Source organism: Felis catus, chromosome F1, assembly GCF_018350175.1.
Source record: "Felis catus isolate Fca126 chromosome F1, F.catus_Fca126_mat1.0, whole genome shotgun sequence".
Taxonomy (NCBI): Eukaryota; Metazoa; Chordata; class Mammalia; order Carnivora; family Felidae; genus Felis; species Felis catus.
This window is the reverse complement of record NC_058384.1, coordinates 60,199,588-60,487,945: the sequence shown is the minus strand read 5'-3', so window position 1 is coordinate 60,487,945 and position 288,358 is coordinate 60,199,588. Positions and strand designations below refer to the sequence as shown.

The following is a 288,358-nucleotide window of genomic DNA, read 5'->3' as shown; positions in this document are numbered from 1 at the left end:
AGGATACCCTGTTACTTGCAAAAAGCCTAGCACCTTTCATATAAAAATGTATATTTTACTCTTTGCTCTGTAGTCCCTGCCTATCTATCAATCCCCATGTCCAACATTCCCTTGCCTCATCCCAGATGCCTCAGTGATACCAAACTACCAATGCAACCCTGGCCTTAGCATCCTATTTCGCTGGAGCTTTATCGTTTTGTTCCTCTGCCTGGAATGCTCATTCCTTCCCATCTCCTCGACCCATATCCTCCAAGTTGAATGGATTTTCAGGGCTGTATTTCATCCTTTTCTCTAAGAAGCCACTCCCAATCCTCCAGCCATGGCAGCAATGGTCCCTCCATTTTTCATGCAACCAGTAGGCTTTGTACACAGCTCTATCGATCTATCACACTGGATTGCAACTGTTTGTTGGCTATTCATCTTACTAGACTATGAGCAATGTTAGGACCACACGTATGTCCAGGGAACTTGGATGTTGATTATATACTTAAAGACCAAACTCCCAGGAGCCCCATATTACTTCCAGCATCCCTTTGGTGGTGGTTCTGATATAGAAACAGGAGGAAATGAAGTTTTACATGAACTCGTAATGGCAACATGTTAACGGTTGGGCCAGACGCCTTGCCAGGATATCTCTGGTTTAGGGGGATAGAGTGGGGCTTATCACATGCATGTCCATGAAGTATATTTAGTGTAACTTTCTGATTTCGGTTGTTGGGGCTAGAAAGTTTTAGTGCTGCACACCCACAGCTGCAAAAGGCCACTATGGGCTTGGAATAAAGTGCTCACGAGATGGGTCCAAGTTGGAAGTCTCCTGAGACTCACTCGCTAAAGCCCCAAGAGCTTCCCTGAGTGGAGTAATGTCATCCAGCAAGGTCGCCCAGCGTGACAAACATTGGGAGACTCGGTCAGGGAGTGAAGGCAGCCTTGTGTGTCAACATCAAGTGCCAAGTGCCTGGCACACAGTGGGAGCTTCATAAATGTTGAAAGGACAAATGAATGACTATATCTGCAGAAGATTATGACAAACTCCTATAAGATGAGACTCTTCATCACTCCTGCTGTGGCAGTAACATATTTCCCGGGAGAGTTTCTAGAAGGGCAAGGGAGGACAAAACTCTGCAGGTGTTCCTGTCCTCAGAGGCCAAAACAAAGTCAATTGGAGACTTGATGCTCTCCGAGCTACACAGGTGGCTCTCCTCGTGCTCTTTAAGCAGGGAGATCACTTAAGAGAATCTTCTTCAGTTGACTTCATTTCTTTAAGCGCTCGCCCTATATTAATTAACTGATAGACCCCTTATGGTGTGATGTGTGTTTAGGGCTATTGTAGGATGCACATTGTCACAGAAATCTGTTTTGTGGGACTTGTTAGCACAGATATTATTTAGCTAAATGGCTCCTAATGATTCCTTCAGAGCCTGCTGCATCTGTTGGGTAATTCCTTTTATAGTTGGGGACTTGAAAAATTCCGGTTTTTAACTTACCCAACCCTAGTGACCTAATTCCAGACCAGGGAGGTGAATGGAGTATCTGTGTGTTCGGAAGACTTTCAAAAGAATTCCCGATGCATCCTATGGTAAGGAAAAGCCCCAGAGTGCAGTTATTATTTTATTCCATCTTGAAGAAGCATTAAAAAGATATATTATTTTTTCAAACGAATTGCTGCAAGGGAAAAGAAATTTGAATGACATCAAAAACCTGGCTCTTTTGAAAATAACCTGTTGAACGCAAGCCACTGAGTTGATTCTCACAAATCAGTTTGTGCATCTGGGGACAAACGGACTGGAGTTCTGAAAGGTCCACGTGCAGTGAGTTCTTTTGTACTCGAATAAGCGTGACAAAAAGATCAAGGGTTTCCATTTGCTGCAGGCGATGCCATAACATGTCACCGAAGAACACCCCCCACCCCTGCATCTCTGGGCTGGGGCAGCCTTGGAGCCCCTCTGTGATGTCAACAGCAACATTCTCTTTAGGCAGTTTGCCCTGCTTATGAGATGCAAATATTCACACGATGACAGATGGGGCTGGGAAGGGGTGCTTCCTTAATAATTCCATAATTCCATCAAATGTTCTGGTCTCGGGTAACAGAGAGCTTTTTTTTTAAATATTTATTTTTGGGGGACAGAGTGCAAGCAGGGGAGGGGCAGAGAGAGAGGGAGACGCAGAATCTGAAGCAGGCTCTGAGCTGTCAGCACGGAGCCGGACGTGGGGCCCGAACCCACAAAGTGCGAGATCATGACCTGGGCCAAAGTCGGACGCTTAACCAACTGAGCCACCCAGGTGCCCCCAGAGAGCTTTGAATGTAGCGTATATTGGTATCCCGTGGTGGTTGAAAGCCGTTTCTTAGTCTCCCTTACCTTACATGCTTCAAGATGAAATTAAAATCCCTCAAGAATGAAACGAAGAAGCATATCTGTGGACATAAGCCATCAATGGCTGCGGAGTCGGCCTCAGAGCACCCATTTCAAGCAGTCTGCTTGGTTATCTCTAAGGAAGGCAGGTCTATGCACTTGGAAGTACGTTTTATGTTTGTCCTGAAAACTGACCACGCAGGGCCCCTTCCAGGAAGCGACAGGCTACTTTTGGACCCAACAGCCATTGTCCTTTGTCAAGCGGCTCTGATGGAAAATATTCAGGGAGTTAATCCACTGCAATAGGGTGGTTAGTAACCCAGGAATCCGTGGGCATGGATTATGTGAGATATTGTTTTTAAAATCCCCAGCGAAGTGTTGCTTATGTTGTAAGGGCTAAAGACTATTATCTGTCCTTTCTAGGATATTACCTGAGTGGTAGGAAAATGCAGGGTTTTTGGGGTGCCCATAGAAAGGCAAAGGCTATGTATGTAGTGCCCACCAAGTGGTCTTACATAAAAGGAACATATCAATAGCTTCATCTGCTTTCTCTAAAACAGGAGTCAGCAAACTTTTTTCTGCGAAGGGCCAGAGAGTAAACATTTCAGGCTTGCAGCTGTACAACCTCTGTCACAACTACTCAACTTTGTCTCAAGCAGCCATGAGACAATATGTAAACAAATGAGCATGGCTGTGTTCCCATAAAACTTTATGCACAAACCAGACTGCCAGCCGGACTTCGTACTCTGACAACGCCTGCTGGAGAATAGAAATAATTGTTTCGTGAAGGACAATGGTCAATAATCCAAAGGAACAATAACCAAAATCACATCCTATTATGCACTCCATCCTTTGTCCACCCTTTAACCTATACAAGAGAATACTTTATTGATTTCGGTCGCATAGAGAATTTGCAGACTACATTTCCAAAGGTACTGCTAATAATAATGGAGAGGTAGTGAACAGTAATACAAATTTAGTAGGCTAGGTATGATCAGCTATAGGGATAAGACAAAAAAGGAAATAAAAACTTGTTAAAAACCACATTTTGCACAGAAAGACTAGATGGTATACCCCAAAGAGACTTTATACAATGAGCTATTGATTTTACTAACTCTCTGGGAAGCATTTTCTAAAAGTCTTAGAAAACTTAGAAGGCACAGTGAGAATTGGGAATCTTAACAACATCAAAACACACACACACACACACACACACACACACACACACACATAAATATTCAACTGATCTTCAAAAGAAGTATGACCTTAGAAATCACTGTAGGATGAATTCCAGCTGAGTCTACATGCACCAACCTATTTTATAATAAGAAAACGATCATATTTGAATTCAGACCCTTTACTGACTACGTTGGGAAGGGAAAAAAAAAGGAACACAATGGTTTCATTAGATTTTTCTCAAGTTAATCAGCTAGTGGTTTTTAAAATAACTACGTTTTAAAATAAGTTTGGGGCGCCTGGGTGGCTCAGTCGGTTGGGCGTCCAACTTCAGCTCAGGTCATGATCTCGCGGTCCGTGAGTTCGAGCCCCGCGTCGGGCTCTGTGCTGACAGCTCAGAGTCTGGAGCCTGTTTCAGATTCTGTGTCTCCCTCTCTATCTGACCTTCCCCCATTCATGCTCTGTCTCTCTCTGTCTCAAAAATGAATAAACATTAAAAAATAAATAAAATAAGTTCAACTTTTTTTTTTTCAGTTTTGGAGTCTGATAATTTACAATCCTGAAATACAAATCCAACCAAATCCCCTTCCCCATGATCTTCAAGGCTTCTCTTCACTCCTAACGCTCTTGGGATGAAGACCAAACATGCAACCCGGCACACAGGGTTTTCCTTGGTCCCTGAGCCACTCCAGAATATCTCCAACCAACCACCTCCACCTCGAGATTCTTTGAGCCTCAGTTACCAGGGTCCCCACCTCTCTCTCTTACCACCAGCTGACTCACCACCACCACCTCTGCACCTGTCCCGGGGCCACCATCGCACAGAGTCTTGGTCTAGTTGACCCCTACGCCCCACTTAGGGCTCTGTTCAAACCACTTCCTTGTGGAGCCTTTGCTGAGCCCCAGTCAACTGTCACACAACCTGTCTCTAGCCTTCAAGCTATTACTAGAGTTTGTCACTATACATTCACTAAGGCGATGGTTTAATTAATGTCTGTCTTTCCGCTGGGCCAGGGACCCCCCCCCCGCCCCCCAAGAGCAGGAACTATGTCTGTGTTTGAATGGCAGAGGCCTCCGCTCAAAAAGTCAAAGCGGATTTCCAAGGGACATTGCACACACTGCAGATGAAACACCGCCGTTTTAAAAGTCATGCGGGCTTACTTGTTGCTCATTCTTAACTGATTGATCTAGATTTGGGTTCGGGTTGGCAAGCTTTTTCTATAAAGGGACAGACACTAAATGTTTTGGGCTGTGGGGGCCATATGATTTCTGTCTCAACTACTCAGCTCTGCTGGGGAGAAACCCATGAATGTGACCAGGAACCAAGAAAACCAGGGTGGGGCACCTGGGTGGCTCAGGCAGTTAAGTGGCTGACTTCGGCTCAGATCATGATCTCACGGTTTGTGGGTTCGGGCCCCGCAGCCCGGAGCCTGCTTCGGATCCTCTGTCCCGCTCTCTCTGTCCCTCCCCTGCTTGTGCTCCCTGTCTCTCTCAAAACAAATAACCAAACTTTAAAAAAAGAAAGAAAGAAAGAAAGAAAAGAACACCGGGAACTTTCCAGCTCCATACTACCGACATTCTGGCCCACTAATTCTCTGTTGTGTGCACCGTACCATGAGTGACAGCGTCCCTCGGCTGGACCCACGACCGGCCAACCAAAAATGTTTCCAGACCCAACGCTCCTTTGGGAGCGAACCCATCCCGGTGGGCACCACTGCTGTGCACCTTGATGTCCACAAACGAGCAGCAGACTGGGTTTGGCCCATGGGCTGTAGCTGGGCTAAATCCTGACCCAGGAAAAAAGAAAATCAGGAAATTCCTTAACAGCGGTCTATTACCACTGACAGGCCTATTAATGTATTCCTACACTTATTCGATCCTCTCCGTAGAGGGAGAATCCTTTGAATGTTGTCTTTCTCGGAGCTGGATACCCGGGGCGTGTGGTCAGTGCAGAGCTCGGACAGAAGCAGGGTCTACGGATCTTTGTGTGAAATTCACCTGCTCAAATAAAGGTCGCCGTCTTGATGTCGTCTCTTCCTCCCCACACGGACCTCCGCCAGCCTTTTGACAATTTTTATTAGCTTTTTTTTTTTTTAAACTAGCTTTCAGCAAAACGTGTGTTGCAAGACAACGGCAGGTCCAGGTTTGACTTAGGTTTAGAGCTAGAGAGCAAGATCTGAGTCTGGATTCAGGTTTTTCGAGCTGAAGTGTGACCTCGGAAACCACCCTTTCTCCCCTCCCTTTCAGACCCAGGAACGCAGACTTGGATTTATCACCGTCTCTGGTGCAGGATGCCCTCTCACCTCTGGGCTGGGCCCGGCCCACTTTGGGCTTTATTTGTTTGTTTCGCGTGTTTGTATCATAAACGTCCGTGCCCCCACCCAACACAAGAAGAAGACACTCACCGATGAGCTTGCCCCCACGTGCTCCGTCCGCTCACCGGAGGGACCCAGGCTTCACCCTGAACCTGATTGTCCGCTCACCGGAGGGACCCAGGCTTCACCCTGAACCTGATTGTCATCTTCCCACTTTCCTTCCCAGGATGCGGGCTGCTCCCCTCTAAGGGGTGGGAGGCCACTGGAGGGGGCTGATGAGCCCAGCTCTCGGCTCTTATCTTTAAAGCTCTAACACTGTGGACCTGACGACCTGTTTTCTCTGACAATCCTCAGAAATCGTGCCGCGCATGTGTTCTGCATCTCTAAAGGGGAGTGAAAGTCCAGGCAAATTGGTTTTGTGGGACACCAAGAAAACAGATTTTGATTCAAATCAAAGATAGCTTCTCAGGAGGCGTCTCGTGGCCAAGGCCTTTGCAATACGCTAAGGCCATTGAAGACGTGTTGTATCGAAAAATGTTTTTCCTCTGATAGCCAAATAGAGTTTTTAAAAATATTGAGGCTTTTCCCCCTCTTTGGCCATTTCTCTATTTTAACGTTAAAAGAGTCGTATCATTTATACTGCTCTGTTGAAGGGAACTCGTTCTATTTGCCCCTGGGGCGGCAATACGGGCTGGTAAACTTCAACACAGCGTGTAATGTATGGTCTAATTTTAAATTCTGCAAAACGCCGATTTATCTGATTTTTACCAGAGCAGAGAGATAAGGCAGTCATGCCCCCATGCAGCTCAACATCTCTATAGCCTTGAAATTGAACCTCAGGGAAAGCGGACACAGGGCGCCCTGGGCGTGAATAAAGGAGCCTGATGCTGACACACGTGTAAAAGATACGAGAGGAGACACTTGGGGAAACACAATCCTGTGTGTGTGTGTGTGTGTGTGTGTGTGTGTGTGTGTGTAGGGGGGGAGTGAGTAATGTTAATAGCCATTTGCATCACTATTGACTTAATGTGGGAGAAACAGAATTCTCCTGCCGGCTTCCCTGACCCATTTGGGTGAGATTCTAGCAACCTCCAGTGGCCAAGTTGTAGAATTGCTACCATTGTCTTTGGACACAAGGACCTTGCCCCTGAGGGGGTCCCCTTTTAATAAAAAAATATTTTGTGCTCTTTACACTTTGAATTGGATATAGCTCACTTGTGCATATGATTTCAAAAGGAATCCATAAAAACCTTAATTGTAACAGAGAAGAAAAATCCAAGGAAAGTAAAATCAAAAAAAAAAAATGAATGAATACGTGTACGTATATGAACGAGTGAATCTGCATTTAAATATATAACATCTGGGTCCGAGTGTTCTAGAAGGCACCGTTATTTGGAAACTTGCATCTAATCAGAATCACTAGAAACGTGATGGTCACAAATGCAACGGGCAGAAGACTATATTGGCCTCTCATGTGCCACCAGCACCTTGCTACAGATTATGCGATTTTTCGAAACAAATAAGAAAGAGCTGGTAAAATTCTGAACAAAGCAAGAACACCCCTCCCTGGGATCTGCACCCAGGATCATGTCTAGGACATTTAAGGTATACTAAAATTTTGCAAGAAGTCCTTTGTGTTTTCCTGTTAGATGGAGTTAGGGTCTAGGTTCCTCCGGCAGCTACAAATAGGCTTTTTGCCTGTTCCGGCAGAACTTTCCAAAGCAGTAGGGGATGGCCCGACAATTCAGTGGCATGCTAGACCGTCCGCTGTATTTTGGGATATGTAACGACCCCGGTCCCGACCCACAAGCATCAATAAAACTCATCAATCAGTTCGATGGACAAGAAGGTCCCCCCAAATCACCAAATGGCCTGTGGAGAACGAATTACTTCTGTGAAGAACCACCAACTCACGCCTTCCTCTGGCGCCGAGGACGCACCTGTCCCACGGGGTTTCTCCACCAGGGGCCGTCGCTACTGTGACCCCTTGGCCACGTGCAGTCTTGACCTTCTCCTACGTGACCTTCTCCTCCTACTTTGGGGGACTCCCAAGATGCTGAACAGGATGTCCCTGAGGCTGCAGGGAAGTGACAGAAGAGAGGAGGAGAGCTGGGGAGCACTGGGCAGTTGGAGAGCCAGGTCCGGCCCCAAGCTCAGCTCTTAAATTCCCCCAGCACATGAGGCGAAAGGCCAGGCTCTGAAACCCGGCCCCCTCCTCCTGCCCGATGTCTTCCGCTCTGCACCCAGGTGCTCCCGCACGCCTCATTGGTCTCAAGTTCAGCAAAGGGCAGGCGGACCTCATGCCCAAGACCTCAGAATCTTTCCTCGTCGGCCCCTCAGAGCCTGGCTCCGACCGCTAACTCGGAACACGTTGAGTCCAACAAAAACAAAAAATGCACTCAACAGAGACAATTCAGAATTGCTAATGAGCAAGCACAATGATCCACGAACAGGTTTGTTTTCTAGGAAAGACACGAAGCGTGTCCACTTTACGCCAGCAGTCCCCGAAGCGAATTCAACAGGACACTGCTCTGAAAGGCTGGTCGTAGGTATTTCTTTAGAAAAGAGAACGTGTCCCCTGCCCAAGAAGACCAGAAACGCTGGCTTGCGCACATTGTAGCCGGCACAAATGTCACAAACGCAGGCGAGCCAAAGGGTAACTGTTTTCTAAGGCTGAACAGCTTTCCTTCCATCCTGTTTTGCGGTCTTGGGAAAAAAGCATTGACAAGGCGAGGGAGACGCTGTCACAGCAAATGTTCTCCAGTTCGGGACTTTGTCCTCCCTTTGTCCTACACTTTCCGCAGGTGGTAGAAACTCGGGCGGGCCTTACTTCTGCAGGCTTTGCTGCGGTGGGGGGTGGGGTACAGGTCTTCAGGTACGGCCCCCCCGAGATGCCCACTTGAGGGGGCACTTCTCGCCTTTTTTCAAAAATGTTTTTAACGTTTATTTATTTTGAGAGAGAGAGACAGAGTGAGAGTTGGGGAGGGGCAGAGAGACAGGGAGACAGAATCCGAAGCAGGCTCCAGGCTCTGAACTGTCAGCACAGAGCCCGACGTGGGACCAAATCCAAGAACCATGAGATCATGACCTGAGCCAAAGTCAGATGCTTAACCAACTGAGCCACCCAGGTGCCCCTCACCTGTTTTTGGTCTCAGTCTTCCATCAAAAGTCTTGATGTCTCCCCACCACCACCCGGTCTCTCTCGGGATCCTTTGGGTCTGCCAGCCTCTCCCAAGTACTTTTCCAAGGCCTTCTCCATAGCCTGACACTTTCAGCTACTTTCTCGGCACCATGAATCGGTGTGGGCCGCACTGGGGTCTTCCTAAGCTGGAAGTTTCCCTAGGCTATGTCATCGAATCAAGGTGCAGGGTCCTTGCCTCTGGAACCCCCAACTTCACAAGATCTCTGCTATCTCGTCCTTCAGACCACTTCCCATGTGTGCGTTCATGGGCCAGAGGGGCCCTCCCCAAAACGACCCCATTAGTAAGCTGCCTGGAATGTTCTCCCTTCAGACGTGGAAAAAGCGTCTCCTTCTAGCCTTAAAATGATGTTTATCTCCCCAGCCTGTGGCCCGAAATTGGCTTGGCAAACAGTCTTTAGCCTTCTAAGCCAACTGATCAAAGTGATGGTTCAGATGACTTTGCCCGCCAGGGAACACTGGCGATGTTCAGAGACATTTTTTGTTGTCTCAATTTGTCGGAGGACGCCCAGCATCTAGCAAGTAGAGGTGACACAGAAGCCCCACAACAAGGGCTTCTGCCCGGAGCTTCCATCGTGCCCAGGTTGGACCAGAAAACTTGTCCTTCTTTCTTTGTTCTTACATCAGGGAGAAAAGGAATCTGTTCATTATCTTAAAGTTTTGGCCTCATTTTGTGCTCTGGTCACTGAGCATGCTCCTAGTAACACAATCATATTAACCATTTGCACCGGATCTTAGAAAACCGCAGACATAAGCAGTTTGTTTTTTGTTTTTTTTTTTTTTAAGTTTATTTATTTTTGAGACAGAGAGAGACAGAGCATGAATGGGGGAGGATCAGAGAGAGGGAGACACAGAATCTGAAGCAGGCTCCAGGCTCTGAGCTGTCAGCACAGAGCCCGACGCGGGGCTCGAACTCACGAATCGCGAGATCATGACCTGAGCCGAAGTCGGACGCTTAACCGACGGAGCCACCCAGGCGCCCCAGATATAAGCAGTTTGAGCAAAGAGATTGGGGTTTTCTAATCTTCTTGATAATGTGCACCTGGGGGCTGAGAGACACCACCCCTCTGTCGTCTCTGCGGTCCTCTCTGCCAAGTCGCGGAGGCACGAAGGGGTGGCCTTTCTTGCCTTGGCAATGCTCTGTCAAATCTGCATACCCCAGGCCTGCAGGGGAGGGGGCGGGGGGATGGCTGGCCGCCTTCAGACCACCAGGTTTGTCCCCAGGTGCAGGGGCTCATCCCGGGCCTGCCTGCATTCAGAGCGGCCTCCTTTACGGTGTAACGGAGGAAGAGCGCACTCTGAACTGCCCCCCTGCCCAGCATGTCGGGGGTGGGGGGATCCACAGAGGTATCCAGCCTGTGTGCGGGGAATCTTATAGGTTTGTAGAAGTTCGGGGGGGGGGGGTTGGGGGCGGGGACCTCTTCCATCAGAGGAGTGCTGATTTCTACCTCCTCTCCATGTGGGACTTTTAGATCAAATTTAAAGAAATAGTTCTGAAAGTAAGAAGGAAGATGGAGAGACACCCAATGAGGACTGAATATGGTATCGTTGCCCCAAAGGGCGGATTGCCCCTGCCCCCCTCCCCACCTCAGTGGGCAGGTGCACTTTCCCTTACAGCTGCAGGAGGCCGGTCGTGAGGCATTTGGGATAGAGCTAGGGAAGGGCTCAGGGCAAGCAGGGAAGCCGTCACCCCTACCCTGGATGGATCTGCCCCGACCAGCCTCCAGCCGTGCACTGTGAGCGTCTCTCCGGGGACCCTCGTGTCCTCCCCACTGGCAGGGGCTCTGGTGTGCAGGGGAAGGAACAGAGAGGCTCGTGTCCTTGGGTGCCCTCCTGCCAGCACCTGCCGCCTCTGCGGAGGGAGGCGGGGACTGAGCCGTGAGCAGCCAAGGCTCCCAGCGCGCAGGGCACACTCGTATCCCCAGGAACATCTGTCACAGCCATAACACGTTTAGGCTGGTGGCTCTGTTTACACAACCCCAAGCAACGAGTTTGACTAAGATCTTCACCAAGAGACGGATGGGGTAGGGCAGCGAGGGGACATTGCTTAAACAGCGAATTGGAGCCAGCCTTAAACAGGTACCTTGAGACTTTTGATAGCTTAAGCCACACGGTTAATCTGTAATGCTTCTAGGGCCTCCCTATGACGTTGGGCGACAGTAAAAAGCAGACAAAAAATGAGTAGAGCCCATTCTTGATGAAGGCAGTTCTTTAAGGATGCAGAAAGTATACTGGATTAACAATGGAAAAAGACACAGATACTGGTGGTCAGCACCCTGGCATGTATAAAACCTTCCCCGTCTTCACTAACACGGTCTTCGACTGGCACAGTTATAATTTTTATGGACCATTATTCTGTATTACCACCACCATCATCATTATCCTTATTCTCACTAATATTTTGCAGTGGCCCTCCGCCCTCCTGTCTGCAACAGTCATGCAAGGGCTTTAAAAGCAAATAGACAAGCGAGATTCTGGGGTCGGCCCCACAACCACCGAGTTAAAGTCCCGGTGAGCAGAGCCCAGGATGTAGGACTTTTAAAAAGTGCCCCCGGGGACGCGAATGTGCCAGCTAGGCTGAGAACCCCTGTTCTGGGCACGCAGAGAAACATGCTACGTGATAGCACTTTACCAGCTTTACTGCCTAGGAAAAAAAAAAAAAAAAAGAAAAGATTCCTCCTTCCTTCCTTGGTTTTGTGGCTCCAGTGAGGCGGTTCCCAAACCTGGCTGCACTTTAGAACCACCGGGGGAGCCTTAAAAAGCGATCGCTGCTCGGGCCCCACCTCGATCCAATTAAGCCAGACTCTCTGGGGGTGGGAATTGGCATCAGCAGTTTTTGAAAGCCCCCTGGATGATTCTGATATGTGGCCAGGATTTCAAACCACTGCTCCAGAGTTTCTCAACCATGGCAGCACATCGGAATCGCCTGGGAACTTAAAAAAAAATTTTTTTTTAAAGTACTGAGGCCTGGGTCCCCTCTCCGAGGAGGCTGATTTCATTGGTCTCCTGGGAGGTTTGGACATCAGGAGCCTTCAGGAGTGGCTCCAGGTGATAAAAGCGTGCAGGCAAGTTTGAGACCACTGGGAGAGCAAACGAGAGAGAGAGAGAGAGGGGGGAGTGGGGGGGAGAATTGCAGCAGTATAATATGATGAGAAAATGCTGAACTGGTTTTATTTTTATTTATTTATTTTTTCATTTTTATTTATATATTTTTGAGAGAGGGAGAGCACAAGTGGGGGAGGGGGAGAGAGAGAGAGGGAGACACAGAATCCGAAGCAGGCTCCAGGCTCTGAGCCATCAGCACAGAGCCCGATGCGGGGCTCAAACTCACGAACCGCGAGATCATGACCTGAGCCGAAGTCAGACACGCAACCAACTGAGCCACCAGGTGCTCCTGAACTGTTTTTAAACTGAAGCTGTTCCGTGACATTGGAGAATGTGCCATTGCTTCATTAAGCTTGGCTCGTGCCTGGGTTGGTGGCACGTGACATGTCCATCTGTCACACTTGCACCAGACACATCTACTCCAGTATGGTGGTAGCTGGAGAATCTTCTCAAATAATGTTGCTGCCTACCTATCCCATAGCCCTCACTCTTTACTCACAGGTTTCCAGTTCTACTCAGGATGGTAATGTGTCCCCCCCCCCCCTCCCAAGAAACCATGCTTCCCAGAACCCCCAGAGGTGGCCATGTAACAGCTCTGGTCAGGAAGAAGTAAGCAGAAGTTGCTAGGACTTTTTGGGCTTGTCTCTTCCTCCCTCACACTCTCTAGAGTGCGGACGCGAGGCTCCAAGTGACGCAGGCTTGAAGCAAAAATCGAAAGCAAAGCCACGAGCCCAGGATGGCGAAGCAGAAAGACCAAAGGAACCTAGGACATTGATGCCTTCATGGAGCCACGGCATCTGGTCGAGATTGCTTACCTCACGACTTCATGTAAAAGTGAAATATAAGCCGAGGTCTGATGAAGCCATTAATCAGATTTTTCTTCACGCAGCCAAACAGCATCCCCAAATAGAAAAAGCCCAGAACACAGTCTGTTCCTAACGTTGTCATTGTTTCGCACTATGACAATGCCATTAGTGAGGGCTCGGTGTCCACTCTCTGTCTGGGTGATAAGCTGCTGGTGTCTACTCACGGTGGGCAGTTCTACTCTCTGAAGGAAACAAGCTCTTTCCGTTGGTCTAGCCCTCCATATTCAGTACGTCAGGGATATTGCCCCCCATGATGCAAGATGGCTGCTGAAGCTTCATACAACACACGTCTTCACATAACAATGTTCCAATGTCGAAAAGGATGGGAGCACTCTTGCCATATATCAGGGTGAAAAATGCATTCTAGAAGTCTCCAGCAGACTTCCTCTTAGGTTCCGTTAGCCCTAATGGGGTTGCTTGCACAGTCCTAAATCAATTGTTGACAAAGCAGCATGGGACCACCAGGATTGGCTTAGACCAGGAAGAGCCCACCAACTGAGCACACTACTGCTCTAAACCTGAGCCAACTTAGGGTTCTTCCAGCAGAGAAGAGGAAAGTGGCTGTTTGGTAGGCAAGCAACACAGGGTCTGCCGAAAGGGGCCAACCTGGTGACAAGGGGGAGGAAGGATGTTAGAGGCAGAATAGGAATACGTGAAAGACAGTGTTATGCGTAGGGAGCAGTAAACTATTCACTACTACCTAGATATGAAGTCATAAAAAAAATCCCCAAAAAAGGGGATTGTGGAAATTTGGCCGAAGACATTATATAGAACTCATTGATTGCACTTGACAATAAGAGGTTCTTTACTGATTATCAAGCATTTCCAGTGTGCTGTCCCCAAGGGGGAAGGAAGGGATTTTTCAGGATATCTGGCATTTTGTGCTCAGGAAGGCATCAATACCAAAGATAAAGTATTCTTGGTAAGAAGCGGAGCTCACCAAAATGTGTATCAGCAGCTCAGCAGCTTCTACTGGGGTCACAGCTCACTGATTAGAGCCACGACTCCCCCCAAGCCCAAGCCCAAACCCCTTCCCTTCCTGGCCTTCCATGACCTAATGGAATCCTTCCTCAGCCTTGGACAGATCCTCTTAAAACCAAACTTATAAAAATACTTTTTTTCCCAAATAATCACTTTGATTAGCCATGGTCGTGTTACTTCTGGGAATCCATTCTAAATAAACAATCCAAAATAAGAAAAGAATGCTTGTCCCAAAGGTGTTTATTGTAATGTTTTTATGACCATGAAAAATTACAAAGATGCCCCCCGTAGGATGATGGTCCATGGAATTAATATATAACTGTGGAGTGAAGCTTAGCATTAACGATAAGCGTTTAACTATTAACGTCTAACTATTCAGAAGCACAGAAGGATATCTGAGGTCCAAGGTGAAGCTAAACAGAACATGATCGTGAGAAAGATCGAGATGGCCAGGACTTCTCCACCTGCTGCCACGGATGAGGCAGGTGGGAGAGACCAGCACTCACACGCACTGTTCTGCGGGGCTGGGATGACAAAGTGCCAGGGACTGGGTGGCTTTAAGGGACAGACACTTATTTCTTGCAGTGCTGAAGATGGAAAGCCAGGCTCAGGGAGCCAGCGTGGTTGGGAGCTGGTGAGAGCCCTCCACCAGCAGCAGACAGCCAGCCTCTGAGGTGTCCTCAAGTGGCAGAAGGGCTGTGGGAATTCTCTGGGGTCCCTTTTGTAAGGACACTAATCCCGTTCAAGAGGACTCCACCCCCACGACCTAAACCACTCCCCAGAGGCCCCCCACCCCAGTACCATCAGTTAGGTTTCAACGTATGCATTCTGGGGGGGGCACAAAACATTCAGCCCATGACAGCGCCATTCAAATTCCAGAATGTGACCCATACAATTAACTCCTTGTGATCAGAGAAAAAAGGGGAAAGGAAAGGAAGAGATGAGGGAGGAGCCCAAAGCAACCTATAACAAGGAGGGAGTGCACTTTCTCAATTCCTATTTTTCTTCCGTCTTAAACAGCTTATGTTATATAATAATATTAGCATTTCCAAGCGCTTCTGAGAGTTCACTTTTGTTGATCTAATAACAAGGTATATCAAAGTCATACCTAGTATCCTAGAATGGACAGCCTCTGTGAAGCTGGAAAATTCTAGAACCAATAGACACTATTAACAGTGTGCTCACTTCAGAAAGCCCATTTCAAGTGATTATGAGTCTCGGTAGCAACAACCATGATTTAGACTCAATGCACTTGAGCAAAAGAACGCTCTCTCAACTGCAGTCCTATGCCATTGAAACTAAAATACCTTAGATCATGAGATGCATCTCGATTTCAGAGATGTTAACATGTGAAAAAAAAAGTGCATCTTACCGTCAATGAAATGGGGGACAACTGTTAGCTTTTACCGAGAGTTTATTGCCTACCAATTTTATATACATTCTTTCTAATACTTACCACATTCATACATAGTGCGTTCTGTTACTTCCATTTCACACATTAGGAGATTCAAGTGCAGAAATGAAGGAATTTATATATCGAGTCGTAGCATGAGTAGGTTCTAGGATTAGGATAGGATTAGGATCCCAACAGATGTCAGTCTGACATTTGTCATTCTGCCACACTATTTTCAATAATTTGGCAAATACTTTTCCCTGGGGGAGGAAAAAAAAAAAAACCCAGAAGAGCTGGTGCAAGGTGCCCTTTTAGATACCTGCTGTACAGCCTGGACCACTAGAGGGGGTTCAAGGTCACCATTTCACAACCCCTAGGAATTAACGGATCTAGGCAACACTCATCAAAAAGACACATAATCAGACAAATGTACTCCCCAATGGAAACACAAAGCACCACTTCTGAAGTAGTCTTAACAACAACAACAACAATAAAATCACATCCAAATTTGATCTGTCTTCTACCTAAGCACTAAGTTTGGGAAATGTAGGCGACTGAATAGCGTATTAACCATCGCTTTTGGAGTGGAAACAGAAAAATGCAGACCATGAGAAAAATCTATAGGACAAACAACTTGGTTTCTTAAATGAATTGCAACGGGGAAAAAAGACATAGGGGGGAACCTGAGAAAGCATTTAAATGGCATCAATCAACCACAGTGCATGGACTTTCTATCTTTATGCAAAACGAACTATGAAAAATATTCTGAGGCAGTTGGAGAAATAGGAACACCAATTAAATGATGATATTAAAAAGTATTCCTTTTTATGTGTGATAATGATATTATACTTATTTTTATAAGAATATATTTGGAGGTAGTCACTAAAGTATTTATATGAAGAGGTTTCAAAATAATCTCAGGGTACAGGGTGAGGCAGGAAGTAGATGAGGGACAAAATGAAATAAGATGGGCTGTGAATTCATGGCCATAGGAGGCTTATTACTATTCTCTTCGCTTCTGTATATTATTATTTAAAACTATTTTTGCCCAAGGGCCCTACTTTAAAATAAGTCACGGGGCGCCTGGGTGGCGCAGTCAGTTAAGCGCCCGACTTCAGCCAGGTCACGATCTCACGGTCCGGGAGTTCGAGCCCCGCGTCGGGCTCTGGGCTGATGGCTCGGAGCCTGGAGCCTGTTTCCGATTCTGTGTCTCCCTCTCTCTCTGCCCCTCCCCCGTTCCTGCTCTGTCTCTCTCTGTCCCCAAAATAAATAAAAAACGTTGAAAAAAGAAATTTTTTAAAAATAAAATAAGTCACTTGATTTGCTTGAGCAACTACGTCCAATATTTTCACCCCCCTCCTCAATTATGACGGACCTTCGACTTCTTTCTCACCCAATCTCTGTCGCCTTAGAACTCCCATCATCTGACCCTGGTTACTGCCATCATTTTTCCTGTTGGGTCACAGAAGCCTCTTATCGTGCCCATCAAGAGATTTTTAAGAATTCTTCAAAACTCTGGTAGAGTTGATTAGCGTCGTTGAACAGGAAGCTGCCGATCTCACCACCCGCCATGTGCACCACTTCTGGTCTCCATCCTGGGCCGCCATGTCTAGCCTCTCACCCAGGACCTGAGCTGGAATCCAACCGCCCATATCTGGGAGGGCTTGATGAGGCGATCCTTACAACCAACCCGATTGGGTCAATTCACGCTTCCTGCAGAACGGAGGCTCAGCCCGGACCAGGGGGATCCCTGGTCCCTCAAGGCAAGTCCCAGAGACTGGGAAGCCCCAACATCCTTGTGAAGTCCCTGCGCTCTCGCAGACATACTGGCAGGGCTGCTGGGGACAGAGTGAGGCAGATTCCTCCAAACTCAGACAACCATGTCTGTCCCGCTTTAGGGAGTTGCTGTTAGACATGCAGTCACATACTCCTTAGGACTGTTCTGCCAGGGTTTCGCCTGGTCAAGGAAAGACCCGCTAGTCCATCTGTAAAAGAGACTGGCAGATTTCACTCACTTTCAGACTTCACAGCACATGACGTGTGAAGCTCATCTTTGGGTTCCAGGCTGGGAGGTGCATCCTTTCTGAGAGCGTCATCATGGCCCCAGGGATTTGGGGGAGGTCAGCCAACTGGGTCCTTGGGACCAGTCACGTCCTACCCCTAACCTAGTCCAGTGTTGGCCTAAGCAATAGATCTGTGGCCCTTTTATGCTGCCGCTCACCCGAGAGAGCTGGTGCGCAGGGGACTGGGTGTTTGTGGACCAGAAGCCCAGGGCTTAGACTAGGTCTGGAGCTGGAGAGCCCTCCAGGGAGACACTGGGTTGCCATCCAAGTGCACCAGTATCACTGGAGGGTTCATGGAATAGGAATTTCCATGCCCTGGGTAACTGTGACTACAGAGTGCCCCCCCCTCCACCCCCCTCCTCCAGCCAGAATACACTGACCTCTCAGTAAGGGGACAGTCACCTGGATCTCTGCCTCAGAGCGGAAGCTACAAAAGTGGCTTTCAACAAGGCTCATCTTTGTTCCCATTGACCCCCTATCCTGCTAGGATCACCGTGGCAGGGTTTCCCACGGCCCGGGCCAACCTCGTGGCCATGCTTCCGCAGGTCAAATCTCGCTACAAAGCCATCGTGAATATGCTCCTGGGAAGCCACTTACGTTAGGATTGAGTTCAGCTGTGAGCAAGGTCTCTCAACTCGCACTGATGACATCTGGGGCCACATAGATCCTAGCTGTGGAGGGCTGTCCGTAAACTGGTTGCCAGCTCTTCTGGCCCCCTACCTACAGGATGCCAGTAGTTTCCCTCCAGCTGTTATAACCAAAAACGTCTCCTGATATTCCCACGCGTCCCCTGAGGTGGCCACAATTGAAAACCAATGAGCCGTGAATGGCACAAAATCCCAAATAACAGTAGCTAAAATGAGGCAGAAATTCGTTTCTCCCTCCTGCGAGCGCCGTCCCAAAGTAGGCCATCTAACAAAGAGGCCACCAGGAGCTGCATCTCTGAGGATCACACCAGCCACACGTGGGTTCCCGTTCAGGGTCCAAAGTGCAGCCACCACGTCCAGCTTCGAGCCACAGGAAGGGCAGAGGGTGGAGCGCCAACGTCCCTCTACCTTCAGAGACACGTCCCAGAAGTGACACGCGGCACGTGCATGCCACGGGCCAGAGGGAGTCACTTGACTACAAGGAAAGCCAGAAATGTAGTTCGTGTTCGGGGCGGTCACGAACCCGGAGGTTGGGGTTGCAGGAAGGGAAGAGTAGGTGTTGGGGAGAGCGAGCTGCCTCCACTGCACCACGGTGAGCACAAGCTGTATCAGATCATCTGCCCCAAACCTCTGGTCCACCTGCTGGGTCCACCCAGGCATATGGACCCCTAGAGCCTCCTCCCTTCCCACCGCCAGCCTCCACCGGACCTTCGGCCAGCCCCCCGTCTCCCGCCCCCTGTGACCCTCCTGCTTTCCCCGCATCCTTTTCAAATGACGTCTCGCCTGGATTACACGTTAATGACAGGTCACTTTGAAAACATGGATACAACAGAGGAAGACAAGGATCCCTACTCACACTATGTTGAGATCATGGCTGTAAAGGGTTAGTATGTATCTGTAATAAGTACCACACCCCATGTCAGGTGCTCACCTGTCCCACCTGATTCCATTCTTTTTTTTTAAGTTTATTGTATTTATTTTGAGGGAGACAAAGAGAGGGAGAACCGAGGAGGGGCAGAGAGAGAGAGAGACAGAGAGAGGGAGAGAGAGAATCCCAAGCAGGCTCCACACCATCAGCACAGAGCCAAAAACAGGGCTCGAACCCATGAGCCATGAGATCGTGACTTGAGCCGAAGTCAAGAGTCAGCCACTCAACCCCCTGAGCCACCCAGGAGCCCCTCACCTGATTAATTCTTATAACAAGCCCACCACTGTTTCTGCAGTCCATAGAGGTGACCCTCGTCTGTGATTCCCCGACAGGGTGAGGAAATCGCTGAGCCAGAACTTGAACGCCGAAAACGGGCTCCCGACCTCTTGCTCTTACGCCCTTCATTCCACCTTTATAATCTGCATCCAGCCATCTACTGCACATGCACACACGTATGTACAAGCGTAGGGCTGTACTATAACATGATTTTGTAAGACTGTCCTTTTCAGATGATACATTGGGAACATCCTTCCATGTCTTTACATGTTCCCTAAAAATAGTGTGGTACACTGGATGAGAGCGAGTTTGGGACTCAAGTCAACAGGGATTGGAGACCCTGTGTAGCCAGAGTCTAACCAGGGTGCCGAGGCTCTCGACACTTTAGTTTTCTTGTCTGTGAGATTGAGATAATACTCGTGTCTGATTACTGGCTTGTTAGAAAGATGGCCCTGACAGCATTGAAAATGACTTCATAATAATCGTAGCAGCTAATAGTTATTAAGTAGCTGTCAGGCATCATCAAAAGCACTTCAGGGACGCCTGGATGGCTCAGTCGGTTGAGCATCTGACTCTTAATTTCAGTTCAGGTCACGATCTCATGATTCGTGGGACTGAGCCCCACATCACGCTCTGTGTGGACAGCACGGAGCCCGCTTGGGATTCTTTCTCCCTCTCTCTGCCCCTCTCCCCGCTCTCGAAATAAATAAACTTTAATAAAAAAAAAAAAAGATTCTCTCCCTCTGCCCCTCCAGTCCTCAGAACAAAACAACAAAAAAAAGCCCTTCACCATGTCAGTCATTGTCATTGTTCCATAAAGCCATTTGAAATGTCAGTGTTTCTATTCTGACGAGAGGACGCTCGTTTTAGTTTACATGCCCATAGCTGGCATCTGCGATAAACCCTAAGGACCCTCCTGGTATGCTTGGGATGTGCTGGATTCTAGAACCCCAAGGCTCCAAGGAGGCTGCCTCAGCCCCAAAGCGGCCACTGCCTGGATGTCAGTGGCTCAGTCTCAGGCTACAGGTGCCTGCCGGCTCCACCTGCCTGGTGACTCGGCTTTCCTTCGGCAGGCTGATGCCCGGGCGCTCGCCCACCTCCTGCCTAGGGCCACATCCGAAGCGGCACCCGCCCTGGCAGGCTGGCTGATTCGGTGACCTTCGTGTCTGAGTGTGACTGCCCACTCTCGCCACCCTTTTAGAGAAAACGCGACGCCCACCCTTTTGGCGACGGAAGTCCAGAAATCACACGTCGGACAGCCTCTGACCGTGGCCTTCGTCCTTGTCTTCCGTAACGCGGCAGCCCCGTCTCCCAACGGGAAAATGGGGGAAGGTGACGCAAATGACTGAGAGAGAGTTTGCGAGCTGCGGTGGTTGGAAGACAGGAGGGCAGAGAGCCTTTGAAAGGAGCAGGAGGGAGTTTGCAAGGGGGGGTCGAGGAAACCAGCCCCTGGGCGTCTCCTTTACTGTCACACCGCTGCCACACTCACAACACTTCTGACCCCAGATGTGGGGCTTTTCCCCACACCAAGCAATTCTTAGCTGGGTGTCCTACTATCTAATATAATTCGGACACTACTCAGGGTTACTGCAGTCTCCGCAGGTCACGGGCTCAGTCCCACGAGACCGTCCCCACCTCAGACTCCAGGGCCAATAGTAGGTCCCCAGGTTACCCACAGCCTGGACGACGGGGTGGGGCCGGGCTTCTAACCATGACTCAGTCTTTCCGGTGACCAGCTCTCCCCCAGTCACCTCGTTAGACAAAAGCACTACTACCCCCCAGGAAATTCTAAGGGACTGTAGGAACGTCAGGAACTCGGGACAGACCAGATATTACAACAAAAGATACCCCGAGAGCTCTTATCACTTAGGAAATTGCAAGGATTTTAGGGAGCTCTGTGCAGGAACTGGGGGCAGAAGCCAACATGTTTTTTTTTCTATGATGTCACAGGGAGGAGGCTGGGGCTGCAGACAACTCGGGCAGTCTCCCAGGTTTGCCTTCAGGTCCACCTGCCCTGCTCCTAGCTGGTTTCTGATTTTGTTCTGGAACGGCTCTGGGGGAGCTGCAGTTTTGCGTGTGGCCACTAGATGGAGACTTCACCTTTTAGACGGAGACCCTTTGCCCAACTTTCCGGGTGACACGCGGGGAGGTTGGGAGAGAAGTCCTCCCACGTTCTGGGAACTTGGCCCATCACAGAGCAGAGCCCGGGGGCACACTGCCCGCCCTGCAATGGCTCAACTCAGTCATTTTTGCTCAGTTTAAATTTTGCCGGAAAGGTCCAGCCTGTCACCTATTTTTTTTCAATCCCTGCTGGATTCTATCTCTGGGATCTTTTTCCTTTTCAGACCAATCCCCCCTGTTTTTATTATTGTTTTTACTAAGTTTGATTTCGTATTTGAAGACTAATTAGGAAGAAAAAGACCTGTCAAAAAAGTCATCTGGAGGAGCAAGTTGCCTGCCTTTTGACCTCATACTAAGATTTCCTGTTTTTCTTGGGGCGCCTGGGTGGCTCAGTTGGTTAAGCATCCAACTTTGGCTCAGGTCATGATCTCACCGGTCCTGAGTTCGAGCCCCAAATCGGGCTCTGTGCTGACAGCTCAGAGAGTGGAGCCTGCTTTGGATTCTGTGTCTCCCTCTCTCTCTGCCCACCGCCCCCGCTTGTGCGCGCTCTCTCTCTCTCTCTCAAATATAAATAAACGTTAAAAAACATTTTTTAAAGACCTCCTGTGTTTTCGTTCTCAGGAGCAGACGTCTGGTCTCCAGAGTCTGTCAGTAAGAGAGACATCACAGTGCCTTCACAGACACACACACACACACCACACACACACACACACACACACACACACACACACACACTGTCACTCACAGACATACATGCTCACACACTTCTACACGTGCACACATGCATACATGTGCATACAAACGCACGCTGCCCCTCCACTCTTGCGCTCACCCGCACACGTCTTCTGTGAACACATTTACAGATACACACACACCCACACATATTCTCACTCACATGTGTGTTCACCCACACCTACACTCATGGTGACGCACACACATATAGACCCAAACACTCTCATACAAACATCCACAAGCCCTCACATGCCCTTCCGTGTGCACACACTAACCCTACACCTGTGCACACACACTCACATGCATGGACACACACGTATCACTCACACTTATGTACGCATCCCAAGTAAGAAAACAGGAAATACGAGAACATTTTTCTGCATCCCCGGTCATACCTGGCATTGCACTGGTTATCGAGTAAAAGGAAAAGCAACAAAACAAAGAAACGCAACACATTTGAAGCCGGAAGAAAAAAATGTTTAAATGATTGACTCCTTTCTGGATAAAGTAATTTTTGAAAGAGCACACACTGGTTCATTTATTGTCCACCAAAACTTTGTTAGAAATGTCCAAAACTGGACAACATCGATCCAAAGCAAGTACCAGAAGTCAAAATGAAATGCACGCCAGCCTGGCTGTTGCTCTAGGTAAACTGTCCAAATCAGAAACGGCATGACCTTGAGACTGGCCCTTCCCATTCCTACATCCTGACGGAAGACATCCACGCCTAGAGAAATCCAACAGCACTGGTCACTGAACAGAGAGCCCTGGGGCAGGGAGCATGTCTCGACTATCCCTCTGTATCCCTAGTCCTAGCAGAGCACCTGACTCTCTGTGTTCTTAGTTGGGATATAAATGTAGGCGTGGATATGAGTGCACGAGCGAGTGCGTGCTCGAGAAGCACTAGCCAAAGAAGAGAATGTGGCCCAAAGTCACTCCAGCCAAGAGGGCACACTTGAATTCAATCCTAGCCTGTCTTTAATGTATATCTTCTCTCTAGTACAACCATTGCCATTTGACGCTGACAACCAAAGGTAGACTATAGACAAGTCCCAGGGTCAAATGTCCCTGCAGTACGGTCCGGAACTCTGCTGTTGTCCTCACAAACACCAGCTCTAACTCCACCCCCCACCCCACGGACATAATTCTGGGTCGGGGTCAGTCTCGGTTCCGGGCAATCTGGGGAGTGCACCAGCCATTCCTGTAGGCGTGGTTGTGTTTTCTTGATATAAATACTTTTTTTTTACACATTTAAGCTACAAATTCCAGTTTCTGACGTCTTAAAGTATCACTTATTAGACTTTTAAACCATCTTTTTAACTCTTTTTATATACTTTACTTAGATTTTTCTTTAGAAACACAGAGATACTTTTTTTGGGGGGGGGTTATCCCAAGACCTAAACATTTGGGTAGAGATTTCTTGAAGGCATATTCTCTTTTCGAAGACTATATTCTCCTTCCAGAGCCAGAGACTACTCAGCATCTTTATCAGGGAGTGAATGATTGCGCAGAATCGGCTGTTATTTCAGTGACCGTTGACAGAGAGGCTGGAAACTCCCTCGCTTGTTTGTTCCAGAGTCTTCCTTCCACTCAGCCCGACGAAAAACGGAACGAACTGTTTTGTAACCGTCCAGCGCCGCTCCTGCCTGCTCACGATGGCTCTTGTTGTGAAACAGGAGGGATCTGACCTTGCGGAACGATTTCTCTCCCATTCGCACGGAGGAAGAGTTTGGGCTTGATTCCGCACACGCAAATGGCTCCCGGCTCTTAAAATTAGAAAGGAACCTTGAATGATCTATATCCCAATGGAGGCCCAGAACACGCCCCTGCTGTGTTTTGTGTCCCCTGAAGCAAGCAGCCTTGCCTGTGTTCAGTCTGTGAGTGACCAGGACCACCTTTATCCCAAAGGAGGACTTTCGCCCACGCATAAGCCCTACAGCGACTGCCCTGACCTCTCTGGCCATTATTTCGAGCTTTTGGTAGAAATGGAGTGGACTCCACCCAAGAGTTCCACGAAAGCGGCTGTCAATAACACAAGGTCCCTTGCGAGCTTTGTGGCTGGAGGTGGGGCTGGCGTTTCTCTTGTCTGCCCTCCCCTGTCCCCACCCCGAACCCTGCCATGGGACACCACAGGCTTTGCCTGGCTGCCGTGCAGTTACCCGGTCTGTGTCTATACCCCCGCGGACCTTGAGCTCATGAAGGCGAGATGAGGCCTTATCCGGGGAGTCGTTCCACAAATGTTGCTGAGTACAAAGCTGGGACCAGACACTATGGCAGAGACTGCACTAAGACCGGAGCTGCTCAGACGGGCCTTTGCCTTCAGCAAATAGCCCTTCAGAGTTCAGGGTCTCGAGTGCCAGGACTTCGGGACGCAGGGTGCAGGGTACTCTCGGGATGGCCGAGGATGTACCCACGGTGGGTGCCTCCTGGAGGCGGCGACATCTAATTCAAGTCTTCGGAGACGTGCAGGAGCTAGGCCCGGCTCCCTGCATGCCTGAGGAAGGAAGGGTAGGACGAAGCGGGAGGGAGAAGCCAGTGGAAAGAAGGAAAAACAACCCTGAAGATGCAGGGCCGCCTGGTCCCAGGCCCATGCCCCCCCGCGAATCCCTGAGCACCTGCGAACGAGGCCAAGTCACCAGCCCCAGAGAGGGGGCCCTGCCCTGGCTGGCTCCCGGCCAGTTCCGTCTCTGCGCCCGCCCAGCTCTGTCTCCACCAATCGGCATTCCGTGTCATTATTTATGGCTTTTAGGAAGTGTCCTCTCTCTTTTCCACCCTTTCTTTTAACCCCAAAAGCTTCCAGAAGACTTGCCAGAAGCAGGCCTTGCAGGGCCAGCTGAGACAGGGGCGGCTGGTGGCCGGGAGCGTGGCCGGCGCCGCGGTCCCCGCAGGTGCGGTCCTGCCTCCACGTGATCTTGGCGCCGCGCGCAAAGCGCTGTCACGACTCGGTGGCCGAGGTGATTAATTAGCGGCGTGGCTGTGCGGGGACGCGTGCTGGCCTCCGCCCCGGCCCCCACGACAGCAGGGGTCAATATGCGGTGTCACTCCTTTCCCTCTCGCTCCCTCCAAAGCCTAATTGGCTGTGACACGTGGGCCAGCTGTTGTGAGAGGCGGCGCGCGGCGGGCGTCTCGAGGACAGAGGCAGGTGACGCGCTTGGGCCGAATGTGCGCGCTCGCAGCCGGCGACCACAGCTTTGTTCCTCCGCGGCTGGGCCCGCTGGAGGCTGTGGGCGTTAGCATCCTGCTTCTTCCTCGTCGCCTTCCTCCTCCTGGTCGCAGCCGGGAGGCCGGCGCAGAGAAGGGGGGTTCATGGGGGACATCAGGAAGCGCCCTTGGCCCCAGCAACGGGAACTGTCCTCCTGGACTGAAGCTATTGTGGGAGGAGGGGGAAGAAGGAAGAGGCAGTTTGGGACATCGGGAGGGGGAGACACTGGGGTTGGGAGGGGGTCTGTACCTCCAGGAACCCACTTGAGCGAGAGAGAGAGAGAGAGAGAGAGAGAGAGAGAGAGGCTCCAGGACAGGGGCACAGCCCAGCTTGTGGGGAAGGTGCAAAGGGCTCTGCAGGTTGTGGGACACATGTCATTCCAGAAGGAACACACTTTTCTTTAAAGAACTGCTTCCTCCCTGCCCCCAGGGGTGTCCCCACACCCACTGTGACGGTGACTTTCTAACGAAAGGATCAGGGCGGCTGCCTGTCCCTGAGGAGGAAGCGGAGGGGAGAGACCTCACCTGTAGGGCACCCCTACGGGGTGCCAGGAAGGGGGTGACACTTGCCCCTGGAGTGGGGGTGAGCTCCTGGGCCTCTCCGGATCCTGCTCCTCGGAGCTGAGCTAGCTGGGGAATCCGAATGGTCGGTTCGCTTGTCTTATTCACTCAACAACCTTCACGGAACCCGCCTCTGCCGGGCACCCGGGGCAGAGCTGGGGCAACACGGCGAGGCTGGAAACAAGACAGGGGTAGCCTGTCCCAACGAGGTGGGGAGATGGCAGGGAGAGCCAGGCACAGGTGGCCTCCGGGCTCCCGTCCCAGGCTGGAGGCAGGAGAAACCCAGGGGGACTTCCCGGACTGAGTGTTGGAGGCCACAGGCGTTAGGCGCTTTCCCAAGCTTACGCCTGGGCAGGCCCGTGTCGCCAGTGCTGGGGCACCCCAGCAATCCTCTGCCCCCCACTTCTCATCTTCAGCAACGCCAGAAGCAGAAAGCCCCGCTGGGCAGACGGAGGAGGCTTTTCCCCTGCAAGTAAACGGGCTGAACCCTTTTCCAGGCCGAGGGCCGCCTGCACCCACAAGTGGGAGGTCGGAGGGGGTGAGTGAAGGGGCCCGAGGTGTCCCGGCCGCGGGCAGTAAGAGCCTCCTTTGGGAGGGAGGGCGGCGCAGCCCCTGTGCCTACACAGTCTGAGCAGCTGTGACCCCCCTGCAGTCCCTGCCTGTCACCCTGCTTCTCGTTAGCCCCCCGCCAGGCTGCCGCTCGGGCAGATGAGGAAGTGCGGCTGTGTCCTTGGCTCCAGGACCACCCCACAGTCACCTTGTCCCTTCGTCCTGAGTCCTCCGGCCGTCCGGGGAGGACACAGGGGTGGAGAAAGTAGGACCTTGGCCCGATCCTCGGCTCCCGGGCGCCCAGCATTCTGACTTCCCCGCTCCCCGCGGTAGGAGCACACATCACCAGGCCCTGCTGTGCCCAGCACCTGTCCCTGCGTGCCTGGCTCAGGGAGGGTCATTGCCTGCGTGCGGGGCGGGAGGGGCGTGTCTCCTTGATGAGGAGCAAGGGTGCTCCTTCCGTTAAGTGGGACGGACGAGATCGGTGTGACCAGGAACAGAGCTGCGCAGCCAGACATTCGCCCAGACATTCGCTCAGCCTCCCGTGTGCTCCTAACCAGAGCCGCCCGGACCACCGGGAGGGGGGTCCCCACAGCCTGCTGGACTGTGACATTGCAGCAGAGCACGCGGTGGGAACAGGACAGAGGGCGAGAGGACGGGGGCTGGAGTCCGTGTGGGAGGGGCTGCGACAGGGAGGGTGCCCCGGATGGTGGGGCCGGGGGATCCGGGACAGCCGGCCGCTCAGGACCTCCTGACCTCCGCGCCTCCGCTCCCAGTGCTCTTCTGTTCTCGCTAACCAGGGCCACCCAGGGCTTCGCAGGGCTGGGACTGGCCTCACTACGCCTCCGTGTGACCGTCACAGGGACTTTCCTCCACTCCCTCGGCGGCAACCGGCTCTCTCATAGAAAGAGTTTTCATTTCGCCACAGAACAGGTGTTTTTTTTTTCTTTTAAGGCTTGTGGTCAACCTGTTTGTCTTGGGAACTTTGCATCCAGACAGCCCAGGTTGCTTCTGAAACACCGAGGGGAAATAGTCAATCATGGTCTGTGTCCAAGTCTGCATGATCAGGAAATAGGCTTTACCGATTTCCCGTCACCCCAGCCCTGGTATCGACACCACCCCAGACCGACGTTTTGACGTAACGAGCTAAGCGGTAGTTTTGGTATCTGAACGGCTTGGGCTGCTCACGTCCCGGGCTCAGGATGCTCGTGGCTTCCCCCTGTCCTGCCAAGTGCAGAGCCCAGCATCCTGCGAAGGTGCCGGTGGAATAGCACAGCTTTCTCTGAGCCCTCAAGGTCACCCAGTGAAAGTGTGAGGACAGCGCATCAAAGGGGCATCAGGTGCCACTTTGTGAAAGAGGAGGCGGTACCTGGCGCTCAGGTGGAGTCGGGGTCTCCCACTACCTGGCAAGGTCAGCGCCTCGCCCTGCCGCTCTAAGCCGTGCTGGCCGCTGGAGGCAGCGGTCTGTCTGGGTACATCTTTTTATTCACCCCAGCTTGCCCGCCTGCCTTTCCGAATTTGGCACTTGGCTGGCTCTCGTGGCCCTCCGAGGCAGCTTTTTCTAGAATGTGTTCAGTGAAAATCTAGATCCTTAGGACCCTTAACGTAAAATAATAATAATAATAGTATATACCCGAGCGGGTTCTAATTCTACAGTCATGCGAGTTTGGGAAATGGGGCTACGGTATTCCTCTCCCACATTGACCCATTCGACGTTCTGAGAAGTCCTGCCCCCAGGAAAACCTGTTTAATTTCACTTGATGTATGTAACTGCCCCAATTTATTTTATCACAGAAGCCCCCTTTGTATCTAACACCTATTAGCGTCTCACGGAACTTGGGTTTTCTAGAATGCACTTGAAGTAAATGTTCCTGGACTAAAGTTTCCTCCGTGATAGTGTGAGGTGTATGATGTTCGCAGGTGACTCGTGGAGAAGCAAAGCCTTCTTGAACCAGAGGAATAATTCCTTCATGACAACCAGCGGGGAGGCAGATGGTGCCTCTGAAATCACATCACATGGGTGACCTCCTACTCTATGTGGCCAACCAACACAGAGAGCTCCGGGAAGCACGGGGTTGTATGACGTTGGGCATCTCTTCAAAACTCAAAAGCATACCTCTTTAGTGACAGGAGGCAGAAGGTCGAAGCACATCCCCTCGAATAATACTTATCTCATGCAGTTTATTTAGGGGGAAAAAAATCCATGTGCACACAGAAAAAGGCAATCAAGCAGAGGGGGACAGGAGAGACCCCTTCCTTTTAATCCAGATTCGCTCTCCGGCATGTACCTTTTTAACCAAAGCGAACGCTGTGCGTGAACAAAAAGAGGTAGGAAATAGTTGTTAAATGAACGGTGCACATCAGTTCTTCCATCTCGCTGCTGAAAATGAAATAGTGAGATCACATTGTATCAAAAGATTGTTTTGCATCCGTTCTTTCATTTAACAAGGACTTACTGGGTACATCCCGTGTGCAAGATACTCACGCACCAAGAAGGAAGAGGGTCGAGGCGCAGAAGGGGTCCGTTTTGCCCTCAAGGAGTTAGTACATTGCAGGGGAGTTAACACACAGACTCTGAAAGCAGAGTCATGGGATCACTGGGCTTTAAACAGAAGGCCCCTTCCAGGCTGTACAGTCCCAACCCATCATGTGGACACCTGAGGAAACTGAGGCTGAAAGAGATTGAGGGACGCAATTAGGGCCACACACCTTTGTGGTGGCAGCTAAAGCGAATGCGTTGTCCTCCTGAGCTCAGCGAGACTCTTCCTTCTGTTCCAGCAAGAGCTTGGCAGAGCCCCAAGGAGCAGTGAAGGCACTAGGGGCGGGGGTGCAGAGGACAGACCCCTGAGAAAGGAAGCATTTAGGCCAGGACTCTAAAAATGTGTAGGATTGCGACAGCCTGGGGACGGCGTTGAGGATGGGAAGGGGTTCCAGGCGGATGGAACAGCCAACAAAGATTTAGAAATGAAAAGGTACAGAGTGGGTTTGGATAAAAGAGTCCGGTTCTTGGGGCACCTGGGTGGCGCAGTCGGTTAAGCGTCGGACTTCAGCCAGGTCACGATCTCGCGGTCCGTGAGTTCGAGCCCCGCGTCGGGCTCTGGGCTGATGGCTCGGAGCCTGGAGCCTGTTTCCGACTCTGTGTCTCCCTCTCTCTCTGCCCCTCCCCCGTTCATGCTCTGTCTCTCTCTGTCCCAAAAATAAATAAAAAACGTTGAAAAAAAATTTTTTAAAAATAAAAAAAAAAAGAGTCCGGTTCTTGGTCAGATACTCGGTAGAGAGAGAATATTGCCACGGAATCGACCCTGAAAAACAGGGGAGAGTCAAGACCCTGGACGGCCCAAAGACTCAGACCACGGGCTGGCTTGGGTCAGCGTGATGTGGTCTGAGCCAAGCACGGGAGCTTTGGAGGCCGTTACGTTGTCCAGGCCGCAGGCAGAAGGTGAGGGTGAGAGCAGTGTAGCCAGGGACAGGGATAGATGGCAGAGCTATAGGATATATCAGGGGAAGCATCTGGAGTGAACGCACCCTGAAGGAAGCACGTCCAGACCAGGAGCGATATTCGCCAGGGGGTGGTCCCGGAGTAGAGGACCTGGGTGATGAAGTCTGCTTTCCATCAAAACTTTTATCGGGGGGGGGGGGGCACCTGGGTGGCTCAGTGGGTTAAGCGACTGACTGCGGCTCAAGTCATGATCTCAGGGTTGGTGATTTCGAGCCCCGTGTTGGGCTCTGTGCTGACAGCTCGGAGCCTGGAGCCTGCTTCGGATTCTGTGCCTCCCTCTCTCTCTGCCCCTCTCCAGCTCACATTCTGTCACTCTGTCTCTCTCAAAAGTAAATAATAAAAACATTAAAAAAAAAAACCCTTTTATTAGCAAGTTAGATGTCACCATTGTGTCTCTCATAATGGCTATAGTCTTGTGCTCAGTAAGGGACGATTGTTATTAACCACATGGAAAGGAACACTGAGTATTGACTTGCTCTGCCCATGGGAAGCATCACAGCGAGGACTTCACGTTTTCTCTCTCGAATTCATATTCTTTCTCTTCAAATCGAACAGGTGTCTATGCACACACACTAAGCTGCTGAGAAATGTTTCATACTGTGGAACATCTCGGTGCTCAAACCACATCTGATCAATACTTCCATTTTATGCAACTTTTTTTTTGGCATATTTTACAACACCGTTTTGCCTGGAAGCAGGGAGATTTGCAAATGAATGTTCCAAAGAGTCGTCCAAACTGAGCGTTTGGATCATCTCGTGTTTGAATATAAACAAATAACCTGAGTTGAATGAGCTGAATCTCGACGCTCCCAAATATTCAGACATTTGTCACTGTAAGGTCCAGGTGTTCATGTATTTTTACCTGGCGTACGAAACAGATATCTGGTATTAGGATGACCCGGGCTCAGAACTGGGGTCGCGGTTTAGGTCCCGAGCTGGGTGCTTCCCACCGCATCCCTTCTTGTGATGCCTGCCTTTCCCGCGCCGTGCTGTTCCAGACGAGCACACACACTCTCTCCCAGAGAGGTCTTCATCCGAATGCCAGCAAGGCTGTGAAAACACCTTCCTTCCCCGGGACCCCGGGGTCCGCCGCCACGTCTGGGACTGGGGAGGAGAGCTGAAGGACCCAGCCTTATGTTCAAAGCAGAAAATCAACAAGCTCGTTCTCACAAATTAAGGATAAATGAAAGGAGGGTGAAAACAAAGCAGGGGGAAAGAGGGAAATAAGGAGACAAGGAGAAAAGAAGGAGAGGGGTGCAGAATCTGTCCGCTCTGTGCGCAAAGAACTGGGGAAACACATACCCTGTCCCGGCTGTTTGCGGGAATAAAGCAATCACGTGTGTATATCACAGTAGTAATTAAAACCTCTCAGTCAGATGCTATAGAGAGATTAGTTGTCACATTGTGTTAAAGGAATCCTTGCCTTATTCCCTAGAAGGGGACGGACTGCCTGCCGTCCTGTCATCTGTTCCTGTGCTAGAGTAACCCTCAGCCAGAATGCCTCACTGGCAGATTCTGTGCGCAGAGCCTTTGCAGTGGGGAGGGTTCTGTCTGCTAAAGGAGAGAAAAAATGGGCCTCATCTAGGTGCCCAGCGACCCCAACCTTGAGCCCCAACGGCCGTGCAGTTGACTTCAGCTAAGACCCTACAAGCCACTTAGAGACACTCACTTTTCCAGTCTTCCTTTTCAAGAAGGTGAGGCAGAAAGTTCAAGAGGTGACCAGGAAGGACACGCAACGGGGTGACGGGGTGACATCGCAGGAGACACCGCGTCCGGGACTCCGGACACTGGGCTTCCAGCCCTCCGCTCTGCCAGGCGCTGTGAGACCTCGGCGGAGCCCCTTCACTTCCCGGGCTACAAATGGGACCCAACGGTTCCAAGCCAGCTCTAGTTCCATTCTTCTAACCGAGCAGAATCGATTGTGTGGTCACTAAGTTGCGAGAAGAGCAGTGAGGTCCTCGGACAGGTGCTGATTGCCAAATAACCGGTTGCTTCCTTCGATATTCTGTCGGCCCAACAAAAAAGAAAGCCCAGCCAAACCGGCTTTTGGACTGATCTGATTGCTTTTTTTGGCTGAATTTATGAGCCAAATAGTTGGTCACTAAAGAATGCACACGGACTGCCTGAATCATCTCCCTGGCACCTGTCCTAATGGTGCACATCTTCCACCGGGGGTGATTCTTTAACATTCATTGTGAACACATCCTCCGTGTATCGTATTCGTACAGCGCCTTTATCGGAAAGCCGACCGGGGGGCAAGAAACTTGCCTGCAGTACCACTAAGAGAGCAAAAAGACAGCTCACCCAATGGGAGAACATGTTTGCAAATCATGTATCTGATAAGGGGTTTCTATCTGAGATATGGGTGAGGAACTTGAACAACTCAGCAATCAGAAGGCAAGTAATCTAAGTTTAAAAATGGGCAGAGCGTCTAAATGGAGGTTACTCCAAAGACAGACACATGAAAACGTGCCTTAAACATCGGGAGCTGCCAGGGAAATGCACATATCAAAACCACAAGGGATTACCTTTTTCACCCACTCGGATGGCTATAATCAAAAAGACAAGACACTAGCAAGACTCGATGAGGACATGGAGAATAAGGACCCGGAGGACTGGAGCCCTTGGACACTGCTGCAGGGGTGGGAAATGCTGTGGTTGCTCTAGAAAATACTCCAGCAACACCCCAAAAGGTCCAACAGGGTTACCCGATGACCCAGTGATTCTGCTGCTTGCTATATTTCCGTTAGAAAGACGAACATATGTCCACATACAGACAGGTGCAGGCATGTCCAGAGCATTGTGATTCATAATACGCAAAAAGTGAAAGCAGTCCACGTGTGCACCAATATTGAATGGATAAAGAGAATGGGGCGTGTCCGTGCAATGGGTATTATTCAGTAAGGAAAAGGAATAAAGTGCTGATACGTGCTGCAGCACAGATGATCCTTCAAAGTCCTATGCTGAGCAAAAGGTTCCAGGCATAAAAGGGCATATATCGTATGACTCCATATATGTGAAATGTCCAGAACAGGCAAGTTCATAGAGGCAGGGAGTAGGCTAGTGGGTGCCTGTGGCTGGGAGGCAGGAACGGGGGACGGAGGAGTGGCTGCTGGAGGGCATGGGTCTTTGAGGAGCAGCGATGAAAATGCTTTAAAATGGATCGTAAGGGCGCCTGGGTGGCTCAGTAGGTTAAGCGTCCGACTTGGGCTCAGGTCACGATCTCATGGTTCGTGGATTCGAGCCCCACATCAGGTTCTGTGCCGACAGCACGGAGCCTGATTGGGATTCTCCCCCTCCCTCTCTCTCTACCCCTGTCCTGCTGGTGCGCTCTCGCTCTCTCTCTCTCTCAATACAAATAAATAAACTTTAAAGAATAAATAAATAAATAGATACATACCTACAACGGATTGTAGCAATGGTCGTACAACTCTGTGAGTACACTGAAAACCATTGCACTATACATTTTAAATCGGTGAATTGTGTGGTATGTTTATTTCAATAAAGCTGCTTTAAAAAAAAAGAAAAGAAAAGAAAATTGTTCTCTTTACCTTCTCATGCCTCAGAACCTCACCCAGCACCTTGCCCCTCAAAAATGCTAATCTGTACAAATTGGGTTGATGATGACAATAACAATAAAAATTCTACTTCCGTTAGGTTCGAACTTCGCTTCCAGGAAGTGGCTACCCCGTAGGAGAAAAATAAAAAGTTGAGTCCAACCGCTGAGGTGTTATAGGTGCACATGACACGAATAGTCTCCGTCTACACAGTTCGGTACAAATCCCACAACCCTGTGGTGATGCAGGCTGGCTCAGCGTGCACACTTCACGGTGGGAAGGTGGACTGTGGTGTCCCTCCGGGATCAGTGGTTTTCTTGACCCTTCACTGTCCTCCTGCCAACTCAACACCTGTAAAACTGACTTCCCCGTAATTCAAGGTGTGATCCTAACACATGTTCAGAAACTAGATCCCATCTGGTCACTAGATGTGATTAGACTCCATAGCTACAAATTATGGCCGGGGGCGGGGGGCGGGGGCGGGGGAAGAGGGCTAATGGTTCCAAACCATCTGGTTTTCCTTTCTTCCACAAGAATCAAGCTTCAGAGGGCTGCCTAGCAGCTAGGTGTGGCCGTACGATTAAGTTCCGGCCAGTGGAAGGGAAGTGATGTATGCCACTTCCGGGGAACCTTAAAAAAATTGGGCACATGCTGTCCTGCCCCTCCTTTTTAAAATTCTGTTTGGAGAGGTGAGCCCGGGAACAAACATCTTTGCCCACAGAGAAATGACCGCTTTTAAGGGGGCATTGCTATCTATCTCATTTCTATCTAATTGAAGCCAGTGGGCTTTTTGGGTCTCTTTGTTGTAACAACTCAGACCGCACTCTAGCAGAATTAGAATAATAAATGTGCACATGACCGATGAGTAAACCGAATGCTAGTTTGTCATTCCCGCTATGTATACCTCCCCAAATGGGAATATATAATTCATTCCACCAAGCATCCTCTTCTGATTGAATATCATGGGAAACTGGATCAGAAGCTCTGTTATCAGACACATTAGGACTGGTAGTTGTTTGTTAATCTAAATGAGTTGGTTAAAGTGGGAGATCATTGTAAATGATACAAACGTATATTAAACATTGTATTTTAATATATATGGAATACTTCCCGGAAGTCTCCTAAAAAGAAAGGGGTGGGCTCTTCATCATGAGGCTGGATGGTTGGAGCTCCAGGAGCCATATTGAACCATGAGAATATGGTCACTTTCCAAGGACAGTGGAGCAGAAAACTGGAAGGAGCCTGGATCTCCAGCAATCTCTTGAAATTATCACTGGAATCTGGACTGCTCGTCCCCAGACTTCTGTTCCATGAATGATACTGTGGGCATCAGTCTACACGTTTTATGGAAGGAATGGAAAGTATTGGTCAACCCCATACGTCGATTAAGGGGTAATCAATTAAGAGCATTTACAAAGTAATCAGAGTCCAGAATGAGCAGAGGTTTAGAACAAAGCTACTTAGACATCGTTACAAGACACATCATCATTTGAGTTACAGAAAGGCATTAGTGTCTTTATCCCACGGCGAGTATATCTCTTTTGTGACTAGAACCACTGGCTGTATCATTTCCTAATTCCTCTGGTGGTACTACAAATTGTTGACAATTTTTAAATTTCCAATTCCCCTTTTTTAAGGTACTCAAAGTCCAGTGTAAACTATGAGGTAACGTACAATAAAATGGAAGAGTTTGAAGTTTAACTAGTTTTTTTAGTCTCAAATAATTCTGGGGACATTTCCTATATACTGGCTATAGCCGTAGCCTTGGTTTCATCAGCCAATACCCAAAACTGGCTGAAATAGAGTTATTGCAAAAGAATATGCCATCGACTCTGCTTGCCCATGGTCATTGCCAAAGTGGAGTGTATGTAGCTTACACAGGGCCATGTTGGAAGGGATCTGAAGTGCATTGTCAGACCCCCGCATTACTTTTCAAGGAAAATTCCACCCGAGCTACTCTGGGACATCGTATAGAATCATTTGGAAAGATGTGCCAGGAAAGGTGAGCAAATGGTTAAATAGCTAAATGAGTGCTTATCTGTATTATCCTTTAAAATAATTTAAAATAAGAAATCAAACTGAAGTCACGGAAATAACACAATAATTATGAAGTAAAATAGTCTCTATTATTTACTCGTATCCCTTTGTAAACTCAGAAGATACTTACCAAAGGCTTCTGGTTTACTGTATTAAGAGCAGGATGGGGGCGCCTGGGTGGCGCAGTCGGTTGGGCGTCCGACTTCGGCTCAGGTCATGATCTCGCGGTCCGAGAGTTCGAGCCCCGCGTCGGGCTCTGTGCTGACAGCTCAGAGCCTGGAGCCTGCTTCAGATTCTGGGTCTCTCTCGCTCTCTCTCTGAACCACCCCCGTTCATGCTCTGTCTCTCTCTGTCTTAAAAATAAATAAAACATTTAAAAAAAATTTTTTTAATAAAAAATAAAAAAAGAGCAGGATGTGGCCGTGACCACAACCTGACCACCGGAGGGTGGTGTCCCCTTTCCGTGGTTTACATTTGTTGCCGGGAAGTGGCTCCCAGCCGGGACTCCGTGCCCCAGCTCCCGTGCATCTGATTGACCGGTCCCAGCCCCTGCGATGTAAGTGATGTGTTACTTCCGAGCCAAGGTTGTTAATATCCAGAGTGCCTTCTCCACTTCTCTTTCCTTCCACGTTGACTTTGGACACTCACTTGGAGATGGTGGCATCACAGGATGCAAAGAGCCTGAGTCCCCAGGTCACCACTTGGAAAACCTCCCAACAAGAACTACCCAGCCGGGAACACTGGGATGGATTTTTCATGTTGTTAACTCACTGAGTTTTGGGGGTGTTTTGCCACAGCAATTAAACTGCCTTGACTAATACTGAACACATAGGACTGGGAATTAGAAAATCCTCCTTCATAGAGGCAACCAGTCCCCTTATTATGATCTTATTCTGTTGTTATGTAACTGGGTTAGAAGACGTTGGGGGTTGGTGAGAACTTCTCATGGGGATTCTTTTTTGCTTTTTAAATACATTATTTTAAGTTTATTATTTATTTTGGAAAGCGAGAGAGAGAACATGCCAGGGGAGGGAGGGGAAGACAGAAGATCCGAAGCAGGCTCTGCGCTAACAGCACAAAGCTCGATGCAGGTCTTGAGCCCACAAACTGTGAGATCATGACCTGAGCCAAAGTCAGACTCTCCGCTGACTGAGCCACCCGGGCGCCCCTCCCTGGAGGTTCTAAGAACCTTTGTCACACAACACATTCTCACCAAAGATGAGAACCACCCCAAATTAAGTGCATTTTGGCAAGCATTTCGTGCATATATTTGCAATGAAAGTCTCTTACAGGCAATTGCCTGGTTGACTGAGTGGTGTATTGGGGAAGAGAGCCAATGAGACGATGGTGCCCATAACCGTCTTTACTAAGAACGCTCCGCAAGGTCTGGAAAATTTAGTGCCGATGGTTTGGGTATCCAGGCCTTCGGATACGTCTGATCCATAAAAAGCTGTGCCACCAGGCCGGGTGTAACACGGTCCACAGCCCCAGAAGCAGTGGAGGGCCAGCAGTCAAGGAACGGGGACTGAAGGTTGGGTGCCTGGAATACAGGCACCACCTGTCATGCCCGCCTCTGTCTGGAATTTCTGACGGTCTTGAACCGCCACAGATTCGTGACCTGGAACAAAAGTTTCACAGAACCTTCACAAAGACCCCATGCAACTCAGGAAAGTATTTTCTGTTCTATTTCCTTTTATAAAAGGCTGATGGGGAGCCAATAAACTATTTTCACAACCCACTAAGGAATTGGAACTCTCAGTTTCAAAACTGTCCCGTCTCATCTGTTACCCCTCTGCCTTCAAGCACCCTCTCCCGTTCTGATTTCTCCTTAAAGAAAGCCTGCACTCAAGAAGGTCATATTCATTTCCCTCCTAGTGAGAGTTTGCGTCCAATTTTTACTTTCACAGGAAATACTTGAATCTTTAGCCTCCGAGCGGAGAGAAATCCCTGATCTCTCTCTCTCTCTGTCTCTCTCTCTCTCTCTCTTTTTAACGGCTGAGTTGATAGATAAGTCCAGAAAGGCTAAGTTCTTGGCAAAGCTGGTTGCAGAGTGGGGATCAGAACCCAGGGTCTCGCGATCTGGGGTCCTTTCTTAGTGATTACTCGGCCGCTTCTCTGAACGACCCACTGTGCCCTCTCGTAATCAGCTTTAAGATTAACAAGATGCGAGGTGAGAATTTGGTGGAGACAGGGTATCGAGTATCTAGAAGATCCTCAAACCGCACGGACGTATGCATGTATGAATGTACGCCTGCATGCATTTTTGATGATCAAATAAGATATTTCATTTACGAGAATCAATTCCTTCCTATAGTTCTCTGGATTTAGGTTGTGGTGGTGTCAAAATAAAAACAACGTAAAATTTACCATCTTAACCATTGTTGAGGGCACAGTTCAGTGCTGTTAGTTATATTTATGCTGCACTACCATATATCCGCAGAACGCTTTGTATCTTACAAAACTGAAACTTTGTACCTGGTAAACGATAACTCTGAATCCCTCCCCCCTCCCCTCAGTCCCAGGCAGCCACCCTCTGCTTTCTGTCTCTACCTCAAATTGCATTTGCAGGTGACTTTTTACATCCAGGCCACCCAGCCACAGCCGTGGAGCCGGCTGGCAGGCTAGCCGAGGGGGGGGGGGGGGGTTCCGCGGAGATGGGCACAGCCTTCCCATTAAATGTCACGTCTGAGCTCAGCAGGTGGCGCAGTCCGACGTCAGTTGCCACCGAAGCAGCCTCTGAGATGATGAGAACCGTTAACCTAGGAAAAGCCGGAGCCGGTGTGGAAGGTAGGAGAGGATGGCGAGCAGGCAGACGCTGATGTGACCACGGAAGCCGCGTCTCTGCGGACAGGCAGAGGCAGACACCGTGACTGACAGCAATAAAGACAGAGCAGCTGGCACGCCATTAATAATCACGGGCTCCCGGGAATTCATCCCCCCCCCCCCACCACAGACGAGGACAAACAGTGCAGGCTGTCATCAGCATGTGCTAGGAACACCCTTCAGTCACCCTGGAGGCATGACTTCATGCCCCTCACCTTTTCAACTTGCTTTTCTAGGTGCCTGTGACATTTATTTCCTGACCTCAGGGTGACATCTCATAAAAGCAAAATTATCCCAACCCAGCACTTCTAAGCCATCGGGCTTAATCCATGTAAATCATTACTGTAAATGACAACGGCCGTCTTGGGCAGAGCCCGGTGTTGTCCCACCTCTCCTATTTGTCCCAAGCAAAATTTGTTTCTTTTCTATCACGCGCTTAATCTCCTTTGTTAATGGTAAACTCACCTGTAGACAATGCAAGCAATCGACAAAGTCATTCTAGGAGCCAGAGAGAGCGGGGGACAATGGTGAACACAAAGGGAGAAAAGACAGCCCCGGTCATGGAATCATCAGCATAATAGTACTTGTAACAAGGGCCACATTTAAGCACTAATGAATGGCCAGGTGGATGTCTCCACCCAAGGAACCAACATGAAATGTACAAGGAAAAAAAAACCCAAAACCCAACAACAACAGGGTATCCTCAGTTAGCACGTCTCCCCAAGAAGAAACTCTCAAAGTGGCCAGTTCACAGAAGCAACAACCTCATTCTTGAGGAGCCTCTCGGGGCATGAACTGGCTAAGCAAGCCGGCTGCTGGATACAAAGAATCTGGAAACAGGAGCGAGGCATTCAGGCGCCTGCTCTCAGGAGCAGTGAACTTTGAAAAAGACATAAACTGTCTGGGCCTTTTTTTTTTTTTTCACTTTGGCAAAAATGTATATAATCCACCAGCCCCGCCCTTCGTCACAGGAGTTGAGGACAACATGAAACACTGTAAATAACATTGCCTGAAACGTAGGTAGTAAAGGCAAAGTATATCTATGTGGGTGCCCATACATGTATGTAGTCACATGTGGCATACACGCACGTGCACACACACACACACACACACACACAGGCAAAGCATTTTTATTAGTTTCATTATTAAGAATTCTTCCACAGGGCTTATGGGAACCTCCGTCCGCCCTTCTGCCCCAGGGATATTCACTATAATGCTAGGAAATAAATGCAGGTTGCAGCAATTCCAGTGCTGTTTGTAGGCCGTCGAGGCCACTGGAACGAAGGACGATGCACGAGGAAGGTAACCACTTTGCAAGGCATGGTTAGGGTGGGTATTTCTGAATCGGCAAAGTTATACAGAAAGGTTGTTCTGAAACGTGCAATGTGTGCTGTAAATTCCCAGAGTCCAGCAGAGGGTCCCGGAATCACGTTTGACACAGCCACAGCGAAAAATGCCTCGTCGCTTGCCTGGGTGGTGGGGGCCAGGCGGTCTCGAGCAGTTGGCTGATTCGTCTGGATTTAAATATTTGAGATTACAAAGTGGGTCTAAGCTTCTGAAGGGATCATGAGCTCCATTTTTCTCTTAGGCTCTTTGCTAAGAAGCCCCCTTCAGAGACTGGGGCAGGTGCTGGGATGGGAGAAAGGAAGATGGTTTTAAAATTTAAGGTCAAAAAAACGATAAACGAGAAATAAGTAGTATAGAAAGAATTTAGAAAAGTAAATAGCAGGAATCTCTTATAGTCGCCTGTAGAGGACAAATGGGAAATTTACCCTTTGCTTAAATTGTTCTGTACCCTAAGTTTTTCCACTTGACTCATTTAGGGAACAGGTGTTATGCCCAGAATTTGTGATCCCCAAAGACCACCAGGGAGCCAAAACCGATGCAAAAGCAAAGAGCCTTTATTCAAACTAGCTCGAGCTCAATCCCCTACCTGCACCGACGCAGCAGTGAGATGCTGGAGAGAGAAAGCGAGTTTCAAAAGCACAAAGGTTTTATAGGGATCTAGGGGCAGTTGGCGGGGTAATGGTCGTGGCCTTAGCCGATTGGCTGGGGAAGGGTCAGGGTCCCGTTGTGCAGGTTGCCGGGCATGGTTTGAACCGGAAGTTTGAACGGGTGAGCGGGAAGTTACTCAAGGGGAGGAGGCGTGGTCTGAGGTTTGAACAGGAATTTCTTTCTGTGGTTTTCCCGGAAAGGGGGCCATGTTGGGGACGTAGTCACTCAAGATGGAGAACACAGAACAAAATGGAGTCGGCCGGCCTAGGTCTGCTCTTTCACAGGATTATGCAAGATGTCACGAAGGAAGACACAAGGTCATTGAGGAGGAGGGACTCTTAGTTGCAAGCAGAACAGGTAATAAGCCTTCCCAGGGTTCCCAGTAAGCAATGATTTACGGAGGAGAAATAATCTAGAGCAAGAGGTAGATTGGTCCTATATTTGTGCTACAGACCCACCGAATTCAGTAAAATGTAAGTATCCAATTACGCAGTCAATATTTATTGGATAATAAACTTTGTGAAGTTCTCTGCAAGGCAGTTGTGAGACTCAGATATGAATTTAACATGGTCCTCATGCTCCTGTAACTTACACCCCCCCCATATCAATAACAGAATTTTGTAGGTCTTTAGAGATTACAAAGTTGTTCCTGATCTATCGGACCCCGGACATCTATATCTAATTGCCTATTCTGCATCGACATTAGATATATATTAGGCATCACTGTCTTCACATATCCAAAATTAAACTGCTTACGTTTCCCCCAAAACGGGTTCCACTTTAGTCTTCCACATCTTCGTTAATGACAACTTTGCCCTTCTGATTGGTCAGGTCAAAACCTTGGAGTCATTCTTGACTCCCTTCTTATTAGCAACATAAGCAATTCCTACTGGATTTACCTTCAAAATCTATGCAGATTCTGACCTCCATTGCTACCACGTTGGTACAGACCACGATCCTCTCTCACCTGAACAACTACATAGGCTCCATGCTTCACTCTTAAGCTTATGTGATCTATTCTCAACAGCTAGCTTGAGTAGACAGAGTGCTTCCTTTAAAAGGTAAGCCAAATCATGTCCCTCTTCTGCTTCCTCTCCTCCAATGGCTTCCGTTTTGCTCAGAGTAAAAGGCTAATCCTTTGATTGCCCCCTTTTCTCCTTCCTGTATCCTCATTTACCCTCTTTCCTTTGCTTCCAGGACCATGTCTCTGTTCCAGATACACAGATCTTGCTACTCTTCAAACACACTAGAAATATTCCTGCCCCAGGCCCTTTGCACTCCCTTCTCTCCATGCCTTAAACGTGCTCCCCTAGGTATCTGCGCAACTAATTTCCCCTATGGCTTCACGTGCTTCTTCAAATCTCATTCTATTTAAAATTTCAACCTGCAACCCTCCACACATACTCTCAATGCCCCTTACTCTGCTTTGTTTTTTTCCATAGCTCTTATCATCTTCCAACATGGTATGTAATTTACATATTTGCTAAGTTTGCTATTTATTATTTTCTGCTCCCTAGTAGAATGGAAGCGCCATGAGGCCTGAGACTTTTTGTCTGTTTTGCTCATTGAGATATCCAGGCACCCGACACATAGGACGGGCTCCATAAATGGTCACAGAATACACTCTGTATGAGTGACCATACTTCATTGAGAGCTTCCTTTAACATGGACATCTTATAATTCTCACTACAAACTACAAGAAAGGTCATGTTATCGTCCATGATTTACAAATAAGAGAACTCAATGTTAGAGAGGCTGAGTCCTCAGCTCTACGCCATTAGATGCTAGGGCCTGTCCTCTTGGCCATTATGATAGAGCTGGGTTGGGACACAGGATGCTAAAAAGGCCTAGATTGTAATCTTGCCTCCATCCTCTCACAAGCCTTTCTTCCCTCTGTGTGTGCGTGTGTCTTCTCTTCTTATAAGGACACCAGTCACTAGATTCAAGGCCCGCCTTCATGCACTATGACCCCCTCTCACCTGGTTGCATCTGCAAAAACCCCATTTTGAGGTTCTGAGTAGACATGAATCTTGGAGGGACGTTATTCGACTCACTCAGAATGCCTTGACACAAAATCCTACGTCTCAGGGTTGGATCAACCTCATAAAAACATTTCATCAACTTCTCATCACGTACTTGAACCTTTCCTACAGCATCGCCATCAAAACTTGGTCTGTTCTCTATTGGATTATTTCTAGGAGCAGGGTGGCAAACTGCCCCGTGTTGGCCATAAAGCTCTATTAGCGATCTGTTTACATAATTCTGTCTATGCCAAATAGACAGAAGAATGGCCCACCAAATATGTGCCCATCCCAATTTCTGGGAACCAGGAATATATATGGCAAAAAGGACTTTGCAGAGGTGATTACATTTAAAATAAGCTTTAGGAATCATCTCTCTTGGCACAGGGAGATTGTACTTGATTAGGCAGCGGGGCACAGCCTAGTAATCACCAAGGTGCTTTTCTGTCCGCATCAGGGGGACCACAGAATGGTCAGAGAGATGTAACATTGTTGGCTTTACAGATGGAAGAGGGCAGCCATGAGCCAAGAAATGCAGCTGTCCTCTTGAAGCTGGAAAAGACAAGGAAATAGATTCTCCCCTGGAGCCTCCAGAAGGAACCCGGCCCTGTCAACACCTCAATTTTAGTCCAGTGGCCGAATGAAACTATAAGATAATAAACTTGTATTGCTTAAGCCACTAGGTTCGGGGTAATTTGTTACAGCAGCGATAGGAGACTGATACAGAGGGGGAACCAACATTCCTACAACTTCCTCCGTCAGCTCTAGATGTGCTTCCAGAGGAACCAAAACACCTCTGCCTCTTCCTTCCCTGTGGCAGATATTCAGCTATCTGAAGACACATCTCAAATCCACCCTAAATCTTTAGTTTGCTTGTTGAATAGTGTCAGCGTCTCCTCGTATGACAATTTGCAGACCCCCTCATCGTTGTATCTACTCTATCGTTGTATCTATTCTATATTCTTGCGCTCACCCTCACCCAAAAACAGTTGGTGCCTTGACCACACACTGGACTCCAGCACAGAATACAGCCTCTAAAAATGCTCTACTGAGGGTTGCTGGAGGGGAGGTGGGTGGGGGGATGGGTTAAATGGGCGATGGGTGTTCAGGAGGGCACTTGTTGGGATGAGCACTGCATGTCGTACGTAACAGATGAGTCACTGGGTTCTACTCCTGAAGCTGAGACGACACTGTATGTTAACTGATTTGAATTTAAAAACAATTTTTTTATGTTTATTTATATTTGAGAGAGATAGAGAGAGAGAAACAGAGCAGGAGTGGGGGAGGGGCAGAGAGAGAGGGAGACGCAGAACCCGAAGCAGGCTCCAGGCTCCGAGCTCTCAGCACGGAGCCCGACACGGGGCTCGAACCCACGAACCACAGGATGATAACCTGAGCCGAAGTCGGGTGCTTAACCAACTGAGCCACCCAGGCGCCCCGTAACTAATTTGAACTTAAATTTTAAAAAAACCATTAAAATCTTATATAAGACATAAAAATAAATACAAAGAAAAATGTTCTGGAGTACTGAGGGCTCTCCCAGAGCACAGCCCTCCCCACCTGGCCCAGCCCCGCACGGCGGTGTAAGCAGCCCCACGTGGTTTGGTGGGAGCCTGACTGTTGGGAGGGTGAGAAGAACGGAGCTTTGCAATCAAACTGACCCGAGTCTGAAGTCTGACATTTCCACTTGCTGCCTACGTGGTCTCCCAAAAATTAATTAGCTTTTCGGTGTCTTGGTTTTGCAACTCAGGTATAAAAAAAAAATAAATAAATATTTTTTTATAAAATAAATAAATAAATAAATACAATGTGAAATAAATAAATAAAAGGAGATAATACGATTGAAAATACTTTGCAGAAGGAAGCCATTAAAATACGTCGGTTTCCTTTTTTTGCCCAGTCCTGAACATTGTGTTCCCATCCATGCAGATCAAGTTTGAATTAGCTTTTGGGGTAACAATATCATATTCCAGGCTCATGGTCAAGAAGTTTACAATCCCCTAAAAGCCTTCATTCCTTTTAAGGCTATGCCTGGCAAGCCACCTTTACCCTAGGTTATTTTTATGTTGCGAGGTTTGTTTTTTTGGGGATTCGCATTCTCTCACTCAGCATCTTAGTTAGCAGGCCAAGTTCAAACCATATATGTTTGTTAAATGCATCGTTAAATGCCTGCAGCACGGCCCGAAGAAGAAAGGGGACGAGCCTGTTTTGTTACCACTAGTCCTTCATACTTTTGTACCTGATCTACGGCCTCACTTCTTTCTTGTCCGAGTACCCACAAGCCAGCTTTTCAAAGACCACTGAGTCCGGGATTCCTCAAAAATTACCGCGGTCTTGGGGCGCCTGGGTGGCGCAGTCGGTTAAGCGTCCGACTTCAGCCAGGTCACCATCTCGCGGTCTGTGAGTTCGAGCCCTGCGTCGGGCTCTGGGCTGATGGCTCAGAGCCTGGAGCCTGTTTCCGATTCTGTGTCTCCCTCTCTCTCTGCCCCTCCCCCGTTCATGCTCTGTCTCTCTCTGTCCCAAAAATAAATAAACGTTGAAAAAAAAAATTAAAAAAAAAAATTACCGCAGTCTTTCCAGCCCACGCTCGTGTGCACATTCTCCGCACTCTGAGAACACACGGTTCCTCCCACGAGACTCGCTCGCGAGTAGAGCGGGTTGCTCGCGTGTAGAGCTTAGTTTCTCCTTTATCATCTCCAGCGTCTCCAGGGCTAAAATCCCCTCGAATCCATGCTGATGTTGACCTTCAGATCTTCCCCGTCGTACAAGTCTTCTTAAAAAAGTATAGAACCTAAATAGGTCTCGAGGAGTTCCGCTTTCTCTGTGACCTGTGACCATTTCAATATTGGCCTTCAGCAGAGGAACATCATTTCCTTGCTGGTTTTTCTTGCTCAGAATCTAAATGGAAAAAACAAAACTCTTTCTAGGGACGCCTGGGTGGCTCAGTCACGCGTCCGACTGCAGCTCAGGTCATGATCTCACGGTTTGTGGGTGCGAGCCCTGAGTCGGGCTCTGTGCTGACAGCTCAGAGCCTGGAGCCTGCTTCGGATTCTGTGTCTCCGTCTCTCTCTGCCCCTCCCCTGCTCACACTCTCTCTCTCAAAAAAAAGAAAAAAAAAAAAAAACATTAAAAAAATTTTTTTACTAAAAAAATTGTTTTATTTTTTTTTTAATTTTTCTTTTCAACGTTTATTTATTTTTGGGACAGAGAGAGACAAAGCATGAATGGGGGAGGGGCAGAGAGAGAGGGAGACACAGAATCGGAAACAGGCTCCAGGCTCCGAGCCATCAGCCCAGAGCCCAACGCGGGGCTCGAACTCACGGACCGCGAGATCGTGACCTGGCTGAAGTCGGACGCTCAACCGACTGCGCCACCCAGGCGCCCCAAAAAATTGTTTTAAATCCATCTTTCATCATCTGATGCTTTTTGCTTTACTTACAAATTGCCTCCCCTGCCCCCGGGGGCCAATAGCATGGCGTTCCGTCCACCGTGGCTTCTAGGCGCTTATCCCTGGGCCTCATTTACGCCTGAACTTGCAGATACGTTCCCTGAGGACCAGTCATTGTTTCCTAACATCCTTTTCCTCTTTTCTTCTATCTGAGAGGTTTTTTTTAAAACTGTGTAAATGAATCTTTTGCCTTCTGTCTTAGTCTTTGGAACTTTTTTCTGTCTTTTCTCTGAGCTTCTGTTTTCGGGAACTTTTCCAAATCAGATTCCCCAAGTACAAAGTCTAACTCTTCCCTACTCCCTTGGGTGCCGTGAACAGTTAAGTGCCCACAATTTGGAGCATGTAGAGTCAAGACTGGTCCTAGCTCTTCAGACATGACCTTGGCCTAACACCTCCCCACTCCCCACCACCTAGGTAACAAGGCAACCTGCTCCCTTCCCACAGAAAGGGCTCTCCATCGCTCCAGAGGGAAGACAGACCCTGGGGGGCCGAAAGCCCAAAAGTGATGCTCCCCTCGCCCTTTGCTCTTATAGAGTTCTTTCTTTGAAGCTCAGGGGAGAATATTCCCTGGTCAAAAGCCATGGTCCTCTTCTTTCTCCTCTGCACTTCCTTTAGCTCGGATGCCACCTGCAACAAAACTGAGGAGCCACGAAAGCACGGCCAAGATGCTTCGTCTGGAAGCAGACAGACGCGAGTTCAAATCCCAGCCACTGCAGCCTTAACTTCCTCATCTGTAAAACGCAGTGAATAACAGAACTTGCCACCAAGGAACAGTGGGAGAATTAATTGAGAGAAGGCCTGGAAACCACTTAGCTCGGTGTCTAGAAAATAACACTGGCGATTAATGTGCGCTGTTATCTTTCACTGGGGACACGTCCCTCCCGTGTCAAGACTCAAGCTCGTGTCCGGCAATTCAGCCAACCTCCACGTCAGGTCAAGCCTCCGCGAGGCCCCGGGCAGCCCATGAGAAAACGTTCAGCCGTTAACGTGACAACGGAAGAAAACAAAGAAAGGAACGGACCACAACGTGGTAAATTCTGTGGTCCGTTTACAGACATGGCCTCCGACGAAAGCTGAGCCTGTAAGACCTGAAGCCCAGAACTCCACTGGGCTTTCTCCGTGGAACTCGTAGTTAAGCCATCCAAAACACTCAGCGATTCAGTTATTGACTCAACTGCCCAGTGGCTCCTGGGGTAATATATTGCAGATCCTGGTGGGAAAGGTCCCAGGAGAGCTGGCACGCACGGAGAGGAGGGGACGGCGGGGGGGTGTTTTCTGTTTTCTAAATCTCAGCACGCGGGTGGACTCGAGACAAGAGTCCGATCGAGGAGGACAGCAAACACAGCTTCCCTTTGTCCATCTGTCAGAACTGGCACCAAGTCCTTGGCAACCTTTTGGGACCGTCTGTGCCTGGGGCTGGGTTGACTTGGCCCCGTCCATTTAAGAATGTTCGATTTGATTGCACAGCAAAATGCTTTTGAAAAGCTGCGCTATTATCCCTGAAATAGAAAAATTAAAAAAATCTGAAAAGCACCTTTGAAGTCAGCCGTCCAGATGAAACCTGTGACATCAGAGCGATGGCAGATAAGGGGGGGGTGCAGAACAAGGCAGCCATTGACCGCGGGGCAGGCCAGGCCGATGCCACACTTTACACCCCACCAATATAAGTCAAAGATGAAAGATGTTCTGGGCAGCTCGCCTGACCCCTGTGCCTCTGTTATCTCCAGTTGATTGCACAGTGTTTCGCTCTGAACAATTCCTCACTGTCTACCTGGTGCAGGTGAATCTTAGCAGAACGGGGGCTTGGGCGGCTTGGCCGGGTTACGGGCATGCCATGCATAGCACAGGGGGCCAGAGGAGGGCTTGCTCGAATCAAGCACCGTCTTCATTACTCCTCTTATCCTCTGGATGCTGGGGACAGGGCAGCTAAGTGCAAATCGAGGGCAGCAAAGAAAGCCCAGGGCGCGTGTTGGTGACAGACAGGCAGCCCCCTCTCGGCCGATAGAACATCAGAGACTGAGCACAAGCCCCAGCCTCCACAGCCCGCGTGTTTACGCACGACGTCCCGGAACCACGTTAGAGCATGACGGATCTGTACAGACCTGGACGGGGTTCTGGAGTCTCTTAACATATGGCAACTACCCACTGAAAAAGTTCCCCTGCTAAGGACTGTCCGTCAGTTCTCAAACTTGAGCTGCGTCAGACTCAGCTGGGGCACATGTTAAAACACCGATTGCTGGGCCCAGCCCAGAGCGTCTGGGTCAGTGAATTTGCGTCCCTAACAAGTTCCCAGGTGCTGCTGGTGCTGTTGATCCAGGGCCCGTACCTCGAGGACCGCTGATGTTTGTGGTAAATATCAGCCCGATGTTCAATACGACCATGACGAATGAGAGTCACTTATTAGTACCCTCCAACGGAAGTCAGGTGCTACACCAAGGGCCGGGGGCACCAAAATGAGTAACAGACTGTAGCTGAATAGCTCAGTCCACTCCAAGCTCTCTCTGGAGCCAAACGGGATCAAAGAAAGCCTGCTGTTAAATACCTCCTACATCGAATCTCCTTTGCCAATAGAGAATTCGGGGAATCAGCAAGGTGGGTTTGCGATGTTAACAAAAAGGAGTAAAGGCACCTTGCGGGCGTCATCAAGAAGAGGTGGAACATGCGGTTTAGGAGGACAAGTTGGCAGAAAAATGGCTTACTCTTTAAAAAAAAATAGCATCTGGGGACAGAGGAAGCAGAGGGCTGCATACCTAGAAGGTACGCTGCAGAAAGAAAGCCCGTGAGACTGAGGGCGAGGCCGTGTGGACAAAGCCGAAAGCACAGAGAGAAAGGAGAGTCCTCGTCAATGACACCGTTAGGCGGGAGAAATGGAGAATTCTGATTCCATCTTCCGCCGGAGTCTGGCTTAGGCACCCACGGAAGAGAAGAGTCTCTGGGACTTGCAGACCTTCCTCACTGGCGTCATTTCCCCCTTCTCTTACTGTCTCAGATACTCCACACGTCCCTGCGGCTGCTCTCAGGTATCTAGGGCAGTTGAGACAGGAGAGAAAATCCACTCTCAAAGAACCAACGGCTTGGCTGCTTGCCGTCTTCCTTGCCTGCACTGGCCTCCACTCATTCATCGAGAAACGGCCTTGAGCAGCTCCTGTGTTCCCAGCAATGCTCCGGGCTTGGGGGGGGGTGGGGGCGGCGGGCGAGCTCTGCATTCACACGCGTGGGACATCACCTCTGTCTTCAGGGAACTTAAAGAAGACAAGAGAGCGCTCTTAAGAAGTTATTTGCCACTGGGTGACAACTTCAAAAGAGCTGTAAGAGACGCTGCAAGGTATAAATGACTAAATGTCCTGTGAGAAATTCAGCGATGGACAGTCCAGCTGCAGAAGACAGGACAGTCTTCACAGAGAAGCAAGAGGGAAACTCAGAGTGAAGCATCAGGAGATATCTATTATACATTGGGGAGGATAAGGAGATGGTGAAGAAAGAAAGAGGGGGAGGGGAGAAATAAGGGAGGGAGGGAAGGAGGGAGAGAGGAAGGAAGGAAGGAAAGAAGGAGGAAGGAAGAGAGGGAGGGAGGAAGGAAGGGGGGAGAGGGAGGGAAGAAGAGAGGAAGAGAGGAAGGAAGGAAGGAAGGAAGGAAGGAGGAGAGGGAGAGAGGGAGGAAGAGAGGGAGGGAGGAAGGAAGGAAAGGGAGGGAGGGAGGAAGGAAGGGGGAGAGAGGAAAGATGGAAGGAAGGAAGGAAGGAAGGAAGGAAGGAAGGAAGGAAGGAAGAAGGAAGGAGGGAGGGAGGAGAGAAGGAAGGAAGAAGAAAGGAAGGAGGAAGGAAGGAAGGAAGAAAGAAGGAAGGAAGGTAAGGAGGGAGGGAGGGGAGGAAGGAAGGAAGGAAGAGAGGACAGAGGGAGGGAGGAAAGAAGGAAGGAAGAAGGAAGGAAGGAAAGAAGGAAGGAAGGAGGAGAGGACAGAGGGAGGGAGGAAAGAAGGAAGGAAGAAGAAAAGAAGGAGGAAGGAAGGAAGGAGGAAAGAAGGAAGGAAGAGAGGGAGGGAGGGGAGGAAGGAGGGAAGGAAGAAGTGATAATGTATGTAGTATGTTGGGGCGCAGTACATAGCTGATCTTGGTTGAGTCAGAGGGTCTGAACCGCATAGGACATGATGAGAACACACCGAATAAGCACTGAAGGCTGTCCTAAGGAATTCTGACGATGATTTTCCAGATAACGGGAAATCAATCATGCATTTCATTCATCCATTTCCCGAATCCGCACTCATGGAACGCATACTGTGTGTGGGCCAAGAACAGGGCTCAACCTCAGGCTCAGAGATCAGGAAGACTGATCCTTGCGCTTTCCGCATTCACTGTCCAGTAGGGAGACTCCGTGGAGTTGGATGACAACACAAAGCAGCAAATGCGACAAAGGGAGTTTGAACGAGGACAGTGGAGACCAAAGGGGGAAGCAGCGGGCTCTCCTTGGGGACACGTCACAAAGCTGAAGAAACGTCACAAAGCTGAACTCCTTGAACTGGGACTTGAAAACGGGTAGACAGCAGGAACAAAGGCAGCGAAAGCCCTGCTCGTTCTCTCTGGTCCCCCAAGGCTGCCTCCCACTTCTCTCTGCCACCGACCACGTGTCACCAGCAAATGACGGAATAAGGAAGGGAGGAAAGGTAGGAGGCAGGAAGGGAGAGAAGGGCAGCCAAGGCTACAGGAGGGGAAGACGGCGGAAGGATATTTAGAAGGGGTGACAGAGGGTCTGCAGAACCTCACGATGTGCACATGATGGTTCTAGAATGAGTGTGCATGCGTGCCCAGCATCGCAGCTCTCAGGTAACATCAGAAAGATATTCTTCCAGAAGACGGTAGATTTCCTTCTTCTTTCCAAGCACACTGTGTGTGACTGAACACCTCCTTGGTTCTCTCTCTCTACGCAGGGACAGATGTCCCCCAGTCAGAAGAGACACTAGCTGATTGGTCTTTGCTCTGGCTTGAGGGACACCAAAAGTCCCCTCATCCACGCTGCCCTCACCCTCCCAGGCTGGGGTGCCCCCCTCAGGCCTGGCTTCACAATCCCAAACAACAGTCACTCACAGATCGGGGAAAGATCAGGGCTCGTGGTTTCCACGGGGCCACAGGTAAAAGGCGCATACGTCAGCCCAGAAGCTCTGTCAGCCTTCCTCCTCGGCACATTCGCCAGTGTCCACGAGGCAAAGGGAATGAGCTTTAAAACGCGAGTCCATGAGAAAACGTGTCTTGCTGTGAAAGCCAGCTTGGGACCACCCTGCTCGTGAGTAATGAGAAGACTAATTTTTTCAAAGTCACTAACGTCTCAATGCCCCGCAAACGATCTGTCTGAATAGATCATTTCTCTGAAAAGAAAACTTTCAACGGCCAGAAGATCAAAGGAGTGATTCCAGTTCAGAAGCAGATTTCAACTTTCTTCCCTCACTGGTGTGTTCCACGAAGCATCACTCGGCAGTCTCTTAACCACCCGCTCCCCCACCCCCCCGCTTCCCCCAAGTGTATAATTCCACCTAAGAGGTGAACTGCCCTGGCCTGGGACTTTGAATGAAGGTGACTCGGGGGTTACGTGGCCGAAGCACCCTCCACAAGCCATTTTTCCCGTCATTCCTCTTCTGCCTATTAACGAGGAGGACCCCCCAACATGGCTGCTCCTGCGGTTCTGTGGTTGGATTCCAGGTCACCGTGGTGCCCTGTGTAATTTAGGAACCCCTTTGATTATGCAGGTGAATAGTCCCACTTGTTTCCCCAGCAGATGTTTGGTTGAAGTTCCTTCCCTGTGATTAGGATTTGCTCGGGTCAAAAGCAGAGTAACTTGAGAAAGCTGGTGTGGGACTGAAGGGCAGGATGGCGGCCGCAGGATGAATTTTTGAACTCTCCAGACCGCATTTTTGACTATCCAATCCCAGAACCAACCTTATTATTAAGGGTAATTACCAGCCCCAGGCATGAGCTACAGGTCCCCTACTGCAGGTGCCACCAAGCTTAACGCTACTTTTTAATGCCAGTTGGGGGTTAGGAACCACTGGGTGATCATTGCATCAGGGAGGCTCCAGAGGCCAAAAGACCTACTACGATCCTGAAGAATGTAAAACATCCATTATTAGGACCGTGACAGCTGAGTAGACCCCGCCCCCGCTTCGGAATACTAAAGATGTGCTGAACGCAACACATTCTGTCCAATATTCATTACAGGAAAGTAATGAAGGCTCCCCCTCACCAAACATAAGACCTGTATCGGCTCCAGACTGGGGAATTCCATGGTCCTCTCTGGAGGTAGAAGCGGGTGTTGGTTTAGGATGAGTAGGCCTCGTTGCATATCAACCACACTCGTCGGATAAATTGTTGGCAATAGGCTGCTCTTTCGACGGAAGTGTGGAAAGCCTACAAATTTCTGCAGTAGCACATTTTCCCTCAGTAATGCACCTCAGGTTTCTCCTTGGAAGCATTCAAAGGGCAGGGGAGAGTGAGAATTTGTGCATGGCGGGGGTGGCGGGGGGGGGGGTTGGTGGTGAAAAGAATGCAAGGAGGCTGAGAGTGTAGACTGAGCCAGCACTCCACAAGCAAGACATTTCCTTGAAGATTCATATTTTAGCTTGAACATTCATGGGGCTGTTAGAGCCTACTTCATATCTGCGTTCCACCTCGAACAATGACTTGTGTCACCGGTAACCCTATAACTGATGCCCTGGAGGGTCTGCTGTGTTTGTCCTGGAGGCAAATGCGTGTCCCCCAGAGGACCGGCATGCCAGCTGAGAAGTATGGTCACAACGGACACAATGTCTTGCTCAGGAGACAGGCCACCAGCTCCGTTCTTAGTGAGAGAGACCAGCTCAGAAAAGTTTGACGTATGGAGACCACTGTCCCCTAGCAGATATCTTAGGTGGTCTTAGGTGTTTTGAGTCTTGGTCACAGATCACCTAGCCCCATTTTGACTGCCCGGAGGTCCAGATGTAAGAAAGTGGTGTTATCCCTTTATCTCGTTATATCAACCAGAGATTCAAAGGTTCCAGAGGGTGCTGAGAAGTTCAGAAGTGTGTGTGTGTGTGTGTGTGTGTGCACGCACCTGCACGTGTATGCACGCATCCTAAATATGAAATTTGTCACAGCAGTGAACTGGTGGACCACATGGTGAGAAATCAGCCGAGCACTTGGAGGAACTATGAACCCTGAGCCCAGCAGGGAAGAAACGAGGCCTGGGTAACCGAGGAGGAATGGAGAGCGCCATCTAGAGGCGGGAAATGGCAGTTGGCACATCAAGCTGGGGAGAATGAGGGGGACGAAAGGAGGGTCGACGATCATCTTCCAGGGGCGCCTGGTTGGCTCAGTTGGTTGAGTGTCCCACTCTTGATATCAGCTCAGGTCATGATTTCACAGTTCGTGGGGGTGGAGCCCCGCATGGGGCACTGCACTAGTGGCCCGGAGCCTGCCTGGGATTCTCTGTCTCCCTCTGCCCCTCCCCTGCTCGCACTCACTCCCTGCCTCAAAATAAATAAATAAGCATTTGTAAAATATATATGTATTTTTATCCAGACTGTTGCAGAGATTGTGCACAGAGTATAGGCAATGAGGGTGCAACCTCCCAAAGAGAAGTTATAACAAAAGAATGTGGGGAAATTTCGGAAAAATTGTATCTCCCGAGTACTTACTTACGAAGTCCAGCATTGGACTAAGCACCTGGAGAGCCAGGAGGTAGATATGATTCTTAATCCCAGTTTTTGAGATAAAGCAACCAAGATTTAAGACAAATTAGCTCATTAGCCAAGATTATCCTCCTTTCTTTTTTCTTCCTTCCTTCCTTTCTTCCTTCTCTCCTTCCTCCTTTTCTTTACCTTTCAGGCATCAGTCACTGTCAGAGGCACAAGACAGAACGAAAGAGACAAAGTCGCCAGCCCCTTTAAGAGCTCACATTCGGGCAGGGGGATACCATAGTTTTGTATAGAACATAATACACACAGGATAATGCCGGGTAAGGAGAGCTATGGATAATAAGTAAGCCTGGGACAGGACTGAGAAGCGATGGTGCTGTGCTGGTAAAGGGGTCTTTTTATTACAGGTGCTCAGAGGTGGCCTCTCCAGTGAGTGGCATTTGAGCAGAGACCTGAATGAAGGGCGGGAGGGAGCCATTCAGATGTCTTTGGAAAGGGTTGCTAGACAGGGAGAACAAAGACAAAAATGTGCTTGTGAGTCTCAGGAAGACCGGGAAGGCTGTTGTCCCCGGAGCAGAGGACAAGAGGGACGCGGATAGGAGGTGAGGTTGGAGAGTAGCCAGGGCACGTATTCATGGGGGTCTCCTATGCCCTGGTAAGGACCTTGGCATTCAAGCGCGATGAGACTGCCTCGGGTTGCTGGGGCAGAGAAGACTGAAAATCAGCAAGAGTGGAAGGCAGTGGGGGTGGCTGGTGCTGGTGGGTCAAGTGGAAAGCCGTGCAGTAGTCAAGGCGTGGGCCCCGAGGGGGTCATGATGGAGGTAGTGAGAACGGGCCAGAGGCGGGTTATATCTGAAGGTGAGGCCAATCGGATTTGGCTTTAGGATACGAGGCAGTCCAGATTTAAACTGAGGCGGGGTAGCGCCTGCCACCACCCCCCCCCCAGCCGCTGCCATAGACCTGGTCTGAGGGCATCACCCCCTCAGTTCTGCGTGTGCTCCAAGTACCCCGTGCTCTCTGCTGCCCCCCAGCGGTTACGGGCAGCCCCAGACTCTTTCCAGCCCTTGCCGTGAGCCATGTGCACACCAAAGGCTCATGAAGAAAATGTTACCCTATGGACCTCAGTTCCTTCATCTATTAAATATCAGGACTGGGATATTTATCCTCTAAGCTCGCTTTCACTTCTTATTTTCTATGATCTGTGTTATATTTCCCTATAATGTAGGGGGAAAACCCCAGTAAGATTATGGATATCCATGAATTTCCCTACAGGAGTAGATTTTTTAAGACGTTGCCTAGACAGTTCTTAAGCCCCCTGTTCTATTGCACAGAAAGAACCAAGATGTTCCAGAATTGTTGCATCTTGTGGCAATGTTGGGATTAAAATTACGCATTACTTATTTAATGAAATTGTCCATTACAACCATACAAACCCAGCCCTTTAGAAAACAGTTTGGTGGTTTCTCTGAGAGCTAGACACAGAATGATCATATGACACAGAGTTCCTCCCTGAGGTATACATGGTGAAGAATTAAAAGCAGGAACCTGAGCAGAACTTTTACACAAATATTCACAGAAGCACTATTCACAGTCGCCAAAAGTTGGAGGAATCCAAATGTCCATCAGGGGATGAATGGATAAACCAAATGGGGTTGAAACATCCAATGGAATATTCCTCGGCCATAAAAAAAGGTATGAAATGCTGATAGGCGCTACAACACGGATAAGCTCAACGACATTATGCTAAGTGAAAGAAGGCAGTCACACAAGGTCGCACATTGGATGATTCCACTTATGTGGAATATCCCAAATAGATCGTCCGTAGACACAGAGAGGAGATTGGTGGTTGCCAAGGACCGAGGGGAGGTGGAAATGGGAAGCCATGCTTAATAGATACTTGATTTTCGGAATGCTTGGGCGGCCCAGTCGGTTCAGAGTCCAACTCTTTATCTCACCTCAGGTCATGATCTCCTGGTCGTGGGATTGAGTGCTGCCAGCACAGAGCCTGCTTGTGATTGCCTCTCTCCCTTCTCTCTGCCTCTCCCCTGCTCGTTCTCTCCCTCTCTCTCAATAAATGAATAAATAAATAAATAAACTTTAAAGAAAGGGTACTGGATTTTCTTTCCAGGTGATGAAAACGTTTCAGAACTGCACAGAGAGGCTGGTGTGGCCCAGCAGCATGAACGCACCCGAGGCGGCTGAACTGTGCAATTTAAAAATCATTCATTCTATGTTGCGTGAATTTCACCTCCATAAAAAAAATAAATAAATCAGTGCCTTAGTCTCGGGAGCCCCCTTTCAAGGGCCCGGTCGCGAGCGGCTACCGTGTTGGGCAACACGGCCAGAGAACGGTTCCCCCACCAGACGGCACTAATTTAGACACAGCAAGGCGTCCGAGGCTCTTGCCGGGAGATTCCTTCGGCCTGGCCCTCGGCTCTTTACAGCAGCTCCAAGCGCATCACCGTGTGTCCAGACGCCCACCAGAGGGCAGTCACGTACCCCAGAAAGCCGTACTGGAGGCCGCGTGTAAGGATGGAAATCTACTTTGAGCCTCCGGAACTGAATCGGTGGTCACACAAGTACCTGAAAACCAAACACTGATAAGACGGGTGCCCTGCGAACTCTTCCACTGTCACTTGTCAAATTATTCATAACTGGGGGGGGGGGGGGGGGGTCTTCCTCCTTGATCGTGTGGCGTCTCGGCCCAACATGAATTTGGTGAGCTTAAGCGGACGCTCTGATGCCCGTGAAAGAAACGAGATGGGTACTACACACTTATGTGCAGAGGTAACAGGCACACGCTTGAAGCAGAGGGACGCGGTCATGTCCAGATATCAGTGGAAAAGCTGAAGTCCTGTGGATAGAAGTTGGCCACCGGTAAATACTCAGGGTAACCAGAACGCTGTCCTTGGGGAGCATTTCAGAGTGATAACCCTCGAACTAAGGCAGCAAGCCGTGGGTGAGCAAGTCGTCCGCTTCCAGGATAGGAACCCGGCGAAGAATACAAGGAAAACATCTTCAAACCATCGTCCCCTCGGGGAGCTCGGCCAGTGTGAGCATTTGTATTCTGCTGTTTTGCGGGTTCCTGTGCATCGTCCCACAAAGCAGTTGTAGTCAGGGAGTTGAGCAGGGTCAGCGCTGGGTTCCGCTGGCTGTCATTTTGCAAATCTAAATGCGGGAAACCCGTTTGGCGACTTTACACGTTACATAGCATACACAGAAGAGCAGAGGACGGGGCTCATCGAGTGCGTCTGCCGTGTGGCGCTTTCCTGAATTTGGAAATGTTTGGGGGTTAAAAATAGAAAGTCTCGGTTTGTATTTGCGATCATTACCTGAGATGACATAGAGTTGGACGCTTACCCGACTGAGCCACCCATTCTCCGAGGGGAAGAGCTGTTTCCCTAAGCCCCTCAGGACCCGGGTGGAAATGTTTATAGTGTTGATTGTTGCTCACGTGGTCACAGAGAGCGGGACCTGCTCCTCCCCTTGCTACCCTCTCTCCCTGTATCTGAGATTGATTTATCAAAATCGGAACACTCCCTCCTAATTCTCCACTCTCCTGATAAGGTGGACAAGGCCAGGCTTTGGCCTTGGGTTTATGGCTGCCAGGGGTATTGCAAAGAGAGAAAAAATTACTAGACCTCATTCAGTGGAATAGTTTTAAGTGAGGTATCTTGAATTTGTCCTTTTATCTAGTGCCTTATAATCTGTATATTTCTATATGTGTGCAATGTTATATTTACACACTTACGTTGCTGGTATACCTTTTCTTCAGGTCCCTGACACTCAAGGCCGAAACGTCATTTAAATTCCAAAGGGCCGGGGCACCTGGGTGGCTCAGTTGGTTCGGCATCTGCCGTCGGATCAGGTCATGATCTCACAGCTCGTAAGTTTGAGCCCCACTTCGGGCTCTCTGCTGTCATCATGGAGCCTGCTTCGGATGCTCTGCCTCCCTCTCCCTTTGCCCCTCCCCTGCTTGTGCTCTCTCTCTCTCTCTCTCAAAAATAAACATTTTAATTTTTTTTAACATTTATTTATTTTTGAGAGACAGAGCACGAGCAGGGGAGGGGCAGGGAGAGAGGGAGACACAGCATCCGAAGCAGGCTCCAGGCTCTGAGCTGTTAGCACCGAACCCGACGCGGGGCTCGAACCCACAAACCGTGAGATCGTGACCTGAGCCGAAGTCGGACGCATAACCGACTGAGCCCCCCAGGTCCCCTCACAACTTTGTTCAAAGAACTGGTGGGTGCCCTGAAAGCCTGAGTTCACATTCTCCCGGAAGGCCACGGCCAGTAATGACTAGGGCAGGAGTTTGGAAGCCTAGCCCCTTGCCTTGATGTGGGACAAATTCTACCAAATAAGTTAATCCCTGGAGCTTCTTAGGGTGGGGGCAGGGGCCCGAGGCCTCACCTGAGAAGACACCCTGCCTCGGCTTCTTCCTTCCCTGCCCTATTTCCCGCCCCCTCTCCATCACTCAACCCCCCACATGCCATCCCGCCTTACTGACTTCTCCAGGGACCACTTCCTTCATAAATCCCCGGCCACAGACCCTCACCTCCGGGTCGGCTTCTGGGGAACCTGACCCACCACGCTATCAAGAACCCCACTTAACTTTGCTTAAGTCAGGATTTCATGTACTAATGCATTCATTCAACCATCTTTTATTGAGTTCCTATTAGGTACCAGCACGTCCTAAACAGACTTGACCACGGATGACTGACCGTTGGCTGGTTTGTCCCACCAAGCGTGAGCAGGAGGCTTTTCTCTCTCATGTCACATCTGTCAGATTTCTGGGAAACTAGAAAGCCAAGGAGCCCGCTTCGAGAAGTGCTCACCCTCAGAACTGGATTTTGCACCCATGATTCTCCCCCCCAAACCGCACCGTGGGGCGCATTTCCCTGTATCCACATTATAACTGCTCCCAGGACACCGCGCCCTAAGTAGGAGCTCACACCGTCGTAGTGGGAAATGCTCTGAACGCGGGGTCAGAGGCTCTGAGTTCTCACTCATCCTTATGAAGTGAGGGAGAGCAGGACAGAGCAACCTGGTGCTGCAGATGGGACCTAGGTAAACATGGGTAGGACTAGCATCAATTTTGTGGGATGACGACGATTTTGGCCATCTGGCCATTCCGGGAAAGATTTTCGAATGAGTGTTGGGCAGGGGCGCCTGGGTGGCTCAGTCGGTTAAGCGTCCAACTTCAGCTCAGGTCATGATCTCACTGTTCCTGGGTTCGAGCCCTGCATCGAGATCTGTGCTGACAGCCCAGAACTCGGAGCCTGCTTCAGATTCTGTGTCTCCCTCTCTCTCTCTGCCCCTCCCCAACTCACACACACACTCTCTCTCTCAAAAATACATAAACATTTAAAAAATAAAATAAAATTTATATTAAAACAAGAGGGTTGGGTACTAAGGTCTCCCAAGAAGCCTACAGTTGATTCCCAGATGCAGTGTAACCCGTCCCCAAACATCCCTGGGAAGCAGAAAGCATTTTAGAAGCTCACAGTGTTATTTGTAAAGGTACATCTGCCCGGTATCGACACATTGGATCGACTCCTATAACTCAGCCATCAGTCCTGACGGTTGGCACCACAGGGAAAAATGACCCAGGTGTTTTCAGGTTGGACAGATGGGTTGAAAAGAGTCTGCAAGTGGGAGTTCAGGCAGGTGACGTGCTTTCTGCCCCCACCTTTTATCTGCCCACCGTTCTCAAGCATCCTTCGTAAACACCCAACGTGATGGGATTGTGCGAAGACAGGGTCTGTCGAAAACCAAGCTTGGGCAGCGAGGGGCAGAGGAGAGAGGCCTGCTGGCTGCTTCTAGGGTAGATGCAATGCCCACAGTGCCCGTGCTGCTTCCAAACATTTGGACTCTGTGTGCTTCATTAAGTAAGATGCTAAACAAAACAAAACAAAACAACACAACACAAAACACCTGTTTCTAATTCTCCTAATCGAGAGGACTAAGAAGAAGGAGGTGATTGGAGTCATAGGAATAGTGATGTATGTGTGCGTATCCACATTCTGGTCACATCCTCAAAGGTAAGAAGGTAAATGGAGGAGAATGAAGATGGGGAACAGGTCTTTGGACGTGGTCACGGGCCCCCGGTGGATAGCAGCTTCAGCAAAGTCGAAACCTAACTTCTGGGTCCAGGAGTGTAGGATGATTGTGTGTAAGGCCCCAAAGAACGCCAAATGGGGCAAAAAGTGATCAGCATCAAACGAAGGGTGCAGACGATCAGAGCCTCAGGGATCCAGGACAGGAAGAGGGTGGGAGCAGGAATAGGTGTGGGAAGGGCAGGTCTGTGGCTGTCTATGCGGAAAAATCAAGGCTTGCGGTGGGCCCGCGATTAAGTTGGAGTTTGGTTGCAGGTTTAAAAAGCCTTGGGGCGCCTGGGTGGCGCAGTCGGTTAAGCGTCGGACTTCAGCCAGGTCACGATCTCGCGGTCCGTGAGTTCGAGCCCCGCATCAGGCTCTGGGCTGATGGCCCAGAGCCTGGAGGCTGTTTCCGATTCTGTGTCTCCCTCTCTCTCTGCCCCTCCCCCGTTCATGCTCTGTCTCTCTCTGTCCCAAAAATAAATAAAAACGTTGAAAAAAAAAATTTAAAAAGCCTTATCCCAGAACGTTGCCTGCCTCACTCGTCCGTGAGATCAAACCGTCCAAAATTCTAGCCTTGACTCTTTTTAGCGACAGAGCCTGGAACTGTCCTGTAGACACTTTCGAGACCTGCACCGCAACCCATCAGAAGGGCCTTTGCTAACTCTCCGATGGCCTCATCTCCTGTCCATCCCATAATGCCTTGCACTCGCCTATGACCCTTCCTCAAAAGTAGAGTTTTATTTCTTGGGATTAAACTTGAAAGAAAGGAGCTATAGAATTGAAGATGCTGAATGTATCTTTCACTTCATCAACAGCCCAAAGGCGTGGGTACGTGTGAGGGGAAAGGGCCTGAATCTGTGTCATTAGTAACGTCGGGCCCTGACACTGGCATGACCATCTACCACAGGACAATTAGGAAATAGCACAACGCATACGACGCTTGGCTAGACGAACAATCCATCGTGGGAAGCCTAATCCACGGCAGGCAGAGACGCAGTACAGGCACCGAGTATCCAAATATCTTCACAACGTAATCGACGTCCTCCCCACTTGAGGGGTAGGGAGCCCACGTGCTGCAGAGGTCAAAGGTGTGACCTTAGTGCAGTGAGGAGGCTTCGTACCAAAAGTTGGAATGCCTGGGGCCAAGTCCTGACCTTAGCACGTTTTACTTCTGTGGCTTTGAGAAACACAAGGCGTCTGACTTTGGGTTTGCCGTAAGATCAGGGCAGTGAAATACCTGCCTTGCTTCCGACAAAAGGCCGTTTGAGAATTAAATGAGATAAAAATGTGAAAGCAGGTTGGTCTAAACTGCTTGGAATATTTTAAAAAATATAATTGGATTTTAATTTTCCGCCGAATAGTGCAAGAGGGGGCAAGAATAATCTTTATCAATGGTTCCCGTTTGTCTCTTCTACCTTGTAAACTTTGCATTTGGTACACTTTCAAACTGCAGACAAGTTCTGAGAAACCACAAAGAACACCCATATGTCATTAACCAAGGTACAGCAGAAGTAGCAAATGGTGGGGCGTCTGGGTGGCTCAGTAAGTTAAGCATCTGACTCTTGGTTGCAGCTCAGATCATGATCTCAGGGTTGTGAGACCAAGACCCCCATCAGGCTCCATGCTGGGCATGGGGTCCACTTAAGATTCTCTTTCTCCCTCTGCCCCTTTCTCCCCTGCTCTCTCTCTCTCTCTCTCTCAAATTAAAAAAAAAAAAAAAATAGAAGTAGCCACTGGTAATAATTTGCCCTATTTGCTTTATCATTCTCTGTGTCTCCCTCATCACAACATATTTCTTTAATCCTAAATACTTTAGTGCACATTTCCCAAGACCAAGAACCTTCTCTTACATCAACGTGGTACAATCACCAAAATCAGCAAATTTAACACTTATATAATGCTATAATTGGACCCACAGTCCCTATTGAAATATTGTCAATTGTTTCAATCCTGTCCTTTTTAGCTCTTTTTCCTAATTCCACAATCCAATCCCGGATGAAGCATTGCATTTATTGTCATGATACCTGACCCTCCTTTAATCTGGAAGAAATACCACAGAAGAAATGTCGCGTCCTTCTCAGCGCATCATACCGGGAGGCCCATGAGGTGGGTTTGTCTTGATATTAGACATGAAATATTATTCAGCCGTGAGAAACAAAGGGATTCCTGCATTTGCAACCATATGGATGGGGCTTGAGGGCATTATGCTAAGTGAAATAAGCCAGAGAAAGACCCTTACTGCATTGCATCACTTGTATGTGCAATCTTAAAGAAGGAGGAGGAGGAGGGGAAGGTGGAGGAGGAGGAGGAAGGGGTCATCAAACTCATGGAAGCAGAGAGTAGAGAAGTCATTGCCACAGACTTATTTCCTTATTTCCTTTCTACTATAAGATGTATAAGGTCTGGGATCTAAGGCATAACATGCTGACTATAGCTCATAACACTGCAAGGTGTAATGGAAATTTGTTAAGAGAATAAAACTTAAATGCTCTCACCAAAAAGAAGCAAATTAATCAATCGATCAATCAATCAAACAATCAATCAATCAGTGAGGTGTTGGGTGTGTTCATTAACTAGACAGGGTAATCCTTTCACAATGGAAAAATAAAAGGTTTTGCAATAATGATTGATGGCTACAGAGATAAGTTCATTGTCCTAATACAGTTCATATATATGCATATATGTACATATATACATATATGTGTATATATGTATATATGTACATATATACATTGTGTGTATATATACAAATATATATATATATATATATATATATATATATATATATATATATAACATGAAGTACATATAAAGAAAACTTGAGTTCCATTCAGACCAGTCGCATTCAGTCCCATCAGACCAGGGCTACCAGTCCATTCCAGCCCTCCCCCTTCCCTTATTTGCATCTCCTTTTTCTGTCAGTGAGGTAGCTGGCTCCCACATACGAAATAGTCACGAATTTATGACTACAACACCCACACAGTAGTTTCACAATTGCTAATTCATGCCCCCGTGCACAACAAATCTACTAAGCAAACCTCAACATTTGTTTATAGTTGTTTGGCGTTAGATTGAAGGCGTATCGTGAAAATCCTGAGGTCCAAAATTCCTTGGACTAGTTTTATTTCCTCCTTCTGTGTGATTGTGTTTTTCATAAGAAATGTAAATAGACCCATTCGTCTCTGTGTTCCATGTTATGCTCTTTCCCCATCCTTACCGATCTGGCTTTTCGGAGTAACAAAATACTAACAGGGTTCCAAAAGTTAAGGTTGTTCCAAAAAGGTATTTTCTAGAAAAGGGTCACTTCCTGCACCCCATTCCCACCAGCCTCGGTAAATAACCAGTCTCTCTAGTTTTTGGTCTCTCCTTCCTGTGTTTCTTTTGGCAAAAATGCAGATGCGTGTTTATTTCCTTATCAGGGTTAGTATTCGAATCATTACTGGCTTACAGAAAAGACACAGTCTATACACAGCAGTCCATCCCACCAGGCTGCATTTCCTACTGACTCTGAGGAGCCTGTAGGGGTCAGCAGGGGACACAGAGCCAGCTCTCCTGAGCTGAGTGGATATTACAAGTTCACTGCCGTCTGAACCCACATCCATCAACCGGCTGCTAATCCCTCTTGACAGACATCCCAGAAGAAACTTGATGTGCTAACTAGTTCCAGCGTTTAACGAGTATGAAAGCCAAGGTTTGAATTTTAGAGGCTGGAAGGAACGTGATTCATTTCTTCCTTTGACCGATCACGAGAATTCACCAAGAAGGTGGCTAGACTCAGTTGCCGGAATGTTCTTCCCCACCCCACTCCCAGAGGAAAAGCCCACATTTTTATGGTGTCTTCGTCTCTTCCCTGCTAAGTCTGTATTTCGGAGACTCAAGAGCCGCAAGCCCCAAGCCCTTCTTAAGATGCATTCGATATGCCACCCTGCGCAGGTGACAATGGCAGGTCTGTCTGCTCGCCCGTCAGTGGGGCCTCTCAGCCCTGCAGGTGAAGAAAAAGGACGCTGGCCCCACCTGAGTGCACCTGCGCTCACCTGAGCAGAGTCAAGAATGTGAACAATTCGAGTATTCTCCAGCCGAGAATCTCAGCTGCGCGGACCGAGAGAAGCTGGATGCACTTTGCTCCTTGGGTATTTCTCCTTTGTCTCGGCTGTTTTTCTTGGCAGAAGGGCAAGTCTGCGCTGGATGGCAGGCGGAGAGCCTCAGATGGCTGCTTTGGCTCAGGCCCGCAGGGCTACAGCAAAGGAGCCTGCTTCAGCTGTTCCGTACAGCCAGGAGCAGTGGGAGCCCACCCGGGGAACAGGGAAACCCTCAGGCTCTGCCAAGTGGGCAGAAGTGAGCAAAGCTTTCTTCCCCATCCCCAAATCTCTGCGTTTTCTCATTAAGTCGGTCTTACCTTCCCCTTTGGGGACACTCGGTGGAGAAGTGTAGAGAGATATGTACCCTCAGGGCAAAGAAAAGATAAATTCCTCCCCTTCTTGATCCCAACTTAAACCCTCTTTGGGTTGACAGCAGCTTTCTTCCGCCCCGGGAGGCAGAGAATCGGACATAACGTGTTGAAAGACGGTAACGTATACACTAGTACAATAATGTCCCTCTACTGTGGCTCTTTCACAAAATCTTGGGTTCGGAAGGACTTGAGAGGTCGCCCACCTCCCCAACAATCCCTCTGCAACTCTTCTGACAGGTGGCCATTGAGTCTCCGTCCGAACACTTCTAGTGATAAGGAACTCCGCACTGCTGAATGGCAGACTCCTACGCATCCTTCAAGACCCCGATCAAATGTCATCCGCTCAGTAAGGCTCCCCCCAACCTACCCAGGCAGATTAGTTACCCCTTAATTTGTGATCCCTCAGCACCTTTCCCCTACACCACTAGGGCATATGGCACTGGCGTGTATCTGTTTTCGTCCATATCTGTCTCTCCTAGGGGTCTCTCAGCTTTCCCAGGGAACAACCTCTATATTGTTCAGCTTTGTGTCCTGAACTCAGTCCAACACCTGACACTTAGACAATGTTCCGATCGTGATTGAACATTTAGATGAACGCGTTCTCCTACGACAGCTCAGACCATGTTTAAATAGCTGTAATTATTTAAAACTCCACCCTGACGTTGTTGACTTCAGGTCTCCTTTTCTGCGTGTTCCACACAATCATCTTTATTCTGCCTCCCAAGCAAAGTGACGAAAGGAGAGTAGAACTTATCAAAGGTCGACTATTTGCTGGACGAGCTTACACAAAGTCCATTTAGTCCTCCATTAACTGTCTCCCAAGGGTTGTGGTCCTCAGGACCCCCATAATCTTCTTCTCCCCACGCTAACTCTCCTGGTCCCTTCCATACTTCCTCAATGGAGATGGCTGTAGGACCTCAGCTCTCCCTTCACCCTGTTCCAAGTGGGTTTACCTTGGAGAAGCCAAGGAAACCCAGGACCGTGCATTTACTTCCATGTCTGCCCTTGGGAGATCCCCTTGGGATGCAATGTCGCACAAGATAGTATGTGACAGTTGTTCAGTCGGGAAAGAGCAGACATGAAGGCTTAGGAAACAAGGGGAGCACTTCCCTGAGTGCCAGCCATAGCCCTTCAGTAGGACAGTATCTCCTTATTTTCCCCCAAGTCAATCTCAAGGGAAGTCCCCGCTAATGAAACAGGAACCCGATCCCAAAAGTCATCTACGCTCAGGAGACTACTGTCGCACCCTCAGGCCTAGGCTGTTTTGATCTGTGGGTCAATGAATAGCATTTATGTCTGGTCTTGCCTGGATCTATGATCTATTATGATTTTAGTTGTGTTCAAGCAGGAAATTTCTCTGCAAAATGCTTCTAGAACATGAATATATCTGTGTACTTAGCGTAGCGGGTCTCATTTTTCTGGAGAACACCAAGAGTAGGTGGGGGGACGTGGGTGGGAAAAGGAAATGACACAGAAAACAAAGGCAGGGGTCCGCAAATCAAACTTGATTGCCTGGACGCAGTCGTCTCTGTCCAACCCCACCGAAATGCACCCAGACAGTATAGACACCCTTTTGTTCCTATCTCCAAAGACTAATCTCTGAAGATGATATAATTTAGTCTCTGCCTCTTCACAGCTGAAACTATACTGCCCAGCCACCCCTTAATCAGGTAACCTGCTTTTCACCAAACCCCAGGATTCCCTCCTCATCAAGTTCTTGTTACTGACATTAGCTTTCAACACATACCCTGCTCACCTCTGTGTTAATAGCCCCTATGCCTTTCTATACCCCCCAAGTGACCCCTTCTGCCCTGGGGCGTGTGCTGAATCCTGTAGAAGCCTCCATCCCAACACTTGATCAAAATGAACCATGTCTGCAAATGTCTCCCCCAATAGTCGTCTCCAAGGATCTTGAGAGCAGGAACTTTATTGGTCCATCTTTGTATTTTCAGGATCCAGCATAACCTTTGGCATGTAGACAACATTCAAAATCAGCACTGATGAGCTTCCAGAAAACATCCAATCAGCACTGATGAACTTCTTCCGTAACAGACCCAAAACTGCTGAGGCAAGTTTGTGACGTTCCCCACTCCCCACACCAGTTTCTGTATATGTAAGACTCACTAGAGAGTTTGCTAGAAATACAAACCACAGATCTATTGGCTTTATTGGACTGGTACGACCTAGACACTTGCATTTTGAGACAAGCACCCCAGAGGGTTCTGATGCTGGGGTTCTTCACAGCGCACTCTGGTAAGCAGTGACCAACCCAGAGCCTTCTTTCCCACCATGCTCTGGGTTTGGAGTAACTTGCCATCGTGCACTCAGAAAATTATTGGTTTGGTAGATCGGCGGCAAATTGTAAAGATAGCTGGTATGTAGCAAGGCAAATGTCTTTTTATGAGATCAGCACAATTAAGTAAATTAATAGCTGGTTAGACGCTATCAGTCAGTATGGGACAGGATAGGCTACAGTAACAACCACAAAATCCTTGTGACTTAGTGTGACACAAGTGTACTTTTCACTCAATGGACTTGTCAGGGGACTTGGTTCATTTGTAGAACAAGGCGGAAGGGTCACATCAGGGGCTCCTGGGTGGCTCAGTCGGTTAAGCATCTGACTTTGGCTCAGGTCATGGTCTCGCAATTTGTGGGTTTGTGCCCCGCATCGGGCTCTGTACTGACAGCTCAGAGCCTGGAGCCTGCTTCGGATTCTCTCTCTCTCTCTGCCTCTGCCCCTCTCCGCTCACTCTCTGTGTCTCTCTCTCTCAAAAATAAAACATTAAAAAAATTACAAAAAAAAAAGAAGTGCCATATCAACATGTACTTCTGGGGTGTCACAGCAGGAAAAAGAAGATGGAAAATCTTGCACTGGTCCCAAGGCTTCTGCCTGAGACTGATACATGATCACATTTAATCAGCCCAAACAAGTCCTGTGACCCCACCCAAACTCCATGGGGAGCTGTGATCCTGCCACGTGTCTGGAAGGAAAGGGAGAACTGGAACATTAATGAATGGCAGTAATGACTACCCAGATATTCACATCCAATATAAAACTGGACGGAGGGTGTCAGAGAGGCGGGCGCAAAGTAGACGCCTAATAAATAATTTATTTATCAGATAAATAAATAATTTATTTATCAGATAAATAAAATGTGGCACCTGTGTGGGGAATCCAGTATCATTATCCCTCTGCTTGCAAAGCCAGTTGTATTCTAGTTTAACATATATTAAAATGCATGCTGTATGTTATTGAGTGGGGGAGAAGTAGATTACAGAACATCTGCTCGGTATGATTATGATCTCATTTAGGCAAAGTTATGGATGTAATATACAAACAAGGCGTAGTTACATGTTACACAAAGAGAAATCAATGCCTGGGAGGGTATTCCGCCAAAAATTATTCGTGGGTTATTTCAGTCTGGCGGGTTTTATGTGACTTTTCAGAAGTTATTTTCCTGTTTTGCGTGATAAATTTTCAGGGAGCGTGACAATCAGAAACAAACGATAAGGCAACTTTTATTTTGAGAAAACAATACACGGGTTCTCGTTATAAGGAAACGAGGCAGACAATACTAATAAAAACAGGCATGGGAGAAAGTTAAAAGAAAATCATCTATGTTCTGAAATACGAGCAAATTTCAAAAGTGACCTTAGATGATCTAAAGATGTCTGTCCAAGGATGTTCAGGGGAGCATTTATGAGAGTAAAAAATTTGAAATGCCCATTGGAAAATAAGTAAGTACACCAAATGTGTTGTGGAAAGGACGTGGGGACCGGTTGGAAGGGGCTCCCAATGGCCAAACCTGGGACACTAGGAACATTAAAATGAATCATGATAGTAATGGATTATCACCTAGTGAATAAAACAGAGAATCTTCTGAGTTGTATTCATGTCGTCAATATTATCGCATATCACATATTAACACAGGTGGTCACTCCTCCGCCTTTACTTACACTTGTCTTCTGACCTTCCGGAACACAACCCTCTCCTGGCATTTCTCCGCCTTCATTGGTTCCCCCTCAGGCTTCTTCGCTTTGTTTTCCGCCTCAAACTCTTCATATTGGAGTCTCCAGGTCTCGGTCCTTCATCCGCTTCCCTATTCACATGCTCTGGTCGGGGGAATCTCAAAAAGCCTCACGTTCTAAATCCCATCTGTGTTACTAGCTCCCAAATCTGTATCACCAGAGCCTCACTCTCACTCCCAGACTGGAGGCTGTATATTCAGCACCTTCAGCGGGACGCCCAATGGACAGCTCAAGTCCAGGATGCCCAAAACTGATCATTGATCTTTGCCCCAAAACTCATTCCACCCTTGACCTTCGCCCGTTTCAGTTATGTCTTCTGAGTCCCCGTGGGTGGCATACACCCAAACCCCAGAGTCCTCCGTGATTCCTCTGCCCCCATCCAGTCTGCCAGAAAATCCCTTTCGTGTTGCTTTCTGACACACCCAGAAACCAGTCGCTTTCTGTCTTTCTTCATGCTGCCACGGGCTGTTTCCTCTGCCTGGAATGCTCAGAGCACCGCAGGACTGAGTCGCTCAACTTCAAGTCCTTGCTCAAACGCTTTTTTCTCAGTGGATTCGTTGGTTACAAGTGCAACCCAAACCTTATGCTTTATTCTCTGGCGGCACATAGCCCCTCCTTAGGTCCCGTATGATTTTCTTCTTGTGGACTGCCTGGCACAACACTGTGTAAGAAATGGGATGTTAGGGACGCCCGGGTGGCTCAGTCGGCTGGGCATCTAACTTCGGCTCAGGTCACGATCTCACAGCTCGTGAGTTTGAGCCCCACGTCGGGCTCTGTGCTGACGGCTCAGAGCCCGGAGCCTGCTTCTCATTCTGTGTCTCCCTCTCTCTCTGTGCCCCTGCCCCGCTCACACTCTGTCTCTCAAAAATGAATAAATGTTAAAAAAGTATTTTTAAATAAAGGAAGAAATGGGATTTTAATTTGTTTAGTCCCTGATTTATTCCAAGTGGCACAAAGTAGACATTCAAGAAAATTTGCTGCATGAAAAACTGACATTAAAAGTTATCCATAATATATCATTCTGGAGCAAGGCCAGCTACAAAACTGTAAAAGTAAAGTGATATTATTTTAGGCAAAAAAACAAAAACAAAAAACAAAAGCCAGCATGTCTGCATAACAGAATATATGTAACTGTATAGAAAAACATATGGCCAAGTGTTTCCAATGGCTTTTCTGCGTGAAGGGATTCTAGGTAATTTTGATCTTATTCTTTTGACCTTTCAGGTTTGCCTTTTAAAAATGTATGCTTATGATAAATTCCTAATGGGAAGGAGATTAGTCGCGGTGAGGTGGTGCTGTTGGGGTTTGGATCCAAACAGACCCAGGCACACCTTCCGGGTCCTACCGGTCGGTCTAAGCATTTAGCCCAGCCCCTTAATACTCGCTGTTAGTACACGTCTTATTTAATCCTCCCAAGGAGCTCACTAAGCAGGCAGCATCATTCCCATTTTCCAGAGGAAAAGGCAAGTCGAAGGGAGTCAGGCTCGTGTTCCCAATAAGTAAATCCTGGATTTTCACCGGACTCTGCCTGATACGAGAGCCCATGCTCATGACGTCGGACCACACTTGATCTCAAACTCTGTATGAACTCTGCGACTGTCACGATTTGTTTCTTGGGCACGGAAGGGCGGATAAAAATAAGGACATTTCCTCCCGGCTTTTATCTGTAAGAGTAATGAAGGGGATGTCTAGAATCATCAAGGACATCGAGGTCCAGGGATGGTGATGGACGTTGCTAACGTGGGTGGCTGGAGTTAGGGCGGACAGCCCCTCCCCGCCTCGCCCACCTGAGGCCAGACCTCACCAAGCGGGTCCCCGCTGCCTGTGCGGTGGGTAGGATCGCGTCCCGCGGCTCCTCTGTCCCCGGGCCAAAGAGCACCGCTTCTAACAGTGCCTTCTAGGACCCTTACCTAAGCCTTCCATCATTTCCGCAGGACTCCCTCCATTTCTTATTTAATCTTTAGCCTCCGAAGCCCAAGTAAAGAGCAGTTTCATGTAAAGTGTAACTCTCGAATCAGGAAAGAAAGAAAAGGGCACCTGTTCATAGGTAGCTGTGGTGGGATAAGAGGGAGGTGCCTGCCAGCCGCCTCCCCGCAGGCCCTCTCTCCTGGGGAGGGTCGGTGGGCACCAGCCGGCCGGCCAGGGGGAGTGGGAGAAGAAACGAAACCTTAACTTCCAAAGAGCCTGGGGACTAAAGCTGCTGGGAAAAAAATGTGATCCTTGCAAAGATAAGACAGGCAGAGAAGGTTCAGTAAAACTACTAGCTTATCGTGAAAACATTTGACTGTGTACTCTGCTTTCTATACAGCTCATCCCAACACACGTACACGTTCAAGTTCGTTCTCCCTCTCTCTCTCCTCTCTCTGTCTCTCTCCTCTGTCTCTGTCTCTGTATCCCTCTCTCTCTCTTTCTCACTCTCTCTGTCTCTCTCTCTCTCTCCCCTCTCTCTGTCTCTCTCCCCCATCTCTGTCTCTGTATCCCTCTCTTCCTCACTCTCTGTCTCTCTCTCTCCCCTCTCTCTCTGTCTCCCTCCCGTCTCTGTCTCTCTTTCCTGTCTCTCTGTGTCTGTCTCCGCTCTCTCTCCTCTCTCCGTCTCTTTCTCTGTCTCTCTGTCTCTTTCCTCTCTCCCCCTCTTTCTCTGTCTCTCTGTATCTCTCTCTGCCTCTGACTCTCTCCTCTCTTTCTCTGTCTCCTCTCTCTCTTTTTCCCCCTCTCTCGATCTCTCTCCCCTCTCTCTCTGTCTCTCTCTCTGTCACACACACACACACACACGCACACACATACATATACAATCAGCTGCTATTAATGTCATCGTAACAACACGCTCGACTCAAGGTATTGGAGAGCTGTCTTCCGTGCTCTTGGTTCAGCTGAGTACCCATCATGCCTGAGGAACTCTTCATCCACATTTCCCACTGCCAGCCCCCCCTGCTCCTGCCCCCCGTGGAAAACCACCTGATAATGAAGGCAGAGAGCCGGGTTGAAACCAAATAGAAATCGAGGTAACAGGTCAATGGCTGGTACAAAGCTCCCTGAACTAGAAATCACAGGCTCCGGCTCCTCATCTAGAGTGTTGTCCTCTCTCCGGGCCTCCCCGGTCTCTACCCTAAAATAAGGACGACCGTGAAGCTTTGCCAGCCTGAAGGCAGGTGGCCACATCAAGTGGGTGGTTTCGTGAGTCCCTTCCGGTTTTACGGTTCACGTATCTAGTCAAAAATCTTTACCAAAGTCCTGTTCTTAGGACAGATGGTGAGTTCTGGAAGGAAAAAAAAAAAAAAAACGGGGTCAACAAATAAGATAAAGGGTATGAGGGAATGCTCTCTTCTTGATAGGGTGGTCCGGGAAGCCTACCCTGATACAAGGTCCCTCTTGAGCCACGGAGATCCTGGAGGTGGGAGACATTCCAGGAGGCAGAACAAGTACCTCCCCTGAGTTTATGAACTCCCGTCGGCACACGTTTCCAGAGGGGCTAGAGGTCCTCCCAAAGTCAGGAGAGTTTCTCTCAGAAACTCTAGAAGCATGAAGCCCTGGCCGGCTCGGTCGTGGAGAGGCCAAGCGTTGAGAACCGGAGAAAGGGAACCCCTCCTGTTCCTCCTCGCTCCTTCCAGGACCAGCTGGAAGGTAGCCACCTGTCTGTGGGCAGGGATTTTCCCAGAGTCGGCGTGAGAGGGGCCCCTTGGTTGCCTCACGTCTCTCACGCACCGAGCCGTGGGACCCGGCCCACCGCCCCCTGCCAGCTCTTCAGGGAACCAGCGCTCCTTCCGACGCAACTCAGGAAGGAGAACTCTGAGCTGGTGACTCACCACCTGCTTCAGGGACCACATTCTCGTACCTGTGGGGGACCGTGAAGCTTGTCTCCCTCAGGGGCACTTAAAAGAGCCCTTGGTGCGATCGGAAGGGAATAGACGAGCCAAAACTCGCGCTCCAAAATGCTGCACAGAACTTGCCTAAAGGCATGCCCCGAATTTCTACTAGGTTCTTTTGAATCAGGACGGGGAAGTTCCACGTTTAAAAATGCAAATATGGCACAGTGTTGATAACACATTCGAGTGTTCTCTGCTTTTAACACCTGCAGTGGGTGGGGGGAATCATGCCCCCCCCTCCAAAAATATGTCTATAGCTGAACTCCAGAATTGGTAAATGAACCAAGTGCCTTTTTAAAATTTATTTATTTTGAGAGCGATAGAAACGGCGCTAACGAGGAGGGGCAGAGAGAGAGGGATTCCGAGAGTCCCAAGCAAGCCCTGAGCTGCCAGGACAGAACCCGCGAAACCGTGAGATCATGACCTGAACCAACCAAGAGTCGGACGCTTCACTGACTGAGCCCCCCAGGCGCCCCAAAGCAAGTGTCTTTATCAGACAGAAGAGAAGACGACACACAGGAGAGGGCCGTGTTTCACAAGGGCAGAGATACAGTAAAGTGACCACAAACCAATGACGGCTGGAGCCACCAGGAGCCACCAGGGGCACAGAGGTGTCCTCCCCTAGCGCCCTCAGAATGTCAGCCCCCGCCAGCACCTGGATTTGGGGCTTCTGCCCCCCAGAGCTGAGACGGGATCAATTTTGTTTTAAGCGGTCGAACTTGTGGTGATTTGTTTCGGCAATCCCAGGGAATTAATATCAGGCCTTAGAATTCCTCGACTATATTAGCGTCTGCTGCTTTCCTGGCCCTCAGGGTTGTGGGACCCGGGACACTTCTGGTTCCATCCAGAAGGGAAAGGATCAGCCGGAAGCGTTGGTGAAGGGGTGAGACGATCAGACCCGGGCAGGGCGCTCGACGTGGCGGAGAGGTCACAGCAGAATATACGGAGGACAGGCGGAGGTGGCTGCCCCGGGACTAGTTGGGGCCACCGAGAGGGCACTTGAGGTGGTGGCACCCAAGCCCGTTGCCTACGCTTGATGTTTTCAGCCACCAGCTTCCAGCCCAAGGCTCAAAGGATCAGACTCATCCCCAGAAAGGCGCCCGGCTCCCCGCCAGAGAGCACTCATCCCCCCCAGCCTCTTTGGAAAAGGCCCTGGGCCGCGCAGGGCGATTTATGAGACGCCTTCTCAGGCTGCACTTCTCCGAAGCGAAAACTTGAAGAACCATCTGACTTGCGCCCAAAGGCAAACCAGGGCTGTTGGCCTCAGCTGAAGAAGTCGCCGGCGACCCTACCCCGGTTCGGAAGACAGTTGGCCTGTGGTTTGTCGCGGCGAAAAGGCTCCGGGGACTCCGGAGAAGCGTCTGTGCTAGTGAGCTGGCACGCGTCCAGCTCTGAGGGGGAAACACGCACACGCGAGAACCCCGGGGCAACCGTCTCGCCCGAATCCCTTTTCTGCGCTGCCCTCGACGGCAGTGATCAAGCAGCCTCCTTGGGAAGCACCTTGAGGACGCAGCGGGCAAGACCGCTTCCTTTGGGGTTTCCAAAACACTCCCCTTTCGTGATTGTTTTTACCCAGTCGTTGCCTCCCTCCTGGCCTCCGGCACCGGAGCCTGCCTCCCGCCCGAGCCAGGTAACCAGAGCCCCGGGTGTGCACAAAGCGCCACTATGCCCGAGCGATGTTATCGGGCGGGCCTGGCCTGCTCCACGCGGGGAGACAGCGGCCGGGCCAGGGTGGCCGGGCCGGCGGCTGAAACAGGACTCCCGAGCTGCCGACCGAGGACAGAGCGGCCTTTGTGAGGGACAAATCACATTTAGGCTTGCTCCTGATTAACGTTGCGGTCATCGGAGCATTCTCTTTCCTGACTTCCAGCACCGAAAGCCTCTATCGGCTTCTGTGGGACGTGGATCGACCCCGGAGTTGACGTTGGCCGGAAAGGATGGGGTGGCTCTGTTCGGCTTCGGTCGCGGGGCCGTCAGAACGCTGAGCACACCCGATGCGTGACGCAGAGCAAACCTGGTGGCCCAACCGTGAGACTTGATAGGAAGCTTGATAGAGCAGGGTCAGACCAGACAAGGCTTGGTCATTAGACAGGGAAAGAGTGCCTTTTACGGGAGACACTGCGGATTGGGAACGCGATAACCTCGGACATATATTTGCACCCTTCCAAAGTCAGCTGTGTGGCTTTGGACAAGGGTCTTGACCTGTCCGAACCTCAGTTTTTCTCATCTGTAAAATGGAGATCATCGTGCCGACTCGGTTGAGTTCCCGTGAAGATGGCAGACAGCGAACCAGACAAGCTGGTACATACTCAAACCGTAGTAGCTAAAAGGATTCCCGCCCCCGGCTTCCAGAACTATGAGAGTTGGTCTCAGTAGCCCTATCACACGGATGCATGCACATCTTAAGTTCCTAACAACGCACAGCATAGAATTTGGCACAAATTAGGAGAAGATTAGCAAACAGCCAACAAGGGTATTAAAAGCCAGGCATTGGATTATCATCACCTTTTTAATTACACTAACCCACCCCCATGTCTCATGAGCAGGTCCAAGGTTAGGTCAACACTGCCACTTGCTTTTACATAGCAAGGGGACCGGTCTCTGAGCTTTCCAGTCTCCTGCCTCCAGCTCAGCCGATGAGCCACACTGGCTCCACACTTCCTCGGCCAGGCCCTCCTGGGGAGGATACGGGGACGCACATGTCACGCCCTCCTCCAGCCCTCAGAGATCTCAGTTTGTCTTGCAATGAAGACAGGGCAGGACAGCACCATGCGGAAATGCTCAGCCTGGGGAGACAGTCCTGTTTCAACCCTGGTTCCCCTCCCCAGCTGTGTGACTTGGACCAAATTGGGCCACCTCTATCAACTGGAGTCCCCATCAGTTAAATGACGATAGCAAAGGTACCCACCTCATGAGCAGCTGTGACAATGCAAAGAGCCAGGTGCATAGAGCTCAACAAATGGTTGCTAGATACATGACTTCAGAGGTGGTACTTTAGGCTAGGAAGAAGAGAAGGGTCAAAGAAGGACATAAATGGGGGGCAAGAGACATTTTGGGGCAGAGTGCTCCCCTAAACCAAACTTCTGCACATTCGGGGAGGAAGACAAGGCTACCTAGAAGCTTGACGAAGTAGTGAAAGCTTCATTATGTTGGAGAAGAGGAAATAGGAATGACATTTACTCAGTGACTCCGTACACAGGCGAGTCCTAGGGGCTTTCCCTCCACTTTCGTGCCTCATGTTCACAGCAACCCTGTTAAATCCATTTGAAAGACAGGAAAACCAAGTTGCAAAGATCCTAAGTAACAATAACAAATAATCGTTGAGCATAAAATGGATGCCAAATGGGCATGTCATCACAAAGCCGGGGTTTTTGACATGGCGCCTGGGAGAGCCTATTAGAGAACATGAAGCTCAGTGGTGGTTTGGGGTTGGGGTTCATCGCAGGTGAGTCTAAGGCCACCTCTTCCACCTAAGAACGGACGCTCCCGCAACTTTAGCTTCAATTCTCCTGGTGAGGAAAGTGTCAACATTCACCACACGTGTGGACAGGAAACCCACGATCTACTGATGGCTGGGTTGGATCCTTATGGCTATAAGGACCCCTTTCTTGCAGCAGGATCCATTTATGACTCTAGGAAATGTTCTCCTGGCTAAAGCTCACTGGTAGATAACGGGTCAGGACTCTGAAGGGAAAATGTCATCCCTCATCAAAGCCCAGCTCAAACAGCACCTCCTCCTTCCAACCTTCAGCTCTCCAGACCACGATAGCCCAGTGTGGCCAGAGCAGATCAGGGTATCTGAGAGGAAGTATACACCACCAAGGAGAGGTCGAGGAGAAGGAGGGCCTTTTTTAAAAGAAAGAACTGGGGCACCTGGGTGACTCAGTCAGTTAAGCATCCGACTTCGGTCAAGGTCATGATCTGGCTGTCCGTGAGTTCGAGCCCCACATCGGGCTCTGTGCTGACGGCTCGGAGCCTGGAGCCTGCTTCCGATTCTGTGTCTCCCTCTCTCTCTGCCCCTCCCCTGCTCATGCTCTCTTTCTCTCTCTGTCTCTCTCTCTCAAAACTAAATAAATATTTTAAAAAATTTTTTAAAAACAAAGAACAAAACTTATTCAAGTCTGATTGGAAAGTGAATATTGATTTTAAATGATTTGGAAGCAAATTATAAAATTTGAAAAGCCGGCAAGTAAAACAAACAACACAAAATCCAGGAATAAAACCACATTTTTAATGAATTAACTGGCAGATACATCTTTATATCTCCCCTACTTTTTAGCTGCATGCTATTTTGCATGCAGCCGTATTTCGCAGGTGTCCATCCACACATACTATTTTATATGCTTACGTCCATCCTCACTATTTTCTACCAGAAAGAATGAAAAGATGATTTGGTCTTCCTTTTAGCGTGGTTAATTAAAATGTGTTTGTTGCTATTGATGGTTGGGACGCATAAAGCATTACAAACATACACGGTTGGACTTGTGTAGTACAGCCACAGATTTGTCCCCTACCAACACAGGAACTGGAATTCCGTAAGTCCTGCCTCGTGTAATTCCGTGATACAACATTCTGTGTACAGCGGTTGTGGGAGTCGGCTCGTAACTGCATACATTCCATCATTAAGTACATCTATGACCTGAGAAAAGTTCAGATCAGTCGTTCTGATCAGCCATCCACAAATGCCAAATCCTCCACTTACGGTATAATATCTGGAAGAATTTTCCAAAGACTAGCTTCTGGCTCCATACATGTCAAACCTTCTTTCTCTCCCATGATCTACGTGCTTCTGGTGCCAAGCATCAGGTGACCCCTGGCCCTGCATCTTTGTTTAATCAATGGATTGGAAGCCGGGTGGGAGGTGTGCTCCTGGGAGCCATTTCTATACCAACTTGGCTAGTAACAGATTAACTCTGCACAGAAGTGACTATGAAAAGCATTAATCCCCCCAAATTTTAACCCCAGCTCAACAGCCCTTTAGCCAAATCTCAAAATTGCTCACAGCCTTTGTGGCCCTGCCCCATCCCAGGGGAAGGAGGATGGAGATAAAGGCAGAATGGAAGAGAAGGTCTTAACCGATTGCTTCTGAAGTATCTTACGCAAGTCTCACAAAAGCCCACGACTGCACGCACACGTTGCTAGGACCTCTCCAAGGGTCTTTCAAGGCGGCCACGGAAGTGGGTGGTCCTGGGAGCTAAGATCCTGGGAGCTAAGAAGTTTCTGCTTCTTTCTGTGACCTTTTCTGAGGCACCTATCCTATAGTCACTTACCATTTTCCTGCACCCGTGTCCCATCTTTACCTCTTACTCTCGATGTGATTTCAGTCCAGTCTATTAATCCAGCTGAGCTTCGATTTGAAAATCTGTGAAACGGGTCAAATAGAGAATGCCTTATCTATTCCTGGGGCTTTTGGGAGGATGGTGTGAGGCACTGCATAGGAAGGTTCTCGAAAGTCAGCCAACAGTTCCTGTGCCCATGGGAGATGTGGTGACAGAAGTGGTGATGGAGGTGTCCTTTACACTCGTTGGTTAGGACAAAGGGGACAAACAATCCAGTGAGTCCTGGAACTGACCTTGGATTGCCCCCAGAAGAATAATCCAGCTTTAACCAAGCTTACGTATTCTGGTTCTGCTTACATCGCCCACGTTGAACACCCCCTCCTGCCCCCCACACCCTTCCATTCTTGCTGCTGGACTGCTAGGGAGTTCTCCGTCATGCGATCTTTCTCTGGCCTCTGGGTCTCATGCTGTCCCTGTGTCTGGGAGATTCATCCTCACACCCCCACCCTTCACTTCCCCGACTTCTGATAGTCCTTCAGGGTGTCGCTTAGCTGACACTCCCTCCAGAACATGGTCTCTGAAGCCCTAGTCTGGACAAGGTCCAACCCTATCGTCATGTGTCCCCACAGCATCCTGCCTCTGTCTCCATACTTACACTGGATTCTAAGGTACCTGTCTCTTCCACCAGCCTTTGGGCTCCTGAAGACTCACAGCATTTAGCTCAGTGACTGGCAAACATAGGTGTTCAATAGCTATTTGTCAATGAATACGTCTGTGAAAATGGGGGTAAGAGCAGACCCTTCAATCCCTTAGTGGCTTTTGGAAGAGGCAGTGCAAACTCGCAGGGAGGATGGGAGCTTTCTGGGATTGGTCTCTGGGCAGTTGGCTGGCTCAAGAGCAAAGCAAACTTTCTCCTATCAGATGACAGAGGGTGAAAGAAAGCCTCACCCCCTGAAGGCACGTCTTCCAGGAGCTTGGGCAGCATTTACTGGAGCCATTGGCCCCAGACCCCAAAGGGTTTGCAGAGGTTGTTGGACTAAATGAAGGCATCTCATACAGGTCAGGGACAGCTGCTCTGATAACACAGGACTCTCGAGTGCTGGGTGGCCGCACATAAGGGAGTTGCAGGTGGCTGTAAAGGTGTGTTGTTCACTCAATGGCCTGTCCTGGGGCTACTCTGACCAGGAAGGACTCTTTCTGCTGTGTGAGCACAAGGATGGACATAGAGGAAAGAAATGGATCGTTAATCAGAAGACCATGGCCCGAGGCGAGTCTTCTTTCAGCCTCAAAATACATCTTTAAGATTCAGGATGTAGCCCACGAATCAACTTTTTTTCTGGAAATCTAACCTGTGCTTGAATAATGTCCCGCTCTCCTCTGTAGCCAGAAACAGAGCAGGGAGTCTCTTCTATTACGGATTTGGGTTTTTTTAATTTTTTGTTTTGTTTTGTTTTCTTAGATACGATGGGGAGGCCACTTTACTCACTCCTAACTGTCAATTGTAGTCTGAAATTCCACATGCGTTCCTTTAACTTAATTTTCCCTCCCTGTTAAAATACAAACATCCCTGGCAACCTGTGCTGTGAGTCGCATCGGTCACTTACACTTTATATCAGTTGATATAATCTGTTCCTGACCTTATGATTTGTCACCTGAATCAGAAGAGTTGGGAGTACTCTAATGGTGATTTCAAAGCCTAAAGTCATCATCCACTCCATCTTGACTTTTCCAAGTGTTTTGACCCCTGCCCCAAGCCCTACCTATGTTAAATATTACTCATCCTGTGATACTTTTCAGCATGGATACTATTTTTTTTTCCTCTACATTTTCTACCTCCTTATTTCTCTTCTTTCATTCAATGTCTTCTCTGTTTTTGTCTCTAGTCCATCTACTCCAAGCCTGAAGAAACGTCCTTTAACACAGGAGCAGTGTGGTATATGGTAAACAGCGCAAATGCTTTGAAGCTAGAAGGTCTGGCTTACAATCGAGCTCCTGTTGCCTAGTAGCTATGTGACTTTGGACAGGTCATTAGTCTTTTTTTTGCCCTCCTTTGGAAAATAATGTTATATCAACCTAGAAGGGAGTTGTGAAAATTAAGTGTGGTCTCACCAATATGGTTGGATTGTACCAACACCCTTCTCCTCCCCACCCCACCCCCCCATCTCCTTCCGGACCCATGGGCATTGCTTAAATATTCAGACTGGAGACATTAACCTGTTTTATGAGCCAATCTTATTTTTTTTTCATCTTCATTTTCCTTGGCTTTAATCTTCCTCTGCTAATGTTGTTCTCAATTAAGTTGTAATAAGACTGCAACATGGCATCCTGGTCTTGAACATACAGATGCTTTTTCTGATCAATTTGCCAAAGTTGAATGGAAATCCCATACTTTCAGAGCAACGCTTCCAAGAACGGTGTGTTCGGTCTGGCTGTATGCATCAGAACCTCCAGGAATGTATGCTACAACTGCAGATTCTTGGGCCCTCTCCCAGACTCCTAAATAGGGATCTCTGGGAGTGTGGCCCGAAATTCAATGTCTGCCAAAGCACTCCAGGTGCTTCTCACGTCCTCCAAGGTTTGAGAGCAATTGTCCTACGGGGTAAGCTTAGTACATAGACTGACTATTGCAACAAAAAATAGGAAAGCGCTCATCAGCCCTTATTAACTATTCACAGCAGGAAGACAACCTTTTTCCACCAACCATTGAGACCCAAGGAAATGACTTGCCTCTTTCCACTGCGCATGCTGTCTGACCCTCCAACAGTCTTCATTCCTTCCAAAAAGTTCTCACCACCTAATAATGGACCGACAAAAGTCCCAGAATCTACAGGCAAAAGGAGTAAAACAATTGCGTGTCTGGGTATGTTATGAGAGAAAAAGAGTCAGAAACAGACAGAGCCAGAGACACAAATAGAAAGAGAGAGAGTTCTCTCTCATTTCCTTCCGGCCCTCAGTATATTTTCTCCTATTTTCAAATTCATCTAGATGTTAGATGTCTGCTATGTTCTTTTCAAATTCCTGAAAATATAACTTCAAGAGATGATCATCATAATTAAATTCCATTATGGGGAAGGAATTTAGATGACTAATGGCATTTTTTTTTTAGCACTGAGATTTGATCTATATGTCCATTTAAGTATCTTGTGTGCTTTCTTATAGTCGGGAACTGTTCTATCAAGTTTCAGGCTTCTACCTGATAAAAGATTGTTGGACCAAGGTAATCATTTAAAACTTTAGCTATTATGTGGCAGAGAAATGAATTTAATGATGCCTCAGGAAGTATTCAGTTGAAAGAGCAGTGGTCTGAATGTCAGCAGATTTGAGGTTCCAGCCCAAAGAATGAGCTATGGAACCCTGGCTGAGTCAGTCACCCCCTTGGGTCTCAGGATCCTCACTGAAAAAATAAGATAGGAAATTTGAGTGCTTCATGCACTGTGCCCTGCAGAGCAGTGTTCTTTGATCTGTTGGTCCTTAGGCAGGAGAAATGCTGCAGGACAGCACATCTCATCTTGGAGGATCTTGACATACACTCTTACAATAACGGCCACGAGAGATTCTAAACGGAAGAATCCAACTGAACATCTCTCAACCCAGCTTTCCCCGAACCCATTTCATTCACCATTGAGAAGGTGTTTATGGAGCACCAACTTTGTCCCAGGCACTGCTCCAGCAGCTGGGGATTTGACAGGGAACAACATGCAGAGAACGGTCTTCTCACGGGGAGCCTACATCCTAATGGGGGAGACGCTGCAAGCAAAATGAAAAATTAAACTATGTGGTATATTAGATGATGAAAAGAATTATGGAATATAATAAATCAGTGAAGACAGTTGGGGTAGAAGGAAAGTGTGAGTGACCAATATTCTTTAAGAAACATTATTATCAACATCTCCGGACCTGACATTGCACAAGAACATAACCCGGACAACCCTATTTGGGAAGGTGGCTGAGGGCTTATCTACTGTTAAACCCATCTGCTTCCTTGTGAATGATCACAGTGGGCATCATGCTTGTAAGTAGGGAGGGGCAGAGATAACCTTCGGCACCATAGCTGTTTGTGTAGTCGATGGCCCGCATGATGTTGCATAGAGTATAATATAATCCCCCCACACTTTGTGTGCCCAGCACCACCACTCTGCCACCACCAAGAGATACTCCCTAGAAACCATTGCCCTTGCCCTGAGACAGCTGGACAAAACAACTGAGAAGATAGTTCCAGGTCACTGTCTGCAGCACAGTGGAATACAGTGAGAGATTAGACAGAGACTCTGGAGGTCTGTAATCTGGTGGCCATTCTGTCTCTAGCTGGTGATCTTTGTCGTCATTCCCCCAATCTGGGTCTCCACTTTGTTAAAAATGTGGACGTGGGGGGCGCCTGGGTGGCGCAGTCGGTTAAGCGTCCGACTTCAGCCAGGTCACGATCTCGCGGTCTGTGAGTTCGAGCCCTGCGTCGGCTCTGGGCTGATGGCTCAGAGCCTGGAGCCTGTTTCCGATTCTGTGTCTCCCTCTCTCTCTGCCCCTCCCCCGTTCATGCTCTGTCTCTCTCTGTCCCAAAAAATAAATAAACGTTGAAAAAAAAATTAAAAAAAAAAAAAAAGTGGATGTGGGACTCGAGGACCTCCAAAGCTGCTTATTTGGGTGAAATGTTATTTTTTATATCTGTATGGGATAGATTTATGCATTCACTTAACAAACATCTATTGAGTTCCCAGTGATTCTTGGCTCTGGAGCCAAGGTAAATAATCCAAGAACGCTTTTTTGAAAAAAAAAAAAAAAAAAAAAAAACCCTCTCATTTAGTAATGTTTTTGGCTAACGTTTGCTGAGCACTTACTATGTGCCAAGAACTGTTTTGAATGCTTTTCGTATAGAACTTACAAACTTTCGAGGTCAATGCTGTTATTAGCCCCTCTGTGGGAAACAGAACTCCAAGGCGATCCCCAGTGACTCTTGCCTTGTGTATTACCCTTGGGTCAAATGTGGGTGGGGACCTGAATTTGATGAGATGTCACTTCCGTGATTACATTGTATGATGAAGGGATTTTTGCTGAGGGAGTCAAAGTCCCTAATCAGGAGGAGTGATGTCAGCAAGATGGAGATATAGGGATTTCCAGTACTTGTCTCTTCATAGAAACATCAGTTTGAGCACCATCCATACAGGAAAATCCCTTCACAAGAGCTGAGGATTCCAGGTGAGAGATTACAGCACCTGAGTGGAGCACAGGAATGAGAAAGACACATTCAAGAGATTAGGAAGACAGTATAGAATTACCTCCATCACTCCTCCCCCAAACCCTGAGAGACAGAGGGACACCCACAGAGAGAGACCCTCCTCATGGGGGAAGGAGAGCGAAATGATCATGCAACTTCACTGTGGTCCATGGGGTCGACTAGGAAACAGTGACCCCTGGGTGGGTCTTGTGACTGGGTCATGGAGGCTCTAGGTTGGTCCTGAAACCAGGCAGGCTCCCCGGCCCCAGGCTCCTGACCCACCCCAGCGCTAGACCTGTCTGTCCCTGCAGCCACCAGTTTCAGACCAGCCTTGGGCTCCAGAGGAATCGTGGTCCAGTACTGCCCATGTATACCTTGCGCCAGGCTGGCTCCCACAGACTCTGGCTCCAGGACTGTTCCAGCACCAGGCCAACCCTTCCAGACTCAGGCTCAAGTTTCCCTCAAGCCCAGGTTGGCTGCTGTGCTTTCAGACTCAGGCCAGCTCACATAAACTTAGGATCCAGGATCCAGGCCTCGCCTCTATGACCCAGTTGCCAGGCCCACCCCAGTGGTCACTGGTGCCCAATTGGCCTCACGGACCCAGGAACCAGAATGGCCCATTCGAGAGCTCCATCAGGAAGCCTGCCTATATGTGCAAGTATAAAATTCACTCTAAAGGTAAGAATATAACAAAATTCAGACTACTCCAATACTTAAATCATGGTATATAAGGCACTTTTAATACTGGTATAAAAGTTAAAGACAAAAACATTAAAAATAACTCTAGATCCAAACATTCGTTAACAGATACAACATGCATAAAACATTTACATCGTACAGCATCTTTCACAGAACTAGAAAAAATGATCTTAAAATTTGTATGGAACCACAGAAGACCCTGAACAACCAAAGCAATCCTGAAAAAGAAAAACGAAACGGGTGGTATCACAATTCTAGTTTTTGAGTTATATTACAAAGTGGTAGTAATTAAAACAGTATGGTGCTGGCACAAAACTAGACACATAGATCAACAGAAGAGAACAGAAAAGCCAAAAAGAAGCCCACAACTACACGATTAATTAATCTCCAACACAGCAGGAAAAAATATGCAATAGGAGATAGACAATCTCTTCGATAAATGGTGTTGGGAAAACTGGACAGCAGCAGCACGTAAAAGAATGAAACTGGACCAGTTTCTTACACCACACACACACACACGCACACACACACACACACACACAAATTCAAAATGGATCAAAGATGTAAATGTGACGCCTGAAACCATAAAAATGCTAGAAGAGAGCACAGGCAGTGATTTCTCTGACATCGGCTGTAGCGACATTTTTCTAGATATGTCTCCTGAGGCAAGGGAAACAAAAACAAAAATAAACCATTGGGACTACGTCAAAATAAAAGGCTTTGGCACAGCAAAGGCAACAATCAACAAAACAAAAAGACAACCTACTGAATGGGAGAAGATATTTGCAAATGACACATCCAATAAGGGGTTAGTATCCCAAATATATAAAGAACTTATACAACTCAACACACACACACACACACACAAAAGCTAAATAATCCAATTAAAAAATGGGCAGAAGACATGAACAGGAATCTCTCAAAGAGGACATCCAGATGGCCAACAGACACATGAAAAGATGCTCAACATCACTCATCATCAGGGAAATGCAAATCAAAACTACAATGATATATTACATCACACCTGTCCAAATGGCTAAAATCAAAAACACAAGAAACAACAAGTGTTGGCAAAGATGTGGGAAGGAGGAACCTTTGTGCACTGTTGGTGGGAAGTCAAACTGATGTGGCCACTGTGGAAAACAGTATAGAGATTCCTCAAAAACTTAAAACCAGAATTTCCATATGATCCAGCAATTCCCCTCCCAGGTATTTACCCAAGGAATACAAAAATATCTTAAATCAAAAGGATATATGCACCCCTCTCTGTTACAGAATTAATTATAATAGCCAAATTGTGGAAGCAGTCCAAGTGTCCATCAATAGATGAATGAATAAAAAAAGTGGGGTGTGTGTGTGTGTGTGTGTATATATATACACACACACACACACAATGGAATATCATTCAGCCATAAAAAAAAAAAAAATGAAATCTTGTCATTTGCAACAACATGGATGGACCTATAGGGTATCATGTTAAGTGAAATAAGCCAATCAAAGAAAGACAAATGCCAGATGATTTCAGTCCCATGTGGAATTTAAGAAACAAAACAAATGAGCAAAGAAGGAAAGAAGAGAGAGAGAGAGAAACTAAGAAACAGAATCTTACCCATAGAGAACAAACTGAGGGTTACCAGAGGGGGGTGTGTGTGGAGGATGGGCGAAAGGGGGAGGGAATGAAGGATGCACTTGTGAGGAGCACTGGGTGACATATGGAAGTCCTGAAATACCCTGTTGTCCACTTGAAACTAACATTACACTGTACGTTAACCAACGGGAATTAAATTTTTTTTAAAGCACACCTATCATGAGGAACACTGAGCAATGTATAGACCTGTCGAATCACTATATTGTACACCTGAAAGTAACATAACACTGTACATTAATTATACTGGAATTTAAAAAAAATTAAAAATAAACATCTAAACTGTGACATTAGTAACAAAATATACAGGGAGGAGAAGTTAAAGTGTAGGGTGTTTGTATGCAGTTGAAGTGAAGTTGTTATCAACTTAAAATTGACTATTATAACTATAGCATGTTTTATGTAAAACTCATGGTAACTGCAAATCAAATACCTATAGAATATACACAAAAGGTAGAGAAAGGAATCAAAGGAAGACAACAAAAGTCGAGGAAAGGAACAAAGGAGCTACGAAACAGGCAGAAAAAAAATTTAACAAAATGGCAAGAGGGAATCCTTCCCCATTGATAATGACTTCAAATGTTAATGGATTAAATTCTCCAGCCAAAAGAACAGAGTGGCTGAATGGATTAAAAATAAATAAATAAAACCAAAGCCCAGCCATCGCTGCCTACAAAAAGGCTCACTTCAGCAGTAAGGACGCTCACAGGCTGAAAGTGAAGGGATAGAAAAAGATTCCATGCAAATCGCAGTTAAAAGAGAACAGTGGTAAATATCCTTGCAACAGACAAAATGGACGTAAAGTCAAAAGCTGGGACAAGAGACAAAAAAAGTCACAAATAACGATAAAGAGGTCAACTCATCAAGAGAGCATGTGTGGACCCAACATCAGAGTATCTAAATATATGAAGGAAATATTAACAGAACTGAAGGAAGAAACAGATACACTAGGGACCGAATGGACCTAACAGACATATACATAGGATCTTTAAATCAATCAATCAATCAATCAAACTTACAGAAGCAGAGAGTAGGAGATACCAGGGACAGGGAGGAGGGGGAATTGAGCAGATGTTGGTCAAAGAATGCAGAGTTGGAATTACATAGGATGCGTAAGTGTGAAGATCTAAGGTACAGCCATGACCATAGTTAATAATACTTATGGAACACTGGAAACACACTGAGGGTAGATTTCAGGTGCTCTCATCACACACTTGTAAAATAGTAACTATGTGAGGAGATGATCTATTAATTAGCTTGGCAGAAGTAATCATTTATATTTACATTACGTATTTATATTACGCAATTATGTACATGTATATCAAATCACCATGCTGCATACCTCAAACACAGGCGCGTTTTATTTAAAGGTCGTTACTTCAGAAAAATGCGCTGAAAAGTGTGCAATAGACCATCTTCCAACATGCATGTTTGTTGTGTCAAGGGACAGGAAGGGTCCAGTGCCAGCAAGTTCCCACCATGTGAAACTTAGCTATTGTTTAGCTTAGCTATTGTCATTTTTGCATGACTGAACAGGCATCTGAAACCACAGAATAAAACCATTTTATTCTGCCTCGCTCAACTACATTTAGTGAAATTTGGAACACAATTGTTCTCAGACTAAAATAAACTTACGTCAAGTATCAAACAAAACAAAACAAGGTCCCTAATCAGTTGACCTTAAGAAAGAGAGATTATACTGGATGAGTTGACCCAGTCAGGTGGGACCTTAAAAGAGACAAGGTACCTCCTGAGGAGATACAAAGCATCGAAGATTTGACGACAGGGAGGTTCTCCATTTCTGCCTTTATGGGTGGACAAGACTCCTTGGTGAGGAATGGTGAACAGCATCTAGAAACTGAGAATAATTTCTGATCAGCAGCCAGTAGGAAGGAAGGATCTCAGCCTCAAGAATTTGGATTCTTCCCACAACCTGAATGAGTCTGGAAGCAGATTTGTCCCTAGGCAAGCCTCCAGATGAGAACGCAGCCCAGCCAACCCTTGATTTCAGCCTTATGCGACCATGAGCAGAGAAGACAGTCGTACTGTGTTTGGGCTTCTGACCTATAGGACTATGAGCTAATAGATTGGTGTTGTTTTAAGCTGCTAAGTTTGTGCTGATCTGTTGCGCAGCAATGGAAAATGAATATACCCATTTACAGATTGGAACACTGAGACAGAAAGGTAAAGGTCAGGGATCATACAGTCAGCAAGTACCCAGGGCCAGGATTATGAACCACAGCTACCTGGCTCCAGACCCTGTGCTTTTCCTTTACGCTCTGGCGTTCAGCAGGGAACTATGCCAGTAATCAAGCGCCGACAGCACAGTTTACTAAGTACGATGACTGGAATGAACGGTTAAAAAAAATAGTACCGTTCGGCTCTATCAGAGGCATACATCAGCGATGTCCTCTGTGGAGAGCCCGTGGTGAGATAGTCATGAATTTTGCTAGCTGGTGGCTAGACTGTTAGCGGCTTGAAATAGACCGTGATGGGAGTAATTTACCGCGTGGAAATTGGCAAACACTACAGATCAGGAATGGGTCAGCATGTTAACCAGCACACCACCGGATCGGTGACTCCTCAGATGAAGTATAAATGAAGACGGAACATACATCGGGTGCTGCTAGAATCCAGAGGCAAGGAAGAACCGTCGTGTGATGGGTCGGCGTAGGACAGCATCGTGACAAGCAAGAGTGTGTGGCTGGTTCATGAAATGCAGCCGAGAGTATGGGCGGAGCGTCTCAGACCAAGGGCAGCGCCGTTTGTAGAGTGGCACAGAGGTGGGAAGGCACGTCCTGTGTGTAAGCTCCCGGAGCAGAGGCCGTGCTGGGCACATCATTCTCCATCATGAGAGGCTGGCATAGCACGGTGTTGTGAGAGCAGAGTGTGCTCTGCGTGGGGGGGGTCTGGATGGATCCCAGCAACCTACCAGATGGGGCGGGGGGTGGGGGGGGGTGGCACACTCACAACTGTCCATCAAGCGTGACCCAGAGGCCCAGGGCACAGTATACTGGAATGGGAAGGGGGAGATCAGGGCCCCTTCAAAAAAGAGAGTGCTAATATGAACCCAGCTGGGCGCAAAGCTGAAATCAGCTGGTGCTGGGCGAGATATAGCTACTTAATATAACAGGCGTATTTACTCGACAATGGAGGCAAGAACTGCCTTAAGGAGTTTGGTTGAATTTCAGCATTTAGGCCACTCGTAAAAAGAAAAAAAAAATGCACAAATTTATCAACATTCCCTTGCATACCTTTTCTCAGAGTCCTATATGGTGTCCAAACAACTGTTTGAAAAGAAAGTATCTCGGCCTTTTAACACAGGCATATCGTGTCCTGGGTACAATACAAACGTTTCTTGGCATGTGTGTTCCGTGTCCTCTTTGGACCCCACTTTTGTGTCTCTTTGGGGACGTCACATGGGTATGAATGGACCGTCCGTCGCCTCGGACCTTCACCCTCACCTCCCACCTCTGGCCTTCTCTGTTGACACTGACCGCAGAAACCCACCTGGAGTTCTAACCTACCCAGCCCAGAGACACAAGAGAGTTGATACACCGCAAGCAAGGCTTTGGCCAACAGCAGAAAGAATACGGTGGGGCCACGTTTCCCTTTACTCCCCACACCCCGCACGGACGGTCTTGAGGGGCACCTCATAAAGCTCCTCAGGGACTGCCCGGTGGGGTCAAGCAAGCTGTCACCTGCAGGGGCGACCCGCTCACACCTCCTGGGCTTTGCTCTGCCCGTGCTTCGCCCCTGCACCCCGGGCCCTTCTCCTCTGTTAAATCTTTGACTCACCTCTGCCTTCAGATGTGTACTAACCGAATGGGCTGTTATCTTGTGCGTGTAAAGAAGGACACCAACCAGGAACAGACTGTTGAGAAGACTAGGAACCTTTCGTAGTGAAAAGTTTTCTTCTGACCCTCGGACGTCCCAGTTCCCCTAACCCACGTAATTGCTAAAGTTTACCTAGCACGTAATACACTCCCCATGGTCCGGAAGAGGTAAAATTTCAGAGTTTGTTCAATCTGGATTTGCCTTTTCGTTTTAGTGGGTATAAGACATACTTCGTACGGGAACTGAGGCACCAATACCAGTGGGAAAAGAGTTACATCACTGATAATAACGCCCGGAAATCTCTAATATAACCAATCTAAGTGAGTCTAAGAATTAGCTATTTTCTTTCGACTGTTGTGGATAACTCATTTTTCTCACTGCCTCAGACGTATACGCATTTAATGTTAATGAGCTTTCCTGGTGGGCGTTTTTTCTTTCCTTATGTTCCCTGCACCGTTCGCAGCGCTCTACGTGGATTGTCACTTTTAACATTCACAAAAACTCTGAGGTGAGCACCGTAGTGTCGTCATTACCCATTTTACAGACAAGAAAACTGGGACCCAGAGACATAGAGTAACTCCCTCAAGGCCACACAGCCCATTAACACTACAGGGTAGAGGCGGGATTTGGACCCGGCGGAGACCGCCTACAACACCTGTACCCTTAACCCAGTCAGTGCCTGTGCCCCATCTCTGCCGGGTCACGTTCGGATGGAAAAGTGAAAGACCGTACAAATATCTGGCGAGTCGGGAGTGTGGTAAAACACCAGTGAATAGAGCTCAGAGCCTTGCTACGGTTGCGCCCACATGACACCAAATTAGTGGATGAAAGTGGGAAATAAAACCAGAGCGGCGCTGCTTGGTACCCAGATGTTTGATGGTCTTCCTACTGAGTTCATGGAAATCAGTTTGACTTCGTTTTGTTTCTTATTGGCTGCGACAATCAACCAGTTGTCTGCGGCTGCATCAGTACCAATCAAGCCAATTTGAAAAGGCACTAACTGATACGATAAGCCCATTTAGGAATGTTCCTGACCAACCTTTTGGCATTTCAGCCAACTATCTGGCTCAAATAGGATGCAGACAGAGACCAATTACTGTGTATAATCTACTCCAGCTTCTGGTCTAACCCGCTCTCGGGCGATTACTGGAGGGCATAAGTTACACAGAACTGAGAAAGGAGTCCATCATCTTATGCGTAAGTCACACAAATCCGAGCATGCCTACTCTGGGAAATCGTGGTTTTCTTTCTTGAGAAACAATAGCCTTTAGAAAATTGATTGCCAGAGCAAATCATGTTCTACTTGTGCAACTCAACTCCCTCTACCCAGGACCATGTACATGTGGGAAGGTCAAGGATCAGATCTTGAGGACATTGGGGAAAACGGACTCTCTCCTATGTGCCAGAGGAAGAGAAGTAAGCCATCTTACAATCACTTGTTCTTAATCTTTCCAAAGAGCTGAGATCCAAGGACCCGGGACTTCTCTTAGTTCTGAGGATCCCCAATATTTGATCGCTGAGCCCATCACACCATGGATCTAGCGTGAGAGAGGGCCTCGGCTGTAAACCCTTTTGCTCACTAAAGTATAAAGGAAAGAGTCTAGACTCAGCTACAGGATTCCTGGCTTAGTCATGTGACAATGAGCAAGCCATGTATGAGCCAGCTTCTCCGCACGTATGAAGTGACAGGGGTGGCAATGAGATAATGACACCGTGCCCAGAAGATGACACACCAAGGTAGGCGGCACTTTGGAGGGTACGGTAGCCTGAAGAGTGACCCCCAATTGGGACACCCATATCCCAATACCCGGAACCTGTGAACATTCCCATATATGACAAAAGGGACTTTGATGAAGCTTAGGATATTGAGCCGGGGACGTTATCCTGTGTAACCACGTGGGTCCTAAACGTAATTGCAAGTGTCCTTACAAGGGGGGAGCAAGGAGAAGTTTGATTATCGAAGCCGATGTGATGACCAAAGCCAGGGACGGCGGTGATGTGATAAGCCAAGAAATGCCAAGGAGTTCTGGCAGCTTTTAGAAGGTGGGTTGAGGCAAGGGTCAGATTGTCTCCCGGAGCCTCCCGAAGAAACCCTCCCTGCCGACCCCTTGATTTTCGCCCCATAAGACTCATTTCAGACTTCTGACATCCGGAACTGTCACAGAATAAGCTTTGTTACAGCGGCAACAGGGAAATTGTTACAGCGGCAACAGGAAACAAACACGGAGCGCTCGTGATCTGGTTCTCTGTTCAAATTCTCAAAAGGAATTCACAACGAGAGTTAAGGGGAGAGAAAGTTAAGAAAAGCCCTAAGTGCTGCCTGTAATACAGGTGGCCAGACCAAACAACCAACCAGTTAGTCATCCGTTGGCCAGCGTGTTTGAGCAGTCGTACGTGTAGACAGTCACTGCGTGAGCGGACAGAAGGGGGCATGACTGTTCTAAAGAAGGAACTGGTGTGGGTGGGTGTGAGTGAACAGTAACAACAACATAGGAAAGGAAATCTGGCCTCTGACCCATCCCATGGCTTTGGGCGCATCATCATAACCTCTCAGGATCCTGGTTGCATCTTCTTTTAAAAGTAAGGGCTGCACTGTAGAGGATGTTTGTATTTTTAAATGTCTGGCTTGCTGCGGGGACTTTGCTGACTACTCATGAGAACACTGTGTGTGTTATTTCCACTTCGGAAGCGAGGAGCCACGTCCTAAGTCCACCACACCTGCCGGCACAGGTGCTGGTCTGACGGCAGCTGCCGGGCCCGTGCCACTGCTCTGCAGGGCACCGCGTGGTCAGTCCCCACACCCCCCTCACCTTGAACGTCCCATAGCTCTCCCGGCTTTTGCCCAAACTGTTGGTTCCTCTGCCCAAAATGCACTTCCCCAACCCCTGCTTGCTGAAGTCTATCATTTAAAACCCAGTTGAGGGGCACCTGGGTGGCTCAGTTGGTTAAGCGGCCGACTCTTAATTCCCGCGCAGGTCATGACCTCACAGTCTGTGAGTTCACGCCCCACACCAGGCTCAGCGCCCACAGCGCGGACCCTGCTTCGGACCCTCTGTCTCCTTTTCTCTGCCCCTCCCCGACTGGTGCTGTCACTCTCTTTCTCAAAAATAAATAAATGTTAAAAAAAACTTAAATAAATAAATAAATAAATAAATAAATAAAACCCAGTCGAGATGCCATGCTCTCGATCGGGATTAATTCTCCCCATCACATCTCATAACAACTTGCTTAAATCTCTTTTACAGAACTTACTTAAGTCTGTTTTGTGGAGAAACACTGTGTAGGATGCTTGACCACACTACGAGGTCAGAGGGCGAGTCGCCTTGTACCCTCCCCGCACCGAGCATGGTAGCCCCCGCAGCCCGTGTTCATCACCTCTTGAATTACACGAGCAGCCATCAGGACCGGGAATCAGGGCGCCTAACGTCTAGACCACCAAATCGCACGACTTCTTCTTTGGATCTTATGCTGCTCAGTGTATTCATGGTCTTTGCCAGTCCCTCCCCTGATCCCAAGGCCCATGTGTTATTGATTTCCTTTGGAGGGGTGTGTGTGTGTGTGTGTGTGTGTGTGTGTGTGTGATGACTAGGTCAGGGGAGAGTCAAGGGCAGCTTATGGTAAACGGGACTAGAATATATTTATGGGAATGTAAGGGGATAGCCAATTAAAGACTAATTTTTATACTATTCCAGTTGTGAAGCCAAGAACCAGTTCTGCTCCAAATGAGTGTTTTCTGCAGAAGGAATATGGACTCACTGGAGATGCGTGAAAGAAGAGCACGCGTTACAATTTCCCACCTCTCCCGTCAGACTACTGTATACACAGACAGTGGAAAGGGGTGGAGAGGGAGGCGTGTGTCCTTCCAGTAGCCAGAGCATCCCAGGCAACTATCTCCTCCAGTCGGACGAGGAAGAAAATCCCACAGGGGATTCCAGGTGGTAAAATCGGTAAGGATTGGGCACAGGTCCTGGGGGCGCCATGGAGTTCCTTCCTTCATGGGGATCACTAAGACTTCTACTAAAGAGGGTGCGGGGCACCTCCATCTCTGATCGCATGGACTAAATAACCTGAACCTCCCTTCTCATGGAAAATAACCAAAAACTGGCAGGTTATTTTTTAAGCACCTTGAAATCCACTCAAGAACGTACAGTAGGGATGTCTCTGAGGTGGAAATCCACGGGGACAACGCAAAGAAAGACTAGCAGAGCCCCGAAGCTGATTTCTCTCTGGAAACATCTACCTCACGAGACAGGGAGAAGAGCAGATGACCTTACAGTCCACGGGTTGGTAAGACTAACAGAAGACCCTGAGTGAAGCTGGAAACCCAGACGGTCGTAGCCTCAATGAAGAGGAAATGAGAAATCCCCCCACCTGGGAAGAGGAAGGAAAATTAATGGTCTCCACCCCGGGATGTGGGTAAAGGGAAAATTCTCCCCTGAAAATGTGCAACCATTAGCCAACCCTCGTGAGTGTTTGAAGTCAAGAGCCGTATTACCAGAATTGTCTGAAAAATCTTAAAGCAAAAATTGATTTAGAAAATAAGCCCAGGATGGGATTGTACCCTATCCCCCGGCAAAATATTTATATCCTCTCTGAAGTTACTCATCTCCAACCCAGGTCTCAAATAACCCCCACATACATTCTTTATGCTCTAAAAAATATAAGCTCAGAGTTTAAAAAAAATACACAAAACAAAGTACTGTGAGTGAGAGCCCGTAAGAACAATAATAGATCAATCAAACCTGTCAAGATTTCAGCGGCAGGAATTATCAGGCACGGATTATAAAATGAGTATGCTAAATGTGTTTAAAGACATAAAGTAGGAACTGTAAATGTGAACAAAGCATAAGAAGCACTTAAAATTACCAAGCAGACCGGAAAAGGAATAAAATTGAATTTCTGGACATAAAATATAATAACTGAGCATTTTAAATGGTTTTCATTTCCAACAGCATGCTGGGTTACATACCTGAACCAATGCTCCCATTAAATACAACCAATAATGCTAAAAAAATATTTTTAATCCTCTTAAATTGATCCATGAAATGGTAAAAATGTAAGGCATAGTCCAGTCAATATCTCAGTGAAGGAATGAGCCCAGATCAGCGAGCGGAGGCCAAGCCAGTCTCGGGAATTTGAACATCAGTCTTCTCCGCTCTTTTAGGGACTGAGAAAAGTTGAATTTCAAGGCCTTCCCAAGTCAGGTAATCTAACAGAAGATGTCTGAATAAAGTGAGGATCCCAGAGAGCTACACATCAATAAAATATAAACTCAACGGCCTCAAACTCTGGATTTGAATAAAGGTGGGGGAAATTATTGCTATGAGCCATCAGAGCTCAAGCTGGCCCTCCCACGACCGAGATGGTTCAAAAAAACCTCAAGCTCCAAACTCAAAATGGTTCCAGAGTGACATAGGCAAATGCAAATTCACTCCAAAGAGACCCACCTCTATCTCAGGCATCGAACTTTCAAACACACAGTACTGAAGAAGAGAAAGAGCTTTTACATAAAAATTATTAAACCGGGGAGCCTGGGTGGCTCAGTCAGTTAAGCGTCCGACTTCAGCTCAGGTCATGGTCTCGAGGTTCGTGAGTTCGAGCCCCGCGTCGGGCTCTGTGCTGACAGCTCAGAGCCCGGAGCCTACTTTGGGTTCTGTGTCTCCCCCTCTCTCTGCCTTCCCCTGCTCATGCTCTCTGTCTCAAAAAAAAAAAAAAAAAAGAAGCAGCAAAAAACAGAATGGTGGTTATCAGGGAATCAGGGGAAGGAGAAGTGAGGAGTTCTTGTTCAACGGGCATAAAATCACAGTTATGTGAAATGAATAAGTTCTAGAGATCTGCGGTATACCATAGCGCCTCTAGTTAACAATACAGTGGTGTGCACATAAAAACGTGTTAAAAGGATAGATCTCACGTTAAATTGTTCTGACCACACACGTGTGCATGTGTACACGTGCACCCACAGAGACAAGGAAACTCTTGAAGGTGATAGATACACTTACCACTTTGATTGTGGTGACGATGCGATAGTGTTTACGTGTATCCAAAGTCATCAGACTCATATACACGAAATGCGTGCCGCTTTTTGGATACCAGTTATGGCTCAAGAAAGCTGTAAAATAATTCAGAGTTTCTGTTCACTGATAGATTTGAAAAAGCGAAAGAAAATCACAAGCTGAGAGAAGATATTTGAAACTTACACAAACAAAAGATTATATCCAGATTAGTAACAGTGCTCTTTAAATCAATAGACTCAACACCCTGCCCAGACGCTTCGCAGAACGGGAAATGGCGGACGAACCCATGAAAATGATGTTTATTATATCAGTAATCAGAGAAATGCCAATTAAAATCACAAGAAGCCTTTTCACCGATCACCAGTTGTAAAAGGATAAAAGAAAATAGCGCTCTGAATGAGATCAATGTAAATTATAAAACGTAAATGGCATGCATAACCGCATTGGAATGTAAGTTTGCATTACGAAAACTGAAGCTACGTATTCCCCATATCTTAAGGCTTTCGAGATCTTTGAGTTTCAACCATCGTAAAAAAAATCCACAGTGCGTTGGGACCCAGAAGGTGTGCACATTCACACATATGCACTCATGCACACCCATTTGAATACAACCCACTGTCAAGCCATGCCATTAAAGGAGACACCGCTCATATCACAGTAACAGCCCTGAAACATCAGTAACATTCAGAGTGGGGTGTGTTTGCCCATGGGTGTGTCCAGACAGGGAAAGATAACTCAACAAGTTTGTGTAGATAAACAAGTGTCTCAGAAAACAAAAACTTGTACTTAAAAAGAAACACAATACTCATCTTTCCTAGGCAGGGTATGTTCTACGACAGTCAACTTTATTTTATCCCAGACGCTGATCAGGAAGTGAGCCACCATCACCGTTGGCCAAACACTCTTGCACACGCGCACCAAGAAACACACAAAAATGTTCGTGGTAGTGTTGCTTGGTAAGAGCCCCAAACAGACACCAGCTAAATGTGCCTCAAGAGAACGGATGAAAATATCGTGCTGTGTTTTTCTAGCACAGTCCTCTTCGGTGGAAACGGGTAAGCTACGGCTACATGTGACAACAGGGACGACTCCCAGGAGGACGATGCTGAGGGGCAAAGTCTTAGAAGAAAGCACGAAGTGTCGTATATCACTGCCTACGCTGAACCATCTCCGGGTAAGCTGTCAATGTTGTCATATCGCCTGTGTTTAATCTAAAGCTCATTGGCCTCAACTACTTTAGATAGTTGAGTTACCGGGAGGTAACTAACCGCAGACAGTGCTACTTACAAAGCTGTAGATGCAGGAGGAACTAAGGTCCCCGGATGCAATTCTCAAGGAGTTCCCTGCCAACGCAGAGAACCTCTGCGGCTCCAATCCTTGTGAGCAGTGGTCTTCCTCCCCACTATATCCTCAGCGCCCGCGGTGCCTGGCCCTTAGCATAGGCTCATTAAATATTCGGTGGAAGAGAGAAAGAAAGGACAGGAGGAAAGAAGGAAAGACAGACAGTACAGATCTGTCCCAGCCTTTTGTATATTTAGGGCCTTAAATCTCTATGCAAAGTCTACAGGGATGCAAATCCCGAGACCAGACCGAGTCCGGGCTGCAAGCTTCAGAATCAGGCAAATCAGTCGACCCAGCGCTGGGAATCTACTTTCTCCGCTGTAAAGGAGAACAGGCCAGGTCAGGGGGTGGTGGTGGGGACCAGGCGCCTCAATGCTTGGCAAGCGGCTGGTCACCAACTAAAGCTTCATGTAAATGCTAGTTGGTCCCCCTCATGCCTTGGCCCCGAGGTCTCAGACCTCCCTGTAAACATGTTTCTGGATCATTTGCCCCCGGAGGCCTCTAGGGCCATAAACCTCACCCCCTTCTGCCGGCTGCTGGCTGGACCCCTTGAATGGCAGACAAGTCTTTCTCCTACGATCAGAGATAAGGATACAGAAAGGGTGTTGACAATAAGCTTCACCTGCCTCACGGGAGCAGGCAGGGCTAACTTGCTGAATGAGTGTGAATGAAGACGGTGATGAGGTGTAGACACTTCCTTACCCAGGGGGCAGAGCCAGGTCACTAGGGGGTCCAGGTCACGAAATTGAGAGGGCCCTGGGGGCTGGGGGCTGGGCTGGAATCCAAAACCATTCTTCTCTTTGGGAGAAAGGCCTTTCACCTGGGCTATTCACTACCGCTTTCCTCTCCCTCCACGCCCCCCAGTCTAAACATTTGGAGGTTCAGGAATGTCACCCAGGCCGAGCCTAGCTGCAGTCGGCAGGCAGCTGGGCCCGGGGGACTCCCGTCTTTCCATCCACAGAGCAGAGTCCGCGTCAGAAGAATCGGGGTGCCTGCAGGAGACGCCCCCGTGCCCTCAGACGGCCCTCCTGAGACAAAGACCCTAGCCTTGCCTCTCTAGAGTGGTGACAGGGACAGTAGCCCTGCCACTCGTCCCCTCTGCCAGCCAGCTCTGGTCAGAGGTCAGCATAGATGCTTCAGACCTAAAGGGCCAGGAGTGGCAACACGGTTGAGAGGCTTCTAGACCCGAGGGGACGCAGGCTGCAGGGTGGGAGGCACCGGGGGCAACAGCCGTAGCCAGGAGACCCCAGGACTGGGGGATATAGAGCCGCTTAGCAGGTGCAGTGAGCATCGACCACACTGACGCGCCAGAGGGGGAGACAGCGGCGACGGGTGACAGTAGGAAGAGAGATCAACCGCGAAAGGCCGCGTGTTCTTGGATGATCACGGTGTGCCTGCTGCTTCACGTGCAGGCCTCCTGTCATTCTTGCAACGCTGCAGGTGTGGGCACTAGGATTATCCGCCTGTTCTACTGAGGTACGGGAAGTTTCACGAAGCCACGCGGTCGCAGGGCACACAGAGCAGGTCTTAGGAGCCCAGCGTGTCCGACTCCAAAGTCCACTCCCCTCCTCACACTGCTCTCCCGCCCACCGGTGACAGCTGTCCGTCTCTGTGGAGGGTGGTTCTCTGAGCCGAGACCGCAGGGTACCAGGCCCCGAGCTCGTATGCAGCCAAGGGCAGGGCCGCCCCAGGGCAGAGACAGGCTAAGCCCCCTCCTACCAACGGAGGGTAGCGCTTGGAAGCGCCTGGCGCTGGCTGGGAGCCGGCATGCCAATGCGAACGGGACAGGGCACGGTCTCTGAGAGCCCACGACCCGGCCCAACGGGGGCCCCGAGGGCCCATCAGGACAGCAGAGGCCTCGGACGCAGGAAGCGGGGTCGCACACGTCCTGGACGATGCGCTATCTCATCTGAAACCTGGAGGAAGAGGAAGAGAGCCCGGTGCGTGGGGCTGTACGTGTGTGCGCACGCTCGGAAGGGGTGGTGTAACCTGTGCAAACACCTGCCGGTGGAGAGAGTGTGGCAGGCTGGAGGAAGCGGGCGGTCTGGGGACAAGGGGAAGGGGGGAAGACGAGGCTGTAGATCTTTCGGAACGGCAGCAATGATGTCTACTTCGCCTGCAGAAAGATCACTCTGGCTTTAGGGTACACGTGGGAGAAGGACAGCCTTCCCCCCCCCCCCCCCGCTGCCAATGGGGAGAACAGCACTGTTATTAGGGATGCAGGGGCGGGGCTCTGGAGAAGGGTTGGGGGAAGGCTAGGACAGCCTCCCTCCACTGCTCCGACTCCCGAAGGCCCTAGAAGCATGCCATCTGGGGAAAGACGGACCAGGCCCTTTGGCTAGCGGCTCATGGGGCAAGAACCCACAACTCGCTTAACGCCGACCCATGCGCCCCTTGACAGAGGTATCCACAGTGGCACCCAGGCAGGGGCCACCCAGGGCCGGCAGGTGCAGAGAACAATCCCAGAGCAGGCAGGAGCAGAGCGGGTGCCGATCAGTGGGGACAACGCGTGGCTCTGTCTCGTGTGTCTTCTCTTCCAACCCATCCTTCCCACTGCTGCCAGAAGCATGGGTAGAAAACATTCATGTCTCTGCTCTGCTTAATACTCTTCAACGCAGTGGTCGGTAAACTGCTGGGACCGTGGTACCGATCAAGACGGGACAGTCCCTCCAAACTGTGCCTACAAGCGGTTAGCACATTCTTTGCTCCTAACACTCCCATTTCAAAAAAAAAAAAGCCACTTTCACTCAAGAATGTAATAGATGAACCAGTAAAAATGATGAACCGTATTAAATTCCAACCCTTGAGTCCACATCTTTTTGAGTCTGGCGTGACGCTCGGGGAAGTGTGCACACGGCCCTTCTTCCCGGAGCATGCTTACGTCACGGGCAGCACCTGGGCGAGTGCTCAAGCTGTGAACTGAGCACTCTTTTTGCAGAATATCAGCGTTACCTGACGAAAATGGCAAACCGTGGGTAGGCAGATTTCGAACTGGTTAGGCGGTTTCTCAAAAATGAGCAAATCCCACCTGTCACTCTACGGGGAAAATACCTGACGGTTTTGTTGCCAATGACCCAATTCCGGCATTCAAAAGAACGTTCGAAGTTTGAAAACTCCCGTGCGCTTGTGAGCTTGCCAGATCCCCACTGCTTCGAACCTTTTCCGGTGAGATCAGTGGTGATATTAGCAAACACGATTTATTTGATACGGTGCAATGAAATGTGTCGACATTGGGAAGGACTGCCCAACTCAGAGAATTCGTATTTCCCCAAAGGCCAACAAATGATGTCACGCAACTGAGTATAGATTAAAAAGATCTATTCAAAGTGCAAGACTGGCCACTGGATTTTTTTTAATTTTTTAATCTTTTATATAATTCATTGTCAAGTTAGCTAACATACAGTGCATTCGGTGTGCTCTTGGCTTCAGGAGTAGATTCCCGGGATTCATCACCTACATACAACACCCAGCGCTCATCCCAGCATGTGCCCTCCTCAGTGCCCATCACCCATTTTCCCCACCACCCCCGACTCCCTTCCACCCTCAGTTTGTTCTCTGTATTTATTTGTTTTTTAATGTTCATTTATTTTTGAGACAGAGAGAGACGAGTTCAAGCAGGGGAGGGGCAGAGAGAGAGGGAGACACGGAATCCGAAGCAGGTTCCAGGCTCTGAGCTGTCAGCCGAGACCAAAGAAGGGCTCAAACCCACAAACTGTGAGATCGTGACCTGAGCCAAAGTCAGACACTTAACCGACTGAACTACCCAGGTGTCCCTGTTCTCTGTATTTAAAAGCCTCTTGTGGTTTGCTTCCCTTTCTGTTGGTAACTGTTATATATATTTTTTCTCTCCCTTCCCCCATCTGACCACTGGATTTTTTAAAATAAACTTTGTTTTTTGCAACAGTTTTAGATTTAGAGGACCATTCTATAGTTCAGGAATTCTCCTATAACCCGTGCCTCGTTTTCCCTATGATCAACTCTCGCCTTAGCTTGGTACCTTTATGATGATGAATGAACCCATGTTGATACACTATTGTCAACCGAAGTCCCTACTTTATGAGGTTCCTTAGTTTTTACCTAACGTCCTTTTTCCCACCTGGGATATCACATTGTGTTTAATGCTGGGTCTCCTTCCACTCCTCTTGCTCCGAGAGTTTTTCAGACTCACTTTGTTTTTGGTGACCTTGGCAGTTTTGAAGAGTGTTCCTCAACTAGCATTTGTCTGATGTTTTTGTCCTGATGAGATGGGGGTTATGGTTTTGGGGACAAGAGCACAGAGGTGAAGTGCTGTTTTCATCACATCACATCAAAGGGACGTACTACGGACCTGACGCAGGACTGTTGATGTCGCTTCAGTCACCTGGCTGAGGGAGTGTTGGCCAGGGGCCTCCGCTATGAAGTCACTTTTTCCTCCCTCCTCATGCTGTCTCCTGGGAGTTGACCACGATTGGCAGCCCACACTTCACGAGTGGGGAGTTGGGCTTCTCCTGCTTGAGGGCATGGTATAAATTAGTTGGAATTCTTCACACAGGGAATTTATCCTCTCTTCATTTATTTATTCAATCATTCCTCTTTATCATGGTGTTTATTTTACACTTTGGGTTATAACCCAATACTTCTTTATGAATTTTTTTGCTTCAGTCTTTCTAGCCTTGGCCAACTCTTTCAGTTCACTCCTGTGTCCCTTTGATACACCCCCGTGTGTGTGTGTGTGTGTGTGTGTGTGTGTGTGTGTGTTGAGGCCCATTGTGTATATTTGTTGCCCCAGTCCTTCTAGAATCAGCCATTTCTCCCAGCAGCCTTTTGATGACCGAATGGTATTAGCAACCAAGATCTAGGTGCTACTTACCGATGGATTTTAACGTAACAGAGGACACGATTTTAGAATCAAGCAGCCTTTAAGAAACTACAGCTTATGGGGGTGCCTGGGTGGCTCAGCTGGTTAAGCATCCGACCTCAGCACAGGTCATGATCTCTCAGTCTGTGGGTTCGAGCCCCGCGTCGGGCTCTGTGCTGACAGCTCGGAGCCTGGAGCCTGTTTCCGATTCTGTGTCTCCCTCTCTCTCTGCCCCTCCCCTGCTCATGCTCTGTCTCTCCCTCTGTCAAAAGTGAATAGATGTTTAAAATAATTTTTTTTCAAAAAGAAACTACAGCTTGCCAAGTTTTGGTGTAATATGAAAGAAAAATAATCACGTAATAAAAAAAACTATTAAAATACTCCTCCCTGCATGTACTTATTGATGCATCTGCATGAAGCCCGATTTCACACACTGCCACAGACAAGTAGCGAAGCAGGTGTGAGAACCCAGCTGTCCTCTGTGAAGTGAGACGTTAAAGAGACGTGCCAGCATGTAAAACAAATGCAATGCTAAATCGTTTTTCTTCTGGAAAATATAGTTATTTCTTTTAAAATGTGATGTGCATGTTAGCATGCAATGAGTCTGTTATTATTTTAAATGAGTAATAAGGAAATATTTTTAAATTTTCTTTAATTTCTATACAGGAAGTCCTAACAGGGAGAGCTCAGATAAACCAAAGTTCATGGGGATCCTCAATAACTGTTAAAAGCGGAATGGGTCTTGGGGCGCCCGGTGGCTCAGTAGGTTAAACGTCGGCTCTTGATTTCGGCTCAGGTCATGATCTCATGGTTGGCGGGTTGGAGCCCCATGTTGGGCTCTGCGCTGACGGCATGGAGCCTGCTTCGGATTCTCTCTCTCTCTCTCTCTGCCTCTTCCCCACTCATGCCTGCATGTCTGCTTTCTCTCTCTCTCTCTCTCTCTCTCTCTCAAAATAAATAAACTTAAAAAATTAAACAAAAAAAGCATAATGGGTCTTGAGAGGAAAGGTTCGAAAGCCGCTGGCCGAGCCACAGGGCACTAGCTACCCTCTCCCTGCAGCCCCTCGCCTCCCCGCACCCTTGTCCATCTCAGGTCCACCCGTCTCGTGCTCAAGTTCACAGCATCCACCCTTTCCTTCTCTCCAAGCCAACTCCTCTCACGTCCCAAGACCAAATGTCCTTCACGAGTCATTCCCTGATTCCCCGAGTGGATTTAAATTTGTCCTCTCCTAGGATTTAAATTTGTCCCTCCTAGCGCCTGGGTGGCTCACTGAGTTGAGCATCTGACTTTGGCTCAGGTCACGATCTTGCAGTCCATGAGTTCAAGCCCCGTGTTGGGCTCTACGCTGACAGCTCAGAGCCTGGAGCCTGTTTCAGATTCTGTGTCTCCCTCTGTCTCGGTCTCTCTCTCTCTCTCTCTTCAAAAATAAGTAAACATTTAAAAATTAAAATAAATAAATCCCCCCCCCCGCCGCCGCCCCAATTCTCACTGGGCACAAATTTCTAGTTTGACGTGTCTCATGTAGTGATCGCGATTGTATCCGCTTCTCTCTAGAAGGAGGGCGGGGCTTATCTGATTCGTCATCCTAACCAGGTGCAGATATGCAGGCGCAGATTTGGTGCTCAGGGTGTGTTTGTTGAAAGAATACACGAACAGCTCATCGGTGACACCCACATCTTCCAGTGACTGACCGGGCCACCCTGCTGGCTTCGTGTCTGAACGACATACATTTGCTTCTCCGTTTTCACAGGGGCTAGGTGTTCACCTCTTGGATAATTCACTTAACTCAGCATTTTTCCCTCAATGTCTGTTATACACCAGGCACAGTACTAGGAACTGGGGGTATGATATGCACATGTGTAGATCACGTCCAGCAGGAAGTAAGAGTCACCTTTACGTCTGCCCTTAATCTGCTGCCATCATTAAGGGCAATCTGGGGTCAGTTCACACAGAACAGTCAGCTCCATCCAAAATGTAGTGCTAATACCAGAGCATAAATAGGCCCAGGAGGAAGAAAGTACCCAGTGAGTTCAAAACTTGCAGACAGCTACTCGGCAAGGAAGTGTAGAAAATATGTTGTGCAGGCTGGTGGGCAGACTTGCCCAGAGTCAACTATTTGCCGTCATTCCTCCTGAATAATGTTGTACAAACTTGGCTAAGTCCTGGTTTTCTCATTCTCCTGGTGTTTTGTTTCTAGCAAGCATTGGGATCAAAGGAGGTAGAGAGAGGAAGAGAAAGATGATGTAAGAAATTTTAGAGAACTTGGCGTATAGAGGCCCCGGCAAGTCAAATGCAGGTAAATGCTAATAAACCTCGGTTGCCGTGGGACCTCTTGTTCACACATTTCAAGATACAATTACCAATGCCTTCTTGCCACCGATTCAGTGTTTGAGGTTCTGTTTTGACCCATATTGTGTAGATATGTGCTGTCCAATGTGATAGCTGCACCCCACACGTGCCTGTCGAGGACTTGAATGTGGCTAACGGGGAGGGACGCCTGGGTGGCTCAGTCGGTTAAGGGTCCAACTCTTTGATTTCGGCTCAGGTCATGATCTCACGGTTCGTGGGGTCGAGCCCCGTGTCGGGCTCTGTGCTGGCAGTGGGGAGCCTGCCTGGGATTCTCTCTCTCTCCCTCTCTCTGCCCTTCCCTTACTCGAGTGATGGCTCTCTCTCAAAGTTAAATAAACTTATATAGCTAGTGGGCCATGTTGAAAAACCGTTGGGATATACTGGGTTTCATAAAATATATTTTTAAAATTAATATCGCTCATTATTTCTTGCCTGTTTAAACATGGCTAATGGGAAATTTAAAATGACACGGGTGGCTCCCATTGTATTCCTGGTGGGCAGCATGGATCTACGTGGCAGACTCAGTTTACCTTCTGACACGCAAGTTAGCAGGGGCCCCGGTGGAGTCATCTCTCTGCCCCACACTGTTCTGTGGTGAGAAACCCCTCCATTGAACTCCAAGTCACTGCCTTTTGCAAAGCGAGGTGATTAGCATGAGATCATTCAGGGTAAGCTCTTGCCCCCTCCTGATAACAATCACGGGGACCTCCCCACCTGAAAGGTGATCTCCCAGCCAATCTCGGGCTGGCCATCAGGCAAAATCTGAGGACAAAGGAGGGGTTGTTGATGGAATGTCCCGATCCCTACAGGAAGGTCAATCCTGAACCCCTCCTTTCTCCTCTCTTCGCCCTCCTGCACCTGAGGGGACCTCCATCGTCCCTGCCAAGTTTCCCCCAAAGACCCCTCATCGCTGAGCACGCCCCCACGCCCAGCCTCCTGCTACGCCAGCATTCTCGTCCGCAGCCCTGGAGGAAGGACAGGCACCCGAGGGGCCGCCCTGGAAAACCCCCCCTTTGAGTGGCTCTGACACAGACCTGACATCTCACAACAGCTGCTTCAAACCCACTTCTGAGTCCCGTGTTTCTATTTGTCGTAGGTGATCTTCCTGGGCCCAGGAGGGCAGGACGAGTCAGGATTTTCTCGGCATGGCTATTCTTCAAAGGCATCGCTCTGTTTCCAGTTTCCTTGGGTTCAAAATGTTTGTCACTCCTCCTCCTGGCTGTGGCCGAGTCCTGTTACTTTCACCACCAAGTGATTCCCCCCGACTCATCCTCTTTTCTCTCTCTTCCTGTTCCTACCCCCACCGCCCCAGGCCATTTACGTTGCCTCTAGAGCGACTACGATAATTGTCACCATGTCCCATGAAGCTACTGATCTTGCACTTCTACTCCCATACCCGTCTGGCAAGCGGGCATCTTTATCCCCGTTTGTTGATGAGGAAACGGAGATCCGGGGGGAGGGAGCGCGTGGCAGTAAGTGGCAGAATGGTAACTCAGGCACGTCTGAGTCCAAAGCTTGTGCTCTGTCTGTCCCTGCTGGTTTCCCCTTCTCTCTGTGTCCCGCGAGAAGAAAGAACTGAAGCCATTTCGGTCTTGGCTGTATCTGTTTCTCCAAGGGTCGACGTCTACGTGGAGAGGAAAATGTTCAATCCGTAAGATGTTTCAAACATCTAACAGTGGGGGGTGGTAGGACCCAGTTTGCTGATATGTCAGAGTCCTGATTTGTTGGGATCTGTGCTTAGGTCTCTGTTACACTCCTGTCCTTTGTAGACTTATTTGTCTTCTGTAGATTAATCATTGTCATATATTTCGTTAAATATACCAAAAGTATCTAATACTATGCCTTATCACCTTGCTAACCTTTAAACTTCATAAGGAGAGTGTCTCCAGCGTTATAGGATTCCCATGGCAATGCCCCTTTCTAGTAGCTGCTCAGGAAATGATTGCGGAGTAATAACTTCTGATGCCCAGTGGGTAAAGTCCAATCTGTTAAGGACGCGTCTGGGGTCCTTCCCAGTCAAGAGGGCCCTAATTTAGTGCCCCAACCATTCCCCAGCCCCACCTCCCCATGCCTCTGCTGCTCTAACCACAATGTCTGTCTTGCCCTAAACAGGGTGTTCCACTCATGCTCGAATTTTTCTCTTTCTGGATCGTTCTTCCCCACCCTGTATTCCTGGAATTATCTCTCAAGGCCCAGATCACATATCACCTCCATCATGGCATCATTCCTAACCCTCCTTCTCCACTCTGCCTCTATGGAACTCTGCGTGTGCACCTTCGTTAAAAGCCCAATTGTGTCGTAACGATCGATTTACAAACCTTTTCTCACCGGCTAGAATGACACTCTGTGGGGAAATATTATTTCCAGAACCTAGTGTGGGAGAAAAACACACATCTCTAAAATATCATTTTATTTTTGTCATCAGAGAATTGAGGGCAAAAGAGTAAAGATTCGAGATGTAGACGAAGTGTCTCGACCAGAAACATAAGGAAGGAAGGCTTTCCCCATATTAAAAAGGGGGTTCCCGGGGGCGCTTGGGCGGCTCAGTTGGTGAAGCATCCAACTCTTGATTTTGGCTCAGGTCATGATCTCAGTGTTCGTGGGATCAAGCCCCACGTCAGGCTCTGCACTGTCAGCATGGAGCCTGCTTGGGAGGCTCTCTCTCTCCCCGTCTCTCTCCGTCCCTCCCCTACTCTATGCATTCTCTGTCTGTCTGTCTCTCTGTCTCTCTCTCTCTCTCAAAATAAACAAATAAGCATTTAAAAGGGGTGGGTCCTGACCTGATTAGGAGAAGGAGTAAGGGCAGGCTTCCTAGTGATGCGATCAGAAGGCCTGAGAGACAGTACTGCAAGGTGAGTCAGGACCATGACAGCTGTGAAGAGCGAGCCATGGTGTTGACCATGGCTACAAGCACCGTGGGGGAAGGGCAGAGGGCCGACATCTGATGGGCTCCTTCCTCCAACCCCTCTGCCACTTTGGCCCTGCCCAAGACCCTACGCTATAACATGGTCATGGGGTTGAGAGGGAAAGCCAGCCTGGTGGGAGAAGGACCAAAAGTCAACCTTTTTTAATGTTTATTTATTTATTCGGGGGAGAGTGAGAGCAGGGAAGGGCAGAGAGAGAGAGGGAGAGAGAGAGAAGTCCCAGGCAGGCTCCACACTCAGCACAGAGCTCGATATGGGACTCAATCCCATGAGCCGTGAGATCGTGACCTGAGTCCAAATGGACACTTAACCAACTGAGCTGCTCAGGCGCCCCCAAAATTAGACTTTAGGTTGTCATATAGAATACAAAGAGAGATACGTTTCTTACAAAGCTCTGCTTTCAAACTTAAATTCATACTCACTTCCTTCGTTCACCAACTGGCATAAAGATTGTTCTTAAAAAGTTTGTCTTAAGGGCCCCTGGGTGGCTCATTCAGTTAAGTGTCTGACTTCGGCTCAGGTCATGATATCATAGTTTGTGAGTTTGAGCCCCTCATTGGGCTCTGGGCTGACAGCACGGAGCCCGCTTTAGATGCTCTGTCTTCCTCTCTCTCTGCCCGTCCCCAGCTTGCGCTCTCTCTCTCTCAAAAATAAACATTAAAAAAAGTTTGTCTTAAATGTTGAGTAGATGAACCAATAAACAATGTATTTAAAGTTTTTTTTTAACATTTATTTATTATTGAGAGAGAGAGACAGAGCATGAGCATGGGAGGGACAGAGAGAGGAGGAGACACAGAATCTGAAACAGGCTCCAGGCCCCAAGCTGTCAGCACAGAACCCGACGCGGGGCTCCAACTCACAAACCGCGAGATCGTGACCTGAGCCGGAGTCGGACGCTCAACCCACTGAGCCCGCCCAGGCGCCCCTAAACACTTTATTTAGATTCACCATACAATTGCTGGACTTCTTGTGATACGCCTAGTGGGTTTTTAATGTTGGATTTTTAGGGGAACAAAAAAGAACATCACTTCCTAAGTTTGCTTTCCCTTCCGTTGCTTGCTAAGTTTTGTGACTAACCAGCCAATACTATAAAGGAACCAGTCAAATGGAGATTTCTGTTTTTTTTTTTTTTTTAAAGAAACTCAGCTTTATTGGCAAATCTAATTAAAGGTTGAAACTTAGATCTGTAGCCACAGTCAGAGGATCCCCCTAAGCACAATTTCTTGAATGGAACCGTCTACCAAACTCCACTTCCGTCCCCGTTACCCTCCACGTAGACCAAGAACGCTGAAGGCTGCGTCCAGACCACTACAGACCCACAGACCCAGCAGAGCTGAGTCCGCATTCTGAGCTCCTTTCCCCGACCCACCAATCCAGCACTGTCTCATTTCCTTTAAGGAGAAGCAAGTCAAGGCCGAGAGAAGAAGCCAGGAGCATCTCTCGCGCGGGAATCTCTCCACAGAAACACGAGGCCAGGGGACGAAGGTTCTCTCTGAAATCCCTGAGTAGCTCGTCCTCGGCGCGGCACGGGATTCGTGATGAATCAGCTCCACTCGGCCTCCCAAATGCCTCAGTCTTCTCCCAACTCCAGAGAACTGGTCCTCCACTCGCGCCTGTCTGTTCCAGATGGAAGAGGTGGGCCTGGATCCTCCGGTGTCTCGACGCCCTCTTTCCTCTTCAGGGTAGGAGTGAGCTTCCTCGGAGTTCCGCTTCAACCTCCGGTCTTCTGCTGTCTTCCCGCAAAACAGCAGATGGCTGGAAGAAGCAGTCTTCGGATCACAGGACACGCAAAGAGCTGCTCGACGCCCTCCAGCCCCCGCCTCTGCGGCATCCCCAGCGCACACATATGACCATTCTCAGGCTCCGTCCACACCACAGCTTAAGTACCTGGGGAGTAAGTACCTGGGGAGCTAGGGCAGTGACTTCTGGCCAAACCTCCCCGTAAAGGTGTGTGTGTGCATATGTGCGTGTGTGCACGTCCATACTATGCACACATATATGTGTGTGAATAATGTAAATATATATGCGTGTACATACTCCATACTCAGTATGTATATACCACAGTGTGCATATACTATCTATGGGGTATGTCGGAGAGACTGCAGTGTACTTCTGGAGGCTGGGTAAGCTGATCAAATTCCACCCAAATAGGGGCTCCTGGGTGGCTAAGTCAGTTGAGTGTCTGACTCTTGATTTCGGCTCAGGTCATGATCCCAGGGTCATGGGATTGAGGCCTGTGTCAGGCTCATAGAGCCTGCTTGGAATTCTCTCTCTCTCTCTCTCTCTCTCCCTCTGCCTCTCCCCACCCCCCCACCCCCGCACCTCTCATACACATGCTCGCTCGCTCTCTCTCTCTCAAATAAAATTAAAATTAAAACTTAAGAAAATGGACACCCAAATATATAAAATATATATAGGGATAGTCAAAGAAGTGTGTTGAGATCAAGCAGGCAAATCAACAAACCACCTTTATTCACTTCCTTTTTCTTTAAGGGATCAGAGGGCACACCTCTAAAGTGAGTGCTTTTCAGATCACCTATCCATGAATTCCAGAGTCACAGGACAATCATTCCACCTCCTTTCCACCGGGCCTCAGTTGACTCCCACCACCTGGGAGTATACTGCCTGGTCCTTTCCCCCTTTATTTAGCAGCAGGAGGGGAACAAAATGGGCTTAGATTTCTTCCTAACTGGGATTGTATCAGTGAGGATCAGATTTGGCTGTGAGTCAAAGAAACCCAAAACAACAGTAACTTAAAAAAGAAGTTTATTTCTGTATTTGTATAGGTAGAGAGAAACCAGGATGTAGATCGTTCAGGGCTAGAATGGCAGCTGGGCTCCCAGAAGTCCTCGGGAATCCAGACTCCTTCCACCTGTCACACCATGTGTCGCCTCCACTCCCTGGTCTAGCCTCATGACCTAAGATGGTTGCTCCAGCTCCAGCCATCGCATCTGCATTACAGCCATGGGGAAGAAAGTGACGGAGAAGAGGGAAAGGGCACATGCCAGTTGTCTTTTAGGGAAGGTTACCTCAGAGATGCCATAGGGCACTTCTATTTATCTTGCTGGGCAGAACTTGGTCGAATGAACAAACTTAGTTGCACGGGAGTTGAGAGATATAAGCTTTATTCCAAGCAACCTTGTAGCAGCTACAAATGGAAGGCTCATTTTAGGAGAGAATAAATCATGGGAACAACGAGCAGCCACAATTGCACCTTGAGATAGGGAGCCTTTGATCTGTGTTAGTGACTTACTGGCAACACGTTCCTGTCGCCGACACCTTTTACCGTCAAGTTCCTCCAATCTCTCCAATCCCACCATTAGTCACTTCGTGCACTGACACCTGAACATGCCTCGTGTCCTTTCGCCGGCACTTTTGTCCACTCTGATGCTTTTGTTTAGAACGCCCTCCCTTCTCCTCTCAGCACGTGTATCAAATCATCTATATAGAAAGTCTATGTCTATGGCCTCAAAGCCTATCTTTGCAGGTTCAACTCAAGCCCCATTTTCTTGGTAGAGCCTCTTCTTCCCCTCCTTTGCCCCAAGAGCCTCTTTTCTGAATGCCCTCCACACATCACCCAGGCCAGCCATGTGATACTGGGCATCTACCGGCATCTGTGTTGAGTTCAAGGGCATGCTCTTTACTTTCAACTAGGTCGCAAGCTCCCGGCAGGCAGGAAAAGTGTTGTGACTTCTTTGTACCTCTCCCAGTCCCTGGCCGCGCATGTGCTCTGGACCTCCGTGTACCTGGCCACTTAGAAGTCAGGGTAAGGGAAACAAGCAAAAACTGAGAGCCAAGAGAAATGAATTGGAAAGTCAACTCTGAGCCTAACTAGCCCTGCAACCTTGGGCTTCCCTTCTCTGAGCTACAGGTTTCTAATCTATAAAATGAAGGAAGTAACAACTATCCAATTTAAAATTTTTTTTCAACGTTTTTTATTTATTTTTGGGACAGAGAGAGACAGAGCATGAACGGGGGAGGGGCAGAGAGAGAGGGAGACACAGAATCGGAAACAGGCTCCAGGCTCCGAGCCATCAGCCCAGAGCCTGATGCGGGGCTTGAACTCACGGACCGCGAGACCGTGACCTGGCTGAAGTCGGACGCTTAACCGACTGCGCCACCCAGGCGCCCCACAACTATCCAATTTAAACCAGAGGACCCACCCACCCCCCATACACACACACTCTTCCTACAGTGCAAAACACCACATTTTAGTTATATAGCTCCTGCCGGGATTTTTTGACTGTAAGCAACTAAAACCAAAGCAGGCTAACTTGAGCAAACAAGGGCCTCTACTGGATGAGCAGAGGAGATGGCTCACAGAGCCAGAGAGCGTGTGGAGACCAGTCTTGGCAACAAGTGGGGAGTGGGCAGCTCGGGGGCCAGGCGACAGGCAGCGCAGTCACCTTGGCAGGTGCCCCTGCAGAAGTGGACTAGCTCTAAACAAGTTTACAGCTTTGCGCCCCTCCCTCAGATTCAAGTCCTGGAGAGGGATATTGGCTTAGCTTTGGTTATGCACCCCTGCTCCGTGCATATAGCAGCCCAAGTCACCTGGTTTGCAGTCCCATAAAATCTACACGTGAGAAAGGAAGATCGAGTCCTCAAAGGGAATCAGGGTGACATGATCAGTGTCATGAACAGGTGCTGGGTGGCCACAAAACAGCAAGTGTCCGCCACTGTGCTCAATACACAAGTGTCAGTTCAATTCTGAAGGCGTTTTGCACGACAAGATACTTGAGGCAACTTCTCAAGACCTTATCAACGGACACCTTGGAGGCCATTGGTTGATCATGTTCTTTCCGGCCATGGCAGTTAGAGCAAAACCTTACAGAGACGAGAGACGGAGTTACTCCTTGACCAGGGAGGGCGCTAGGAGAGATGAATAAAGTCAGCTATGTCCTCACTTGCTCAGAGAAACCTCCTCTGACCTTCCGCACGACGTCACACGGGGCTACGCTCTGCTGTCCCAGCCCTAAGTCTTTGTGGCTCTTGACAAAATGCTAGTTCAGTTCGTTCCTGTTTTTGATTAATGGCTCTCCCCCCCCGCCCCCCACTAAACTGTAATCTCCATGAGAGCGGGGTCAACATCTCTTCCTGCCTCTACTTCTGTGACCCACAGCATGGCATATTCTAGGTGCTCAGCAAATACCTGAATGAATTCAGGAACAAGGTGCTGAAAGAGGCAAGTTGGGATTGGTCAGCTGCACAGTTGTTGAGGGGGGCCCCTCCCCCCACCCCAGATCAGGGGCGGGCTCCACCTGTCCTTTCCCGAACACATGGGGGGCCAGGGCTTGGAGCACAGGTAGAGACGGGTTAGCGAATACACAGGCCACTAGGGGTTGGGCCACCCTAGAGTGCTTTGTCCCCCCCCCCAGAATCGTCCTCTGGAGGAGACAAGGCCCATCAGGCTGTGGCAGCAGTAACCCGCTGCTGCTGGGGGAGCAAACCAGTGATCTCACTCCGACCTGGGGTATCCCGTCCCTGCTGTGGTCATCCGCCCACGAGGGAGCACCACACGTGAAGCCAGGCTCTGCAGGCCACCCGTCTACGTGCACCTCCTGGGACAAGATGCTGAGACCCTCAGCAGCTCACGGCCTCCAGAGATCTTTCCTAATTGTTCCCTTTGATGCTCACGGCGACCAACCTGTAAGACAGGCAGGTGTCGCCGGCCCCATTTTATAAGGAATGGAGAGCCAGCGCCTTGCCCCAGGTTGCACATCTAGGGAACCTCAAATACGACATTAAGGCCAGGGGCCTCCCATCCGGCACGTGCCCCGCCCACAGGGCCTGTACTTCCAGGATAAATACCTCAAGGAGGCCTTCTTTTGAGCTCACCCCTCCATGTCATTGAACATTATGTCACAATGTGCTAAACAAAGGGACTCAAGGCAACAATGTATTGTTGGCTTTTATTCCAGTTGAGTTAGCATCCGGTTTGAACTGAATTTATTTGCGTGTGTGTATTTGTATTGGGAAGGCAGGGAGGGAGAGAGGAATTCTCAGGATTTCATTGCAGCGCAGTTAAAAATGATGTCTTTGGGTTTGGAATTGACAAATTCATTCCGATTTCTTCTTATTTTTTGATTCATGTCAGGTCAGCTCAAAACTCCGCCATTCAGAAAAGGCTCAGATCCTGGGGCCTCCCTCTCATCTCGGTCCTGAGGTGACAGCAGATGGCTGGACAAATCGCCTATGACCTGACGGCTTCTCCTTAGGGTACAGGGTTCATGCTGTGTCCTTGGAATTGGAATTTTATCTGAATGCCTTTCGAACAAACAGGGGCGCCTGGGTGGCTCAGTCGATTGAGCGTCCAACTCCGGCTCAGGTCATGATCTCACGGTTTATGGGTTCGAGCCCCGCATGGGCCTCGCTCCTCTTAGCACAGAGCCCGCTTTGGATCCTCTGTCTCCCAATTTCTCTCTGCCCCTTCCCTGATCTCCCTCTCTCTCAAAATAAATAAACTTTATGAAAGCAAGAAAATTAAAAAAAAAAAAAAAAAAAAAAAGAACCTGACCCTCCACAACTCCGAGTCAGGCTATATGAAGACCCACACTGAGGTCTAAAGAAGTTAGGGGAAGAAGTGATTATGTTGACCCCAGGGGTGAAAGGGGTAGACCAGGGTGTTTTCTCCTTTTTCCTCAAACATGGTGGGAGACTCCCTTAGCCTTCCATCAACACCCCGGCCTCTGGCGAGGTAGCCACCACACATCGGGCGCTCGCTGTGAGCCCCACGCAAGGCTCTGTGCTTGACCTGTGTGACCTCACTTGTCCTCCTCACCTCTGCGAGGGACAAGAACCACGTCTGTGCTGCGGACGAGGAGTCGGGATCTTGGCAGAGTCAAGGAACCTGCCCCGGTCAGGCTGTGCAGCCAGTAGGTGGAGGCCCTGGGATTCAGACCTGGACGGGCCCACTTTTAGCCCAAAGTCGTAAAGAAAGAAGAGAAAACCAATCGGCAGGGCCATCTTGGAAGCCATGAGCCCAGCCTTCATTAGACGTGGAAGAGAGAGGCCCTCTGGACCCAGACTCCCTCCCGGGGAGCCAAGTAGAAACTCCTATTGTGTTGGAATGATTATAAAATGGGGGGGGGGGGGCGTTTACTGCAGCAGGTGCACTTGCCGGGCTCCCCGCACAGACACCCCACCCAGCTCTGCAGGCCTCCTGAGAAGGCCGAGCACAGACCGATGCTGGAGGCTAAGCAGATGTCAAGAAGGCAAACCATGCTGGGGACCGTCTCGGGCCTGGGCTCGCTCTCTCGGGAAGCTGGAGGTGGAAGCAGGGGCGGCCGGGGGAGGGCACAGTGAGACCGCCTTCCCTGGTGGGCTCCCCCTGCCCACCTTCCAGACCCTTGGCAAGAGGCAGAGCCAGCTTCTCACACGGGGTTGAGTGAGCCGGAGGGGTGGGGGGGGGGGAGAGGGTCTTGCCAGGTGAGCGAGAGAGCACGGGGAGAATGATGGTGCACACGCATTCACAGGGTTGCCTCACCTCTTTTCTCTATGGTCGTAAAACCCACCCATAGATCACACCGAAAACCACCGAGAACTTTTGGGGGAAGCTCCTTCTGCTTGCTCGGCTCCCCCATCCCGGCCAGGCATCTCCCTTCAGTCCCGTGGGAGATTCTCCCGCCCCACGACACCGCTCTGATTTCCCAGCGAACGTTCTCCCCACGCACAACGCAAACCATTCTGCCTCGGGTGAACTTGCCGATGCCGTCGGAACGCCCCCGGGACCTCCTTCCGCAGCTGTTTGTAAAGACCGAGGTCTCAGCGTCCGTCCCGGCGGGAGGGCGAAGGCTCCCTTCTCCTTAGCTTTGCCGGAGCCCCTTTCCCTGCGTGTTAAGCTGCGCGGTACCACCGTATGCTCTTCCCCAGGCCCCTGTGGACAAAACACCCGTGTCCCCCTGGTTCCCTGCCCTCCGCCCCTGCCCCTGAATCAACGACAGCTCATTGGTAAGAGGTTTTTAATTTCATCTCGGTATGCCATTACGAGTGGAGGAAGGATCTCTAATTGTCTCACTCACATAGGATCTGCTACATTCTCCGACGGATCTCTACAGAAGCCTGCGGAGTGGTAGGCACCTGCAGGGCTTCTACTCGCCAGACTGGTTTGGGGTTCTTGGTGGTTTGCATAAATTACAAACAAGAGCACACACAAAAAATCACACAACACAGACTCTACCGTAAGGGAGCGTGTTCCCTCTGGCCTTGCAGACAATGAAGGGGACAAGTCTCTGTGTCCGAGGCTCCGAAGACCTAGAACGTCCTCAGGAGCGAGGCCAAGCCCGAACGGCCCCCTCAGAGGAGCCCAGGCTGATCCCCAGCCCCCCGCCCCCCGTCTTCCCCATCATCTTGTCTGCTTTCTCAGGAAGCATCCCTGCACAGACGTAGCGGGCCCCTAGCACCGCACCTGGAGAACAGGCTGTGAAGTGTCCCTGTGTACAATGGCTGCTGGGGCTTCTGTGCTCTGAGTCCAAAAAGCGAGACAGAGGGAGGAACCCTGCGTGCTCGCTGGATCCCCACTGCCTCTAAGAGCTCCAGAAGGCTGTTTAAGAAATAGACTCTCTAGAACAGAGGCCAGCAGAGATTTTATGAAAAGAGGCGGACAGAATAGGTAGTAAATATTTTCAGGCTTTCTGGGCCACATACACTGTGCCACATATTTTCTTTCTTTTTTTAAAGAATCCTTTAAAAATGTAAAAGCCATTCTTAGCTGGCAGGCCATAAAACACAGGCCTGCAGGCCGTAGTCGGCCCAATCCCAACTAGAACACCCTAGAACACTCTAGAACACCCTAGAACACTCTAGACACCCTGTGTCTAGAACACCCTAGAACACTCTAGAACACCACAATGCCCTCTTCCATCTGCTCAGCAGTAGCCTCCTCCCCATGGAAGGACCCTGGCATCCCCCTGAGCTGCCCTGAGCTGGTGTCTCCAGCCGAGGCTTTGCAGAAGGGACCACAGCAGGGAGAGTCACCCTTGGGGTTCGGGCTACGGGCGGCCCCACGGAGCCCCCTTTGCCCAGTGACCGGTCTGGTATTTTAAACAAATATGGGATATTGGTTTCAGCCCTGCTCATGTGTCCTGGGGGTGAATTAAGCCTCAGTGTCCCCCAGTGAGGTAGGTACATACTGTCAGTCTCATCCCACACCCACAGATGCTGAAGTTCAAGAGCAGAACTGACCTTCCTACTGCCTCCCACAGCTACGCGTCAGAATTTAAAAGAAAGCTGAAGAGTCTCGGCTTTACGTTTTCTAAGAACGTGATCAAGGAGTTTTCGGTCCCACCCGAGCCCTGTGATTCGGCCCCAAAGAGAGCAAGAATCCGTGAGAGAATACGGTCAGCCGCACAGAGCTGCTTTCCAGACCCCGTGACGCTCTCGAAAACAGAACTCAGTCAAGCACTCAAAGCTCAGCCGAGCACTCAAAGCTACGGGCCCAGGTGGAGCAGGCCTCTGGCCTCTCTGCCCTGCCGACAAGTCTCTTCGAACTAAAAATAAAGTTTATAAAAGTAAATTATCTCATTTTTATAACTTAAGTGCATCAAGCATTTCCTTAAATATAGTTCACACGGAAAATAAAGTTACTTTTTCTGTACAGTTGGTGCCTGTCATAATTAGGAATAAACTTTGATGATAAAGTATGGAAGGTTACACACTCACACACACATCTATCTGTCCGTCTGTCTGTCTATGGGTATATGGATGGGTAGACGTACGCACCTCTTGACCAGAGCTTCCCCAAAACGGTGGGAAGTTGTTAGGAGTCTCTAGGTACCTAGTTTGCATGAGAATGTCTATATTAAAAGTCCCTGTCCTTAACGAGAAACACGTCTTCATACCTAAGCTAAGACTCTTATTGGAAACATGAAGCTACGCGATCATTGTATATTCAGTCTTTGGAAATGCTGAGCTACATCAGATCGTCATACAACAGCATCCCCGACAGAACTCCCTCCCCACCCCACCTCTTCCCTGGCCTCCCCCTCTCTACAGCCGGCCAACCCCTCCCATAGTAGGGTTGGTCCGTGTGGGAGCCCAGCCACAGAACTCGAGGGGAAGACTCAAGAGGTAAAGTAAGAATTCTGCATCGAGTACAGGTGGTCAATGGGGTTTCCCACTCTGGACTGCAGGGGCCCAGCTTCTGAGGTTGCTAGGAAACAGTCACCCAGGTTACTGAGGGAGGTGTCGTCACTATCCAGGTCGTGGAAAAGGGGCTCCGCACCTGAAATGAAGATGAAACGGTCATGAGGGTCCAGAAGCAGGGACTCCCTTCGGCGCTGGGAAGTGTAGTGGATTGCAGCGAGTATGAGCTGAGCACAGCCGCCGCCCCCCCCCCCCGCCCCCGTGAGGTTTTCTAGTGGATGCTGAGGACGGGGTGGAGGGAGAGCTATGTGGGAGAGTAGGAGGGAGGTAATCCCCGTCCACAGAAGATCTCCCGTGTCCTTTGGGGGCTCGGGTGGAAAGCACGACGACTGAAAACAGTGTAAACTAGGATGCGACAAAGTGCAAACTGGGTGCGGCATGAGCAAACGCCAGAAAGTCTACACAGCAAGGCTGGGGAGCGGGCAGGACATAGCATCGCCAGCTAGAGGGGCTGGGGCAGGGCTCCTAGAGGACTCAGCCCCCAGAATGGTTCTTGGAGGACGACTGGTAAGAAGATAAATGTCAGCGTTGTGGATAAGGCTCGAGAGACCTTGGTGGAAATACAAGTCCCCTCAGACATACCGAGGGCCTGCTGCCTCCCCGAACGTGTCCTGCAGAAGAGACAAGGTTAGGGGACTGATTGACACCCTGGACAGAGAAGACAGTAGGGCAAACCGTGGAACAGCTCGGGGATCTTTGTGACAAGGACCTAGAGGTACGTCTGTCGGACCCTCCACACGTTTTATCTGCACGGATAGATCTATGTACGTGCAAATGAGTGGCGTTGGTCAGGGAAGCCCCTACAGAGGGCCAGGTCTTAATCTGCATCTGCTATACGCAGCACGTGGGAAGACAGAATTTTTCTTTGATGAAAGCAGTTGTTTGACAAAATCTGTGGGCTGAGGCACGCCGCTCTCATCCTGTTTTGAAGGCCTGCTGAATAAAACTTTAATTGTAGCTCTCAGTGTAACGGATCACAGATTACCCAGGACAGACGCATTCCACAGGCCACTGACCTCCTCTGTCTAAAAACGTGTTGGGCCCTGAGATTGAACTTCAGACCTCCGCTCCAGAGCTCGCCCACTCCGTCAGAGTGCCCAGGCCCCAGCTGCTGTCCACCCAGCAAGCTTGACAGTTGGGGAGGCTAAGCCATCTCAACACCTGGCATTTAAAGCAACCCCAGTTTTGGTGGAGTGGGAGTTGCGGGGGCGGGGCGGGGGGGGCGGATACTTTTCACTTCCCAAGTCAGGTTATGTTTCAGGAGTTAATTGAGAGCACCTAAGTAGTATCAGTTGCATTAGAAAATTTGCTCTCTGTGCTTTCATGTATTTTCTTTCTTTGTCTAAAAGTTTGCTTAATTAAGGCCTTCGGCCTACATCACGGCCGGCATTGCTTGCAAACATGTGGTACCTGGTGTGAAAGGAAAAGGGAAATTCGATCACAGCGAACAGGTTTACAATCAAAGTACGGCCTCCTACTTTAACAAGAATCTTTGAAAAGGAGAATAAGTGGGAACATCACTGATGACTGTGGGTACTGGTCTTTCTTCTGCAGCCACTGGTTAGACGATCCAGGGCATCTTCTGGGCACGTATTCTGCTTGTAGCTTCGTTGAGCATCCGGGAACTGCACATGTGTGTTTGGGAGGGAAGGAGAGACCCACGCCAGCGAGCCGTGAGCGGTCCCTGTGGGGCCGGGGCCCATCTTACCGTATGGGTGCATGTGGTCTCCCGGCATCTGAGGGGGGGTGAGGCCCTGTCGGAAGGGGTCTGAGCTGTAGACGCTCTGCTCGATGGCCAGGAGCTGCTGTGGGGTGGGCAGAGCCGTGTAGGGGTTCATGATCCCTTCCATCCCAGCGTTCCCACCGCCATTTGTTTGAGCTGGGGGACAAAGAAGAAGGCAGATCATTCTCCATGTGCAGCCCAGGACCCCAGGCTGGGCGAGAAAGCTGAGCACCCCTTCTGAACTTCATACCCCTCACTGCCCAGTGTTCCCGTCCAGCACTGGCCTTTGCTGCAGCTTCATAAGGAGAAGAGAGTGAGAGGGGCTGGTGCACGTGATACAGGGAGCCCCGGACTTGGAGGGCGACACGCCGTATCTGCCATCCCGTCATTGCCCCACTACACCATCTTCTCCAACTGCTTGAACATCCTCACAACATGGCGGCCGGCTTCCTCAGAGCCAGGGATCCAGCAGAGCACAAAGCAGAAACCGCCACATTTTTTGCGACCTAGCCTCAGAAGCCACACCCTCGGTCACCCCTCATCAGTGTCCGAGGGGGACCACACAAGGTGGGAACACCGGGTGGTGACACTCATGGAGGGTCATCTTGGCTAGATCTAGCCATGGCAAGATCATTATACGTCCTGAGTCTTGGCTTCCTCATTTATGAAATGGTCAGGAATGAGGTGACATCAGCAGTTTCCAGCCTGTGCCCTACCAAGGGCTATCAGGACCAACCTTGGAGAATAAGGGCAGGGAGGTGCAGTTGAACTTGGAGAGCTTCCTTGAGAGAGATCACAAAACAAATGCGTCTGATGGTACACACAGGTTTGGCAGCCACTGGAGGTGATGGATCTAAAGATCGTTCCAGAATCACTATACTTGGTTAGTTACGTGGGGTTCATGACACTGGCCCGGCTGACCTCAAGGAGCTGACAGGCAGACTCCATGAGACCGTGTGAATGTGTTTTGGAACAACTTGCTACATCGGTGTATAAAGTTTCAGAGAATAGGGGCCTCACTTCCTGCCTCTACCCTGTGGTCCTCTGAACATGGTTCCATTAACTCTCAGAGACTATTTTCCGCCAGCATCTGCCTACTTAAGTCTGGCCTAGGAGCTGCCCTTCGAATTCTTCAAAGTCCCAAGCACTCTGAGTTTGTGTTCTCATAATGCCTCCGTGCATTCTTCCCCCTTCGAGGGTGCTGGCCTATATGGAGACAACGTGTGTGGCTCTTCCCAAAGCCCTCTCCTATCTGTGACCCTCTCTGAACTTCCCAGGGGCCCAGCGCAACGCTGCTGACAGGTGCGATTATCCCACCCTGGGGACAGGTGGCCTGAGGCTCCAGGAGACAGAAAGGCTGGTCCGAGATCAAACAGCTTTGGGGGTGGAGCTGGGGCAGTATTCAGGTCTCCTGACCCACTCGCCCCTCCAACCTTCCCCAGTGCCCGTGTCCTTGTTTTCCCTCCCTCTCTCTGAATATCTATCTTGCCGTGAAGATACTGTTTGGCCTAGAAGAGAAGAAGCCAGGAGAACTCTGTGCTGCAAAAGCCCGCGTGTAGACTGAGCCTAGCCTAGGTATTAAGCACGAGGCAAGTCTATGCAAGGACAGGGGCCCTGTCTGGGGGCCTGAGAACAATCTCACAGTCCACGGCCCATTGACTGCGGTCCACGGGCCAGCACGGTGGGAGTTTGTTAAAAATGCAGAATCTCAGCCCCTACCCCAGACTTTAAGAATCAGAATCTGAATTGTATCAAATTTCGAGTGACTTCTGTGCACGTTGGAGGCTGACAATTCCTGTTCTGGGCACAAACAGACCCCTCAGGGAATCCCACCGGGTGGCCTTTGGGGGCGTATCCCTTTAAGAATGACACAGGTGTAAGAGTAGTTTTTTATTATTGTTTCTTTTAATTCCCTTGAAGGGTGCCACAGCCTGTCGCTCTTGACTCCCTGCCCAGTCCTCACAACCACCCCATTAAAAACAACAGCAACAAACGAAGGGGCACACAGGCAGGGAGAGGCGGGGCAGCGTGGCCTAGACGAGCTCAGAATCAGAGAAACATACTCCGGTCCCGACCCCCCGCCTGTTCCTCTAGGACCACGTTCAGCCTTGATGAGCCCTTGTTTGCTCATCAGTGAGATGGGGAGAGAGTACTTCTCTGCCCCTCCGGGTGGGGGTGCTGTCAGACTCAGGTCAGCACGAGAGCACTCTGTGATCTACACACGTGCCTGACAAGGCAGGGGGTTCCTGTTTTTACTATTTCATGTTATTCTGGGACGGGGTCAACCACACGGGTGTCCTCTGTCAGCTGATTTGCCAGGAAGGAGAAAGATCTGGGTGTGTCCTGGGCTCCGCAGGGAGTCCAGCCACAGTCCTGGGGGCTGTGCACACAGTCAGCATCACGGGCCCCAGCCGGGTGCCCTCAACCCTCTCCCAGATCCCCCGGGCTCGGTCCCCAGGGGACGAGCCACTCTCTTTGGTGTGGACAGGGCTTCGCGGAGCCCAGAAGTGGCATTCAAAGAGCCAGGCAGTGGGCAAGGCCTGGACCCTGGAAGGCCCGGCTAGGAACCCCCCCCCCACCCACCCCCCTGCTTACCGGAACTCAGCCTCTGGGTGTTCTGCTGGTCCTGCTGTTGCTGCTGCTGTCGCCTGGCCAGCTTCTTCATCTGATGAGGAGAGGGGCGCAGGGTTAGAGTCAGGGGACGGGCAGCGGGCCAGCCTTGTGTGCAAAGCAGAAGGACCATGGGACGTCCCGCGCTCTGACTCAGGAAGGGAGCCAAGCTGGAGGAGCCCCAAGTTTGCCCGGGGCCGCTGCAGGCTCTGCACCTGCAGCCCTGGGAAGACAGCGGGCTGGGAAGCTGGTCTTCCAGGCACAGGGACTTCCTCTGAGTTGATAAACCTTGCTGCTCATGCCGTGACAGTTTCACGTGCGGTGTAAGCGTGGGGATGCGGGACGCAGCCCGGCTTAGATGTGTGGCAAGCGGCTGCTGACTGACAGGGTGTGACCTGGGATGTGCCCCCAGGCGGTTCCCACCCACTCCCCCACCTGCTGGCCCCCGTGTCTGAGATGCCTCCCAGGAGATCCGTGCCTCCAGGTAAGAAGCTGGTCTCCCAAAGCACCCTGTTAATACTAAGACTTCCCAGAAGGAACATTTTAACCCAACGCTTCCCAAACTGTGTTCTGGGGGAAGTCAGGGCTCCATGAGACCCTAAGAAAAACAAGCAAACAAAAAGTTCTCTCCTGCAACATTTCTCAAGGCTTCAAACTCCTCTGCTTCGCGAACACATTAGGCTATGGGGACTCTTAATCCTATTGAAACATGGAGTCCTTTCAGGATTGAATACACATCAAGTGCCCTATTCTAAAGAATTCAGGTAGGGCAGCGCTATCTTAACCAATCACAATCAGATAATGAGATATTAACGGATCACCTACTATGGATTAGGACCCCAGACATATGGGCCATGGGCCACATGCATTTTTAGGGGCAGAAAACCAATAAATGATCAAGGCAGGGCAGTACAGACCTTGGTAGGATCCAGAGGACAATATGATGGTTGGGGTGTATTTGGGGGGCACTGGGAGAGGTAAGTAAAGGCATCCATCCTACTGTACCAGGGTATCACCTTAAACTTGTGTGCTATGTAGGTTTCTCTTCGCAATTTTAAAAGAACTTCGGTCTCTGGGTTAAACAAAGGTGAATGAAAGAATCTGCTTTTGTATTCTGGCAGACGGCTAGCCAGATTCACAGTCAAGGCCACCAGGAAAATCAACACCATTTCACCAGAACAAACGCCCTCTCCTTCCCCTTCTGCAGGGCTGCTGTGGCTGACGTGACTGTGGTCAACAGAATTCATTTAAATTTTTAACTTTATTTTATTTTAGACAAAGCATGAGTGGGCAAGAAGGGCAGGAGGTAGGGGCAAAAGAGAGAGAGAGAGAGAGAGAGAGAGAGAGAGAGAGAGAGAAAGAGAGAATCTTAAGCAGGCTCCACACTCAGCACGGAGCCCGACGTGGGGCTCGATCCCACAACCTTGGGATCATGACCTGAGTCAAAATCCAAAGTCAGACGCTCCACCGACTGGGACACCCAGGGGACCCTCAACAGAATTTCTGAATCAGGAGACCTATGAGTTCTGTTTAGAAAAGCCGTCCAACAAGCTCTGGTTGGAAAACCCATCTGCAAGTACGAAGTCCTATTGTATTATTTCAGGAAATGAGCCACACAGAGATAGACAGCGGTAAGAAGCAGATTACCTTAGCTCTCTGGTTCTGGAACCACACCTGGACGACACGGACGCTCAGCCCTGTCTCTGCGGCCAGGGTCTCCCTCACCTTGAACATCAGAAATACAGAAACATTGGCATCTCAGAGGAGGGGCTGAACATTCCCTACACGGTGCATGGGGAGGCCGGCCGGCTGCATCCTAGATGGTTGCCGGCTAGTGTTTCAGGTCCAGCCTGATCCCAAACGCAAGACCATTGCTTCCCTTCAAGTGGAGAGAGGTCCTTCACCAGGCGAACAAAGAGAGGAATAAATAATCTAGATGTGCATTCCAAGAGGCGTTTCTCAGTTTCTCTTACTCTGGAAATCAGGCCTTCGGACGGTTCTGGAACATTAGCAAAGTTCCATGTGGACTAACCTACTTAAGAAGGATGGAGGGTGAGAATCACTTTATGTAACAAATGGCTCTCTCTTGTTCTCCTCCAACAGAATTCACCGACCTGAACGTCTGGTTTGGTCTCTCATAGCTCTAGGGGGGTTTGGGCATTTCATGGCCATTCATACTCCCGTACCCTGAGTGAGTCAAGAGCCTTCTGGAATCTGGCAGAGCGAAGCAGTCAGCTCTGGCACAGCACATGCGCCATGGCCTCGCAGAAACAGGACAGTCAGGGTCCCTCTAATGACGAGATGGGTTTAAAAGCCGCCCTCCGTGCAGGCACGTGGTGAGGTGCGGGCCAGGAGGGAAGAGGCCAAGAGCACAGCCTTCCCAAGAAGGAGTCCGAGAGGCGCTGCCCTGTGGCTTACGGTCTGGGGCGGAGATGGGACTGAAGGCACAGCCGTGAGCACAGCTCCCTGGGGGCCTGGGGAAGGACTCCCCCTTTCATCACACTACTTGGGCCGAGGCTTAGGAGAAGGGAAATGATGAGACCGGATCTTTAAAGCACATCCTTCTGCTAAGCCAACTAAGAGAGCAGTGGGCTCCAGCCCCACCTCCACCTGCTGAAACCCCATCCGTGTTTCAGAGGTCCGGCTCAAAAAGCCACCTGCTCCACAAAGCCTTGCCTGATTCCCCCGACAGAAGAGACCTTTCCCTTACCCGGGCTCCCACGGCTCCCGGCTGCCCCTCCGGTATGGTCCTCACCGCTTCCTCCCCGGTGTTAGTTATGTGCACGTGCGTCTCCTCCCCGCCGGCGGCCTACAGCCTGCCCGGGGACAAGCACTGGGCACAGGGCCACAAAGAGGCTGGGAGTCTAGTACATGGAGCATAAGTAATAAACGAGGGAGGTGATCATTTGTCCTCGGGCAAGCCTACTTTGGGGCTATTTCACTTCCTGCCAGCACCGCCCCTGAAGCCCAAGGAGCCCCAAGGACACCGAAGGAAAGAGGTCTGCAGGGACACTTGTCAGAGGTCACATGTCATGGCGGACGATATTACTGTTTCGCAAAGAGCCACCCTCCCTCCGCTGCTCCAATTGGTGGGCCTTCCCCACGCCTCACACGGAGTTAGCCACGTGACTTGCTCTGGCCCACGGGATGTGCGAGGAAGTGGCACGTGTGATCCAACGGGGTGGGCTTGCCTGGTGGGACGTGGCTCCCGCCATCCTCATGAGAACAGCCTGGTCCCTCAGCCTCGAGCCCCAGAGAGACAGGTGGAGAAGGCCTGACCCTGAGCCCAGCTGGGCCACGGCCAAGCCACCGTCCCGGGGCAGGAAAGCCAGGTCTGCTGGAGTCACTGAGACTTTGTTTGTTATTACAGCAAAAGCGGACTAAGAGGGACACAGGAGAAACAGTGCTAAATTTCCGAAAAATGTATTTCCTCCACGAATTTCAGCAGAAGAGTTTCCCTATCTGTACTGCGTAAGTAACATAACTGAGCATACAGCAGGCAGTCATTAAATGGCGGGTGCTTAATAAATGGGTGTGGCTCTTTGTGGGAGAGACTGCTTATTGTCTCCAATATCCAATCCCCCCTCCCTCCTATTAGCAGGTGGATCCCAAGCTGCGGCAGGGCACGTGGTCACCCAGATAGACTCATCTCCCAGCCTTGCTTGCGGGAGGCGCGGTCACGGGATTCAACTTTGGCCGCCACGGATGAGAGAAAGCGATACAGAGAATCTCGGGGCACGCCCTCAGGAGGCAAATGCTTGCCCTCCACACCCTCCTTCTCCACCATGGTGGCTGGAAACGATGGTGACAGCTAACGCGGCCCCTTGGAACCAATGACGGATAATACAGCTCCCTGCCAGTCTCAGATTGCTCACCTCTGGACTGTGACCGAAGATGGAAGTGAACTCCCACCTCCTTAGACCACAGATGTTCATGGCAGCCCCATCTGTAACGGCCCCAAACTGGAAACAACTCAAACATCCATCAACAGATGACCGGACAAACCAACTGTGATCCGTCCAGCCACGCAGTGGGATACCATTCAGCAGCGAAAATGAACGGACTGAGACGTGGATGAACCCCCAAACCACCACTCCAAGTGGAACATACTAGACCAAAAATAGGTAAAGAAATACATGCCACAAACCACTGTGTTTTTACTGCCTTTGTTATAGCCTCTGGGTCTATACCCCCAACTGGTACCTGTTCCTATTCTTCCTGCTGCTCTCCGTGTATTGAGCAAGCAGCCAAGCGAAATGGGTACACGTGCACACAAGTACAGGGAGATTCCATCATGGCCCTGGCCACAGCATCAGGGATCTAGAATCTCCAGGAGGGCCGCAGGCTACCTGCACAGGCTCGATCTGAACCGCCTCCCCCACCGCCCTGACTCCCAAGTGCACCCATCAACACCCCAGAGGAGTGAAGGGTACACACAGACCAGGGGGGCCCGGCCCCCTTTCCTCCCTTCTTCCCGCCCCCCACCCCCACCCCCACCCCCGTACCTTCCTGCACGGCTTGGAGGAAACTTCAAATGAGGCTTTGAATGCTCTCCTCTGTTGGGTGGTCAAGATGGTTCTAGGACGTTTGGGGCGCTTATGGTCCTTGCCGTCTTCAGCGGCTCCTTTCCCTGCGCCATGGACTGACTTGCAGAGACTTTCTTCATCATCACTTTTGCCTAAAAGCAGCAGAGAACAATGTGTTAAGTTCTTCGAGGCCGCTTCCTGGAGCTGTATGTTATTGTATAACAAGGCGCTTGGGTCCACGTTCCCAGGATGGCTGTCTATGTGAGTGCAATAACCTACATGGGGTTGACTTGAAAGGAAGGGGCCAAGGAAAATACTTCCAAAATCCAAAGACAGAAACCACCAAGTCCACCATTTCAGCTCAGAACTTTCTCCCGGAATGGCTGGCCTAGCTCCACACTTCCTAACTGTGCGACTTTGGGCAAGTTACTTAACACTCTCTGACTCAGTTTCCTTATCTACAAAATTGGGATTGAAGAGAACCTACCGCATCGGGGTTGGAAGGTCTAAATGGGGTCACCCACAAAACACGCAAAATGCTACTTGGGGGCACCTGGCTGGCTCACTCAGTAGAGCCTGTGACTCTTAATCTCAGGGTTGTGAGTTTGAGCCCCATGTTGGGCATGGAGGCTACTTTAAAAAAAAAATACTGCTTGGCATATAATAAATGTCCAATAAGCACTGGTTATTATTTCTTAGATGTCTTTTTTTTTTTTTAAGTCCAGACCTGGAGAAATTTTGGATAACTTCCTGGAGACAGAAAATACTACTGTTCCAAAGGCCATAAGAGGACCAGCGTTCGATTACCCGCGGAATGCACACAACACGGGTAGTTAGAACTGCTCCGGTATAGAATAAGTTAACTACCAAAGGAACTGTTTATATTTATGTGGCTTCCTTGATGAGCAGTGACCAATACAAAGAGAACTTCGGAAGCAAGTAAAGCCTTCAGCGCGTGTCACGTTCTCTCCCAGGCTACCTCCTGCAGCCCACAGACCTCACACTCCAGAGAAGATGCTTCAGGGTCCGGGAAGTCCCCGTGTGAAGGAGGCGTTTTCCTTCTTTCAGCATTAAAAGCCACTGGCAGCTATGTGCTCACGTCACGCAAACAAGAACCTCGTTTCTCTCCGGGTCCTCACACCGCTCAGCTGTCTCCTTTCCTCCAGCGGACAGCCTTGTCCCAAGGGCTCCGGTCTCCTGACGCTGCTCCCCTTCGGGACCACCCCCTCCCGCCCCGCCCCGTGTGGGAGCTGCACATGCTTGTTCATCCCACCCTCCTCCGTAAAGGATACTCATCTGCACGTGCCATCCCGGTTTCGACTTTTGTGGAATGTTCCAGGACAACGGCCTTTTCCGTCTACGAACATTTAAGCGTACACTTGGAACATGAAGGACCATTAAGCTTTGAGCCCCTTGAGGGCATGGCCCTTTCAATGTCATTGCACGGGTCTGATGTAGGCACACCTGGGGCTCCATCCAGCTCGGCCCCCCGGTGTAAGCACACGGCGCTATGGGAGTGCCATCACGCGCTGTGCCTCGGTTTCCCCACCTGCACCCCTGCAGCGATGGCGCCCAGCCGTGGGCGACTCAGGGGCAGTGCTGCTGTGGGCAAAGCAACTAACACGGTCCTGGTGCATAGGAAGCTCGACATTGAGTGGAAGGAACGCCTTTTCCTTTCTGCCTCACTCCCCTGGAGAGTACAGGGGAAAGGCCCAGAAAGACTGAAGAAGAAGAAGAAGAAACCGCATGACAAGGAGTGGCTACTCTGGCATCTTCCCCTCGGAGGTGGCTCTTCCCAGGGCAAATCCAGTCAGCGGGCCTCAGCCATCCCTCCATAGCAAGGGGTTTGAGGATCTTTCGAGAAGGAGATTTTCAGAATGGCAAGGAAAAACCAAGCACAGAAGAACTAAAAGCCACAGGCAAATAAAAAGACCCCACAAGAAGGGAGACCATAGGAAAAAAAGAAGCCGCCGACTCCCCACCTTCACCCTTGATAGACCCAACATCCACTGCTCGGAGACCCCGCAGAGGCCAGTTCCTTCCACGAGGCCAATAATTCTGTCTGCTGGTGGATTCCTCAGGGTCAAGAGGGTGCTCCTCTGGTAACAGGGAGGACTTCAGTGAGTTTTCTTTGCAAATGGGCCGACACCCCCACCCCCACCCCCAGGATCATACAGATCTCCTCTAAGTCCAGGGACTAAAAGGGGTTAAGTCTGGAACAAACGACTGGCAGATCCAGAGTGCGATTGTACAATTCACTACATAGTACACCGGAAACTCCTAGAACACTGTATGTTAACTCTACTGGAATCAAAAATAAAAGCTTAATTTTAAAAAAAAAAAAGGGAGTTGGAAAATATAAACCATTTTATCCCAGATTAAAAAAAAACATCAAATCCAATTTTATAATTTAGAAACCTCCTATCTTATTCCAGTTTTGTCCATAAAGCGGTATTTGCAAACGTCTTCTGGAGCCAGGCTGATTCTCCTGAAGCCATTCCTCACGCAGCCTGACGCAAATGTTTGTTGATAACTCGGAAAACATAAGTACTGAACGTGTGAAGTCTAAAGTCATGCTAGCTTCCTTGATGATGGCTCATCTCCGCAGCCATCATTTGGGAAAGCAATGCGGTACAGATAACACATGGGCTCGAGAGTCCCAAAACTCAGGCTTAAACTTGGGTTCTACCAGTTAGCATGTGTGATTTGGCCCAAATTTTTCAAGGCTCCATTTTCTCATCAGGGAAAGGGACAGCGTCCCTGGAGTTCCATGAGATGATACGTGTGTAAAAGGTTTAGCGCGGTGTAGAAGGGAACAGGTGCTTGGTAAATCATCATCACCATCGTCATGACCACTACCCCAACATAAGAGGAGTATTCTTGATCGAGACACATGTTTTCTGTTAATAATAGCTGCCTGTTTTCAGGAGTCTGAGTTCAGGGTTTATGAAGCCAGCGTTCACTTCTCTCTTGGCAGACGTGACCCCAGCCAACGCTGCGAGTCGGGTTTTGCAGAATGTGAGTGTGTCCTTGCGAGAAGGAAGGTGAAGGGAGGGAGAGGGGTTGGGCTGGTTCCAGAAGGAAGACGTTAAGCGCTGAGGTTTGTTCGGAGCCCCAGAGGCAGGGCGGCGGAGGCACCCCCCCCCCCCGCCCCGTGTCGTTGAATCTGTATGTCCGCTTGTCTGGGATACGGGCACCTTCCCCAGGAGCGCTATTCTATCCTGAACAACGGGGAGGGGGGAACAGAACTACCTCCCAGGATAACCCCGGCTGCCCACTTCTGGAGGATGTGGAGAGCACCGATGCTCTCATTCATCCTCCCCACACCCCTATAAGAGGAGAGACGAAAACATCTGTTTTCAGAAGAGGAAGGAGAGGGGGGCCGGGTGTGAGAGAGGAAGGGCAGGAGGGGGAGGACAGAAAGGAGATTAAGATTTGTCTCCGGGGTTTCTATTGCTTTTGTGGGTACACTTTCTCCCTATTTTATTCCTCCTTTCTGCTACTAATTTCTCTCTCTCTCTCTCTCTCTCTCTCTCTCTGTTCCCTCAGGTCCCACATTTTGCCTTCCAAGAGGCCTTCATGCTCTAGGCCAGGGGCCTACAAACTTTTTTTTTTTTTTTTTATTTGGTAAAAGACCAGAGAGTAAGTATTTTACTCTTCGAAAGCCTTCAAGTCTCTACTGCAATGACTCAACCTTGCCATGGTGGTACAAAAGCCACACTACAACAGGTGTGGCTGTGTTCCAATAAAACAGTATTCCAAAAAACAGGCACCAGGCCAGATTAGGCCTGCATGCCACAGTTTGCTGGCCCCTCGTCCAGACCTCTCTTGACCTCCTCCTATTTTCCACCAAAACTGACATATCCTACGTCCCAGTCTTTCGGATTCTGACTCTGGGGACAGGAAGCACCCAGGTGACACGGAGGAGTCCATGATTAGCAGAGCCTGATGTGTTTGTTCTCTCCCACCGTCAAAAACGTAGATGCACTGAACACAAAATGCCTCCAACCAAACAGTCACCGCTGTGGAATTTCAGGTGCCCTGGCAGATCCGAGCGAGGGAGATTATGAAGACCGAGCACGGAGAGGCCTTTTGGCACCTCTCAAAGTGCCGACAGGTGCCGCGACCCAGCTGCCAAGGGGAACTCAGGCCATCGCTAACCACCTCCCCGCTTTTATCTGCTGTGTTGTAAATATTGCGGGCATAACGGTGCCCTCTAACTGTCTTGGGGAATTTCCAGGCTGTTCCTGGGATGTTCACGGAGGCTCCCTGCCTCCTCCTGCAGCAAGGCCAGGCCTGTCTGACTCTGACCCCAACTTCTCCATAAAAATACACAATGCCTGGGGCACCTGGGTGGCTCAGTCGGTTAAGCGTCCGACTTCGGCTCAGGTCATGATCTCATGGTCTGTGAGTTCGAGCCCTGCGTTGGGCTCTGGGCTGACAACTCAGAGCCTGGAGCCTGCTTTGGATTCTGTGTCTCCCTCTCTCTCTGCCCCTCCCCCGCTCACGCTCTGTCTCTATCAAAAATAAAATGTAAAAAAAAATTTTTTTTTTAAAACACACAACGCCTGAAATACACCCTTAATCGATTTGTCCGAGAGAAAGAAAAAGTTCTAAGAGAGCTAGGAAATTCCTCCCGGGACCTGCAGGAGCACTGGGGAGTAGAAGACAGAGAGGAACCTTCAAACAGCAGAGCCGTGGGAGGAGAGGCAGGAGGGCCCCTCTCTGTTGCCAGAGGCTCCCACACCCAGATGCAGGCCAGAGCGATCCCTCATAATTTAAGCTGACACCCCTCAGTGGAGATGAAAGGAACACTACTCGCTGTCTCCGACAACAAATGTCAGCATCCCTGGAGGCCATTTAGACACAAACACAGCATAAATCTGACTCCTAGTGGGGAAGGCCAGAGATTAAGTCTCCTCGCACAGCCTAACAGAGTGAAATGAATTTGCTTGGCATAAAGTTTGAACATGTTTCTCAGGGTCTTTCTTTCCCTTTTCTCATAAAAAAAAAAATCTGGAATGGTTCAGGGCTGTTGCTTCCCCCTTGCCTGGCCCTCCCACTCGTTTATGACATAAGGAATCACAGATGAAAAGCACCAGCCATGGTTTATGGCCCCGAGACGGGCTGCCCTACCTGTGGGGCCTCGGAGATTCATTTCAGGTTGTTGGAAAAATCCCAACGGCCCATAAACAGGGAAAGAGATATCTGAGCTTGGCCCCGGGAGGTGAGGGTGAGGGAGGGGGGCAGAGACCCTCATGGTAGGGAAGGGAGAGGCAGGAACGGGCCTTAGATGCCTCCCCAGCGATGAGCCTCATAAATGTCCTTCAAGCTGGGGGAGGAGAGGAAGGGTCTGGGACTCGCTGGGGGGGGCGGGGGAGGGGGAGGGAAGGAAGGAAGGGCGGAATTTATGAAGACAGGGTATATGAAGACAGGAAGCTATCTTGGTCACTGCCCTGCGCTACAGGATTGGAATTGCATTCTCCCCAAACACGGCAACAGTTAACTCCAGATGCCGCAGCATCTAAAATCCAACAGGCGAGAAGGAAAGTCCTCTAGAAAAGTAAAGTCCCTCCAGCTACTGTTTGAAACCGCCTTACACGTGGCTCTTCGAGGAGGTCTCGACTCAGACCCAACTCAGGTTCCTATGAAAGATCTGACTTGGAACTGGTTCATTTCGTCAGGCACTGTACGGGGACCGTTCTGGGACACGCAGATGATGAAGATTCAGCCTCTGTCTCCCACGGACATTGAAAGGTCAGGTGTATCAGGTGAATATACAAAATACAGTAAAACGTAACTGTGGCCATGAAATAGGACAGCTGGATGCTAGCCTTCATTTCGCTCCTCAGCTGTATCCCCTTGGATGAAATTCCCTACATCTCTAAGACCGAATTTCTTCGTCCACAAGATAACATAAGAATCCTTTCCTCTTACCTAATACTCGGCATGCAGTCATTTTACAATTGCATTGGTTCATTGTCCCTATCACAACACTATGAGGCAGGAAATGTGTGTGTGTGTGTGTGTGTGTGTGTGTGTGTGTATTATAGATGAGTAAACTGAGGCCCCAGGCAGAGCGTAGCGTTGCCCGAGGGCACACAGTGGGGATGCTCTGTCTGGTGCCCCCATGCCCCCCTCCCTGCCTAAGCCGCCTCATGGGATTGTGACAAAGATCCAAGGGTGCCTGGTATTTGCAAAATATCAGGTACTGCCCAACTGCAGCCGGCGTCCCTGTTATTAAAGAGCGAGGAAAGAAAGGCTCACGGGCAAGGCTTTCTTTCTCTGGGGTGGGTCATCCACCTGGAGCTCCTGCTGGAAAGCCATTCCCTTCAGTCCAAGAGGGACGGAGCCTCCCCTCCCTCCCCACACGTGCCCCACCACTGCGATCGCCACAAAGATCTCCAGTCTTAAGGCGCTAAGCCCTTCCAGAGCAGAGCACACAGAAGCCAAGTGCCCTCCTGAGTCAGGCCGGAGGTAACGTGTCCCAGAAAGGCACCTTTGTTCAGCGATGCCCACGATGGGTGGGGGGCTTCTGTGCCAGGCAGAGGGAGGGGCCAGCCAGGACCCCGGAGGGAGGGACATCTCCGCTCCTGGGAATTACTGTAGATTTGAATCAGTTTGGGGTCTTTTTACATCTGAATAGGCTTTATGCTAATACCTACCCTGCCTCTTCACACACACACACACACACACACACACACACACACACACACACACTGCATCCTTTCCTCTGAGTTCCTCCATTGCTTTCCCCGTTTTAATAAAAGCACATTTACATGCCATCCAAACTGTTAAGCACTGGTGCAAACGTTCTCACTGCCTCTATGCATAGATTTGTCGTATATGGAGAGACGAATAACCAGGATATCAGAAGACTCCTCGATACCGACATCACTAAACAAAAGCCATAACTTGTGTAGTTTTGATGTGGCTAGTACCAGAGAGGGGGACTGGAAGCTTCAAACAAGTCAAATCAGGTATTGGGGGCCCAGCGCTCAGCCTCAATAAAAGCTCATTAATCCAGCTGCCCAGTGATTCACTAGGCGAGGGATGTGATACGCATAACACTGTCCTAGGTTAATATTAATAAGGTTGGAGTGCATTTGCTCTGGTTTAGGAACAGGCTGAGGTGGATGGAATACTAGATCTCTTTGAAGTAGTCCAATTTTGCTGCATTAATTATCTTCAGGAGGATAAAGTTATCTGAGAAAGTGAAATTGTTTAAGTCGGGGTCGCGAGATAAAGGGTTCTCTCTCCAAATTAAAAAGACAACCAGACAACAATCCTCGAGGTGACTGGGGAGTTGAGTGAGTTGGATGACACTGTAAATGGCCTCATTGTGGCAGGGAATCCTCTCTGGACAAGTTCATCGTGGACTTCGTCATACACAGAAGTTGCCTGGATGACCACAGCTGATCGGACTGCCTGTGTGCCCTTGGCAGAGACATCCCGGTGGCGATTAGGCCCTCCGCTGGTTTGAAGAGGCAGGCTGAGGCCAGTACCCACCCAGGTCTGTGCCTTCAGACTCCAGTCCATTCCACAGACCAATGAGAGACTCAAAAGAGCAAAGTGAGGTCAGACGCACAGTGTCTACTGACCTCCACCACTCACTGGCTACGTGATCTAAGGTAAAGGACCTAACCCCTCTGAGCCCTACCTTCCTAAGTTGTAAAATCAGGGGAAGAAAGACCTGCCACGCCTCCCTAACAGGGTTGTAAGAACTCAAAAGCAGAAGTAGGTAAAAACCCTTAAAAAAATTGTAAAATACTATAAAAATGCAAGATACTTTCAATATTTTCATTTTTACTATGTCTCTTGACTGCTTATGAACCTACTGCATATCCCCACTGTGAAACCCACACTCCCCATATGGAATGTCCCATCATTCCACAACTACATCTGGGTGTGTGCCTACCACACCCGGGCTTTTTTTCCAGACAGGGGGTGAGGAGGAGTGGACAACAGCAATAAAGTCTCTGCCTTCCTACCTCTATTGGGAGAAGACAGACAATGAATAAAGAAAGAAAACCATAATTCAGCCCACGACCATGTTAAATATGCCAGGAATAAAACAAAATAGAGCAACAGGCTAGAGAATGACTGGGGAGGGGAGGGAATACTTCTTTTAGTGCCAGGATTCTGTACCAAAAGACCCGAATCTCCTGAGGACACCCTCACCTGTCTTCCATGACAGTTCTTTTCTCTTCCAAAAACCCTGAGCCCATGTTTGTCTGCCTCAAACGTTTTAGAGACCCAAGAATATTCAAATTATATATTGCTTTACATTCTCTAACCACTGGAGCTGAAAAGAATACTATAAACTCTTAAGTGTGGATTTTTTGAAACAAGTGCCGCCCTGGACTAGTAGGAGAATCCTGTCAGGCCATACTTCTGGAAGTAGTATAGCAAAGGGGTGAAAAGCATGGCTTTATGCTCGAATATTTTACTCCATCATTTTATCATTTCGCTGGTGCCCTTGACCAACATGCCGGCATTAAGTCTTGGTCTTCCCATCTATAAAATAGGGTTAAACGCACCTGCCCAAGAGGCTAGTAATAATAAATTAGACCACCGATGTATAGTACTTATGTACTAAGCTTATGGTAAGAACTTAATGCTCGCTAAATAAATATTATCATTGGAATTTTGTATATCTTCCATAGAGCTAGAATAAGCTTCTAGAAAACAGACACATTGAAATAATCTTCCGATCCTCTGTGACAGGCTGAGCACTCAGGAGATTAACAATCAGTTGTTAAATAGCTCACATCTGATTAACACAGAACGGACAGAACGAAGTCAAAAGTCACAGTCGCGATGCATGGCACACCGCACAGTCCTGTCTTCCCATTTTTCACAAATCCATTCACCAATGCCAACCAACTTCCTGTGGCTAGAGAAATTACTGGAGAATTATTAGTTACCTCCATACTTGAGGGCTCAGCGGGGATGAAAAGTTCACCCCTTAAACTACGATCTGAATTTCTCTTTCACACTGATATTGACCCCACAGATGGCCCTCTGTTCCATCAGTACCCACCCAGTATGTTTTCATGAGAAGAGAACAGGCCATAAAGAAAGAGAAACCCAAAATTATGATAATTAGGGATAAAGGCCGGAAGAAGGGAAACCAAAGAAAAGAAAATGGAAATGTGGACAGAGAGGGGCCAACATTGCAGAGCAGGGACCACAGTATGATTTGTCCTCCAGCCAGTCATCCGGTGACTGGAACATATCGTCCCCAAGGACAGCTGTGGGGAGAAGCAGGCACTCGGCCAGGAGGCCCTCAGCCCTCTCGGGTGGGGCTGCCCTTCCTAAGTGAGAGATCTTCAACAGACATTCTCATGGCCACGGTTCTTCGTGGGTGAAAACGTAAGATTGGGTGAGGAAACCATATTTTTGGCAGAAAGAGCTTTCTGTAAATTAACTATAAATACTACAACTGTGTGCAGTGAACTCCACTATAGCCATTTAGAGAGGATTTATGGTTATCACCCTTAAGTGAAACTGGGTGTCCGGAGTTGATCTTGATGTTGAGGAAATCACTGCTAATAGCACCATCATAAACACTTCGCATAATGAGCTAGCTTTGACTTTCTTAACATTTTTTAACCTTTGTTTATTTTAGAGAGAGAGAGAGAGACATAGAGCATGAGTGGGGGAGGGGCAGAGGGAGAGGGAGACCCGGAATCCGAAGCAGGCTCCAGGCTCCGAGCTGTCCGCACAGAGCCCGACGCGGGGCTCGAACTCAGGAACCGCGAGATCATGACCCGAGCCGAAGCCGGACGCTCAACCAACTGAGTTACCCACGTGCCCGGCTGGGTTTGAGTTTCTAAGGGTAAAAAGTCTTCTGGATACTGTCATTACTGGTAAATTATAAAGTTTATTGAGGAAGAATACCAGTGCTCTGAACATAAGACCACCATAATTAAGCTGCTTAAGCACAGATTGATGGGCCTTTCTCTCTGGGACGAGGGGCCTTCTCCCCAGTAGGTCTGGGAGGGGTCTGAGACTTTGCAATTCTAATGATCTCCCAGGTGATGCTGATGTTACTGGTCCAGAAACCACACTTTGAGAATTACTGACCTAGAACATTCCTCCCTCTCTTTCCCTACCCCTACCCCTGCATGTATAATACACAGGGAGGACCAGCCATCATAGTACATTTCTTCCCAGTTTTTATCAGGAAAAAACTGACATCCATTGTTGTATAACTTTAAGGCGTACACACGATGATTTAATTTATGTATATTGTGAAATTATTACCTCAATAGGTTCTTCTAACATCTACCTTCTCTATAGATGCAACAAAAGGAAAGGAAAATACTTTCTCCTTGTGATGAGAACTCTCAGGACTTACTCTCTTAACAACTTCCCATGTACCACACAGCAGTGTTAGCTGTTGTCATATGGTTCATTCCAGAAGTTTGTACCATTTGATCACCTTCCTTTCAAGTCTACTGACCCCCCCCCCCCCAGCTCTCCCCTCTGGTATCCATCAGTCTGACCTTCTTTTCTATAAGCCTGTGTTTTTGTTTTGTTTTTATTTTTTTTTTAGATCCACCTATGAGATCATACAGTATTTGTCTTTGTCTGACCCATTTCACTTTGCATAATGCCTTCAGGGTCGAAAACCATGTTGTCACAAATGATAGGACTGCCTGGTTTCTAAGGGCTGAATCATATTCTATTGTGTATATATACCTCAACCTCTTTGTCCATTCACCCATCAATGGACACTTAGGCTTCCATGTCTTGGCTACTACAAATAATGCTGCTGTGAACACAGAAGTCCAGAGAGCTTTTCAAGATCCTGATTTCAATTCTTTTGGATAAACACCCAGAGGCAGAATAACTGGATCATAGGATAGTTCTGTATTTAATTTTTTGAGGAACCTCCAGTCTGCTTTCCATCGCGTCCGCACCAATTTACATTCCCGCCGACAGTGCACGAGGAGTCCCTTTTCTCCACATCCTCACCAGCATTTGCTATCTTTTGCCCTTTTGATCATGGCCATTGTTACAGAGGTGAGGTGACATCTCACTGTAATTCTGATTTGCATTTCCCCAGTGCTTGGCGATGTTGAGCAACATTTCACGTGCCTGCTGGTCTTTCATAGATCTTCCTTGGAGAAATGTCTATTCAGATCATTTGCCCATTTTTAAATTGGGTTATTTGGGGATTTTTGCTATTGAGTTGTAAGAGTTCTTTATATATTTTGAATATTAACTCCTTATCAGAGATATGGTTTGCAAATACCTCCTCCCATTCCGTAGCTTGCCTTTTCATTTTGTTGATGGTCCCTTTTGGGGGGTGCAGCAGCTTTTTAGTTTGAAGTAGTTCCCTTGTCTATTTTTTATTTTATCGCTTGTGCTTTGGTGTTCTATCCGAAAAATCATTACCAAGACCCATGTCAAAAAGATTTGCCCCCGTTTTCTTCTAGGAGTTTCATGGCTTCAGGTCATGCATTTAAGTCCTCCAATCTATTTTGACTTAATTTTTGTGAGTGGAGTAAAATCTGAGTCCAGTTTGATTCTTACAAATGTGAATATCTAATTATCCCAGCACCACTTACTGAAGAGACTTATCTTTTCTCCATTAAGTATTCTTGACTTCCTTGTCAAATATTAGTTGACTGGATATGTTTGGGTTTATTTCTGGGTTCTTGATTCTGTTCCATTGGTCTATTTGCCTCAAGCATGATAAACAATCCCAAGCAAAAGCTTGCTTGGGATTCTGTCTCTGCCCCTCCCCTGCTTGTTCTTTTGCTCGCTCGCTCTCTCTCTCTCTCTCTCTCAAAATAAATAAGTAAACTTAAAAAAAAAAGATTTTCTAGATATAAAATCATGTCTTCTGCATATGGAGACAATTTTATGTCTTCCTTTTCAACTGATACATTTTATTTCGTTTTCTTGCCTGACTGCTCTAGCTAGGACTTCCAGTACTATGTTGAATAGGAATGGTGAGAGTGGGAATCCCTATCTTGTTCCTAATCATAGAGGAAAACTCTCAACTTTTCACCACTGAGTATTATGGTAGCTATGGATTTGTCATATATGGCCTTTACTGTGTTGAGATATGTTTTTATGCCTGATTTGTTAAGAGTTTTTGTCATGAATGGATGCTGAATTTTGTTGACTGCTTTTTAAGCATCTACTGAGATGATCCTATCATTTTTTTCATTATATTAATATGGTGTAGCACACTGATTGATTTGCATTTGTGTAACGATCCTTGCATCTCAGGGATAAATCCCATGTAATTACGGTGAATGATCCTTCTAATGTGCTAGTGAATTGGGTTTGCTAGTATTTTACTGAGAATTTCTGCATCTATCTTCATCAGGAACATTGACCTGTGGTCTTGACGTAGTATCCTTTTCTGGGTTTTTTGGTATGAGGATAATGCTGGCCTTGTAAAATGAGTCTGGGCATGTTTCCTTCTTGTCAATTTTTTGGAAGAGTGAGAAGGACTGATGTCAATTCCTAAAATGTTTGGCAAAATTCACCAGGGAAGCCATTTGGTCCTGAGGGGTGTTTTTGGTTTGTTTGTTTTTTTTGGAAGATTTTTGTTACTGATTCAATCTCCTCACTAGTCATCGGTCTAGTCAGATCCATTTCTTCCTGATTCAATCTTGGTAAGTTCTATGTTTCTAAGAATTTTTCCTTTTCTTCTTGATTGTCCAGTTTGCTGGCATAGAGTTTTTCACAGTAGTCTCATCATCCTTTGAATTTCTGTACTATTGCTTGTAACGCCTCCATTTTCATTTATAATTTTGTTCATTTGGATTTTTTCTCTTTTTTCCCTGATTAGTTTAGTTAAGGGGTTGTCAATTTTGTTTGTCTTTTCAAAGAATCAACTGTTAGCGTGGTTTATCTTTTCTGGTTTTTTATTTTTCATTCTCTATTAATTCTGCTTTAAGCTTTATTATTTCCTTTTTCTGCAAGCATTGGACTCAGTCTGTTGTTTTTCTATTTCCTTGAGGCATAGAGTTAGACTGTTTATTTGGGATCTTTCTTATGTAATAGAGGGGTTTGTTGCTATGAACTTCCCTCTTGGAGTTGCTTTTGTTGCACCCCATAAGTTCTGAGGTGTCTTTTCCATTTTCCTTTTTCTCAAAAAACAATATTTCCCCATTAATTTTTTCTTTGACTCATTGGATCTGGATGTCCATTTCTCAGGTCTGGAAAAATCCAGCCATTATTGCTTTAAGCGTACTTCCTGTCCCTTTCTCTTTCTCTTCTCCTTCTGGAATTCCCATAATGAAAACATTGTTTCTTTTCATTGTGTTCTATAATTCCCACAGGGTTTCTTCACTTTTTTTTCATTTTTTCTTTTTGCTCCTCTGACTGGGTAATTTCTTTTTTTTTTTTTAATGTTTATTTATTTTTGAGAAAGAGAGACAGAGCATGAGCACGGGAGGGGAAGAGAGAGAGGGAGACACAGAATATGAAGCAGGCTCCAGGCTCTGAGCTGTCAGCACAGAACCTGATGCAGGGCTTGAACTCATAAACCTCAAGATCATGACCTGAGCTGAAGTCGGATGCTTAACTGACTGAGCCACCCAGGCGCCCCTGACTGGGTAATTTCTAATGTCCTATCCTCCAGATCACTAATTCTTTCTTCTGCATGGTTGAGTCTACTTTTGAAACTTTCTATTGAATTCTTCAGTTCAGCTATTGTATTTTTCAACTCTAGAAGTATTATTTGGGTTTTTTGATGGTTGCTATTTCCTTGTCAAACTTCTGGTTCTGTTCATGCATTGTTTTCCTAATTTTGTCACACTGTCTCTGTTTTCCTTTTTTTTTTTTTTAAGTTTAATTATTTTGAGAGAGAGAATCCCAAGCAGGCTCTGTGCTATCAGCATGGATCCCAACACAGGGCTCGATCCCACAAATGAACCATAAGATCATGACCTGACCTGAAATCAAGAGTCAGATGCCCAACTGACTGAGCCACCCAGGGGCCCCTAGTTGTCTGTGTTTTCTTGTAGTTTGCCAAACTTCCTTAAGAGGTTTATTTTGAATTCTTAGTCTGACAGTTTGTAGATCTCTGTTTCCTGAGGGTGTTTGCAGCTTTATAATTTTCATTTGGTGGTGTCATATTTACTTGTGTGTGTGTGATCGTTGATTCCTTACATCAATACCTTGTGCATTTGAGAAATGAGGCTCCTCTTCAAGACTTTACAAGTTTGCTCTGGCAGAGACAGTTTTTCACCAGTTAGCTCAGTTTCAGTTTCTGTGTGTATCTAATGGTAATGTCTTTGGACAATTGGAACCCACTACTATGGTCTATTCTGGGGTGAGGCAATTGTTTGAACTCCAAAAATGGGGGCATGGGGTGCCACCAGCTGAGAATAGTCGACTGGGACTGCTCATTTGTTTCCCTGCCCACATGAGACTGTAGGCTGGACTTTGCAGTTTCCTGAATTTTCTGGCCAGGCTTATTAGAGTGTTGGGACTGAGTACTATATTCAGCAATAAGTAGAATGATTAATTGGCTTCCCTGCCCTTGTAGGGTAGTGTGAACCTCATTGTTTGCAGGGTCAAATCAATCCTGAGTGTGCACTGAATTACCTGGACAGGCAAGGCCACTGGTTTTGCTGTGAAGATGGGGGAAGCCGCAGGCTATGCTGTTCAAACGCCCCTATGCGGTGCTGTTGGATGATCTATGCAGGTTCCTGTGTTCTCTGGTTGGGTCCCCTGACATGGCCAAACGTGCTGAAGGCTGTACTGAGCAATGAGTGGGATTGTGAATTATATTCCCTGCCTCGGCACAGCAAGAAAAGCAGCTCTAAAACCAGGAAAGCTCTTTGATTGTTGTCCTAACTCAAGCCAGCCCACACCCCAAGTTCCCTAGCTGAAGAGGGCCACGAGCTTTGCCCTGCAAACGAGTTGCTCTGTCTGCCCTTCTCCTGGCTTGAATGTCACTGGGCTGAACAGTTTCCAAGAGTTGTCTCCAAGTCTTCTGGTCACATGGGGCCAGAAGATATTCTCCACAACGCATGGAACTATGTCTCAACCTCCTTGCGTGGGTGGGAAGGGGAAGGACCACTCCACAGTACTCTCAGTTTCCCAAACATGCTCTCTGGGAGGAGTCAGGAGATACCCTCAGCCTTGGCCATGAATTAATCCCTCTGCCTGTGCATAGCCTCCATTCCCAGTACTGACTTTTGCTCCGGACGTGAGCAGCTCCACCTGCCCACCTCCTGTCTTGAGCACCACTACGCTTCATAGCTTCCAGGAGTAGTCACCTGCCCTTCTGGTCAGATGGGGCTGTGATTCAGCACTTGCCTGAGTGTGGGCAAACTGGGCTCTAGGGAAAACAAACTATTCATTTGAGGATCCCAATCAGGAGGACCTACATCCCACCAAGTTCTCTGGTCAGACTGTGCTCCCAACTTGGTTCTGCAGATGAACAAAACTGATGCCTGGGATTACTACCTGGGCACAGTAGGTATGAACTGTGAGTTATGAACTCCAGAGTAGGAGGCTGGTTGTCCCATCCTGGGTTCTCTTTTCCCACTTGAGGACCCAGTGGCTCAGGGTAGAACTCTCTTTGTGGTGTGGTGCTGTGCTGTTCAGGGACAGAAGCAATGTGGTCAACATTTAGCCCCTGCTCTTACCCTTCTAATGCAGTCTCGGAAGTGTGCGTGGGGGGGGGGGGGGGAATGGTTTCAGCCTCACTCTGTGTTCTAGAATTCTCCCAGTGGTGTGTTGTCCTTGAATAGATGTTAGTTGTTCTGGTGAGAGGAAGTGAAGTCAGGAACGACCTGTGTTGCCATCTTGGGTTGTCACCCTCTCCATAATGCATTCTTACTTTCAGTCAACAGAGGCCTTCATACCTTTTCAACTAATCTACATCTTCAGAGTGATTCCTTCCAGTTTTGATAAATAGGGGAGAGTAAAATTATATTTAAAAGATAATGGTGTGACTGGATGAAAAGTATACAGTGACCTAAGACTGGCACGAACAGGACAGCCATTGGCATTCATCATCTTCAAGTACCCTACCAAGCACGAGGGCCAGTTCTCTGTCCTCTCTGTCAAGTGTAATGGCTACTAAACACCCAAGCCATGGATACCTAGGCTGGTAAGAGAATGGTGGGCCTCTGAAAGGACTCTGCGGCATGATTCACCTTTCTTTTACCCTCACATCAGGCTGCTCTCTACTCCTCCGTTCGTTATCAGGCAAAGTGCTGAGCAGTGCTTCTGCCTGCAAAACCCAAACGACTCAAACTAACGTCTCTCACAAAACACAAATGTTAGCAAGTGGGCCCATTTCGCGTATTGTCTTAGACCGAGTCTTAAATGAGCCCTCCCTTGCAGTAGCTGGAGGAAGTAGCTCCCTTCCTCTTCACTGACACCACTGAGAACCAGAGCAAGAGGCTCTCAAGAAGCTTGACAATGGGAAATACCTTACCATTATAGGTACGGCTGAGCTTTGGGGACACGTAGGTGGCTAATGTGCTATCTCAGTGGCTGCAGCTTCACCTCGCTATCAGGGTCTAGGTTAATATAGCTTCCCTTTATATCACATGGGTTATTCTACATGATGGATGTGCACCTGAGAAGTTATGCATGGGTCCAATTTCTGTAAAGCTGAATTTTATTCTCCCGATGAAGGCGCTTTTAGACTTACAGGTGCTTTACCTTCAAGGATAAATACTTATTCTTCAATATACAGAGGAGTCCTAATACTTCCATCATTTATGTGTTTACAGGCACTCACAAGGAAGTCAGAAGAAAGGAAAAAAACCAAAGTATTTCCTCAACCCCCCTCTACTTGGGTCGTGCCTCCAGCAGCTGTTATACCTCCTCCATGGCTCCAAGTCACACGTGAAAATCCCACCGCGGTGGCAGCTTCCACCAGATGTCCACAGAAGCTTTATCACCTGTCACTCTGCAGCTTTCCTCTGCTGCAAAGTTGTAGACTGTTTCACCATCCTGATCTGTTCGCATCTCAACGATCCCGTCACTGTGTGACGAACGCTCTGTATTAAACCCCATTTTAAACACTGACAGTTGTTTCTACTCTCCTCGTCGGCCCATCTAACACAGTTCTCCAGACTGACAAGGGATGTTACAGGTCTGGCAACTGTGCCTTCATTTGCCAGGGGAGCATCTCCAGACACCCCATTTCACTAGCCATACTGAAACCAAAGTTAGCTCAAATCACCTTCTCACTTCCTTTGTTATTTTTCTTTGACTAATTTTGAAGGCTTATGCCACAATAGCAGTTAGGTAATGAGACATGACAATTATCACTCCAGGATTTAGACTTTGGGCACCGGATTTGCTGGAAATCAGTACCAACGGTCTATGAACAGTCAGCACCATGGCCAGATCCTAAAGGCCACAGACAAAACTGGAGGCCAGCAAAGACTTTCCGGAAATTTATTCCAGGGATGGGACACAGAAATTGGACAGCTCGTCAGTTTTGCTTAGAGCACCTCTTTTCAATTTGTCTCCAATATCTGTACTGCTTTGTCATACGCAGACCAAACAACTAAGAAGACAGGTGTTGCCACACGCGGCAAACCTCTGGGAATTGTTAAAATTGAAATGATCTTTACAACCTGTCCTGGCAATCAGTTACCATAATCCATCAAATATAAGATGCTTTTAATTATAGAACATGTCATTTTATGGGCCACCAAGAAAAAAAAAAGGTGACAAATTAAACTTTGATACAGCGCTTTCTCACCACATCTCAACTTTGTGAGTCACACCCCAATTTTGCATATGTTAAGACACAACTAATAAAAATGGCTTCGAACATGAAATGTGGCATTTGCTCTGTTTTAGGCTCCTAAGCCTTCTTGAACCGGATAAACCATTTAAGGGTCTGGTCATTCGAGAAAACCCCAAGGCTCAGGACCTTGGGGAGGGCCATCCACCAATGAAAGTTACAGACAGCTCCCTAGCCATTTCCATTATTAGTCCCAAATACGTCTTTGGTATTTGGGTGAGCTCTCTCTGAAGTGGGCAAGAGACCCTAACACTAAATGTTCCTTCCCCAGTAACTATAACGTGGTCTTGGACAAGGCACTTTACTTCAATTCCCTCAACTATGGAGTAAGAGAGTTGTGATAAATTATGTCTTACATTCCTTTCAATGTGGCCTTCTGAATGAATGGGCAAAATACTAACAAATATGCTGTCTGGTTATGATCACTAAATTAACCAGTGGTTCTCAATAAGAAATCTTTTGTCCCCAGGGTCATCTGCAAATGTATTAAGGCTCTTTGGTTGGTACAATGACCGATGACCTTCCTGGCATTTAGCAGAAAGAGGCCATAGATGCAAAATAGCAAACTGTCTCACCCAAAATGTCAGTAGGGCTCACACTAAAGTATCCTGACTATGACCTTCTGAGAAAGCATTTACGATGGTGAACAGACACCTCTGAGCTTATGCTCTGTTTCCATAATGATTCTCCTAATCTTACTATAATGATTTAATGTCAACAGCATAGAAGGGAGACAGCAAGAATGTCACTTGAGGCAATGCCTTAAGGAACACACCCACCCCTCCACCATTTGCTATCTAGATGATGATCTGAATCTTAACATTCTCCCATGAACTTCTAAAGTTTCATTTTTCCTGGTGCTGGAACCAGTCCTACGCATAAGGCAATAACTCCCTGCATGGGCTGACATAAAAGGAACCAACAGGTTTCCTGTTACCCTGTTACATTACTTACAAATCAGCACATAGGGCTCTGACAACTTCCAGCTGCCTCTTGGTAGAGAACATGCTGAGAAGAAGGTAGCACCAAAGAAATAAAGAAGCCTGATGAACCTTTAGATTGATGACCTCACATTACAGGTGAGGAAACTGAGTTCCAGACAGGTGAAGGAGCTTGTCCAAAAACATACACCTGGCATTTGCAGCTCCCAATCCAGGCTGCCAGCTTGTTGGCCCAGACTCCAGCACCACACCAAGTGTCTGTCATAGGTGATGAGAGGGAAGAAATCTCGACAGTGCCGATCAGACAGGTGAACATCTCACTGTATGTAAAACTTTACTGACCCACTGTGGCCCAGAGAAGGAGCTATGCTTTTTCCCCACCTCCAACTACTTCGGTATTTCCTAAGAACAACATCCTTACACAACCACAGTACAACTGTCAACATTAAGAAGTGATATCATTACAGTACAAATTTGGGTCTTTATTTTGCTAACTGTCCCTATGGTATGCTTCTTGTGATCCAAGATCCAACCCAAGAACTCACACTGCAACGAGTTGTTGGGTCTCCATCTCCTCCAATCTGGCCAGTTCAACCTTTTCTTTTCACGGGCCCTCATGTTTGAAAAATACAGGCCAATTAGCTTGGACAACACCTACCAATTTGGGCTTGTCTGGTGTTTCCTCGTTATTAGTTTTAAGTTAAACATTTGAGGCAGGAACCACAGCTGTGAACAGGGGAAATTCTTGCTAACTCTATACATTCCATCTATGGGGTTAAATACCAAACTTCAATATTTGTTGATAAAACATTTTTTTCTAGAGCAAATTGTTCCATCTTTCTGGGTCACTAAGTAGAGGCTGTAGACACAGGTTTTTTTAATTTGGTTGGGGGGTTTTTTGGTATGTTTCTTCATCTTCTAGTAAATCCTGAAGGTACTGTTTTAAACATAAGCAATTGCTTTATACAGCCACTCTGCAAAACACTTTAAGGATCCTGCAGAAAATAAATCTTTAACATCAGCTTATTTTCTGATTAATTCCTTCTTTATACTAAAGGAGGACTTCAAATGGCATACTCTGCTTCATTGAGAGTTCTGGTTAGTTGGGTTCCATGAGCCTACATTTGATGCAAAATTAGAGATACTCTATCTGAATAATCCCTGTTCTCTTACTGAAACTAATCTAATAGCCATTTTCACCTGTTTTGAAAATTATAGATCCTAAAGCTTATAACTTGAGAATTCTAGCCATCAAGATACTCTAACACAAGCTTCTCCCACTACTGGAAATTTGCCGACACAGACCATCCAGATGCATCGAGGGCATCACGCTGACCGAGGCCAATATGTCATATGCATAGGACAAACACTCTCAAGAGGGATCTCACAGACAAGGAGAAAGAAAAACCTCCTTCTTCTGTCCTGCTGATCCTTGGGCACATCCAAGGTCAAAGAAAATGAACAGGGTAGTGGAAGGCTCTGTAAAGCCTGCCTCCCTGGACCACGGTGGAGGGAAGGGTGGGGATAGACTCCTGTGCCAGAGCAGCGAAGGGTCTCAGATGAGGGTGTAGAGAGGCCCACGGGAGCCTTGACATTCTGACAAAATGTGCTGCCCCGCCCTGAGACCTCCCCATTGGGAGTGACTGTGTCCGGGCTCAAAGACTCAGAGTTCATCAGACAGAAGGAGGCATTTCCATGTGTTTTGTCAACCTAGGAAGGGCACCAGAAAAGGCCAGTGCATGGTTCTTCAGCCTCGTGAAGGGAAAACCAGGTCTCCACGGGTCTCTCTTACGTAGAACACAGACTAGGCTTAGAAGCCCACAGAACCAGGAGACGCTAGCAAAGGAAGAAGGGGTGGAGGGTGAACACTTCTCTGTGCTTTTTTTTTTTCAGGGGAGGAGGTGGCTGGTGTCATCACCTCATCTCCTTTTGAGGAAGCCCTTCCTTCTGCCAAGGTGAGGAGCTTCCTAAGTTGCAGTTCGTTGTTTACAAAGACAATAAGCACAATTCAAATAAACGGACTGCCCCCCACACATAATTCTAGACAAATTCTCCAGGAAAGTGCTAGAACCAATGTCACCTTCCCTTTGGCACGTTCCACCGTGCAGCGATTGTGTCTGGCATCCTTTGTCTCTCCTTCAAGAACCTGAATTCCCTCTCGTCACACCCCAGCTGTCAGGTTAGGTAACACCAGCTGTGGTTCCCTACACCACTGTCAAGTGGCCCAACACACAGCTTCGCATCCATACGAAAAGGGCACTGTAGCGAGTCAGGAAGGTGTCCTTCGAGTGTCACGATGTCTTGGGCTTCCTCACTCTCCTTTGCCGGTGTACGAATCAGATGTCAGAAAGGACCAGCAGAAGCCCCTGGGGCTTATGTACAATGAAAAACCCTCTTTATTGAGCACTTACTTTGCGCCATGAACCACGATAAAGACTTTACGTGTATTGGCCCATTACAAGCATCGCAACAGGCCATTTTGCAAGTGAGGGAAGGAAAGTCAAAATGCTTGCCCGAGGTCACCAGCCATCAGGTTTCGGAAGAACAAGAAATTAAACCCACTGCCCATAACTCCCAAAGCCTGCGTTTTAAAACAATGTATTAACCGAATCACTGACTGCTCCTGTCCTCATCAATTTCTCTCTTCCCTAAAATCATTTCAACACTTAACATGTACACCCATTCACTGTTGATTTATCCAAATAACGTATTGCCCACTGATAGATTCAAAATTGTGTCAAAGTCCATCTGACTCCAGAGGCAGTGTCTTTTGTATCATTGTGCTCTCTGGGTGAGCAGTCTGAGGCTGGGCACAGAGGACGGGCTCAAGTGTTGCCTGAATGAATGACTTTGGAGGTGATGGTAATAAAGAGGGACTTGTAGAATAGGGGTGTCTGTATGTGTGTTCATCGGTTATTCCACAGAATCTGAGTTGAAAGGAATTATTTCAGAAACAGTTTTGTCCAAGACATATCTGATGCCGATGTCCTTTCATATCGATCCACTCATAGTGTGGTTAGAGGTAACAGCACAGATATGGACAGACAAAAGTCTAATCTAAGGCAATGGAATGGGGTAAAAGCCACACAATGTCATAGGATTATTCTAGAATGAAAAAAAAAAAAGTTGGAAATCACTACATAAACACTTCAGGGCTTAATTAGGGCCTGGGTCCACACATTCCCTGGTGGAATCAGAACACTCGACAGCTGTCCCAGTATGGGATTTAGATCCGTTTCTGCAGACCATGGTCATTAACAAAGGCAGATGCCCACTGCCCATGCGTGGGCTATAGTCATTATGACTTGTATCTGATGAGCTCTATGGGCTGTTCATACTTCTCAAACTTTACAGATTTTTTTTTTTTAATTTTTTTTTTCAACGTTTATTTATTTTTGGGACAGAGAGAGACAGAGCATGAACGGGCGAGGGGCAGAGAGAGAGGGAGACACAGAATCGGAAACAGGCTCCAGGCTCTGAGCCATCAGCCCAGAGCCCGACGCGGGGCTCGATCGTGACCTGGCTGAAGTCGGACGCTTAACTGACTGCGCCACCCAGGCGCCCCCTTTTTTTTTTTAATGTTTATTCATTTTTGAGAGAAAGAGAGAGACAGAGCATGAACGGGAGAGGGGCAGAGAGAGAGAGGAAGACAGAATCCAAAGCAGACTCCAGGCTCTGAGCTGTCAGCACAGAGCCCAACATGGGGCTCGAACCCACAAACTGTGAGATCATGACCTGAGCCACACAGGCGCCCTCAAACTTTACAGATTTCTGCCTCCTATCCTCAGAGGGTCTGATCGAATAGGTCTGAATAGGACCTAGGAATTCACATTTCTAACACATTTCCAGGAGACACTGATGCTGCTGATCCTGGGATACTCTTAGAGAGTCACTGCCCTACTTGATGTTTGTTATTCTTGTTTCATTTATTTGCTTTCCCATAACCACGTGAACTCTGATGACTACATCAGTGAAGACGTTGGGGAGAAACCACCTAGTATTAAACCCTCTGTTTTTCTGTGATTCTCAAGTCCCTGTCTGACCTCCCTGTCGAACCCAAGACTGATGGGTTCAACTTCCCACCAGACATCCACATTGTCCGCCAAAAACTCCAAACTCAACATGCACCCCCCCCCCCCCGCCTACCGCATCCATTATCTAGATCTCTCTTTTCTGCGCCTCTATCTCTGCTTGTGCTGTATCACCATTCATACAGGTTAGAAAGCCCCAAGTCACCTTGACTTCTACTTTTCTTCCTGTATGCAACATCATTTAATTCTAGAACTTAAGCCCCCCAGCGGCAGATGCCTGGCATATTTTGTTCACCACTGTAACCCCAGCACTTAGAACGATGCTGGGAATGATGTAGGAATGGAGTCAGTAAATGAAGGAACGAATTCTCCGAAGCCCCTCCTTAATCTGTGCCTGAGTTCAACCTTCATGTCTCCATGGAACACCGCAGCAGCCCCCTGCCCAGCCGCCCCCATCTGCAAGGTCACCCCGACTCTGCTCTACCCACATTCCTTCTCTGTCAGAAGCACAAATTGAGAAGCTTCACGACTGTGTTTACAAACGTCTGATCAGACTCCCTTTCACCATCAGAATACATCCAAGTAAGACATGCCAAACCCTTTACACACTGGCCTCAATCTTGCCATTTGCACCAGCACCGGGATCTCAGACCCCCAGAGGAACCATACATTCCAGCCCCTCGTCCCACGCAGAGATACAACCCTACACCTGTATCCCTGCACCCACAAAGCTGTGCCATTCTTTCTAACAACCTACTCATCTGCTTTTCATCGTCTGAAAATGACCTCTTCGGCCAAGACCCAGCAGCAATGTCACATTCATTGTGAAGTACTTTCCCATCTAGTCCCCTGACTCCTCTGCCCCCATATACAGACACACACCCCAAAGGGAATTACTGATCCCATAGCTGGGTTCCTAGCACCTTGTCGTCCCTGAAACATACGTGCAGATTATATTTTGCTGTAATTATTTTGTTACAGGAGATTCTTCTCCACCGAGGGACCCGAGTGTTTGTAACCCAGAGGTCTGTTTCCCTTCCTGCCCTACTCACTAGTATCTAACCCAGTGTGACAGGCCCTCAAACGTCTGAGCTCGCCTCGGTTTAATTCAGTTAGCATCAATCAGACAGTAAGGAATAAACCAACAGCCGCGGCCTTAGTGGGACTAATTCTCTGAGGTCTTTGCCAGCCAGGCCAAACTAAAAACTAAAGTAATTACTTGGGCAGATAATTCATGAAAGAAGGAAGAGCATTTGCATTTGAATGATCTGGCCAGGATTTTCTGCTTGTTGATGTTTCTGGAATTTTTCACATAATGCCTTCAATTCTTTGATTCTTTCACGGTGTGGAGAGTAGGCCAGAAAGTTAATCTGTCAACCACTCTCCCATCTGAAACCGGGCAACCTTCAACCAGTTTTGCCGAAAAAGAAAAAAAAAAAAAAATTCAATAGGAACCAAGTTTTAGAATGCCTCATGCAGAGTTTGCAGGGTTTGCAAGGTTCAGACTCCGCACCCTGGAGAACTCCTGAACACTGGGCTAGGAGCTCCTGGAGGTCTCTTCCCGCCGTTTAAATAGCCTCACATCTGGCTACCATGTATTCGTGCCCTTAGAATCCTCACCGGTGGGGCAAGACAGACAGGCAGGCAGGCAGGCAGGCAGGCAGGCGGGAAGGCAGGCGGGAAGGCAGGCGGGAAGGCAGGCGGGAGAATGCAGCGATCGCTGGCGCACAGCGTGCCCAGAGTCTCTCAAGCAAAACCCTAACGGGACTCAGGGGCACCAAGAGCCAGAAGGAAAGCACAGTGCAGGTGGCACGCATGTCTGTGTGTCTGTCTGTGAGCGCAGGTGCAGAGCTGCAGGAACGGGAGCGAGGAGACGGTAATCTCAGCCCTCCCCCAATCAACAACATGGCCCTCCCTTTTAAAACACACACGAGGGAGCGCGCAGGCACACGCGCACACACACACGCACACACATGCACAAGCACACAAATCCCCAGCACCTGCTTCGGAAGCCCTGTCTCCGCGGCTGGCCCGGAGGCGCGGCTCCACCAGAAACGACGGGCGGATTTACCGTGGCATTACTTTTAATTAAGTCCGCGGCGCGGGCAGGGGGGGCGGGGGGGCGCGGGGTGGGCCCTAATCCCGGGGCCCCGCCTGACGTCACCTGGGAACGGGCGGCGCGGGCGGCGGGGACCGCGGCGACCTCGCCGCGACCCGGGCCGCGCCTCCGCCCGCGCGGGGCTTTGCTCCGCGGGAATTAAGGGAAGGAGAAATGTTAGTACACTTTTAATTGGAAACCGAGTTCTTCTTTCAGGGCGGCTTGTTTACTCAGGATCGGGCATTAGAACTCAGGGGAGGCTCTAATTGAAGTGACGGCTTTGGAGATTATGGGGAACATATGGCCCCACCGCCGGGCTCTTTAGCTGCATTTTCTCATCAAACTGCCCGGCCGGGTGTGCGGCGGCGCCCGCCCTCGTCCATCTCCAAAGGGCCTTTGATGAGCGGGCGGGCTGCGCGGTGACTGCGGCCCAGGCTGCGCCCAGGGCTCCTGGCACCGAGTGCCCAACGCGGGCTCCCGCGCGCCCCCGGAACAAAAGCAGTCGGACTGCTGGGCACCTCGCTGGGCTGTAATTCAGGCTGTTGGGAGCTAAGGGCGGGAGGGAGTCGCCAGGGCAACAGGGCGGATTCGACTCCTGCCTCCCTGGCCCTGCCGAACCCATGCACGAAGGGAAACGGGAGGAAACTCGGGGGTCCTGGGGCAGAATTCCACTTCTCCCCATCTACCGATCATCAACCCACCCAGCCACCATCTTTCTATGCACTTCGGCAGGCTCCATCCAGCACAGACCACCATCAGGTGATCCCACCCCCACCCCCCCACCAGATTCTCTCCGTATCTAGAGCTGCCGCTTAACTAAATACGATACGCATAGTTAAGTTGGGATTTCCGTTAAGCAATAATTTCATGTTGCATGGTTTATCTAAAATTCAAATTCAGCTGGCTTTTGGCTTGCTAAATCTCACAGCCCTGCTCACTCTAAGGGAACAGCTGCCTTTCGTTTTAATTCCAGAGCCTCTCTGCTTCCGCCATGGGGGGAAAAAAACCCTGATTGAGTTGCCCCAACCAACTCTGTCCCCCTGAGCTTCAGCTTCTGCAAAGGCGAAAGTAGAATTAAGTCTCGCGGGGTGACTACTTTGAAGAGTAACTCTCAACTGAGCATAGAATGTGATCGATCTATTTGGTTATTGACTGTCTCCCTCCCCCAGGATAGAAGATTCATGAGAGCAGAGCTCATCCCTGCACCTAGAGCAGGCCTGGCTCCAAAGATAGTCCACGCTCCAAAGATTCACCCATTAGCCAGATCTCATACACTTCTATATGACCCCCTGTGCCCCAAACCCAATCCTTACCCAATGCAGATGCTGACCAAATGCCTATGCATGGAACAGATGGTGAGTTGGTTCAAGCCACTATTTACCACCCTTACAGATTCCTAAGAAATTCCTGGACACTTACCTTGAATACCAGCAGGGTCCACTGACCCCATCTCGTAATGCATGCACATGAACTCGAATTCCTGCTCGGAATCACCAAGAAAAAGCCAGCATGTCCCTGGGTCCCGGCACGCAAACCTGGGTGTGGACCACTAGGAATCCAAATGGTTCTCCAATCACATGGTTTTCCATACACTTTTACAGCACCGAATACCAACGTGCTCAGAAGAAGCTATAGCCTGGTTTGCCACCAAACCTTAGTCAACTAGGGTTTCTCTTAGAGCTGATGCCATGGCACACGTGGTTCCTTCTTCTGCTTGTTACATGGTCTAAAACATCTTCAGATCCATCGTGAAATCTCTGGGTTGGAAATCTAAAAGTTGATGGGCTTGGCTAGAATGTCAGTGCAAGAAAACCAGTATCTTCCCTGCATTTGCCTCCTCCCCCACCCCCATTTTTACTACACAATAGTAAAGGACATGGAGTTTCTGGTCATTTAGCTCAGGTAGGAGAAGGTCAAAGTCTTAGGCTCAAGTCTCCAGGGCCAGAGACTTCACTCCTAACGTTCACCAGGCACACTGCAAAGTCTTGCCATTGTACTCCAAAAGGATCCAATAGAAGGATGGATAGATAGAGGCACAATGTCAACACTATCACTGGAAAAACAAATCTGAGTGCATTTCTCCTGAGAGCAGGGTCATAACAGATGGCAGGACATGGCAGACCAGCGAAGCCGATTAGAAGTTTTGATATTTACTGATTTACTCCCCTGTTGTACTTTTATTCATTGAATTAATGAGGACTGTGGGTGGCACAGCTGATACCTCTCATCTGGACCAAAAGGTCAATTTGTTCTCCTAGAACCATCAGATAGCTGCAGAGCAGAAGAGAAGTTTGATGAGTAATTGTAAAAACCAACACAAAACCAATCGTGTGTGCGTGTGTGTGTGTGCGTGTGTGCATTTTTAAGGTATTTCCGTATTTACATGCCATGCTGTCTTTGGATCCTTCAAAGCCTACGTCCTTATAGGAGATGCCCATGAGAAGTATAGTGATCGTGATTAACTATTAAGGAGGGTCCAGAGTTAGAACAGAAGGTGAACTGTTGACTGATTTGAAAGGGAGTGTAAACTTAGTTCGAATCACCTTGTTTTCATTGCTTTAATTATATGTGAAAAGGTTCTTCAGTTGGGGTCTGTCAGGTAGTAAGTCCCACCTAGTACCTGGAGCATTGCCATAGACAGCCAGGGAGAGCTGTCAGTGACACATGAGAACAAAACGTGAAGTCTCTTAAAACAGACCTCACATTTTTATCAAGTGGCCAGCACAGCATAGTGCTTAATGATGCAGGTTCTAGAGCTGGACTGCCCTACTGTGAATTCTGTCTCATTCCATTACTAGCTATAGGACCTTAAGCAAATTACTAATTTTTCCATGGTCACCTTCCTCAGCTCTACCGTGGGAATAATCATAACGTGGCCTCCCACGTTAGTTCATTTATGTAAAGTGCCTAAAGCAATGCTTTGTGCAGAGCAAGGGCTCAATAATTATTAACATCATCGTCATGCAAAAATCACATCGATCGATTGTCCATTTGATATTTTTTTCTTACAGGGGTTGTGTAAGAGAAATAAATGCACACAGCACACTATGGGAGCTGAAATATACTCTGAAGCAATTGCACTCATTTTAAATTATGATTTCTACCAAAATAAGGACCCCAAATTAAATTACAGTTGATGGAAAAGAGATAATGCATTGTCTGAGTTTGTACATTGCCTGTAACTTTTCAAGCATGAAAGATAAACTCTACTCAACTCACAATTATAGCAGAGGCTGAGTATCAAGTGTCCTGACTTGGTAATTGGTAGAATTAAGTTCTTATTCTGGCTTATCCCTGACTCAAGTATCCTGTGTCCTTACTTCTCCATCTATAATATGAAGACAAAACAAATACACTGGAAGACAAAGGTTCAGAAAAGAAAAGAAGCACTGAGCCCCAGACTGAAGGCAACAAATAATTCTGATAGTCAATTTCATGGCTGTGATACTAACAAGAGACAAAATTTGATTCTAAAAACAACTTAAAGGGCTCAGGCAATTACAACTTTCTCTTGTCTGCTATCCAGAGATGTCAGATTAAGAAATCAGAAAATGTCCACGAAGACTTTTGTGCTAGTCATGATCTAGGTTTTTCACGTCCCCTTCATAATGCTAACAACAGTGAAAGCAGGTAATAGTTACTTCATGTCTACTCTGTGCAGGGCACTGTGCCAAGTCTTTGGGGCCAGATGATCTCCTTGGTGTCTAGTCTTGTTTTCAGCACCTAACACAGATGAGTAGATATAGAAGATTAAAACAGAGGGGCGCCTGGGTGGCTCAGTCAGTTAAGAGTCCAACTTTGGCTCAGGTCATGATCTCGCAGTTTGCGAGTTCGGGCCCCGCGTCGGGCTCTGTGCTGACAGCTCGGAGCCTGGAGCCTGCTTCGGATTCTGTGTCTCCCTCTCTCTCTGCCCCACCCCCACTGGCGCTCTGTCTCTCTGTCTCTCAAGCATGAATAAATGTAAAAAAAACAAACAAACAAAACAAGATTAAAACAGAGCTATTGGCTTGAAATTTGAAGAATTCATACCAATCCCAAAACCTGGGGATAGGTTTCTAAGTAATTGCCCTTAGAAGCAGTATTTTTTGAACTTTGGGCCATGATTCAATGGCGGGTTGTGACATTAATAAAGATAAGACTATAATTAAAAAATAAAGAGAATAGAAAATATCATCACGTCAATGTGTTGAAACGTGATTTCATACACACACGCACAAAATGTGTATAACAGGTCATGATAAAAATATGTATACGTTTTACCAATCTGTAGCTAGAATTTTCTGGAAAATGCTATTTAGAGGAGTCTTCTGAAAACACTGCTTTAGAGGAAAACATAAAATATGATTGAAATATTTTTTTAACAACTATACTATTTATCAGAGTATTTTAATACCTGAGTAAGGTTTTTCTTGCTGTTTTTTAAAGACTCGCCCCTTTGTTTCTTAAAGGAAAGAAGAACAAACCCAATCTCCAGGCTGTCCCTTTCCCAGCTCTCAGCCTCCTTCTATCACTTTACACCTGGGCCTCCCTGCTCCCCAGGCGTTAGGAGGTTGGCTTTGGGACATTTCCCTGACTTGCGTTGGTCCGTGTTCTCGAACTCCTCTGCCCTTCTTTTCCTGCAACTAAAACATAGCATTTAGCAGAGATCCTGAGACAGTGTAGGCATCTACAAGAAATATCTGTTGGATTAAAGGTGGATAAGGTGACTGCCTGGAAGGACATAAACAGATGACAGTGTGTCACAGAGCAACCACGGCAGGCCTATTCACGAACAGGTAACTGTCAGGTTCAAAGGTCCTTCGTGGAATCCAAGACTAGCGCTGCAGATGCGAAGAACAATCCATTCCCAAGGCATATCATCTGAAGACAGGAGACGTGCCACCACCCTCGGACCAAGAGGCATGGAGAGAGCCACCCCCCAGGATAGCCACATTCCAGAATACGTCACGTTCAGGAATAAGAAGATACTTGGGCGCCCAAAAGAGCTCAGAGCAGAATCACTCTAAACCTCAGTTCCCCAGTCTATAAAGGAACAGTAGCTGGGTTCAACACATGCTTCCTATTCTTGCTTGAAATCCCTATGAAATCCCAGAGGTGACTGCAAGATGGTTTCCTCCTGGCCTGCACTGACTTTCCAAGATGCAGAACTACCTATAATTTTCAGAGAGTGGGGAGCACCTCTGAGACCTGCAGGCCAATGGGGTAACTCAGTCCATCTCTAGCCCATACATCCTAGCCACGCAAAATGACAGACTCTCTGTATGCCCTGACATGGCCCCAGGTCAGCTTTCCAGGAGCATCCAAAACAGAACAGCAAAGACAGAAGACGAGACTTTTGTAAATGATGGATCTTTGATGAAAAATAAGCATATGAGCCATGAGCTACCAAACCCTTGAGCCAGGAGACAATAACAATGCCTGCCATTTACTAAACATGGACCAAGTTTCAGGCCCTTGATCACTTTTCACTGATTCAGAAAGAGAATCCCAGACAGGGGAAGTAATTTTCCCAAGGTCACACTGCTGTGAGTATGGGACAAGACTCAAATGCAGACCTAACTTTAGACCCAAGCCCTGTGCACTACTATAAGGAAAATGACACTCCCTCATACCTCCTGCTCACTTTTTCTTTCAATCTTGCATCCTGAAATTCATGACTATGAACTGACAGGGATAATCCTATAGGACAGTCAGGCATTTTTCCAAACTTGTCAGGTAACCACTGCCTCTCTACGTCCCAAGATACGTTGGAACCAAGATAGGCTCATTAGTTCTGTAGTGAATTTTTTTTTACAGTTTATTTATTTATTTTGAGAGAGGGAGAGAGAGAGAGAGAGAGAGAGAGAGAGAGAGAGAGAGAGAGAGAGAGAAAGTGGGGGAGGGACAAAGAGAAAGGGAGAAAGAGAATCCCAAGCAGGCTCCACACTGGCAGCACAGAGACCTATACGGGGCTCAAACTTACAAACCTTGAGATCACGACCTAAGCTGAAACCAAGAGTCAGACGCTTAACCGACTGCACCACCCAGGCACCCCTATAATGAATTAAAAAAAAAAAGTCCAAGGTTGTGGAAGGAAATTAAAACACATATCTAAACCTGACTCAGAAAGGAAGGAAAAAGAGATGTATTGCACAATTAGAGTAACAAGAGAAGCATCTAGACTTCCTAAGTGGCAATAACCCACATCCTAAGGAAAATTGAGAGAGAAGGACCCCCAAACTTCAGTATGTGTCAGGAATCTGCATTCCAGCTCCTAGTAAGAGTCATATTGGAGACTGGTGCTTCTCTGCTAAGGACCTCAGAGGCTAGTAAGAACAGGACAAAGTTCATTTATTCACACAATAAGCAAACATTTACTGAGCACCTGTTGCATGCCGGGCACTGTGCTGGGGCCAGGGGAGTGTAGACCATGAGGTAAGAAGGGGTAGAAGTCTTCCCAAGCAGTGCGTACTACTGGGTAAACAGAGGCCATGGAATTGCTGTATTTATTTGAAATCTCAAACCTCCTTTGCAGAAAGGCATCCTCATGACAGGGATCTTGGCCCAGACTTCCTTTGGGAAAATCCCTCTACAAAAGCAGAGCATGGAAGAGAGCCCTGCCTTACCCTGCTGATGGTTTCAACTCTCAGAAAAGGTGGGGGGCGCCTGGGTGGCGCAGTCGGTTAAGCGTCCGACTTCAGCCAGGTCACGATCTCGCGGTCCGTGAGTTCGAGCCCCACGTCAGGCTCTGGGCTGATGGCTCGGAGCCTGGAGCCTGTTTCCGATTCTGTCTCCCTCTCTCTCTGCCCCTCCCCCATTCATGCTCTGTCTCTCTCTGTCTCAAAAATAAATAAAACGTTAAAAAAAAATTAAAAAAAAAAAAAAGAAAAGGAGGAATGCAGGGCCAGCTACTCTTGGACTTTAGTTCTGATCGAGGAAGTGTTGGTAAGCCAAGAGGAATTAATGGTTTGAACTCTGGAAGAACCTAACAGCCAAGGAATCAATTCTGGGCATAATCTAAGATGCACGCTTAGGGGTGCCTGGGTGGCTCCGTGGGTTAAGTGACTTTGGCTCAGGTCACGATCTCGTGGTTCCTGAGTTCAAGCCCTGCGTCAGGCTCTGTGCTGACAGCTCAGAGCCTGGAGCCTGCTTCGGATTCTGTATCTCCCTCCCTCTCTGCCCCTCCCCTGCTCACACCCTGTCTCTCTCTCTCTCAAAAATAAATAAATATTTAAAAAATGTTAATGCACGCTGGTCTTCAGGAAAGAAAGCCTTAAAATGGTAAACAAGTTACAGAACGGACAAGCAAAAAACACAGTTTGAGTCGATGGTGAGGGCCGATAAAAAGAAATGAAACATAAAGATATTGTCAGAGGGAGGGGCAAGAAATGAAATTCTGATTAAACATCAGTGATCCCAAAAATGGAAAAAAAAAAAAAAAAGGAAAGGCAATATAACGTAAAAATGACATAAATCTTAACACGACCTAGTAACCTGGATTGAATATGGATTGAAATGGATAAAGACATTAGTGGAAGATCTAGTGAAATCAAATAATAGCTTTAGTTTATATAGTTTAGTTAATAGTACTATACCTGGGTTAATTTCTTAGTTCACATGATATATGTATCAAAATGTACACATAAATATGAAATGTTAACATTCAGGGAAGCCATATGAAGGCTATATGGGAACTTCTGTCTTATTTTGCAATTGTTCTATAAAACTAAAATTTTATTGCAAAATTAAGAAAAAATAATGTTTATTTATTTTGAGAGAGAGAGAGATCAAGTTGGGGGGAGGGGCAAAGAGAGAGGGAGAGAAGAGAGAATCCCAAGCAGGCTCCAGCATGGAGCTTAGCGTGTCAGCTCAGAACCGGACGCAGGGTTCAAACTCCTGAACCATGAGATCATGACCTGAGCTGAAATCAAGAGTCAGATGCTTAACCAACGGAGCCACCCAGGAGCCCCATCAAAATAAAAAGGTTTTAAAAACTGCTGCACAAGTCACTCTCAGATGACCTCTGATGCTGAAACCTGAAGGTAAGAGGGGGTAGATAACTAAGAAATGAAACATGGACCAGCCAGGAGCCATGGTTGCCTACAGGCAGCCCCCAAGCCCCCACCACGGTCAAAAAAAGCCAATGAAACCACGGGCCACATCAATAGAACGAATGTGACACCCATGACAAATAGTAATAACAACACTGTGCTACGTCAGACCACATGTGGAAGATTTCATCCCCTTCTGGGTGGTACATTCTAGAAAGACTGCATATTTTTAGAGAGAACAGTCTCTTCTAAGTGAGAGCTGGAAGAATGGGAAAGAACGAGACAGAGAAAAGAGATCTTGGACCCTGGGAGTGTGAGGCTCTCCATATGCAACTCAAAGGACTGTCCTATGTCAGGGACACTCGCTGATTTTGTTCCTACAAGTTCCATTTTTCTTCTTGGGAGCTTGCTTCCAGGCCCCTGGCAAAGCTGGACCAGGATAAAAGAAGCTTTTCTGGCCACACTAGAAAAGAGATCCAGCAGCTAAGTATCTCCAAATTTGGTGTTCCTTTTGGCTGTAAATATGTCGCATGCTCTTGTGTAAGTCAGAACAGTCAGCATCATAAAACCATAGATTCTAGAACCCTAGATTTAAATAGCCCTAGAGGTCACTGGCCTCGTCTTCTGCCCACTGCAATTAAAATGTTGAGACACAAGTCTTTTTCACTTCTCATAACGGGTCTGGTCGGTACCCCTGCTGGACACCAGAATCTGTCATTTCGCCCCCATGTAATGGGCAGAACTCTCCTGTTATCCCTTAGCCTTACTTTCCCAAAACGAAATGCACTGCGTTTCTTTAGCTATCTATTGTTTAACAAGCCCATCGCTGTCCTCCAGACCCTCTCTGGGTTATCAGTGACGTCCTAAAATGCATCACTTAAAATTAGACCAAATTGGGGCGCCTGGGTGGCGCAGTCGGTTAAGCGTCCGACTTCAGCCAGGTCACGATCTCGCGGTCCGTGGGTTCGAGCCCCACGTCGGGCTCTGGGCTGATGGCTCAGAGCCTGGAGCCTGCTTCCGATTCTGTGTCTCCCTCTCTCTCTGCCCCTCCCCCGTTCATGCTCTGTCTCTCTCTGTCCCAAAAATAAATAAAAAACGTTGAAAAAAATAAAAAATAAAAAAAATAAAATTAGACCAAATACACTAAATGAGCCCTAAGGAATGCAGAGCTGGAGGTACTATTACGTTAGGGACATGGTAGGTCCATTAAGACAGCATCCCTGGGGGCTCCCGTCCACTTTACGGCCAAGTAAACCCCATGTGGGATTCCATCAAAACAGGCGCCGTGCCATACAATTACCAGTGCATTGTGGAACCCAATAGTTAAATTTCATCTTGCCCACTTTGTGCTATTCTGTGAGCTCGTCAAAATCTTTTTGACCGTTGAGAGTGTCAGCTGCAGATCGAATAAACCTGCCCTCTGCGTCTTCATCCAAGTCATTGATAAAAACGTTAAAGACGACAGCCCATTTGATCATTCCCTCGACAAATATTTACCAGGCACCTACAGTGTGTGGAGCGCTCGGGACAGAAATGAGAGGAGGAATTGCATTTGGACCGTGACACCTCCTAAAAATGGCTTGGTCTCTCTAAACCCCCTAATGCGAGGAGGACTTCTTTCCCTGAAATGTAATTCAGCTCCTTAGGGACTTACTGATCACTCACTCTTCGGTTGGCCCCACCCTACACTTTGGGGAACAAAGGAAGTTATATGTACCATCCTGTTGCTCAGAAGCTTGTCCTGTTAGCAAGGCAGGATTTGGCACACAAAACACTTTGTTTTTATTTTTTTTTTTAACGTCTATTTATTTTTGAGAGGCAGAGAGAGATAGGGCACAAGCAAGGGAGAAGCAGAGAGAGAGAGAGAGACAGAATCCGAAGCGGGCTCCAGGCTCCAAGCTATCAGCACAGAGCCCGACGCGAGGCTTGAACCGATGGACCATGAGATCATGACTTGAGCCGAAGTCGGACGCTCAACCAACTGAGCCACCCAGGCACTCCGGCACACAAAACACTTTGTGACGTAAGACAGGTAATGTTTATATAATTGACAAGATGAATGCTACAGAAAATACAGAAACTGGATTCCGACTGCGACTTTGTCATTTTGCTTTATAGCAGCAAAACAATGATTTTTCAAGTTGAAAGGGACGGAAGTCCTCTAAAACCACTCTCCTCCCCCACCACAACGATACTCGATACTCCTTTCAACAAGTGGGAGTCCTTGAGTAGCCCTGCTCTTTGTTAGCTCTAATAATTGCAATGACACCCTAACAGTCCCAACGTGGAGTCCAAATCCCTTGCCTTTACCTTTGCATCTATAACGTGAGTACTCAATGCTTTTGTTAAATAATTAACAAAGTTGACTCTCTGCTCTCTGAAGTTAGAAATGGGTCTGATCCTCCCATTTGAAGGCAGCAGCTATGGCTTTATGTAGTCTTTACTTTTCTAATTTCTTCACCTGACATGGTTTTGAGATCACCCCACCCCCACATCATCCTTACCATTCACATTAGGACTCCTTCCCCAGCATAAGGCAAACACTCAGCCTACATCTACTGAATGACTCTGTACACAGATCAACCAGAAAGCTCTACTTTGTCATTATCAGCCTCAAAAGAAAATACTCAGAACTGAACATATGGCTGAGAGTGGGGTCAGAAAAGTGGGTGTCTTGTAGTTCCCATGCTCTGGAAGTTATACTTTTTTTTTTTTAATGTTTATTTATTTTTGACAGAGAGAGAGACAGAGCGTGAGCAGGAGAGTGGCAGAGAAAGAGGGAGACACAGAATCTGAAACAGGCTCCAGGCTCCGAGCTGTCAGCACCAGAGCCCGACGCGGGGCTCGAACTCACGGACCGCGAGATCATGACCTGCGCCGAAGTCGGACGCTCAACCGACTGAGCCACCCAGGCGCCCCTGGAAGTTATACTTCTATTACCGCTGCTCAGACCCAGCTTCTTTTTTTTGTCTTCGCGTGGGGAGTGGGGTGGGGACACGATACCTTAATGCCTCGTACTAAGTCTGGAGCCAATTAAAATCCGTGAGTCTGTAACACAGGGGCCAACTGGATAAATTCATCGTCAAGCCCCACGTACCAAGAAAGGCTCGACCACAGCATTTCTTTCCATGTGAGAAAGAATGGTATGTCCCTTTGGATGTGCCTATCTTTATGAAGTCATGCTGGCATTCTGATCACCATGGCACCTAAGCCCTTTGGGAATTTGAAGATTTTGCAATATTCCGGGAAGGAGGCCTAAGTGGGTGGGCCACAGCAAGACTCCTAAGGGGTAATACCGGGTGAGCTGACCTTTGTATACCGAGTGGAGGCCACGAAGCTTGGTTTAGAATGGGCCCAATTAGCCCAGAGGAGATACTCATTATGTCAGTGGCAGTGTTCCTGAGAAGGAATTGCTTTCAAATGAAAACAAATCCAGGAAAACTTAAGACTGGCAAGCCCAGTAGGAGTGGGGATGTCCTAGTGTTGGCTTACTTAAGGCTGCAAGCAGAGCCAGGCGAGAAGAACCAACTGGAAGGTGCAGGAAGCAAACACACTGCTATGAAGAGCCCAGGCCGGCAGGCGTTCGCTAAGGACCAGCATTTACCGCACAGCAGGCTTTTAGTGTGCATGAACTGTCCGTTAGCCATGATTATCACTTTACAGCTGTGGAAACTGAGGCTTAGAGAGGTTCAGAAAGTTGCCCCAAGTCACATCGCTATCCGTGGTGCAGCCAGGGTGAGGCCCCCAGCCGTCCCCACACCCCGTGGACTCAAGCGTCTTGCCACAGTGCTTTTGTTTCATGAGTTTATTCCTTCCCTCACAAAGATCTCGATCGAGCACCCTCGGTGTTCCGGGCCTGTGCTAAGCCCTGGGGACACGGTGGTAAAAAGAGACACATGCTGTCCCTCCCGGGGCTTAGCACTTGGCAAGAACAACAAACAGCCAGACAGGCAACTGCAATAAAGTGGGTCCGTGGCCCCGTAGGAGAAGTTAAGGGTAAACTCACCCGCACGAGGGATTAAGAGTCTTCCTTGGTGAAAGAGCCCCGAGACAGAAGCTGAAAGAATGTGCCAGCAAGACCCCAAAGTGCGAGAGAGAGGCAGAGAGGGAATGAAAATGCAAGGTGTGGGGGTGAGTGCTGGAGACACTGATGTGCTGGAATCCAGCAAAGTCCAGATGAAGAGTGGGAGGTCTCAGAGGCCCCCTGAGAGCCTGAAGAGGTGCATGATGTGAGGTCACAGCCACGTTGAGGGGACTGGAATTGCACTGGGATCAGCGACAGCAAGACAGCAAGAATTTAGTAAGGCCATGTGGCTCTCGTAGATTTGGAGGGGTCGGGGTGGGGGGGAGACAAATGCCGCCCTGGGGGAACACGTGCTCAGCCTCGACACTTTTAGTTCAATTTCTCTGGCCTCCCGAAACCTGCTGTATACAATCTCTGGACCTCTCCAACCCTCCCCCCTCCACCCCTGCAACATACACACACACACACACACACACACACACACACACACACACACACCCTTCCAAGGCAGGAAGGGTTAGGGTTGGGTCCTGGTACAGATATTTTCTAGTTCCTTTCTCTGCGTAACCCACGGAGCCTCAGATTCCAGCTTTCCCACTCGACAGATGAGGAAACACAGGCTTAGAGCAGCTCGGTGATTATGGTAGACTGAATTACTGGTTCCAAGTCATCACACCCTGGAACAGTATCACATAACTATACCTGCGGAGGGATCTGAGGTGCATGTAGTGTACTTCTCCTCCCCTGGACTTCGGGCTTGAGCCTTTTATTTTTAAGTTTTTAAAAGTGTTTTATTTATTTGAGAGAGACAGAGACAGCATGAGCAGGGGAGGGGCAGAGAGAGAGAGAATCCCAAGCCACACCGCCACACACTGCCAGCTGTGGAGCCCGATGCGGGATTGAAACCCACAAACCGAGAGATCGTGACCTCAGCTGAAACAAAGGGTCGGACGCTTAACCGGCTGAGCCGCCCGGGCGCCCTTGGGCTTAAGCTTTTAATTTGCTTTAGCCGATGAACCATTAGCAGATATGGTATGAATGGAGGCTGGGAAGGCACAGGTAGGGTCGGGCGTGCCCCCCGGCACTTTTGCCATTGGCAAGAGAAGACCACACCCTGGACCTGCCGCTGCTCAAGCCTGGAGCCTGGCGTGAATCGCGCAGAGCGGACTCGAGCCTGGTCTGCGGCCTAGAGCTGAGCTCAGCAGATCCCAGGTGAGCTGCAGACCCTCAGCCTGAAGCAGAGTCACTGCCGTTAACCGAGAGGCTTGGGAACGCGTGAGTAAGCGTTTACAGTCGTGACGCATGGAATCTGGGGGTAATCTGTTACACGGCATCGCCATGGCAATTCCCGACCAGTAAGAGATCACGCCAACCTTACAAAGGTACTGCCTGTGAGGCACAGAGCTGCTTTGCCGTGGAGCTGGGCTGCCCCGGTGGCTGGTCCTCTAGGGCAAAAGCAACAGCACACCAGACCGTCAGCCCACCCCGCTGCCCCCCGCGTCCCGCATCCCCACCCTCCACCCGCGCCGCACTCACCTGAGTCTGACGCCGCTGGGCTCACCAGGCTCAGTAGCTCCCGCTCCTTCTCATAGTCCCCTTTGCAGAGCAGCTGCCCCTCCTTCAGGACAAACTCATCGCCCTTCTGGAGCTGCCGCTCACAGACACAGCAGCAGAAGCAGCTCAGGTGGTACACGCTCTTCTGGGCCCGCATGACGAACTCATTGGGCGCGATGGCCTCGAAGCAGCCCCCACATTTGACAGCAAACAGCCTGGCAGCAGGGGAGAAAGGGAAGCAGGGTCTTTGAGAAAGGTCGGATCGGGGCCAGCTGGCCTCAGGTCAACAGCACCCGAGACTCCAAGCCCCGGGGTGAGGATGTTTGGGAACGAAATACACTTGAAATCCAGATGCTGGGTTCCCGGAGGAGGCCGAACCAAGGGATTCGGGTGAGTGACGCACAGAGGCTTACAAAACGCAGGGGCAGAGGCGCTGGGAACAGTCTGAGCTAATGCCCAGGGTGTAACTGGGGTCATCTAGGACATGGTCCTCCCAGAGGGTGGTCTACACACAGCGCCAGGCAGCTGCCCAGAATCCCTGGGGAGTAACCCAAATGTCCGGGCCCGCTCCCATCGGTGCGCAAAAGGGGGAGCCCCAGAACGCGAATCCGTGGCAAGCCGGCCAGGGCGTGCCGACGCGTCATCTGGTTTCGGAGGGATAAACTGCACCCCGGCTTCCCAGCGTGGCGTTGGGTGAACGCAGCTCTCTCTCAGGCCTTCGTTCTTATTTCATTTCAGTGAATTTCAACAAGCCACAGAAGGGGGTGTCTGTCTATGCCGAACCAAAGCAGTAGGGACTAGTGACGTGAGATGAATAAAAGAAAATCCCTTTTAGAAATGAGCGCAGGCTAACGGAACAGACAGGACACATCTAAATGACGGCGGCGGGACACGGAGGAGGAAACAAGAACGATCCGATGGGGGGGGGGGCGCCTAGAGTCAGCTGCCTTTTATCATGAGGTCAGTGCATCTTGGTGAAAGGAAAGACAGGAAGGCTGGCAGGCTGACGGCCTAAAGGGGTGGGGAGGAGGGGACCCCCTGTGTGAAGGTCTGAAGTCGCAACAGTGCCCGGGTGTGCTCCAGCAGGCTGGAGGTGGGGCGCCTCAAGAGTGGGGGGCAGGTGAGGCCAGTCGTGACCGCTCACACGCTCAGGCTGAACAGCGTGTGGCAAGCCATGGAGAGTCCCTGAGCAATTTTTAACACGGTAAGAGCCCTCTTTAGGAAAAGCAACTCTTTGTAGTACGAAGGGTAGAGCAGAGACGAGGGTCACTGATACGGCAGCAGCAGGGAACCAGAGAGGAGGGGGCCAGAACCCCCAATCCGGAGACGGGGAAGCTCCCGGGCTCCTGGTGGGCAGAGCTGGAGGAGGATGATGATGACGATGATGTCTCCACTCCTGCAAACACACCGTGCCTGATTCGCTTCTGGGCGTATTTACACCATTTACACCAATCCACCCTCCCGCAAAGCCCGCCCTTCTCTGTTTGGTCTAACTGAATCCAACCCGCCCTCAGGACAAGGCACCAACCACCGTCTTGGGTCCAGCCAGCCTCCCCTGCCTCAATGTGAAGGAACTGCCTCTCCTTTGAACACCCTGCCATGAACAGTCTGAGCGGGTCACCCAGTTGTTTCCTGGAGATGTTTCAAGACACAAAAAGCAGCAAGATCCACTGGGCTGGGTCCACCGGGCTGGATCTACGAGCTACGCTTACAACCGTCAGCACAACTATGGGCAGGCCATTCCCCCCACCTTTGCACTCTTTTCCTGGATGTCGTTAAGGAGTTAGGCCAATTCCTTCCAGCGCCAAAAGTCTGCCGGGGATTGCTTCCTACTGCAAACTTGAAACATCTTAATCTTGCCTTATCATTGAGATTTTCCTATGTTTATAACTTCTCCTGCCAACAGCCTGTAGTTGAAGAACAAGGCCTATGGAATATAGCCCACAACCTCTTGCACATGCTGGAGACTCCGTAAGAGCGATCTGACCCATGGATCTAACTTGTTCTCCTAAAACGACCTGTGCAAAGAGCCTCACGTAGGGACGGCCACACGGCGGGTCCCCGTAAAAGCCACTTGTTTCTTCGTCCCCCCACCCCAGGCCAGTTAACAGTTCAGGGCAGTCTGGGACAGACTAAAATTTACAGCAGATCTGTTTCTTCCTCTCTTTTTTTAAAACTGCCTCATGATGACGTACTTGCCTTCATCGACGCCTTTGGCATAAACACAGAGATGATATGCCCTGAAAACGTCTCAGGGACTGATGCATTATACCACTCACTTTTGTATCTCCAAAATAAAGTTGTTTTGTTTTTTAAGTACTAGCACAACAGGGAGAAAAGAAACTCTCTCCAAACCGATCTCTCTGTTTGTCCTCACATCCAGCGAGGTCAACGGACACCGACAGTTCAGATGGCGTAGGGCGGGGATGGTGGCAGGAAGACGAAATGGCCAGAGGGCATAAAAACTCCAAGACTCCCCCCCCCCCCCACCCCGTGAAGACAAAAGACAATGGACTCAGAGCACATCCAGGTGGCCGAGGCCACCGTGTTCTGCTAACGGGCCTCGTGCCGGCAGCAACTGAGGAAGCAGAAGTAACTGAAGGGCATTTTTCTATAGACAGGCCGACCACCAAAATGGCTTCAGTGTGGCCAATCCCAACACAAAAGCTCTTTCCCACATTCGCTTACTCATTCAGTCTTTCTTTTTTCTCCCATTCATTCCAAAAGTTCATTCAGATATTCATTTACAGTCTACTCTTCTTTTCGCTCCTTCATTCAGAAGTACCTACCGTGCACTAACACCATCCACTGTCTGTCTTAACTGGGAGGGGAAGAAACCACCACCCGGGCAGCACTCGTGTGTGTAAACAAGTCTACACGGAGTGTCTGTTAGGTGTGGGTCACCGTCGTCGGCACAAAATTATACAAGGTCCTCAACCCCGTGGAGGACAGCAAACAAACAAACAAGCATCAAATAATGTCTACCCGTGGAGAATTACCTGTGGGAAACAGAAAACACAAACAGTACAAGGCAACGTCCAGTGAACAGAAAACAGAATGGCATAAAGCCATAGTTTGTTGGTAATACAATCAATCGCTTCCCGGCTCTGAAGCCATACTGGTTTATGGCGTGAAGTCTGCATGTTTGTCTTAGAAGCTTCCTGGAAGAAGGGAATCGTTTTGAGGGTGGAGAGGAAGTGAAGGAGGGGTTCCCAAAGAGGCATTGCACGTGGATTGGCGAAAGAAAAACGGAGGCCATTCAGATTCTTCGGGGGAAGGAAGCCAAGGCTCGGGGAAGAGAATGAGGCTGCCTCTGGCGAATCCATGACGGAACAGCCTCCCAGGACAGAGGCCAGGCGGTAGCTGATTCCAGCACAGCACAGGATCAGGGAGGCATGAGCTCGCTGTCTCTCAACCCAGGCCCTGGGTCACCACATCGGCCCCTACGCCCACCCTTGGCCATCAAGAGCACCTTAGAAACACCCATCCTGATATGCCTGCCCTCTGCCTCTCAACTTCCAAGGGGCTGACGTGGCTCCTTTACCCCTGACAGCCCAAAACCAGAATTCCAGATGCCAGCAGCCCCGCCTTTTCCTTCTCCACACCAGTCCCTTAAACATTTGCTTTTGCTTCCCTGCCTCCATGCTGGATTGCCATGCCCTGGGGCAGAAAATCACCCAGTTCATCCCTGGCCCCGAGTCCCGAGTCACTGTTTGCCAACCTGAGCAAACTAATCAATGCTTTTCCAGGACCCGGTCAAAGGCCCTTTGTCCCCAAAGCCCTCCTTCTCCTCCCCTTCCCCTGGAATGAACTGTTAAACAGACCCAAGGCAAACGCTCCCAGGGAGTCAACAAGCACTTGAGAATCTGTGGCCGCAGGTGGTAGCATCTGTGCTTGTCTAACTTCTACCCTGTTAATCTCCTCCCCTTTCTCCGCCCTTCTTAATTTCAGCCCCCGCTCCAAAAATCTCCCCCACGTTGGAGACGGGAGGGTCAGGGTGAGCCCAACAAAGAAAGCCCGCCATGTTGACTCAGGAGTGGCTGGAGTTGTCTGGGCTCAAATGGTCACGGTCAGCGGGGGATTACAGACCAGGAAGAGGGGGGCAGCCCTGTTTCTCTCCCTTCTCTCCATCCAACTCTCCCCCTCCAGGCAAAGACCAGGTCAAGCTCACCTCACCACCTTGACTCTTGTGCCCACCCCTCCCCCCACCCACTCACCCCCAGAGCAATTCAAGGAGAAGAGGCACATGCAGTCCACCACCTGTGTGCCAGATGTATACACAGCTGTACAGGCACCAGTGTGGACCCAGCTGCCGACTACACACCTCCCACAAGTTGTTTTCTCTAAGGCTCAGACAAGCAGAGAAAAGGATTTGTTCAGAAGTCCAGGTCGTAATTAAAACACAGCCTGTCTCTTCCCAATGCCCCGGATGGCGTCCCCCACGGTCACTTCCCCCTCTGAATGCTAATGAGACCTCACTCTGGGTTCAGAGCCTGGCAGGCTGGCTGTGCCCTTGGAAAGCTAGACAAGGTTTCCCAAAACGTCCGGCTCTTCCGGGCAGACATAATAACTCCCAACTTTTCCTACCATTACGAGTTCTCCCACCCGTGAAAACCCTCCGAATGATTCCTTATCTCCCCTTTGCGTCTAACTCCCTCACCTGTGAAATGGGAACAATGCCCTCCAGCTCACGGAAAAGCCCCCAGTGCAGTGCCCATCCCAGAGACTAAGCCTCGTTCAGCGTTCTTCCCCTGCTGGTGAACGCCCTTGGCATGGAGACACGGGGGATGCGTCGGTCCGTGGGGCCACCCTGGCCTCGGGGAGCTCCCGGTCTCCAGCAGGCAGCAGGCTCTTGACCGAGACCACACTACCGTGTATCCGGGGTATACAGGAGGGCAAGAGCCAGAGTGGCACAGAGGAGAGACCCGCCCCCTTGGCCTAGGGGGGCACAGAATCTTTGGTCTTGCCCTCCCCCTCTGCCCTTTCTCTTCCTCCTGCTGGCACTTTCCCCTGCCCTCTAACCAGGCAGGCAAATGGCCTGGCTGCAATCCCATTCTGTGTCCCGCTCGCACCTTTTCTTGGGGAGCCCCAAGCTGGGAGACGGGCAGCCCTCAGCTTTGGTGAGAGAGCCTGTGTGGGCGGGCTCTGCTGCTGCCAAGCAGCGAGGAGGACTGGGGGCGCATCGCTTAATCTCTTGCGGCTCCCGTTTGCTCAGATACAAAAGGCAATCATGATGCCGACACGTTGCTGGATCAGTGAGGACCGTACGAGCACATGGATGTGCAGTGTTTTGCGACCCGTCAGGGATCGCACTGGTTTTAGTCGTTCCTATTCACCCTGCCTCTCCGGCTTTTGCTCACTGGGGATATTTTTTGCCCCAAGGTGGCAACGTATGCTTAGGAGTTTCCGGAGTCCTGTCCTGGGAGAGGGCTTCTTCCTTAGCAGCGTGAGCTGCCCTGATGTGGGCACGACTTCATCTCTTAAGAGTGTGGTGCGGCCCCGGGGGGGTGGGGGGGTGAACCCAGGGGACTCACTGCTCACAGTGCTGCGGGACAGAGCACAGGCCTGGGACTGTCCCACTGCCGCGGGCCAGGACCCGGGAGAGAAGCCCAACCCAGCTCCCGCCTCCCTGCCCTGTGCTGGCTGCCTGCGATGACAGTGGAGAAGAGGAGAGGTGGGTGATGGGAGCAGCGAGACCAGGCCTCGAGGGTTCTTCCTCTACCAACGGGCCTCAGGAAAGCCACTGTCCTTCCCCTTTCTTGGCTGCAGAGGGGCGTGTCTATTCCTCGTGTCTCCTCGTGAGGAGGCCACACCTGGCCACCAACACAGCCCTCTCTCCAGAAGGTGTTCCCGGTCTCCAGAAGGTGTTCTGGCATGACACGGCCATGCTCTGGTAATTCTCCAAACAAAATATTTTCCAGAACCATACCGGTCACATCCACAGGTTTATATAGATGTAATATATGTGCATATATTACGTACATTATCAATGTGTACATAAACTAAGGCCAAAAGAGATTGTGTAGGGACTCACAAACGCATACCTGTGTGCACACCCCAGCTAAAACCAACAGCTCACTTGAATGCTCTCCTATCTTTCTACATTTTTACATACAGATTTCTAAAAAGGACTTCTAGAATATATTTCTAGAAAAGATGTTGTGTGAAGAAAACAATTTGCCCCGAAGGCATGTCTGAAAGCCCTTAGGGCTGGGTCATTTCTTAGTTCATTCCCATTTTTCTAATTCATGGTTTTTTGTTTGTTTTGTTTTGTTTTGTTTTTTACAGGGTTGGGAATCCCTACTCAGCAGCTCAGGAGACAAGGGCATTTCAAAAGCCCATATGAAGGCGTGACACCTGAGAATGTCCTCGAGAACAAGTCTAAGGCCACCAGGAAAGAGGCACAGGATGTGTATTTCAGCCTCCAAGTTATTTTACTTCAACGGGAGAGAAGCCCGTGGAAGAGACAAAAGAGGGAATGAGTCTTTCTCCAATACTCACTGGGTGCCAGCAACCGCCATATTCCTTCTATCTAGCACCTCGATGAACTTGTGAGGCACTCTAGTTCTAGAGGAGGTAGAACAAGTTTGTGAACTCAAAGGCTGTCTCACCATGTTTCAGTTCAGCCTCGTTCATGATGCTTCTCTTCCCCAGGAGAGAGACTCTGAGGTGTGTGATTCATAGGCTCCTTCTCCCATTTTTCTCTGATAACCTCTCTAGCACTGTTTTCACAGGAGAAATAAATAAAAAGATCAGGCAGCTGAGATGGCTAGGTCACGGGACCCATGACTGGGTCCTGAGATGCTTCCAGGAGATGTAGAAGAAAGGCAGGGGTTAGGCACCAAGTTGATTCCTTCAGGCCACTCAGCCCTTGGGCCCCAAAGTACCTGAAGGGATCCCTGAAAGGGGTCTGTCCTCCACAGATTTAGGTTAAGAACAAGCAATGTCTGGGAGACCCTCTCTGACCCAACACCAGCATGCAAGGTCTATGCTGATTCCAAGATGAGATCATTCCTGCTGGAACCCCATTTGCTAGGGAACCTGGCGGGGACGGGGCGGGGGGGGGGGGGAGTCGCTATTTTCAGGGTATAGACAAAAATGTAGGCCAATGGGGTTGGACCCAGGAAGACCCAAGGAAGCCCAGCCACAGACTGCGTTGTGGAAACAGGGTAAGGAGGCAAAATGACGTAACCAAATAAACTTAGGTCCAAGTCCCTACTTCACCACTTATTAGCCGTGTGATCTTGGCCAGGCGATGGTGGCATTGGTTTTTTTTTTTTTTTTTTTTTTTACTATCTAATAAAGTGGGAATAATAAAAGCACCTGTCTCACAGAGTCCCAAGCAGAATGAATTGAACGAATGCACTGAAACTGCTTAGCATAGTGCTTGACACTATAGTAAATCCTCAATAAAATGGTAACTATTACAATGGTATAATGATGATGATGGAGAAAAAGAGCGGAATATGGATAGGAGAGAGAAATCCGTTTTTAAAAAAAAAAAATGAGGAATCACAGTGTTAGAGACCAGGAGAATCAGGATCAGAGAAAGGAGTGTGGAGAGAGAAGGATTAGAGCAAGTAGTTCAGGACCAAGGCCGCGAACAATGCAAGAATGTCAGAGGATCGGCTTTCTGGCGGTGCTGGCTGTGGCCTCGGGGGTCAGCCCTGACAATCCAGTGGAGCCAGGGACTGAGTTCCTACCTGCTGAAGGGGCCTCGGGCCAGGGTTTGCACGCAGCCTGTCCACACGGGATTTGTCCGGATTCACCTAACAGCCCTGGCACGTGGTTAGATGAAATGCCTTCTTGCTCTATCAAGGTAAAAAACAGGAGGCTGACTGAGGCTTCATTTTCTTCCCAGGATACCTGACTTTTTCACCCATGAATGCCCATGGCTTCCTCCAATCTCTCTCACCCATCCCCCCTGCCCACTGCTCCACCATCCTCTAGACCCCAGACACTAGATGCTGTGTCGTCTCCACATCAACCCTGAGGCTGATGATACAACTTCCCACGTACAGCAATACCGTGAAATATGGCAGCCTCATGCAAACCGAGAGCTATCCCTGGCCCTGAGGTCCATGAGGAGTGAGCAAGAATACAAGGAGAAGCCCCCATTATGACACTCCAGAAGGTTCCTGAACAAAGGGTGTGTTTGGAAAGACCGAGATCTTCATTAGCCTTGACCCAGAGGTCTGCACACCTCACAGGGAGCTTCTCAAAGCTTCCACACCGTAGACAATTAAGTGGAAGGATGGCAGAGAAAATAAATATACGGAAAACCCCCGGTTCTCACTAGAGGCCAACTGGTTGTGCACTTCTTTGGCGACATAAGAAAGCAGAGCTGCTTTTCACCTTGGACAGCTGGCAACTACCGACCATGCTGCCTTTCCACGGGCACTACCAAATCTAGTTTAATCAGGTACGCGAACCTTCGGTTGAGAGAGCAGGAGAGGGTCTTTGCGTGGCTCCTGAACAAGAAGGCCGTCATCTGTGCGTCACTGTTTCCACCCTCTCCACCAGGGGGCAGCATAGCAGCACTCATTAAGTGCCATGTTGACTTGGTAACTGAGGTCATCCAGGCACAGAGACAGGGATTGGCCATAAGCCAAAACTGTCTGTCGGGGATATCTGCTGCTGGGAGTCTGGGAGACCATGTGGCTAAACTGAAGGAGAAGTGGTGAGAGAAGAGAATTCAAAAGTATTGGGAAGCAAAAGCATGGCTTGTGGCCTTAGAAGTAGTGACAGAAGCAACCTTGTCGGCTGGCTCAAGGTCTCTGTCCTTGAGGCTGAGCCAACACCACCACAATGAGCAACTGAGCCTGTGGTCCTGGGGCGGTGGGAAAGTCTGCGAGGACAATAGAAGTGGCAGGATCTTCTATAGGAGACAGTCTCAAGGCTCTGCAGTGGGGAGAAAATGGAAAACAATAAGTGGCGGGCAGAGCCAATCAGAGTCTCTGTCTCCTTGGGGCTCCTGGGGAGCAGTGAGGAGGACCATACAATGGGATGAGAACCGCTAAGTACAACGCCTGCACGTCCTGGAGGCGCTGGGCTCACCGAGAAGCACAGGGTAACATACGTGGCTCATCGCCTATCGAAAATACTGCTGGCAATGGGCAGCTTCCATCTCGAAATGGTGGCCTAAGTACTTTCCCGGTCCTTACAAAGCGTCCATTCCAGAGTCAGGAAGACCAAATGATCACGGCCTGGCGTCTGCAGTCTGATGGACCCTGGATTCAAATCCTGGTTCTGCCTTTGAGAATTTGAGTGAGTTATAGACTCTCTTGGGGCCTCTGCTTCCTTATCTATAAACGAGATCATAACTATCTTACAAGATGTTCTGGAAATTAAACAAGACAACGTATCTGAGGTATCGGACAATACTAGCCGCTCTCAATAAGTAGAAACTGTGACCTCCCCTTATTGAAAGCAAATTCACCAAATCTGCCCATGCAAATATCTGGATAAGATCATTTATTTCAAGACAGCTGACTGAGCCAAAAATAGAACTTCATGTGTATCTCAAGGCTTTGTTCTTTGTTAGTATGACAAAGTAAATCAAAATTTAACAAGTCTTTCATATGCTATTGGAGAATGGACCAACAGACAAATATGAAAGGGCAAATACTCGAGAGGAAACTGTGAATTTCATTCAGGCAACTATGGCTATGGTCAACCCTAACTCAAGGTAAATATTGACATCAGCCAACCAGTGTTGACCAACACCCACTTTCATTGCCTAACACCCAGCATATGTTCAGGAAGTCGGCAGCTCCGTGTTTAACCAACCACAGCGAACAGTTGCTATTTAATTAATGCTGACATTATCTCGCAAATATTTGGGACAGACCCTTGCCCCGTTATCATTTTAGCTCTCAGATGACTGCTTCTTACTGAGGCTGCTGATCACTGTGTGGACCCGCATTGAGACATCCTTATTTTTGCCTTGCTCCCCTAACTGTGAAATCCGCCCCCCAAAAGATCAGCCAACCCCTCCCTCACTTTATAAACGGAAAGCAACCAACGCCAAGGAAGGATCAATGACCTACCACAAATCATAGAGAAAGCTGAGATTACTGAGAACACCATCCAGAGCTTGAGGCTCGGTCAGTGATCAAGAAATAGAAGAGGTTACGTATGGCCCAACTAGGGAGGGAAATGTGTTCCTCCAGCCCTTAAGCAGTACCCTAACCAGCTGAACGTGTGGAAAATGTGTGTGAGACAGTGGTCTGCTGCTTAGGAGCTCTTTCTTTTCCTTCCCCTCTTCTTTACCAAACCCTGGAATGCAGTCTACGAGTCAGACCATAAAGCAAAAGACTGTGGTAAAAGCACGGATTCCAATAATCCAAGCCAAGGTGGCACAACTCATATTACAGACTTTCCATATTGTCACACAGGCATGCAAAAATGGCAACAAACAGAAAACAGACCTACAGAAAATATATGTTTCCCTTTTAGGGAGTTAAAGGTTCGGTTTCCTTGGAAATTGTCAGTTTTCCTTTCCCTTCATCCTCATCAGCCTCCTGGGACACTCTTAAACCTATGCAGGAAACAACAGAGCAGAGGGAATGGGGTATTTTTAGCTGATAGTCCCGGGCACGGATTCCTATTGTTCCACAATTTTTGGCTTGTCTGGGTGGCACGTGGCCAATACGATGTATACTCTTACAAAGACTGTGTGCTTCCTGGGCTCTATGAGAGAGCGAGCGAGCGAGAGAAAAGTATGAAGGACAAGGGCATTATTGATGATGTTTTGACGGGAAGGATTCTGAGATCCCAGCAGGGGGCAACACGGAGCTCTCTATGGATTCCGTTCGCTTTTGTCACCATCACTTTTCATTATTACCGCTGTGTTATACATCCAAAAAAAAAGACATCCTGTCACAACCCAAGAGCTCCTTACTGAATCAACGGAGTCCAATGTTGAATACTCCAGTATTCTGAAGACCAATGATGATGTCCCTCAATCATCCTCTAGCACAAGACAGCGTTCAAAACATTGACAGTTGTTACTGTGCTCTTTCTTCTCATGTTCAACACCTGTTCTCAGGGATCATCCCGTCTTCCAGGGCAGACAGGAAAAGACACACGTTGACTCACAATCGGAAGAAAACATGCCCCACCATGGCACATTAGCCACAAAGAGCTTTCATGTGGGACTTTCCCTTTCCACATCAGGGACGGAAATTATCTCTGGATAGTCTAAAGCTCCCGAATGCCTTCGGTTCACAGATCTCAAAGCATGTGCGATCTTGTGTGACATCTCAGCTCTGACAGAAGTGAGAAGAAGGGAGTTGGATTTTATGATCCTCCTCACAGAGAAGGTAAACTGGTAAACAGCGTGCTGTGTATACTCCCCAAACCCAGCAGGGGTGGAGGCTCGGGTAAAAAAAAAGTCAGGTGTCCTGAACTTCCAATACAACCTCTTTGTCATTAAATTGTGTTGCCTTCCCCTTCCTGTTAGGGCCGGGGTGTACTGAGAGCCCCAGAAAGGTCTGTGATGTCTGACCCAGCGGAAGTGAGACTGTTCTGATCTCTTATTCGTATTTTTACCCTTTTCAACTCTCCCCATCGATTTCAAGTCTCTCGCCATCCATTGAAAACCAGAAGGCACCCCAACCAATTAGGACGGCTACTATCAAAACGAACAAAAAAATAAAACAAAAAAAATAAACAAACAACAACAAAAAAACAACAGAAAATAACACGCTTGGCAAAAATGTAGAGAGACTGGAACGCTTACGCACTGTTGGCTATAGAAAACAGTATGGGAGTTCCTCAACAATGTAAAAATAGAATTACCGTATCATCCAGCAAATCAACTTCTAGGTATATACCCCAAAGAATTGAAGGTAAGTACTCAAAGGGATGTCTGTACACTCACGTTCACAGCTGCATTACTGACAACAGCCAAAAAATAAAGGAAAGTCCAGTGCCCATCAACAGATGACTGGATAAATGTAATGTGGCATCTACACTGGAATATATTGGAATGGAATATTATTCAGTCTCAAAAAGGAAGGAAATTCTGGCTCATGCTACACACAATAAAAATAAGCCTCTTATAAAAGGGCAAATACCATAGGATTCCACTTATAGGAGGTAACTTGAAAAGTCAAATTCCTGGAGACAGAAAGTAGAACGGTGTTTGCCAAGGGTTGGGGGAAGAAGGGAACTGGGAGCTGTTAATTAGTGGGTAGAGTTTCGGTTTTGCAGCATAAAAAGTTCTGTGGACACATGGTGGTCAATAATGTGAATGTACTTAATGCCACTGAAATGTGCCCTTAAAAATGGTTAAGAAGGCAGAGTCCCTGGGTGGCTCGATCAATTGAGTGTCCAGCTTCCATTCAGGTCATGATCTCATGATTCATGAGTTCGAGCCCCGCGTCGGGCTCTGTGCTGACAGCTCAGAGCCTACAGCCTGCTTCTGATTCTGTGTCTGTCTCTCTGGCTCTGGCTCTGGCTCTCTCTGCCCCTGCCCTGCTCACTCTCTGTATCTCTCTCAAAAATAAACATTAAAAAACATTTTTTTTAAATGGTCAAGACAGTGGGGTGCCTGGGTGGCTCATTCAGTCAAGCGTTCGACTCGTGATTTCAGCTAAGGTCATGATCCCAGGGTCATGGGATCAAGTACCGTGTCGAGCTCCATGCTGAGCATGGAGCCTGCTTAAGATTCTCTCTCTCTTTCCCTCTGCCCCTCTTCCCTGCTCATGCTCTCTCTCTAAAAATTAAAAAAAAAAATGGTTAAGATGGTAAATTTTCATACGTTTTTTACTACATTCTTAAAAAATAAAAAAATCAGTTAGAAAAACTTCTTAAACTGAAAGAAACAATGACCTTCCGTGTTCTGCCTCCTATAACCAAAATTTAGGCGGCTGGGCTCCCAGTTGAAAATCTCACCTGCCAGATTCCCTTGCAGCTAAGAGTGGCCAGAGGGGGGCAGCACGTGGGATTCCACTAAGGGTAAGGATAGGAGCAGGAAGTTTGGGATAAAACGACACAGACTCGGCCGGTACATACATTGTGTTGCTCTTTACCTTTTCCCTTCTTTCTACCAGGAATTAAAATGTAACACCTGGAGGTGAAACAGCCATCTCAGTATTAAGAAAGTGAAAGTCACCTGTTAAGGATGCATCGCAGGGGCGCCTGGGTGGCGCAGTCGGTTAAGCGTCCGACTTCAGCCAGGTCACGATCTCGCAGTCTGCGAGTTCGAGCCCCGCGTCGGGCTCTGGGCTGATGATGGCTCAGAGCCTGGAGCCTGTTTCCGATTCTGTGTCTCCCTCTCTCTCTGCCCCTCCCCCGTTCATGCTCTGTCTCTCTCTGTCCCAAAAATAAATAAACGTTGAAAAAAAAATTAAAAAAAAAAAAAGGATGCATCGCAGAAGGAGAAAAGCCTGAATCCTTGAAAACCTTCTTGAGCGGTTGCACTTGGCCTTTTTGACTTCTCATAGGTGAGAAAAATGAAAGTCTTTAACTATTTAACGCGCTGTAGTCAGGATGCAGTTATATGAAGGACTTTCCCTTGCCATCAAGGTCTAGTGCCTCCTGTACTCCTACCCGGGGCAACCTCTCCATCCAGGCTCTAGACTTCAGTCAGCACTTACCGCTTACTCAAAAGCAACATCATTTATTCTTCCTCTTATAAATTTTTTTACATGACTTTTCCTTATTTCTCCCATGCGGAGAAAAAAAAAATACCCTTCTTTTTGATCCCACTTTCTCTACCAAGTACTTTTCCATTTATTTGACAGCCTTTGTAAAAAAAAATCCAAAAAGAAATCACTTCTGTTTTCTATCTCCAGTTCCTCTCCTGGTCTCCTTTAAGGCCAATGGAGTCAGGCACTTGCCCAACTCCTTCCCACAAAACTTTCTTGGGAAGGCCACTCATGACCTCCATGTCGCTCAGTCCCCATCAGCCTGCGCCCATCAGCAGCATCTGACCTCGTGACCACTGGGTTTCCAGGATCCCTCTCTCTCCTGGTTTTCCTCCTTCCTCACTAGTCACCCCTCCTTGGTCTCCTCTCCCTCACCTTGAAGCGTTTCATGTTCTCTAGTCTCACTACTCTTGGAGAGCTTATCCAGTCTCAATACTTGAAATACCATGTATGTGCTGAATGACTTCGAAGTTTCTATCTCTTCAGGAGATCCCAGATCTCCTTCCCAAATCTAACTTGCATATCCAACTACCTACTCGATATCTTCACTTGGCTATCTAATCAAAATCTCAAACTTAATAAAACCAAGATAGAGTTCTTGACCTTCACTCCCTGACACCTCGTGCTGGTTCAGATCTGCTCCAATCAATCACAATCTCCCCTTTTCTGTTGACGGATGGCACCCCTACCTTTCTTGTTGCTCCCAGCAGACATCTCAGAATCATAACCGTCAACAAGACATTTCTGCCCCATCCTCAAAATAGAACCAGAATCTGATCACGTCTTGGGAGCACCCGGGCGGCTCCATTGGTTAAGCATCCAACTCTTGATTTCAGCGCAGGTCATGATCTCACGGTCTGGTTCGCGAGATCGAGCCCCACATCGGGCTCTGCATTGACAGTGTGGAGCCTACCTGGGATTCCCTCTTTCCTTTCTCTCTCTGCCCCTCCCCTGCTCACACTCTCTCTCAAAATAAATAAATTAACATTTGTTAAAAAATCTGGTCGTGTCTCATTATCTCCACTGCTTCCGCTGTGGGCCATGCTCCCACCATATCTTTCCAGGATCACCTTAACAGCCTCCCAATGGACCACCGGCTTCCTCTTGCCACCTGCAAAGTTCGTCTTCCATACAGCTTCAGTGCAGGGTGATCTAAGAACCACATTAGATTGTGTCACTCATCTGTCAAAACTTACTCCTATTTTACAGATGAGAAAACAGAGGCTCGTGAAGGTCTAAGTAGTGCGTTCAACTTTACACAGCTAGTAACTGGGAAAGCCAGGATTCAAGTCAAGTCTGTCTGTGCCCATACCCACCAAAGATCCACTACATCACTGCCTAAGCTAACTCTGAGGGCTGTCCTAATCGAATGGTAGGCGAGTACTGTTTTTTGCAAATTAAAAGTTCTATAGGACTACAAGGCAATACCACCACGATTGTCAACCCAAGCTCCTGGTAAGTTAGAACAGGACGACTGAATTTATCAACTATATTGAAATGTTTTACCTAGGAAGCAAAAGCCAGAAATTGCCCACCACTTATTATTTTTTTAATGTTTGTTTATTTTTGAGAGAGAGAGAGAGAGAGAGAGAGAGAGAGCGCGCGCGCGCATGGGTGGGGGAGGTTCAGAGAGAGAGAGAGAGGCACAGGATCCGAAGCAGGTTCCAGGCTCCAAGCTGTCGCACAGAGCCCAGCGCGGGGCTCGAACCCACAAACTGTGAGATCGTGACCTGAGCCGAAGTCGGACGCTTCACTGACTGAGCCACCCCACCCACCACCACTTCTTTAAGGAGAGCCGAGGCTCTGAAATCAGTGTCCCAGGCTGGCTCTAAACCAGGAGAGCATCAACCTTGGAATTTGCATGCAAACAAGCAAATGGGAACTGGGTAGAAGTGGGAAATGCTGGAGGAATGATGGCAAGCCAGCAGACACCCCCACCTCAACCACAACATTCACGTGCAAACCTAGGATAGAACTTCATCTTGGATGCCTTTCATATGCCTCTGCTCCCCACATCCAGCTCCACTCAGGGGATTAGAGAGCAGGGACAGACCTGAGGAGCTAGAGAGCCACAAAAATCTCTGTGAAACAGGATTCCTGGTTTGGAATCACAGTGACGAGTTATGTGTACAGATGTGAGTGTGTGCCCCCCCCCCAGAGGACACATGCACGCCCCCATTCACACGCACACACACACGCACCCTTAGGTTGGAGATGAAGTTTGGTTTCATCGCACACTACAGCCAGAAGTTAAAAAAAAATAATAGTAATTTGCAACAACCTCTCCCCACCATGGGAATGGGGAATAAATGATGACAGACCAGGGTGTCCCCAAGCCAGTGTCTTGAAGACAGCATGAGCTTTTAGGAACGTCTGTTCCGCCCAGGAAGGTGAGCTCTCCGATCTATAAGGCGGGACCAGCGGGAGAATGATCTCACCCTGCTTCTCGGAGACCTCCAGGTGTCCAGTTACACTTTTAAGAGCAATTGGGGGGGGGCGCCTGGGTGGCGCAGTCGGTTAAGCGTCCGACTTCAGCCAGGTCACGATCTCGCGGTCCGGGAGTTCGAGCCCCGCGTCGGGCTCTGGGCTGACGGCTCAGAGCCTGGAGCCTGTTTCCGATTCTGTGTCTCCCTCTCTCTCTGCCCCTCCCCCATTCATGCTCTCTCTCTGTCGCAAAAATAAATAAACGTTGAAAAAAAATTAAAAAAAGAAAAAAAAAGCAATTGGGAAGGTAAAGACCTGTTCCTTTCACCAGATCTAAGAGAAATGTCTGCCTTCGTCCCTGGGTGTCAGGCAGATTACTTACAACTAGACACAAAGGCAGGGGCTGGTTGTTATCTTGTGGCAAAGGAGCTTTCGTGAAGCTACCTCTCAAGAGGCTTGCAGACCCTGCCCCCGTCCGCCAGGAAGAAGAGACTTCTCCGGCAAAGGCACTGAAACCTGAGTGGCTCTCTGAGCCCTGCACACTCCCTCACCGGGAAGAACCACATGCACCGGCATCAATCTCCATCCAACCTCACCAAGAGAGCCACGCTGAAAGACAGCGCGGTAACTGTTACCCTCCCTGAAACGTACCGCTATCTCGGCTACAGTCAGGCACCGAATTCCTTCCAGAATGGGTCAGTACTTCCATGAAGAAAAATGTTCTCTGCCCACCCCCCAAACTGCAGTCATGAGACAGACAAAATGAAGGTAGACACAGGCCACACTGCATTTTCACCAACTAGCAAGCAACTTAGAGGTCATGACCAACTACCTTGGGGGGAAAGGTTATGAATTTCGCAGCATCCCTCACAAAGAGGCAGAGGGTCCTTATAACTAGCACATAATGGAAAGAAAGCAGGGAAACCCGGATTACAGATCGTTTAAGGAACGGGTTTTATTCGTACAGAACCAGTGACAATCATTTGTTAAGTGACTACTATTCTACCCGCCACTATCGAGGCTCAGTTCCAGGTGCTAGGAATGTAACAGTGACTATCCCAGGTGAAATCCCAGCTCCTGGAGTTTCCCCCTGATGGAAAACAAACGGCACCAAATAAAATGTCAGATGAGGGCAAGGAGTAAAAATGCAGGCGTAAAAGAGGATGGGAAGGGCTAGGGGTGGGGACTTGTAATTTCACTGAGCAAAGAACTGAAGGGGCCGGTAAGGAGTGAGCCTTGCCACCGGGTGTTGGAATAGCATTCCAGGTAGAAAGAACAGCAGGTGCAGAGGCCCTGGGGTAAGAAGCACAGCTAGCCTGCTGGGAAACAGCACAGAGGCCAGTGCAGCTGGGCAGAGGGGCAAAGGGAAAAGTGGTAAGGGCTGCAATTGGGGAAGTCATGGGGGAGAGGCCGGATCGACCAGAGAAGTCCTTGCACATGATAGCGGGGACTTTGACTTTTCCTCTAGAAGCCAGTGGAGCAGGGACCTGGACTTTTCCTCTAGAAGCCAGTGGACGGTGTTTGCAGACAAGTGACATGCTGGATGAGGGGTTTTTTGGCTTTTATATTGAGGTAAAATGAACAGTACATATTTCAAAGGGAACAATTCAGGGGTATTCAATATATCCGCAATGTTGTACAACCACCACCTCTCTCTGGTTCTGAAACATTTCCATCACTCCAAGATAAAACCCCTACACATTAAGCAGTTTCTCCTCCATTCTCCCCACCCCCCCAACCCTGCAAATGTGGGTAAACACCAACCTGTTTTCAGTGTCTACTGATATACTTATTCTGGGTATTACACGTAAATGAAATCATTATACTAGGAGATCTCTCGTGTCTGGCTTCTTTTACTTAGCATAATGTTTTTTTTTAAGTTTATTTTTAGAGAGACGGAGAGCATGTGAGAGGGAGAGGGGCAGAGATGGGGGGAGAGAGAATCCCAAGCAGGCTCCACCCTGTCAGTGCTGAGCCTGACACAGGAGTTGAACTCCCAGACTGTGAGATCATGACCTGAGCTGAAATCAAGAGTCAGATGCTTAACCGACTGGGCCACCCAGGTGCCCCAGCATCATGTTTTCTAGACCACCCACATTGTGGCAAGCATCAATACTCATTCCTTTTTGTGGCTGAGTAATAGCCCACTGCATGGATACACCACATTTTATTTATCCATTCATCTACTAATGGATGGTTGGGCTGTATCTGCCCTTTGGCTATTGGCAATGGTGCCACTACGAACATGTGTGTCCATGAACTTATCAGTTCCTGTTTCCAATCCCCTTTGGGTATATTCCTAGGGTGAAGTTGTAATGGGATTGCTATCACTGCTGGGTTGAGAGCTACCTGTGGGGAGAAAAAGGGCAGCATAAAAGCCAGTTAGGAAGTTACTGAAACACTCCAGGTAAGACAGAGAGTGAGAAGTGACCAGGGAGAGAGGAGAACAAACAGAAACACAGAAGGGAAGCCAAGGGAAGTGACGTTTGATGCTTGATGAAATCCAACAAACAAGATCCAGCAAGATGAGGACAGAGCCCTGCCCACCAGCCTTGGCCGTGCAGACGTACACAAGGGTGGATGGCTGGAAAAGCCGTGGTAAAGTGGAAGGACGTGGGTGGAGACACAAGAGTAAACAGCTCTTTCTAAGAGCTTTGTGAAAAGCACAGGCCAATGGAATGCTAGGCAGAGGGGGTTAGCGGGTCAAAAGACTGCTTTAACGGGAGTAATTCTGGAATGGGTGCGGATACAAACGATGTGGTGGGAGAGGAATCATTAGGACGCAGGTGAGATGTGGGTAGAAGTGCTGGGGGTTGGAGCGACCCAACAAGAACATGAGCGGGGAGCCCACGGCATCCGGGGCACACGCGGAGCGGTCCTGGGCCTTAATCACGGGCAGGATAAGCCTCCCCGACGCGGTAGGGAAAATTCTCAGGAAGGTGTACAGGAAGGAACCTATGTCTGGACCACCGTGGATTATCTGATCTAGTGATGAGAAGCCACTCTCAAGTCAAGACATCGCAAAACCACAGCACTGATACTCGATCCAAATAATTTTCCTTTGCCTCCCATTTATCCTTCTTGTGATGTTCCTGGGCTACCATCATTGAGTAGGAGAGCGGCTGGTTCAGGAGCGAGCAGAGTTACTGGTTGAGCTCTGCCCCTTGCACAACATGCCAAAATACTGAGGCCTTGGGTATGGTGCTGAGAGAGGTGGTTAGTGTCTTGGTAGGAAGGCTAGTAAATGTTCCCACATGTGCCACCAGGTACAAATAGGAAGCAAGTTGGAAGGTATGTGAAAACGTCTTTTTATAATATCATTTAAGGGGCGATGACACTGCAGTGGAGACAGCATGGTAAGGCCTGAATTCAAGACCCTAATCTACTGTTTATTAGCCGTGGGACCTCAGCCACCCTAATTAACCCCTGTGAGCCTGAAAAATGGGGCAATACCCACATCAACCAGTCATCAACAGCAAGTGAGGGGATATCTCTAAAAGTAGTTTGTAAAACAGTCCATGGTTACCCACACAACCTGGCTTTGCTTGTCTCGACACGCTTCACATTTTTACGAGTTTCTGCACGCGCCTGCAAAGACCATATAACAGGCAACAGTAATCCCCATAAGAAGAGCTGTACTTTCTACGTACTAGACCCAGAGTCGAGGAACAGGACAGAGAGAAATCCCAACAGCTTGAGCATGTGCCTTCTTCAAGGGTCTGGGCTCATTACCTCATCTTCGGCTAAGCCACCGGAGGCTCACCAAGAGCTACCCAGAGGTCACGATTTCCTGTTTCATCATTTATTCCCATTATCTCGCTAAGCACACTTCAGCCCTTTGGAGGGCTCAAGACAACAGAGGCCAAGATACCGAGTCTAGACTCCTTACTGGGGGATTGCCTCCAGAGGGCTTTAGCTTATCCCAGTGCTGAGAGCAGGTCTACTTGGAAGCATCCTCCTGAGCACCAGTTCCTAAAAGGCCTGTTTTATACAGCTCTGAATTTCCATCCCCACACTAGAAATTACCAGTTCAGAGTTCAGCAAATTAATGGGATAGATGTGGGAACTGCCCCTGCGCCCATGTACCTCAGGATTTCAGCCCCACGAGAGACATCCCCTGGTCTAGGTCAGTACTGTCCAACAGAACTTCTGCAAATGACCTATATCTGTGCTGTCCAATATGGTAACCATGCACCAAGTTTACTTACTCCTGGAGAAAGAGTGTTAAGATGCTGGAAGGCGAGACCAAAGTGGGAAAGTGAACACCCTGGTGCATTCTTTTTTTTTTTTTTTTTTTTTTTAATGCTTATTTTTGAGAGAGACAGAGGCAGAATGCGAGTGGGTTAGGGGCAGAGAGAGAGGGAGACACAGAATCCAAAGCGGTCTCCAGACTCTGAGCTGTCAGCACAGAGCCCCACGCGGGGCTGGAACTCACAAGCTGTGAGATCATGACCTGAGCCGAAGTTGGATGCTCAACCGACTGAGCCACCCAGGTGCCCTGACCCTGGTGCATTCTTAATAGATGGTCTCATCCTGTGCCCCAACTACCTGGCATGACATCTGTCCTCTTAGCCAACCCACGTCTTCCCCAGCCTTCAAGGGTCAGCGCAAACCTTACACCCTGCTCTAAGATCACCTATGCCCACCCAGCACTCTCTGTGGCTCGTGTGGGTTCACCAACCACAAGGGCCGCAGACATTCATAGGACACTCGGGAGATTTCCGGTTGGCACCATCAAGGAGGTATTTTCCAAAGAAATGAGGACTTTCATGAGAACGTCACACAATAAGCAGAATCACAACAGGCTGAGTTACAGAGTCAGATGTGCCAAATGGAGACTCTAGAAGGATAAGGTTTTGGAGAACAACAACAACAACAAAAAACCCAAGGTGAGTTACACAGGCAGAAAGTAAACCAGTTTGCTGCCTGCTTTGCACAAAGAAATACCAAGAGATAAAACAGGAAATGTGTGTTTTCTGCCAGATGTGAGGCTGTTTTGAGCCGGATAGAGAGGGCCTTGAATGCTAAGCTGAGTTTGACCTCTATTTCATAGGAAATGGGGAGTCTTGGTGCATTTTTGAGCAGAGGCGTAACTTGAGGAAAGCGGGACTATAGGAGGATTGGAGCTAGGGCCCGCACACAGGATAGACATACAAGAACTCTGGAGAGGCATGGGCCACCGTACTCTCGTATCCCATGGTCTTGAGTCCCCGGGGGCAACTTCTCCCCTCCCACCACTTTCAAGCATCCCAATGACCATCGCCTTTTATGACAGTGGGGGACCGCCACACCATACCAACGGCCACTTACACCTTGCGAGAAGAAGCCCGGACTTGATTGGTCAGGCACAGGCCCCATTCCAGGGATGAGTCACAAGTTCTCTAAGCCAGGCAGACTGATCTCTTTCCCATTTGCCAGTGACTACCCTGAGGGGTGGGCATGTGGCCCAGTTACGGTCAAAGAAATACAAGGGGAAGTCTACTAGGGAGTCCTGAGAAAGACTTTCCTCTGCATAAGAATCAAGCAATGAAGAAAGCTCTGATCCCAGCCCTCTCCTTCTCACTTCGGACCCCATCGCATGAGGACGGGAAACTATCTTGCAGGCACTGGCTGACGAGCTGGTCGAGGAGGCCAGCACACTATAGACAGTGGGAATCTGGAGACAGACGGGATCCCTGATGGCATTGTTGAACTGCCAAACCAACCCGGTAACTCATACCCCCCGTTTCCGGTCAAGCGAAGATCACTCTCCTGTTGGCTTAAGTGCCGGTTCGTTCGGTGTTGTGTTACTTGCAGCCCAATGGGAACTAAGACATCAAACTCACCTAGGATTTGGTCACTGGACTGCTCTATCATCCCTACTGCTATGGCCGATCGAAGCATGTGGATTCTGCAGGACATCTCTCAGTAGAAGGCATGTGTACCAAGGCATGTGGCAGGGGCCACAAGGCCAGAGGCTGCTGGGCCCCATCAGACAAGGAAGGGAACCACACCTTACCCTGTTGCCGGGCAGGTAGCAACATCTGGCAGGAAGAGGATGTGGCAAGCCGAAGAGAGGGCTCAGGGCCCCAGCTGACCCATCAATGACCGCTTAGTTCACCGAGTGGCTCACGCTCCAAACTGAGTGGAAAGATCCCGCCCACAAGCTAGGCCCAGGGCGTGACAAGCTGGGCGCGTTCGCTGCCAGATCTTCACTGCCTATCATGCTTTACGGACACAAAAACAAATTCCACCATATGTTAAAGTTAATTGCAAACATTTGCTGCTGAAGAGAGCTCCATTTTTCAAGAGCCCACAGAGATCTGGTTACACTGGTGGCTGAAGCATCAACCAGCCTCCATCACTCTTTGGAAGTAGCAATCAAATGGTGGATGGACCCTTACCCAGTGCCCTCTACCCTCCCATCCCGTCTGTCCCCCACCTCCACCGGGCTCAAACAAGTGCACACCCCAGGTCCAAGACTCTGCCGCCCCTCCATGAACACAGGCTGAAAGCCACTGTCGGGAAGCTGGAAGGACCAGTGGTGGGAGCTGCGAGAGATGATGGGAAGGGGCAGAAGGATGGGGACGGACTCAGAAGTCCGCTGGCTGTGTTCCATTGTCCAGTGAGTGCTGAAATGGGAGGCAGGGAGAACCCCAGAAGCCTCCAGGAGGCCCAGAGCAGTCAGGCTGGTTTGCTAAGGGTCTGCATGGGGCCTGTGAGCAATCGTTATTGATGGTGTGGTTTAGGAAGAGGCCAGGGAGGGTAAATCTGGGGCCGACAGGCCCTCAGCTGAGAATGCAGCCAAGGAAGTCCCCAAACAGCATGGCTGGCTGGGAAGAAAGCAAGACTCAGATCTTCCTTGAACACTCTTCCATGGGCCATGGAGAGGCGTTCATAAGCACATCCCCGGCAGCACCAAGAGGAAAGGGAGGACTTTCTGCGGCTCAGCCCATGCATTGCACCCACATTCCAATTGGTCCCAAGCGAAGCATTTTGTGGTTTGGATCTGCACCAACACAGCTGGAGACACGAGCTGGGAGGAGCCGCAGCCCTAAGTGCTCCGGCCCAGGTGAGAGCACCACTGAGGGTGTGTCCGGAGCAGTTCTTTGCACTTGCCATGTAGGCAAGTTCAAGTGTGCTGTGTCTGGCTGACAGAGAATTCTTTCTGAGCGAGCTCTTAATGCAGCCATGGTGAGGCCATCACGATCACCGAGTGGCCTCTCATGCCCAGGGACTCATTCCCAGGCCTTTCTAGAGGGTGAGTATGATGAGTGGCCTACAGAGGGGAGCCCACCTGGCCAGCTTCACGGGTAACGTAACACCACCCAGGGGGCAGCACCTCCTAAAAGAACGGTCCCAAGACACTCAAGTATGCGTATACACATTAACCCGGCAGATGCAAGTATACGATCATCTCGAAGGGAAGAAATCTGTCAAGACAGTCAAGTCAACCGACCAGGGATCCCTTGGACCCTGTCCACGGAGGCAGACTTCACCTTCCTGTCTGGGCACCTGTACGAGGAGTACTTAGCCAAGCTCCCTACGTCCCTGGTTTGTCTCTTTTGAAATGAATGGTGCTTCACCGAACACGCTGAAGCAGTTCGTTATATACTGTTTTATTTGCAATAAACAAATATTTATTAAGTGCCCACTGTACTGAGTCACCCATGCTATGAGTATCACAAAAATATACATCCTCCCTTGCGAAGAGAAGTCTGACATCTAGTTTGAGGTTCAGAGCATGTACGCGAGAAAAGCTAAGTGGCTCTACGGGAGTGAAGAGTTCCAGATGAGGGTGCAACAGGGCACTGAGTGCCGACCAAAAGTGCGGCACCACTGGGAGAGCACACGGGGTCACGGAGACACACGCCAAGGGAGCACCAAATGAAGACAAAAGACAACAAACACCAGCATCATCATGCTCACTTACCTGCCCGAGGCCCCCCTCGAGGTGCGACTGCCGCTGATTCTTCATGACCACCCAAGGCAGACACGATGGTAATTCTCATTTTACAGATTAGGCAGTTGGGACCAGAGAGGCTAAATGACCACATAACGTCATCCGAGCTTGACGGGTCCTGGGCAATGCACACCGGCCCGGCTCCTGGAAGGACCTTTTTTCTCTTCTCTACCTTTCGGTCCAATGATGCCCCCCTCCCCCTGGCCAGCCTCCATTCCTGTCCTCAGCACCCCTGCACACACATGCATTTGCAATTCCAACTTGATGTTCGAAGAGCAGTTTCACACATCTCCTTTGGTTTATGTCACGACATTTATAAACACTGGTTTATACTGGTCTCCCTCACCATGCTGTGTCCCTAGAGACACAACATTCGTTTTTGTATCGCCAGCTACCTTGCGTACAGTAGGTGCAGAATCACTCTTGGTCAGGCTGAATTAAACTGAAGTACGCTCAAGTAATTTGGGGGGTCATGTTTGGGGATGGAGAACATTCAGGGCTTATTTGCTGATGCTAAGAACCGGGGAAGAGCCAAACCGCCCTTAGCCAGTCTACCTTCCCAGGGCTGGACTCCAGGGGTGAGTATTTACTGCGGACACCAGAAGTGGCAGCGGGACTGATGGATGGCCACCACCCTCATAAAGACCTGTGGGATGTAGTCTCCAGCCACAGCCCCAGGGCTGCTAAGTCCCTGGAAACTTTATGGCATTGTTACCATGGCGGTCACGGATGTAACGCGCCATGGAGGCAAAAAAATGAAATTCCCCTAGAGGTGAAACATCGGTGGGAACTCACTCACAGGCAGGAGTGAGTGACTTCACCTCTCCGAGCCTCAGTTTCCCCACGTGTAACGCGGGGATGCCAATGCCTCGTGAGGTTGTTGGAAGGATTAAATACAGTAATCTACGGGAAGCTCAGGGCCTGGAGCATACAGGCCCTGGATGAAAACACGGCCAGGCTGACGTCTGAAATTGCCAAGGCAGAGCTACAGAACTCACGGCTCCCAACTCCACGTGGCCGGACGGCCCTGAGTCCACGAGGGAGCCTCTACCAGGCAAGTCATTTGCTTCTGGGACCCTGCAGTCATTGGGTTGGCTTTCTTCGTTAATACACTAATGGCAGTTATTCATTAGCAAGTGTGAATAAAACCCCAGACAAGCAGCCGGCTGGGCTTTGCTAGAGAGCCCGGGGCAACCGCTCATTAGTGTTTGTGAGGGACGCCCCAATAAAAACACCCAAGGATGTCACACTAAACCCGAGGAGGGACGGAAGTCAACTGGGTGTCAGGTGACTTCCAGTCACCTCACAAACACCCCAGCCGGGCCCCCCTCACCCCGGCTGGGCCCTCCTCCACCACCCTCTGTATCTTCCCCCTGCCTCCGGTCCAGCCCCTCAGCCAAACCCCCTCCTTTCCTTTCTAGAATAAATCCAGATGCAAACACCAAGCTGGGGAAGAAGATGGTCCGTGTTGCAGCTGAGCCAAACATTCTCGGGATGGGGAGTGGGGTGGGGGCAGGGAAAGGAGCAGGGATGAGAAAGTGCAGCATCCAGGGAAGTGCTCCCCTCCCCCTGACTTCTAGAACATTCACAGTGCGGGACTGTGTGTGTGTCTTCCTCCCTGCGAGTCTGAACGCTAGCCAACTCCGAGGAGGAGAACAGACCGGGGCTAAGCAGGAGATAACCACACTGCGTTGGGAACATCCCTGAGGTTTCACAAAGGGGAGCCCGGCCGGAGGGACGCCCTCACCAGAGGCTGGGGGTGAAGCGGGGAGGGGCACAAGAGATGTCGGGAAGGGCAGAGGAAAAAACAAAACGGCACCCCCCCCCTCAGAGGAGTCGCCCCCACCCACCACAGTCCTGAGAGTGCATTTTCTGGTTCTCCCTGCCAAGCAAACTCCCCAGGTCACAGCATATTCTAGAAAACCCTCTGTCTTTCCTGCCCATCAAGAGATCTTTAATGCTAAAACACGCCTCTCCTCTTCTGATAACGAGTGTGCCGAGATTTTAAAATCAGACCCCTGCCAACTAAGGGCTCTTTAAACACAAAAAGATTCCAGCCAGACAGCTCTGCCCCCAAAGCACCCAGCCCTCCAACCTCACCCTTGCAATCCCCAGCCCCTGTTCCTGCAGGTCCCAGGGAGCATCAGCCCGTGTCACCCACGAGGGTGAATGGCCAGCAGCCCTACGCTCTCATGCTCTAGCCCAGGGTGAACACGGCACTCAAGACGTGAGGTTATAATCACCCTTCTGACTTGCCTACCGAAATCGGCTCAGACCACATTCTTCTCTATCACTCAGTGTTTGTAAAGCAGAGCAAGAAAACTTTTTTAAGTGTCATCAAAGGCAACCTTCACGGACTGCAATAAATTCCTCAGCTCTTAGGAGAACGGCTGGAAAAGAGAAAACGCTCGCAAAGAGGGTAAAATAACCCCCGTGAGCAGACTTTATAAAGGACACAGGAACCCTGCACAGGAAATTGGACGTTGCCACCATTCCTGTATCAACTTACAGGGGGAGAAACCGGGCACCGAGCAAGCACACCAATGCAGGGAAGTGTGGGTCCACCCGGCTCAAGGTGTGGGCTACGGATCCCGGAATCCGTCAAATCCGAGGCACGCCACGACCGCGCTAAGGATTCGCCACGGACGGTGAGTGTTGGAAGGGACCCTGGGGGCTCTGGCAGGGGGTGCAACAGCGTAGCAGCCCCGGGGGCCCAGGTCTGACTGCCTGGCACGAGCACACGAGGGCCCGAGGACAGGATCTGTCCGGGCTCACTGGTGAAAGCCACGTGTGGGGAAGGCGCGGGGACTTGGCCGGGCCTGGAGGGATCTCGAAAGCAGGGCAGGCCAGAGCCGGGGAAAATGCCGGCGACGGCAGGAGGTAGGGGCCAGAAGGGCTCTGTGGGTGGCACGTCGAGGCGATGAAGTTGTCTTGGCATGTGCCCACCTCACTACTCTCCGCCAGGGCTCGCCAGCAAGAGCGCCAGCCTCAAGAGGACTTCTCTGCCAAATCCTCCGCTCAGGCAGGGGCATTCCAGGGCCACGCCTGGGTCGGGGAGACTGTTCGGGGGCCAGAGGCAGGGTATGCAACCCTGGGATAGAGTCTCGCAGGGGGTCCGCCTTCCTCTCCCAGGCCCTCTCCCCACGGGTGAAATGTATGCTCGCGGCAGAGACAGATTAGCCCAGGTTGTCGCTACCCCCTGTGAGTCCTGCAAAGCACCTGGCCGTGGGGCAACCAAGTCCTCCTTTGCTCCACTAGCCACCCCTGGGCTTCAGACCCCTTGTGTCCCCTATTCTGTCCACTGTGACCACAGACACACTGGTGTCTGGTGGATGCACCCCATGTCCCCCCCACCCCACAGACAGTACCCAATAGCACCTATGATACTTCCTACTGAAAGAGCAGAGACAGTCGGGGGGTGGGGGTGGCTTTTGTCTTACGGGGCAAGAATCCAGCTTCTTCTGATTGGCTGGTTGATGTAAATAAAGAAAAAAAGTGGGGGGCACCTGGGTGGCTCAGTTGCTTAAGCGTCCGACTTTGGCTCAGGTCATGATCTCACAGTTCGTGAGTTCGATCCCCGTGTCAGGCTCTGTGCTGACAGCTCAGAGCCTGGAGACTGCTTCGAATTCTGTGTCTCCCTCTCTCTGTCCCTCCCCTGCTCATGTTCTGTTTCTCTCTCTCAAAAATAAACAAGGAAGGAAGGAAGGAAGGAAGGAAGGAAGGAAGGAAGGAAGGAAGGAAGGAAGGAAGGAAGGAAGGAAGGAAGGAAGGAAGGAAGGGAGGGAGGGAGGGAGGGAGGGAGGGGGATTCTTATCCAAGAGTCTTCGATTGAGCATCAGGAGGTCTATCACCCCCCAGAAATCATATGGTTTTGTGTATAAGTGCTTATGTAAATTTCTGGGACTAAGTACAATAGCTAATAATGTCAGTATCATGTGCCAAGCCGCTATTCTAAGGGCTTAACATATATCAGCTCATTTAATCCTTAAATAGGAGATTTAAACTGTGTAAACTCTCCATTTAAAGATGAAGAAACAGGGGCACCTGGGTGGCTCAGTCAGTTAAGCATCCAACTCTTGATTTTGGCTCAGGTCATGATTTCACAGTTGTGGGATTGAGCCCCACATCGGGCTCTCTGCTGAGCCTGCTTGAGATTCTCTCTCCCTCTCTCTGCCCCTCTCCCCTGTTATTCTCTCTCTCACTCTCAAAATAAATAAAAACATTTAAAGACGGAGAAACAGTGGTACCAGGAGGCTAACGCACTTGCCCAAGGTCATACAGCCAACAGGTGGGGGAGCCAGGCTTCAAACCCAAGCCATGTGACCCCGGAGCCCCTGCTCATCAAACCACCTTGACTTACTGTCCCAGTTTACCTGTCTTCTCAGAGAGGTCAGCACTCAACTTACCTGCCTTGAAGGCATCCAGCTATCAACGTCCAGCACGTGGCTAGGACCTGCTCATCTTTGTTCACCAACAATCCCGAACTGTGCCTGGCCCCCAGGAGCCACTCACCAGCTATTCTCGGAAAGAACAGGGATGCTAACCATCTCTCTCTTCGGCAGCGACCTCCCTTTCGAGTACCCTCCTTCTCACATTCTTTCACTTCTTCTTGGTGCCTAACGCCAAGTCCTCTAGCAAACACTGGATTCTTGCGGCCACAGATACTTCTGTCTCCACCTTCCCTGTCTGCCCCATCCTCCCTCCTCACGTATGATGTCCCCGAACCTCCCTGGCCTCAGAAACCCCACAGGGCAGTCCACACTGGCTGCTTTGGAACTACCTCCTGCTGTGACCGGCAGCTGGATGGGAGGCGGCAAGACCATAAGAAATTCAGCACGCCTTGGGCGGGAGCAACACCTCAAGGGCCGGGTTACAAAAGCCAGGTTCTCACCCAGAGAAAACTCACCTGCCGGGCAGCTGCACAGAGGCCCGAAAGGCGGTCCCGGTGCGTGAACCCTGCACCCGGCTGGCGCCGAGGGCAGGAGCGTCGCTGAGGGCGGCACCTGTTACATGGCGCCCCCGGGAACCTCAGCCCCAGAGGGCCCCACGCAGCTGTATGCCCAGTGGGCACTCCACGCATATCCATTTGTCAATGCGTTCCAGAGCAGAATTGCGAGCCTCGTCTGTGGGTTGCAGACTTCACCAAACTCATCCAATAGAGGCCAAACTCAGTTATTCCCTGGTAAGTAGTCTGGTCTGTGAGAAGGGCGCAGATGGAGGCTGTGGCCGGTGGGGGGCAAGAGGCCCGGTCCCTGAAAATCACCGCTGCGGTCGGCAGGCACTGGCCTGAGTCTGCTTCCCGCTCCAGCGTGCCCAGCTCAGTGCCCGGTGCACGATAACCGTCACCGTTAAGTACTTCCCGGGCGGAAGCACACGTTAGCTCTTGTGCACGCAGGCTGCTTCCCCTCCCCGGGGACGGTGAGGGCAGAGCTAAGCCAGCAGCTGCCACTGACTCCATCCGCAGGTCCCTTGAGAGGGAGCCGGGGAGTGCGCGTGCTTGCCAACAACTCAGTGCTTCCCGCCTCAGTCTCCCCTTCAGTTAAATGGGGTCAATGCCGCCTGTCCAGAACAGCAGTCAAACACGTAACACCCCCCTCCCCGTGGGGGCACAGGGCAAACACCTTCCTGTTAGCATCTCGAGAATGACAAACATCATTTGTATTATTAGTTCCAACAAGTGGCCACAGTTCGGGCCTACGCGGCCATGGCTCTCCACATCAATGAACATATCGACTGGCCCAAAGACTCTCCAGGTGGAGACTCGGGGGGGGGAGGGCTCGAGCAGTCATTTCCATGACCCCTTTCCATCTCGCGGTCCCCCTCTCCCCGGGGCGGGCAAGTGCTCGTTTTACTGCCTGGCAACGAGACTGGGACTAAGCTTGCTAAACTATGAGTGTTTTTTTGGCCGGAGTACCAGAGAGCCTGCAGCCCTACGGAGAGAGAAAAATTGAACACACCAGGCCGTGGCTCCAGAAAGGGGAAGAATTAGGCTTCACACCGAGCAGGCTGAACCATGGCATTCTTTAGATAATGCTTAACAAACCCCCAAACAAAGGCAGCCAACTTCGCTGCATGTTCGTAAAATGTATTCTCAGCAGATTCGGGCTTATTGAAGCCCCGAGCTGTGCTCTGCAACCAGGGTCCCCGTCCTAAGCCTCCCGTTTTTCCGTGCTGCTCCCCTTGTGTAAGATCCTACCGACCCTGCCAATCAGAATTCCTCACCTCGGGCTCAGGGGGGCTTAGCAACCAAGGTGAATGGTGGTGCTTTTAAATTTGATCCTAACCCTTAAGACACAGCCCCCCCCCACCCCACCCCAAAGTACCCTTTCCTGATGAGCCATCACCCAGGGCCGGTCCTCAGTGGTTGGAGGGCTGACTTCTTGGAGATGAAGAAGGTGTGGGGTTGTGGGGCTCACCTCCACCAACTCGGGTGATGCTGTTCATGTTTAGTCACTGCTCCCCGGACCACTTATTACCATGGTCCCAGATGTTCAGGCTTGGGGTTACTTTCTTTTTTCCTGTTTTCCCCCCCCTTTGGCTACGCCAACTATCACCGTTAGTTTGGAAACCGTGGTTATCATTAGCATCATTAAGTATGTGTGCCCCACGTGGAAAGCCAGCTTGATAAACGGGTAGGCATGCTTTTGTGGTTCAGACTGTCCTTCTGAAGGACATAGAGGGCTGGGTAGAAACGGCAAAGGGACAGAAGCAGGCTGATGTACGGGAGAGTAAACACAAACATTCTTGAACTCCCTTATTACTCAATGTAGCTTTCACTTCTTTTCACCCTCCTGTGGTGTCCCACTGACCCTTTACCCAAATTCCCCAGGATCTGTGCGTTGGATGGGCCCTTTGTAACACTTACTAGAGAACAGGCATTTAAGGTCTGCAGCAAGATTGGGGTCCTTACGCACGTACCGCCTGCAAATTTCATGAGCCCAACGTTTTTCCTGCAGAAGAAGGCCCCTCTCCTCTCCAGGATGTAGAGAACCGGACCAAGGGCCCCACCGACGGCCCTTGCTAATAACTCCATGACCTCAGGCAGGATTCTCTGTTAAGGGCCTTCTCCTCCATAAAACAAGAATGACAATTCCTACCCCTCACTGAACTCCCAGGGCTTTGGGGGTGAAAGGGATAAAAAGTAGAAAACGCTTTAAGTGCCTCTGAGGATGAAAAGGCAGACACGCAAGATATTGAGCTTTCTAAAAAAAAAAAAAAAAAATTAAAAATTAAAAAATAAATAAAAATAAATCTCCAGGATTATGTAGCTCTTGAAGATCTTTGCATATAGCTGCTCTGAACCCTCATCTTCACGGAAAAGCGGCCCCAGAGGAGGAAGGCCCAAAGCACAGACCGGGGCCTCGGCCAGGGCTGGGAGCCACAGTCGTCTCGCACTTGTGGCCGATACGTTCATGGGTTCTGATCTGGCAGATTTAAGTGGTGGCCCCAGCACACACGGGAGCCAAGAAGCATGCCAAACGCAGCGCTTGATGACAGAGTCCAGATCCATCCCCCAAAGACCGAAGACTCCAGGACTGCTGGAGGGGAGAATGGGGGAATGTGCGTTAGCTAAAAAGCAAGGTTTCAGGCTGACCGCAGAGCAGAAAGCAGGCTTCGCAATGATGGCTACGAATGCCCATGAAAGACGCATGGGTGCGTCGATGTGTATGGCAAAGGACCGCCCACTCAGCCAACCCCACCCACAGACAATCGTGTCCACCTACAGTCGTGTGTGCATGTGTGCACGCGCCTCTGATGCCACAAGGCACTGTCCCCTGAAAACAAGGCTGGACTGCCCAGAATAGTGCCTAACAGACACTGCACCCTGAGTAAGTTACCTGGTGACTGATCAGAGTTCTACTGACTTTTGCTTTTTAATTTTTTTGCCATTTAGTCATTTTTGAGAAACAGAGCGTGAGCGGGGGAAGGGCAGAGAGAGAGAGAGAGGGAGACGCAGAATCCAAAGCAGGATCCAGGCTCTGAGCTGTCAGCACAGAGCCTGATGCAGGGCCCAAAGTCACGGACCGCAAGATCATGACCTGAGCCAAAGTTGGATGCTTAACTGACTGGGCCGCCCAGGCGCCCTGAGTTCCACCGACTTTTAGATCATCCATAGAACTTAAGGGATTTTTTTTCCCCTCCAGATATGGCAATGAGTTTTCACTGATAAATCAACCTCCCGTTCAGCCCCCTTGTGATCAATGGCCCACAGATGTGAAGAGCTGACTGGGGTTAGGAGCACAGACACCTCACGCATTGGACAGACAGAAGCACATGACGTGCCCAGCCCCCAGCCTCCACGCTTCTGCCTCCCGCTGGTCCCCTAACCCCGGGTCCCAGCCTCTGCTTCTCCCCTCGACACACACTGTCCAGGCCATCCATCCGACCCCATGCTTTTCAATACCATCTACAGCTGAGGAACCCTAAGTCCTGACCTCAGCTCTCCCTCCAAACGCACACCCAGTTGCTCTCTGCATGTGGATATATAACCCACTTCCAACTTAACACGGCCAGACAGAACTCTTGGCCATGCCCCCCATCTGCTCGCCAAATCGTCCCCACAGCAGCCAGAGTGACCTTTTGAAAAGGTAAGTCAGATCTCACTCCGCTGCGCAGAGCCCTCCAGTGGCTCCTCCAATGGACTGAGAATAAAATCTGAAAGCCCTACTTGGATTTACTAAACTTCCAGTCTGATCCTTGCCACCTTTTCGAACCCCAGGTCATGCTACTCCCTGCCTTCATTCAGCCACGGCTACAATGACTTCTTTTTGTGCCTCAGATAGGTCTTCCCCAAGCTCTTCCCCAGCGCAGGGCATTTCCACTGGCCTATTTCCTGCCTGGAACAACTTCCTCCTCCCCCCTCTTTACATGGACAGTTCCTCCTGGCAGTCAGATCTCAGCTCAAAGAGCCCCCCAGTCACCCACCCTAAGTACCCATCTGGCCACCTGATTCATCACCCAACACAGCATGATGTTTTCATATTAGCATCTTCATTCCGGATTTGTCTCCTCCGATTCTAATGTAACTCCACGGGCAGAGATTCGGGTCTGAGTGGCTAGAACAGAGCCTGGCACATAGCAGATTTTAAAGAACATTTTTCAAATGTATCACTCTTCTAATGAATAAAATACAAACGCTCACCTCAGTCACAAACGTTTAGGTGGGATTTTCCTCAGCATCGTCCATGAGACATCACGAACCACAAGGCTATGCTTACTTTATATTTGATATCCCTTTGTTGCCAGGAGAGAGAAGAAATTGCTGAAGAATCATCACCTCCATTGGCAGGAAGTAAAGAAAAGATCCAAATTCACTCCTCGCCCCCCCCCCCACCTACAACTTCACAAACCATCTCTGGTCCATAAGAATACCTGTACTGGGGGCGCCTGGCTGGTTCATTCGGTTAAGCGTCTGACTTCAGCCCAGGTTATGATCGTAGTTCCGTGGGTTCGAGCCCCGTGTTGGGCTCTGTGCTGACAGCCCATTACCATCTGAGCCTGCTTCAGATTCTGTGTCTCCCTCTCTCTCTGCCCCTCCCCCGCTCATATTCATTCATTCATTCTCTCTCTCTCTCTCTCTCAAAAATAAATATTAAAAAAAAAAAAAAGAACACCTGTATTTGAGAAAAAGTGTTGAGAGCAAAACACCTAGGTCTGAATCCCACTTACAGCCACTTCCAACACAGGGAGGCCAAGCAAGCCGCTGCCCCCGCCCCAGCCCTCAGCTTGGTTTTTTTTCTCATCTGATAGATGAGTACACTACCAGCTTCGCCACCGACGGGGTTGTAATGAGGAGCAAGTGTGTGTGCAAAAGCACTTTTCACACTGTGAAGTGTGAGCTCCAAATGCAGAGATGGCTAGCGTTCTCGAGATAAAGGGAATTTTTAACGACTACAAACACCCGCCTGGTGATTCATTTCATTCGATACCATCTGATCACCTTGGCTCCGTGTGTGTGTGTGGGGGGGGGGAGGGGGTTGGAATCGAAGCCACAAAAAGGCTGCTGAAGAAGTTTGAAGAACCCATCCCAACAACAGGCACTGAAGGCTCATTCTGGGAGTCCAAGCGAATATTAAGAGTGCGCGCGCAGGCGGGGAGGTCAGAGTTAATTACAGCCAGCGGCATTTTACACGGTGCCTACCCAGGCCCTCTCCGCTGGGAGCACCGCACTCTAAATCCGAGCTGGCTGATATTAGCCAGCAGTGATTAGAATATGCCCACAGGGCCTTTTAAACTTTCCTTCTCTAGTTAAAGCATTTGTTTTCAGCAAGATTTATGGACTTGTCTGCTGAGCGCAAGTGGGTTTGCCAACACGGAAGTCCTTCCGTTTACAAAGCCTCGGCCGCTGAGCACCCGCCTGGCACCCGTGCGGGAAGAAAGGCGGCCTCCATCTGGGTGTTCTTTCCCACAGGAAACGGTGGCGTGTGGAGAGATGGCAGGAAGTTTTCAGATTTCTGACCAGCCTTCAAAGGTCCCCATTACCAGGAGCCACAGATACGGGAAAACACCCTGATGGGCCCCTTCAGGAGAGCCACAGTGCCTCAGTCTCTCTAACTGCGAAATGGGTGGCAGGAAAAATGCAAGTTGGCCTTGCCAAGCTCTGACACACAGGAAGTGCTTGATGTCTGGAAGAATACCATTTATACCTTAGCCACACATCCACAGTGCTATTCTGAAAGAGGAGAAATGGTTGTCCTTCGGTTCAATGTTAATATGAAAACAGGCTGTGGGGTCTCTGGTCTGGATGCAGGAATTCATTAGGAGAATAAAGGAATTCCTGCCTCCACAGATATGGCCCATCACAGACTTGGAAGAAAACTCTCAGAGGGAGAAAGTTCTGCAGGAACTCTAGATCTCTAGTTTCTACTTACTGACCACCCACGCTGGGGGAGTGTGGACACTGTGGGACAGTTTCATTGCAACACGACACAGTCGGATGAGACTGCATTTCATATCCCTTCCAGTTCTAAACTCTGTGATTCCATCGTTCGGCTTGTCCTTTACCACAACAGCTCAGAGATGCTGCAAATCTTTTCCGGTCTAAGACCCACTGTCTCAGGGCTGCCTGGGCACACGGTCCTCTTGCCCAGAAGAGGAAAAAAGGCTCAAACGTCCGGTGCTTCCTCATGCAGGGTTAGGACAGACCCTGTGAGACCAGCTGCTCGCCATCCCTACTGAGGACCAAATGACAAGGAATGGGTTCTGCCTGGGAACCGCAGCTCAGGCTGGAAGTGGAGAAGCGGTCCTAGCCAGGGCAGGCTGTTAAACATAGCAACTAAGAGCAGCAGTGTGAGATTCTTTTCCAAATGCCTTCATTAGCCTGACAGGCCCACATCTACCTGGAAGGGCTCAGTTGTCTGGGGATGGGAATGGGGTGGAAGGCAAGGGTGAGGAGACATCCCAGCTCGTGTCAGTCTCGTGACCCAGCTACTGGTGTTGGTCAGAATAGGGACTCGCTCATTAGAAAAGTACACCTCCTCTCCTTGGCCAGTAGAGAAAACACAGCGCAGGACTGGTCCAGACCTGAAGGCTGAAATCCAAGAGGAGGCAGGACCCTGAGCAGTCACTGTATGGGGAGGTGGGGGACGCACAAAGGCTGGGAGCTAGAGTCCAGGGGGCTATGTTGTCCCCTACCTTCATGGCTTTCATCATCTCTGTGACTGTGGACAAACTACTTCCAACACCTGAACCTCAATTTTCTCATCTGTAAAAGAGGGTCAGTAATTCCAACCTTGAAAGGCCCTGGTATTAGATAACTTATGCAAAAGCACCCAATAAAGCAAAGTCCTTCTCTTCTTCCTGGAAGGCCCAGGACTCTGTGCAGGAACTTGCCTGATAGCCTGTCTAAAGAAGACAGGAGCCAGGGAAGAGCCAGCATGGCCCAGTGTTCCTTGACTTCATGCTGGACCAACTGATCTAAGTTTCTGAACTTCTATACACCTGGACAGTGAAAGCACATGGCTTCAAAAACCAGAAATCTGAGACGGCTACAATTAACAACTCAGACAACAACAGACGTTGGCAAGGATGTGGAGTAAGAGGAACCCTTTTGCACTGCTGGTGGGAAGGCAAACTGGTGCAGTCACTCTGGAAAACAGCATGGAGGTTCCTCAAAAAATTAAAAATAGAACTACTCTACGACCCAGCAATTGCACTATTAGGTATTTATCCAAAGGATACAGGAGTGCCAACTGAAAAGGGCACATGCATCCCAATGTTTACAGCAGCGCTATCGACAATAGCCAAAGTATGGAAAGAGCCCAAATGTCCATCGATTGACGAATGGGTTAAGAAAATGTGGCATATGTACATACACACACACACACACACACACACACACACACACACTGGAATGCACATATATACAGTGTGTGTGTGTATATGTATATACACATACACGATGGGATATTACTCAGTGATCAAAAAGAATGAAATATTGCTATTTGCAACAAGGTGGATGAAACTAGATTGTATCATGCTAAGCAAAAGAAATCCGAGAAAGACATAAATAATGTCATTCATATGCAGAATTTAGGAAACACAACAGATGCACATCGGGGAAATGAAGGAAAAATAATATAAAAACAGAGAGGGAGACAAACCATAAGAGACTTACACACAGAGAACAAAATGAGGGTTGCTGGCGGGGTGTTGGGTGGGGATGGGCTAAATGGGGGAGGGGCATTAAGGAGGGCACTTGTTGGGGTGAGCACTGGGTGTTATATGTAAGTGATGAATCACTAAATTCTATTCCTGAAGTCATTATTACACTGTATGTTAACTAACTTGGATTTAGATAAATAAATAACACAATCTGAGGATTCCACATCAGTTTGGCCTTGATCAAGTTACTTTACCCGCTCTGTGCCTCCGTCTCCCCTGATTCAGCAGAAATGGAATAAGAACACCCAGGGTGGAGGGGAGAGTGCCCACCATGCACGAGCCACCTAACTTTCTATATGTTCTCTCCTTCAATCATCACAAGAATCTTGCAAGGTTATTACTATTGAGTCATTTTACAGATGAGGAAATGAAGGGTCGGGGAAAGTAAGTTGCCTGAGACCAACCACACAGATCGCGTGTGCGAACGTCTGTCTAAGAGGTGTTCTGAGGGCGCCTGGGTGGCTCAGTCAGTTTAAGCGTCCGACTTCGGCTCAGGTCATGATCTCACGGTTTGTGAGTTTGAGCCCTGCGTCGGGCTCTCTGTTGTCTCTGTCCCACTGCCACCCCCCCCCCACTCACTCTCTCTCAAAAATAAATAAAAATATGTATCTTTTAAAAAAGAGGGGTTCTGAGCACTTGTAAAATTGTGTCTAGAAACAGAGAAAAGTCAATGATAACACCACACTATAAAGGATGTCTGGCACCAGAAGGGAGCTGACAATTCTTAGATCCTGCAGGGCCCAAGGTACATCCACCTTAAGTCACGCCTCTCTGCCCCACCCAGCGCCCATCTAGGTTACAACCCAGGAGGCAATTATGATGGGAATCACTATTAAGATTAGCTTAATATGAAAAATAAATCAAGGCAGTCCCGTCATATTTGTCTTGATAATAGGAAGCATATGAGCTTGAGAAACGCAAACTGCCAATTGCCTGAAGGACCTCCTCGTCCACGGTCTAGCCAGCTGCCTCGAGGTGGGGTGGACTTCCTCCGCAAGAATCCACCTGGCCCAGCCCAATTCATTACACCCTAAAGATGGTTCTCTGGGCAGAATACGATCGGTCTTCTCACATGAGAGAATCCATTTCTCTAAGGGGCTTAAAGCACGACTCGTTCCCACTCCATTCCTAATAGGTAAATTCCTCTTAACAAAGGAAGCCCAAATGCAGAAAGCAATTTGCCTAGAAGGAGGCAGTGACAAGATGTGGCTGGAACCGGGCCCTCCGAGTGGGTCACATCTGTGAACTGTTTTGTTCACTTGTGTTCCAGCACACTGGTGTTCTTTGTCCAGGAAGGATGAGGACAGGTCCCTTTGCTCCGACAATCTGACGTCTCCCGGTATTGCTTCTCTCGACTCCCAGGCAACGGCTCCCACAAGGGCCACGGACCTGCCCCCTGAGCCACCATCCCCACGCTTCCAACCAAGCCTTGCCGAGGAATACTCTATTCCCAGCAAATCCATAAAAAGGCAATTAGAGAAAGTCAGCCATGATCCAAAATGCATCTTGGCTTTGTTTAAAAACAGACACACACACGCACACACACACACACACACACACACGTGCGCACGCGCGCAAACAAAAACCCTCAAAAACAATAAGCCCGCTCACTGCTGTATTCCTCTCAAGACTCTTATTCACAAATCTGATGCAGAGACAATTTCCCAAGGCTTCTGCTATTGTGTAAATCGAGGCATGCCTGTCCTGAGAATGAACTCCCAGCCAGGGTCCCTTGTTTGGTTGTATGTATAGCTATAGAGCCGCCCTGAGTTATTCATTAACTTCCTGTATGAAAACCAAATAATAAAACTGAAGTGTGCTAAACAAATCCAGATGAGGGGGTTTAAATCACCTCCAAGTCACTAGGCTTAAAACCGCTGTCACTTCCCCTGGAACAAATACGCTCTACCTAGCTCCAGCACCGCGTTATTACATGGAGATAACAATATTTATGCCCATCCCAGGGGGTGACTGGATGGACAGCTCTCCGGGGCCGGGCCGGCACGAAGGAAGAACTGATAGGCGGTGGCAGGGGGAACGGGTAGGTGGCCCCCCGAGTCCCCTTCCGGCCCCGTGATTCCAAAACACGCGCAGAGATTCGGGGCGGAAAGGTGTCCGGGGAGGAGACGTGTCGTGTGGAAGGCAGAAACGCTTCTGTGACTAGCCGCGAGAGCCAGAGCCTTCACCCCCCGTAACAACCACTTAACCCTTATTTCTCCCCAGGGACTGGTGTGCGAGCAAACAGCAGGCAGCTGTCTGGGCCGCCGCTGGGGACCGCGAGGCGACGTCAAGTCCACACCAGGAAAGGCCCTCCCGGGCCCGGCCTGCGAGTAGCCAACATGTGGTTAAAGAGCCCAATTCTGCGGGGACCCCGCGTCTCCTAGGTTACCGCCGAGGACTGTGTTTTCCTTTATTACAACAGAAAACGTGTGTTCTCCGGGGACCGTTCAAACATCCGTACGGGGTCCACCCGCGAGTGTGCATCTACCTTCGCACACACACTCCGCCCGAGTGGCAACGGCCACCCGGCTCTTCAAACGACCCTCTCCAGATATTTAAAAGTCACGGGGCCTCGCTGCGGTCCCGGCAGCCCACCTGCAGCGGGCGGTGCCCTCGGGCAGACGCATCGGGCAAACAGTCTCAGCCCTCTAATTAGAAGGGAGGAAGTGATCGCATCCTCGAATTTCCTTTAGGTTTGACGCCATAAAAATCACGAGGTAATATCCGATCGGCCGAGCGAGGCGCACCTGAGTGAGCAGCTGGGCGCGTGAACACGGCAAACAGACCCGTGGCCCCCGCTGGGGCGACCCGCACGCCAGGCCGGAGGGCCAGGCCTGCACCTGCGTGCCCCGTGCCTTCGACCCCTCTTTTGCGGTCACGTGACGAAGTCACGGAGAGGGCACGGGGAGGGGTCCTGCTGATGTAACTTAAAAACCGCCGACCCAAGCCGGTACTCACACAAACAATATGGCGCCGCAGGCCTGCTTCTTTCCAGGGGGTTCCCTGTGCTAGCGGGCATTCTAACAGGCGTTCGGGGCCATGTGTCTCCCCAGCCCGGCCCAGCGGTCAGATGCAAAGTCCCCCAGGAACAGACGTGGGGTGGGACATGAAATTCTTCCGGAGAAATGTCGCTAAGCTCCCTGGCCTTGAATCTCACCTACCTCTCCCCCGACCACACATCTCAGATGATTCGACGTATAAAAGTGTTCACGTTTCCAGCGTCCCAAATCCCAGGACTGACAACCCATGTGACTGGCATTAGGCGCACGCCATCGCACACGACTGTGTCCAGGGGCACAGAAGACGCTTCGTGTGGGACCAACTTCTAGGCCCCATCACGCAGCCAGTAAAAGGGAACAGTGACCAGCCTGCCTTCCCCAGGCGGCCATGCAGGGGTAAACTGGAGAGGAGAGATTTGCAAAGTCTCAAGCCTTTGAGACTCACATATGTACGGTCTTAGCTGTCACCACAGGGTCAGCCGGCATCCCTGCAGAATTTGGTCTGGGTCCAGCCCCCGCTGCATACCAGAAGCACCTGACAAGCTTTTTTCTTTCTTTTTTTTTTTTAAATAACAAAGCAGAGGCAAAGGGTTATGGGGCTCCAGTTCAGTTGTTCTAACGTGTGGGGATGGGAGACCACGGGGCTAGTATAAAAACAGAGGGAGCCGACGGTCCTGGGCCTCCCTTTCAGTAAACGTGTATGTACACCCGGCCCTGATCCGTCAAGCCCTCAGTTTATGCATCAATTAAATGGACATCGTAATACCACCATCTAAGCCCCCCTATTCATCTTGCTGTTTACCGAATACCTACTGTGCTCATTACTTCTGGCCACAGTGAAAACTTACCACAAACTTGATAGCTTCAGACAACAGGTATCTCTTCTTCACAGTTCTGGGGGTCAGAACTGTGTCACTAGGGTGATATGTAGGGATCAGCAGGGCCACGTGCCCTCCGGAGGCTTTGGGGGCAAATCTGTCCCTTGCCTCTTACGGTTTCTGGCGGCTACTGACATCCCTTGGCTTGTGACCACATCACTCCAGTATCCACCTGTATCTTCACATCGGCTGTGTGTGTGTGTGTGTGTGTGTGTGTGTGTGTGTGTGTGTGTGTGTGATTTCCTCCTGCCTCTCCTTAGGACTCACCTGGATTCCTCCAGGAGAATCTCATCTGAAGATCTTTATTCACATCTGCAAAGGTCCTTTTTCCAAATAAAGTCACAGTTACAGGCTGCAGGGGTCAGGAACTGACATCTTCGTGGGGACACCTTCAGCCTGCCACATGCAGACACTGTGCTATGTGCTGGGAGCACAGCCAAGGAGAAGATACTAATGACTCGCGAGGAGTGGTAGGGATTACAGGCCCCCAGACTTGAAAGAGGTTAGAGCAGTGGTTCTCCAAGCATGGTTTGGACCAGCAGCAGTGCCTGGGAACTTGTTAGAAAACCAAATTTGGGGTGCCTGGGTGGCTCAGTTGGTTGAGCATCCGACTTCGGCTCAGGTAATGATCTCGCAGTTCGTGGGTTCGAGTCCCACATCGGGCTCTGTGCTGACAGCTCAGAGCCTGGATCCTGCTTCAGATGCTGTGTCTCCCTCTCTCTCTGCCCCTCCCCTGCTCATACTCTCTCTCTCTCAAAAATAAACATTAAAAAGTTTTTTTAAAAAAAAGATGGAGAGAAATGGCTTAAAGTTACTAATGTAAGATCTAAGGATCTTTATGAGTGACCTTGAAAACTCCAGACATCGCCAATACTCCCCACCTTCCCAACAGTTCCAATCAGCAGCTGATGACTGAATGCCAACTTCTGGTATATGGCACTACCCCGGGCACCGAAGGGGACACACAGGGATAAGACACACAGGTGCCAGTGTTGAGGATATGACCATCAGAATGGAGGAACCGATCCAAGGGCCGTAAAACAGTGATTAAGTTGCAGCGGGTATACGTCCCCGGCTTAGAAGTGAAGGGGGTGGCTCGAGGCTGGGTCTGTCCCTTTCCACCTGCATGACGTAGCAGCTGGGTGAATTTGGGCCCCTCGCTTTACCTCTCCGGGCCTTGGTTCCCTCATCTAGAAAACGAGGCAATTGAATGGGACCATGTCTAATCATCTGTGACTCTTCCTGGGGCCAAAAGTGCTATCTGAATTCAGAATGAGGATGGCTAATCTTGAGTGCTTACTGTAGCACGAGCTGCCTTAAACATTTTGACACCTTTGGTCCTTATTCCAACCCCAGGAGGCCAGTTCGGTCATCTGAGGAGCAGGTCAGGGATACATCTGCTATCACACAAGTAGTCAATGGCGGGGCTGGGATGTAAGCCTGTCTTCGGAACCGCTACACTTACACGGCTGTTTGCAGCGGACGAAGCCAGGCAGGATGGCTGGCAGGGGCAGACACACTTGCTTCTGGCTTTGAAAGACAGCCAATAGAAACCAGCTATAAAAAGCAGAATTTGGCATCGTGTTTCTATAGGATTCTTAGGGTTTTTTTTTTTTCCTTTAACAAGTAAGGGGGAAAGAGCACAGCTCCTGGGGAACCTGAGGAGCTCTGGACTCATAGCTGCCCATTCTGGAAACATTGTTTTCATTTTCAAAGGTCTGAGAACCTCAAAGACAGGTCTGTCCCCCAAGCAAGGCTCAGAAGGTAAGTCAGCAGCAGGAGTAGTTGTTGTTACATAGTAAAAGGCAGAGGGGAAGGGAAAAGCCAGTTTAGACCCTTGAGATGGTTCTAAGGTCCATTCAGACCAGAGAAGCCTGGCCTCCCCCCTAGAGAGCCACCTTTGTAGCAGAGTGCTGGCCTGTGACATCCACCTGTACAGTCGCCAGCTAAGAGGCCTGACTTACACTTTAAAATGCCTGGGGATGCAGGCGCCTGGGTGGCTAGGTCGGTCAAGCGCCCACTTTTGGACTTGGCTCAGGTCATGACCTCACAGTGTGTAAGTTCGAGCCCCAAGTCAGGCTCTGTGCTGTCAGCACAGAGCCTGCCTGGGATTCTCTCTCTCCCCCTGTCTCTACCCCTCCCGCACGGGCGCGTGCGCTCTCTCTCCAAAATAAATACGTTTAAATAAAGAAAAATAAAACTGATGATGAAACTTAGTCTCCTTTGTCTTCCAGGTAGGCATCATTCTTTTGCTCATTCCCTCAAAATGTGTGCAAGGTGTTGGGTTTCAGACATGAACAAGATCAAGGGGGCGGAGACAACACACCCAGGGCTGGTGGCGATCCTCCCAGCCTGGGGCACTTGCCACATTCCCTGTCAACATCGAAAACACTTACTGGAGCCAAGCTGTATGCAAGACGCGGGACTAGATGCCCTCAGGGAAAGAAAGGGCTTAGGAAGAGTCCAGTAAGCCAAGGGTTCCAGATAGTCAATTTCTACTTGAGTTTTACTTCCAATGGGCCATGCGGACCACGTACGATTATTTAACCTAGGATCTGGGCGCCGGGGTGGCTCAGTTAAGTGTCTGACTTCGGCTCAGGTCATGATCTCACAGTGTGTGAGGTCAAGCCCCGCACAGGGCTCTCAGCACAGAGCCCACTTCGAATCCTCTGTTTCTGCCCCTCCCCAGCTCAAGCGTGCTCACTCGCTCTCTCTCTCTCTCTCTCTCTCTCTCTCTCTCTCTCAAAAAATAAACAAACAACATCAATTAACATAGGATCAAGGTGTGCAAGTTTCAAAGAACTTCCCCAGTTGAGTGTAGGCAATGTGTCTCTACTCCAACCTCACTCACCTCACCGACAGAATGAGAGACCTGGGCTGAAAGATCATTAGGACGTTTTCCAGCTCTACAAGTTGTGATAAGGAGAATCACAACCTAAGACTCGGAGGCAGGGAGGAGGCGACCTGGGGAGTGGTACGCGTGTAACCGTGACAGCCAATGATGGCGAGCACGCGACGTGTGCTGGACAGCCACGCAAGGGTGTTCGCGCTGCTCTTCACCAGAGCCCTCATCTATGAAGGAGGGCACGGAGCCACAGGGCTCGCGCACCTGTGCAAGGTGACACAGCTAGGGGCGCACAGGGGCCAACGTGCAAACACAAGCAGGTCTGAGCCTGGTGGCTGAGCTGCTGACCACCACCCCGTCTGGTGAGCCCGGCGAGGGAGGTAGCTGTGATCTCAGCACACAAACCCAGATCCTCTATTTATAAACCCTTCCAGCCGGACCTCGGCAACCCCCGCAGCTTTTAGGGTGCCCAGGACCCTAAGAGCAGCGCTGACTCTACAATGCTTTAGGGTGAATTACAACGAAGAGTCAGTAATAACTGGCTGGTAAGTTTCTAAAGGCACGATGCCTAGGGCTGGGGGTGGTTGGCTGGGGTACAGGGACCCAGGCACCGTGGCTCCTGCCGGGGGCAGGATAAACCGCCAAGGGCTTCCCCGAGAGGGCAACCTGGCAAGTTCATCAAAACCCTTAAAAATGTGCACCGTACTTAGACTCAGAAATTCCTCTTCTAGGGATTTAACTGGAGTACATTTATTCATTTTTGACCCTTCAGCAGTTAAACCTTTGAGTACCTAGTAAAAGCAGTGCTACTTCTCCCCATAAAAATTAAATGCACGTGAATGTCGGCATGTGGTTACAGAGGATGCGTGGATGCCAGTCTGAAACCTACCTGAGTTTCAGCTTTGAATCCCTAAGGGGCAGCGGGAGGGGGATCAAGGATGCCCAACACCTGGATAACATGGTACGTAAATCCAATTTAATATCCCGCAGCCATTTAAACTGATATTGGAAATGTGAAAGAACTTTTAATGCAGTGGGAAAGTGTTCATGACAGATGGCTGACTACAAAAGGAGTTTATAAGATATTATGTACAATATGATCCCTACAAAAATACATAGGCAATGGTGGGGGGGGGGACAAACACAAGTCCTAGATAACAAAACATTAACGGTGATTATTTATAGATCTTGTGAGGACGCATTATTTTCATTTCTTTTTTTATGTACTCCAAATTCTCTATAATGAATATGTATATGTATTCCTTTCATCATCAGATATAATTATTTTTTAGTGTTTATTTTTGAGACAGAGAGGGAGAGAGAGACTCCAAGAGAGTCTCCAAGAGAAAGACAGGCTCCAAGCTGTCAACACAGAGCCTGACGCGGGGCTCAAACTCATGAACCATGAGATCATGACCTAAGCCGAAGCAGACCCTTAACCGACTGAGCCACCCAGGCACCCCAGACATAATTATTTTTTACAGAGAAATCACCTAATGACAGTGCCTCAAGAAACCTTAAGTTTTCTTTCTTTCTTTCTTTTTTTTTTTTCCTTCTCCAATATAAGCTCCCAGGCCTCCTCCTAAGGACAAAGATATCGGGGTCAAATCTGAAATCGAAGTGTGTGATCAGTGGATACATTCTACCTACTTGTGTATAAACATGGAGATACTTTTCTCCTTGCGAGACAGAAACAGGAATGTCAGGCCTATCGTTAGAAAGGTAAGAGGTCCTGGCCCTTTAAGGAGAACAGCCGCAATAAACACAAAGTTCAGGTCGCTGGTAGAGGCAAGTCGAACAGATGGGCCTGGAATCTGAACACCACGTCTGGGCCCCATCCCGAACAACCAGAGAGGATATTGCACGTTTACTCTTCTCTCCTTCTCAGTATTTCTTTGGCCACAAAAGGTTGGTTGGAAACAGTTGTAACCTTTTGAGAACTGATTAAAGGTCCACCTTTAAAATCCCATCCAAATTATATACATAAATAGAAACCGATAAATCCAACTTGCTTGTGAGTTCTTTACAATGCTTAAATACACACACACACAACCACATAATTGATAAGGGACTTACATTTGAAAGCCTCTTAGAAGTTAACCCCCAAATTTCTTCCCCATCTATGGAGATGTGTTGAGGCAACGAGATGTTCCACATTGCCATCAAAAGTGCTTGTGTTTCCTTCTAAAACAGATTCGGGGAGCCTGGGTGGCTCCATCGGTTGAGCATCTGACTTCGGCTCAGGTCAGGATATCACAGTTCATGAGTTCAAGCCCTGCGTCGGGCTTTGCACTCGCAGCATGGAGCCTGCTGGGAATTCTGTGTCCCCCTTGCTCTCTGCCCCCTCCCCCGCTGGCGCCCACGCGTTCTCTCTCTCTCTCTCTCTCTCTCTCTCTCTCTCTCAAAAATAAACATTTAAAACAGATTTGATCACACTCCAGTACTGTTGAAAACCCCACACCGGAGCCCCACATCCAAACTTAGCCTACCAGACCCATCCCGGCCTCAAATGCCACCCAGACCAAACCCTGTGCCCTGAGGCCTGCCGGAGCTTGCTGGTCCTTGAGGCCAGGCTGTCCTGTGCTGCTTACACTCCTCCCTTTGCTGAATGCTACTTTCTAACTTCCCTCACCTGCCTCTGTCAAAGTCTATCCGTCCTTAGACACTTTCCCAAAAATAGGGTGAAACAGCATCAAACTTATATAGTTTGTTTTATATATTTTATATATAGTTCTCACCAACCACAACATCTTCCTGAGAAGGAAGGGGTCTGCGCTGGGTTTGGACAACAAATAGGAATCGATCAGCTGAGGGAGAGGGGGAAGGGCATTACAGACGGGGAGGAAGGCACGTGCAAGGCACAGAGAGCATACCAGGGCATGAAGGGTAAGGCGCGAAACGGCAAGAGAGGAGACCAGGAAGGTCCCACTGGAGGTTACCATCTCAGAAGAGAGGTACCAGCATCCCCGGCAAAATGTACCCATGGCGTGAGAGCTCCGTAAAGGAGGTGTGTGGCCCAAAGGAGGAGGGCCAGTTCCAAACATCACCTCCACTGCGAAACCCTCTTCACGGTCTCCACTCAGAATGACCCGTTCCTTCCCTGATCCCCGAGAGCATTGTCTCCATCCCTCTAGAGTGGCGTCACGGGCGGGTGCCCGGACCCCTCCACAGCTACTAGATCAGATCTGGTACGCTGAGGTCCAGGCCTGGCCATTCTTCCCTCTCACATGCCCTTTTTTTTCTGGTATGAACCAGGAGACACTGCAAAGAGCAGGGCCTCCTGAACTGACTGGAGTTGCAAGCAATGTCACTTTATAGGTTTTTGTTTTTTGTTTTTTTCCAAAGAATGTGTGTTTCCTCTCCATTACTGGGGGGGGGGGGGGGGGGGTTACAGGAAAGGCTGCGAGCTTTGACTTTGCTTGATTCAGCAGGAAGAGCAAATCCACATTTAGCAAGTGTGTTGGCCAAAAGGGCTTCCGCGTTTCTAATAAGCTGCTTGGGTGTTGTGGATACCCAAGGAGGTTTGCAAACCAACACTTTGTGCCCCGGTCTGGGCTGACTCAGTTAATTCCCTCCCTGTGTGTCTCTTCCCCATCAGACTATGAAGAGGGTGTCTTTGAAATCTCTAGTGCCCCAAGCACCATGCTTAGAATATGAAGCCCTGAATAAAAGAACATGCAAACTCCCCTGTCTACCCCCTGCTCAGTCAGACCCTTACCCCTTCTGCCCTGGGTCCCCTCAGGTACTGGAAATCTCCTTCCTTCAAAGGCCAAAACAAAGGTTTTCTAGAACCTAGAGAATTACCAGGGAGGTTTAAAAACTCACAAGCTCAAGCCATACCCCCGCCAGTCCCAGTATAAGTGGTCTGGGCAGGACCCAGGGATCAGAATTTCCTAGAGCTTCTCACAAAGGACTGCCGTGTCCTTTGTCTCAGCAGGCAAAGCCACTGACAAAGCCAGGTTAAAAGCAAACCTGGAAGTCTCAGCTCGCCATGAGGCTGGGATGGTCTAACATAAAGTCTCCGGAGGTCCCCAGCTTGCACTTGAGCAAAACACTCAACAAGGAAAATCAACATGGTGGGCAATGATCTTAAGGCCTCTACATTCTGGATGGAGACAGTGGTGTCAGGGAGGACTGGTGGCCGGACATTCGTAGAAACAGAATGGGGCTCCCAGGAGACTCCAGCCCAATGTCGGGCTCTTATTGTGACCTCCAAGGCTAAATGCCAAATGACCCCAAGACCTTGCCGGCCTCTTTGCCAGGAAGAAGGCTCGCCTTGCTCCACCCCTGCCCCAGCCTTGGGGTCCACGGAGCTGCGTCCCGCTGTCGGCAACCCATTCAAGCTTTCAAAGCCTGATTCCCCATCTGTAAAATGAGGATAATAAAACCCAGCCCGCTGCACCCTGCTGTGTGAAGCTTCAGTGTGGCCAAGTCAGTCAATGTCACGTGTCTATGCCATTAAAAACCAGTTTCCGTTTCCTAAACCAGGAAAGCTAGGCCACAGGACGTAAAGACAATTCCAGGGAAGCAGCAGCCTCACACAGCTTGCAGGAGTTACCCCTGAAATGAAGACTGAAACGCAGAATGTCCCAGCGAGGCATCTTCACGGTGCAGGTACTAGGGGCCCGGGGCTGACCTTCCTTTCATCAGAGCACGCACGCGTCTCGGCGTGGGGGTGCCGTTCTCTGGCCCGGCTGGCTTCTACGCGGCCACTTGCGGAGACGAGAGCTCCTTGATCGCCAGCAAGGACCTCTGTCACTTGAAGACTAACGGACTCTGCGGGCTCCAATGCCACTTGCAGCTAAAAGGCGTGTGGCCCAGACAGTGTTCCCACCGAGGAACGGTGGGAACAGCACGGCTGGGGCGGAGGCCACGGTCAGCAGGGCCAAAGGGAGGAATTTCCGCGTGACCGGCCAAAGGGTTCTAAACAGAGAGAGCATCGCGTCGGTGGTGCTGCAGCCGAGAGGCCCAGCTCTAAGAACAGATCGATTAACATGGGGCCCAGAGGGCTGGCGGTGACACTCTAAGTGCCATTCTGCGCTTTGGCGGCTGACCTCTGGCCACAGCCGAGGTGGCTGGTCCGTGTGAAATGCTACCATGCCATCTGAGATCATCTCTCATTTCAGTGTTCCAGAAGGAACAGAGGCAGCATGTTCCTTAGACAAGAGTCTCTAGGGCCTGTGGCAGCCGCTTTGGGAAACAACCAAATAACCACAAGCGTAAGTGGAGCAAATCACCACACGTCCTACGGGGCAGCCAGTAACAACGAAGAGGAACTCACTGAGGGCGACACTATGACCTCAGCGGTGTGAAGGGTGCCTGCACGTGGAGGGGAACTTCTCAGCATCCGTTGTACGCTGGGCTCATCACAAGAATAACTTTACTTAACCCTTACAACACCAAGAGGTATTTTTATTTTTCCCATTTTGCGGATGACTAAATGAGACGCACAGAGGCTGGAATCACTTGTCCAAGGGGTAGCCGGGTTCAGACTCGTGGCTTTCACAAAGCCAGTGTCCTTCTGGTAGATCTCGGCCCCAGACACCCCATCCTTCCTCTTCCCTTCCGTATCTGCTCTCTGACAAGAATGTGGTGATGGACCTCTACACATCATTACGAGCTTAAGCCATTACTTCTCTCTGGGTGTCTTCCGGCTAAAATGAAAAGGCGAGTTCCCTTGTTAATGGATCCAAGGTTCCAAAAAGCTGCCAGAGGCGGCATTTGCCAACCAAGGAGTCCAGTACCTACCCATCCTCAGAGCCAGTCCCAGCTCTACGGCCATCTGGGGATCAGGCAGGGGAGGGCACCGAAGTTCTCTGATTTCCTGCCTCGCTGCCGGCCATGGGGCCATGCTCTCTATCATGGAAAGCCCTTAATACCACAGGATGGAAGGTATTCTCTGCCTGAAAGATATCATTATTGAATAAAAGGGGAGGGAAAACAGAAAAAGGGCATCAAAGCCTAAACAAATAACATCAGCATGAAATCTTTAATGAATGGCTCATCCAATGCGATCTACTGAAATCCAGAAGGTTTAGCGAAAGATGCCTTAAACCCAGTTTATACTGCAAATCAGCCATGAAGAAAAGTCAACACCAAGTTAATCCCCATTTAATAATTCAGTTTCAGGATGTTAAAACATATTTCTCTTGGAGCTCCTGCATGTAGGAGTGATAACAGGGCAACCAAGAAACACGCTACGAAAAAAAAGGAGGAGGAGGAGAAGGAGAAGGAAGAGAAGGGGAAGAAGAAGAAGAAGGGAGAAGGAAGTATTCTTGCAGGAACTCTACTATTAAAGGTGGCAGTCACCTCTTCCTGACTCCTGATTTCACCTCCCAAATCCCTTCCTTTTCCCCTCAGACCTTCTCCCAGGCAGATTTTAAGCCCTGTTTTGGGGCCCGGCCTTGACCAGTGTGACTGTCAGGTCATTGGTTCAGGTACCTAAGACTGATGGCCCAAGAGCTTCTGTGGGACAATAGCCATCGGACCCGAAAATTCTTCCCTCAGTGCCCTATGGGAAGAGTCAGTTACGTGGTGAGTGACTCATCAGAAGCACGGCTAAGCATAACACCAACAGGCGGTGGCTGGCCATCCCCTCACGGGTCCATCTTCAGAGCCCATCCCATTCTCAGCGGACATCCACGGCTGTCGCCAATTCAGGGCTGACCAGAACCCGTCATCGACCGGAACGTGCGCACAACCTTAGACCTGCACACTTAATTCTCCCCCTCGGCTTTCTGGAAAGGGCTTCCTCGTCGCTAAGGGACTGGGGGCGACCTCCAGGACCTTCCTCCACAGAGTTCCCCAGACACACCGGCAAGTGCCCAACACGTCCTTCTCCCCCATCAGAACCCTGACCTGACCCCAGCTAAGCCCTCTTCTTCCTTCTCCCAAGGTTCCCTCGCTTCTAAGTGCAGAGAATGCGGTTTCTCCTCAGCTCTCCTCAGAAGAACCGCATTTTGGGGGCGCCTGGGTGGCTCAGTCGGTTGAGCGTCCGACTTTGGCTCAGGTCATGATCTCACAGCTTGTGAGTTCGAGCCCCGCGTCGGGCTCTGTGCTGACAGCCCGGAGCCTGGAGCCTGCTTCGGATTCTGTGTCTCCCTCTCTGTCCCTCCCTCCCCGCCCCCACAAAAAAAAAAATTAAAAAAAAAAAAAGAACCGCATTTTATGCATACATCAAACGGGAAGACCCACATTCCAGTCCATCCCTGGCCGCAGCCCAGCTCTGTCTCCCCACTGTTCCCCGCTGCCACAGCAGCTCCCTGGATGCCCCTGTGGTGCCCACTGACTGCTCAGAAATTAAAAGCGAATTTGCATCACCTTTGCTCAGCGCTCAGTTTTCATTTGCATTTTATTTGCACAGCACTTGCATATAATATCGTAGAAATGCCCAGAACTCTCCCTGCCCCCTTCCCACTCTGCCTGCTCCTCCTCACCCATGGATCCTAGGGTGCCTGTGAACCCAGGAAAATTACAGGCAGACCCTGGCACCCTGGGGAACTAAACCAGCGAAGCTCTCGGGTGGCATCTCAGGGGCAGGCGTTTGATGGCTGTAGGTTCTGATCGAGAGTGACTTAGAGCCCCGGTATCTGCTTCCCTTACGTATGTAATCGGAGTAAAATTCTCCCCGGTGTGCAAAAGTGAGGAGACGGAGGAGGCGACCTGGGGAACGATACACACAACAGTGACAGCCGACGATGGCTGAGCACGTGCCATGTGCTGGACACTAAGCTGAGCGCCCGATGGGGACCCAAAACCACCAACTCTCAGGACCGGCTTAACACAATCCCACGCCTGGTGGGAAGCTGTAGGACAGCTACCTTGAGCCATCTGTGGAAACCCCGATGATGCATCCCATTTAATAGCCCTTCCTCCTTAACAAGGGAACTTTCTGCGGCTCAGTTCTGGTGGGTGTTCCACCCACCTGCCTGTCATCCCACCTGGCACCTGTATGTTTGCACACCGCGACCCCAGGGCCCCCCACCCTGACACGTACACAGCATCTGGCTCACCCCAAACCAGCATGCGTCTAAGACATATGCCCCCTGAATACACCCTTCTGCCAGTGCGATACCAGAAGGCACCGGGATTTCTCGAAGACCTGAAATTTACCTCAAACACGCACACACAGAGCAGGAGGAGGAGCAAAACCATACCCTGCATGCAGCACGCCACACGAGCCAGCCTCTGCTCGCTCAGTACCCATTCGAACAAGTACCCTCCTCCCTGTTTACACAGATGAGCGGCTTCCAACCTGGTGGAATTCGGTGTCAAAAAAAAAAAAAAAAAAAAGTCGAGAACACTTTGCTAAATACGCTCCCCCAGTGTCAAAAATGACAGCCGGGTTCCAAGATGTGCTTTAAGGAGAAAACAAAATCAGGTGTCGAAAGCACTGGGACCGTGAAGACAGAAAGGACAGACAAAATGAACACAGACTGAATGGGTTCTGGTCTTTTCCCTTTGTTTTCAACTGTTGCCAAGTTATTTATCCCTAGAAAGCCACTGACTTATTCAAGGTGAAGTGTTTCTTTGTGAGAGGACTTATTTCGCTTGGTTTTACTTAAGTATCTGGCTTTCAGGGACGGAGGGTGGGGGGTGGTGAGGGGGAAATAACCAAATCACAGAAACGTGGGCGAGAGACCTTCCAAACACGATTCGCCTTCTTCTTCTACAGTGGAGGAAACCTCAGGGCCCACGTGTCACACACCCACAGTCAGGAGACTTTCCCAAAGTCGTGCACACAGATGCACCAGCAGCAGGGACCACAGGCAACCCCTGGCCCCCACTTCCCGCTTCCCCTCACTCACTTTTCTCCAGAAAGAAGAGAAGGTTCTGAGATGCTGGTGACGTCGACCCAGGCTCTCCTCGTAACTACCCTTGACAATGATGTTCCAAGGTCCTGCCCTCGGTGTCCCCAGCTGTGCATCGAAAATACCTGTGCCCAGGGCACCTGGGTGGCCCAGTCAGTTACGTGTCTGACTTCAGCTCAGGTCTTGATCTCGCGGTTCATGGGTTCAAGCCCCGCGTGGGGCTCTGTGCTGACAGCTCGGAGCCTGGAGCCTGCTTCCAATTCTGTGTCTCCCTCTCTCTCTCTCTCTCTCTGCCCCTCCCCTGCTCATGCTCTCTCTCTCTCTCTCTCTCTCTCTCTCAAAAATAAACAAACATAAAAAAAAAAATATCGTGCCCACTTTTTACCTCACCTGGGTACCGTGAAGGTGAGAGACCAGTATGGCTGAATGCTTGGCCATCATCTTGTACAAAATCACTGCCCACAAAGTTGCCTAGTGACCCTAAGATGACCACTCCCATGATTCTCTTTAGAGAGAGGTACCAGGGGAGCCTCTCTCTCCAGGTGCGTGGGGAGGCTGCCAGGGTGCTGGCAGTGGAGACCCCGGGAACTCAGAATTTTGTTGCCTTCCCCCCCTCCCCCAGCTCCGTGGAAGCTCAGAACAGTTTCACACGTTCTCCCGAAGGACGCTCTAAGCCCGGGTTTTTTTCGAACACCTCCTGCTCCACACCATCCCCTTCATTACTTTGCTCCTGCGTTCTCGTTTCAACCACTTTATTACACCTTTGTTGTCTCAGCTCAGGCTCCTACAACGAACACCCCAGACTGAGGGGCTTAAATCACAAGCATTGATTTCTCAGGGCTCTAGAGGCTGGGAGGTCCAAGATCAAGGTGCTGGCCGATTCGGTTCCTGGTGAGAGCCTGCTTCCCGATCTTGCAGATGGCATCGTCTTTTTGCGTCCTCGCATGACAGAGAACTCAGTTCTCCTCCTCTTCTTCTAAGGGCACTAATCCCATCGTGAGCTCCCTCCCTTCATGGCCTCATCTAACCCTAATTACGTCCCAAAGGCCCCTTCCCCAAACACCACCACACTGGAGAACGGACTTCAACGTGTGGATGGGGGGAGGGGCACAGACGTCCCTTCCGTAACATTTGTCGTTACTGTAAATTGCCTTAAACCTTCTGTGGAAGGGTGTAGTATAAATAACAATAATGAAATTCTCAAGCTTTGAAAAGAAAGATAACGTATAATTTTTATACCTCTTGGGCCCAAACCAGGAATGCGGAGCTAGTGAGAACACTTGTTTCCGTGCCAAGATTACAACACCAAGCAGAGACCTCCAAGAGGCTCCCACGTGCGCAGGTAAATCTAGGATGGGCCGCCTCTGCCTCCGCCTCTCCACAGCCCACAGCGTCCCCGCTGCGCTTGTCCGCGGACTCATCGTCTCCTTTATGGCTCACAAGTGGCATCTGACGGATGTCGCATGTGCTGGGGGCTGGGAATGCTTTGTGGTTGGCTGACCTTGTACCCACTCTGGTGCTCTGGGTTGTTCATGGATCCTCGTCAAAACTTACAAAAGCACAAGACATATGAGAAGGGGGAAGCACATTCCTCAGCTGGAAGAGTGGCCAAGTAACCACAAGCTGCTGGCCCTCCTGGGATCGTACCGGTCACGGACTTGGCTTCGGCGGCCCAATGACTTGTTCCTCCAGACAGCGCCTACGCCCACGCCTTCTGCACGCCGACCACCGGCCCTCTGGGTCCCAGAGTAGGTGGGTACCCACGGGGCTAAGGAAGGACTGAGAAGGAAGCCACGTCCCCATACTCAGTGCCCCAGGGGGTTCCAGGACTCCTCTGCCCTAACAGTCGTCTTGCTAAATGGCCTCGGTGCAAACTATGGCGCTCAGGGTGGATTTCAAGGCAGCAGCAACAGAGCGTAAAACTTTCCATGTTTGCGACACAGGATGTTCTGTCCGCGGTGCGTGCGAGTTAGCCCAGACCAGATGCTGCTGTTTGCTTTAAATGCAGAGCTTATCACTACTTTCTTCCAAAGCGTTCAGATCCTGGATCTGGGGGGACGAGTCGGGTAGACACTGGGCCACATGCCTGCTTAAAGCTCAGTTCTAGAAGCAGTCAGAAGCGAGGTGGGCCAGCCAAGCTCCACTCTACTAACTAGCTCACTCTGGGAAAGTTACTTAGCCTCTCTGGGCCTCAGTATCCTCATCTAAACTAAATCATAATAATAATAATAATAATAATAATAATGGAGCCCACCTAATGGTATTTGGGAGAATCGTAGTATGCCATATAAACTTGGCCTCTCCCTCCCAAATTAAGCCTCGTTCTTCAAGACTACAGCCTGGTCTTAGAAAGAAAAAGGAACTCAGTGACCATGAGGGTAGTTCAGCCTTCTCTCAACTACTACATTTCCTGTTTGGGATCCTGTCACCCAGGACATGCCTCCTCTAAACCTGGTCATCGGGGGCAGGCAGGACTGGTTTGGACAAGCAGTGGGGGGGGGGGGGCAAAAAGGAAATTATTTGCTGTGTGTCTGTGCTTTTTTCTACTCCCTCAACCCCAATAATTAAGAATTAACTGCACACAGTTGTAAGCGCCATGCAAATCTCACCGTGTCACTTGCCTGCTTCAAATGGGACTTTCAATGGGTCCCCAAACTCAAGCTCCTTATGTGTCCCCCAGGGATCTCCATTATCTGACCCCAGTCAACCTTCCCTCCCTGATCACTTGCCACTCCCCATCTTGAGGTCTGTAATCTAGCAGCACTGACCTGCTTCTTCCTCCCCTGAACACTTTGCCTGGTGCCTCTACTTATCCCGTCCCACCAGCCTGCAAACTTTCTCCTCTCCATTTCTGCCAACTCTTCTCAGGCATCACCTCCTGCTGGACACCTTCCATGCACCACTACCAACCTCTGACCCCACCAGCAGGCTCGGGGGCATCTAGTCACATTCTAGTTATAACTTGTATACTCTTTCACTGCTAAACTTACCAGCTTGCATTATATTGATCTCTATTCCTTGTCTCTTAGGCACTCCAGAGTGTGGGCCCCCTGACAGCAAAGAATGTGCCTTTATTTCTTGTGTGTGTGTGTGTGTGTGTGTGTGTGTGTGTGTGTGTGTGTGTGTGTGTCTCAGGTGCCCAGCACATAGTAGGTGTTTGTGGAAGGAAGGAAGGAGACAGGAAAGTACAGGCGGACGGGTCTACAGGTAGGGGTGACTTAGCTGAACAGCACACTGACCAAGTAAGGGGGTCCCACTGACACATATTGACACCCAGTAGGGACAGGGCCCTGTAGAAAGGGTCCTTCTCCTAGAAACACATGAGCAAGGGGAAGAGGAGGAGGAAAGAAGAGAGAAAACTTCTGACGTATGACATTATCTGTACTGGAATGTTCTCAAACACTAGCACAAGGGGAAAAAGACATCAAGAGGAAAACCTTAAACCTTAAGTTTTGAAGGACCTAGTAGGCTCAATATTGCACCTAAAAATCAACCTCTCCACTCGGGACTGAGGCAAGAACAGGGAGCTTTGCAAGTGTCACGAAGCAGAGAAGTCCCTACAACCACTCTTCTCCAACCACAGCTCCTGGGTGGAGCTGGGCAACTGCACATTCCACAGCAGAAAAGTCAAAACGACTTTTCCCGGTCGCTCCAAAGAAATATAGGCATACAGAAATCTAACCTAGGTATTGGCAACATCCAACTCAAACCTGGTTCTTCTCTCTTCATCACTGGTCTCAGGGACAGACATAAGCCCATAGTCACAGATCCCTGAAAACCACAGCAAGACAGACGGAGTCCAGAGTCAGGACCTAATGAAGTGTGGAGGGCAGGACAAGGACTGAGCATGGGAACCAGCATAGCCCTCTCACCCAGAGAGGCCAACCTTCTCACTGCCCAACCCCCTCCCGGACCTGGACCACCCCCCCCCCCCAGCTAGACACCCATCCACTCATCAGACACCTGTCACGCCTGAGGCTTCCTTCTCTCTTCCTCTAATTCTCAATCTTCAGAACCTGAGTCAATGGAATTTGTAGGTGCATGAATTTGCGATACTTTAGCTCGTAAGTTACTAAGTGTTCACTCTCCTCCTCCCACTTCCATTTGAGAGTGAATTTCCCTCCCCCATTGACCTTGGGCTGCACCACGGGACTTTTCTGGCCAATGGAATGTGGGTCCATGTGTCTGTGTGGTCTGGCTTCTGTTCTCCCCCACGAGAACATGACTTCATGGCTGCTGATCCGAAGGCAACACAGAGAAGACCTGAACCCAACCTGAAGCCCAGCACAAAGTCCAAGTGACCCACAGCTTAAAAGAGAGTTGCAATTACCAACATGAGTAAGACAAAGAAATGTTTGGGTTTTTTTAAATCCCGAGTTTCAAGATGCTTTGTTACGCAGCGCTCCGGTGACTACAGCTAACCAACACACCCTATAAACGCCTGACTTGTCAGCCTGTGCCTTCTCCATTTATCTGTATCACATGGTGACAGCTCCTTCCCCAACACGGTCAGTGCAAAAGGTCCCTGAATCTCACCATTAGCCTGTTGGTGGCTCTCACACCATCACACGTCCAGGAAATGGCTCTTGGTGCTTCCTGGAGACAAGAGGGCCGGTGGTTTTGCAGCCTCTGCCTGGCTTCCCACCGTCCGCAGGATTTGTGCTCCAGTCCTTATTGGAAACAGTGTGTGCCATACCGCCCTCCTCCTCCTCCCCGTCCAGGCAGCAGACAGAGGGAGCTGGTCAGCAGGAGACAGGCTAAGCCCTGAGTTTCTGGCAGCATCTCTCCCTGTGTCCTCCTGGGCAGAAGACAGATGCTGTGTCTGTGCATATGGGCCGTGGTAATGAGAACTCCCTGGGGCTTCGTGCAAGGGAATCGGGCGTTGTAGGCAAGGCAGGCCAAACTTTCCTTCTTGTTCCAGAAAATCACAGTGAAACAAATGGCAGGAAATGCATTCTGCTGACCAACACGGGAAGCAATGCCAGGGCCCCGCTCTGGAAGTGGAGGGAAGGCAAGAGGAAAGATAACAGGCGGCAAGAGACAAAGAGAGACGAACTCCAAATCAGCGTATATTGCATGACTGGCCCTCACAACTCCGTCCATCCAAACCTTCCCGAATCCAGTTCCAAAAAGGCTGAAATCTTACAGATACCCGCTACCTAGAAAATGTGATTCCACGAGAATTCTGGATAGCCAAGGTATCAGATAGAGAGAAGAGAGGTTGGGAGGGCTGGTTCGAGCAAGGCCAAGACCATGATACAACTTGAGACGGTTATTAAGCAGAAATGTGCCCGTGCCGTGGACAGAGTAAAGAAAACCACCAGGACCTCCATCCCCAAGGTCACACTGGGCCCAGAAGGAATGCTGGGTGCTGTGCAGTTTGCACATAGTGAAGATGCTGTTAGACGCTGGTCGATTCACCTGTAACTTCCGGACCTCAGCGATACTCTTATAACAGACCCATCTGAGTTTCCAGGGAAGCAGCCACCTTGACCTAGATCAGCTGGTCCTGCACACATCTTGAGGGAATTTGCATCCATAGGAGCCTGGCCCCCCGGTGGGAGGACCAAGAAGGAATGTGAGGAGTTATCAGTGCGAACCTCACTCGGCCATCTGTATTTGAACTAACAGTTGGACTCAGGTCTTAACTAGAAGGTAGTGGCCTGAGTACCAGCACATTTTAACTTTTAAGAAAAGACTACGAAGGCAACCAACCATCGTTACGAGTGCTACTCCCCACGTCCTCCTTGGTTTGTTCCCTAAAAGTTGAGACATAGAACCATTTCGAGAGGTCAGATAGCCAGAGAAGGGCTTCTGGAGCCTGCTGACCGATACAGGGAAGAAAGAAGGCATCACCTATGGAAGAAATAGTTCTGGGGAAGAATGAGCAGCATATTCATAAGGAAAGGATTAATCCAAGTCTGAAATAGATGCATCAATGCTATGGTGTTCAGTGCATCCCCAGTGCCGGAAGGCAGTCCGGTGGCCACCGGTGGGCTCTCCCTGGACCCCATGGTGAGCCCAGGAAGAGAGCCCAGAACAGTCAGGACACCCTACGTACGAGCCATGTGGCCAAATCACTTCAGCCCAGGTCTCAGATCCCCAACTGCAAATGGATGCAGTAAGAGTTGCTGCAAGAAACAGATGAAATCATTGTGAATGCAATAAAGCGCTCTATAAATTTTAGACACGATGTTTATGCATAATGCTGCAAGGTCCCTGGTAGGAACCGAATGAAGACAGCAAGACTTCTAAGGTAAAACAGTAGGAAAGACACTGAATCTCATCAACAGAACTTTAATACAATTTTACAGAGTACCTATTCGCTGATTCACATTTTCGTAAAAGTCGGATCACCCAGTCTTCACAATCCTATATAAGAGACATGATAACCCCCATTGTACAGGTAAGAAAACCGAGGCTCAGAAAGGGTAACTGACTTAATGGAAATCACCTGGCTAGTAAGTGGCACTGTGACTGGTGGTTTGGAATCCCTTCCACTAGGTTCTGCGGCTCGGGTCTGTGTGTGTAATGAGCGACTTCTCCTGTGTCTGTCTATCCGTTTAGAGCCAGAATGGGTGCCCACACACACTCTTACGATCGTTCCGCAGAAGACGCTGGAGAGGGAATGTGTCATTTCTGGAGGAATGAGCACCTCATCCTGAAAGCACCTCCCAGGTCAGACGATGGGACGCGCCATTATCCTGGATTATTGTTCCCTCCCCCTCTGTTGGGTTGACACGGCTATTATAATGGATGATGCTCAGAGAGGCTCATGGGCGTCTCATATTCTACAGTTGGTCCCCTTTGGAAAGAGGAGCTGCTTATGGAAAACCTCCTCTTCCGTCCCGAGTCAAGACATTCCTTGGGTGATGGGGGGGGAACCCCTCCTCACCCCGCCGCCATTTGGAAGTGATTACCACCGTGCTACCCTGACAGAGTGAATGATGTGGAGGGCTCGCTCCTGGATGCTGAGCGAAGAGCCCGCCGCACGTCCCCACCCCCAGCCCTTGGCACACACTGCTAGAGAGAGCCTCGAATCCCCACTTGGATGTGGATTTCCAAGGCTTGCTTTCCCCCTTCTGATACATGGGATCAACGTTAATAACAAAAACCTGGCAGGGAAGAAGGGCCCTCTGCCTAGCAAGGGCCCCCGGTGGCAAAACCGAGGAAGTCCTGGTGGGGGGCTGGAGGGCAGACTGTCAGCTCATTTGTTCCCTCTCGCCCCAGATGCAAGGGAACCCCGTGATCCGCTCCCAGACCTGCCGCCTTCTCTCTACTGAGAGCAGTAACCACCTGTGTGGTGGCTTCTTCCTCCCCTGCTTTGGAAGAACCTCCCTCACCACCTCCAGCCGAGTTCCACCCCATCCTTCCTGTAGGTTCAGCTCATGCCACAGACCGTCTGGGGTCATCTGCATCCCCGCGTGGCTCTCAGCAGCTCCCCCAGGGAGGAACTGAACCACAGGGCACCTCACATCACCAGGTGCTCAAGAAGTGAACCATCCACCTTCCCCACTACCCGCAAGAACCATCACTTCCTGGTGTCTGGACGAATGAGAAAAAAAAATGCTTGCCGCCTACCCTGAGCGATCATGTCCTCGAAGCTGTGCCGTGCAATATGCACAAAAATCTCCCGGAACAAATATCCTCCCCGAGTTGCAGATGAGCAGAAGCTTCAGGAATACGAAACTCTACTACCGGTAAGCGGCGGTCACCATGTGAACCCAGGTTTGGTGACTAAAGGCCACTGCCCTCTGCATTCAGAGTCCCGGGCTTCCAGTGGCCCGATAGGATAGTTCTTTGAAGGCAGGGACTGTGGACACCCCACCAGTGCGTCCTCGCTTTTTGCAGTATGAATTCGAATTCTTCCTCAGGGACGGGCGAATGCGATACTTGCTCTCCGACCCAGACTGGGTCTCCTGCCGCCTTCCTGACTCTCTCCCCCCCTCCGCCCAAGCTCTCTCGCGGGATGAGAAGATCCGGCCTGCTTCAGATGATAAAACACAAGAGTCGGGTGAGGGGTTAAAAAAGCACCTCTTCTGCCTGCCCCCTTGGATTCTTACTCAACAGAAAGTCAGCAGACGGGGCACTGCAAACTCAAAGCTGCCGCTCTCAAACTCGACAGGGGACCCGAGGCAAAGCCGGGAGTAAAAGTGAGTTTTTGGGCATAGCCAGACATCACCACACCCACCGAGGGACCTGGAGACAAAGCAGATCAGTGTCCGTGCAGGACAAGCAGGTGACACAGGGGTCCTGTACCCGGCAGGGCAAAGACGCAATGCGGCCCACGTGCTTTCCTTCTCCCCCTTTCCCTCACTGCGCTCCCGCGTTTCTCGGCTGCTTTTATCCTAGCAGATGATTTGGGGAGGTCTGCAGACACTGGTGTCACAAGTCCCCAGGACATGTGAAGGGGGCGTCATAAAGATCCATCAGGAAGTAATCACAGCTGAATGACAGAACCCCCTTGCTCACATTCAGGTACCTGCAAATCGGGGGTGATGCCGACAGAGCAGGACCTGGGAAGGATAACTGCATTTGATGAGGAGTTCTAGAATTAATCTTGGGCGAGTCTGATCATCCACAGGACGATGAAAGAATTTTTTATACGAAAGCTGTCATTGTGCCAGTACGTGCTATAATGTCCCCAAATCTGAAGGTCTATTTCCAGTCCGACTTTCCCACTTCTTTCCCACATTCAAGGAGGTTTAGACTTATCTGGAATCTCATCCGCGGATGTAATGGAATCCCAAGAACTAAGCATTTCAGTCAACAGGATTCACATTTTTTCTTCCCCCGGGGCCCCTCACTCTTCCCCAGGAATGCCTGACTGGAATCAGAGTAGGCAGAATAAACTTCATCTACTCATCGGCGTTTTTCAAGACGACAGGCACACGGGCCTGAAGTGATACATACTTTGTCGGAGGTTCGGAATCACGTGGAAAACCACCCCCCGGGTGTGAAAACAATCTTGGGCCCGGTTCTCACACACACCCAGCTTCATATGGGTTTGCATGGCAAGACATCTCCACTCACCTGGGTCCTGAAACCACTGGGAGTCCCCAAACCCATTCTGTTTCCACCTAAGAGGCCGCACGCCAGGAGTGACCCTACCCCTCACGACCCCGGGGACAGCAACTGACAGATACCCCAAACACTGGCTGGCTCTTAACCGCCTCATGTCCCCGCAGAGGCACGCCTGAAGACAGAAATGGGTCCCAGGTACCACACCGGAGGCCTGCACACTCCAAACTCTGAGGACCATCCGCTTTTGTCCCAGAATTGTCATCAAAGGGTCAGGGCTATCACCCTGGGTGGACCAAGTTCTAATCTGTCGACCCCGCATTCCAGGGAAGGGAAGGGTATGCGTACCCCAGAGGCTCCGGGGAGAGTGGCTCTTTCTCTTCCAGCTCCCTGTGCACGCGGGCATCCAAGCTCTTTGCGAGATGGGGACAGGTGTCGGTGGAAGGGGTCCAGTCCGCCTCGGTGCTTCTCTGGGGGCCCTGGTGAGGGGCATGTCGTGCATGATGGCTGAGCGCTGTGCAAAAGCCTTCAGTCTTAACTCCGCCTCAAAGTGACCCAGAGGAGGACTCCTAACACCATGACGGCCACGCAGGCAGGTGGTCCTGAGCTACCCACTCTGCCTCTAGAACAAGAGGCCACCACGCACTGTTCTATCCCCACACCCCCTTATCAACCGAGACAACGGAGAATTGCTTCCGTTTTTATGGTGTGGATGCCAACCTCGGTTTTCTAAATAAACAGACTGTGTTTCAGTAGGTTTTTTTTTTTTTTTTTAAAGTACTGGAATAGCTCCCTTATTACTATTCCAGTGTGCGTTGAGGTTGAAAACTGAGGCCATGAGGACAGAGAAGAATTACTTCTGTTTATTAGATTATGCAAAATAGCAGTATGGTATGCTAGACGGAGCACAGTCTGGGAAATCCGGAGCTTACCGACCGAGCCCAGCTCTGCCCCGTATTTGCTGTCGCGCTGCGATTTCAGTCCATGTTACCTTTAATTTGTTTCATATATAACAACGGTAGGCGTATTATCGTGGCAGATTAGATAGCTGATCATAAAGTCCTCGACTTCCCGTCGACGGTGGGATTATGTCCCCTCACCACAAATCTGAGTGGGTGCTGGGACAGTGGAAGGGACAAAGGAAGATGTGCTGTGCCAGTTTCTGGGCCCAGGTTTTAAGACTGGCAGCTTCCATTTCCTGTCTCTTGGATCGTTCACTCTTGGAAGCCAGCCACCGTGCTGAAAGGACGCTCGAGCAACCCTGTGCAGAGGCCCGCGCGGAGAGGAAGCAGGACCCCCAGGCAACAGCCCAGCTGAGCCCCCAGGGCAAGACCAGGACCGGCCTGCCAGCCACAGGTGTGGGCCCTCGTGGAGACAGGGCCACTGTCCCCGGCCGAGCCACCCCGGCTGACGCTGGGGACATCCTACAGCGACAAGCCGCCCTCGCGGAGCCCTACCCACACTGCAGAGCCGGCGGCGAAATAAACGGTTTCAAGCCACTAACTTTGGGGTTGGTTTGTCACGTGCCGAGAAGTGACGGGCACTTATTCCAGAGAAGATGGAACCGCATACAGAGGCATTATCTCTCAACAACTGCTCTCTGGCTCATGCAAAGAGGCTGCACACCAGGAAAGACAAAGAGTCCCCCAAAGAAGCAGCCCTCTAATCTATGGCCTTCTAGCCCCAGGGTGGGCAGAGGGTTAGTCCTAGTCAGGCTCCACTTGCAACAGTGGAAACAAAGCAGAGTCCACACCAAGTTCCAACCAGCAGGCCCAGCGTAAGTTAGGGGGCCCGGTGGCAAAGTGAAAATACAGGGCCCTTTGTTGGAAAGTTAAGAATTACAATTTTATAATATATATTAGTACCTTATGGTGTGTCATATGCATATATTCTTATATACATATATTCATTCTTATATATATTCTTACATATATATTCTTATATAACCATTCATACCTTACGGGTATATAAGAATATATGTTATATTCTAATTATAATTAAGAATTAAGAATTTTGGGGCACCTGGGTGACTCAGCTGGTTAAGCGTCCAACCCTTGATATCGCCTCAGGTCACGATCTCACGGTTCCTGAGTTCGAGCCCCGCGTCTGGCTCTGTACTGACAGTGTGGAGCCTGCTTGATTCCCTCCCTCCCTCCCTCCCTCCCCCTCTCCCTCTCCCTCTCTCTCTCTCTCTCTCTCTCTCTCTCTCATAAAAGAAGAACTAAGAATTTAAGTTTTTTTTTAAATTTTTTTTTTAACATTTATTTTTGAGACAGAGAGAAACAGAGCATGAAGGGGGAAGGGGCAGAGAGAGAAGGAGACTCAGAATCTGAAGCAGACTCCAGGCTCTGAGCCATCAGCCCAGAGCCTGACGCGGGGCTCGAACTCACGGACCGCAAGATCGTGACCTGAGCTGAAGTCGGACGCTTAACCGACTGCGCCACCCAGGCGCCCCAAGAATTTAAATTTTTAAATTATTAAGAATTACTAAGATGGGACAGCAGAGGATTCATCCAAGCCTGGGACCCTTCTGAGTGCAGGCCTCTGTGTGACTGTACGCGTTACACGCCCATGAAGCCACCCTGTTTCCCAGCTTCATGGCCTGGCCAATTCACATCACAGGCACACATATCCTAAACCCTAAAAACCCGTGTCCCCCGTTCCTTACCCCAACCCATTCTGGTAACTTCACTTAGAGCAAGCCGCCCCATGCTCTATGACCATGGCTCGTGGTCATGAACCATGTCAGAAAGGACAGACCAACTTTATCCTTAGTCACAGACCTCTATCCTCTCCTGGTCGCTGTTGCTCATGGGCCAGGTAATAGAGAGGAGTTTTTAAAAGATATTCTTTATCTTTAGGGGCGCCTGGGGGGCTCAGTCTGCTAAGCGTCCAACTTCGGCTCAGGTCATGATTTCACGGTTCATGGGTTCGAGCCCCACATCAGGCTCTGTGCTGACAGCTCAGGGCCTGGAGCCTGCTTCAGATTCTGTGTCTCCCTCTCTCTCTGCCCCTCCCCTGCTCAAGCCCTGTGTGTGTGCTTCTCTCTCAAAAATAAACGTTAAAAAAAATTTTTTAATAAAATATTGTTTACCTTTTTTAATTTTTTTAATGTTTATTTATTTTTGAGAGAGAGAGAGACACAGTGTGAGCGGGAGGGGGAGAGGGAAGCAGAGATTGGGAGACCCAGAATCCAAAGCAGGTTCCAGGCCCTGAGCTGTCAGCACAGAGCCCAACGTGGGGCTCAAACTCACAGACCACGAGATCATGACCTGAGCCGAAGTCGGACGCTTAACCGACTGAGCCACCCAGGCGCCCCTAAAATATTATTTACCTTTTAAAATTCAAAGGGCTTAGAGAAAGCAACCAAGAATGGCTCAGTACCCTGGGCTGGGAGCTTCAGGGAGCCGCCCATCCTGAGGCCTGTGAGGAGGGTTGGGAAACAGATACAGACCCAACAGTCGTGCGGAAACAGGCACCTGGGCAGCTGAGTCTCTCGGCGAAAGGACACCGCCAACACGGCGGGGCCCCCCAGGGAAGGAGCCAGGGGACCAGACACCCGGCCTGGTTGCCCTTCTGCCCCCAGTTCCCCTTCCAGTGCCTCTTGCTGGTCAAGCCCAAGAGAAGCCAGAGGCCAACTGTGAGTTTACTGCAGCAGAGCCTAGAAGTCAGTCTCACGGAGCATACGCGAAAGCTAAGCTTATTTATAAGGAAACTGGAAACGCTCTCTTTACAAAATCTCAACATTTTCCCACTTTTGCATCTGACAGCAAACGCCCAGTGTCACAGGAGGGAGCCCCTGGGGCCATTTCCCTGGCTGCCCCCAGAAACCAGGGCTGGACCCGGGGGCCGAGGGGGGCAAGGTGGCTGGGGGCTACACCAAGACTGGCCGGGGCCAGCCCGCACCCCCACGGCCACCAGAAGAAGGGGTGACGCCCAACAGAGGCCCCAAAGCCAGCCACCTGGGCGAGGCAGCAAACACGTCCACAAGCAGACACCTTCTTGAACAAGAACTCCTGTCTCGGCCATCTGTGGGGGGTCTGCCTGGGGGCAGGGGGGACAGTCACCACATGGGAATTTTCTGAGCTGCTTGTCAGCTTTCTTAGCTTGTCCCCTGGAGGCCAAAGCAGTGAGTGTGGCAAAAGTGAATCAGCCTCTAAGACTCAAACTTCCCAGGACACCTCCACATGGACTCCAGCAACTCTGGTTCCATGCATGCATTTTTTTATATATATATAATTTTTTAATGTTTATTTATTTTTTTTTGAAAGAGACAGAGCATGAACAGGGGAGGAGCAGAGAAAGAGGGAGACAGAGAATCTGAAGCAGGCTCCAGGCTCCGAGCTGTCAGCACAGAGCCCGACGTGGGGCTCGAACTCACGGACCGTGAGATCACGACCTGAGCCGAAGTCGGACGCTTAACCGACTGAGCCACCCAGGCGCCCCTCCGTGAGTGCATTCTATGTGTTGGGGCCTCCGGGTCCACGGTAGCATTTTCACGAGTCGCTCCCTCCTGATTCTAAGATCTGACAAAAAGACAGGGTGCAATGACCCGAATGCTGAGACCGGCCCCCTTTCTAGCTGGTCCTGCCTGCCTTTCATTTTCCTTCCTCATATCTTGGCTCCTCTTTCTCTTCATGTTATTCTTCTAGTCTCTCCTCTACGTTTAAAGATGTTTTATTCCAGCTCTCACTCCAAAAATTCTCTCCCTGTTCTCTTTAAGTCTCTCAGTGCTCGGGGCGCCTGGGTGGCTCAGTTGGTTAAGCATCCAACTCTTGATTTAGGTTCATGATCTCAGGGTTCATGAGTTCGAGCCCCACATGGGGCTCTGTGCTCACTGCGTGGAGCCCACTTCGGATGCTCTGTCTCTTCCTTTTGGGTCCTCTCCCATTCGCGCATGCTCTCTCCCACCCTCTCTCTTAAAAATAAATAAATGGTGGGGCGCCTGGGTGGCTCAGTCAGTTGAGCGTCTGGCTTCAGCTCAGGTCATGATCTCACAGTTTGTGGGTTCGAGCCCCTCATCGGGCTCTGTGCTGACAGCTTAGAGCCTGGAGCCTGCTTCTAATTCTGTGTCTCCCTCTCTCTGCTCCTCCCCCCGCTCATGCTCTCTCTCCTTCAAAAATAAATAAAAACATTAAAAAGAATTTTTAAAAATTAAAATAAATAAATAAATAAATAGTTTGAAAAAAAGTCAGTGCTTGAACAGACAGCACAGATGTCCAGGATCTCCAGACTCACAAGACTTCTAGAATCTTCTCTCTCAATGCAAAACTGGAAGTTTCCCTTTTCTCTAGCAGCTGAGCATGTTGCCTTTCCCTGGAAGAAGCACCCAACATTTATGGGACTTACTGGACTGACACACAGCCGCAGGGAACACTCGTGGTGATCTGTTCGCACCGGTTAGGCGCACGGTGGCCACAGGCAGCCCCGCTCCCTCCCAGGCCAAAGCGCTGGACAGCGCCACCCCGGAGGCTCCTGGCGAACTGGCTACATCACTCCTTCTTCTTGCGTCACCCACCCCACAGACTGAGGCCTGACCAGATACCCACACAAGAAAGGACAGTCTCCAATTCTACCGTCTGTCCCTCTTGACATGTACAAGACATATCTATCGATTATTTCTCTTACCAGGCCTGTGGTCTCCATCTTTCCCCCCTCATTCTGTTCGCTACCCCTCCCCAGTCAGTGAAAATCAGGGTTCTAGTAAGCCACAGTCTTGATGTTTACGATGTCGTCACGGGCCACGTCCACAGCCTCCGACGGGTGCTCCCTCCGGCCATGCCCCTCTGTGGGCTGGCTGCTTCCACCTTCCCTAAGCTCCCCCAGCATCCACACTAACCCAAGCGCACTCCGGAAAAGCCCCACTGCCTTTCATCCCCACCAACTCCAACCTTGGTTTAAAGCCTTCTGGGACACCAGCACAGGAAACTCTAACCATGGCTTTGAAGTATGTGCTAACAGCTGTAATTGGCATTATGGAAGGAGGTTAGAATAAATTACTCGTAGCCAAGGAGCCGGCAAAGAGAAAATTATCCAAGTCCTCTCGTATTTGGTCCTTAATCCAACACCGTACAACTAAATCCTTGTCACCCTGACTCCGTGTTCATCTGCAACACAGCATAGGGCTTCACCACCCTGCGCTCGGTCTGACGGCCTTGAGATGTGGCCCCTCGGGCGGGCAGGGCCCTTGGCAGAATCTCAAAACCATTGAACAGACACAAGAGGCTCTGGAGAGCCCCCTACAGCTCTGACACATCCACAGACACATGTGACCCCCACACACACTTCTGCCCCTCTCCTGGGAGCCCGTCTCCACCAGCCCAGAGCTCATCCCCACCAAAGTCCTGCCATCAGAACCTTCGAGGAGCACCCCTCTTGATAGCACACGTATAAATCAAGGTCCGTCCTGAAAGTCTTAGAGGCCTTACCTCCCCTCTCGAGAGGCAGATGAGAGCTGTTCAAGCAAACACCTAGCATCCATCTCCGGCCCCCGTATCAGAGGCACCCGGATCAGAGCAGGGCTGTTGGCGAAAAGACACCCCCTTGCCCCGTCTGTGTGACATGGTGGCATGAGGCATTCCATTTTTTATAAATTTTTTTTATGTTTATTTATTTTGAGACACAGGGAGAGAGAGACAGAGTGTGAGCAGGGGAGGAGCAGAGAGACAGGGAGACACACAATCCGAAGCAGGCTCCAGGCTCTGAGCCATCAGCACAGAGCCCGACGCGGGGCTCGAACTCACGAACGTGAGATCATGACCTGAGCCGAAGTCTGATGCTTAACCGACTGAGCCCCCCAGGCACCCCGAGGCATTGCATTTTTTGATAGGAGGAGGAAGGTTTTCCTCTTTCAGTCAAGCGGCTCAGTCAGTTACGGTGGGTTTATCTTTTGTATGTACACGAGTGTGTGCAAGTGAAAGGGACCCGGAGAGACAGGTAAACACTAGGCACTGGAGGGGGTCACACAGTGCCTGTCCCCTCCCCAGTCCCACAAACTGGTCCTGAGAACTGACGGGGAGATGGGGGAGGGTGGGGCCGGGAGGCCGGGGGACCTCGTGTCACCCGAGGCTGGGCAGTCTGGGGACACTGGCTGCTGTAGAACCACATACAGAAATGCTTGGGGGATGGGGAAAAGGGAGGCGGGGTTTGCAGGGTCCTAAAGGTCCCACACAGGTGACGGGACAGACCAGGGAATCTTTTTTTTTTTTTTTTTAATGTTTATTTATTTTTGAGAGAGAGAGAGAATAAGCTGGGGAGGGGCAGAGACAGAGGGAGACACAAACCAGAAGCCGGTTCCAGGCTCTGAGGTGTCAGCACAGAGCCCGACGCGGGGCTCGAACCCACGAACGGTGAGATCGTGACCTGAGCTTCAGTCGGATGCTTAACTGACTGAGCCACCCGGGTGCCCCGAGGAATCTTTAATGTTAACGTGCTCTTGCTGGCAGGCACATGCAGGGGGAGCCCCAGGGACACACACCTGAGCTACACATGAAGCCAGCAGTGGAGACAGGTGTAGTTGCCCCTTGACAGCACAAAAGATGGAACAGAAGAGAAGGAGCCCAGGGCGCCTGGGTGGCTCAGTCGCTTGAGCGACCGACTTCGGCTCAGGTCGTGATACCACGGTTGTGACTTCAACCCCGCGTTGGGCTCTGTGCGGACAGCTCAGAGCCTAGAGCCTGCTTCCGATTCCGTGTCTCCTTCTCTCTCTGCAACCCCCCCTCTCAAAAATAAACATTAAAAATTTAAAAAAAAAAAAAAAAAAAACCTTACCCTGTAGACTCATTTATGGAACTGACCACTTGACAAATGCCAAGAAAGTGAACTCTCCTGCGTTTCTGAGCCCCGCCCAGTACCTCGCATATACCTTACACGCAGCCTTCAACTAACATTCATTATTCTGTTCTGCAAGAGGTGCTCTGAATTTGTGGAACCCGTTCAGAGTGAGGGGGGTCAGGAGACGGGACTCCCACCTAGTTCTGGTCCTGGTTTTTATAGCCCAGAGAAATGCTGTTCTCCACAAATACAATTAACGCCTGCACCCCGACTCTCCCAACTGTGGGACACCCAGGCAGGGACACCTTGGATATTCCTAAAGGAGAAAATCACAAATAGGACAGCAGCATTCATGGACTGACGTATTGAACTCACCCTTCTCCTGCTATGTTAAAATCTCAGGCTTCGGAATAAGGCAAAAGTGGAATTTACTTATTAATACAAAATCACTACAAAAAGCAGGGAATGCCCGCACACCACGACATTTCCCATGTGTCGGCTCGGGCTCACACCATGCTGGGGAAAAATAAAGCCATTCTGGGAACGACTGGGACACAGGTATTGCCCTACATAGGAAAGCATGATAACACTACACGATAAAATCCCTCTGAGTGGGGCTCCAAGCCCAGAAGATTTCTGCAAACTATTATCTAATTTGATTCCCCTCACTGCGTTACAGGGGGATTTAAAACACATCACCTCCAGCTGAAATGAGTTCTGGTAAATTTCTCGAACGCTCTCGCGGATCTAACGTCATCCTCTGGGTTCAGGGTCAACACTGCATTAATGACCCACCATTTATCCACTGGGTAATTCACTCCCTGGCAACCTACTTTATTTATGCTACATAAATTCAGGAAGCAATTAATAGTTGCCACAAAAGCAACATGATTGAGGGTGCTTTTCCCAATCGAACTGTGAAGGCAGGCATTTCTCTCGCCTCAAGGCAGAGAAGGGAGAGGAAAGCCGACTGGGGAAAAGTCCCAAACGCAGCGTTACGCATTCTGTCTTCCTGCTTCCCCTTGTTGGGGAGAAGCCGCGATGACTTTCTGGCTCCATTTTTTTTTTTTAAGTTTACTTATTTTGAGAGAGAGAGAGAGAGAGAGAGAGCGCTTGCGAGTGAGGGGGAGAGAAAGGATCCCAAGCAGGCTCCACGCTGTCAGCACAGAGCCCAGAGTCCAACGCGGGGCTCGAACTCACAAACCATGGGATTTTTTTTTAATATAATTTATTATCAAATTGGCTAATATACAGTGTGTACAGTGTGCCCTTGGGTTTGGGGGTAGATTCCCATGACAAACCGTGAGATTACGACCTGAGCCAAAATCAAGAGTCAGATGCTTAACTGACTGAGCCACCCAGGCGCCCCTGGCTTTTTCTCTCAGCACCTGATTTCCACGCCTTTTCAAAGGAGGCATTCCGGTCGCTAACAGCTGTCCGTGCTACCCTTTTTGACATCCTGTTCACCTTTTGGTTCTGTTCAGGCAAAAGTAATTTCATAATAACACCATAAAAATCAGGGAGAAAGGACAGTGTACTCATTAACCAAAGAACAAACAAACGCAAAAATTGTCCCAACACACACAAAAAAGGCACGACAGGAGCTCTTTCAGGATTTGACTTTATCCGCACTTTATACCACGCTTCTAGATAGCCAAAGCAACATCACGCCCCGGACGGAGCGGTGAGGGGCCTTACTCACGCCAGCGCAGAGGGTCAGAAGAGAAGTTCGGCTGGCTCCCTGTTCAGAGCCCTGGCCCAGGTGTCACTGTGTCTCTTCTCCCGTGGTTCTGAGTCACTTGCTTCCAAGCTGGGGCAGCGGCGGTTGGCTGACCGATGGGCCAGGACACTCAGGCCTCTTCTCCCCATCAACTTCCGCTTTTAGGAACCGCCCATCGGGCTTAATGAGATGGAAGTAGTAGAACCTGAGCGGCTCCTAGGAGAGCTCGTTAAAGGAGAAAAGACTCAGCGGGTGTGATCCTTTGGCCTCTTCCCTCTCACCTTGAGGCCCTGCCCTCTTCTTCCTGCCTAGAATGTACTTTCCAGGCTGGGGCTACAGTCTTTCGGTGGCCAAGAGGACAAAGGCCTACATGTTAAGGACGGAAAGAAGAAATGCAGGGAGAGCCTGACTGCTGATGCCATTGGCCTCACCTCACCTCTGCACTGCCTACCCCCAGACTTCCTGTAATGCAGAAAAACCAACTCCCCTTCTGTTTCAGCCAGGGTTACTTGGGTGTGCTGTCAGCTGAAGGTGAATGTAATTCAGCTAAGATCCGTCTCTCTCTCTCTCTCTCTCTCTCTCTCTCTCTCTCTCTCTCTCTCTCTCTCTCTCCACACACACAGGCACCAATGCACACCAACCTTGTAGTTGGGAACAGAGCTATTCCTTAAGAATGTCGACTTAAACCTACAGCCAAAGCCAACATCATACTTAAGAAATCAAAAGGCATTCATTCCCCCCTTGAAATCCAGAGAAAAGACAAGAAAGTTCCCTACTACACCTCCACTATTTAAATACTTAAAAACTTCTGTCTAAAGAAACAGGCAAAACAGACACATACGTTTTGAAAGCGAATCAAACCCAGAAAGCAATAAAAAACAAAATTAAAAGACTGGGTAAAATAGAGAGACAAGACAATACATGCAAAGTAATTTTTCTATATGTAAACACTTAATTTTTCAAACAAAATGTGTGACAAAAATTCATGCACACAATCTCTAGAAATAACCCTACAGAGGAATATGTGGGACCATCACAATGAAAATACAACCTCCCTGGGGCGTCTGGGTGGCTCAGTTAAGCGTCTGACTTCGGCTCAGGTCATGATCTCACGGTTCCTGAGTTCAAGCCCCACATCGGGCTCACTGCTGTCGGTGCAAAGCCCACTTCAGATCCTCTGTCTCCCTCTCTCCGAGACCGCCCTTCCCCTGCTTGCTCTCTCTCAAGAATAAATAAACATTAAAAAAAAAAAAAAGAAGAAAGAAAGAAAATGCAACTTTCCAGAGGCATCGAAAAGATTTGAATAAATGCAGAGACGCGTCCTGTTCCTTAATGAGAAGACTGGTTTACCAAGGCAATCCTTTCCCAAAGTTTAAGACAATTCCAATCCTAATCATATTTTTTCTCTAACTTGACAAAATTAATGTAAAGTACAGCATAAAGAACAAATTGAAAACAAAGAAAGTCTTTATTTAAAAAAAAAAAAAAAACTATGGGGCGCCTGAGTGGCTCTGTCAGTTGGGTGTCTGACTTCAGCTCAGGTCACGATCTCACGGTCCGTGGGTTCAAGCCCCACATTGGGCTCTGTGCTGGCAGCTCAGAGCCTGTAACCTGCTCCAGATTCTGTGTCCCCCTCTCTCTCTGGCCCTCCCCTGCCTGTGTTCTCTCTCTCACAAAAATAAATAAACATCAAAAAAATATATAAAAAAAATAAAAACTATGGTGACAAGGGGGCACCGTACTCCACTGAGGATATTAAAACAAATTATAAAGCTACAAAAGCTAAAATAGCATGGCTCCGGCAGCCTTCGACTTGGCAGAAAGTCAATGAAATAATTTAAGCTCCCCTGAAAAACCCTCTGAGGTACAAGAAGTCAGCATGTAACAAAATATAAATAACGGGGAAGACATAAGCTCTTCTACAAAAGATGTCAAGAAAATTGGATATTGGGGAAAAAAAGAGATATCGCCTCACTTGGCAATACACGGTAGCGTAATTCCAGATGGGCAGAAGAATTCAACGTTAAAGAATAAAGGCAAGAAAAAAGTGTCGACGATCTCAGGAATCCCAAGTTCCACGAAGAAGGAGCCATGCCTGCCTTTCACAATTATCTCACAACACTTGCTGCAGTTCCTGGCACAGACATGGAAGAACTCACAAAAGGAAAAGGAGCCTTTCATTATAAAAGAAAACATATGTATGGGATAAAAAAAAATTATAAGGCCAGTGACAAGCTAGGAAAAATATATCCAATAAAGACGACAATGTGTTAATTCATATATACACAGGAAGGAGAAGAAGAAATATGCTATAAAAGATACAAAGCATCGGGGCGCCTGGGTGGCTCAGTCGGTTGAGCGTCCAACTTCGGCTCAGGTCGTGATCTTGCGGTCCGTGAGTTCGAGCCCTGCCGTTGGGCTCTGTGCTGACAGCTCGGAGCCCGGAGCCTGCTACGGATTCTGTGTGTGTGTCTCTCTCTCTGCCCCTCCCCCACTCATGCGAGCGCGCGTGCGCGCGCGCGCGCGCGCGCTCTCTCTCTCTCTGTCAAAAATAAACATTAAAAAATTTTTTTAAAAAGATACAAAGCAGAAAAAGATATATCCATTAAACCTTCAAAAAATTATTCAAATTCACACATAATCTAATATCTGATTTAACACTTTGAGTCAGCAAATGTTTGTAAGTAAAACGTGGTCAATGACAAACAAGATACCACTGCACAGTTATCAGAAAAGCCAAAATCCAGTCACCGACACCACCAAATGCTGGCAGGGATGTGGAGCAAAAGGAACACTACCTCGTTGCTGGCGGGAACGCAACATGGTGCCACCACTGTGGAAGGCAGTTTAGTGGTTTCTTACAAGACGACACGAACTCTTACCACACAATCCAGTAACTGGTATTACCCAAAGGAGGTGAAAACTTAGGTCCACGCAAAAACTGACAACATGGACATTTATAGGAGCTTATCCATAACTGCCAAAGCTCTGGGGTACCTAGATTTCCTCTGGTCGGTGGAAGAATAAATGAAACTGTAGTACATCCAGCAACAGAATATTATTCAATATTAAAAAGAAACGGGCTATCAAGTCATGAAAAGCCACAGAGGCATTTGAAGAGCATATTACTGAGTGAAAGAAGCCAACCCGAAGAGACTGCGTACTGTTTGGTTCCACCTACGGGACATTCTGAGAAAGGCAAAGTATGGAGACAATAAAGGGATCAGTGGTTACCAGGGGTCATTGGAGGGGAAGGTGGAGCACAGATGTTTTTAGGACAGTGAAGCTATCCTGTGTGATACTATCACGGTGAATACGTATCATTATAAATTTGCCCAAACCCATAGGATTTACACCAAGAGGGAACCCTAATATAAACTATGGGCTTTGGGGAATAATGATTTGCCTACGTAGGCTCACCAACTATCACCAATGGACCACCACTCTGGCAGGGGATTTGATAAGGAGAGGGGCTGTGCACACGGCACAGGGAGCATAAGGGAACACTCTGTACCTTCCACTCAATTTCTCTCTGGACTTGAAATTGCTCTAAAAGATCAAATCTATGGGTGCCTTGAGTGGCTCGGTCGGTTGGGCATCTGACTCTTGACGTGGGCTCAGGTCACGATCTCACGGTTGTGAGATCAAGCCCCGTGTCAGGCTCTGTGCTGGGTGTGGAGCCTGCTTGGGATTCTCTCTCTCCCTCTCTCTCTCTCTCTCTCACTCTGCCCCTCCCCCACTCACACTGTCTCTCTCTCTCTCTCTCTCTCTCTCTCAAAATAAATAAATAAACATCTAAAAAAGAATAAAAGCTAAAAGTCATTTTTTAACACTGGTCAGTGAAGGAAAGATGAAAAGAGCCTGACGCCTCCACATACTGTTAACGGGAATACAGGCTGGTAGAACCTTCCTGGAAAGTGACTTAGACGCAGACAACGGTCTCAAAAGCAAAACAAAAAAGCCTGCCCCTTCATCACTTCTCCTTGAAACGGCTGCATTAAGTTGATAGGGTAACGTAATATTCATGACATCCTAACACTGAAAAACCATAGCACAGAAGCTGTCCCTAAAGTCCCAACAGAAACCAGACTGTGAATACCTGTTTACGAGCTGGGGACTCCATCTGGAAAGTAATGGAGAGGCCGTACAGGTATTTTAAGCAAGGAAGCAAGTAGACTGGATTGGTTTTACTACAGTAACTAGTCAAAACTGGTAGAGAGAAAGGACTAGAGAGAGCAACAGGAGGCTATGAGCAAGGTCCACAATTACATAGGTGTGTCTGGCCAGTGCAACATTTTTCCAGATGAGGAAAGGGAAGCAAAAGCAAAAATAAACTATGGGGATGACACCAAAATAAAAAGCTTTAGCACAGCAAAGGAAACAATCAACAAAGTGAAAAGGCAAACCTGCTGAATGGGAGAAGGTATTTGCAAATGATGTATCTGATAAGGGATTAATATCCAAGATACATAAAGAACTAATACAACTCAACACCAAGACCAGAAATAACCCAATTAAAAGAGGCAAAGAGGGGCACCTGGGTGGCTCAGTCAGTTGGGCATATGACTTCGGCTCAGGTCATGATCTCATAGTTCATAGGTTCGAGCCCCGAGTTGGGCTCTGTGCTGACAGCTCAGAGCCTGGAGCCTGCTTCGGATTCTGTGTCTCCCTCTCCCCCTGTACCTCTCCCGCTTGCACTCTGTCTCTCTCTCTCAAAAATAAATAAACATTAAAATTTTACATTTAAAAAAATTTTTTAAATTTTAAAATTAAAAAAAAAAATGGGCAAAGAGCTGAATAGATATTTTTCCAAAGAAGATATACATATGTCCAACAGATACACGAAAAGATATTCACCACTAATCATTAGAGAAATGCAAATCAAAACCACAATGAGATATTACCTCACACCTGTCCGAATGGCTAGGATCAAAAAGACCAGAAACAACAAGTGTTGGTGAGGATGTGGAGAAGGAATTCTCGTGCACAGTTGGTGGGAATGCACACTGGTGCAGCCACTGTGGAAAACAGTATGGAGGTTCCTCAAGAAATTAAAAATAGAAACACTACATGATCCAGTAATTCCACTACTGGGTATTTACCCAAAGAAAACAAAGACACTAATTTGAAAATATATATGCATCTTCATGTTTATTGCAGCATTATTTACAGTAGCCAAGATATGGCAGCAATCCAAGTGTCCATCAATGGATGAGTGGATAAAGAAGTGGGGTGTGTATATACATATATATATATATGTATATATGTATATACACACACACACACACACATATATATATATATATATGAATGATGGAATATTACTCAGCCATAAAAAGATGAGATCTTGCCATATACAACAACATGGATAGACCTAGAGAGTATTATGCTAAGTGAAATAAGACAGAGAAAGACAAAGACTATAAGATTTCACTCATATGGGAATCTAAAAAACTAAACAAATGAATAAACAAAAGAAATATTTGAAACAGATTCAAATACAGAGAACAAACTGGTGGCTGCCAGAGGGGAGGGGTGGGGGACAGGCAAAATGGGGGAAGGGGAGTGGGAGGTACAGGCTTCCAGTTATGGGATGATCGAGTCACAAGGATAAAAGGTACAGCCAGCATAGAGATTACCATCGACAGTATTGTAACAGTGAGGTATGGTGACAGACGGCAGCTACACTTTTGGGGAGCACAGCCTAACGTACTGACTTGTCGAATCACTATGTTGTGCACCTGAAATTAATGTAACATTGTGTGTCAACTATGCTTCAGTTAAATAAATAAACAGCTATTTCTATGGGACCCAAAAAGTCAGAGCAAATCCAAGGGACATTTCAGCAACAGAACATACAATATGCACTTGGCATTTTACTACACAGCTGATAGGAAAGGGACAGGCAGGTGAGAAAAACCACACTGATCCTATGATTCAAACCTAGAACCAGAAGGGAGAAAAATGATTGGGCTTCATGAGTATATTCTCCAAAGTAGCTCGTATTCAAAAACAGGTACACTGCAGTAAAGAGAAAAGAAAGCAATGTCACTGAAATATGACGTGATCACACCTGGATTCAGGTTGACATGGCACGGCCCCTTTTACTGCTCTTGACCCCTGACCAGCAGCAAATGCCCAGGCCCTACCTCAGCTTACCACCAAAATGGATTTTCACTGCTATCTCAACCTGCCCCTTTCAAGGCAAAGGAAGGGAAGGGAAGGGAAGGGAAGGGAAGGGAAGGGAAGGGAAGGGAAGGGAAGGGAAGGGAAGGAAATGAGGCAAGGAAGGAAGGAAGGAGGGAGGGAAGGAGGCAAGGAAGGAAGGAGGGAGGGAGGGAGGCAAGGAAGGAAGGAAGGAAGGAAGGAAGGAAGGAAGGAAGGAAGGAAAGAAGGAAGGAGGGGAGTAAGGAAGGAGGCAAGGGGGGAGGGAGGGAAGGAAGGAAGGAGGGAAGGAGAGAAGGAAGGAAAGAAGGAAGGAAGCAAGGAAGGAGGCAAGGAGGGAAGGAAGGAGGCAAGGAAGGAGGGAGGGAGGGAGGGAGGGAGGGAGGGAGGGAGGAAAGGAAGGAAGGAAGGAAGGAAGGAAGGAAGGAAGGAAGGAAGGAAGGAAGCAAACAAAAGATCTCAAGAATCTTATGGGGTGCCTAGTTGGCTCAGTCGGTTGAGTGTCCAACTCTTGATTTCTGATTTCGGCTCAGGTCACGATCCCAGGGTCATGGGATCGAGCCCCGCATCGGGCTCTGGGCTGAGCATAAAGTCTGCTTAAGATTCTCTTTTGGGGCACCTCAGTGGCTCAGTCAGTTGAGCATGCAACTTCGGCTCAGGTCATGATCTCACAGTTTGTGAGTTCAAGCCCCACATCAGGCTCACTGCTGTCAGTGCAAAGCCTGCTTCAGATCCTCTGTCACCCTCTCTTTGCCCCTGCCCCATTGTGCTCTCCCAAAAATAAATAAAACATTTAAAAAAAATTTTTTTAACAAATAAACGATCCTCTCTTTCTCTCTCCCTCTATCCTTCCCCAGCTCACGCTCTCCCTCAAGATAAAATCAAACAGAAAAAAAAAAGATCTCAAGAATCTTAAAAAATGTTAATATATTTTATGCTATAATACCCCTTCAGCAATCTAAGGAAATAATCTAAGATATAATAAAATATGTATTATCAGGAAGGTCAACTAAATGTTAATTATAATAACATAAATGTTTAAACAAATTACGCTATAATTAAGTTTCATAACCAGTGAAACCATACTTTCAAAGACTAACGATACAGGAAACCGTTCACCACATAGCGTCACATGAAGATAGGCGGTTCTAAGAATGCACGAACAGTATGAATAAACAGGCAAAAGGCAATCAGACAGGCAGACACGCATTAGCACCCATGAAAAAAGGGAGGAAAAGAAATGGAAAGAAAGACACCAAAATACTAAGACAGTGTCCTGTGAATAGTGATATCATAGGTGATTTTCATTGTCTTTATGTTTTTTAATATTTTCCAAATGTTCCCTGATAAGCACTGAATATTCAGAGTCTTTGCCCATTACAACCTTGTAACACTCAACCACATGGACCCCTTGTTTTCCAGTTAAAACAAAAGAAAGACTAGATCACTGGACTGCAATACAATTTAAAAGTTTTGTGTATCAGGGGGGCCTGGGTGGCGCAGTCGGTTAAGCGTCCGACTTCAGCCAGGTCACGATCTCGCGGTCCGTGAGTTCGAGCCCCGCATCGGGCTCTGGGCTGGTGGCTTGGAGCCTGGAGCCTGTTTCCAATTCTGTGTCTCCCTCTCTCTCTGCCCCTCCCCCGTTCATGCTCTGTCTCTCTCTGTCCCAAAAATAAATAAATAAAAACGTTGAAAAAAAAAAAAGTTTTGTGTATCAGAGGACATGATCAAGACAATGAAAAAGACAACCCACAGAACGAGAGAAAATATGTGCAAATCACATATTGACGAGGATCTACTTCCAGATTACAGAAAGTGTCTTCCAATTCAACAACAAAAAGACGAAAAAACACAATTTGAAAAAAAAACACAAAGGACTTGTGCCCAGACATCTCTGCCAAGAAAATTGACAAACGGCTAATAAGCACATGAAGAGATGCTCAACATGATTAGTCATCAGGACAATACAAATCAAATCTACGAGGGTGGCTGTAATCAAAAGAAAATGGGAAAATAACAAGTGTTAGTGAGAATATGGAGAAGGTGCAACGCCCACGCATTGCTGGCAGGAATGCAAACCGGTGTGGATGCTGTGGAAAATGGCTTGATGATTTCTCAAAAAATTAACTACAAAATCACCACGTGGCCCAGCAACTGCATGTCTAGCTATATAGCCAAGAGAATTGAAAACAGGTGTTCAAGCAAAACTCGTGTATGAATATTCACAGCAATATTACTCATTATAGTCAAAAACTAGAAACGACCCAAACGTCTATTAACTGATGAATGATAAGCGGAGTGTGCTCTATCCATGCAATGGAATGTTATTCCTCCATAAAAAGGAATGAGGTACTGGTATTTACCACAGCATAGATGAACCTTGAAATGTTACGCGAAGCGAAAGAAGCCAGACATCAAGGCCCTCGATTGCATGTTTCAGTTTCTCTGAAATACCCAGAATGGGCAAGTCCATAGGAACACATAGCAAAGTAGTGTTTGCCAGAGGCTGGGGGAAGAAGGTAGGAAGGGGGTGTTGGTCTAGGGGGTACGGGGTTGATACGGATGATGGCAACGTTCTGGAATTAGATAGTGGGGATGATCGCACATGTGAATGGACTGAACACCACTGAATTGTATACTTTAAAATGGTCAGTTTCATCTTAACGTGACTTTTACACTTCTACTACTACTGGTAATAATAATAGTAAAGAACGCAACATGTTTCCTTAACACCTAGACTTTGAAAACCCTCTTTCATTATTCCCACCCTTGCCTCTCCTGATTCTTCAATTCACACGTAATCATCCTCTAATTCAGTTCACCAGTTCCTGGCTGCGTCCCTTAGATTAAGACACAATTTGCCAGATAGAACTCTACTTCTTCAAATCGCATTGCCTCTACCCAGAATACCCCCTTCCTCCTCTACAATGGAATAATGGTCTCAGAATTAAAAGACCCAGGATAAGGGAACCCGGGTGGCTCAGTCAGTTGGGTGTCCAACTCCTGATCTCGGCTCAGGTCATGATCTCACAGCTTGTGAGATCGAGCCCCACGTGGGGCTCTGCTTTGAGAGCGTAGAGCCTGTTGGGACTTTCTCTCTCCCTCCCTCTCTCTCAAAAATAAATAAACTTTAAAAGAAAAAAAAGGCAAGGCCCGGGATCCAACCCCAGTCCATGACTCGCTAGTTGCCTCACCTTGGGTAAGACAACTTCTCCGAGCCTCATCTCCTTATACATAAAAATAAGGAGTCAAAATCCACTTAGCAGAAAAACGTCAGAATTCTAATTTGCACCAGGGTGACGGTGTGCCAGTCCAGTCTCTGGAGCAGTGATGACGACAGACCCCATAAGGTAGATGAAACCACATCAAGCTTTGAACTCGAAAGCACCAAACCGAGGTAAAGTGGTAACATCACCCCTGCCAGTATTTCCTAAGCTTCAGGAATTTTCATGTCACGGACATGGCTGATGCCAAGTGTCCCACCCCCTGCATAATTGTAACGTACCATCCACAACGAATTCACTTGTTTTCCTTAAATAGATCTGTCCGATATCTATTTGATATCACTTTTAGAACACCACCGGTCTGATTCCATCATTTTTCTGTACACGTTAGAAGACACTATCGCCACGATTAAAAACTGTGCACGATGTGCCGAGTAGAGTCACCATCTGTACCAGTGCTGGCGCCACACCTAGGGAACATCGATCTCTGCCAACCGTCTTCTTGAAGACCTGAATCAAAACTTACCTCCCCAGAAAACCTTCTCTGATGTACCTTCTACCGTGTTTTAGAGACTCGTTCGTGATAAGCCTTGCACGTTTGATTTAGACCTTTGCGCTTGTTGATGTCAGTATTCTGGGTTCACTCCCATCTATGCTTTCAACTCCAGCATCAGGTCACAAGACACCTTAAAAGGCAAAGATCTTGTTTCTTGTATTCCCTTCCATTCGCCCAACTACAGGACAGCGAACATTTGCTGAATGGATAAGGTTTAAGTGAATGGAAGGTGCCCACCAAATGCTCCCAGTTATCCGTTTGTCATCGGTGTTCTAAATAGAGCAAAGTTCACCCACATCATCTCCCAGTCTCCGGTGTGGCCACATCAGCAGCCTTTAATTCAGATGTCAATCGGTGAGAAAGGTGGTTTGTTAAAATAAGGCCAGTGCCTGGCACATAGCAGGCATCCGGCAGATCTGGGGAACGAGTGGTCAGTAGGGCCGTTACTCAGAAGGCCCCGCCTCCTTGGACAGACCACCTGCAGAAGGTGACAGGTGTGAGCACAGATGAGTGAGCACGGGAACACCAAGGCCCACCTGGGGTTGAAAGCTGGGGTTTTGTCGGGCCCCGGACCACACAGTCCACCCAGGGCTCCAAGCTAAGCCTCCTTCCACCAGCCCAAGAGTGGCTCTACCCTGATGAGGGGCCCGGCTCTCAACTTGATACTCTCCTAATTAGAAGTAAATCCCCGTAATACAGGGGAGCCTCTGCGTGTCCACAGTGCATTTTGGCCATGAGTCTCAGCACACGGACAAAAGAAGCTGCAAGTGAAATTACTGATTGAATACATCCAGACGCAGAGAAATCCCTGTGTCAATGTTGACAGAGTAGCTCTTTATCGTCCAGCACCAAGAGGGCGAACAGTACAGCAAACCCACCAGAGAGGCTGGGAGAAAAAGAATGTCTGCTACTACAAAACTGTGGAGGCTCGTACGCCTAAAACAAAAATGATAAATATTCATAATAGCAATAATCACTCTTAACCTTAAAGGTATAGAACTCTTCACAGTATACAAAGCAGGACTCAGATTTGCTCATCTCATACAATCCTTCTACTAACCCCGCCAGACATCATCTGCCCCGTTCTTACACGTGAAGAAACACAGGTTCAAAGGGTGTCTTAAACCTGGTTTCCCGCTTCCAGATCCAATGCTCTTTTGATCTCCAAGTCATCGAGTTAGGCCAGCTGAAAGACAGCAGACAGAAACTATTTTTTGAACTCAAGGATTTGAGATGCCTTCTATGCCTCCATTATAATAAGGGACTCACTCTCTCCACGTTCAAAAGCAGTGTTAGGAAGTCTTCCTTAAGTTGAGCTGAGTGCCTCTGCAAGGCGCCCGTCCCAGCCCTGAGCCCCCAGGTGGCCCCCACAGATGGTTTTCACTTCTAAAACCCTCCAAAGGTAACTACACCGCCCCCCCAGAGGGAACCCAAGGAAACCCAGTCTACCGGGTTCCTAAGCCCAGTGCCATCATGTGAGTTTCAAAATAGTGAAATTTCTCCCCCAAATCATCCTCCTCACCACAATCCTCATCAACAGCTTTCTACCTGACCTCTCCAGACCTGCCTAATCAGTTTCTTCCCTTATTCAGTGGATCTTGGATTATCTGTACTAGTGAATTACTTCAGAGACAGAAGGTGAATTTCCAATCAAACCATGCTATCTTTTTCATTTGATTTTGTTCCTTTTTTTGTATTTTGCACCAGTGGTAACTAGGGGGAAAAAAGGTACGCTGCCTTCCTACCTTGTTCAGTTGAGATCTCTATTTTTAAATAAAAACACTCCTTCCAACACAGCCTTCCACAAGCTATCCAGTGGCCCCAAGATGAGGCTAATCTCTGACAGCCCCACGGTCCTTGGATGAGAGAGAACAGAGCATTCTCCTCTCTCAGTTAATTACCATTCCTTGCCCGGGCATTTGATTTCAATAAAGTCTAATTACTTCAAATATCACCGCTCCTGCCCCTCCCCTCTCTCCCGTGCCCCTCTTCCTCTTAGAGAGCCTGAGACTGATGAACTCAAACACACCCGCAAGCCTCAGGCAGATGCTATGACGAGCAAAGACTTCGCAAAGTTAATAAGCCAGGAGAGTTAATAAACCAGACTTCCCAAAGTTAATAAACCTGGAAAGCACAATTATTACTATTTTTACTATTATGAAAATATCGCCATTATTATTGTTGTTGTTATTCTGGGCCTCGTAGGCAGCTAGCCTAAGACCCTCCCCCTCGCCTGCCGCCCCCACCTCACCGGTGGCAGCAATAATGTGTGAGTAATCCCAGAGGGGCTCCCCGGCACTGCCCTGCTAGAGGAAGCAATATTGGAGCTCGTGCAGCCCCCGGTCCCTGCAGGCTCAGCTCTGCCCTTTTATATTACACACTGTTCAGTCAAATCCATCACCAGCCTCCCAGATCTTTCCAGTAGGCTGGCTGGAAATGGTGATTAAAGGGGCTGGAGACGGGGAGGAAGGAAAGCGGGCAGATGAGCTGGGAGGGAAGGCACTTGGGTTTTGGATGTGCCTCAGCCGACAGTGAGCCCCATTTCCATACGACGGCTTCCGAGGCTCAGTCTTTCCCCGCACCCTCTGGGTGATGTGTGGTTCTCTGAGGATCAGCTAGGAAGACCTGAAGACGGGGGCGATATCCGCTACGACTGTCCCCAGACCCCCAGCCAGTCTGTTCTCCCTTTAACCTGCTTTCTGCCCCTGTGAAGGGACAGCTCCATCCATAAGGGCAGCCTTCTCCAATTGGTCAGTGGTGTGAAACCAGTGCGGAAGAGCCACAGGCAGGAGAGCCTTGCAGTTCACCTGGGCCAGCTTCTCCTCTGGGGGCCCACCTAAGTCACGTGACTGGGGCAGGCATTCAGAGGAGACCCTCCACCGCCCGGCCTCCTGATCCCCCGCGCGCCCTTCCACGGTGATTGCATCCTTTTCCTCCCCGGCCCTTCCCAGGCCCTCCTGGTGCTGTTTTCTGCCAACACGCCCAGTATCGAATCTCGAACACCTAAGTCCTCTATTTCCCCGAACTTGCTCAGTGCCCTGTGGTTCCTGGTTTCGTGGCCAGGATCGCCACACCCCAGTGGTTCTCACGTGGGGGAGATTTTGTCCCGGGGGAAGATCCGGCAATGTGGCGTTGTTAAGAGATGGCCCTGACTGCCGTGACTGAGATTGGATCCGTCTAGTGGGCAGAGGTCAGGGAAGTTGTTAAACACCCTCCAATGCCCAGGGCGGGCCCCCTCCCATGACAAACAGGCTGAGATGCACGACCCCAGCGGTAACCTCTGTGGCCCAACAACTCAGCTTCAAATCCCCTTGCTAGGGGGCGCCTGGGTGGCTCAGGAGGTTAAGCATCCCACCTCAGCTCAGCCTACAGATTCACGGTTCATGAGTTCAAGCACCACATCGGGCCCTGTGCTGACAGCTCAGAGCCTGAGCCTGCTGGGGATTCTCTCTCCCTCTCCCTCTGCCCCTCCCCAGCTCGTGCGTGTGCTCACTCTCTCTCAAAAATGAATAAACACCTATTTTTTAAAAATCTCCTTACGAGGCCATTGAAAACACAGCTCTAGAGGCTAGCGTAGAGGTGGCCTTGGGAGCTTTCTGAGTCAAAAGTCACTCTCCTCGGGACACCAGCTGAAATTAGGGGAGTGGATGAATTCACTGGTGGTGAGAAGGTAGGTACAAGAGACACAGGGATTACGGGGAGAGACCGCATAAGGGCCAGAAGGAAGAAGAGGCAGCACCCCAAGGAGAGAAGAGATCCCGACCCAAATCACGGGCTAACGCTCGCTCCCTTTGCATGTCATCCAGAGCAACTACGGGGCACCAGCCATGGCTCAAGTAGCTGCTGCGATGTGGACACCCCGAAAAAAGCTCCGGGTCATCCTCTCCTCAACAGAGGCAAGCCTGACTTGAGAGAGAGAGAGAGGGACAGATGCCGAACTGTCGTGCCAGCCCTCCGGGTGTGCAGGACACCCAGGAGGCGGGAGCAGAGCCGTGGCTATGTCCTGGAGCTGAGCGCTGCACTCAAATCCTGTCCCAGCGCCCACTCGAGGAGACACCAGACGCGAGGGCGGCCATCCTGTGTTGCCGCAAACACTGCACTTGGCAGTGACTGCCCACGGGCCGGCTCAGGTTTCCTTTGGGCAGCACTCCTCGGCCGGGGAGGGGGGGGGGGGACCTCGGACCCTGGGCCACGCAAGGTCTGCACACACACACACACACACACCGCCCGCCCGGAGCCTCCCTCACGGCTCTCAGCCCAGATCCCGTCCCTTTTCAGCAAGGTAGCTCCTGCCAGCGGGAGGCTTTGGAAGGAGTCAAGTGTAATTAAAAGCTGTGAAAGCGGCATTGTCTCAATTGTAAATCCTTCTCACTCAGAGGCCTTTACTGGGGATTTCTCAAAGGTGGGGAGAGGCCAAAGCTGCCTCAGCAGCCACCTACTCTGCTTAGAGGGCCCAACAAGGAACTTTAATGGAAAATATCTCCACCGGCTATGGAGGCCTGGAAATTGCGGGGCTTCGCGTGCTCTGGCTCCCGGGTCCAGAGGAGGGGAAGGAAAAGCAATAAGAGTGGCCAGGAGAGCAGAAAGAGCATTGGACACAAACTGGTGGGGGGGAGACCCCAAAACAAAAACACCAAGCTGTGCCCTTGTTTGGCACTTTCTCACAATTTCACACAGAAACCTCTGGATTTTGATCAGTTGCCCACGGGGCCAAGTATCTGCTCCTGCGATGAGTGCTGGGAGAGGGTGGTGATTGTTAGTCCCAGCCCCAGCCACGACCTGTCAGCTGGTGACAGCAGCAGGGCGCAGAGCTAGGAAGGTCTCCCCTTCTGTCGCGGGGCACCAAGGCAGCCCCGTCATGCTACCTCCCGAGAGCGGACAGTTAACACATGAGTCTGATACAAGCCCCACAGCTCCGGAAACGCGAGCTCCCCATTGTACCTCTGGAGTGTCCCCACCCGGATACAAATCTGTCCCGACACCTGGCCCGGGAAGCCGGCAAAGACTGAGAACAGGTGACTCGGCTGGCGGGGCCACCTTCAGGGTGTGTGCACCTGTGCCCGCGCTGGCCGGCAGCCTGAGGGAGGTGCCGCCACGCGGGGGAACCTCAGGGAAGGGGGCCAGCAGAAATATTCGCCTTGTGCCCTTCTGTCACATTCCCAGAGACAGCCAAGGCAGACCTTAATCTTCCAATGAGTTCTAGGCTTCCTGTTGAATAATGAAGAGAGACGCATGCCATATTACCTCACTCTCGTGGGCCTCCTGTCTTATCGCAAACCCCCACAGAAAGAATACAGCTCCCCCAGACAATCTTGGCTCACACTGCAACTGTCAGGGGAGAAGAAGCAATCTGTCTCTCTGGGGCAGAAATCTCACAAAACAAAATGATGCTCATGGCCATATCAGTATGCACCAAGCATACACCTGGCCCCATGGTGAGAGACAGTCCTGTTGGGGTGACCCACCCACACCTCTGCAGCCAGATTGGGCCTCTCTGTCCCCGAAACATGTCACCAACCACTCAGTGGAGGGCAATTAGCACGACGCGGGTCTGGAAAGGCTAATTCACGAATGAAGGAAAGGGAGTGAAACTAGACAGCCCCGTGAAATGGGACAAGAGGACAGAGCAATGTAGTTGAAGGTAGTATGTGGCCACAGGCCAAAATAACTCCCCCCCCCAAAGAGCCTTACAGTGATGCAGGTGAATGAAAGGTAATAAAACGGGGGGAAGAAAAATTCTAGTGGCACTTGACAGAGAAGGCTGTTAGTAAAATCTGTCAGCCTGCCCTCTTACCTCCCCAAAAATCAGATCCCATGGAAACAGAATAATTTATAAAGAGTTAACTCTTTGTAAATTCCAGTAAACTGAGTAGCTCTTCCTGACCAACCACCCGCCCCTACACATCACTAGAAACTCTAGACAAAATATAAAAAATAACTATGTGAAGATGTCAGATAATGACCAAAAGCAGACACTGAAGGGAAGTCGGCACACGGAAGAAAGGACTACAACTGGGTGACGTTCCTGTTTTGACAGCTTTGAGTCACACAGAGTGACTAAGAACCTCGGATGGAAGAACCCCCGTCTTACTGGCAGAAAGGACCAGAAGACAGAATCTGGGGCAACCACAGCAGCTACAAGTGGGAAAGAAAACCTGGAGAGACCCACAGGGGGAACCCCAAATTCTACATATAAGCTCTGCCTAAACCTCTAGGTAGCCCCTGGATCCCAGGGGCACTGGGTAGCCTCCAAGCAGCCCAATTAAGGATCAAAATGTTGAACTGAGATCCTAGCTGTAGCTCACCATAGAACAGTCGGAGTTTACAGCTGGAGTTCAACCAAGCTAGCTGCCCATTGGAAACTTCCTAAAATACAACTACTCTTTGAAGGAGCATAAGAATTTGGGTTACCTATAATGTGCCATTTTCGGGGCACAACCTAAAATCATTAACATGATCCGTACTTAAGAGAAAAGAGAATCAACAGAGATTAACCCCAAATGACCCAGATATTAGTATTATCTGACAAGGATTTTAAAGCATCTATTGTAACTATGCTCAAGTATATACAAACAAACAAACAAAAAAAAAAAAGCTTAAAAAGAGGGAAAAGACAGGAAATATCAAAAAAATTCAAACTATAAAAAAGAATCAAATGGAGATTCTATAATAAAACTGTTCGATACAATTTTCTGCAATTATAGAAATTTTTTACATTTCTGTTGCCCAATATAATGCCCCCAGCCACATGTGACCATTGAGTACTTACCATGGGGCTAGTACAACTGAGGAACTGAATTTTTCACTGTACTCAATTGTATTTAATTTAGATTTAAATAGCTGTATGTTGCTAATGGCTACTGTTATTGGACACATGAGCTCCAGAACTGAAAAGTACCATATCTGAAATTTAAAAATCTACTGGATTGGCTTAACAGCAGCTTGAAGATGACAAAGAAAGTGCTGACGAACTTACATACAGATCAATAGAAATTACACAATCCAAAGAATAAAGAAAAAAAAATCTGACAACTATAGCAAACAGAATAGAAGGAGAGAGTAAATGGGCATACACAGTTGCAAGGTTCTTAAGTATTATGTGCAATGGTATAATATCAATGGTTAGGGATGCATATTATAATCCTGGGAACAGCCATTTAAAAAATCAATAACCTAAAGAAATATAGTTAAAAAGTCAATAAGTAAATTAACATAAAATTCTTTTAAAAATCCATTAAATGAAAGATGGCATGAAAGGAGAAATGAATTCAAAAAAAAAAACAATAGAGTGCATAAATAGAAAGCAAAAACAAAGCAGAAAATAAAATAGCATAAAAATAGCAAAATAGTAGACTGAAATCCAACTATATCAATAATTACAATAAATACTAGTGGACAAAACACTTCAACTAAAAGAAAGAGATTGTCAGAATGGATTAAAAAAAAGACTCAGCTCTATGCCATCTATAGAAGATTACTTTAAAAATAAAGATTAGAGGGGTGCCTGGGTAGCTCAGTCAGTTAAGTGTCTGACTTCAGCTCAGGTCATGATCTCATGGTCCAGTCCATGGGTTCGAGCCCCATGTTGGGCTCTGTGCTGAGAGCTCAGAGCCTGGAGCCTGCTTCGGATTCTGTGTCTCCCTCTGTCTCTCTCTGTCTCTGCTCCTTCCCCACTCACACTCTGTCTCTGTCTCTGTCTCTCTCTCTCTCTCTCTCAAAAATAAATAAACATTAAAAAAAATTGTAATGAAGATTAGAAATCAGGCAATCTTGTCTCCTGTTTTTCACCATTATACCATCCGTAATCTATGAAGTATCTTCCATCACTAAAATCTAATTATTCCACATGTTTACATGTTTACACATACATATCACATATACATATACATAATATACAAATATTTCTTATGCTCAAGGTAAATTACAGTAATTAATGGTCAGATTTATGTATGCAAACCCAGACAAAATGATACAAGGAACCACTTGCCAAGTTAACACATTCATCCCTGCTGATTTTGTTTCTCCATCACTGTTCCGTCAGCTTTGTGCAACTGTATCCAGGCTAACCATTTAACATATTCTTAGGGTGACTTAAACCCCAGAACTGTCCCAGAACTGCTTGAATTTAAATTTCCACAGAAGGGACTGGCCTGACCTTTCCACACAACCTGGCAATGAGAACACACAGCATCTTCAGGGCTTTGCCACACAGACAAAGCATCTGTGACATGTGCAGAGAGCTCTGGAAAGCCTGAGCCTGATTCCCTTAGAATCTACACCCCTTAGAAACCAGGTGATACTGGGGCCACTGCGCAACCTCTGTGAGCCTCAATTTCCTCATCTTAAATGAGACTGGGATGGTGACTATATGCCATAGTGTCTGTTATCACAGGCTCTCCAGACTTTTTTCTCTTTTGTGCTCTTAGTGCCCATTGCCAGCAGTTTTCATGGTGCCTTCAGGGTAAGTATTAGGAGAGTTGAGAGAAACTGTGACTTTAAAAATAAAATACAGGGGCGCCTGGGTGGTTCAGTCGGTTAAGCATCCGACTTCGGCTCAGGTCCCTGTCTCACAGTTCATGAGATAGAGCCCCGCATTGGGCTCCATGCTGCCAGCATGGGGCTGCTTGGGATTCTCACTCTCCGTCTCTCTCTCAAAATAAATAAAGATTTTTTTAAAAAATAAGGGATAATCAGGGGCGCCTGGGCGGCTCAGTCAGTTGGGCGGCTGACTACAGCTCAGGTCATGATCTCGCAGTCTGTGAGTTCCAGCCCTGCGTCAGGCTCTGTCCTGAGCACTCAGAGCCTGGAGCCTGCTTCCAATTCTGTGTCTCCCTCTCTCTCTGCCCCTTCCCTGCTTTCTCTCTGTCTCTGTCTCTGTCTCTGTCTCTGTCTCTCTAAAATAATAATAAAAAAATTTTTTTTAAAGGGATAGTCAATAACTTAAGAAGTCTCATCATTATGGGTACCTTCTGAAAGAGACTAAGCCTCTGTTAAATATGAGACCTAGAAAGTTCACACGTTTGTGAAATTCAACTGTATTATTTCCTCCTGACAGCTGTAATCGAGTCAGAAGGACTCAGTTCAACCTTCAGTCATCAACAGATGATCATAATTGTTGGCAAAGAAGGGCAAACATAAGCCTACTTAACAAATTTGCTAATTATCTTTCAGTTTAGGATTAATGTAACAAATAAATACTGGATGCCTGCAGCTTAAGTTTATCAGTCAGTTTATATAAACCAACAATGGGAAATAGGTTTTATCTGTCTGAAAGCTCCTGTTCTCAAACCAAGTATTTTTTTGCTCTTGATTTTTCTTTCTTGAATCTGATGTGTTTTTACTTTACAAGGCAATCTGTCTGCCTTTATGTCCTTTTAAAATATTAGGTATATCCACTGAGAATTCTTAGAAAAGTGATGCTGAGGTTTAAAAGTAATGAAAGAAACAAACCGCTGGTACGAGAAGAAAATTGCCCATATGGGCATAACCTACAATTGGCTGGCAGTGCTGAACATTAGTGAGTAAATTATTAGTATAATTAGCTGCCATCTACTGAGAATCTTTACTAGATGCTGTATAAACACACATAATCTTTAGTCCCTGAAACGTAGATAAAGAGATAGTTTCTGCCTTTTAGAAATAAGGAGGCAGATTCCTCAGAGGTTGATTTGCCAGGTAACAGAGCTGAGATTGGAACCCTTGTCCATGTGGGGAGATGGGGGTGTGTCTGACTTTCTGCCCTCCATTCTCATAACCTCCATGTGAGAATGTGCCTCACACTTTCCTTTCTCCCATGTCACTAACTCTCATCCATTCGGGGATCACAGGCAGCTTCTAGGATCTGACAAAATCTACGGACCCAGAAAAGCACACGTGCGCATATGCGCACGCGCGCGCGCGTGCGCGCGCACACACACACACACACACACACACACACACACACACACTTACTTCTGGGAAAATAATTCAAGGGACTCATGGATATCCTGAAACAAAACCCAGGTTTAAAACCTCTACTCCAGGGGTGCCTGGGTGGCTCAGTTGGTTAAGCGTCCGACTTCAGCTCAGGTCATGATCTCGCGGTCCGTGAGTTCGAGCTCCGCATCGGGCTCTGTGCTGACAGCTCAGAGCCTGGATCCTGTTTCGGATTCTGTGTCTCCCTCTCTCTCTGCCCCTCCCCTGTTCATGCTCTGTCTCTCTCTGTCTCAAAAATAAATAAACATTAAAAAAAAATTTTTTTTAATAAAATAAAACCTCTACTCCAGAGTCTCCAAGTATCAACACTCCTAGATTTTTCACTCACTTGTCCCCTCGGCACTTTCCCCTCTTTTCTGGCTTCTATGGAATAAAATAATGGAGCTTAGGAGCCAATACGTTATCTTGTCCACATCCAAGGAAAGTCTTGCTGCTCCCACGGCCCCCTCTGCCCCCTCTCCCCTCACGTCTTTGCCAATTTAGTGAAGTACTCGGCTCAGGGGAATGTCCTGGAATCTCCTCCTGTCTGCCCCTCTGTTTAGCACTGGTATGAGACAGCTTTATCAACGACTCAGGCACTCTGAGCCTTCTACTGTGAGCACACGGTACCTATTATGTCCCAGGCACTGAACTAGTAAACAAAACTATGTTCCAGGCTCTGTTCTCATGAGCCTCACATTCCAATGGGGGAGATGATATATGACATAATAAAAACGTAAATTACAGCATACGCTGGAAGGTGGTTAGTGGCTGGCAAAAGAGAAGACACAGACATAATGCGGTAGTGGTGATTGTAGGGGTGGGTTTCAGCATTAAACGGACAGGTATTTAGGCAAGAAGAAAAGTCAAATTTGTGGACATTAGGGGGAAGGTGTTTTTTGTTTATTTACTATCTTCCTTCCTCTCTAGAATGTAAGCTCTGTTAAGTCAGGGGCTCTCTCTTCGTTGTTCACAATTCTCTCCCAAGGGCCTGTACCAACGCCTAGCATAGAGCAGGTCTGCAATAAATATGCTGAATAGGTAAATAAGTGAATGAGGTAAAATTTACTTTTCAGTCTGGCCAAAACTGAGGGATAGGACCACAGTTCTAGATGCTGCCCTCACTATAACAATATTCTTAATTAAATGGAAAATTCAAAGCAGAGATAACAGAAACTGAATCAAGGCAGATGTACCTCTTAGAAGGGAAAATTGAAAACTATACCTAAAAAATGATGATGTCCTGAATTCCAACTTTAAGGGGGCTTTTCTTGGTTTTTTTGTTGTTTTCTTTTGTTTTGTTATTTTAGAGAGAGAGTATATGAGCGGGGGAGAGGGGCAGAGGGGGAGAGAGAGAATCCTTAAGCAGGCTCCATGCTGAGGCGGGGCCTGATCCCACAACCCTGGGATCATGACCTGAACCAAAATCAAGAGTCAACTGACTGAGCCACCCAGGGACCCCTGAACTCCAATGTTAGAGTAACCAAATAAGGAATGGGATTTAAAAACGAACGAACGAAAGAAAGAAAGAAAGAAAGAAAGAAAGAAAGAAAGAAAGAAAGAAAGAAAGAAAAGGAGGAAGGAAGGAAGGAAGGAAGGAAGGAAGGAAGGAAGGAAGGAAGGAAGGAAGGAAGAAGAAAGAAAGAAAGAAAGAAAGAAAGAAAGAAAGAAAGAAAGAAAGAAAGAAAGAAAGAAAGAAAGAAAGAAAGAAAGAAAGAAAACAGGAGATCCTATACGAAATGGGGCTTTAAAATTAGAAATGACCCTTGAAATACAGTGCTTCTAAATGCTGGTTCATCAACTAGGCTGTCAGTGAGATACATGGAAACATGGCAATTAAGACAGGTGCCACCAACCTGGAAAGTGCCAGCCACTCACCCCTCACTGCATCCCCAATGCAGACCCGACCCGCACATCCAGAACACTCACTGTGCACTGATGTCCACGGATTTGAAGCTTCCTCGTGGCTGTCAGCTCACTATTTATCCACTGATGCTGATGAGTCTGAGGACATGGGTTGGGTCCCCAAAGAAACTAAAAAGGGGTGACTCTGTTCTCCCGCCACAGGTTACACCTGACTTGGTCCAGTGATCTCACATATGCATATCCCCAGATATACAAGGGGACCGTGTGTCACACATGTGTAAGTTGTGTGTATTACTACCCCCCCCCCAGAACAAGGGCAACTCAAGGGGTGCCTGGATGGCTCAGTCAGTTAAGCAGCCAACTTGAGCTCAGGTCATGATCTCACGGTTCATGAGTTCGAGCCCCGCCTTGGGCTCTGTGCTGACAGCTCGGAGCCTGGATCCTGCTTCAGATTCTGTGTCTCCTTCTCTCTGTACCCCTCCCCCACTCGTGTTCTGTCTCTCTCTGTCTCTGAAGAATGAATAAACCTTAACAAAAAGAAAACAAAAGCAGAAGGGCAACACAAAGCCCATGCTTCATGTTCAAGAAGGCCAAAAGTGACCGCTGAGAACAAAATGACCCCTTAAATACGTATCTCTCCATTAGCTTCTCCTAAAAACACTATTCAAACCTAGGAAAGAGTAAGCCCTCTCTGGACAGAAGACCACAGGCAGGACGTATTCTCCCTCCATCCTGTCCACAGAAATTGGCTCAACCTGGCAACAAGTCAGGGATATGAGCTGCCTAGACGCCACAGCATGTGACTTTACTGCTGGTGGGTCTTACCATATTACAGGTAGTGTGAGCTTTGGGACCTTCTCTTCTCTCTGATTCACCGGCAGGATCAGGACAAAGCTGAATCACTGCATCGTAACAGTTCGACCCCTGCAACACTGTACATCATTAAATTTTTAAGGGAGCTCATTGGGGAAGTCCTGTAATCCTTTAATAATTGAGTTGAGGGAAAGGGGCCAGTGAGGAAGAGCATTCACCTGAGCTGATATTAACTAGGCTTGGCTACTAATGGCTTTCCAACAATCCCACGGTGTCCATTAAAAGAATGCAGTCCATTTGGCCCTTGCTCTTTAACTGTCAACAGGGAAATTGAAAAAACGATACATCATGAAGCATCGAAATTTGTACTGCAGCTCTCCACACCGTGTTCCCTTCTAGCAGTGCGGAGCTCGGTCTAAACCAAGCGCGGCAACCACCTGACAAGCAGAAAAATTCATTCTATGAGTCAGCTGAGTAGCTATGATATCAAATGACCTGTCACTGACTTTTCCCACCGAATTGACTGGCCACAGAGGCAGAGCCGTTGAAAAATACTCAGCTTCCTTGGTAGCATCAGTTTTAGTTTAGTCCTCTACTAAGTTGAGGGGTCTAGCCCCTCACGACCCTCACCTTTTCGTCCCTAAGGTCATAGGGGTGTGACAGCCCGAGACCTAAGGAACGATTTGTACCGAACCTTATACATTGCTCTCTCTCTCAAAAACGTTACCCCTCCCTCACCGCACACCTCAGACAGTTTGTGACCATGCTCCACGCGTCAGAGAGCTCAAAGTCAAGGCACCGGGGCAAACCGTAAAGTTTCAAAGAGATCAAGTGATTTGCCCAGGCCCACCCAGCCAAAGGTAGAATTACGGCTCAAGGATTCTGGGGGAAAAAACCCACCGCTGTCTTCTAGCTCACTCTAGTCTCCAGTCTAAGTTAACACACCAACCAATCACATGAATGAGACCATGATCAGCGATGGCCAGGTGGAGAGACTGGGCCGCCATGGCCAACAAGGAGGACAGCGTCCCCATCCTGGATGCTTTTCTCTTCGGGCTTCTCCTGAGTATCAGCAAGCAAAGGCCCTTCAACTGCCAGGCATGTGGAGGGTCTAGGTGCCAAGCACAGATGCCCAGCTCCAGGCCTGGGGAGGCTTGTACACCTGTCCCGGGGAGCCAACCACACGGAGCAGACCTTGGACCACACTGTAACCAAATGGAGTTCTGACTGATGAGGAGCAGAGACAGAGAAATGATAGATGAGGGAGGTTCACACTAAGACAACTCGTGTCTGAAAAAGAAGGACACAGGCTGGAGCCTTACTCGGCTCCCACCTCAAGCCCATGAACCAGAGTGGCCTTGGGAAGGAAGCAATGTGGGCAGCGGCGGTGTCACCGAGGAGTGACAGAAAACAGACCCACCTTCTGCCGGCCTCTGTTCTGGGGTGTCACTTCCAGCTAATTCACAGAGAAGGGCACAAAAGGACAAAGGGAATCAACGGTTGGAAAAGAGGAGAGTGGGGCCAGACACCATGCCCCACATGCATCCCTGCCCCTTTCCCAAGCTTCTCCTTTGTCAACTGGATGCCCCTCACTCTCCTGGATCCCCAACCTCCTCCTTTTCCCAGCTAACCTCATCTTAGTCATCAAGGAGGCTCAAAACTAGCCCATCCTACAACACCTTCCCCTCATTCTAGCTCCACCCCAGGTACTGCCTTTTTTTCCTTCTGACCCTTCTTCTGCTGTCCACCTTCTCAGAAGAACTGGCCATATCACTCCCTTCAACTACTGTTTACTCTACAGCCCATTAAAATGTTGTCCCATCCCTTCTATGCCTCTGATGAAACTACTCTTTTTTTTTTTTTTTCAAGAGAGAGAGAGCATGAGTGAGCAGGGGAGAGGCAGAGAGAGAGAGACAGAGACAGAGACAGAGACAGAGAGAGAATCTCAAGCAGGCTCCACGCTCAGTGCAGAGCCTGGCACAAGGTTTGATCCCACCACCTTGGGATCATGACCTGAGCCAAAATCAAGAGTCGGACGACACTCAACCAACTGAGCCACCCAGGCGCCCCGAGAAACTACCCTTGATAAGGTTATCAATGACTGCCAATTCCAAGAGCAAACAGGCAGCCCTACTTTTGGAAAGTCCCCACCACTGCCCTGTCTTCTAAAACCCCACTCATTCTAGCATTCTTTCTTGCCTCTGCCATCCCACCACGGATAGGCTCCTTGAAACGCCAGTGGTCTTCTCATTCTGTGTGGCCTCCCCTTGGGCACTCCCCTCTTCTTGTGACTTATAGGATACTACATCCACAAGCCTGGTGTCCCTTGGTTCTGTATTACTATCTACCGGTCATCACCTCCTTGGTGCTGACCACAACTTGAAATATGCCCGTTATTTATTGGTTTCTTGTCTGTCACCTCTTCCATGAAGCTCTTACAACACCCCCAAGGAAGTCACCCACTGATTAACTTATCCATGCAAACAACACAGATTTGTCTAATGCCCACTCTGTGTCAAATACTGTGCAAGATGCTGGAGACATGGCAATTGAGAAACGAAACACGAAACAAAAACAGGAAGGTCCCTGTCCTCACAGAGTTTAAGACCCAGTGACGTAGACAGACAATAAAGCAACAAATAATATACTTCGTATTGTGATAAGCTCTACGAAGATAATGAATAGCACAGAGTAATGCAACCAAGGGGCTTAAGATAGTTCTCTGTCCTACGGGCCACGCCTCTCTCGAAACAATCTTATTCTTCTCTTATGCATCTGTTTAATTTATGTCTCCAAACGGTCTCTGCTAGATTGTTAATACACCGGTGCTTCATTTTACTCACTTTTTACATACCTGGCACATAGAGGACTTTAATAAGTCTGTTTGATTAAGTGAATGAGTGATTTATTTAATTAATGAACCAACTGCTTATAACATTTCGTTTAATTTTCAATTTGAGAAATTCACATACAACTCGGTAAAATGCATGTAGTTACTCGTGTAGTACCTGAGCCCTCTAGTCTCATCGAATGCCAGTTTACAGAGATTAAATTCAGACATACATTCCATCCCTCTAAAAATCCTGGAGCTAGTTTTAAATGAACCCAGTGTCAGCCCTGGCAAGTGAAATAATACCATACAGGAATATTTAATTTCCTTAAAGAGATTCCATGATCCCTGTTTTAATCCGGCCAGGCCAAGTAATAAGCAAGACGCAGTCAACAATTCTGAAAATCAGCCTCCTACCAGGACACAGCGGGATCTTTTCTAGCTGAGGCCGGGGCTTGCTTGAAAATACAACACAGTTCAGGAGAAACCTTGGAAGAGGGTTATCCAAGGAATGGATGGACAGCTGTTGGCTAGTCCCAATGGAAGTTATGTTTGGAAGGCTCCAGATTTGATATTTAACAGTTCTGCTGCCAAATGTGCAGACAGGCTCCCAGAACAAGCCACCAATAGCAAACTCTGGGAGCGGGAGAGAAGGAAAATGGATGCTTGTCTGCCTTTTTGTCATTCTTCCGGTGGGGAAGAAGAGCTAAGCTTAGAGAAAAATGGCAACCAATGCAGATGGGCCGGGCCAGGAAAGGATGGGGGCAGGACAGCTCTGTGTGTGTGGAGTTTGATAAACAGGAGTGATGGGTGTACCCTAGCAGCTTTCACACACACACACACACACACACACACACACACACACACACGCACGCACACAGGCAATCCCCAAATCCAGAAAACTTCCTTTAAAGCCAGGGAATCTATAAACAGCTGACCGTCAGAAGGCTGCCTGAAAGCTTCAGTATCTAGCAGGTGGGGACTTGTTTTCCAAGAGCTGGTTCAACAGGACAAACTGAGAACTGTGATCTCACTGGGGTGTGCACACCAGAATTCAAGCAGCAGATGGTGTGATTTAGAGGAAAGGCCATTGGACCAGGAGTCAGCGGCTGGGGACAGCATCCCAGCTTCCCTCTTTACCAACGGTGTGACCTTAGGCAAGCTCTTAAACCCTCTGAGCCTCAGTTTCCTCAGCTATAAAATGCAGGGGGAGGGGAAAAAAAAAACACCTCTTCTTATCTAACTTTTAAAATTGTTGTGAGGTCCAGTAGAGAGAATACACGTGAAGCCTCTTCCAAAATGTAACAGAAGGGGTTGTGCTCCTGGCCGGCTCAGTCAGTGGAGCGTGCGGTTCTAGATCTCAGGGTTGTGAGTTTGAGCCCTACGTTAGGTGTAGAGATTGCTTAAACATGAAAAAAATCTTTAAAAAAACAGAAAAGGATACACTTTTCGTAACACATCCCTTTATGGCACTTCCTATGAGAAAAACACTGACCTGCACGCTTTATAAATAATCCTAAATGACCCCATGAGGTTGGAACTATCATTATCCCCATTTTAGAGAGAGAAAACAGGAACAGAGAAAGTTAAGACCCTCGCGCAAGGAAGGGGCTAGTGAGTTAACAGAGCAAGGATTTGATCCCGGATACCCTGTGTCCACAATCTATGCTCTTAGCCACTAATCCACACAGGGCTGTCCTGCACAGCTCCTGAGAATCTGTATTAATTGACTCGTATAAAAAAAAAATCGACAGTAATACCCAACTTGCATAGCTCTCTTTATTTCATCAAAAAGCTTTTCCTATTCTTTTTCTGATTTAATTATCACAATAACACCATGAGGTGGTTAGCGTCTTCCTTCATACAGATAAGGACGTTGTGGCTTAGACATCTCTTGCCAGTAGGACATGTGTGCCCAATTATTCTTCCAGTAATGGAGGGAGCTGTGCAGTGGCCAAAGCATCCATAGCCACCTGTCCAACCCCTTCCATCTATGGATATGGACTTCTGAAATGGAGGACCCCAACCAACAGCAGAGCATGGAGAAAACAAAGCCCAGAAGAAAAGGAGTGGGCGTGTAATCACAACCCAGCCTGACATACAGACAAACAGGACGGCGCCCTACAAAGTGTTACAGTATTTGCTTTCTGCCCAAAATTATCTCCATATACCGGTCCCGTTCTATGACCTAAAATTCTACTGAAAGATAGTCGTTCCTTTTTGAACGAACACCCTTCGAGTTAAAAAAGTATCTTTGAAAGAATACCACATTCTCATGTACATCCCAACGTGCATTATTTTATAATATCCTGCCCACTTTGACAGCCAAGACCAGGCTCTAGCCTGTACACAGGATAATATGAAATTGAAAAGGTCACAAGATGGGTTCACAGCACAAGATAGGCAAGAAGGAAAGACTGAGCTGAGATCCTGAAAATGGGCTTGTGTCACTAGTGCTCTGGTTGAATCCAGGGAGGCCAGGTGCACAGAGCCCCAAGGGAAAGAGAGACACGGGGACCAAGCAACACTCCTGCCAAAGAAATGCAAGGGAGGGTCTTCTGGAATGTTCTTCCCCTCTGGGTTTCCAAAGTATACCTCATGGCACTGCCGACTGGTTTTCGTCTCTGAGGAGCTGTCCCCGTATCCCTGCGAAGATGGCAGCCATGACTGTCTGTGTGTACAAAGGAATCCCCGCTACAATGTGAGGAGGGGCAGGAGGAGAAGGGGTGAGAGGAGCCAGCAGCAGGGGAGGAAACTCTCGATGGTTATGTTAAAAAGGATTTGTTCCACTGTCAAAACCAGAAAGCTCTCCCCAAGAGCCAGCTTCAGGGAAGGAAGCCTGAAATGACAGAGAGGGGGTGGGTGTATTATGGAGGCTTGTTGGAAAAGAGGCTGAAGTAAAGGGGAGAGCATCGAGCAAAAGGCAGGTAGGGCCCTAAAAACCCACCTCTGAACTGTGACGGTCCAGAAACTGGGCTCTGGCGTTTCTACTGGGTCCCAGAAAGAGGGCTCCCAAAGCCAGCCTCGTTCTCCAGGACGAGGGAAGTCCTTTCAATCTGGGCCATTGGAGCACTCATCCATCCTGGTTCTCCCCAGTGACTGCGAGAGGGGCCCAGTGGCTACCAGGCTCCTGAAAACTGTACAAGCCACGTCTTCTCCATTCACCTGCCCATTCCCCTCGTGGGGCCCCATCTTATCCCCAAAGACACCAACCTCCTCTCCAGCGTGGAGCTGGGGGCCCCAGGCCAAGCTGGCATCGGCTCATACTTACTTAGGTTCAGGCGATTCGAGTACTCGAACAAAGACATATTTGGACCCTCCTGCAGAGAGAGAGGGGACCGTTTCTGGGCCCAGAGGGAGCTGCCCTTGATCTGCTGCACAGTGAATGACAACAATGTGAAGAATGAAAATATGGTTTGGGGGGATAGTCCCCAGGAGCCCAACATTTTGGTATTTAAAGGAACTTTAATGAGCTTAAGAGGCTAATCTGGAGTTCAGGAGGGGGTGTTTTGTTTTGTTTTGTTTTCAAAAATCCTTTTAAAGGTTCCTGAGGCTCCGTAGGGAGGAGGCACCACAACTGTGAGTCAAGGCGTGGCTGCGGTATAGCTGAAGGGCCACAGATCTGGAGAGGGGGCGGCGGGAAAGATCCGTCCCCGTCCCCACGGCAGCAGCAGCAGCAGAACCTGGTGCTCAAGAGATAAAGGATGCTTCCCTCCAGGCTGGAGAAGCGCCACGTGCAGAGAAGCAGAAAGAAGCAGACGAGGGGCGGTGCTTGTACATCCTACCACAATCCTAACCAGCTTCTCTCTGACCTGCCAAAAACATCCATTTAGAGTGCCAGGGCATAAGGCGGCAAGACTCAGCAGATGGTCAGGGGCCCCCAAATGGTCACCCAAAGAGCAATGGTCATGGGATCATGCAAACCTGAGGGTTACGCCCCTTGCCAACTACTGAGCTGAGCCCTGGTCTGTAACTGGGTGGCCGTGTGACAGGACTAGGACTTTTATGTCCAGAAGACTGATTACTTTCCTCCAAGTGAGCAAATCAAAAGAGGACTAATGGTCCATAAGGGTGGCCTGGGGGTTGGGGCGGGGGGGGGGGGGGGGGAGAAAAAATGAGGCAGTTGATGAGATGGTATTTAAGTAATATCTGATGCTGGCAAGAGTCAAGTTACTAGAATTCCACAGGGCATAGGGGAGTGAGGGGGAGGCAGGATGGGACGGGGCCAGATGTGAACGCTAGATAGAGCATGCGGTCCAATCCCAGCAATGCTGGATGCTACAGATATTTGTTACATGCACAGAGTTTAATTGGGCCTGTCAGGCAAGGTAGGCCGATCCATAGTGGCCAGGCATCTATCAGGGCTGGTCCGTGATAGGATAATAATGATAAAACGCAAACCTAATAGGGTGGGGAGACACTGGAGTCAGAAAAGCCAGACATATTTGCTGTTATCCAAAAATAGGATCCCCCAAACTAGAATCTCGAAAGGCTGGGAGAGACCAAACTAACTCCTTCGCGGAGCTTTAGCTCAAGGACTAGGAAAAGCACCATCCGTTTTGTATTTTTAGTTGTTACGACATGATGGTGCGCTCGTGGGGAATCTGGCAATGGTTTCCTTCTCTTCTGGCTAATCCAAGCAGGCCAGCCGGGCTCCACAGGTGACTCAGCTGCCCTGGTTCACCACCGAGGAGAACAGCACAGAGGTAGGTTTTCAAAATCTTTTCTAACTACCCAGATGGGGTTATTTGTGATGGGACTAAGCAGACACACAAGGTGGGAAGCCGATGCAGGGCCCCGGTTTGATTCCTTCCATAATGTCCTCACTAATACTTCAGTGTTTCTGCCGCATTCCAATTGAATCGGCTGTCTAATGCCAAAAGAAACTTAATCCCTACCCTAAGTCTCATTTTATTTATTTTCAGGAGTGTGAAAACAAACATGTAGCAAGATTACGGTGTTTACACCTCCTTTTTAGCCGATACAGATCTAATCCTCCTGCTAATTAATGCCAGGGCCACAGCAATTTTATTAATTTCGTCTTGGTTAAAAATATAGAGACAGATAATTGTGCTTGACTAAAATAACAATTTGACATTTGGAAGGTGTTCGCTGCATTTCAGCAAGACAGTTGGCTGAGTGTCATTTAATATATGACAAAGAGACACAAAACGGCAGCCGACACTGGGCAGCAGTAACGTAACTAATTCTAATTGTGATAAACTGATGAAAGCGTCCCACTTCATGCTAGTCAAAAAGACTAAGGAGGTGGGGCGCCTGGGTGGCTCAGTTGGTTCAGCGACAGACTTCGGCTCAGATCACGATCTCACGGTTTGTGAGTTCGAGCCCCGCGTCAGGCTCTGTGCTGACAGCTCAGAGCCTGGAGCCTGCTTCGGATTCTGTGTCTCCCCCTCTCTCTGCCCCTTCCCTGCTCACGCTCTGTGTCTCTCTGTCTGTCAATAATAAATAAATGTTAAAAAAGAAAATTAAAGGGGCGCCTGGGTGGCGCAGTCGGTTAAGCGTCCGATTTCAGCCAGGTCACGATCTCGCGGTCCGTGGGTTCGAGCCCCGCGTCAGGCTCTGGGCTGATGGCTCAGAGCCTGGAGCCTGTTTCCGATTCTGTGTCTCCCTCTCTCTCTGCCCCTCCCCCGTTCATGCTCTGTCTCTCTCTGTCCCAAAAAATAAATAAACGTTGAAAAAAAAATTTAAAAAAAAAAAAAAAAAGAAAATTAAAAAAAAAAAAAAAAGACTAAGGAGGCACTGTAAATCTTAAGGTGCACCAAGCCAGTTTTCCTGTAGGTTCCAGCAAAACAGGCACACAGGAGGTAAGGGCCTCTTTTCTCTGCCCTCCAATGAGATCAGAACCGTTTCTACATTTTGCTCCTGAAATCACCAACTTTCCCAAACCAGATCTGGAAGGGCTGCAGCCAATAGTGCTGTCCTACACGTCACTAAGAGACTTACAGAAAAACCCAGGTATTCCTAGGGGGGACAAAAAGAGGAGCCTCTTGCTCTGTGCAGAGAGTGAGAGGGGCACTTCCAGCCCAGAAGCCCCCAGTCCTCTCATCCCAGCCCGCAAGTGTCTTCCTAAGAACCTCCCTCTGAAGACACAGAAGGGCACTGCAAAATCCACATTGGAAAGATAAAGAAAAGAAAAGAAAAGAAAAGAAAAGAAAAGAACTAAAATAGGGCTGATTTCATAGTTATGGCAGAAATTTTTTTTCTTTTTTTAATGTTTATTTTTGAGAGAGAGAGACAGAGCACAAGGGAGAAGGGGCAGAGAGAGAGGGAGACACAGAATCCGAAGCAGGCTCCAGGCTGTGAGCTGTCAGCACAGAGCCCGATGTGGGGCTCAAACTCAAGAACCGTGGGATCATGACCCGAGCCGAAGTCAGACGCTCAACCGACTGAGCCACCCAGACACCACCCCCAGATATTATTTTTAATATTGTTTAAGTTTATTTCTTTATTTCAAAAGAGACAGAGACAGCATGAGTTGGGAAGGGGCAGAGAGAGGGGGAGAGAGAGGATCCCAAGCAGGTTCCATGCTGCCAGCCCAGAGCCTGAAGAGGGGTGGGGGAGGGCTCGAACTCAAGAACCCGTGAGATCATGACCTGAGCCAAAACCAAGAGTCAGATGCTTAACTGACTGAGCCACCCAGGCGCCCCACAGCGGAAATTATTTTCATATCTTTCCATGTGATTGCACATTTTTTTCCTAGTGTTGTACAAGTACACCTAACAATCAAGTTAACGGGATTCAGTATGGGTGTTATTTTGCACTTGATATGATTCAACAATGGCATTTTGCACATGCATTTACTCTAAGAAGCTTCAACAAAGTTCTGACAACATAACGAGCATTTTAAATCCTCATCTCTTTGCTCACTTCTAAACACTGTGACCCAAATAATTTCTTTGACCGTAAAAAATCATAGGCTGATAATTTAAGAAATGGAATCGTTCTCGTTAGAGAAACAGGCACCTGCTCATGATCTCCAAAGCAATTTTTCCCAAATTAAAAAGCAACGATGGCGAGGCCCCTCCAAAATCAGTCATGGGATCTTGGTTAATACAAAGGTTAGAAATAAGAAAAATGAAACCGAAAAGCAAGGCAAGCAATGAACTTTCAGGAAAGCTCTTGTCCCTAAAATCTGAAAGCAAAAGCAATTCCTTGCCCAGGTGGATGACAAAAGTCCCAGGACTCCAGAGTGAGTAGAACTTGATCGGATAAATAACTTTTTATAATGTGCTCCACGCGCTTAAGGATCAAAAGAATCCCATAACCTACTCTGAAAAGCAATGTTCATATCTAATTCCCAGAATACTATTAATATCTACTTGTGCCGTCTAATTTTATTTCAAAATGTTAGGTCTTAGATTCCAAGGAAGTCCTACCCAGGGACCAATACATATAAAAAGAGAAAACACCTCTAAGCAAGGACTGTTTCCAATCACCCTTGAAATAAAAAAAAAAGAGATTACGCGGCCTGTACCAACACATACCACAGCCCATGGACGGTGCTTATCCCGAGCTAAAACCGCCCTGCAATTTAATGCAGACATCAATTTATTACCTCGCTGTGTTTGATTTTTATATTCCTTATATTTTATTATGCCAGGAATGGGGCCAACAAAAGATAAAGTGCGGACAAAAAAAAAAAAAAAAACTAACAATTGCCTCTGTAATTTCATCGGTAGGCTCCTTTTATGAGGAACTGCATGCCCAATTTTGATCTCCAAGTAATGTCCCAGTAATAAAACCACACTAATTCTCCTCCCTACACACACACACACATCCTACGCTACCTTGATAAAATGCAGAATTAGTTCATTACTGGTCCTAATAGAGCTCATTACCTCAGCCATTTTTTTTTTTCCTGAGGACCTGCCAATCAGCAGGTCGAAGGCAAGGTACGGGGAAAGCTCTAAACGTGATATCCACTTTGTCCCATTTCAGTCCCTGTCTTCAGAAAATTGGTCTGCTCCACAAGAGAGGGGAGAAAACATGGCGCGGCCCTCTGAGGAAAGGTCTCCCAAGGCCTGGGATTTGCTGACATGCGAGGAGTTGCGATGTTATGAGAACAGCTCTGATGACAGCAGCTATCCCACACTGCTCCTAGGATGTCCAGAACAATCTAAGGGATAATGATAAACTTCATATGTGAGAGGAGAGGGCCCCGGCTGACGCACCGAGCTGCCAGGCACATGAAAGAAACAATATAAACTTGATTTAAATGTGGGATCCCTTCCAGAAGGCTTAATTATCTATTGTATTACCACATTCCCGTGATTCAGCAGCCTCTTCTGTCTCCAGCTAAAGTCCGACTACACTATTTGTTTGGAACAAATTCAGGGAAAACTCCAAACTACCCAGATCATAGAGGACTCAGTTAAATAGGGAACAACAGTTATATAAATAGAAGTCCCCTAGGCTGGAAAATATTTTGGTTGTCTGCTAACTTTCAGGAACGCTGAAAACAGTTGAATTCAGTTTTTAAACGTCCACACCTATAGAGTACCCTTGTGTTTTATATTGCTTAGTACAGCTGCACCAATTCTCTCAATGTATTTGTTTTGGATGATCAGAAGATAAATGATTCCTAAGGGTGTCATAACGTATGAGACAAATATTTAGCAAAACATCCCGAAGTTTTAAATGAATGGCTCTGTCTAAGGTTGCCATTGTCAATTCCATTTTTTTTTTTAATTAGACAAATTTGGTGTCTGACACCAAGAAGGTGTAAGAGCTAGTTGACAGGGTAGAATTTTCACTTTCTAGCTGGCCACCTGACATCGAGAAGAGGGGGGCTCATAATTCAAATGCAAAACTGCCCCACAGCCAGAAATGCACAAATGGCCAAAATAAATATAATAAACTCGCTTTAATATTATGTTTGTGACCTTCACTGAAGACTGCACGTGAGCTACACGTACACGCTTTCATTTTAAGGTCTAGCAAAAGCACTCAACCTTGGTGGACTTGGAGAGCAGGGCACTGCCCGATCTGTGTTTTTATGACATGCTTCCTCGCTGACCCCCATGCTGTCCCACCACCTCTCTCCCATCTCATTTTCCTCCCCGTTGGCCCAAAAGGGCAAAACTGTTTTTAAGTATCTATTTATTAAAGAGGAAAAGTGCTCTCTGTGACTGTCTCGCGAGGAGCATCTGAAACGGAATGGTCCCTCTGGAGGATAAAGATCTGGTCGTGCCAGAGAGCTTCTAGGCAACACCTAGTCTGCACTTAGGAGAGGCTTCTGGGAAAGTTGATAGAATACAGAAGGCCAAAGGGCTGGGCTGCAAGCCCCCTGAAGGCAGCTCTGAGATCCAATCTCAGAGCCTCTCACCACCGAGGCAGCCGGGGGACTTACCTACTGAAGCCTGAAAACAGCTTGCTGAATAAAGGACTTTGTCTTGAGCCACATTCTGGAACAAATACACCAACCTCTTCCCTCTCCTACAGCAACTACCCTGCGTGCGAATGCCATTCAGATCATCAGACATGTTAAAACCCCATTTTGTTGGAAGAAGAATGGGATTGGGATGGAGAACAGAGGAGAAACAATCCTCATCCTAAAAAAAAAAAAAAAAAAAAAAAAGAAAAGAAAAGAAAAAAGCGAAAGAAAGAAAAGAAAAGAAATTGAGGGGTAGGCACAGACCAGTGCTGATAGCGTGCCGTGAGTTAAAGAGTACAAGCAACCCCGCTCTGACGTCTGTGTTTCCGGAAAATATGTTAAAATTAAAATGAAAATCCCTCATCGTAACACCAACGTCTCTCCGAACAATGCAGCTCGCACCCCTTTACAAAATCTCCTTGGTTCTGGCCAACAGCTGGCAAGCTGATCCCTGCAATTTTCCCTTTGCAGAAATAGCTGTGAGGGGAGAACTGACCCTAGTGGGCTAATAAGCCCAAACGGAGGCCAAACCTGGGGGCTGAAATGGAAGGGACATTGTTGTGTTAAGTACTTTACAACAACTGTTTCTTCCCCTCTTGACACAGCCTGACTTCCTTAAAGAAGATCTGACTGGCCAGACAGCTGTGTTGACCCTTAGGCCTTCTTTGATTCGTGATTTTTTTTTTAACAAACAGAATAGAAATTCACAACCCAAATCCTTTCCTAAGCTCCAATACTCTTGAGTTCGCTAGTGTTGTGCCTGAAGGATGTGGACATTTCAGTAATCTATAAGCAGAAAGATAAAGATTGGGTCTACACAATCCCAGAACCTTCAGATGAAAAGCAAGATGCGGGGGGCGCGGGGCGGGGGGAATCCAGCAATGCACCAGAAGCTTTATCCAAAGGTGATACTTGAAGTCCTGTGGGCGAAATCTGCTTAATTCCCCAAAAATTGCACTTTTCACTCAGACACCCTGGCAGCAAACAGACAACCAAGAACAGATACAGGCATGTCTTCTTTAAAAAATGTTAACCATAATTACCACTTTGTAAAGTGGTCCGTGTGTTTTCATTTCTTTATACGTTTCTGGATTGTCCAACTCGCCCCACATCGAACATGTCTTCTTTTTAGGGCTAACAAACGTAAAGTTATCTTTCCAAGCATGAATGCCCAGTACCCTTTCCACGTGAGGGTGAAATTCAAATGTACCATGGCAAAGGAGCACCGGGAGGCAGAAAAAACACTGTGTGTGTGTGGTCACTGGGTATAAACGCGTTGCCAGTTTTTGGTAAACCTCATAGCCCAGGAAACACTGGGGGAAAAAAAAAGATTTGTGTTCGTTCTCAACGTTTGGTCCTTGTTGCGTGGAGATTTCTGCACAGCCCCCCTCACTGCGTTTTTAACAACAGGATAGTCACTGCACTTCATGCACACTGCCCCTCCCTTGATTATCCTCAGTAGTGCGGGCCCCTTTTATGCACCAGTAACGAATGCGGAATTTTCCGCGCGCACGCGCATCCACTCACTCACAGATACCAATCCTACTGTGCAAAAACAGAGGCCTGCGTTTCAGCGGCTTTGCGTTCCTCCGATGCCGCCCTGCGCAGCTTTGAGAAGTCGGTGTCCCCATGAACTAGCCATTGTGACAAGGCCAAGTAGTTCCCTCTCCACGGACCCACTCAGCAACTCCGGGCCTGCCTGGTGAGAACCAGGAAATCCTTCTAACTCCCTCTTCCCTGCCGCATCCAGGCTTTAGGCATTACAGAAATCTAGGTTCAAAATTATCTACTTTCTTAAATACCTGCCGCCTAATTCTCCTCAAAACACACTAGAACGTTCCCGTGGGCAGGAGAGAACTGAATCCGCTGCAAGGCTGCAATCCACACCCACAAGGGAATTAGTGGGGGGAGGGGGAGCGGAGATGCGGGACCTAGGAGGGCGCCTCAAATCAGGCCCCGCTTCTGGCCTAACTGCCCCTGCGCCCCAGAGTTTTTGAGAACCGGGGCCGGGAGGGTCGGGGACAGTGAGAGAAAAGGCACGCAGGGTGTGCGCGGAGCTCAGAGGGACGGCAGCGCCCTGAGCCCAATCGGTCGGGACCGCCAGTGGACAAAGCCGAGCGGGTAACGCGCGCCGCGCGGGGCACGGAAGCCGCGGGAGCACCCGGGGAGCACCGCATGAACACCGCTCTCCCGAATCTCGCGGGCGGCGCGGACACGCGGGTGAGGCGGCGTGGGAACCCGCGCGGAGACCTGAGCTCCTGGCAGCCCCGGGGGCACCCCCGTGAAGGGGAGAGACGGGAACAGGCTTCGTGGGGTGGGAGCCCCCACGGAGGTGCGTCAAGTCGGAGTCGGAGCCCGCGAGGCCTGCAAACCCGGCGAGCACACGGTGGAGGGAGCCGTCGCTCGCGCCCCCGCGGGCCGGGCGGTGGCTGGGCGCCCGGCGCGCTGCCCCGCGGCCGCGGGGAGTGTACAACAAGCTGGGGGGGGGATGGGATTTCTGCGCCTCCGGGGGTGCGGGCGCCTCTCGAGCCTCCTGGAAGCGGATGGGGGTAAAGGAGGCCCGAGGCTCCCGTGCCGGCTGGTGTCTGTCTGGGGGGCGCGCTCCGGCGGCGCGGACACTTACTTCTCGTAGTCATACTTGCAGTAGAGCTTCTTGTCCCGGTAGAAGCAGGTGGTCTCCAGGGGCTCTTTGCAGGAGGCGCACTGCACGCACTGCTCATGCCAGAAGCTGTCGTTGAGCCGCAGCAGAAACCTGTCCGAGATGACCCGTTGACAGCCCTCGCAGACAGACTTGGGGCTCACCGCTCTGCCTACAGCAGCAATAGACGTTCGCGGGTCAACCGCGCCGGCCCAGCATCCCGGCCAAAGGCGGCCGGGACGGGCTCCCATCACTGATCACCCCACACCCGCCGATTTCCCCCGCGTCCCCCACCCACCCTGCGAAGCCCCCTGCTAAATCCACTAAACCGAGTTGTGGAGAACAGAGGAAAATCAAACCGAGTGTTGTTTCTAATAAACAGCGACTACATGGGAAGGTTCCAGTTCTCCGGGGTTGGGGGCGCGAATCAGTAAGCGGCCTCAAAGATCAAACCTGCCCAGGTAGTCGCGGAAATGTGCGCGCATCCAGTAAAATTAGACCGCAAATACCTTTGCGCTCCCAGGTTTATCAGGTGAGTATGAAGCCACTCACTGGGCTGGTCTCTTTCGACAATGATTAAAACTGCGAGTCTCTAAAAAAGAATTGGGGGGACTGGTTTTGTCTTCTGCTAAAACGCAATTCTCCCTTCTACGTTTTGGGGGAAATTTTTAAGATTGTTTATTTTCTTCCTAAAAAGTATCATTCGTGGAGAAAAATGCGATCTCCCTCCAGGCAAACTCAGTATTGTTCGAAGCAATGAACCCCAGACTTCTGCGTCTTGGCTGAAACACAAACTTCAGAGGGGTTTATATATATAATTGCATATATGTGTGTGTGCGTATATGTATATACATGTATATTACATATATGTACACATACACACACATATGTAATTAAGAAGCATCAAAATAGCAGGGAAAAGGGAGGAAGGACGCGGGGCGCGGAGGTGCCACAGGAGTTCCGGGGATGGGGGCGCTGGGCTGCGGCTGGAGCCGGCGACACCCACCCCAAACCCACTCGGGGCGCACAGGGAATCCTCTCTACCCTACCCCCTTGGACTTCTGCCTGTTTGGTTCCTTTCTTTTGCTGGGTAGGGAGTGCACTTCTTTAGGATGGAGGAACGCTTAGCCGCCTTTGTCGGCACATTTCACAGCTATTTAAAGAAGGCCTTGTCCCCTGGTAACAATACTCCCGCGCGTGGTGTCCCAAAGGGCCTGACCCTTCCCCACTTCCTCGCTACACTCCTGTCGCTCTTCCCTTGGGGGATCCTGCCACCAGTTCCTGAGTCGAGCCAGTCGCGTTGGGGGCACGGCAGGGAGGGCTAAGAAAAGTGGCGAGATAGTTCTCAACTGTAAAATGGTCTGCTCTTTCTGCCCTGTCTCGGCATTCAGGGCCAGGACCCGGACGTTGGGAGCCGCCGTGAACCGGGAGGGGCGAATCCCTCCCCTGCGAGCCGCGACGCCCGCTGTAGGTACAAAGTCGCCCGCGCTAGGTGCCAGGGCAAAGCCAGCTCTGCAACCCCCCCCCCCCCCCCCCGCCATCCCCGCACTCTTCCGACGCTGTACGGAGCCGAGAAGTTTCCGCAAGCGCGGTTGAAAGAGGGGAGCGCAGCGCGCGTGATTTCGTTTCATCTGGGGAGTAGGGAGAACTCCTCTCTGGATTTGGTTTCTCCAGGCGAACTGCCTCCTCGCCTTCACCCCGCGGTAGCGGTTCCGAGTGAGGGAAAGAGGCAAGAGGTTTAAATGACAGAACGAAAATCTCTCCCGCTGAAAGATTAAAACACCCGCGACCCACACCTGAAAAACACCAAGGTCTGGGTGAGAGGCGGGGTTGAGAATCCTTGGCCTCAGATCAGCCAGACCCTCGCGTGCAGACACCCTTTTGAGGCCCTTGGCTCGCAGCTCCTCCGCGGTCTCAGCGAAGGGATTGGGGAGGCGGGGGGGCGGGGGGGGGCCGAGAGGGGGAACCCGCCGGCCTCGAGGTCCGGCTCCAGTTAATTAAAACCGAGGCGAGGGTCCTGTGGCGCGGGCTAATCCCCGCGCTGCGCTGCCCACCGGCCTGGAAAAGCCTTTGGGCCGTGCCCGAGGCTGAGGACTGGGGCTGGAGTCGGTGGGGACCAGAAGCCGCCTCGAACTTGGGCGCTCCGAGCCTCGGGTTTCCTTTGCTCGCCCTTAGGCCTCGGAGAAGCGCACGGCGTTTATGAGATGTCGATCAGCTCCGTGATTAAAAATCCATCCCCGGGTATCTTTAATCACTTGCCACTCACGCCCGCGAGCGATCTCGCCCGCCCCTCGCGGCTTTGGGGAATTCGGTGGCCCGCGCGTGAGGCCTGGGGCGGCTCGTCGGTTTGGGGTGGGAAGGACCCGAAGGGACAGACGGACGGACGGACGGAGCGTGGGCGCCAACTGAGCGCCGAACGCGGGGCGCTGGCTCCCGGTTCCGGAAAGCTGGGCTGCAGAGCTGGGGCCCGGGGGAAAGAGGGTGCACCCGGGGCACACGGCCTGAACACTCACCCAGCAGCGAGGAAAAGGACGCCGAAGTCTCGATGGCGCTTTGGAAGTTCTCCTCCATCTTCAGGCCGTCCAGCATGTTCGGGCCGGGCCGGGAGGACCTGTAGAGGAGAGGAAACGGTGCTCCTGGGGTCCGCGCCCTCTGGGACCGGGAGCCCGCAGCAGCGGCACTCCTGGGAAAGGACGCAGGGAGTGTCCAGGGTCACCAGAATGAGCCGGGAGGGTAGAGTCCAGCCAAGAGAAACGTGGGGAGGGAGGAGAGAGACGAGTCACCGCGAACTGCTCTGACTGATCTGATTTCACTTGAAGTCAACGCGTTTTGTACTTAGACCTCCGCCCCCCGACTGCGCTTCTCCTTCCCTTGCCCCCCCCCCCCCACACACACACCCACCCCGTCCCCAGCCCCAGGTTTCCCATCCCGAGTCCGACTCCGCCCCAACCTATACGAATGAGGGCCCCAGGGACAGCTCTGCGGGAACCCGGCGACGTGGGGAGACGGGGAATAAAAGGGGTGGGTGTTCCCCTCGCGGGGCCGGGCCCAGGCACGCGGGACCGCGAGGTGAACCGCCCGCGCCCGGCCCGGCCCGGGGCGTCCCTCACCTGCCCCGGCCCAGGAGGGGCCGAGAGAGCGAGCCGGAGCGCGCCCGCCTGCTCGCCGACCCCGGGCGCGGAGAGCCGCTGGGGGCGCGCGGGGCGGTCCTCCCGCCGGTCGGCTGGTGCCGGGAACGTCTGCAGGAGCGAAGAAGTCGCCTCGGGGAGGAGCCGCGGCTGGCCCTGCTCACTCTTGGATGCATTTCAAATCAACTTTCCGAAACACGCCCGCCCGAGCCGGGAGCCCAGGAACGCGCAGCCCTCCTTACCTGGTGGGCGAGCTCGCTCCCCGCCGCAGGGGCGGGAGGAAGCGGCCGGGCGCCGCGGGGAGCTCCGGCCGGGGGAGGCGTAGGCCCTCGACGCTGCGGCCGGCGCGGCCGGGAGGGAGCCCGAGCGAGCGCCGGCCCCTGGCTCCGCTCCTCGGCGCGCCCGGGCCGGGCCGGGACGTGGCCGCGGGCGGCCGGCCTTCTCGGGACGTCCTGGCCGCTCGCGTCGCTCCTCTGGGTGCGGGGGGGTGGGGGGGGAGCGGGGGAGGGCCGGGGCCGCCCCGAGGCCAGGAGGGAGGGCGGAGGGCCCCCGGGGTCGTGGGTGCGAGTCGGGCCCCGCCGCGCCGGGGCGGATCCGGCCGCCGCTGACAGGGGCCGTTCGGCGCGGCGCGCGGCGGAGGGAAGGGGTGGGGTGCGCGGGGAGGCGGGCTGCGAGCGCGCCCCCGGAGCGGCCGCCGAGCTCCCTTCCCCGGCCGGGCTGCGCGGCCCAGCTCGCCGCGGCCGCCCCGCAGGCACGCCAAGGTTCCTCCCCTCCACGTGCAGGGGCTCCCTCCCGGCCCCCGCGCCCCCCGGCTCCGCGGCGCTCGCGCGCGGCGTCCCCGGCCGCCCTCCACCTCCGCCGGCCACCGCGGCACCGCGGCCCTCCCCGCGCCGTCGGAAGCGCGGGCAAGCTGCGGCGCGAGGCTGCTCGAGGGGGGTGGGGGGGCGGCCCCTGCGGCGCCGAGCTCCTCAGTCCCCTTCCCCGTCGGCGGGGGCTCCCGCAAAGTTCCCGACTTCCGCTGGGCTCCCACCCCGTTGACCGTTTCAGATGGAAACCCATTCCTGGAGGGAGGGGGGGTTGCAGGATGCCAAAGGACCCACGCACGGTCCGGGCTTGAATCGGGCTCCTGGTGGAGACGAGGTGGGGTCCTCCCCACCCCCACCCCAGGCGCTGAGCAGGAAGCCGGCTAAGGGGGCATTCTTCGGGGCGAGAAGTCCTGGGGGGCGATGTCAAGTCACTACACCCCCTAAGCTTAGCTTCCAGCGGTAGACCTCTGGCCCCTCCGGGAGCAGCAACGGGGTCTTAACCGTGTGTGGAGTCCAGGAGGTCAGCACGGGGCCCGGCCCCAAGTGGATACTCCATAAATACATCACAACGCAGGCTAACATTTATCGAACATTTTATTTCGTGCCGGGTTTGGTCGCACAGTTAACTCGTTGAATCTTTACAGCAGCCCCTATGGGGGGGGGGGGGGGAGACAATGGTTATCCCAATATCACAGGTGAGGAAAATAGCACAGAGTAAGTCCCCCCACGCACGGTCAGTTCCGCGGGATTCTCTGGGGGCCCCCTCAATTCCTGGGCCGAAGGGAACTAGATTGGACTTGCCAGGCGCTTTGGCACAGTGAACTGGGAGCAGGCGAGATGCCACATTGCAAGCGCTCTCTATTCCCTTCTCCAAGGACGGGACCACTTCCTTATTTTTAAAGAAATAGTGTTGGCAGCTCTCCTTCGGATGTGCTCGGAAGCCTTGACCCCATTCGCCATTGTAAGTGCTTTCTGCCAGCAGACCCAAGCCAAACACTGAATGTGACTTCAGGGAAACAAGGGAAAAGGGCAGAGAGTTTAATACTTTACATCTGAATGCTGCTTTAGACTTTCCAGGATACTTTCACCCTACGCGATTTTGCTTGGTCTTTACAACAAACCTGTGGGGTAGGCAGAACACAGTTTTAGCCACTGTTTCTGACGAATCTTTGGGGCTTAGTAGGGCTGGGAGATTGCTCTGATGTTGCCCAGATGGCTAGTGGCATGCCCCCTGACACCTGTCCTTTGTCCTCTCTGCCACCCCCGGTAGACTGTGGGAAAATAATATGGATTACAAGTATCCTTAGGATAATGTATAAAATAGAAGTCAGGCAAGGAAAAAAAAAATGGAGTCGGGCAAATACAATCATAGGGAATAGTTTTAAATGCCCAACCGAATTTTGCTTTCGCTAAAGGTCTTGAGTGCATGAAATATGTTTAACTAGTGGTAAGAATATTCCTTTTAGAGAATATCCTGAAAGTGTGTGGGGTCCCATCTGACCCGGGACCCAAATCCCTCAAATGGTCTTTGCATCTCTGGAAGGCAGGCAGCATGATGGGTACAGATCGCTCACAAACATTCAGTAGGAACGTCTTTCCCCAGCTCTTGGGCTCCTGGGTACCTTCCCAATGGAGACTGTGTGTCATAATCACATTACAAGCTGTAGCGCAAAGCCCGGCACATACATGTGATTAACAGATGCCATTTTCCTCACTGATGGATGAGTGCCGTGCTCGCTGTGTGGGGGGAGCGAGGAAAGGTGAAGGCACAAGGGGGTCAGGAATCCAGGGACCTCACTTCCATTTGCCAGCTCAGCTGGGCCACGTTCACCTCCCTGTGCGACTGTACTTCCTCTCTGCGGCGAAGGCGCCATATGCAATGGTCTGAGAGGCCTTCGCCGTCTGAAGTCTGTGTAACCACACTGACTGTGGACAATGGGGTGGGCTGTAGAACAGCTCCTCATCACACGTTTTGCAGAATGTGTCCAGGTGTAGACGCTGAGGTAGCTAAGTGTCCAAAGCACTAAAGATATACCTTGTTTATTTGGGGTTTTCTCTTTTATGCTCTATTTTACCTCGCTCAATGAATCCCGCCCCTGCCCCATTATCATTTCACTCTGGCCTGGGCCAGCTCAGTGACATGGTGGGTAGGTAGACAGGCAGCTTTCCCCTGACAGATCCTCCTGACCATGCCACGTGGTTTTTCATTTTAAACTCAAATGCTATCATTTCACCTTTCTGATGACAGAAGATGCCACAAAGCCACTGTCCAGAAGCTCTTTATGAAGAACCAGCCATATTGTCCCTTTCGTCAGAAATATCGTGTTCTGAGCGGTTGTGGAAAGGACGTAATCGGGCTTTAGAAGAGACACCCCAAACTACTGACTTTTAAAGGTGCAAGTGACCTTCAAGCTCATCTGGTCCAAGTGTTAAGTTTAATTCATTTCCCTAGCCAGCCACATCTGGTCCATTGACTGCTTGGGGCTTGGCCCTTCATGATGTCAAATTCTACCTCGAAGAGCTGCCTGCTCTGTCCTATTCACTTTGTTTCTGAACCTACTCCGGTCTCTCTCTCTCCAGACCTGTTGCAGCTTTGCAGTGACCGTGGCTTCAGGGCCTCCTGTCCTTCCTGTGGCCATAAAACACCCGTTGACGCGGCCTGATTTGGCGTTAGCCTTTTCAGTGGCCGCCGTTGACTCAGAGCGCGTACGTTATTAACAAAACCTCCTCAGTCCTCTTCCACGCAAGCTGCTGGTAGGCCACATCTCCCCCGAACTGCAAATTGTACGATTGGTGTTTGGCCCCAAGTGTGGAAACTTAACATTTATCCCCGTTGAGAGATAGGCAGCTGTTCCAAACATCAGGAATCTTGCAACTTCAAGCAGATTCCAAGAGATCCAGGGACTGTGTCTTAAGCCTAGTACTTTGCTTTGAGCGGGGGAAATGCAGGGCCCTGGCCAGTCTGGTCTGGAAGCTGCCGTCGTTGGAGGAAGGCGCACCACGGGCAACGAATAAAAAGCAACAGTGAGTAAGGGGCCCCAAGAGGGTGCACAGGACCCCTGTAACCTGGGGGTGCTTCCTGGAGGAGGTGCCCCTGGGCCTGTCCCAATTCTCTGCCCTCACCTGTCCTCAGCCAAGTAGCAATGTGTAGAAGATGGGGTGAGACAGGCAGACTGACCGTGGAGCTCCCCTTCCTTCGGCCGGAAACACAGAGGCACCACCCCCAGACTCATGAACCGCTCGTGGCTGGGGTTTGGGGAGAGGAGTGAGGACAGGGGAGGCGGGGGCTACCTCGCGGCGCAGTGGGAGGGAGACAGCGCGGGAGGAAGGACGTCCTGGTGCAGAGTGGAGATGACAGGAACACGTTTTTTTTACTTTCCTTTTCTTGCTCTCTCATTCCTGTGTCTTATTAAGGGAAACACAAAGGGAAAATTGTGTTATTTGTTAAAAAATGTCAAAGTGTGTTTCCAGCGAGAGGAAGAAAAGCAGACACATTGCTGCCTAGACAGAGAAGGCCGTCTTCTGGGGGGGGGGGGCGGCCAGAGACCAGGGCGGTGGGGGGCACTGGGGCTGCGAACTCTGCTGACCCCTGGACTCTTTCCCCAGGACTCCCCTGGTCCCGCACTCACGTTCAGGAACCGGGGTACCGGGTGCCTCGGAACTTTCTGGGGCGGAGGCCATCCCAAACCAGCTGCTGGAATGGGAGGGGAGTCAGCTAACAAAGGCACCATTTACGGCCCCGCATTCTTTGGATCTTGTCTAGAATCCTTTACGTGGCCCAGTCCATCTCGCTGTTGGACTGTGTGGTCCTTCAGAGAAGGACCCAGGTCAGACCCATCTGTGTTTCTCCTGTGCCCAGCACCATGCGTTCCATGAGCCAGAGCCCCAGCGAATGTTTGTTGACTAAACAGAGAATGCTCTTAAGTTTTAGTCCACCCCATGGCATAACTGGGTGTGCTAGAAAGAACATGCCTGGCTTGAGAAACACCAAGGTGTGAGTTCAAATCCCAGCTGTGACATTTGTTTCTTTTTTTTTTTTTAAGCTTATTTATTTTGAGAGGGGGAGAGGGAGGGAGAAAGCAAGCGCAAGTAGGGGAGGGGCAGAGACAGAGGGAGAGAGAGAGAAAATCCCAAGCAGGCTCCGAGCTGTCAGTGCAGAGCCGGATATGGGGCTCGAACCCATGAACCGTGAAATCATGACCTGAGCTGAAACCGGGGATGCTTCACCAACAGCCACCCTGGCGCCCCCTAGCTGCGACATTTGTAAACTGTTAAAGCTTCGGTCCGTCAACTCCTCCCTGTTCCGGTGTCTTTATCTGTACAAGGAAAAGAATAACATTCTTCAAGAGTTAATAGAAGGGACGGATATGAAACACCGAATAACCTGTCTGGTTTACTTGATGTTCAAATATCCTTTACGGCCCCAGCTAGCCTCCCCATGAATGAGCAGATAAAGTTCCTCAAGGAAAATCGTCCGGGCTTTGCCGTCATCTCATGAGCTAACAGGAGTCAGGCCAGCATTCGGACAGACTTCACATGTCTAGCGATGGCACCTGTCGCTAGACAGGGTAGTTGAGGGTCTCGGTGCCCCGGATAGGCTGTGCCCTGTGACTGGGAGGGTGGCATTGCTGAGCAGTGAGAGGATGGGGCCCTGGGGTCTCACAGACCTGGGACTGATCAGTGACTCCACCACTTATGATGACCTTGGGTACGTCCCGCCATCCCTTCAAGCCTCGGTTTCCTCATTTAATGAATCGAGGGAATAACTGGGGGCGGCATGTGTGCATGTTAAGTGAAATAACACGACATACCTAGTATGGGAACAGGCACCCAGTAGGAGGTCTAGGAGCTGTTATCACCATCCTCGTCACCACCAACCTCACCATCAGACAACAGGCACCTGTAGAACCACGTTGTACTTTGCTGTGTGGCCCCAGGACCTCGCATTTGGGCACAAGTGTCCAGAGAACGTGCCTTGAATTAAACGGAGCTGAACTGAATCGAAGACCACCTTTGGCGCTGAGTGAGGTTCAGGGGGAACCTGGCTCGTGATTCCACCTCCAACCTGAGGAGGGATGTCTCTCGGAAGAAAACCCCACGTGCTCCGTAACAAGTCCCCAGATGGCAGGCTTCCTGCACAAGCTTCTCACCTGTGGGCCCTGACAAGCCCCATCTTTGACATCTACATGTGATACTTCGCACGGGAGCCTGGCAACAATGGGAAGGGGGAGCGGTCACGGTCACGGTCACGAGGAGTGAACTCCCCAGGCACCAGCGCGGAGAGAGATCTGGAAGACGTGAGGTCTGCTGAAATCCTGAGCCTGCTTCACTGACTCCTATGCCCACCACACCGCAGTTGCTATGTAGCAAATGTGTCAGTGGATTTAGGCAGAAGCCCCTGAACACAACGTCTGGTGGAGCCCTTGGAGGCCTGGCTACAGCTCTCTGCAGCACTGGGGCACCCAGTGCTGGGGTTCAGCGGCTCAGAACGTGGCCCACGGGCAGACACCTCACAGCACAGAGAGCCGCCTCTGTGCTGAGCAGGTGCAGAGACGGCTTCTACCAACCCAGTAGCAAAGACCCCAGCTACTTCCGGGCGTTTTCGGGAAGGAAGGGGCCTCATGTGCGTCTCCACCCACCAAGTACATTAAAGCAGAGTGGCTGCTCAGAGGACAGCCCTCATCCCTACCCCACACTCCCATCTCTGCCGATGGCTAGGCCACGTTTATCAAATGCTAATTTATTTACGTAATATGCCCCACCTAGTTTCTAAAAAGGATTTGAGGTGACATACGAGTATTATCAGTATTGTAATAGGGTTTTTCTTTTAATTTTTTTAGTGTTTATTTTTAAGAGAGAGAGAGAGAGAGAGAGAGAGAGAGAGAGAGAGAGAGAGAGACAGTGTGCAAGTGGGGGAAGGGCAGAGAGAGAGGGAGACACAGAGTTAGAAGCAGGCTCCAGGCTCTGAGCTGTCAGCACAGAGCCTGACATGGGACTTGAACCCACGAACCGTGAGATCATGACCTGAGCCGAAGTCAGACGCTTAACCGACTGAGCCACCCAGGTGCCCCTGTAATATGTTTTTTTTTTTTTTAATTAAAATTATACACTGGGAACAGAAGAGGAAATCATCCCCCAAAATAACTTGGGGACAATATTTTCATTGTGATAGAATGTTAAGTGTCACCCCGAGTTTACAAGAGGAGACAGAAGAGCAAGGCCCTACAAGATTGCTATGATCACATCAAACTTTGTGTCAGTTACATTGACATGACCAGCTGGCCTGTGGAGAGACCCCACAACCAAAGAACAAACATCGAATCCATGAAGGCAGAGATCAAATCGGAGAGCTCGTTAACAGCGTTGGAACAGTTTTACTTTTATATACTGACTGTATTTCTCCTCTTCCGAAAATAATTTCAGCTCACATAAAACTAAAGAGAGATTCAACAAACTCCAAAATCAGGACGAGAGGAAACAGAGATGAAGATGTGCTAACTGTAAGAATGAACAGTGGCCTCCTGGGGGCAGAAATTATGTGCATTGCCTTGCTCCCCGTAGTTGGATCTAACATAGCTCTGAATACCTACCTGGCACCTGTTATGTGTGAATTTTTGAATAAGCCAATGGATACTGTGATTGGGAGTGAAATTTGCCTTTTGGGCTTCCTAGTAGCCAGAGCAAAAAGGGATACCGCCACCCCACAGATATTTTTGCACGAGTGCTGGCGTTGCAACCGTGGCTTTGTCTGAGGAAGCAAAAGAGAAAGTGTATCCTTAGTCCTCGTAGCTCTAGATGCCTTTGCCCAAGTGCATACACGGTGAACCTTTCCACCCCCATCCCCAGCACAGTGTCCTGCACAAAATGAATCCATTAATGAGATCAGTAAAAAAAAAAAAAAATTTTTTTCGATGCATCTAAAGTATAATCATCCCCACCTTTCTTATCCTGTACATGAATTATCTACCACCCTCTTTGCACCTCGAATAATGGAGGGAAAAAAAAAAAACTTGTCAGGAGGCTTTTGAAAGTGATCGCGTTCCAGGCAGATTGCAGGGCTCGGGTGAAAGCGTGAACGGCGAAAAGCTGGACGATCTCTACGAACGTAGGGAAGTAGGCCAGCCGGGAGGTTTGAACACTGGACCTCGGAGTTTATCACTCTGTAGGCCACTGGCCGCCTTTGAACGTTTTGGACGAGAGTAAAATAATCAGGAATATGGTCTGAGTTGACAAGATGGTCTGGTAGCAGCGGGGCTGATAATTCAAAAGGAGAAAGAGGCAGGAGAACAGATAAACTTTATCACTCTAGTATAAGCAAGAAATCCAGGGCCTGGACCAGGGCAGGGACAGCAGAAATGACACCGAGGGGGATGAATGTGAACGACCTCTCAGAAATCGAGTCAACAAAGTTCCAGATTGTGAGGTGAGGGCAACAGAAGGAGGAGAGGAATCAGGGAAGCTTGGGGGAATGGTGGCCCCGGAACAGAAGAGGGAACAGCAGCAGGATGGGGTATACCAGAAGTTTGGTGGCTTTTCACAGTGTTTTCACATTCATTATCTCACTGATTTCATCTGCAAGTAGAGAGATCCGCCCTGAACATCAGCCTGAAAAATACTCTGCCCCAGCCCTGGAGCTGCCAAGTTTCAGTGACTAAATCTTTGCCTCGGGTCCTGCCGGTGACAGCAGGGCACCCGCTTGAGGTGTCCTGCCCGTTCCGGGCAGCGTGGAGTCCTCGCAAGGACTGAGCCGTCCTGTCCTGGGTCTGTGCCAGCAGCAGCTAAGAGCCAGGTAGCGAAGCACTCCGGCCTGCGACGCTTGCCAGGAACATGATGGGTGTGCCCCAGTGGGTGTGCCCCAGGGTTCAGCCAGAGTCTCCCGGAACATCTGGGCAGGGCGGGGAGGCAGGAACACATCCATCAGTTTCTTTAGCGACTCATCTTTCTTCCCACTGGGTAGCGGGCTTTGGCTTCGCCACTGACTCACTCCCAGGCCCAGGCAGTGGCTTCTCCCCCGGACAACAGGGCAGAGCACGGCTCACCTCCTGGAGGCAGGACCTCCAGGAGAGGCCTCCACGTGTACCTGGCTGAGCCTCAGGGGGGTGGGTCCACCGATTTCATAAAGAGAACAAACACTGATCTAGCTGCTAAAACGTCAGCCCTGCGAGGGACTCTGGGCACGCCTAGTCCAGCCCCCACTTCCCAGCCAAGGTGCCTCCAGCCTGTAGCCTCCACTGTCCCCATGCCGTCCTTGCCATGAGTCCTCTGAGGGACCCCTCTTCCCCATCCTCACACACCGTCCCCAACTGACTTTCCAGGCCTCATCTCCCCCACTCCCCTCCTCTTCTCTGTCCTCGCCCACTCAACACCACACACGACCCCTGCCCCTAGAAGTCACCCCGACCTTGCCCAGATCCTGCAGGCGCGCCCCTGTGCTTGGGCACAGACTGTGTCCTCAGCCAGGAGGCCCCTTCCCTTCCTCCTCTGGCCCGTTGAATACCTACCTCTTCTGCTCCTAGACAGGTAATTAGCACTTCCTCTGGGTCCCTTCACGGGCTGTTTAGCATTTATCACTTGATATCACCAGTTTTTCTTTCGATGCTTGCCTCCTTCACTGGAAACACACACATCTGTGTCTTATGGAGCCTTGTGTCCTCAAAGGCTGGCAGAGCTGGGTCCTGCTGACAGGCGGGGAGGGAAGAAGGAAAAGGCAGATGCTGCTAAGGCTCACAATCCAGGGAACAAGGACAGGTGCAGTCAGGTGTCTCCCCCCACCCTCCAATTCTCCCCAACATCTACTAGGTACTCAGTTCTTGCTTTCCTTCCAGAACCTCCTTCCGTACACCAAAGAAAACACAACTGTAGATCCACTCCCCACTTTGTAACCCAAAAGGTAACACTGCTCTAAACTTTTTTTTCCCACAAAGCCCTTTAAAACCCTTCCGAGTTTCTCATATGTATCCCGTCTCCATTTGAGTCTCCAACTTAAATATCCAAGAGACAAAAGAAACCACACATTGAATGTAAGTTAAAGCACACCGCCCCTTGCTTTTGAAAAAGACTGAGTTCCTGGGGAAACCATGTAAGAATCACATTGTCATTAAACCCATCATATTTTCAGCGCATTGAGGGAGGGGTGTTGCTTAAAGATATTTGGAGTGATTCCTCTTATCAGTGATGGAATGATCAGTGAATAGTACACTACTGTTCAAACTATGTATTAGGTTCAGATCAACACCCCAGTTTGTCGGAACCCAGCACCACGCACGTAAGCGAGAACAAGTTTCCCCGTCTCGCTAGAAAAAGAGGTCGCGTTTACAGCCAGAGTTTCTCCCACAGAAGCCCCCTCAAACCTGGCTGGCCCCACGGCCTGTGGGATCCCAGGGGCCGGATCCTGCAGGTACACGGGTACTTTCCGGGAATTGTAAGAAGGTGAGCAGAAGCCGCTTCAATGATTTGAGCTCACAATGGCACCACCTAAGGACCTAAACTGTTGAAGGCTGTATATCAAGGGTCAATCAGTTTTAGCCACGGGCCCAGTCCAACCCACTGCCTGTTTTTGGAAGGCTTGCAACCTAAGAATGATTTTTGCATTTTTAAACGATCTCATAAAATCAAAAGGAGAATAACATTTCACGAGAGGCGACCGTCATGTGAAACTTAAATGTCAGTGTCGCTAATAAAGTTGTATCTGAACACAGTTACCATCCACGTTCCGTTACCATCCACGGCCACGATGGCAGAGTGGATCATTGAGACAGACACGGTATGGTTGCAAACCTCAAGGGTCTACTCTCTGGGTCCCTTACAGAAAAAGTCTGTCCCCAGCCCTGCTTGAAAGGACACGGCAAGACCCACAGAAGATGTCTAGATGAGATGGGCTTGTCTTTTAGGGTGTTGGGGTGTCTATAGCTGGCCAGGGAGGCCATGAGGTTCTTTTGAGCAGTGGATCAGATCAGATTGAAAGTGGTTGAGACTTTCATCCCTTTTGAAGAAAGGCATCATCATCATCATGAACCAGTGCTGACAGCTCCCTCATGGACATCAGAGGATCAAACTGACTTTTCCTAGCCAATTCCCATGTCATTCCTGGAGTTCAAGGTGAGCAGGTGAAGTCCAGCCAACTGCAAGGTCACATTACCCTCCTGCAGAACCGCAGGTGTCCACAAGGGGGCGGCAGCTCTCCTGTTTGCAGTTACTCTGATGGCCTTCCCAAGTTAGGGGAGCAGCCCCAGAGACCTCTGTGCCTCCCTAGCCTCCACAGAACTTTCTCTCTAGACCGGTAGTCAAGAATGGGGCCTTCTTGCCATGCAGGAACCACATAAGCCTCCCCAGGCAGCCAGTCTGACATCTTGGTGGTTGATCATCAAACCTATTAGTCTTGAGTATCAGCAATAAAAAACAAAGAAAGAAAGAAAACAAAAAAATTGGTTGGGTGTCTCTCACTTGTCCTTGTTTGCTCCTGACTCTCTGCTATTCCAGTCAAGCACTCTGTGCCAGATTTTAGCCTATGGTCTCTCAGCTCTCAAATTGCCCTTGCGATGCTGGGGCTAGGGTTTCACGCACCGAAGTTCTGTTTTTTTCCAGATGATTCCATGTGAGGCTCTGCTAGGTGAAGATGGAGGAAGAAGGGATTTACCTCCTGCAAGTTTGCCTCATTGGGCTCCCCTTCTGTCTGAGGCTCTGACGGAGGCCCCAGCAATGTTCCCTCACCCTGGTAATAGCAGTCCCTTCCCCCGATAGCAAGTGCAGCCTGCCCATGTCCTCCCCAACACCACACAGCGATCCTCCCAGTGTCCACTAACACCAGCTGGTCATGTCCTATCCCCAGAGCTCTGAGCCCCAGGTCCACCAGGCCAATCCTCCAAGGTCCTAATTTTTATAAATTCCATCTTCTGTCCTTGGTCCCCCTAAGTCCTATGGGTGGTAGGGTCTCCTGTGATAGCTACATTTATTTATTTATCTATTTATTTAATTTTATTTTGAGAGAACGCACACACATGCACAAGCAGAGGAAGGGCACAGAGAGAGGGAGAGAGAGGATCCCAAGCGGGCTCTGCACTGTCAGCACAGAGCCCGATGCGGGGCTCGATCTCACAAACGGTGAGATCATGACCTGAGCCAGAAACAAGTGTCCGAGGCTCAACCAACTGGGCCACCCAGGCGCCCCTTACTACGTTTATGAAAACCTAGTGTTCTCCTCCTGCCTTTTCAGCGACCTAATTGACAATGCTATGCCTGGTTAACTATTCTTTATGTTAGATTCTCACTGTTTAAGTAACTAGGGCGGCTTCTGTTCCCCAACTGGACTCTAAGTGATACCCAACTTTTCTCAGGTCTAAAACTAACAAGAGATTCTTGGATTACGGATGCTCCTAGAGCCGACCTGGAAAATTAAGTCTATATACGCCTCATGCGCACATACAGGTAAAGACACTGGGCCACTCTGCACTTGTGCCTGCTGGGAGGGGGGGTGGGGGAGACGGCCTCTCACCCAGTCCCTCCACCCCACAGTCCAGACAAAGGAACGGGGAAAAAGAAAGTACCCAGTGCCCCACAGTGGCCTGGTGAGAGAGAGCCGGACCCTTCGCAGATCTTCTCAATCGCGTCTGGTCTGGCAGAGAACAATCCTCAGACACAAATTCTTTCCAGACAGCAAGATGCCTGGGAAAAGAGGAGCCACGTGGGGCACAAGAGAAGGGAGCACAGCACGCCCTACCTGCTCCGAGCTGTTTAAAAATGCTCGAGGGCTCCCACTCAGGAAAGTCCACCCTGCGAAGAAAGAAGACGCCTTCATGTTGGGAGCTGATTGTGCAGCCGATGGGATCCCAGTACAGATTATCTTCTAGTGGGAAAAACTCACCTTAAAAGTTAAAATGCCTGGCGGCGGATTTGGACCCGTGCAGGGGGCAGAGCGGGGCGAGAAGCGGGCGGGCACGTTGGAGGGAGAAAGAAGGTTGATGGTCCAACGTGTCTCTCTCTGCTCAACACGGAGCTGGACCCTGGGCGGACCAACAGCGCCTCCTCAGGACCCCCTGAATGACACAGAGTGCCGGCCACGGCGTTGAGGAAACAGAACCTCGTCCCCGTCGTCACCGGGAAGCGCAGATTCGGCCCAGTTACTTTACTGGGATTCCCTTTAACAAAGTCTCTGCCCTCCTTTCCCAGAATGCCACGGACCCAGACCCGGCAGGACCCGGCCGTTGCCGTGAACTCGGGCGCCCCCTGGTGGCCAGAGCCCGAAAGGCACGAGGGTCGTGTTCGCCGCCTCCACGCCCACCTGCGTGCACAGCAGTGTTGGAGACTTACTTTACCTACATCTTTCTGTCCTCTTTCCACATTCCTATGCGGCTAAGCCAAGGTCAGCACCCTCGTCCCCCTCTCTGATTTTTATATCCAGCTCTTTCTTCATGTGGCCGCTGCCCGGCTTGACCCGCCTCAGTCCCCTTTGAGTCGGAAGGCTGCCTGCTTAACCCAGTGAAGCCTTGGTTCCTCAAACTACCAGGCGTAGCTCTTGGCGGAAGTGACTGTGAGTATTGGAGGGGAGGGTGGGCCTGGGGAAGAGGGGGGGTCTCTTCCAACTCTCAGACCACCTGGGTGTAGAGGCCCGGAGGAAGAAAACCAGCCCTAGGAACGAGGGCACGGAAACAAACTACTTTGGACAGATCATTGCCGGCCACTCCTCCAGCTGACCTCAGGCTGCCGGATGCCAGGACCCCAGAAGCGAACTGGTCAACTGCGCTCAC

The 288,358-nt window shown here is 49.4% G+C and overlaps 1 protein-coding gene and 2 long non-coding RNA genes across 5 annotated transcripts; 1 reads left to right on the top strand and 2 right to left on the bottom strand.

Moving 5' to 3' along the window:
• Positions 1-114,020: 114,020 nt before the first annotated feature.
• On the bottom strand, positions 114,021-275,207 carry LMX1A (LIM homeobox transcription factor 1 alpha). Of its 2 annotated transcripts, none has more exons than XM_023247554.2 (9): positions 275,052-275,207; positions 274,195-274,292; positions 271,667-271,853; positions 163,494-163,726; positions 125,058-125,230; positions 122,200-122,277; positions 120,538-120,607; positions 117,928-118,098; positions 114,021-116,298 (listed from the first exon to the last, which is right to left on the bottom strand). In XM_023247554.2, the coding sequence occupies exons 2-9, from the start codon at positions 274,268-274,270 to the stop codon at positions 116,138-116,140; spliced, it is 1,149 nt and encodes a 382-aa protein (XP_023103322.1). In that variant the 5' UTR covers positions 274,271-274,292; positions 275,052-275,207; the 3' UTR covers positions 114,021-116,137. The 2 variants fall into 2 exon arrangements, with proteins under 2 accessions (XP_023103322.1, XP_023103321.2); XM_023247553.2 differs by lacking the exon at positions 275,052-275,207 and adding an exon at positions 274,792-274,923.
• On the top strand, positions 164,509-170,102 carry LOC123382758. The gene is made up of 2 exons (XR_006591641.1): positions 164,509-169,404; positions 169,800-170,102. It is a non-coding gene; the product is annotated as an uncharacterized LOC123382758 (long non-coding RNA).
• A 4,553-nt stretch (positions 275,208-279,760) lies between the features above and the next one.
• Positions 279,761-287,782, bottom strand: LOC102901450. Of its 2 annotated transcripts, XR_002739207.2 has the most exons (5): positions 287,476-287,782; positions 287,332-287,384; positions 284,117-284,290; positions 280,427-280,515; positions 279,761-279,931 (listed from the first exon to the last, which is right to left on the bottom strand). It is a non-coding gene; the product is annotated as an uncharacterized LOC102901450 (long non-coding RNA). The 2 variants fall into 2 exon arrangements; XR_002739208.2 differs by lacking the exons at positions 279,761-279,931; positions 280,427-280,515 and adding an exon at positions 281,975-283,500.
• Positions 287,783-288,358: the final 576 nt, after the last annotated feature.

What these genes read in the sequence shown, in the direction of transcription:
- LMX1A (XM_023247554.2), bottom strand. Translation starts at nt 274,270, where the DNA reads ATGCTGGACGGCCTGAAGATGGAGGAGAACTTCCAAAGCGCCATCGAG. An exon ending in CCTCCAAGCCGTGCAGGAAG is followed by an intron (nt 122,278 to 125,057) that starts GTACGGGGGTGG and finishes CTGATGTTCAAG; the next exon opens with GTGAGGGAGACCCTGGCCGC. An exon ending in AGACCACATGCACCCATACG is followed by an intron (nt 116,299 to 117,927) that starts GTAAGATGGGCC and finishes TCTTCATTTCAG; the next exon opens with GTGCGGAGCCCCTTTTCCAC.